This window comes from Amblyomma americanum, chromosome 10 (genome assembly GCF_052857255.1).
Source record: "Amblyomma americanum isolate KBUSLIRL-KWMA chromosome 10, ASM5285725v1, whole genome shotgun sequence".
Classification (NCBI taxonomy): Eukaryota; Metazoa; Arthropoda; class Arachnida; order Ixodida; family Ixodidae; genus Amblyomma; species Amblyomma americanum.
In genome coordinates this window covers 394,417-675,137 of record NC_135506.1, presented here as the reverse complement: position 1 = coordinate 675,137, position 280,721 = coordinate 394,417, and the positions used below count along the sequence as shown (strand labels likewise).

At 48.0% G+C, this 280,721-nt stretch overlaps 4 protein-coding genes across 6 annotated transcripts in view; 2 read left to right on the top strand and 2 right to left on the bottom strand.

The window, feature by feature from the left end:
* Positions 1–15,253, bottom strand: part of LOC144106486 (uncharacterized) — a 79,319-nt gene extending 64,066 nt beyond the window's left edge. The window contains exon 1 of one of the 2 annotated variants that reach the window (XR_013309020.1): positions 14,857–15,253. The gene's annotated coding sequence lies outside the window, so the exon portion shown is untranslated. The remainder of the gene's footprint in view (positions 1–14,856) is intronic. The other variant, XM_077639305.1, reaches the window with a different exon arrangement.
* An 84,257-nt stretch (positions 15,254–99,510) lies between these two features.
* Positions 99,511–129,726, top strand: LOC144107656 (tRNA selenocysteine 1-associated protein 1-like). Its single transcript, XM_077640759.1, has 7 exons — positions 99,511–99,752; positions 100,186–100,283; positions 102,420–102,519; positions 103,541–103,659; positions 109,235–109,341; positions 109,407–109,554; positions 128,958–129,726. The coding sequence occupies exons 1-7, from the start codon at positions 99,717–99,719 to the stop codon at positions 129,022–129,024; spliced, it is 675 nt and encodes a 224-aa protein (XP_077496885.1). The 5' UTR covers positions 99,511–99,716; the 3' UTR covers positions 129,025–129,726.
* A 7,331-nt stretch (positions 129,727–137,057) lies between these two features.
* LOC144108789 (NADH dehydrogenase [ubiquinone] iron-sulfur protein 5-like) lies at positions 137,058–142,495 on the bottom strand. 2 transcript variants are annotated; one of them, XM_077641970.1, is made up of 3 exons: positions 142,420–142,495; positions 142,110–142,327; positions 137,058–137,242 (listed from the first exon to the last, which is right to left on the bottom strand). In XM_077641970.1, exons 2-3 carry the CDS (start codon positions 142,290–142,292, stop codon positions 137,120–137,122), a joined length of 306 nt encoding a protein of 101 aa, XP_077498096.1. In that variant the 5' UTR covers positions 142,293–142,327; positions 142,420–142,495; the 3' UTR covers positions 137,058–137,119. The 2 variants fall into 2 exon arrangements, with proteins under 2 accessions (XP_077498096.1, XP_077498097.1); XM_077641971.1 differs by having other exon boundaries at positions 142,415–142,488.
* Positions 142,496–145,217: 2,722 nt separating this feature from the next.
* Positions 145,218–278,946, top strand: LOC144107181 (histone-lysine N-methyltransferase SUV39H2-like). The gene is made up of 11 exons (XM_077640186.1): positions 145,218–145,746; positions 145,872–146,006; positions 159,022–159,062; positions 185,383–185,507; positions 192,111–192,258; positions 209,276–209,518; positions 223,637–223,870; positions 239,663–239,764; positions 258,003–258,173; positions 263,131–263,266; positions 277,401–278,946. The coding sequence occupies exons 1-11, from the start codon at positions 145,572–145,574 to the stop codon at positions 277,496–277,498; spliced, it is 1,608 nt and encodes a 535-aa protein (XP_077496312.1). The 5' UTR covers positions 145,218–145,571; the 3' UTR covers positions 277,499–278,946.
* Positions 278,947–280,721: the final 1,775 nt, after the last annotated feature.

Genomic DNA, 280,721 nt, shown 5'->3' with positions numbered 1-280,721 from the left:
AGAAAGACAGCAGTATTTGAAAGCCGCGAAAGAATAGTATGCTGCAGCCAGCTCGTAACAATTGCAAAGCCATTGATGAGAGGCTTTTGAGAACAGCCTTGAGTGCTGCTAGGCTTTTCTCCCACACTTGATTGTGTGTGTAGCAGGGGACGCCGCCAGGCACCTGCATGTCCTTGCGCGCCACACCACAGCAACGAAAATTCAGTCCCGAGCAACGAACACCGTGATGGAATCGAGAACCAAGGGTGCGATGAAGCGTGACCAGGCGACCGCGAGTCAGGACGGCACCGCCTCCCATCGCGCGAGAGTCGATTGCGCATCCGACATGCTTCCGGTGCTCATTCCCTTCCAGATGAGCACCGCGCATGACACGCCGCTTGCATTCTCCGTCCTCTTCGGGCACGCACAATGCGCCTCGATACTCGCTGCCCCGCACAAGGATGCCGCGGCGAGTAATGTGCGGTAATAGAGTGAGGCCATACGCTCGCCCGGTGTCATACAAGGGTGCATCAGCGCTGTTATTTACAAGCTCGTGACCTTCGTCGCTGTCGCGGGCTTCCTGCGCCTGTTCTTCCAATGTCTGCGAGCCGAGACGTTTGCGCATTGGTTCTTTGTTTCCCACATTCCCCCCCACGTATATTTTCGCGTCGAGCCATCGCGTCGCTGCTGCAGCCCGAGAAAGGGGGTGCATGGTGCGACGCTGAAAGCATTCCCCCCGAGAGCAGGTTCGGTGGCGCGTCACGAGCGCGTATTAGAGCATATTAGCGACCGGGCGGCGATGTGCTCGCGCGGTGTGATTCACGGTTATTGGGCTGGTGCCGATCACGACGTCGCCTCGGGCCGCCGCTCCGCTCCGTGGAGGGCATGTCACCGCATATTCATGCGTGCTGCGGTACTCTTTCCAGCTTGCGACCAAGCTTAGCTAGAACCAAGTTTTTCCTTCTGTGCCCCAACTTCATCAACGAATCGGAACGGCATCGCACTCAGATGCAGTGTTTTAAGCGCATATAGCAGGCGCCAGAGGCACTGCACTTCTGCAGCCAGTGGCGAACCGTACGCTTTTCGACGGCGAAGAGAAGGGCGGCTGTTCTGCTTCAGCCAAACCCGGATGCTGCGCCGTCGGACTACTCCATGCATGGCTGCCTCCACGGGTGGAAGAGATCCGTCGCGCTTTGTTCGCGCGTTTTCCAAACAGTGCAGCTGCAGTGTGCAGAGACGAGCCGCAGGACTAACTGGCAGCGAGCTCATCCAAGTGGGGAAATTTAGTGACCGCTCGTAGAAATAAAAAATATCGGGCCTAGATAGGGACGAAATAGTTTAGAACTTCTAGAACGCAGAATAGGAATGAAGGTTAAAAAATTCATTACTGTCGCCGCGGTGGTTCAGCGGTTATGGCGCTTGGCAGCTGACCCGAAATACGCTGGTTCTGTCCCGACCGCGGTTGTCGAATTTCAGTGAAGGTGAAATGCCTGAGGCCCGTGTACTGTGCGATGCCAGTGCACATTAAAGAACCCCAGGTGGTAGAAATTTCCCAAGCCCTTCGCTACGGCGCCCCTTATGATAGCCTGAGTCGATTTGGGGCATTAAACCCCATAAACCATAAAAATTCAATACACGATGAGTTCTGAAACACCTTAGAACTGTGAAATGAATGGCCCAGGATACGCTACCGCACTGAAAAATGTTGTGTAACGCATAGTGGAATAAGCTGGTGAAGACAAAGACAGAACGAAGAAACAATAAGGACGAGCGCTACACTCTCAACTCAACATCTCTTAGGTGATTTTTTTCTGGTGACGATTGCTGCTTTGATGATTCAGTATTTTCACAGTTTTCTATTCATATACCTGTGCATTCAGGAATAAATGTTCACTTGAGGGCGTAGCGCTGTTTCTTCGTTCCGTCTTCGTCTTTGCGCGCTTTTTCCACCTCAACAATAAACTCGCTCAACTTTCTGCTCTAATCAATTTGTACGATACCATAACCTCATACAGTTTTTCATACAAATGTCATACAATTATCGTACAAATGCCATTCATTATTGCAAAATCATACGTTTGTCATACAAATGTTATACAATATTGTACAAATTGCACACTGCTCACTGCAGTGATCACTCGGGATTAGAGAAATCTTGGATAAAAATTTCGCTCGACGCGTCCTGCACCACGTGGAAATGGGCACTAACAAACATTTTCGAGGCAAGCTGGCTCCGACCACCACCCTGATCCCGACAGAACCCATCCACCCGTGCACCGTGCAGTGCCCCCGCGTGTGTATATACATGTAGCATAGAAAGACGAACGTACGCGGCTGCTGGAGGTAAAATGCGACGACGCTGAGAAATGCTTCATGATTCATTTCGAGTCGACGTTTCGGACAAAGCCTGTCCTTCCTCAAGACAGTCTTGATATATATATATATATATATATATATATATATATATATATATATATATATATATATATATATATATATATATATATATATATATATATATATATATATGTGTGTGTGTGTGTGTGTGTGTGTGTGTGTGTGTGTGTGTGTGTGTGTGTGTGTGTGTGTGTGTGTGTGTGTGTGTGTGTGTGTGTGTGTGTGTGTGTGTGTGTGTGTGTGTGTGTGTGTGTGTGTGTGTGTGTGTGTGTGTGTGTGTGTGTGTGTGTGTGTGTGTGTGTGTGTGTGTGTGTGTGTGTGTGTGTGTGTGTGTGTGTGTGTGTGTGTGTGTTACGTGACGGCAACTATACGTGATGAGAGATGCCGATGACACGATTTAATGGAGCCTATAGCACGAGCGCTCCTGCCCGCGCCACTGTGGCACCAAAGGACAAGACGGCTGAGAGGTTTGCTCACGCACCCTGGTAGCTTTTCTTGGAACGCTGCCAGTGAACGGCGTCTATGACACATGGAGTGGGCTGATCGCTTGTCGTGGCCTGTGTCACGCACCCGCAGTCCACCGAGTCAGCAGCCGAGACTGGCCCGGAGTACCAGCCGTGCACGGTTACTGCACCCACGGGTACCCAATTGGGTCCTTCCACGGCTTGGGGACGTGGAAGACTGGCTCGTTCAGTTTGAACGCGTCGCCTCATTCAGTCGGCGGGACGAGGCCGCAAAGCTGCGCTAGCTGAGGAGAACCGCGAGGACATCGGGGCCGCCGTCGACTGCTCGAGACCAGCGGGGATCGTCGGGAACGAGCTGGCTCGGCGCAGTGCTCTTTATCGGCCTAATAGTTGGTTTATGGAGACTTGCAGCTGATGTTTTATTCGGGATGTCCATACACTCGCTCAGCTGGGGCCGCCTATCAGCTTCAGTCACGTCAAGTGGTGACAATGAAAGACAACAACACCAAGGCACAGTCCAAGGCAAATGACGAGAGCAATCGAACATGAGTAAACCTGATAAAAGCAGAATCACAAAATAAAAGACAACAATAACAATAAACCACCCTGTGGCATGAAGGAAGGCAAGGAACACTTATAATTGGGGTAGAGGAGGTTATAAACACTTACAAGCCGCGATAGAACCGAAAGGCCATACGATTATGATGCGATAGTAGAGTACAAAGATCCCTTTTAAAGATACATGTAAAAGCTAAAAGCAGTGAAGCTGTCCACTAACTAAGGTGGGCTCTGTTACCACACCTATACTTACACACGAAAAGACTTGGCGTCAAAAAATGACAAGGTAAGAAACAGGCAGCAACGAACATATACACGCCGTGTAAGCAGTCAACGCGTGTAACAATTAAAAATGCGAATCAAATGAGGTGCCACACAATAATTCCACAAGGTGCACAGTATCGAGCCCAAAGGCAGAATTGACGCGGAAAGAAGAATGAAAGCCACGCGAGAGGTTTAAAACCAGGGGAAATAAAGCCACGGGGCATACAGGAAAAAACTAACTACTACTACGCTGTTTACTGCTAAAACCTTCTCACCTACAGTATGGAATGACCTACGTGCTGCTTAAGACATCTGGTTTCTTTGTTTGAAAGTATACAACAGAAGGCGTGCTCACGCACTTCTCACCGGCCTCTTTTATGTAAAGGGCTTGAAGGATTTCCCTCCGTTCTCTTGTGCTCATTCTTCCCAGTGCTACCGTATCCTTCCATTCAGGTGTGCATGCTGGTTTGTGAGGGCACCGCTTGCTGAAAGCTTCACTCGATGCCCCGGCAGTGTTGTTTGCGGCAGGGCAAGGGGATCTCGTAAACGACGCCCCTCTGACGGTCGGCGACTTCGGCAGAGGTGGCGCGACTGTTTTGGTCGAAAAGCGACAGTCGCGGGCCAGTCGCGCGCTGCTCGATTTTGCAGCCCCGCGACTGCGAGTCGCGAACCGCTGAACCAATCAGCGAGCGAGCCGAGCTTTCGGCAACGACGCCGCTCGCGGGTGCGCCGAGCGACGAACTGCGCTATCTGCTCCTTGGCTGCCGTAGTCGTCGCTAAGCCTATCTGGTTTCGCATCGATGCCGCACCTGAGGGCGTTTCGGAACTGACCAGCGCTGTAACCAAAATGCTACTTTCGTCACGGCTTTACTGTGAACCCCGTCTCACGATAATATAAAAATATGCTCGATTTCCGCGACGCCTTCGGCAGCGGAGAAAGCAGACGCCAGGCGATCGAGCCGCTTTGGGCAATTCAGCAGCCAATTAGCGGCTATGAGAAAAAATTTGCTTGTAACCAGCAGCTCGGTGTTGGCCAACGACCCTCAAATTTGATTAATTTTTGAATTTCGACTTACCAGACCATGGTATGAACGCGAACAAACAACACACTAGCGCATTTTTCCGACACTAGCGGCCGGCATCCAGGCTGACTGGCAGGCTGCCTGTACGGCCGCGGTGTACATTGCCGCTATATCTTTCTCTTCGCTCAGGTCGTCGCAGTACATTGCTAATATCGAGGGACCAGAGCACTTTCGAGGGCCAAGCGCGAACGCAGGAGACGCGGCCAAAGTTCTCGTTTCAAACGAGAATCGAACGAGAAGGCGACCCGCAGGTCGCCCGTGGAAGTGTGAACATCGGTGTTGTCGAACTGCGGTGTAGTCGCAGGCGACTGCTGGTCGCGCGACCTCTGCGACTCTCAAGTGTGAATGAGCCCTTATGTTGCAGGCACTGCTGTCCTTCTTATCGTCGTTGACAGCCCGGCATAGCTTGCCCGCTTGTTAGGTACCGTCAGCACAACCCAGATGCCGTTTACTTTTTAAGCCAGTGTGACAAACTGTGCATGTACGGAAAGGCTGCCCGCCGTCTGTTTGGCTTGGTCTTTTCGTTGTCATGGGGTCTAACGCCGTTGTAGACCTCTTTTACTAGCCCCTCGGCTATGGAGGCTATACAACATCCATAGGGTAGCAAGACTTTCTCATGCGTGCCACCTGTTCTTCGAGGCTGTCGTGAATCTCGTGAGAGCAAGACTTATTGACAGCACCGCGGTTCCGCACTATGCTCCTTTTTTGGAATGCGCCAAATGATAAGGTAAAATTAGTTTGTTTCTTTTGGAACGGGGCTGATACATCCAGCACAACTGAGGTTCATCAAGACAAAGGGGGGAGTCCTTTAGCCCCAATGCACCTTTTCGGAACACACTGTTTCCACCACCTCTGCTTCAGTTAGTGGTTGAGTAAAATCGTGCATAATTATAAAATCATCCACGTAACAAAAAACCTTGAGGAATCTGAACCCTGAACCAATGTGCTCATTACAATGGGTCAGGGATCTTTCACTCAGAATAGGAGCGATACACTAGCCTATATGCACACCCCGTTATTTTGCACAAACAGGCCATCTTTAAGACGTACATAAGTGGATTCAAGATATAACACTTAAACAATGCTACAGGATTATCAACCGAAACCTCGCCAGAATTCTGGAAGCCAGATGGGTTCCCGTACAGCACCCAGTGGCTCAATCTGAGGCCTGCATTCAGAACAGTTGGGGATAAGAGTTAATGGAGAATACCAAACTAATCTGCGATTCGCTGATGACATTGCCTTGTACTAAGTCACTCGGGAGATGAACTGCAAAGCATGTTCAATGAGTTAGGCAGACAAAGCAGAACGATGGGTCTAAAAAATGACTTGCAGAAAACCAAAGTAATGTTCAGCAGCGTATATAGCGAAGAAACATCAATTCACATTTGGTAGCGAGGTGCAGGGAGTCGTAAGAGAATACGCCTACACAGGGCAGGTAGTGACAGCTGATGCGGATCATGAGAGGGAGATAACTAGAAGGATAAGAATGGGGTGGAGCGCACATGGCAGGTTCTCTCAGTTCATGAATGGCAGTTTACAAATATCCCTCAAGAGAAAAGCTTACAGCAGCTCTACATTACCGGTACTCACCTACGGGGCAGAAACGTGGAGGCTAACGAAAAGGATTCAGCTTAAGTTAAGGACAACGCAGCGAGCCATGGAAAGAAAAATGATAGGTGTAACGTTAAGAGATCGGAAGCGGGCCGAGTGGGCGAGGGAACAAATTCGGATTAATGACATTCTAGCCTAAATCAAGAGGAAGAAATGGACTTGGGCAGAGCATGTAATGCGAAGGGCAGGGCCAGTAGGAGAGACACGGGAAAGGCCTTTGCCCTGGCGTGGGCGTAGTCATGCTGATGATGATGCTACCAGTAGAGAAGGCAGAACAGTTACCAGGACTGTTCTTACTTGAAGGCAATTCGATCACTTCCCTAGAATTTTTGACGCGGAAGGGGTACTCTACACTTAGGGCGTTTAGATGCTTTTGCGGAAATCAAGCTGGAACAAACGGAGTAGATGTGCAAAAGCGTTTGTTTAGCCTAATTGGACCATAGTTTCGTTTCCTGGGTCGTTGGCGTGTCTGACGACGATGTTAGACTCGGGTTACGCTCTCATCGAGGTTAAGCTGATCCGATATGTTCGCGCTGCAGATGGAAGTTGATCGAGACACGATGCGCAGTGGCGAGAGTGTGCTGCAGTTTAACACAAGGCTTGATCGGCTCTCGTGCAGTGACCAGCGAAGCTGATTGTTGACGCTTTCAACCTGAAAATAGAAACATTCCTATATGCATGGTTGTACGCTTGCCTCATACGTGTGTGTATAGTATCGGCATGCAGAGACTGGTGCGGCGAACAGTTTACATCGCCTCTCCAAAATAAGGGATTAATACCCGGTATTTACCTAAAGGGGTTCGTGACACGCATGCGAAGAGATGGGAGTAAACAGTCATCAAGCTCTTCGCAGAGCAGACCCCCGAAGCGATGGCGCGGTGCGTTCTCAACGCAGCGAATTGCAGTGTGCGCAAAGCTTCTGGGCGGCAGTCGGGAGGAGGGAAGATGGCCGTATATATACGCCGTTAGCATGAAGTGAGGCCGCGCTTAACTATTTACTCTCGCTCAACGGCCCGCCGAGTCTAAATTAGTGTTCTTAAGGCCGCGTTTTCCGGGGATGCTCTCTCCTGCGCACATTCGAATGCGTGACTCAGTCGATCCATCACTGCGTCGCTCGTCATGGCTAATGCATACGGTGTCGGCGACTGTTTGCGTCTGTAGTGCTCTCTGGTGCACTGCGGCGTGCCTGATGTGTCTGCAGGGTTGTTTGTCGCTGCTGCCCGGAAACTTGTGCCGTGCCACTGTTTTGCACGCATGGAGGCGAGCGTCCAGTCGGAGTGGCCCCGCATCAAAGACAGGGCTTTAACGCACTGCATCAAGTGCAGAAGGCGACCGCAGCAGTGGCCTCCCTCGCTTCGACTTGCTGTAATCCACGCGCGGGGGCCACCACTCAAAAGGGCCCAACATTCTCGTACACAAAATTTTGAAAATTGCAAGATGGAAATGTTGCAGGCAGTGGTCCATTCTTCCGACATCGTTCTTTTGTGGGCGCCCCGCACTCATCGCCGATGGCTCAGCGGCGACGGCCAGCGAACAACGTCCGCTCGGCCCCCGCTGAACTCAGCGTTCCAGACAACTCCTCTCCTTTCCGTGGGGTGGCTGGCGCTGCACTTCCTAGGCATCGAGCAGTTAAGAATCCCGTATAAAAGCAATGGGGAAGGCTTTTGACCATAGCAAAAACGTTAATAGGAAAAAAATGCAAGACTGCCGTCGAATATATTATTATAGTGAAATCTTACGTTAGATGAAAAAAAATAGCGTTCATAAATGATTTTGTCCAGAATTTTTGGGTATGCAATTCGCACACGGTAGTCTCCGCACCGACTGACCACGCGAGGAGTGAGCGCGCAGCCTTGCCTTCGCCCCTGCGAGGATCGAGAGAGTCATGCCGTGCACATAGAACATAGCCAGCACTACATAGCCAGCAAACTCGTTCGTTTCAGTCTTTGCGAGTAACATCGACCGCGGGTAGCAGTCGACCGCCTCGCGAAAGCCGTTGAGACGAAGCGCGCGAGACACGCGCACAAGTTGTAAGCGGGGATGGTTAATAACGGCACATGTGACGTTTGCTTAAAAAGATTACCGGGAAATGCGACAACTGATGCGACAGTTTTGCGGGGATTTATGCACGATGATTATTTTCGTGTTTTCGCGCTACTGAATGTATTCCCACTTAGAGTTAGTTGGTCATCAATTCACTCTCGCCTTGCCATATGCTATAGCTGTCCCGGTTAGCTCAGCATATAGAGCGACTGCCCCTGTGAGGCGATGGCCCCGGGTTCGAGCCCCGGAGAATCTTTTCAACCACCAAGTTCTTGTAGAAGCTGTACTTACATATATTTCCTTTGTAGCCGTATGGCTCGCTTGGGTGAATGCTAATGAGTAATTACTCCCTAATTACAAATACACTACTCATCCTTGGGAGATTTTCCTAAACATTAACTGGCTGCGAGATGGCAACTAGCGCTGAAGAACACAGTGGACAACGAAAAGATACCGACGGGACACACGCTATCGTATACGTTGTCTCCGATGGCGTAGTTTAGCGCCTTGTCGCAGTCAGTGAATGAAAAGCATCAGCTGTCCCGTTCTTCTTCCTCTGACCATTCCGCCAACAGTTCTCCACTCGCAGCCGAGGCCATCGAGTTTTCCTAGAGGGCGAAGGAGGTTGGGTCCCGCTTCTGGAGGACTTTCCCACTGAGTCTTAAGTTGGATTTCGCCATCGCTTTGTCGTTCCGCAGCTGGGTGCAGGCTGGAGGTGGTCATGGGTGGCGCTTCTGCACATAGTCAGAGTGGTGCGTGGGTGGAGGGGTCCGCCTAGCCAGACTGCTGCGTTTGCAGTAAAACAGAATATGAGGCTGGCATATATACGCGTCATCCTACTGCCGCCAATCCTATACATCGCAAATGTGGAACAACCCAAAGGCGCCAGTCGAGGCGTGCCTTTACGAGATTGGCTCAGTTGACAGCGGATTCCGCGAAGACTCATCACCAGCCTCACTACTCCCACTTCAGGACAAGGCTTCTTTGATATCTCTCCCTGCAGGCCCTGCAGTGTGCCTGCTGCAGCCACCGTATCTCGGCAAGCTTCGTAATTTCATCTGCCCACCGAACTTTCCGCCGCCCTCTGCATGCTTCCCCCCCGTTTCACTTAAGGACCAGTGGTTATCTTGCCTTTGCATTACATACCCTGCACAAGCCCATTTCTTCCTCTTGATTTCGACTAGGATGTCATTAACCCGCGCTTGTTCACTCACCCACTCTGCCCTCTTCCTGTCTCTTAACGTTACACTTGTTATTTTTCTTTCCATGGCTCGCTGCGTTGTCCTTAACTTGAACAGAACCCTTTCCGTTAGGCTCCACGTTTCTTCCCCACAGGTGAGTACCGATAAAATGGAGCTGTTATCAACTTTTCTCTTGAGGGGTATTGGAAAACTGCCGTTCATGATCTGAGAGAACTGCCAAATGCGCTGCACACTATTCCTGTTCATGTAGTTGTCTCGTTCCCGTGATTCGGATCCGCGGTCCCTACTTGCCCTAAGTAGGCGTATTCCCTTACCACCTTCATCACCTCCCCTTCAACAGATCTGCTGGTATATACCTGGTCCTCACCAGCTGCTTCCCAGCTTCATTGCTCCTCGAGCTTTTGTTACTGGCGGAATGTCCCAGTGATGTGCACTATACTGCCTCGCTCATTAACGTCCTGATTACATTGGCTAACCCCCAGGATTTTGCAGAATTCTCTTCGGCTACTTTGACTATTCTTGTGCATATTGCTATAATATGACATATTACCCTGTTTTTAGGCGCAACGAAGACACACGCAAGAAAGACGACAACGCGGGCGCCTGTACTGTTTAATCAGGTGAAGGCAGTCGACATATATAGCCCTCCCTGCTGGAGCGACGCGTAAAAGGCAGCAAGAAAACCAGCGCCATGCATCTTATCAGAGTAGGCGTGAAAGAAATTTCCGCTCAGCCTCATAAAGAATAACTCAGGTGTCACTAAGACAACTCGAACCCGCCTTTCTGATGCAAAAGGCTTCCAGAGTTTCACGAGCCCTCTGTTGCATGCCTATATATACCTGAATCCTCACATCGCGGAAGCGTGTAGTGCTTGTACATTTGGAGCAAGCCCTGCAGTGTTCGACCAATCTCTCACCCTCATTGCTTTCAAAATCCTTTGCATGTTCCCTAAGTCGGTCATTCACGCAACGTCCCGTCTGTCCGATATGGGATTTTCCGCAGGACAGAGCATTTTTATAGACCACTTTAGAAAATGCTGCCCATGTCTGATTTGACAGCCGACCTTTTGGCTTTGGAAAATTATGCGACGGCTTAGCGGGGCAAGTTTGGGGGGGGGGGGGGGGGGGTGGGGGGGGGGGTGGGGGGGGGGAGCGAAAACCACCGGTGTGCATTAAACCGGTTTGCTACTCTCCTCACGCCGTGAAGAACGTTGCGGACGTAAGGCACCACTACAGGCCTCTCATTTCTGCTTGCTCCAGCCTTCCACTTCTCCAGAAGCGTTTCCGCCACAGATACCAACTATCTTAAATGCCAATAACACTGCCCTCTTTTTCTCCTAACGACTACATCTCGTTTTTCCCTATGCCTATAGTGTCCTCTTCACCGCTTTTATAGCTACCTGCGTCCTTCAGAACATGCATGCTCGATTCTCTCCATATTAAACTTCCTTATATCGGCTACCATGCGCTTGTTATAACTTCGATAGCTGCGTCAGTTCTGTCCTGTCTTAGGGGCAAGACGCCTTCATACTTTGGCGTTTCTTCATCAGATCTTTCGTCTCATGCCGGTGGTATCTTGTCGAACCGCCCTACCGCGTATACTTCTATAGAAGTATACAGCGCTGTATAGGCTGTATACAGCGCTGTATGTTGCTGTATACAGCGCATTCTAGCGCAACGATAGCTGCGAGATTAGTGTTCACTGCTTGAACACGAAGGCCGTCGTCCTCAGGTAATTAAAGGCGAATTCCTGTTCTGCGCAGATATCCTGAATTCCTCTACTTTCCCTCCAACGGAGATTGCTGGGGTGAAAAATAGTACGCTCAGACATATGGGCGAGAGCTTGTCCGATCGCAAGCTGCAGTGTGCGCTGCAGTCGCGCGACCGGTGGAGCGCTAAGCAGCACAGCTGCTGTATCACGGAATCGCAGCGCTAGCAGACAAAGACACAAACACACACTTGCGCTGACGTGTGTGTTTGTGTCCTTGTCTGCTAGCGCTGCGATTCCGTGATGTTCGATCACCACCAACTCGCCCAGCGACATACCCTGCACAGCTGCTGTACATCTTGCGAAGAAATGTCGGCCTGAAAGCGCAGCTATAGTCGGGGTCTGATTCGGCTTTGCATTACTTGCAGCGAGCGGTGGGCACAGATTTGCGCGTGCAACTACCCCACCAGGAGTGCTATGCAGTGTGTTTCACCTAAGACTATATATGAAATGAAATTGAAACTGTTTTTTTTTTAGAAAAGGAAATGACGCAGTAATTGTCTCACTTTCCTGGGAGGACACCCGAAAATAACTTTGTGAGCTAGAACAGCCCTGTTTTCGGCATATCATTGTCAGCTGTGTAGTATACATCAGAATGCTAAGATGCGCTGTCTATCAGGCTGGTTAACTAATATTTTGTAGTTAACTTTTAATGGCTCATACTTACGTCCGCCCGTTACATTTTAGGTCACGTGATCTTTCTGCCACGCTCGCGCCAGCTGCTCTTCTCCCCTGTCGTATAATGAATTCAAGCGCGGCAAATTCAAATCAGTGCAATTGAATCGCAAACGGCTTTCGCCTTCCCGCAGTTAAGAGATATCCAAGTGCCTCCAACGAATTTCTTAGCTATTCCTGTTAGGCTCCTTTATTATTCGGAGGCGTGTAGCCCAGCATAAGTAGTATCCATATCAGTTCTTAAAATTTGGAAAACGCGGTTACCCTCGGTGCTGTGGCCCAAATAAAATTGGGCTATTTCGACGAGTTACGTGCACTGGAAGGGTTGCGTTGCCTGCAAGCTTCTCGAAAGCGCATGTATTTTGCCGCGATATTGCCAAAATTGTTGGGCCAATGAGGAGCCGCGGGTAACCGCCTTTCCGAAATTCTGAAAACAGATATGGATATTAATTACGATGGGTTACGCGCCTGTCAATAATTAAGGAGCCTAACAGTAATAGTTAAAAAGTTAACTATTTGATAGTAGACAACCCGCCTGGTGATTAGCACGTCTTACCTGTATGCTGATGTAGTACACCGATAACAATGCTATGTCGAAAAAAGCGCTCTTCTCGCCCAAAAAGCCTATTTTTAAAAATTGTGTAAAGTCCTAGGTGAAACCCCCATCAGTATACATCATCATTCGCAGGATGACAGGCACAGGAGAGTTCTGAAAGCGGCCGGCAGGGGGCTCGCGACGTCCCCAGCACGGCGCATTTCACATACAATCGGGTAATTTCGTGCCGTGCATGCGGTGCCCTGCCGTAGTGGCTGGAAGGAGGCAGCAAACAGAAACAGGTTGTTAGGGCTCCGTGGGTTAAATCCACAATGATTGACGAGTTTCGCGATATCGTCGTCGGGCAACGCCGTTGTTCTTCCACGATGTCTAATCCATGCTGGTCAACGCGAGCTGCCGGATTATAGATAATCCCGTATGCGAGAAATCTCACCACGCCCTCCGGCGGGGAACAACTGCGGCTGCAGAACACGTGCCGAAGAAACGCGGCGCATGTCTGCTTCCAAAGAGCGGGAAGCTCATCCGCAGCACTGCTGCTATGTACGCGTACTCACCGACACAGTAACTGCGCACAGGCAGTTTCAGAAATGTCTGCCGTGTTTAAATTAAAGGAGGGCTGTGTCTGCACAACGCGTTCTTATGAGAATAAATCGATCCCGTCATGATTATTTATACTGAGTTAAACTGGCCGCCTAGTTTCACTTGAACCTCTGTGCAGAGTTGTAGTTTACTGACCCCAGTCAGTCTACTAACTTTAAATTCAGCGTTGGTGAAACGCAATTAAGTAACGTGGCTGTATGCTGCCCGCTTTGCGATGAGTGCACTCAACTTTCCCCCTCTTCGGGCACTGTCGAAGACATATCTTTAAGGAAACGGCTCACACAGCGCTAGTCTGCAGGGCCTATATATATTCTTCGGCATGTAGATGGCGAATGTTATAATCAGTATTTATTTTTCTGGCTCTAAAGCCACGAAATACTCCGAACAGATTTTTTTCACAATGTTGTACCACACAGAAGGGCTAAGGTAATTCTCACGTACACATAGACACACTCTAAACCTCCCCGGTATGATTTTGAATGCAACTTCGGCTGAACATTCCAGGACCAGACCCGTCAGTTGGCGGAGCAGACAGCTCGAGCTCTAAAAAGGTCGGCAATACGACTCGCTGTATGCAGCGCAACTGTGCGCTCTCACCTGTCTCGGACCGGTACGTGCTCACGCTCCTCGACTGGCCACAAAGGGCATCCGTGTTTCTGCTCAGGCGTTAAAGCGCTCTAAAGGCTTCATGTGTGCAGTATACATACTGCTGGCACCTAAGGCGAGACATAACTGCGAAGTGGTGTTAATTTCCCTGCATAGTGGAAAAAAAAAGCTCTGTGGACCAACGCTCGAGGTATGATCTTTGCTTGTCTGCGCGACATTTTCTTAGCGTTCAGTTAATGTTTTGTTACTGTTACGAGCCAATGCTTCATTATTGTTGTTCCTATGTGGTACTTTCACCATTAGTTAGCATTTTTGTGCTAACCGTTCCGTTAGAATAAATAAAAGCGCAGGGGAGGTAATTCTTGAACGTGGTTCAGTTGATCTTTAGCATTTGAGGTTGCTCAATCCAGATCCAAAGAGCCTTTAGCCAATCGATATTCGGTGCAGTCTAATAAGTAGAGAACATTTTGACGCTTGAGAGATTCAACTCAATAATATTTTGTTTCTAGTCGAGTTGATGCTGACCAAGAAAGATTCAATAGGCAGCCAGTTGAAAGAGCCTCCTTGAGATGGAAGGCGGGCCAGTATATATGTCGTTAGTATTCGGGCCAATGTGATGTAACAAATCATGTGCTTCCGTATATCGCCCGTCATAGAGACCGCGACGAGGTGCGAAAACAGTGAGGACGGAATAAAAAGGGTATCGCCAACGCATTTTGCTGGCTTGTATCAGCGGCTGTTTAAGTGGCGCAGCATTGTTCTGCCACGGCCTGGAAATGCTACTTACGACGGGTAAGGAAAGAGCTCTTGGTCGACGTTGCTCGCATCCGTGGGCCCCTAACGCAATCACGATGCAGTTCGGGAGAACGCACAGAGGGCACTTGCCGTGTGCGCTCGTGAGAAGTGCCTGCAGCACTGCAGCACATGTTCGCAGGCTGGAGTTTCGTGCTCTCATGAAGCAGCGAGGTGCAGAACGCGAGCGATGCCCCGAAGCGCGCCTTCCTCCACGAGCACGCCGCGGCAGGATTGCCCCGAAGAGAAGCGCTCACCTCTTCTTGTTCCGCGGCGCGGCGGCGGTGATCCGAGGAGTTGGCCCGGCAACACAACAGTCCTCGTCCGCGGCGGTCATCGGAGTCCGGCGCCACGCGGCAACGTGCGGCAAACAGCCCCACCTTCCGCAGACCAATGGCAGCACGCTCCGGCTGACCTGCCTCGGGAGGCGCTGCCCAATCGGCGAGTGGAGCCGCTGCCGCCGGCTCTGATTGGTCGCCGTTCTCTGCACACCTGCGTGGGACCAGCCAATCGCAGCACCGCGGCTCCGACGGTGGGCCGAGGCCCCGGGGTGTCCCTTCGCACCCAGGGGCCGCCAGCTGTTTTTCCGCGCAGATACACGCGTGACCACGGCGCTTCTTGCGGGAGCGAGGCTCGGCCCGATCGATGGCTGCTCCGTTCAAGGCTGGCTGCTTCTTCCCCGCGACGGAGGCCCCCGACGACGACTTCCCGCGGAGAGCACGGGGGAAAGAGTGCGCTGCGAAGAAGAGCGCCCTTCGCTGCCACCTGCTCCACTCCAAGGGGCAGCACAGTGACTGCGCAGTTTGTCGATGAGCATAACGCAGTCTTAATCGGCTGCAGCAGAGTGGGCGCAAAAAAAAAAGGCAACAAAGCGTGAACAAATCATTTCAGTGCTGTTAAAAAGGTTGGCAAATCTTTCGGAACTCTGTAAGGTTGTTCAACAAACACTGACCCATTCGTTGCAGTGAAGGTCAGCCAATGTCATGTTTACGTTGGCATCGCGATGGTTAAAGCACCGCCTTATTTCTTCTTACTGACTCGACTTCAGGTATATTAAGTAGATGCAGAGTTTTTGGAATGGCAACTGCCATGTCACACAAAGTGCGCATCAGCCAAGTGCGCAACCAGCGGTTGCCTTTGTGATGCCTATGACAGCAGCCAATATAACACGCAGACCACAAGGCCGGAGCCGAGTTCCGGGGCTGTGTTGTATGACGGTCCATTTTATTTTTCATTTCGTTCGGCCATGACGTCAACATGGCGAAAGCAACGCAGATTGGAAAGCAAAGCGGCTAATCACTGACACACAAGCACAGACTGATGGCCGAATTGGTGCTCCACGGCAGACCACGTATACATACATACGAGCGCACACGAAGACAGAGAACGACGCAGACAGCACAATTAAGCGCTCACTTCCAGCTACTACAATCCTTTATGGGCACAAATGCGTGACATGCACACCTTCGTTCATGACGCCATCCAACCGAGTCAGTGTCGACATTTCCAGTTTGACGACGTCATGAAGGAGTGTGTGCATATCACGCATTTGTGCCCATAAACGATTATAATAGTTGGAAGTGAGCGCTTGTGCTGTCTCTCTCTGGCGTCGTCCGCAATGTGTAATCACAGCAATCTGTAATCCCTCCAGTCCGGCTCGGTCACACGCTGCAGCCCCGATTAGTCGCAAACGATCTCTGTGCCCAGTCACTCGTGGGCAGTGCGAGCAACAAGTGCGCCACCACGGGCGTGCTTCTCCTTTCACGACCAACCGTTGAATGGGACGATCGTTGCAGAATGTGTAGGGAACGAGCACACGTCGTCCCCTCCTGCAGACTCGCCTGAGCTGGGCTGTGACGACGCTCAGGTTTCCCTCCCTGCACACACGACGGCTGCTGCGAGCAGCAACCTGCGGAGAGAAAAACCCTGTTGCACAGTTTTGTCGCTCAAAGTTGGCCGCGCTATGAGCACTCCGAGGCTACCCATCCCCCGAAGAAGTGCTCCCGATCGTAAAATGTGTTGCGCCTTGAAAAAACCCGCCATCGCATGTATACACTGGCATTGTGGACAAGCCCGTGCTGTATGAATCGGTGGACTTGAAACGCAGAAAGGTAGTGCGCGCTTCACGCGACGCTGCAGCAGCAGGAACCGTGGCAGCAGCCGCAAGAGCACCTGCGCGCACACGCCTCAGCCCATATGCATGCGCGGACACAGAGGCTCGATACGTGCGCGTCTCCGCGGGTGGCGATCTTTCGCTTGACCGCGCATTCAGCCGAGGCACACCGTAACGAGCTGCCGCTGACAAATGGCCGACCGCCACCTGGGAGGCCGCGGCGGGAGGCTGCGGCTTCTGTGCGACGCCAACGCATGCAGGTGAGGGAGAAAACAGGGGGCACGTAATTTCGTTAGCTCTCAGTTTATGGTGCACAACGGTTTGCGGTCCATGGCTTTCTTCCATTCGCTGCTCTCCACGAGGGGCTTGCGACGACGAGTGGCGGTGGCGGCATTAGCAACAGTGGCAGCAGAAACGTTCTCGTACGCTATGCTGCGGAAATCGCGAAATTCAGCTAGAGGGAGGGCGTTGCTAGTCTTTTTTGATCTGTCGTCGCTTCCTTCCTTGACTGCTGCATGCTCCACGTGCAGAGCCACTGCGAAGCTGCTGCCACGTCTTCCCTTAGAACTGACCCCCCTCCCCCAGGCGTCGGCAGAGTGACGGTGCCTTGCTATGTGACAGACACCTTGTGGCTGCTGCAGTATATATATACCGCGGCTTATTCCAAGCAATCGTCACGAGGAAGAGCCCAGCCAGTGTCGCTAAGCTGTACTCTTCTGCGCGGTCGCCGATTGGCTCTCTTTTTCAATCTCCAAAGCCATGTGCGCCGCTGGGTGGCAGCCGAAGGAACTAAAAGCGCTTAATTGTCCGGTGAAGAATTCGTGCGTTTCCCTGTTGGCCGATGAATATAACGAGAGTTCCGCCCCTCCACTGCTATTGAATCGCCTTTATTTTCCTCATTTAAATAAATACAGGACAGGATGGTGCTGGTAGCTTGAGAGCATAAAATGAGGCGATAAGACAAAATGTTATCGCCAGTGCATGCAGTGCGCTGCTGGAAAGATATCGCGTCATCCGCGAGAAGACCCGGAGCCCGCTATCTCAACTAGATTGGATATCCGGCTGTTGGCCGCAGTATATCGAAACGTGGGCCAATTAGTGACCGCAGGTACAAACCGCCGTGCACTCCGAGCATGAAAGGAAAAGAAGAAGCGGGTAGCTAGGGCGCTCCTTTTACGGAGCACGTTATGCTGCATGCGCAACCCCTCGGAGTAGATTGCCATCCATGCGGAATGCTGTCAACGGAAGCAGATTCTCTCTTCGAAACATGCGAACGTCAGCAGTTGCGAAGATTTCAATCGCGGTTTCAACCTCCGCTCCTCCGCTGCCGAATTTAAACGCCCATTATGAACCGCATATGCACTTTGCAGTGAGCATTCACCTCCGCCGCCATATTCATCGATCGAAATCCACTCCGAGAGTTGGGCAGCATTAAAGGGGGTGCCCTCCCAGATAGGCCTACCGGTGTTTAAGGTGCGAGGAGATCACAGGGCGAATAAAAATTGGCTAGAGAGCATTAATTTGACGACCCGCCGCGGTGGCTCAGTGGTTAGGTATCTCGGCGACCAGCTGACCCAGAGTTCACGGGTTCGAACCCGACCGCGGCGGCCGCGTGTCTATGGAGGCGAAACGAAAAAGCCACCTATGTGCTGTGCGATGTCAGTGTACGTTAAAGATCCCCAGGTGGTCGAAATTATTACGGAGCCCTCCACTACGGCACCTCTTTCTTCTTTCACTCCTTCCTTCATCCCTTCCCTTACGGCGCGGTTCAGGTGTCCGCCGAGATGTGAGACAGATACTGCGCCATTTCCTTTCCCCCAAAACCCATTTTCAGTTTTTTCACTCGACGAGACTGTCAAGGTACAACTGCAGCTTACTGTTATACCTCGCAAGTAGAGAACATGAAAATGTGTATACAACTCCGCCACACCGGTGGGAAACAAGGAGGCTAAGGAAAAAACATTGAAATAAGGTTGCAAGCAAAGGGCAGCAAGCGTTGAGAAGGAGCGGATAACGCCAAGGGACGAAAGATTTGCATGGACTAGGGATCAAGCTCGCGCGCATGTTCATAAAGGGGAGTCAGTCAATGCATAACAGTGTCGATGGTCTGCTATAGTGTGCAAGAGGCGGCAAAGAGCGGATGGGATCGGGGCAGCCGCTTGGCACAGGACGGGTTCAGTAAGGGGGATGGGCCTTCAATTCTCCTGCAGTGCATGGGCGAGGTTTATCCGATGGCGGCGAATTAATTGCGAACAGCGCAGGACAGAAGGGCTGCACTGCACTGCAATGCAGACGCTGTATTCGTTTCGTACTGGGCCCGATGCATAACGTTTGGGGCTGTGTAATTAAAGTTCGCCATGAAAAGGTTGTCTCCCCTTTCTGCTCCCGCACAAGCTTGGAGATAATTTAATGAGAGGAAAAAGCGCAGCTTGTGGTCAGTGCCAAATGTATCCGAATGAAGCATCCGCTTTCTTATCACGTCCGAAACAAAATTGCCCCGAATGAAACCGAGGCGTGAAACAGGCAAGTTTCAAGGTGTATATATACACGGCTCCCGCGCCGGCCTCGGTCGTTTTCGACAATGTTCGTGCGTTCGCCCCGGCCCTCCCATGGACCGCGCTACGCAGTGACAAGTAGTAGCGCATTCGAAAGTGCAATGCATTATACATTTCAAAGGTGTGTATTGCTATAAATGCCAGCTAATTTTGGTGCGCGTGTAGTGAGCAAAATGCGAATTTCGTAAAACGATGTTTCGGTTCGACTGGCCGTCTTTGTGAAGTTTCTAAAGAACAAACAAAAATTCCTGCACCACAGGGACGGCAGCTCCTGCAGAATTTAGAAAATGGGTTAATCTCCACTCTTAAGAACCGGCACCCTTGAGAAGACAACAATGGCGCATATTATAGATTCTGGTTCTGGTAGCATTGATATTTGGCACCATGTATACGTTGCATATCACTTCGTTCTTTTTTTTAGGGCGTGGCTTCTAAATACCCAGCAAGTGGAACCAAAACCCGACCGTCAGATCACAAGATTAACGCATTTTCTAAATTCTGCAGAAACAACTGCCGTTTCTGTGGCGCATTGTTTTTTTTTTTTTCAAACATCACAAAGACGGGCCAGTCGAACAAAAACGTTGTTTTACGCAGCACTCCGTATTTTAATCACTGCACACGCATCAAAATGAGTTGGCATTAACAATGCGCACCTTTGAAATGTAAATACGTTGCACTCCCGATAGTTTTCTGGCCCACGTACGCCACAGCGATCGTGCAAATATTTTGAAAAACGGTCAGTGACTGCCCCCTGGCTCAAGGGGCGGGAATTTAAGACACACGCAAGCAAGTGTAGCCGCAGAGAGAAATCTTTTCCGTACACTGCATATACCCAAGATAAACGAGGCGAACTCACTGCGCACTGTCGGGTCGTCCAACTGCGCCCTTGGGTGGGCTCTTTCCGTAGGCCTGAAGCCGAACGCTCTTACCAAGGTGACATCTGTTCTATAATACATGAAAATCACCAACTTTACATTTAACAACGTTATTTGACCTGCCATCTGAATGAACTGATCGAGACGAGAAGTGGCCAAGGGGTCGAGAAAGTGAACGATCATATGCAAAACAACCACTGGAGGCTAGCCCAGATATTTCCGGCTAACAGTGAAGGAGATAAGCGCGTTCTCTAAAAGCTGAGCGAAGCAGAAGTTCACAGCGCAAGACACAGGAAGGCAGATACACACAAGCGAAAAAGCTTCGGGATAGGAACACGTGAAAAAGATTGACTGCCAGCTGCGTCACCTCGAAGTGGTCATCAACAATCCGAGGGTCGCCAAAAGCGACGACGGACAGCTACGGCGCATGCCTCTGGGGTTCCTCATGCGCGGCGCCAAGCCAACCGTGTGGGAGGCGCAGAAAAGGACCCATCAGCAACTGTACACATGTAGGCCATAAATTAACGACGCCCTCGGCAATCGGCGGGCCTCTCCATCGAAGTCGCCACCCTTTCTCCCCCTCTCCCGGTGCTCCCTCGATCGCAAGCAACAATGGCGCCTAATCTCTCTCCGCGAGACACACGCGTCGTGCGGAGAAGCTCGACGCCAAGGGGCGCTAACGGCGTCGCTAAGCCCCGCAGTCGATATCCCGGTCTGCTGCTTTATGGCCGGATCAGCGACCACCGCTTATCGTGCTGGCGTTTCTCTCGGCAGTGCTTGTTGCCGTCGCGTGCACCAGATAGCGCGCTAACGGCTCCCTCTGTTCTCGCATGTCGCGCTGTGTCGGTCGTGGAGCCCCGCGTAAATCCCTCGTCAGCTACTCGTCCCCCTGAATTCTGTAACGTTCTTCTTTCTCGAAGCAACTATGGCTATCAGAAGCATCCTTCCGAGATTATTGCATTCATGCGTCGCCCTACGCTTTCAGAGTCAGAAAATATGGTGCAGCAAGACTTTCATTTCTGCAGCTGGTTGGTTGTTGTAGCATAACGTGGTTAGCGCAAAAAGCGTACTGGCGCTAAAAGACGGAGGCAACGTTGCGCCAGCCCTGTCTTGTGTGTGTGTGTTGTCTCCGTATTTTAGCGCCAGTACGCTTTTTGCGTAAACCGTGTCATGGTAAAACTGAGCGCCTAGCTCTCATGTTCCCATTGAGCCATTTCCTCATTATGCGTTACGTTGAGAATGTTCCGCGTTCTCTTTTACGTCTTCAGCAGTGCAGATGGCAGAATGTTCGAATATGTGCGTAATCTATAGAATATATGCCCAATGCACTATCACTGACCTATATAGCACCACGGTCTGTGTAAAACTGCTGTACACGTGAGCTCTGCCCTGTTGTCACTGTACACTCTGTCCGAGGACCTTCAGTCCTGGCAGACTTTACCTTGGTTTACACCATATGTTTTTTTTCGTGTGAATGAAAATAAAGTAGAATAGAATGCACGTACAAAGCGTGTGCGCGTCGGTTCGATGCTACGCGATCTGCATCTGGGACAGCAGCGTTCCTTTGGAGATTTGGGAGAAGGATATGACCCGGTGGAGAAATGGCGAAGCCACACGGGGCGCAGCATGTGCTACCGCTTGGTGTGGGCGCATGTCACGCAGTGTCGCGTACGCGGTTACTTAATACATCCTGGCAGCAGATAAAAAAAAATTACGGAGACGCAGGCGCACAATAGAATCCCGCATCACTGGCTGGGATGGGAGCGGCTAACGAATGCAGTGCTCCTTGGTAAGCGCTTCTTGAAGGAGGCATGGAGCTCCTCAAACCGTTCCGGAATCATACGGTAGTACTTTCGGAAATAATCCCGGTATCTGGGCATCAGAAGTGCATGGCATCTGCAGAGAGCAATGTGGGCTTAGGAGTACATACGGGAAAAGCACGCTATGCCAAATGTTTTGGCATAGCCATTTCAACTCATGGCAGTGTAAATCTCCGACTTCCGGCTCTCCCAGATTGGGCGAACCCAGCAAAGCCTCGGGCTCTGCAGGCTCTCTAGAAGTTTATTTCTTCTCGAGCAGGAAGTATTTATTGCTCGAGTAGCAGCCACCGATGGTCGACCCGAAAGCGGGGGTGTCAACGTCCGCGTTACTGACGCTGCCTTGCTGAAGTGTATTTTGCTTCTCCAGCGAGTAATACACTTCGAGGAGAAGCCCAACGCAATCGGCCTGAGGCCATCACAAAGGCTAAGCTGCGCAGCTGATCGAGTAATCGCGCAAGCCGCAGTCCAAGCTCCGCCAGTGAAAAAAATAAATAAATAAACGATCAGGCACTGGCTCAGCGTTAGATCGACTCTCTGTTGGCCGGCGTTATTTTCACGTCCCGGAAGTTTCAAGGAGTGCAGCCACGTAGTTGTTGAATAAAGCAAAATTGTTTATTCCAATAAAAACATGAGAAATATTTTGTTATAACTAAAAATACGCATAATAATAACAACATCGACACGCACTCTGCTGTGTTAATGTTGCAATTAACCAATGGTTGCCTATGCATGCATCAAGCAACCTTACGTGTCGCTCCAACAGAATTCGCTGTGTAATGTGTTGCATGCGAAGGCATTGGCCGAAAATCGCACTGCGGCGTCACCGACTATTTCCGGTCCAGTTGCAGCATGTGCAACAGGCCTTACTCTGCCGAGAGTGCACGCTGTTGAGTGAGTGGGTCGTGTACGTTTTCAGAGTTCGTTTAACGTCCCAATGTGACTCTGGGTATGAGGGACGCCGTAGTGAACGGCTCCGGAAAATTTCGACCACTTGGGGTTCTTTAACATGCATTGATATTGCGCAGTACACAGGCGTCTAGTATTTCGCCTCCGTCGAGATGCGACCGCCGCGGCCGAAATCGAACCCGCGTCTTTCCGGTCAGCGCCGCCGAGCGTCGCAACCACCGCGGCGGCGTACGTTGTTGCGGAAATAACTATGCACAAGATGGGAACAGGACAGGTGCAGACTCGCAGCGGATTTTATTGGGAAGTACACCGATTTTATAAATCTTCACACCTGCTAGATCATGACTTAAGCGAGGTTTTAAAGGGGCGCTGAAGACAACGCTCTCAATTTTTTTTTGTCGTTAGTAAAATCCGATAGTTCAGTACTTGGTCGCTTTGTTGCCACTTGTCCGGCAGCGAAAAGTCCATTTATTGCTAAGAGATTTGGGTTCGGTGCAGAAAAACTTTTTCCCGCCGCTACGATTCAAACTCGGGACTCTGTGATGACGACATAGGAGAAGAGCGACGTAGAGCGGCGGAAACGGAAACGAGGACTCCCGCCTATCAGCAGCCGAAATGCCAGCCGGACGTTGAAGGCCTCTATGAACCGTCGCTTCCTTCACGTTTGTAGCAACGCTGCGATGGATCCCGTTCCCGATTCCGACAACGAAGTTCTGGCTGAGAACTGCGTCCTGCATTCAGCGACCTCAACCCCACGCAACGTGCGATGCTCTTGAGGGCTGAGGCGGCGGGTCTGACAAGAAAGTCTTAGCGTCGAGGATTCGGCAGTGTCGCTGTCACCGCCGAGCTAGCGTCACGACTGGGACGCGTACGTGCGGCCATATTTAAATCCTGCAATAGTAGTCCCCGTATATAGGCTGGTTATGCAACCCGGCGTCTTGGTACGTTGACAATGCGAACAGGCGAGCGGTGCGTTTGCTAACTTGGAGGCGCGTTGAACACTGGCTACGCGCAGCTCCTTTCTCCTTGTCGCAGTTGAGTGTCTTTGCACGACCTTCGTCCGAGTAGCACTTCTTGGATGTCCTCTGCTGCTCCGTCTCTGCAAATCGAGGCGCTCAACGAAAACATGCGGCCACGAAGAACGCACAGCCGGGTAGCACCCAAAAAGATACCGAAACTCAGCTGGCCGCCTGTTGCGCCGCCAACGGCAGGTTTTCTTTGACTTGCAACGTACAGGTTGTCTTTTTTCCGTCTTCATCGCGTGATAAAAGTGCACTGGTGGTTTGAAAGCAAAACTTATACGCTTCAATGTCGATCGAACACGCAACCTTCGTGCACGTTTGTCAGCCTCAAAGATCTGTGCTGTCGTTTCTCCTATTTCATCGCCGCGCTTGTATTTGCGAGGCTGGCCTGTAGCGGCGATGCCTGTTTTTTACTTGTTGCTCTTTTCTACCTGAAAAGAGCTTTGTTTTCAGAAAGAGTGATGTTTTTGTGCCTAGGAGCTGGTATTCTATCGACACAAGCCAGCTTGAATTTCTCCTCAATGTTCCTTTTAAACCAGCTTTAACCTTGTATCGGAAAGAGAGCCGGTTATTGAGCCTCGCTTAAGTGATGATTTGGCGGGCATACAATCGGGGTACTACCGAATAAAACATGCTGCTGCTGTTCCCATCTTGTCCGTGCTGCGCAGTGAACGGTGTGCGGCCGACTCGCCCGACACCGCGCTCTCTCGGCAGAGTATGGCGAACATTTCGATAATGGGAGCTCAACGCATTTCCGACTGCCACAGACGAGGCCCGTTGGCGCGCGGGGATCGAGTTCGCATGAAGCCTCCTCGCCTTCCCTCTCCCCGTGGCCAGCTGACAACGGCTCGGAAACAAGGCTCCATTTATTCCGTATTCATGACGCGAAACACTTGTGGACCCCAGGACGAGTGATTTATGGCCATGGAGCCGCAAAGCTGCGCCGCGTCATCTGTTTGTCTTTTTTACGTAGCTTTTGCAATTGGCTGAGGTAGGTGACCTTCCTCGATCAAAATGTCGGCAAAATGGTTTCAGACCACCGCAGTATGCGCACGACGCGACGTTGAAAAATTGCCGTAAAAAAAAAAACATTACAAATACATAGAAACCTTTCTCACTTCCTCTGGAACGCAGTGTGTACTGGACGAGCATGTAGACACTGTTCAGGGTGACAGTTCGTTTCCTCCGAGATCATCGTCGTCCTTATTGCTGTGTAAACAGCCTAGTGAATAGGTCCTCCCCCAAGGGGCGTCCGCAGAATATTTTGCAAGGGGGAGGGGGGGGGGGGGCAGCGGTATTTTCGCAGCAAAAAAAAGCACTATTTGCGGAGTAAATATATTTATTTGTTTATAAATAATTAAGTAAAATACACGCATGAAAGAAAAATTACAAACAGCAAATTAATGCGCGGCTTGGAGCGATACATTGGGGTTTATTAACGAACACTTAAAATTAATAAATAAAGGGCAAAAAGATACTATCACTTGGAGAATAGTGCTCATTCTCGCTGCATGCGGGTTCTCGACTCACCCGAATTGATGACCAGCACACAGCACAATATGTCCACAAACACGCAACTGCAGTCATTCAGATCAGTCTTCCTTGAACGGCAACCGCATGCAGACGCCTCGGATTTTTCTGGGCGAATTGTGTGATGACACGGGTGATAAAGTCACTGCTGTGCTTCTTTACCCGCCCTCGTTGCATACTCCTCATACGTCCAGCCTGTCGTTTGTCATCGTTGAGCGTAGCCAGGTTTTCCCTCTCCTCATTGTACTGAAGGAGCGTTCGACCGTACAGGTAGCAACTGGCAAAGCCACTGCCAGCTCAATGGCTTTTGCAACACCGGGGAAGAATGTCTCGGCCTGAAGTAGAAGCTCGCAGTAAGTTATTTCTGATGGGTCCCCAGTTTTGTTGCACCACATCTCGTACCAAGAGATGGCCTCTTCCTTGACGTTGTCGATGCCGTAAAAGCATTGGAGTTCTTCGGCGAGGGCAGCGAACTCAACACGGCTCAAGTGCTTCATTTTTGATGGATGCAGCTGGAAAAGTTTGAAGCTCCTCTCATTGCTTTCAGAAAAGCGGCGAGCTAAAGAAGCGGTGAGAGAGTCCAAGTACGGCGCATATATTGCCACACGGTAGTATTCCTCCGGCGACTGAATCCCGTATGGTCTCGGTGGACCTGACGAGAGACTTGTCTTGGTACAGATATCGCCGCATTTAAGGATTGGCGGCCTCTCTTGCTGCATTCATGATGTCGGAGGACTCCTCTACAGCGTTTGTCCGGTGGCCGCGAAAAATACGTTGCAGCTCATTGATGTGGTCATGCACAGAATGGAAGTCCATGGATCCACCTTGCAGGATGTTCGTAACTGGTTCGAGCCGACCGCTGTACTTCGCTACAATGTGCAAGCAGACTTGTTGTGCATGAGCTTGTTGTTGCGCAGTATGATGATGTGAGCTCGTTGTTTAGTTGCAGCGTTCGAGCGTGATTCAGTTGACGCAAGCTCCTCGATTGCTATGGCCACGTAATGCTGAGGGAAGATCCTAATAGACTTGTATTTTGCAGACCATCTTGTCTCACAGCATCGTAATGTTGGGCACAAATTTTCTCCGTAGCACGCTCCCGCGGAAGGAGTTTATGGTTTGTTTGATTATCCCAATTGTGTTTCGAATGCCCAAAAACTGCTCTCGAACGCACACTTCGGCTCCCACCTGGTCAATAAAGCTAACGCCTATAGACATCTGCTCTTTTCCTTAAATATCTGCAGTTTCGTCAGCAAGAACGGAAAAAGCAAAACTGTGTTAGCTTCGGAAACTATCTGCTCTCTCAGGATGTCGCCACAGATTGTGATGATCTCGTTCTGGACGCGGACAGAAGTGTACTTCGCATTGCCAGCAGAAGAAGCGAAGTGCTCCTGAAGTCGAGTATATATATCTCCAGCTTGTACCCGAAAGTCAAGGAGATCTTTGAAGACTCCACTATCGGTCTGCTTGCCGCGAATTGGCAAGTCATGCGTCGCGCAAAAGACAATGGTGGAAACTATTGGAAATAGTTTCTCACGATTCCTTTCAACTTGCTCGAGCAGTGCACTGTTCAGCTGCTGTACAATGGGTGCCTGCTTGCCTTTCATCACATCCATAAAGTTCTCTGAGGCCGTCATTGCCTCCTGGTGCCGTTGGGATTTTGCGTGATCCCTGCACGCCTCGTTCATTTTTCTGTAGTTACTGAAAGCGCGCACGATGAAACTACCTGGAGTACCCCAGTGAACACGCGGAGGAAAAGTGACGCAAAAACGACAAAGGGCGCCTTTCGCTGCCGCTGAGTATGCAAGCCAAGAATCGTAATCTCCCAGCCATTGGCGGCGAAAAGGCCTCTTTCCAGATGTTACATCCTTCTTAAAGTCGTATGTAACATTTGGCGACCATGGCTTAGTAAGAAGACGTAACTTCAACAAGTCCGGGTTGCCAGTGAGTTTAGCTTTACCTAGAAACTCTCCTAAGTCATATTCTCTAGGCAAGTTAGTTGTTTTCTTGCTGTTGTCTCCGGACTTCAATCCCAAGCAAGGAGAAAGGGAATCGTCTCGGCTTACTGCGTGACTCCATGGAACTCGCTGTTGGAGGAGTTCCTTCCATGGAGTCGACGACACCGGCTACTGTCCGGTGATGAAAGCTTGCATCGCTCTGGTCAAATCTGGACTTCAATCCTAAGAAAGTAGAAAGGGAATCGTCTCGGCTTACTGCGTGACTGGAACTCGCTGTTGGAGGAGTTCCTTCCATGGAGTCGACGACATCGGCTACTGTCCGGCGATGAAAGCTTGCATCGCTCTGGTCAAATCCGGACTTCAATCCTAAGAAAGTAGAAAGGGAATCGTCTCGGCTTACTGCGTGACTGGAACTCGCTGTTGGAGGAGTTCCTTCCATGGAGTCGACGACATCGGCTACTGTCCGGCGATGAAAGCTTGCATCGCTCTGGTCAAATCCGGACTTCAATCCTAAGAAAGTAGAAAGGGAATCGTCTCGGCTTACTGCGTGACTGGAACTCGCTGTTGGAGGAGTTCCTTCCATGGAGTCGACGACATCGGCTACTGTCCGGCGATGAAAGCTTGCATCGCTCTGGTCAAATCCGGACTTCAATCCTAAGAAAGTAGAAAGGGAATCGTCTCGGCTTACTGCGTGACTGGAACTCGCTGTTGGAGGAGTTCCTTCCATGGAGTCGACGACATCGGCTACTGTCCGGCGATGAAAGCTTGCATCGCTCTGGTCAAATCCGGACTTCAATCCTAAGAAAGTAGAAAGGGAATCGTCTCGGCTTACTGCGTGACTGGAACTCGCTGTTGGAGGAGTTCCTTCCATGGAGTCGACGACATCGGCTACTGTCCGGTGATGAAAGCTTGCATCGCTCTGGTCAAATCCGGACTTCAATCCTAAGAAAGTAGAAAGGGAATCGTCTCGGCTTACTGCGTGACTGGAACTCGCTGTTGGAGGAGTTCCTTCCATGGAGTCGACGACATCGGCTACTGTCCGGTGATGAAAGCTTGCATCGCTCTGGTCAAATCCGGACTTCAATCCTAAGAAAGTAGAAAGGGAATCGTCTCGGCTTACTGCGTGACTGGAACTCGCTGTTGGAGGAGTTCCTTCCATGGAGTCGACGACATCGGCTACTGTCCGGTGATGAAAGCTTGCATCGCTCTGGTCAAATCCGGACTTCAATCCTAAGAAAGTAGAAAGGGAATCGTCTCGGCTTACTGCGTGACTGGAACTCGCTGTTGGAGGAGTTCCTTCCATGGAGTCGACGACATCGGCTACTGTCCGGTGATGAAAGCTTGCATCGCTCTGGTCAAATCCGGACTTCAATCCTAAGAAAGTAGAAAGGGAATCGTCTCGGCTTACTGCGTGACTGGAACTCGCTGTTGGAGGAGTTCCTTCCATGGAGTCGACGACATCGGCTACTGTCCGGTGATGAAAGCTTGCATCGCTCTGGTCAAATCCGGACTTCAATCCTAAGAAAGTAGAAAGGGAATCGTCTCGGCTTACTGCGTGACTGGAACTCGCTGTTGGAGGAGTTCCTTCCATGGAGTCGACGACATCGGCTACTGTCCGGTGATGAAAGCTTGCATCGCTCTGGTCAAATCCGGACTTCAATCCTAAGAAAGTAGAAAGGGAATCGTCTCGGCTTAGTGCGTGACTGGAACTCGCTGTTGGAGGAGTTCCTTCCATGGAGTCGACGACATCGGCTACTGTCCGGTGATGAAAGCTTGCATCACCCTGGTCAAATACTACACGGTTGTCACGTGCCACACCAGAATCTTCAGGGGCGCAGTTGGATAACGCTTCGTCAGACAACCGCTGACGCTTGAAGAAGCGTCGGATGTCCATCATTCGGGACCGCGCGAAACAAAGCTGGCTATGGAGTTCATCGGAGTTGATAATGTTAGAAAATATATACACATTGATTGAAAAAACAGTTGGACGCGTACGCTGAGAACAAAAAATGACTATATATGCAACGAAAACTTATTTGCAGGATAAATGCACGCTTGCAGCTTCATACACCTCGCTCGATCTTGCTCGCGCATCTGCACAGTGGAGCAACGGCACACACACTGCTCCCGCTCGTCGCCCTCTCGTCCGCTGTCTCGGTTGTTCTCAGCTCCGTTGACAACCGGCCACTTAAAAACACCGAAGCACAAACAAACACACAGGCGCGCACACGTGCAAGGGCTTACTTGTCGCAATGTCCCCGAGTGCGCACTTTGGGGGTGAAAGGAACGCCGCGCGACTTCCGAGGGGGACACTCGCCACTCCGGTCGTAAAATTTTTTTTTGTGTTTTTATGGGGGTTAGAGTCCCAAAACGACTCGGGCTACGAGAGACGCAGTAGTAGAGAGCTCCGGATAATGTCGACCACCTGGATCTCTTTACCGTGCACTGACATCGCACAGTACGTGGGCGTCTTCTGCATTTCGCCTCCATCGAAACGCGGCCGCATCAGCCGAGATCGAACCCGTGTACTCAGGATCAGCAGTCGAGAGCACTACCCGCTGAACCACCGCGCCGAGGCTCCGGTCGCAAAATGTAAAGGAGGCACTCACAGAAACAAACATATACGCACGAAAAGGGCTCCATGTAAAGGGTGCTCGATTACAATAGCGTTCATACGAGGTGGATGGGTCGCGGGTCACACCGAACATTAGAATAATGGCAGTAACATTAAATGCCACATTGTAATGTTATAATAATGTTGAATATTGTTAAATAACATGTGTTATAAAGAAACCATTAGTTCAACATTGAGAGTAAACAATATTTTGACATGGTGACTTTTTAATGGTAATATATTGTTAAAAATTACCGTACAATGTTATATGTTGTGCCAAAGCGTTAGTTTAATGTTCCGAATGAACATTGTTTTAATATAGTCCTGTAAACTTTATTACAATGTTGGAATCATAAATATAAACAAAAGTGCAATATGTTTGTCCCAGACCTTTTATCACTGTAACTACCGTAAATATAATACTCGACTAGCTGTACATTGCAACTAAATCTCTTATATTGTGCCCACCATGCATTCTGTGTGCAGCACCAATATTTTGTTAGGAAGCTTTCTTTACTACCGATTCGTCACTATTACTCACCAGCCACCCATTGGTAACTGGTGTATAGGCTTGGCACGATAGTACCCTTTCGGAGGCGAATGCATATTTTGCATGCAGTGCTGTGTGTGGAGCTCAAGTGCCGCCCCCGTAGTTCGTCTTGGAAAAATGTCAACTTGTGTACCGTGATAACTGGTGGACCCGCATGCTTGTGGAAGGTTGCTTCAACATTTTCGAGTATGTTGCATTTGCTTTTTATTGATTTTAATATAGTACTATAAAAACGTTAAATATTAACATTGCAATACATTAGAAAAAGCACATCAAGAACTTACAATTAACTCTCGACTAAAGCAAAAAAAGTAACATTGTTATAATGTTTCGGTCCTACATGGGATCAATATCAGTGGACATGGTGCAAAAATGTGGCGGGCGGTAGCTTACGATTTTTTAGTGTGCGGTAGCAATTGCCTCATCTAGCTTGGAATTTGTCCTTCCAAGTTTTCTCCTGTCAATTTTTTCGTGCCCTGACTTTGTTGATGACCATTTGCGAATTTTCTAGGTGGCACCGAAACATTATAGCAATGTTACATTTTGTTTGGTCTAACATTGATCCAATGTTCTTAATGTATTTGTAAGGCCGGTGCTTAATTGGGCTACATTCATTTTTATTAGTGCATGACGCCCACCCCCGCAGAAGACAGAGCGGCGCCACTCTGCCGGAGACGAGCCTGCCAAGGATCCATCCAAAGGGTTTTCTCATTGCACTTACAAAGATGCACGTGCTGGGAAACACGTGGCCGTGTCGGCTCCTCTTGTGGGAAGATGGTCGGAATCATTTACTGGCTGCGGCCGCTGTGGCGAGGCCTCTCACGCCGGAGGGGCACTCAGCCAAATGCACATTAACGATGGTTGCCGGTTCGGTGGCCGGCATACGAACGTATGCTGATTATAGCGAGCGATGAAGGCGAAAACAAGATGCCCTGCGCACTGTCTGCCTCCGTGTCGCTATCTCTCTAGAGATCAAAGAAACAGACACCCATCTCAAGACGGCTCGAAACACATGCTCGCCGGTGCCGCTGTATGTCTGCAACAGGTCGCCCTTCAGCAGAGCTAACGATGGCGTCGTTTGAAAACGGCGGAACGACGCGTGCCTGTACGCGGCACTTCGCAGGCACGTGTGACCAAAAGCGTGTAAGCGGGGCTGCTTTTACACTTTTGGCTGAGCGCACCGCCGCCCCTGGCGTGCGGCGCTTTCCCCTACGTTTTCGCCACTGACGCAGCCATCACCCACGGTTCTTGTGAGGAGGCGCGTCGCAATAGGGGACACAACCTGGGCCAGAGGGCGCTGCGGACGCCAGTGAACAGCGCCCTCTCCGAGCGATTCCTCCTAATTGATCGGGCAGGACGACGAGCTTCGCCACTGACTTGTGTGCGTTGCCTGGCCCGCACGTGAAGCAACGAGTTTCGCGCGCGCGCACTCGTTCTTTCTGGCTCGCGCTTCGGCGCCGTTGAGAGAGGAGCTTGCTTCGCGCGCGCTATGCTCTCTCCGCTCGTGCATGGACGCCGTTGTGAGAGAAGAGCGCGCCCGCTCGAGGGTTTTCCGCACGCTTTGACACTGCTACGAGAGAGAGAGAGAGAGAAACAACTTTATTGTAACACCAGTCAATGAACGCCAGGAGAGAAGTCCATCTCCCCTGTCGGCCCTAGCCGTCGGCCGGGATCCCTTGGGATACAGCAGCAGCAAGGGCTTGACCGATGATGTCTTGCTGGACGTTGGGGTCTGGGCTGCGGAGCAAAGCCTCCCAGGATTCTATAGTGCGTGAGCTATCATATTTAGCCGGGCACGTCCACACCATGTGGACCAAATTTGCTGGCTGATCGCAAAACTTGCAATTTGACCTGAATACTGTAGGATGCCACTTGCTGTAGAGTACTGGGTTGGGAAAAACCCCTGTCTGTAATTTCCTCCAAAGAACCTCCTCTTTTTTATTGAGCGTTTTGTCCGCTCCCGGATAAATCTGACGATTTAGTCTGTAGTATTGTGTGATTTCCTGGTATGCGCGCATATCCTCTGTGCTGTTTGTACTTCCAGAGATTTGGGAGGTCCCAGGGGTCGACCGGTAAGTGAGACCTCGGGCGACCGAATGAGCCTCCTCGTTCCCTTTAAGTCCTTGGTGAGCTGGTGCCCAAACGAGCAGAACCAGTTCTCTGGGTCCTCCTTCCCTGCTTAATATACGGATGGCAGTCTCCGTCACCCTCCCCGATTCGTAATTTCTCACAGCGTTTTTTGAATCGCTAATGACCACCTTGACCCCTCCTTGGCTGGCGGCTAAGGCTATCACCACTTCCTCAGCTTCTACTGTCTTGACACCACTGACTGTGCAGCACGCCACCGGGGTTCCGTCTTCCTTAACCGCCACAGCCGCGTGTGCGGCTTTGCTCTCATATATTGCAGCGTCCGTATACAGGACGTCCTGTCGACCTGTATACCTAGCATGTAATGCTTCTGACCTGTCTTTGCGCCTGCCTTCGTGAAAGGCGGGGTGCATGTTTCTGGGCAGCGGAGGGATTTTAATCTTGTCCCTGATTTGTCGTGGTATGTCTCGTGAGCGGGCATGTTCATGCTTGGGCTCGTATAGCCCAATCTCTCTAAAATTTTCCTCCCCGTTTCAGAACCGAGTTTCAGGAACGCCGCAAGGCTCGGTGTTATCACCGACCCTCTTCAACATTGCGATGTTGAGACTCCCCGAATTGTTGGCGGACATTGAGAATTTAAACCACACAATATACGCGGATGACATAACATTATGGATAAATAAGGGGAGTGACGGACAAATTGAAAGCTCTCTGCAAAAATCAATTGACATCATTGAAGAGTACCTGAAACCCAAGGGACTTAAATGCTCGGCCGAAAAGTCGGAAGCACTGTTCCTGATGCCCCCTGGAAAACGGCGGCTTCACCAAAAGCACGAGGCAGACATCCACCTTTATGTCAATGGCGGAGAGATCCCCGCGGTTGACAGTATCCGCGTCCTCGGGCTAAGGATTCAGGCGAATCGGAAGAATCATGAAACGCTTGCTAGGTTAGAAGCTAGTGCAAATCAGACGTGTCGTCTTATCAGAAGAATAGCGAACAGGCACGCTGGGATGAAGGAGGCGAATCTCTTGAGACTCGTGCAAGCCTTCGTAATCAGTTGGATAGTGTACGTGGCACCCTACCTGAAACTCAACGGAGCGGAACGGAACAAGCTCGAAATTATTATCAGGAAAAGTGTCAAGGTCGCACTCGGCCTACCCCCGAACACATCCACCGAGAGACTTATGAAGCTAGGGGTCTCCAACACTCTCGCGGAGCTCATTGAGGCTGCCCACACTGCTACGAAAATTTTGCGCGCGCTTTCGTGGTTTAGAGAGGGAGCAGCTCGTGTGCGCGGCGTCAAGCAAACAGTCCAAAAGGGCGCTGCTTTCGTCACGCCCTAGTTTTGTGCCCAGAGCGCATAACCACGTGGTGTACGAAGTGAAAACTGAAATTTAGCCTACCTTCCAACGAAGCTGCGGCACGAATGCGTTTCGCGTTTTTTTTTTTCCTTCGTGTCTTCAAATAGTGCTAGCTCGGCTCGATCTGCTTGCTTCCGCCGTGCGTGCGGGTGACATGTTTCTGCTACCTTTTTCTTTACCCTTTACGCGGTGTTTCAATGGATTTGGCGCTATGCTGCTCACCCCAGTGTCACAGATCAAATCGCGCCGTGTTTAGATTTGTGCGAAATACGAAAGCGTATTTCGCAATATAGGTGCGCATTAATGAATCCCATTCTGTTGAGCTTTGAGAGTGTTAGCATGGGCGTGCGGCTGATGCGACCAATATGGCAACGCATTGCCGTTCCTACCGGTGTCGCGCTTGCTTAGCCGCGTCTGCCATATGGTCGTATTTACAGCATTGGCGTATTTACCACACGGATATCTAAAAATAATACCTGTTATTGCGGAGCCCTTCAGAAACGGCTTTGCGCACAATCTACGTACAGAATTAGGACGTTAAACTCACAAACCGCTGGCACAACTCAGTTTTGATGCGCATCGACGGGGCACGTAACACTATTGCGCGGCCGCCCGAGGTCAAGCTCAGTGTTGTTGGCGTTACCGAAAAAAATTAACTGAATACGTTACTGGTTACGTTAAAAAAGTAGCGCGTTACCGCCCTACGTTACCTACAAAAAAGGTAGCGCGTAATCGTTACCGTTACCGAAAAAAAGTACCGTACGTTACTTTGCCGTTACATCATGGCCATAAATGTTAAGTTTTCGTCACCTTAAGAACTTACGATAACAATTTTATAAAGCTCACATTTCCCAAATAACAACTAGCGTAAACAACGGTTTTACGCGATATCCTGATTTAACGAGAATACTTTGCACAAATGTGCAGGAGCTTAGCAATGTTACAGTAGCCTAAAGATGCCTGTAGAGTTACATGTGTTCGATTCTGTGTATTACATGATGAAGCCATCTTATGAATGTGGCATTAAACAAAACGGCACTCCATCATCAATTCTAATTTCACAAAGAAAACATCGCTGAATTCTAAAAAAATTTAGAGTAATTCTGAAAAATGTGATGTTCCAAAATGATCGGCATGCTTCCACTCTGTAGAAAGTTGTGTGTGTGTGTGTGTGTGTGTGTGTGTGTGTGTGTGTGTGTGTGTGTGTGTGTGTGTGTGTGTGTGTGTGTGTGTGTGTGTGTGTGTGTGTGTGTGTGTGTGTGTGTGTGTGTGTGTGTGTGTGTGTGTGTGTGTGTGTGTGTGTGTGTGTGTGTGTGTGTGAGTGGTTTGGGAAGGGGAGGTAGGTGAAGGCAAGTGTGTGAATGCGTGTTCGTGCAGGTGTTTTGTGCTTTATGGCTATTCCGTCTTTTTTTAGTAGGGTGCGTTGTCAAGGGCAGCTGTTTTCTGGCATGCATGCGAACCCCAACACGGGTCGTCGGGAGCACCCGTGCATTTTGTTTATTTACATCAATTTAGGTGCTCTGCGCTTTTTTTCTAAAAAATGGGGCGGAGTGGTTCACAACTGGAGCAAAAAGTAACTAGTAACGTGGCACCTCCCGTTACCGAAAAATGTTAACGTAAGTACGTTACCCGTTACAGTTCCGAATTGGTAACGACTACGTTACTAATTTACCGAAAAAAGTAATGCGTTACCGGTAACGTCGTTACTTGTAACACGTTACGGACAACAATGGTCTAGCTACAGTGTAATTTGCAGAGCCACACTGCTACTCGTGTGTACGACAGAGACACAAGGTTAGTTCACATGTGGAATCGTGTCTGCCATCTTCGCCTTCGCAGTTGTATGCGCTGCCACTTTACATGGTGTCGGCCGAGCAAGTGCGCATATATTAAGTGCCCGCCAGCGCTCTCTCCTGTTGCCGCCGGCGATGGATAAGTAGTACAATTTTTAATCAATACTGCAGCGCGCGATAATGCACCGGTACTTCGCATTGAACGATTCCTGCCACCTGGGTAATTTCTGTTGACAGCACACACGTCAGTAAGCAAATGCGTCATTCCATAGAAGCCCACAAGTCAAGCAAGACGCTTCCCCACCTTTATGCAACCACGGTGCCACTTCGATCACCGCGTAAAAACTGCCCAGCGATGGACATAAGCGATGGACATAAACGGCGACAGGAGAGGGCTCGGATGCTTTTCAGGAAAGAGGGATGTTGTATTTGGTCACGGTGTACGAACATACTACACCGTGTATTTGGTTTTTCTTTTCTTTGTGTTATTAGACAGTTTTATCTGTGCGTACGCAAAGAGTTAGCGTACGCGAGGAGTTTGCGGGGACGGTAGTGCGCAGAACGCAAGCGCAAGCCTTGCGTCTTGCGTACGGTAGCCTTGCGTACGCTAGCCAGCGGAGTTTGCGTTGCGGCGCTTGCGTGGCTTGCGTACGCTAACTTTGACAAGATGGCGGCGCCCTGCTCGCCCGCTTCGGAATAAATACATGTCGCCGCTGGATTCTCCGACGCAATAGCTCGGTAAAATGGTAGCGGTTCGCTTTTATTTCGCCTAATCTTGCCCACACGTAGCGGTATAAGCGATAACTAGCCCCTGTTTTTCAGATAATTTGGCGATCTTCAAGCTCCTAGGCCTAACTATATTCAGTGTGTTTTCCTCGTAGCAACGACACCTGGCGAAGCAGTTTTCTAACTTTTAGCCAGATCTTGCATTTTCTTCGGTTTGCATAGTTTTTCTTCTTGGAACAAAAAAGGCTCCCAATGCACTCACAGTAGTTATCAGTAATCACGGATGAAATTTTCTTCAACCGAGCGTTGATGTGGTTTGACTTCTTGTCACTAGATGGCGCCACGTGAGCCTGAGGGACGCTACGGCACGGTCAGCTAAAACTATACTTCGGAGCGGACAGCGTAACGCACGCAGCGCCGTAGCTCTTTGCGTACGCAAGCACTTGCGTACGCACAGCTAAAACTGTCTATTGGCCGGGCGCTGGGTTTGAGGCTGTAGTGTGGCGGCCGCTTCGAAAGCAGGATCTGCTCGTTGTCGGTTCCCTCGGCTCCCTGTTAAGTCGCTGACTCGCTGGTCATTAAGAGCTTCTGGCGTCTGCCAGCGCCCGTCCTCGAAGAGTGCCGGCTATGTTTTATGGCAGTCATTTCCCCTCTTTTGCCATTTCATATGCTTTTACTCGTTCTTTCCGAAGCCTAGCTGAGGCGTTCCTTTATGCCTGTTTTCATTACAGTACGGAAAAAGCGCGCGGGCCTTCATTTCTGGTGTTTCTCTCGAACACTTTTCATATATGAGAAAAAACGTTGCCTCCTTCCCCTTTCTCCGGCAAATCATACCGCAGACGTATACTGCAGCCGTTTTCATGGCTATGTGGCTCCCTGGGTGTTTACACTGTATAAATTCGTCCGAATTAAGCGCTTGACAATCGTTTTCATAACCAGAAAATGAAGCAAAGCATAGACTCCTATAAACTACTCTTCCATTAATAAGACAGCTTATTTAAATGACTGCGTGTCCTATTTTGTTAGGCAGCCATACACAAAATATAGGTGCGGTTGCATTTGTCTGGGACCAAAATATTTATGTGGTCCTATCTTAATTCGTTTAAATGGATCGCATACTGACACTACTGGCCTCGGCTTTCAGGGCACCACAAGAGAACAAGCTTTTTGAGGGGTGGCGGGGTGGTCGAAATTTCGTCATCTCGGCAAGGGGTGTCTACAAGCAAATGTGACGCCGCGAAAAGGTCTTACTAAGTGTGGCGGTCTAGATTTTTCCTTAAATGGAGCCGGCAATATATGAAAAAGCGGAAGTTCTCGCGATAATGCTGCGTAGATCTCGAAGTTCAAGATAGAAAACCTCTCAGAATTGTTCGCTATCTTCAGCCTGTCATTCTTTCGCTACCGTGCCATCACCAGCAAGATTACGTCACAGTGTGCAGAGTGCGAAGTTGGCTCGCAATCCTGAATGGCGCTTGTACGGATATGAAGAACCTGAGTGTCCTAATCAACTTTATAGCTCGAGCGAAAAAATTATTGGCCGAATTTCCAGGGGTGTTCAGCCGCCTCCTCTTGCCCCCCCCCCCCCATCCGGACGCCCATGGGCGTGAGGCTGGTGGCCGTTTTCCGCCAATGCGCCGCATTAAACAGCTGGCGCTGTGCGGCCATGCCTCGGTTTCATTTCGAGCTATAGGCTGGGGGCGCAATGTCTTTTTTTTCCTCTCTTTGTTAGGCGACCAAGAACGCACTGTATTTGGACGAGAACCTTTGAGAAGTGTGCATTGATGAGAAATCATTACTAGTCCCATTACGTAAAAAGCCGGCGGTGTGTGTTAGTATATGTTAGACTGTGCACATGTACTCGCAGGGGATGCAGAAAACCCCAGCGATGGCAAGAAAAAAAAAAGGGGGGGGGGGTGATGCAGTACACGACGCGCACAGCAAGCCGAGCACCGCCATTTCGGACATCACCTTCTGTGCGTACACCGCACTGGCTGACCGCAATGTGGCGCCAGTTTTCTCGACTTCATTCGTACCAAAACTGTGAGCAACCATTTGTCGTAAAGCGTTCCGGCTGGTGTCATACGATTCGCTGCATACAGCTTACGTATGCAAGTCAAGTTGGAGGCTAGCTTGCGACAGGGATCCGAACCGACGACATATGCACTTCAACGGTACGCCTTCCCAGCCTCTTTACCCTTTTCTTTAACTCTTTCCTTACTGCACCATACGCCTTCGGTAGTATATATGACCGACGTTTTGAACTTGCTGCCAAAAAATGCTAGCGGCGATTACGATTCTCCACCTGTGTCGATGGCTCAGGCTCTGTAGGCTCATTGTTTTGCTTTGCTGGGTTGTCGGCACATCCGGCGACGATGTTAGTTCGATAGTAGTGTTAGTTAATGAAGAAGATGATGTGCAATGCGCCGCGCGCGAGAGCGTGTTGCAGTTTAACAGGAGGCATCGCTTTTGATGCAACACGAGGCGTGATCGGCCATTGAAGCTGATCTATTCGCGGTGCCGCGGGTTCGAATCCCGGTCTCGGCAAAGTATATTTTTGTTTTATTTATGGTTCGCCTCGGTTAATTACCCCGACAGCGGCGGCGCAGCTCAACCCACGAAATAACGGGTTAAAATCAGTTGCTGGGCGAGTTGGTACTTCATGCTAACATTCACAGCGCAAGACGAACACGGACACGAGGGGAGACACCACAAAGCGCCGACTTCAACAAAAGTTTATTGCTGTGCGAGCGACTATATATGGTGTACAGCGGGCATGCGCAGCAACGAAAAGGTACAATCATTCATGAACATCTGGTAGCGGCGCCACATCGCAAGCGAACACATCATTTTCTGCACACGACAAAAAAAAAGAAAAAACAAAAAGCTAAAAAACCTAAAAAGCAGTACGCGCACAAGAACGTCGAAGCCATAATACTCATTCCGGAATTCGCAAGATATGCCGCTCCTTATCACTTAACAGCAATGATGGAGTGCTGACACAGTGATCCCTTTTTTTTGCAATCTCTGCAGCCTCAGCAATCTCCCTGGCTGTTTTGCTTATGCACTTGTGAAGGATGGTGGTTCCTCCCAAAGAAGGACCACGTTCCTTGCACTGTTGGCAATCACGGCAGTGTATGCCGAGATGACGAGATGCCCCGATGAAGCTGTTGTTATGTTCCATGAGCCTCTCGTTGAGGCACCTGCCTGTTTGGCCAATGTAGGCTCGTCCGCAGGGCAATGGAATCGAGTACACCACGTTTCTCGCGCACTTCACAAATGGCTGCCTGTGCCTAACAGCGCAGGAGTTGCTGACAGAGACGGCGGAATTCACCTTTTTGCATAGTTTAGAGAGTTTCTCAGGTGCGGAAAAGACCACATGAACTCCTGCTCTTTTTCCTATTTTTTTGAGCTGGTGGGCGATGGTGTGCATGTACGGCAATACCGTCATATTCTTTCTCCAATCTCTGTCAGCTCCGTCCTGGTTACGAACCACTTCCCTGCTCTCTTTGAGCAAGCTCTCTGCAACCGCTAACAAGAGTGTGCTTGGATAGCCAGAGCTGTTCAACCTGGTCACCTGGTTAAGGAACGCAGACTCCAGTCTATGCTCGCACGATTTCTCGAGAGCACTGCAAAAGCATGACTTAACAATCGCACGTTTCACTAGTTTTGAGTGGGCTGAACCAAAAGGAAGAACAGGTTTGTTTCCTCGCGGTTCATAAGCCCAGCACACATGGTTAGCAGAAAAATAAATACCCAAGTCAAGAAATCTGATGAATCTGTTCACAGCCAGTTCACAGCCACTCAAAAAAACGGAATATGCATTGGCTCCTGCGTTGCTCCGGTTTTGAGCGACATTTTTCTAGCGGAGCGGGACCGAGAATTGAAGCGTAGAAGTGAAGGGTCCAGTGTTGTTGGCATCTTCAGATATGTGGATGATTTTCTCGTTTTCACCGGCACAGAAGATATGTCCAATCAGGCAAACTTGTCTAGTGTTCTGTCTTTGTTTTCTGCATGCCTTCAACCACTAATCTTGACGCATGAACTGGCTGTGAACAGATTCATCAGATTTCTTGACTTGGGTATTTATTTTTCTGCTAACCATGTGTGCTGGGCTTATGAACCGCGAGGAAACAAACCTGTTCTTCCTTTTGGTTCAGCCCACTCAAAACTAGTGAAACGTGCGATTGTTAAGTCATGCTTTTGCAGTGCTCTCGAGAAATCGTGCGAGCATAGACTGGAGTCTGCGTTCCTTAACCAGGTGACCAGGTTGAACAGCTCTGGCTATCCAAGCACACTCTTGTTAGCGGTTGCAGAGAGCTTGCTCAAAGAGAGCAGGGAAGTGGTTCGTAACCAGGACGGAGCTGACAGAGATTGGAGAAAGAATATGACGGTATTGCCGTACATGCACACCATCGCCCACCAGCTCAAAAAAATAGGAAAAAGAGCAGGAGTTCATGTGGTCTTTTCCGCACCTGAGAAACTCTCTAAACTATGCAAAAAGGTGAATTCCGCCGTCTCTGTCAGCAACTCCTGCGCTGTTAGGCACAGGCAGCCATTTGTGAAGTGCGCGAGAAACGTGGTGTACTCGATTCCATTGCCCTGCGGACGAGCCTACATTGGCCAAACAGGCAGGTGCCTCAACGAGAGGCTCATGGAACATAACAACAGCTTCATCGGGGCATCTCGTCATCTCGGCATACACTGCCGTGATTGCCAACAGTGCAAGGAACGTGGTCCTTCTTTGGGAGGAACCACCATCCTTCACAAGTGCATAAGCAAAACAGCCAGGGAGATTGCTGAGGCTGCAGAGATTGCAAAAAAAAAGGGATCACTGTGTCAGCACTCCATCATTGCTGTTAAGTGATAAGGAGCGGCATATCTTGCGAATTCCGGAATGAGTATTATGGCTTCGACGTTCTTGTGCGCGTACTGCTTTTTAGGTTTTTTTAGCTTTTTGTTTTTTTCTTTTTTTTGTCGTGTGCAGAAAATGATGTGTTCGCTTGCGATGTGGCGCCGCTACCAGATGTTCATGAATGATTGTACCTTTTCGTTGCTGCGCATGCCCGCTGTACACCATATATAGTCGCTCGCACAGCAATAAGCTTTTGTTGAAGTCGGCGCTTTGTGGTGTCTCCCCTCGTGTCCGTGTTCGTCTTGCGCTGTGAATGTTAGCACGAAATAACGGGATCTAAAAGTTTCGCTCTCTAATTCAACACGGGGCGGCGCCTCGATGGCCAGCGCCGCTTTCAGCTGGGTCCCCTTCGGCTCCGTCGAGCGCAATGCGAAGAGAATTCCACCAATCTTGTGTCCTGGTGAGGTCAGAGATTGTTTAAACGGTGAATCTGAATTATTTACGCCTAAGTATATCCCCTTTCACAGCTAATCTACCGAGAGACAGTCGTATACGTTCATATACAACGGGCATGGCATACTCCATGGCAGTCTGCTGACTCGGACACCAAGACACCCGGATCCAACAACCACTGTTACTAATACATCCCGAGCTGCATTTGCATATCTGCCAAAGACTTCTGCTCAGACAGTGTTTCATTCGTCATGAAATAATTAAAGTTCGCCTGTGCCTCACGTTGCCTGTGAGGTGAAGAAAACGTCAACCTCGTCGTCGACGACGGGAATTGCTGGAGCGTTTGAGTTTGAAAGTTCTGTTCCTCGCCGACGTGGCAGCGTGAGCCCCCAGTCTGGCTTTCCAGGCTATCCTTTGGAGCATCGCTTTCGTCTGCCACGACAACGTCGGCTATTTCCTGCCGAACCACCACAACGGATCCGCCTGGAACCTACCGGCCAAGCATTATCTTGAAGAAGAAGCCATTGACCGACCGCCGCTTCCAGCACTTTCCACATCGTTCGTCTGGCAACATCATTCAGCTATCTTCCTGGGAGGTGCTACCCGGTCACTACAAAAGCCACCGACGCCTTGGAACCAGTTGGGGCACGACACCACAGTGAACTTGGTCACGAAAATGCCCTTTCTGATGCAGGCTATCCTTTGGAGCATCGCTTTCGTCTGCCACGACAACGTCGGCTATTTCCTGCCGAACCACCACAACGGATCCGCCTGGAACCTACCGGCCAAGCATTATCTTGGAAGAAGAAGCCATTGACCGGCCGCCGCTTCCAGCACTTTCCACATCGTTCGTCTGGCAACATCATTCAGCTATCTTCCTGGGAGGTGCTACCCGGTCACTACAAAAGCCACCGACGCCTTGGAACCAGTTGGGGCACGACACCACAGTGAACTTGGTCACGAAAATGCCCTTTCTGATGCAGGCTATCCTTTGGAGCATCGCTTTCGTCTGCCACGACAACGTCGGCTATTTCCTGCCGAACCACCACAACGGATCCGCCTGGAACCTACCGGCCAAGCATTATCTTGAAGAAGAAGCCATTGACCGGCCGCCGCTTCCAGCACTTTCCACATCGTTCGTCTGGCAACATCATTCAGCTATCTTCCTGGGAGGTGCTACCCGGTCACTACAAAAGCCACCGACGCCTTGGAACCAGTTGGGGCACGACACCACAGTGAACTTGGTCACGAAAATGCCCTTTCTGATGCAGGCTATCCTTTGGAGCATCGCTTTCGTCTGCCACGACAACGTCGGCTATTTCCTGCCGAACCACCACAACGGATCCGCCTGGAACCTACCGGCCAAGCATTATCTTGAAGAAGAAGCCATTGACCGGCCGCCGCTTCCAGCATTTTCCACATCGTTCGTCTGGCAACATCATTCAGCTATCTTCCTGGGAGGTGCTACCCGGTCACTACAAAAGCCACCGACGCCTTGGAACCAGTTGGGGCACGACACCACAGTGAACTTGGTCACGAAAATGCCCTTTCTGATGCAGGCTATCCTTTGGAGCATCGCTTTCGTCTGCCACGACAACGTCGGCTATTTCCTGCCGAACCACCACAACGGATCCGCCTGGAACCTACCGGCCAAGCATTATCTTGAAGAAGAAGCCATTGACCGGCCGCCGCTTCCAGCACTTTCCACATCGTTCGTCTGGCAACATCATTCAGCTATCTTCCTGGGAGGTGCTACCCGGTCACTACAAAAGCCACCGACGCCTTGGAACCAGTTGGGGCACGACACCACAGTGAACTTGGTCACGAAAATGCCCTTTCTGATGCAGGCTATCCTTTGGAGCATCGCTTTCGTCTGCCACGACAACGTCGGCTATTTCCTGCCGAACCACCACAACGGATCCGCCTAGAACCTACCGGCCAAGCATTATCTTGAAGAAGAAGCCATTGACCGGCCGCCGCTTCCAGCACTTTCCACATCGTTCGTCTGGCAACATCATTCAGCTATCTTCCTGGGAGGTGCTACCCGGTCACTACAAAAGCCACCGACGCCTTGGAACCAGTTGGGGCACGACACCACAGTGAACTTGGTCACGAAAATGCCCTTTCTGATGCAGGTCAGTTACTTACCGCACGCTACTTGCGTTTGCAATAGTGATCCGTTCGTTATAGCGGTGTCGTGCCCCCCTGGCATACGCGACGCCTGTCGTAGGATGTTACGCTGCGCATGCATGTGTTCGCTCAACGCGTGTATTGTCTACTTACAGCTTATTATGTCAGGCGATGTCGAACTAAATCCCGGACCTGTCGACAGTCATGCAGATGTCACACTTGAAACTATTGCCAACGCAATAGCACGATTAGAAGCCACCCAGAACTCCGTACTCGCAGAGCTTACACTCATCCGCACAGCTCAAACGAAATTTGACAAACTTGTAAACGACCTTTCTTTGCGCGTAGACGCACTGGAAAAAAGCGTTGAAAATCCCAAGTCAAGCAGGGCAGACTCAGATTCAATCGTGAAATTGACCACGCACATTAAACAGCTAAACGACAAATGTGATGACGCGGAAAATCGACTTCGCCGATCTAATCTAATATTCTTTGGGATTCCAGATGCCAGTGTTCACAGGAACTAGACATCAGTATCAGTGACACCGCGATTGAACGCGCTCACAGACTGGGCCGTTTCAAGCCTGGAAAGAACCGTGCAATTATTGCTAAGTTTTCTCATTTTAAAGATAAGACCAAAATTTTGTCAGCTATACCGCAGCTCAAAACATCAACCTATGCAATACGTGAAGACTACTCTGCCCGAGTCCGATTAGCCCGCCAGAAATTGTACGCTTTTGGCAAGGAATGTAACAGCAAGTTCAAGATGCGTTTCGACAAACTTACCATCGATGAAAAGCAATTTATCTACGATACCGAATCCGATTCTGTTTTAGAGGTCAAATCATAGCGCTCACTGCCGACGGCTACGCTTCCATTTTCCACTCCCCCTCACCAACAGTCTAGCCGGAATAGAATACCTGTTCATAAGGTCATGTCAGTAATGTACACAAACATCTGCAGTTATTTATCCAAAAAAGAGGCCATTGAAACCCTCCTTCATGACAACGACACCGACATTGCCATTTTCACAGAATCGTGGCTGAATTCTGACGTTGATAACAGCGAGTTACTTGACGATGAAAACTTATTCACTATTCATAGGCTTGATAGGGTTGGGCGCAGAGGAGGCGGAGTGCTGGTTTTTGTAAAATCTAGTATACCTTCATTTCCAGTCAAGATTACTTGTAGCCACGAAATAACATGCGTCCGAATATCTCTACCTTCTAGCACTGTTATCCTCACAGCTTGCTACCGTGCGCCTGATTCCGATAGTACCTTTGTTGACGATCTTTGCAGTGTCCTTTCAAACTTGCATTTTCGCTTTCCAAATGCTGAACATGTGGTCTGTGGGGATTTCAACTTCCCAGACATTGACTGGAACAATCTGTATGCACCTTCTCGTCAGTCCAACGAATTTCTTGACATGGTACTCACATTTAACCTCATGCAAACAGTTAAAATAGCAACCCGGGGCACTAATATTCTTGACCTTATCCTGGTATCAAATCCAGATTTTATCCGGTCACTGTCATGTGTTGATTTCCTCAGTGATCATAAATTGCTGTTGTGTGATCTTTCTATTCCAATCCCCATGAAACAACCGTCAATAAAATACATCCGTAGTTACAAAAGAGCCGATTTCGCTAAGATTAATTCCGAGCTTAATAAGTATTTTCCGTACTTCCTAAATTCTTCTCCTGCTCGAACAATAGATCAAAACTGACTACTCTATAAAAATAAAATTTTATCGCTTATTGATGCTTACGTTCCCCTCATACGTATTCGCGGTGATGCTAGGAAACCGTGGTATTCCAACACACTAAGAAGACTATCGAATAAAAAGAAACGCCTCTACCGTGAAGCGAAAAATTCTACTTTCGCTTCTAAATGGCAAAAATACCTGGCATGTCTTCACCAATATACACGGTTATTACGACACAGTAAAAAGAAATTCTTTCATCAGGACTTGAAGAACATTATTCGTAATAATCCAAAGAAATTTTGGTCCATACTGGCACCACACACTCACCGTTCACGAGACATCACCTTGTTTGATGAACGTGGTGCATCTGTTCCCACAGAACTCCGCTCAGATACAATGAATTCATATTTTTCATCGGTGTTCACCCATGAGCCCCCTCAAAATATACCACCAGTTCCCAATTCAAATTTTCCTCAAATGCCCCCCATTCACATTGCAGCGGAAGGCATTGTGAAAATAATTGATGGGCTTAAAACGTCGAAAGCACCAGGCCCTGACGGAATTCCTGCAAAATTTCTTAAGAGCACTAAGGAAAGTTCTAGCCTATTCCTTCAAGTTATTTTCGAGCAGTCATTGACTACGGGTTTGCTTCCGAAAGACTGGAAAATAAGCAAAGTTGTGCCGGTGTTTAAAGCAGGTAACAGATCAGATCCCTCAAATTATCGCCCAATATCTCTTACATGCATTGCCTGTAAGCTTCTAGAGCACGTCATATATTCACATGTTGCATCACACCTCGATCAGAACAATTTCTTTTTTTCTAAGCAGCATGGTTTCCGTTCCGGTTTTTCGTGTGAAACTCAGCTATTAGAATTTACCACTGACCTCCACTTAAATATGGACTCTTCATTCAAAACTGACATTATCTTTTTAGATTTTTCTAAAGCCTTCGATCGCGTGCCCCATCTTCGCCTCATGTCTAAACTCTCCGGACTGTCCATTGATCCTCTCGTTTTATCATGGATACATTGCTTTTTAACAGGTCGCTCCCAATATACAGTAATCGACAATCATCCTTCAGGCACTACTAACGTTATCTCTGGCGTTCCCCAAGGTTCCGTTCTTGGCCCACTTCTTTTTCTAATCTTCATTAATGACCTTCCTTCCGGTGTTTCATCCACTATTCGGCTTTTTGCGGATGATTGCATCCTTTATCGTCGCATTGTCACTACCAGGGATCAACTATCGCTTCAGAACGACTTACACATAATAGAACGGTGGTGTTCCGACTGGCTTATGCAGCTGAATGTCTCAAAGTGCCAATTCATGCAAGTATCGCGAAAACGTTCCAACATCAGATCTGCATATTCACTCCTGTCAAACACGGTAACCCAAGTCCAATCATATCGGTACCTTGGAATCACCATCTCCAGCAAATTAACCTGGTCGGAACACATCTTATATCTAGCATCTAGAGCATCAAAATCACTTGGCCTCATCCGAAGATCCCTGTACCTAGCCCCTCCTTCTGTTCGAAAATTAGCATACGAAACATTCACCCGTACCATACTTGATTATGCAGCGGCTATATGGAATCCTCACCAAGCATACTTAATTAACACCTTAGAAGCCGTTCAAAACAGAGCAGCCCGTTTTATATCCTCAAATTACAATAGACACAGCAGTATCACCAGTATTAAATCTTCACTTAACATCCCGCCACTAGAGCTCCGACGGAAAATCGCACGACTCTGCCTCTTTCATAAGTTATATTACAATTTTCCTGATCTTCGTGACACATTATTACTAGCTCCCATCAGAACATCGCGCCGCCTGTTTAACCTCCTCAGCATTCAACGTATACATGGATCGACCTTGGCATTTAATAAATCTTTTCTTCCAACTGCAATAGAAAATTGGAACCTGCTACCCGACTACATTGTTAACGAGCGCGACGCTACTAAATTTCGACAGGCATTTATTAATCACTGTACTGAATAAAAGACACTTCTCAAACTTCACCCAGTTAACTTATTATTTTTCTTGTTGTTGTTGTAGTTGTTACCGCCTAATTCAGCCTTGTGCCCTTCATTATTGACCAACGTTGTATTGTGATGTACCGTTCTTCATTTTATTGTATTGCATTATGTTTTGTTGTATTAACGTATTATTCTTAGTTGCATTTGCTTTGTCCCCCCCCCCCCCCTTATGTAATGCCTCAACAGAGGCCTTTAAGGGTATAATAAATGATGATGATGATGATGATGATGATGAGAAGTCGCCTTTGACGCCTACGAACGTTTCAGGAATGCAAAACAGTCCCAGTAAGAACTGTTCAAGAATGAAAACGTTGCGCATGCCTTGGCTCGAACACTTTGGATCTATGAGCTGGTTTCCAGCAGTATTGCTTGACCGGCGATTCCCGCTTTTTTTCTGCGTGTGCTATGCCGAGCAAAGCGAAATAGCCGCGGTCCCTTCCTAACGTGGGCAAAACAGCCGTCAACACAAAAGCCCCTCATTGCTTGATCTCCGGCAGCTGCATTGCACACATCATCGAGCAGAGACCCCCCCCCCCCCCCCCCAGCTACCAAAGACGATTTCTGTGCATTGTTGTAGCACGCCGTATGTCGGATTATCCATCCAGATGGGAACTAATTGGAAGAGTCGAAGTATAAGAGGACGTCTTGTGCTGGTTAGCCAGTTGCACTGTGGCCACAACATCCAAGTCTTGAGCAATCTGGGCACGCGGGAATGGGGTAGCCAAGTGGCGAACTAGCATAGGAACCCGCTGGCAAAGCTAGCAGCTCACCTCCGAAACGATCGCACAATTCCTGTGGCGAACTTCGCCACAGTTTTGCTTGTTTCACCCGTTCTCCGCCACATTTCTTCTTACGCGGCGCAGCCTTTTCCCGCCCGATTTACAGCCGCCTCAGTACACATCGCACCTTCAGCTTTCAAAAGTCGCTTGTTTTGTCCGCCAGATGTAAACCGACGACGTACGCCGGAAAGCTGCAATCATGATCGCGCAAAGGGGAGGCGAGAATTAAAACCTGCCAGGCCACATCATGATTTGCCGAGTGCTTTCTTCAGAACCTGACGACAAAGACTTTTCTCAGTAAGGCAGCCGTATTATTTAGGCGCTCTCCATCGCTGGCAAGCGAGTATATGAAACTCTCATTACTGAATTTTGTTCAGTTTATTATTTTCTACGCGCAAACAACACCGTTCCGAGGGAGGCTCAAAAGTCTGCGTGATTTTGTTATGGAACAACCCAAGCCGTTGAGGGAACATGACCATTTGGTTTCTTCCTCCGAGCTACAGGCATACCCGAGAAACTTGGAGCCTTGTTTGTGAACAGTACTTACGTTAAAACAATAATTGCACCTTAATTGTACGGACTTCGGAGACCCTGGTAATCTAAATTGCGACGACGAAGGACGACCAAATAACCGCTGCCCTCTTTCAATGAAGCCAGCGACTGGGGAACACAGCAGCGCGCCGTAACTCTTCGATTGCCGTGTAGTCTGAGCGACTGCACCGCGCGTAATACACACTCAAAAGTGCCAGTATATTACTGCCACGGGAGAAAAAAGTATGCACTGCCTATTTCCAGTTCAGTCGCATTATTTCAGCCGTCACGAAACCGCATACAAACCACGCCACGCGACCGGCGCGTGGGACCCAACATGCCGCTGCGAGGGGGAAACCAACGTTTTTAGATCCCTTAGGGGAAACGGCGGTGCAGGGTGGCACAAAGGGTGTCCCCACCCTGAAAGCGAGGCGAGCGAACGTCAAGGCATCTTAGCGATGGATGGATGAATGGGTGGATACGGCTGAAACCTTTAAATCGGGCGGTGGCTCAAGCCACCTAGCCATGACTTATGAAATTTTGCTCTTCTATTGATTTTAGCCACCAATCAGATAACCTTCGCTTGGTTACTCCTACCCGCTTAAAATCTACTTTCCATTCACTGCTCTTAAACCCCAATGCCTTGGATAAATCAGCCCCGCTGCTTTCCACTGTAGGGTAAAGCCCTTTACAGAAAAGTATCAGTTAAGCGTTCAGCCGTTTACTCCTCCTCTCCGCACGCAACGCACAACGTGTCTATCTCGTGGTACCTGACTCTACATGTCTTAGTCCTCAAAGCTCCCATCCTGGCCTCAAACAACAAAGAGCTTCCCCTACAATTATCATAGATATTGCCACTGTATTACCTGGCAGTTGGCAAGCCTTGAGCCATCTCGGGGCTTGATGCCTCCTCTTCTTCATATCTCAAGCTGCCTGCTGCCTTGCGCGTTCCAACAGCGTATTGCACGTACAAGTAAAAGAGCCCTGCGTACGTGAACCGTTTCTCGGTGACATATTTGGTGGAACCGCTGGGTAACGGCCCATGTACGCTGACCTCGAGGACACTCTTGACGTCAGCTCTCAACGCGTGGCTACAACGCCAGTCCACAAGGCGAGCCGCCGCCTGCGAGGCCTACAACCAGAGTTCGGCCAACTCGCAAGATCAGCAAGGGCCATGACGTCCGCTACGGCTAGCCAGACAAGTCAGCTTTCCGGGAATGCCCCGCCGTTCGTCCTTCACACACCTCGGTCGCCCCCATCGTTCCACGGTGATAGGTTTGAGGATGTCAAAGACTGGTTGGCCAGCTTTGACCGTGTGGCGGGCTTCAACGAGTGGGACGGCGAGCGCAAATTGCGGAACGCGTACTTCGCACTACAGGACTCGGCCAAGACGTGGTATGAGAACCACGAAGCTTCCTTCGCTAACTGGGAGATCTTTCGCCGAGAGCTCTTAGCCACGTTCAACACCAGCGAACGAAAGGAGAAGGCTGAAATCGCCTTGCAATCGAGGTCGCAGCAGCCGAACGAGAGCTTTGCCATGTTCATCGACGACATGACGCAACTCTTCAATCGCGCCGACCCTGCTATGCCCGAGGCCAAGAAGGTACGGCACTTGATGCGCAGCGTCAAAGAGCAGTTGTTTGCCGGACTGGTACGTGACCCGCCAAGAACGGTGGCCGACTTTGCTAAGGAGGCAACAAGCATGGAGCGTTCTCTGCAAGAACGGGGCGCGCACTACGGCCGTCAGACTAGTGTAGCAGCCGCTCACCACTGTACGCCCACGTCGCTACCCACTGAGAAGCTTCGAGAGCTTGTGAGGAGCCTGGTGCGCGAAGAACTCGAGAAACTTCGCTTCGAAGCTCCACAGGCCAGCGTCGCTGCCATACCGGACGTGGTCCGAGGTGAAGTCCAGCGAGCTGTTCAGTCACCACCAGCTCCGCAGCCAGCGCCCTATGTGATGACATACAATCAAGCACTGCAAAGTCGTCCTGGGCCAGTGAGACAAGCCTTTTCCCCCGTCACTCCTGTGCCTTCACTGCGGTACCTAACTGCAGTTGTACCCGTCGTACCGCAGGAGCCCCGGTCCACCATGAGCAAACCGCGCGTTTGGCGTACGCCATACAATAATAGGCCGCTCTGCTACCACTGTGGGGAGCCCGGCCACATCCTCCGCCACTGCCCCTACCGCAGAATGGGCTTAAGGGGGTTTCCACGTGACGCACCTCGACCACGCTACGGAGAATGGCCGCGGGACATCGAGCAGTATCTGTCCGATAACGTGCAGCCAACGACCTCGCGGCGACTCCAATCCCGGTCGTCATCCCCAAGGCGGTTTTCTTCGCCAAGCCGCCCGTCTTTTTCTAGCCAGTTCAGAGGCGCGTCCCCACATCGGGAAAACCCGGGGTAGAGCCGCCGCTATTGGATTAAGTCAAGAGCCTCCACCCGACGATTCGCGGCTACGATCCGACCGACGACCTCAACGACAACGACGTGCTGTGACCGACTGGTGTCTGCCGAAATCCCAGTAACCGCTGATAACCGCGATGTGACCGCACTTGTGGATACCGGCACTGATTTTTCTGTAATGAGCAGTCGGTTATCTACGGCCCTCAGAAAGGTTCTGACCCCTTGGTCTGGACGGCCGGCAGCCGCACGGCCGGCAGCCATGTGGTTACGCCAATTGGCGTCTGCACGTCACGAATACAGATCCACGGTGCTACTTTCCCTGGTTGCTTTGCTGGTTGCTTCAAAGACCTGATAATTGGTTTGGATTTCCTTCGGGAGTACGGTGCTGTCATCAACCTTCAGGAGCTGGCCGTGTCATTTTCCACTCAACCTTCTGTTGACAGCGATCCCGAGCCACGCGGGACTAAGTTACGCGTCTTTGACGACCACGTGTTAATTCCGTCAAGAGCTAGCATGTTTGTTACCGTATATTGCGACAACATCACTGGAACTCATGGCATCGCTTAAACCAACATGTCGCTGCTACTTGGTCGGCAAGTCTGTGTTGCTCGCGGAATTGTTGAGCTGAACAATGGCTGAACCGAGCTCTTGGTAACCAATTTTGGCTGTGAACCTCAGTGTTTGCCTGGCAGAACAGTTATTGCGTATTTCGAAGAACTCAGCGAATTCGCGGGACAACACGCTTTGTCCGAAGCCTCGGCATCAGTGGAAGCACCGACCACTCCCATAAAAACCGACGTGAACCCGAACCTCCCGTCTAATCAGAAACGCTGCCTCGAAAGTGTTATCCATTCTTTCTGTGACTGCTTCGCCTCGACCTCTAAGGTTAGGCAGACACCGCTCACGAAGCACCGAATTTCTGGGCTAGCGATGGCAAAAATTTGCTGAAGTAATTATCCACGCCCAGCAACCTCTGAACTGCAAGCTTGTTATCGGGCCTTAGCAACTGCACTAGACTGGCGACTAAGGCCAGATTTGGGCTGATTCCTTTGTCGCGATGATATCGCACAGAAATTCTATCTCTTGTACACCGAACTGGCATTTTTGTGCATTGGACGTCAAGCCTGCCGACTGCGCTGCTTTCAGCGCGCTACGAAGCCGTTGGTCAAGCTCCGCCTTATCAGTTCCCCAAATTAGCGCGTAATCCACGTATACACGCGTACGCCCGGCAGGCCATCAAAGATTATCGTTTAACGCCTTCTGAAATACTTCGCTAGCCGATGCAGTGCCCAACGGCAGACGGAGGAAACGGTAGTGACCGAAGGGTGTTGCAAACGTGCATACTTCTGATGAAGGCTGATCTAGCGGAACCTGGTGGAAGCCGGCGTTGGCGTCGAGACGAGTGAAAAACTTGGCGCCTGTAAGTTCAGCCTCGATGTCTTCTCGGCGGGGCATTTGATAATGCTCCCTCTTTGGGGATGCATTTATCCTTCTCGGGTCCATGCAAGCCCATAGTTTGCCATCTTTCTTCCGGACAATAACGAGGGGGCTTAATTACCCAATCCGTTGGCTCGCTGACTTTTTGAATGATGTTCTCTCGCTCCATATGCGGGTCAGCTCGTCCCGAAGTGATTGTTGCAGTGCCATCGGAACCCTTCGCGCCGGATGTACAGTTGGGACAGCGTCTCCTTGCAGCACTATTTTGCACTCGCGGTTGATGCGCCCCGTGCCTTGAAGGAGCTGAGGCAATCCTTCGAAGACGTCCCAGCTTGCCGCCACAGTGCCGACCTCTCGATGAAGCAGCCCAAGGCGTTCGTTCGCATCCAGTCCCATGATAGCCTGGTACTCCTTCTTTGCCTCGAAGTCGCCGATGAGGACAGGCGTACCGAGACTCTTAATGGTGCCACCGTTGTATGAGTGCAGAGTTGCCGTGCTGGATTTCAGAGGACCAACGTTCAGCTTTCGGTACATTGCGAGGGGAATTAGGTTCGCTTGAGATACTGTGTCTACGCCTCTCTTTTGTCGGTCATTGTTTTGACGAGCCAATCGCGGTCCGTGCCGACGGCGCCGATCGATACGTCTAGAACGGCCAAGTTGTCCTCGTGCTGTGTTTCCCCGACTTGAGTCCTTGGTCTGCAACATATGGCGAAGTGGTTTGGTCCGTTGCGAATACGACAAACTTTGCCGAACGCTGGGTACCATCGAGGTGCATGTGACCTTACACACCGGGAACACACGAATCTTTGCCGAGGTGGGCGTACTGTTGCTCGGCTTGAAGTGACAAGCTCAACTTGGGCGTCATTTCCTTTCGACCAGAACACGCTCTGGCGCGCAAGAGTCTCGGCTGCCTTGGAACGTTGTGATTGCTTTTTCGAGAGCTAACTACTTCTCCCTCAGTAGCTTTTCCCTCAGTTTTGTTGAGTCGTGCCAAGCACTATCTAGCCTCGAACCACGTCTTCTGTCAGACTGCCAAAGTTACAGTACTGAGCTTGCTTTTTCACATCCCGCAGTGCTTCTGACTGCACTCGGGTGCGGAACACGTGCCTCTGATGCACCTCATTCGGTTGCTCGACACCGTGTGCTTCAAACTTGGCGACGACGGTGCGGAAGTCCTCCCTGTCCTCTCCTGCTGAGAATACGAAGTTGTTGAAAACTTCGATGGCGTCCTCGCCTGTCACGCTCAGGAACTACGCTGTCTTTGCCGCCTCTGTTCGTGGTTTTTCAGTGCAGTCCGTTGCTTTCAAGAACAGTTCAAATCGCTGCCTGAAAAGCTTCCAGTTCCTTCCATCATCTCCGGTTATGCGCAGCGATTTCGTTGGCTTGACGCTGTCCATGACCTATCTGTAGTGCTCCCTGCGGTGCGACGCTTCAAGGCGAATCCCAGTTCTGACACCACGTATCAGTCACGGTGACTGACAGAGCGATGGACGCCAGTTCATGTCGAGGGAACGAATGTCAGCAGTCGTTTATTGCATCGTATATAAAGCCACGTTGGGCGAGAGGGTAGTGGTATCGGGAAAGGGAACGTCGGCACATGTATGCTATAGGAAGCAAAGATAAATGCGCGCACAAGCAGATATAACACATTTATTAAATATGAATCTGGAAGCTGGTCGTTGGACCCTGTCCAATTTATGCCGATTAGTTGCAGTGCGCGGGTCCCATACTATTTTAGGATATCGATAATTGTCCTTATTAGCATCTTATAGGCCAAGGTTTTTACTTCTGAAGTTGCGTTATACAGTCTTCGCCTGAGGCTCCGCATAACTTTGCATACTTCATTGCTACATACCTCTATTGCTACTCCACCGACGTGCGTGTTCCATCTCAAGACCGGAGTGGATGTTAGACCTAAATATTTATATTCTGCTACGCTTTTTAGTTCGTGTGGACCGATGCTGTATTTGTACCTTCTTCCTTGTTATAGTCATACAGACTGATTTTACTGGGCTCAGTGGAATTTGGCATTCATTGCACTAGTTTAGAATTTTTTTGTAAATTGTTGTTAAGGTCTAACTGGCCACTTAAAGATTCGACCATATTATATATGACACAATTGCTTGCAAACAAGCTTAGTGGAGCGCATCTATGAGAAGGCAAATCATTAATAAATATAAGAAATATGAGAGGCCCCAATACGCTGTATTGAGGTACTCCAGACAAAACCGGTTGAGATCTGGATTTAATTTTATTTATTTCGACATGCTGCTCACGACAGTGAACGTAGGGTGTAAACCACAGTAAAATTTGTATTTCTAAATATTTTATTGATTTTTAGCAAGAGCAACGCTTAGGCGAAGTCTAAAAAGTTATGTCAATCTCTCCTCGGCTATTTATTGTTTGTGAAAGATCATGAACTGTGTGAACAAGCTGCGTTATTGTAGGCAACCTGTTATGAAAACCATGTTGCACTTGTGACAATAAATTGTAAGTTTCCAGATAATTTGAAAGCTGATTACAGACTGCGTGCTCAAGCAGTTTGAAGCAGGTGTTTGTAAGAGAAGTGGGCCTGTATAGTTACCTACGTCTGATGGGCTCCCACTTTTGTGAACCGGAATTATTCTGGTTTGTTTTCAGGCTGTAGGAAATGTTCAATGGCAAAGCGAAGATTGGAAAATTACAGCAAGATATTTAGCGACGCTCTGAGCATACCCATATAAGAACTCATTCGTGGTGTTGTCGGGACCCGTGGATTTCTTCGCGTTAATGCGCAGAAGAGGACTTCTTCCTCGTTGGTGAGAAGGTCAGACACTGAAGGACGATCGCAGAAGTCGTCGGCCTTAGGGCCTCCTTGCGTTCGCAGGCACGGACACCGTTCTTTCTTTCACCGACACACCCTTAAGAATGCAATGCGCGACAGCCCTCTAGCGCAGGTGCTCCTCTGCCCACACATGCAGACCACCCCTGCGGTCAAGCGATGCGCCACTGCCCCGACAGGTGGCTCCTTCGAAAACGGCCATTGGCGGGGCTTGTGATAACCAGGGGCCAGATTACGCAACTGTGACAAATTCTGTTACAAGTTATTGACAGTGACGTCAAAATGACGACACGATGAGACGTCACCACGTGACGCAACGAGGAATCAGCCAATTAGTCTGATAATTTTTGTAAAAATAAATAAGAAATAAGCAACGATGAAAATAACTAATATTTTATTTTGCCAAACATTGTGTTTAAAGTTTGAAAATATTAAGCAAAACAAAAAGCGTTCCAAGTTGTGCTATTAAATTGGCTGGTGGGTAACTTTTGCTGCCGCGGGGATGCGCTGACGGCGGTAAAACGTCAAGCCGCTTTGCACGAAAGCAGCCGATTCTGCACCGTGTTTATTTATTGTTGAAGTAAAGCTTCTGTGCGGTTGACCTAAGTGCGCAGAAAAATTTGAACGAATGCAGTGAAGGCTACGTGCCTATAATATACCGAGCGAACTTGCAAGAAGCGTTTGGTACGAAATCGGCGAAGACAACTTGTTGGTCTGTGTTGTTCGGCTCTTTCGACCGATGACAAAAATGCAGAAAGGTGAGGTATTGCAGTATGTGACTAGTGATTGTTTGTTTCTTTCCCCATGGGAAACAGAAGACGACCACGAAGTGCCATTTGCTGGGAAAAATAAAGTGCTTTGCCAGCATAAGCGTGTCTTATTTATATGTAGCTGTGTGTCACAGAGGTTGCGACGGCACCCACCCCCTTCTGCGCACTAACTTTACAAATTGCCTCCAACACCCGCTGCACGCATTTGCTCCCCGTCGGTTTTGCGATGCCGACGTGCGCCTCGCTACCAACGGCAGCCTGAAAGCCGCCCGTGGCAAAGAACCGCAGTGCGCACAGCACCTGCCGCTGCACCAACAGCGCGCTCGTACGCAGACCTCCCAGTTCGTCGCGCAGCCAGTCCACAGTCTGCTTCTCCAGTCGAAAAAGGCGTCGAAACAGCTCGTCCGGCAAGCCAAACGTAGTGTTCCTGTGTATGTATGCTCCCGCAGTCAAACGCGACTTCGTGCGCCCTCCTTCACCGTTGCTCGCGCCAACGCAGCCGCCTCAGTCGTATGGCCGCGTATACCGCCGCCATTTTCTGTCACAAACTCAACGGTCAAATTGACAGCCTCAAAACTGTAACACAAAACTGTCAATAATCGCCTGCATAATTAGGTGTGCAACGTCATCACTTCTGCCATATCCGTGACGTCATCAGCAGCCACCCATGACGCGAAAAGCCACATGGCCGCTGGCCACAACCGACCAATAGGAGCGAGGCTTATTGACACCTTTGTGACAAGTTTTTGACAATTTTCCTAATTGACAGTTACGTAATCTAGCCCCAGGTTGCCCTCCCAGAGCAACCTGCCACGGAGGGCCGCTTGCACACATCTGGTGTTGGTCAAATACTTAGGGGGATCCCCCAAGGAGGAGTAGATTCGTAATAAGGAAGTAATTAGTACTCACTGGCATCCGCCTAAGTGCAGCCATACGGCCGCAAAGGAAAGCTATACAGCTTTCTCGGAAACTTCGTAGCTAAAGAAAAATTCCTGTTGGTCCTGGTCCGGGGATGGGGAATCCTCTCTTCGAATTATTGATCAATTCGCTCTCGCCCTACCATAAGCTTGCCGCCACGGTTAGCTCAGTTGGTAGAGCGACTGCTCCGGTGCAGCGGTGGTCCCGGGTTTGAACCCCGGACCAGGACGAATTTTTTTCTTTAACTGCCAAGTTTCTGAGAAAGCTGTATAGCTTTCCTTTGTATCCATGTGGCTGCGCTTGGGTGGTTTCCAATGAGTGATTACTCCCTTATTATAAACTCGCAGTGCGGCGAGCATCTCCATAGGCGAACGATCGCGCAACTGGCCCTTGTCGCGGTAGCGAGCGCAGTCCACGACTTAGCCCGATGCCGCTGGCCGGCTAAGAAAAGATGCAGCGAGGAAAGCCGACAGTCATAGATTGCTCTCCTAGACGCATTTAGTGATGGATTTGACTCGGTAGTATACAAGCTCTGACCGCAGCTCTCGCAGTTGTATGCGGGCCGACGTTGCGATAGCAAATGCGAGCACGAACGCAAGAACTGCACAGGAGTTCCCCACCCTGGAAACCTCAGGAGGAGATACCAAGGAAAGACGAAATCGTACCACCAGGAAATAGTTATGTCGGCATGACTATCCACAGACATACGTAATGCATCCAATCGTTCAGCGCCGACCGTTGCAGCACGAGGGAGATTTATGAAACGATGTGTCAGTGTGTTGACACACGCTGTGGAACACTGCAGATTTGGTTTCTAGTTGGCTTTTCCCGTTTTCTGCGGCTCCATGAGCGCTATGCTTAGCAGTCTTCATTAGGCTGGCGGAGGCGTCTGCTATTGGACCTCCACTCATCGTTTCATTGCCGCGTGGATTGGTTAATTCGCGAATAGCTCCTTAGGCATATAGCGGACAAGGGCGGCGTATTAATCCCCACGACGACAGAATCAAGAAGCTGTTCGCACTGAAAATGAGAAGTTCCGTGCAGATGCTGTCAATTAAGTTTTACGAATTCCAGACAAGTCTACTTACTCAAGAAAAACTGACAAAGATCCGACGAAAAGAGTGAACCAACTCGGAAAATAGGGCTCTACTTGACTCAGATCAAACAAGACATATAGATAATCTCGAATTCCGCAGCCGGCGCCTAAACCTTGAAACACATGAAATACCCGCTAGCGAAAATGAAGATCTTTCGAAGAAAGTGAAAGAAATAGCGCTGAAACTTAAAGCGCCGCCGGTGACCCGAAACGACACCACAAGTGTACACAGACTACGTGCGAAAGCAGGCAAGACGCCCGGCGTAATTCAGTCCCAAGAAATAAAATGCGCGATAACTGCATGGCTGTCAAACAGGAAGGAGTTCAATGACGAAACTGATCTGCGCGAACATGATTAGGCACTGCCGCGACCTCCTTACCAGGGCAAAGGAATGCCAGGCTATGCGTTTGTACGGCGTGTCTCAATGGCGAAATCCTAGCGAGGCGGTGAAAGCGCGGTTGTTGCCCGCGCGAAGGAAGACCTTGGCTGCCTCACACGATGCAATACCCGGACGCTATTCTAATTTGAAATGTTGCTTTCAGTTCCAGATTTTTCTCGCATTGTTCCGCAGTTAAATAACAACTGTAAATTGTCAGTGTTTCACCTGAATGCGACAAGTTTACGTAACAAGTTTGATCAAGTTCAGATACTTTTGTCTACCATGAATCATTCTTTTGATTTGATTTGTTTTAGCGAAACATGGTTCTCATCTCGTTCAGGAAAACGGGGCGGAGGTGTGTGTATCGATATCCGCTCTGATTTGCAGCCTAAAATAATTCCAGGATACAAGGTAATAGATGATCCCTCCACTACGGCGTCCCTCATAGTCTGAGTAGTTATAAAAGAAACCAACTCAACATTTTACTGGCACGCAGCGCATTTAATCTAATGAACCAGCTTCATTTTCTTAGAGCTATCCCCCAAGGGGAGATAGAAGACTGAAAATCAAGGGCAAAAATATTAATATTAATAAAGTTTCAATATATACGCTCTTGATCTCCGAGCCTGTTCAGGGGACGCTGATGGTATACATACGACCGTTCTTTCCTTCCCTTTTCCATTTTCTCTGTTCCCCTACAAATTCAGGTGTTTTAATTTATTACATAACGGACATTCGGTATATTTAACGCTTCAATTGGCCTTCTCTGCAGGCCCCACCTTACTATATATCTATGAGGCGGGCCTGGTAGTCCTTAATGCGAGGGCGTTTTCTGCACTTGGCTTCCGACAGACTGCGGCCCGCGAAGTCGTTTCCACCATTCAACTACGACAGACGGCTTCCATTTGTTAAGAAGATCGCGCAAACCGCAAGCACCATAAAAGTTTTGGTTTTGTTACGTTTCGGTTTCGGAACGCGATGGCACCGGAAAGTCGGAAACCACCCAGCCTCGTGTGTCTCCTGTTTACGTGGTGCGTCACACCTGTGTTCTGAAATGTTCGCTCTTATTCCAACATTATGTATATATACTCCCTACCTCAAGCAGAAAATAAAAAAAAACACGAACAAAGCCTTTCTGCATGCGGTGTGCACTCGGACTGATTCGATTCGCGGGCGACGTCGACAGCGCGGAAATCAAAGCCCGAAGGACACACACATGCGATGATTCGCCGGAGCGGGTGTGCACTTGAACAAATCTGCGGTCGCACACACCTGTCCGCCTCCCTTTGCGAATACACATGCACCGAAGCGTGGAGAGGTATAGGCTTAGTACACATGCTCCCCATCCAACGCCGCTTCCAGTGAAACCCCCGAGCCGCTGTGCGTCGTGCTTTGCGGAGATGTAATCCTCGAAATTAAACGAGTTCCCAATCCAGCCGTGGGGCGGTGCCATATGGCCTCGTCGATCGCCGCGGCAAGCTACTTCTGGCGGTGACTCAGATTGTATATACTCCCGTGATTAATCAAAGCGAGCAACCTTTGTAGTAAATTCTACCGCGAATATGTTGAACATAGGTATTTCGCTTCAGATTAGCGTCCGAAGCTTGAATGCAGCGTTTCCTTGGGATAGCGGCTCGGAAGATTGACGTTACTTGGCCGAACCCAGCGGCGCTTGTCTTCAGCCGAGCTTGGGCAATACAAAAAAAAAGAAAGAAAAAAAACGAGAAAAAAGCTAGGGTGGCACTCAGAAGCTTAAAGGGATGCTGAATAAAAACATAAAAATATTGAAAAAGCACCATATTTTCATCCGTAAGATGCAGTAACTATAGAGTATGTATACAGTCATCATTCCGGTTATTTTTGAGCGGATAGCTGTATTTTTATTGTTCCGTGAGCGACCGCCGGGCCGCACTCAGCGGCCACGATCAGCTGCCGAGTGTGACGTCAATCCTAGCGGGCAGCGTATAGGCAAGCTGGCAGTGCGCATGCAGTTGAGGATTCCCCTTCTCGTGCGGTGCGTTTGCCTTTCATGAGTGTGCGGTGACTCCGAGAGATCGAACAGCAGACTTGGAAGCCAGATGTGAATGCTGTTCACGCGAAGCGTCGCAAGCCCCGAACAAGACAGCGCTCGTTTCCCTAGCGGGATTGTGCCACCATCTGTGCGAAATGCTACTTTTAAAGGGGGGACAGCAGCTCTATAAATTTTTTGTTCTTAGAAAAATCTCATAGTTTGTCGCTCGTCCTGCAGCGAAAGATGCATTTATTGCTAAGATATTTGGACTCCAAGTTGAAAAAGTCTTTCCCGCCACTCTAATTCAAACTGGGGGCTCTCTAATGGCGAAATAGGAGAGAAGTGACGTAAAAGCAGACTGTGTGATTGCTGGCGGTGAGCGGTCCGGTCTAGCAGAAGCCGAAATGAAAGCCACCGCCGGCCGGCGCTATCATCGCATCGTCTTACAGTGGATCCCGATCGCGACAACAAAGTCATCGGGCAGAATTCCGGCTTGCACTTGGGCGTCCTCAGCCCCACAGAGCGCGCGATGCTTTTCAGCGCTGAGGAGTGGCCGTATATGAAGAATGACCGAGGAGCCCACCTACCGGTCATCGCCAAGCAGCCGCGCCACGACTGAGGAGTGAGTGTATAGTGACTGGTACATGCGGACATGTGTGAATTCTCTAAAAATTACAGGATTGCACTGAAGTCTGCTTAAGAGTGGAAATGCGAAAGTATTTCCCTTTCCTCTCTTTCTCCCTCCATTGTTGATTTTTAATTTTTATTATTTGAAATTTTGTTGTTTTTATTTTTACTTGTTTTAAAATTTTGTTCCTATTTCATTTTTTATTCTAAGCAAGCCTTCTCGTGCATTTACATCGTTTTTCATCGAATCAGTCACACAAAACCTGCTTCAAACACAGCATTTATTTCCATTAATTCAACTCAATGAATTCACTCTCAACACGAATACGCCCTGAGCGAAAAGGGAGTACGCCGTCCCCTGGCACACTCCATTCCTTTGTGTTGCACAAGACGAGTCTGCTGTCGTCACTTCCGTGTGGCCAACTAAACTGTTTCAAGATCCACTCACCTAACACAATCAGACTTTTGCACATATATGTCCACAGAACGGCTTAATCGTGCGGACACTTTCTGCTGACGCGACATAACTATATAATGCCTCCGCATTAATAGCAGTCCTCGTGTAGCGCTGCAGTGCTGCCCGGCGTCTTGGTACGTTCAGAGAGCGAACACGTCGAGCGGTGCGTTTGCTGACATCGAGGCTCGTGCTACATCAGGCCTTTTCCTATTCCTTCTCCGAAGCATATATGACTGCAAGGCGCGCGAAAGCAACGTTTAAAAGCTGGCAGCAGTTATGTCGCCTGCCGTTACGAGGAGCTGCGATAATGAATCCTTGTATTCATTCACCGGCTGAGCTCCTGGTTCACGAGTGACCGGTTAGCATTGCTACCGAGGATAAGCGTATCCAGTAAGCCTTTTTTTTTTCATTCTTTTTGCACTAACTTTGCGGTTGCTTCAGGTGCGGACACTGCCCAGTTCTCTCAAACTCGAGTGTGTGTGCTGCCGTGCGATGGAATGCGTCGTCAGCCGGAGAGCTGCATCACGGAGCACCCGGATTTCAGCCTTCGTGGGTCTCAACGTCGACGTGTTCCGCGTTGCTTACTTCGGGCTACGCGCGTGGCGGGAAAGTGTGAATGGCGACATCCACAAGTGAGGTTCTGTTTCCGTTTGATGATGCGTTAGGCTGTGCGCACTGCACAACTTAGCATTCCCCAAATGTTCTTATTTTACATTAGATCATAGTGCAGTTATTTTATGAAGGAGCTAGACACCGCAACGGACACGGTACAGAGAAAGAAGACGACGCTGCGGTGTCTAGCTCCTTCATGTCTCACCAACTGGCCTACACATCTACCCTCCTAAGTTATTTTTTATTCGTAAACGTTTTATGCTACGCGCACTGTAAAAAAGTTAATTGCCGGTGCACTGGATTGAGTATGAAAAAAGTGGTTTGTGGAAACTATATAGTGAATATTTGACTTGTAGCATGTTAAGTTATTACAGCAATGACTTTTTACATCCTTTGGTGTCATCAAACGTACATGAATGCGTGAATTGTCATCACAGTGCATGGTTCACTCAGCGCTTTTGTTTTTTATTCCCAGAAGGTACCAGTACGCAGCGTGCAGTTTGTTCGGTGGCTGAGGCATCTCATGGTCTTGCCAACCTGTGTTTTCGATAAGGTAACGGTATCGTTCTCAACAAGCACACCGACAAAGTTCCGATGCGCTAAATATTAGGAGGCAAGTAGAGCCTAATTCTCAGGTTCTTGTAGTGTGGGCTATAGATTCCGTGCTCCCAAACCTAAGATCAGAGAAACGTTGTTCTCCTTATATCTGAAGGGAACTCCTTGTTTGGGTGAATTGGTAGCTGTTCATTGTAACTATTTAAATGAACCAAAGAAACTACACATCCCACAATAGAAGACAACGGGACAGAGCTGCTTTATTTCACAGAAAACACGTGCATATATATACTTACTCGTCAGTTGCACAAGAACACATCATCATCATCGTCAGCCTGACTATGTCCACTGCAGGACCTATCCCTCAACTCTCCAATTAACCCTATCCTATGCCAGCTGCGGCCACCTTTGCCTCATGCACCCGTCTAATCTTATGTCGCCCCTGGTACGCTAGCGTTACCGTGGAATCCAGTCCGTTATCCTTAACGACCAACGGTCATCTTACCTTCGCATTACATGCCCTGCCCAAGCCCATTTCATCCTCTTAATTTCAACTAGGAAGTCACTAACCAGCGGTTAACCCCTGAACCCATCTACACTCTTCCGGTCTGTTAGCGTTACCGCTATCATTTTCCTTTCTATAGCCGGCTGCGCTGAGCGCAATTTAAGTGGAACCCTTTTCGTTAGCCTCCATGTTTCTGCCCCATAGGTGAGCAGAGGTAAGATACAGCTGTTATATTGTTTTCTCATGAGGGATGTTGGTAAACTACCATTAAGGATCTGAGAGAACCTGACAAATGCGCTCCACCCCATTCTCATCCTTCTGGTTATTTCTCTCTCGTGATCCCGTTCTCCGGTCACTGCCAGTCCATGAGCAGACGTATTCCTTTACCACTTCCAGCACCTCGCTACCAATTGTGAACTGCTGTTCCATTGCTAGAGTGTTGAACATTACTCTGGTTTTCTGCATGTTAACATTTAGACTGACGTTCTGTTCTGCCTGTCTAAGTCAGAGACAATTCTTTGCAGTTAATCCCCTGAGGGACTTTTCAAGGAAATGTCATCAGCGAATCGAGATTACTGTCAACTCTTATCCCCAGCTGTTCCCAATTCAGGCCTCTGAATACCTCTTGTAAACAGGCGGTGCATAGCATTGGCGAAATCGTGTTTCCCGGCCTGACTGACATCCTTCCTCTGGTGATTTTATTGCTGAATTAATGAAAGACTATGGTTGCTGTGGAGCCGTTATAGACAGCTTCCAGCGTTTTAAAGGGAAAGCTTTGACGGTACGAAGAAGGGCGAAGACAGGACGGTTGCTACTTCTTCGTCCCGTCCATATGCTACGTTTTTGTTTATAATATGCTTCGCCAACTGGCCCCTCAGTATACTCTGTTGAAAGGTTTACTGGCCTGGTCAAGCCAAAGTAATCGGATTCGTAATTTGACCTTGAAGTGGACGAGCGGTGGAAGGTGTGGCAGCCGCGTCACGCCTTGCCCGGCCGGGAGCTTTGGCTCTGGGCGGCCGGGCGTCGCATCGAAGTGCACCCACTTTCATGCTCCTGTCCTTTGGTTAGGTTTTTATGCGGAAGATTAGCCTTTCTAGCCTGCAATGCTGAGTGATCTCGCTCTTGTCATTCCGACGTCCGAGTTGGCAGCCACAGCTGGGCCGATTTATCGTGGGCGGCCTCGTTCCCCGGGCCTCACGAGTGAGCCGGTACCCGGACCGATTCCGCGTCTTTCGGGCAGTTCTTGAGAATTCCCAAGGAGATACTGTTGTGAATCGCTGGCAACCGCTTCCGGCTCAAGGCAGCCGCCGCTTCTTGGGCTATTTCTGAACAGTTTCTGCTACGCTCGCCGTTCTTGCCGGAGGGCGTCGTTTAACATCGCAGGCGTGCCGCAACTTTACCGAGCGCCCCTATGAGAGCTCATTTGACGCAGCAGCCTTTGCGCATCGCTTCGCAGTCGTTCTCTGCTCTGCGTTCATAGACTGCGGGGACACAGGCAGGCAGCTCGATGGATGGATGTCGCCTACACCGTTTCATGGCTAGCGGGCAGCGCAGCGGAGGGCTGGTGTGCCTGCATGGCCACGCTGTCAGCCGCCGTTCCCCGCGAAGCCTCGGTGAGTGTGTGGACGAAAGCGAAGAGATTCACGGTCGAAGCTGTGAGGCGCTCAGTGTTCGGGCCGTCCGGCTACAATTGTCACCGAGTGCGCACTGAGGCGCGGACGGAGTCAAAGCGATTCCCCCCACCAGCCTCGTGTCATCCTTACTTCCCGAACTCTCGACGAGCCGCGCCACGAGAATTGGGTAGATAGTAAAATGAAGTGTCGGAGGTTTAATGCAATTACGGTACTTGAGATTTGTCGAAACGAAATGTGCCCGTGTTCACGCTGGTGCATCAGCTGTGCATCAGCGCAGGCTACTAATCCGCTACCTTTCACAATGCAGGTGTTTGCCTTCGCTGTGCAAATGCTTTTCACCGCTCTACCGTCTGCCTCCTGTACATCAGTTTTGACCGCCGCCCGAAGTTCCTTGAAAAAGGCCTTTTTCATCTGCCTGCCCCATCACCGTTGCTGCCCCATCGCTTAAACTAATCGTTGCCAGAGGACGTCATCTTGGACCATCAGTGGCCAGTCCCATCACCAAGAACATCATCTGATAATTCTATCAGCCATATAAAGCCCCTGCTGTCATCGCCGCCGCTCTGTGGGCTTTTGCGCTGATGCACATGTGCATCAGCGCAGGATACTAATCCACTACTTTTCACAATGCAGGTTAGTAATAAGTTTTCCCTATTTGCTAAAAAACCAGTAACTACTTTTTAATGCAGCTTCCGAGCCCTCAGTGCTGCTCAGTGCTGCTGTAGTATTGCTGCCGAGTGTTCGCGTGTTCTTCGTTTTCTTTTAATATTGTCAGGCGGTGTTGAAACTAACCCTGGCTCCGACCATTACGACAGCATACTTTCCGAGCTCCAGAAACTAACTACCGGACAAGCTACATTAATTTCTTGTCTGTAGGACATTAAACACCAACTGAAAACTACCGAAACAACTTTGACCGACTTACACAAGCGCATGGACACTCTAGAATCCCACTACGCCGCACTTTCTACTCTCCATTCTGAAATCTACGCCCTGAAAACTTTAAACACTGAACTTACCTGCAAGGTCGACAAACTGGAAGCACGTATGGACGATGCAGAAAATCGGTCTCGCCGTAACAACCTCATATTTTACAATATTCGTGGCACTAGCCCCACTGAAACGTATGCAGACTCGGAAGAAACAGTCATTCGCCGTTGCTCCACTCAACTAGGTTTTGGCATCGAACCCAATCTAATCGAGCGTGCTCACCGCCTCGGGCGCCACTCTACTGATCGCACCAGGCCAATCATCGTTAAATTCCCCTCATCGAAAACTAAAAAAGCATCCTTTCCTTAGGCAATAATCTGAAAGGCACCAACTACAGTACTGGCGAAGACTTCTCCCTTCCCGTTCGTAACGCCCGCAAACATCTTGTAGCCTTTGCCAAGTCGGTATCCGATAAGTTCTCTTTGCGCTTCAAAACATTACACATTGGTCCTAAACGCTACATATTCGATGAATCATCACAAAGTCAAAGAGGTAAAATAGCAACCATCTCAGCTCCTGTCGACAGATCGTTCTAGGCATGTACACCAAGAAGCCCTTTCATTGTCAGCAATCTTTACTAACGTGCGAAGTTTCATTTCAAAGCGCGACATTGTTTCCCATATCGTCACTTCATCTGCCAGTAACATACTAGTCTTAACAGAAAAGTGACTAAACAGCGATATTTCCGACAGTGAAGCGCTTGTCGACTTGCCCAATTTCTGTGTTTTTCGCAAAGATCGCCCAGATCGAATGGAAGGAGGGGTACTGATTACCACCGCTCGAGATCTATAATGCTCAGCCATTCACCTTTCAACAGATATAGAAATATTATGGGTTTTATGCCACGCTTCATCTAAATCAGTTGTGATCGGCGTTTGCTACAGGCCTCCTAACAGCCCAGATTTCCCTCGAAAACTTAATAACGCATTGAATGAAATTAAAGCTAAACACCCTAACACATGCACTCTCCTATTCGGAGACTTCAATTTCCGAGTATCGACTGGAATAATCTAACCGCTACAGGTAACAGGGATGTTAATGAATTTATAGACGTTTGACTTAATCTTGGCCTCATTCAAACTGTATCCGAGCCAACTCGTGTAACCGAAGACTGCGCAAATATTCTATATCTATTATTAACGGATAACCCTGAATGCGTTCATTCCACCACGTATCTACCAGGCGTCAGCGATCATCACGTCATACATGCCGGCTTCACGATTAAACCATCCTTACGCGCAACAACTAAAAGAACTATCCGATTATACGATAAAGGAAACTATACAGCAATAAATAATGAACTTCGCGCATTTTTACCAGAATTTCAATCTAACTTTCAACAAAGATCCATTCATGATAACTGGCCCTTGTTTAAGAGGAAAATCGACGATTTGGTCGACAGGTTTATTCCGAACATAAATATACGAAGTAACCCTCAAAACCCATAGTTCACAAAAAAAACTCAAACGCCTTGAAAATAAAAAGAAGCGTCTTTTCCGATCGGCCAAGTTGCTTCCTAGTCAGAACGCTTGGAACGAATATTACGCAGCCGAAAAAAAACGTACTTATCAAGTATTCGAGAAGCCAAGCGCACCTTTTTCAACTCCGATCTGCCTAAATTTTGTCAACTAACCCCCGCAGGTTCTCGCAAGTCACTAACCCCCAGCACACACGCGCTATTTCCCTCGCCGATGGTTCGGGTGATACTGTATGCGAAACAGAATGCGCCAACATGCTCAACGCAGCCTTTTCTTCCGTGTTTACTAATGAAACAGATCCGACATTTCCTCCAAACGCCCCAGTTATTCAAGATACTATGCCTTCGCTTACATTTTCTTCAGCAGGAATTTCGTCACTAATTGAAAACATTAACTTTCATCCTCTGCAGGAACTGACAATATCAACGCTAAAATACTGATTAATACCAAAGATATATGTTCATCTCTGTTGTGCTTGTTATTCGCTCAGTAACTCTTCACAGGTCAACTGCCCGTAGACTGGAAAATTGGGAAGGTCGTTCCAGTCTAAAAATCAGGTAACAAGAACTCGCCGCTTAATTACCGTCCCGTCTCTCTAACTAGTATTCCCTGCAAAATCATGGAACACGTCATCTATACCCATATCATGGCATTCCTTGATTCGAACAACTTTTTTCAACCTGCCCAGCACGGGTTTCGCCGGGGTTATTCCTGCGAGACCGGGGTTATTCCTGCGTTAATTCACGATCTGCATGCTAACCTTGATTGTAATCTACAGACTGACATCGTCTTTTTAGATTTTGCGAAAGCCTTTGATAAAGTACCCCATAAACGCCTGCTGATAAAACTTTCCCAATTAAATTTGCACCCCCATAATTTGAAGGGGATTGAAGAGTTTTTAACTAATCGTTCTTAGTTTGTCTCCGTTAACAAAAAGAACTCTAACTCACTCTTAGTAACGTCGGGCGTTCCACAGGGATCTGTGCTTGGCCCACTACTGTTTCTCATAAACATTAATGATCTGCCTTCAAACGTAACATCTAACATACGCATGTTCGCTGACGACTGTGTACTTTATCGTGCTATTCTCACCACCGCTGACCAATCTTCTCTTCAAAATAATCTCATTGCTGTTCAGGGGTGCTGTAATAAGTGGCCAATGTAACTTAACCCACGTAAATGTAATCAGCCGCCGCCGTAATCCTCTAATTTTCTCTTACAAAATATCAGAAGTTCCCGTACAACTAGTTTAGTCATACCTATGCATAACAATTTCTAGCGATCTTTCTTGGAGCTTGCACGTTATTAACATAATATCGTCAGCAAACAAGACGCTAGGTTTCCTCAAGCGCCATCATCCCCATGCTCCCCAACATGTAAAGTTATTAGCTTACAAATCATTCGTCAGGTCCAAACTAGAATTTGCATCGCCCATTTGGAATCCTCATCAAGCTTACCTCATCAATGCCCTCGAATCTGTTCAGAATCGCGCTGCTCGCTTCATTCATTCGTCGTACTCTTATGACATCAGCGTTTCCTCCTTAAAAACAGCATCCGGATTATCGCCCTTATCGCTCCGCCGTCGCACTGCCAGCCTGTCTTTATTTCACAAATTCTTCCACAGCCGTATGCACATCGCACCTTACATTCTTCCCCCAGCACGCATATCTCGTCGCACCAGCCATCGCCTACAAGTCCACGCTCACGCACCGTCACTTTTTCTCATTCCTTCTTTCCTCGTGCAGCCGCAGACTGGAACGGCCTTCCAAACAACGTCGCCATCATCACCTGCGCAAGTGTTTCCGTTGAAAATGTAAAAACTTTCCTGCTATTGCGAATCTGTGCTTTTAATTGTTGCCACCCCTTATGTAACACCCCTCCTTTGGGGCCTTTAAGGTAATGAAATGAAATGAAATGAACTACTTTTCGGACACTGTCTTAGCTTGCGCGAACAGCTGCTAGGGGCGCTAGATTTGGCAGCACTGCCTGCTATGTATGAAACGAAGGTTTTTTTTTTAAATGTCACTGGCAGCCCCTGTCCTCTGGAAAGTTACAAAATAATGCTTTGAATGAGATTGCATCACCGTGTAACAGGTCAGGGATGGAGTTACTCTGATAAAACTGTGCTCTTGCGTATGACAAAAAGAAATGGTGCGCTCTTCAGTTAGTTATTTCAGAAGTTCAAAAATACAAATATCTAGGTGTTGTTATTAATTCACAGTTAAACTGGATAAACCACACTGATTACATCTGCTCATCTGCACTGGAAAAAGCTTGGACCTTTAAGACGCAGCCTCAAAAGAATGCCCAACATTGTAAGCCTATAACTCCCTAATTGGGTCCAGACTTGCTCATGCGGCTGTGGACAGGACCCCCCCACACAAAAAAAAAAGTGAAAATAGAAAACGTACACAGACGGGCTGTGCGATTCATTTATAATAAATTTAATAGAACTGATTCCCCCTGTGCTTCAATGACCGCAAATAATATAAGACCGCTTGAAATACGACGTAAAATTTCTCGCCTAGTATTTCTTCATTCACGTAATTATTCATGGAAAGTTTGGAATTTCTTCTTCGTCTTATGTTACACCTTCAACGACACAAAAAACTCATCAACACATGCAGGCCTTGACACCACTTTTTCAAATATTCATATTTTTCGCGTGCAATAGACGAGTGCAACTTGTTGCCTGAAACTACCGTCATATCAGTAAAAATTTTGAGAGGGCGCCGAGCAGTGTACGGTAAAAAACAAAAGCGCGCCATGCACGTACCTCAGTGACTTTTTTGTTTTCCTCTTTTGTGTCGTGTGCTGGGCTTTCCAGCCTGCGCAAGCTAGCAGCGCACAACGCATCGCAAGTTCTGGACGGGCTGCATCCAGTTCTTGTGGCTCAGCGGAACTGTAGCCCTTCTGGCTGCAGTTGAGTTCAGCAGCCAATAAACACCACATGAACGACTGGCAGCCGTTTGCGACAGAGAGACCCGCTGGGTTATGCTCTGGGTCATCGCCCATTAACAGGGGACAATCGAATGCTCCCAAGACCATTCGTGAGTGCGACTGGCTTGAACCCCTTCTCCATTCCTCTTTTCAATCCCCTCATCCCCAGTGCAGGGCACCCTTAAAGCATTCTTTGTATACATATCTGGGGCCTACTGGAAGTGCTCTTGCTATCTGCCCTTCCTGCTTGGATCACACGAGGTCCGCAGTGTTGTGCAAACGGAATAAAATAAGTATATATTATCGCGTGCCAAACGATCACTGTCTGCACTCCGTACGCTCAGAATTGAAGGACGAGTTAAGCGCTCCGCCGGAGAAACTGGAGCGCCTGCTCGGCCCGCATGAGCCCGGAAATTGATTTTTTTATTCTGCGCTCTGACCATCGCAGCCCTAGAAAAAGAAAAGTCAACAAACACAAAGCCTCGCGTATCTGGGTACGAGTAGGACACCATGCGGGCGCGAGCAGCTGTTCTACTGCAGGATACTGCGATTATTTGCTTTGTTTTCACTGTTCATACTGGCTGACTTGACGTTCGAAAGGCGCTACGTGAGTTAAGTTCACGCTACACTGTCGCAAGTTGGGGAATCTGAGTAGAAATTGACGCAAAATGTGTAGCATGAGCAATCGGTTTTAAGTGTCATTTATACTTGCATTGTGAAGAGATTATCTTCACAATGCAAGGAAAAAGGCTTAAAGGCTTTAAGGAAAGCCTTAAAGGAACAGCTCTTTGGGTTCTATGTTAGTGCGGTAACGGTGCACAGTGCCTTAGGGGTATTGGCGCCGTAGAAGATATGCCCTAGTGAGTTTCCTCTTACAGTTGCGGTTTCGGATTCCACGACAAGCGATGAGGTTACAGCGAATTGCCGCCCCCTTTCAGACCAGTGACCTTCGTCCGCTGAGAATTCTCGTGGCGCTTCTGTGATTCCCAGCAGACGATGACTTCAGACTGTACTCGGTAACCGAAATCAGAGCTGCAGAAGAAAAAAATTGGCGGTGGTTTAGCTCTGGTTAAACCTGGACTGACGTAATAGCTACAGCTGGCAGAGTGGAACTTGGTCACGTGACCAACCACGCGATCAGCCATGGCGCCGCGCCGCTGGCAGCTGCTCCGCACCACGTGACCAGCCACTTGACAGCGTGGCGGCGCCGCCACGCTGAAGGCTCGAAATGCTACCGTAATGTCGCTATCGCTACAAAACGGTGCCGTAGCGAATTATGTAAAGCACTGTAGTGGTGCATACCTTCTGCAGCTGCGTCTTTCCCCAGCTGTGCACTGTTATACCCAGACCACCTGAGTTGTCTGCACACCTTCAGCGAGCAGGTTTCGCTAAAAGCACGTCAACGGGCATCGCATCCAGCCTTTCCTACTCTTCGATGTCGCATGCGACGCACCGCGCGCTGGTTTTCTCTGGATTCAACTGCGGGATACATAGTGGAGAGCCCGGGTTAATTCCAACAAGCTGAGGACTTTAAACGGGATGTCGCCGTGCACGTGGGATGTTGCGGCCGGGATCAGGAACCCAGTGTCATGTAGTCTACACGGACCTCCAATTCGGTCTGTATGGTTGTTATTTCACTGAAACATGACTGTATTTTGATTGCGGTGGTGTACGGTGCTTAATTCGACGATGGGCCGAAAGTGCTTTGCTCCGCGATGACGACAGCTGGCTACAGTTAAGTCGTCCAAAGAAAAGTTGTCGCTGTTTCCGGCACCAAAGAACGGAGAATAATTTTTACCAGCCAAAAAAAAGAAAAAAAAGACGAGGGATAAGAGGAGAACCTACACAGGACCTCGTCTTTTTCGGCTGGTAAAAATATTCTTCGGCATGTCATATTAACTGGTTCACCATTCAGCCTTGCTTCAAAGGACGAAGGACGTTTGAAGGTATGGATAAATGCCATCCCACGTAAGGACCGTTTGCTGCAACCTTCAGACTATTTGTGTGAGAAGCATTGCGAGCCTCATCTGGCGTCGAAAACGGGGGAAGCCATGCAATAAAACCTGCAGTTGTAAGTCAGCGCTGTGTGTGTGCGTGTCTCCTTTCTCGTGTCCCGTGTAAGCGCGCTCTTTTTCGGTGAGATGTACTGGTACGCACACCGCGGCGAGCGTCTCTTGCGAAAGACGCGGTGCCAACAAGGGTCCCTAGCTGACTGCTCTGCACACCTGTCGAAAGTCGGGAACGTCTGTGGAGGAGGTCCCGCAGAAATCATCCTCATCGGGCTCTTGGGGCTGCCATCGACTCGAGCTAGGTGGAGATTGAGAAGCGCGTACTTTTCGAAAGCTGACCACTAATAATTGGCAGCATCGCCAATCCCGTCTCCTCCAGTCGTGTCGACAATGATCGTGGATGAGGGCATGGCAGTGACGGTTGTTACACTGGGAAGGCAATTCTCACTAGATGAATTTCAACTGCCAACTGATACACGAGGCGCCGAAAATGTGGCCGCTTTGCTCAAACAAGAGGATGACGCTGTTGTCTGTCGTGGTGCCAAATCCTCCAGCCGGAAAGTGGATTTCTTGGCATGAGAGGCCAGTGGCGGCACAAGCAATGCAAGTTTATTCTGCAGCCATGGTCTAAGCACTTATCCAAGATATGCGTCAGTTTGTCGGACACATTGAGACTCCGCGAAAAGCAGAAGAGAGGTCACGCAGCTGGAACACGTATGGATTTCGTTTCAAGTCTCCATCATATGCTGAACACATCGCGCGACACGAAAAAGGGTGAACTATGTATACGCACTCAAGAGGTCAACTCAAGAGGATATGCGAGTGAAAGCCGCAAGGGAAGGTCCCAAGGAAGCCCGAAGCAAAAAGTTGCACAGTGTTGATGTTGAATCACTTGAAGAGAAACCTAGCAAACGTGACCTGTCGGAACCACAGCAATCATATCTGCCGCGAAATGCACCAACAAAAGAAACAGACTGTACACCGAGAGCTGGCTGCTGATGTGCCTTCTACTGCACATACGCATATATGCAATCCCAAAGGCTAGTCGTTGCTCAGAAATAATGATACATTGCCGCTACCAAGCATTACTACCTCTCCATGGTGCGAGTAGTATCTGGATTCGACAACCATTTTTTTCGCCGCGTTCAAGAATACGGTTTCACGTGAAGACGACTTTCGCGCTGTTTACGTACTTGAATTTCGTGAAACATCAGTATTCCATGGCGCGCGAAAGTCGTCTTCACGTGAAACCGTATTCTTGAACGCGGCGAAAAAAATGGTTGTCGAATCCAGATACTACTCGCACCATGGAGAGGTAGTAATGCTTGGTAGCGGCAATGTATCATTATTTCTGAGCAACGACTAGCCTTTGGGATTGCATATATGCGTATGTGCAGTAGAAGGCACATCAGCAGCCAGCTCTCGGTGTACAGTCTGTTTCTTTTGTTGGTGCATTTCGCGGCAGATATGATTGCTGTGGTTCCGACAGGTCACGTTTGCTAGGTTTCTCTTCAAGTGATTCAACATCAACACTGTGCAACTTTTTGCTTCGGGCTTCCTTGGGACCTTCCCTTGCGGCTTTCACTCGCATATCCTCTTGAGTTGACCTCTTGAGTGCATATACATAGTTCACCCTTTTCCGTGTCGCGCGATGTGTTCAGCATATGATGGAGACTTGAAACGAAATCCATACGTGTTCCAGCTGCGTGACCTCTCTTCTGCTTTTCGCGGAGTCTCAATGTGTCCGACAAACTGACGCATATCTTGGATAAGTGCTTAGACCATGGCTGCAGAATAAACTTGCATTGCTTGTGCCGCCACTGGCCTCTCATGCCAAGAAATCCACTTTCCGGCTGGAGGATTTGGTACCACGACAGACAACAGCGTCATCCTCTTGTTTGAGCAAAGCGGCCACATTTTCGGCGCCTCGTGTATCAGTTGGCAGTTGAAATTCATCTAGTGAGAATTGCCTTCCCAGTGTAACAACCGTCACTGCCATGACACTCCAAGACAATGACATACAGCAAAAATTTAGAGTGTCTTACTTTCTTTGATAATAATTAAAGCTAGTCATATGTGCCGAATGAGGTAATTACGAGTGCAATGTTGTGCAGTTTCAGTAGAATGCGGGCCGATTCACAGTCAGGCCTGCAGTCTTTTGTCGTGCTTGAGATATTTTCACACTATGCCAAGGATTTCAAGTTTCATTTATTTAATGTCTGTAATACAGAAAACAGAAGCTATCAGTTCTGCTCAGGTCGCTCACCGCGGCCCGCTCCACTGCTCAGAAAACAAGCACGCCGTGTCGGACTAAATCGGCTGATGTTTTTCGGTTTGACGGGTCGATGAATTACGGATGACCGATCAATCCCCTTTTTGTCGGCCTGGTGGTAAGCGAATTGTTGGAACTCCCAATGCTTCGCACACGCTAAACAACGTGAAGGCCACGAGAACGACTGGTAAACAATGACAATTATCGGGAAATATGCATCTTATTTTTGTTCATTTACTCATTTTGGCTAAGCTTTGTATATTTGAACTAGTTGTTCACGTTGCCTCTCAGTGTGTACTTCCCCAGTATTCCAACATTTTCTTGGTAACGTCTATTGCTGTCTTCAAAAGTCTCGCCTATAGAGACGAGAACTGCGAGGGATTCTTTGCCACCTACGGATCTTACACCGTGCTTTCTTCCATCGCGGTCAACTAGAAGAGCTGTAGCTCAAAGCTATAGTCTATAGCTCTAGTCGAGGCTTGCAGGCTATACGTTTCTCTTTCGGGCAGGCTTGGCAGTGGTCGAAAGAGAAGCGTATAGCCTGCAAGCCTCGACTATCGGATTGCGAAGTGCTCTTGAAAAGCCGAGATAAGACAGAACGTGAACTCGTGGAAGCCTTCTATATCAAGAAGCGAGGTGACTTGCATCAGTGGCACGCCAGTTGTTCTTCTTCGCAGTGAAATGCTGTTTCTTGATGCACATCTGTGAGAGGTAATTGTTTGTCAACTGCGATAAGAGCATGGATAAGGGCAGGGGCCATATAAACGCTCTTCCTTGAATAAATCCTGTTGCAGCGCTCGTCCTGTTCCCTCACTCGTCCGTGTTGCCATTTTTGCGCTCTCGTCTTTCACGAATACGCACCTGCAAGCCCAGTTGCAAGTACTTCTTAACGAAATGTAGGAGTGTTTTGCCGTGGTTATAATATGCCTGCGTAGCCTGGAGGTTCTGCTGCTCTGCCGTGCATGCACGGCAGTCGGTTGAACTCGTTTAACGCGTCGGTCATTATATATTAGTTTTTTCGCCGCACTACGAATGCAACAAAGGGCTGAAAAGTGCGCAGTTTATCAGACGATAAATGTTTTTTTCCTCACAGCATGTAAAAGCTGCAAGTGGGCTAGCAAGCTGTCCATACATGCCACTGTGCGCACAGCGCGTCTCGACACATTGCACTGCATACGCATCGAAAGCCTCCTACCATTTACAATATTTTGGGTGCATTTCGTGCGAAAACACACGACGAAGCATATCAGAGTCGATGTCGCGTTGGTCCTGCAATGACGCAATACAATCAGTGGTGTTGCAGTGCAAATAAATCAGTGTAAGAAGCGATATGAACACAGCGACTGCTGTGAAGCAAGCGAGCAGGAAGAGAAATTTGGAACCGAAAGCTTTCCTACGATCCTCTGCGCTGAATCTGAAAACGCACCTCACAAACTGGTTTTAAAGGAAAGACTGTCTCACATATTTCGATGGCCGCCCGTTCGAACCGCGCCGTAATGGAAGGGGTAAAGGCGGGAGTGAAAGAAGGAAGAGCTAGGTGCCGTAGTGGGTGGCTCCGGAATAATTATTTCGGCCACCTGGGGATCTTTAACGTGCACTGACATCGCCATAGTGTTCCTTAGGGTACCCTAGAGGAAGAGCTGGCGGCTTTTCACTTCATCCACCTAATGGACGCCCGAGGCATGCCGGGAAGACAGCAGACTGAATTGAAATCTAGTGGATTGTTGACTGTGCTACCGATTGGATTTTGTAGCGAGAGCTGCACTGTGCTACCAGTCGAGCATTTCGCTGTACATAGGAGAGGTCAGTTGTGCGCATGCGCCGTTACCATGGCAACCGAAGAGGAGCAAAGTGCGGCGTGCGCTTCGCCGTCGACCCGCCGCGGTCGCTCAGTGGTTAGAGCGCTTGGGTTCGAACCCGACCGCGATGAACCCGACCCGGGTTCGAACCCGACCGCGGCAGCAGCGTTTTTATGGAGGAAAAACGCTAAGGCGCCCGTGTGCTGTGCGATGTCAGTGCACGTTAAAGATCCCCAGGTGGTCGAAATTATTCCGTAGCGCTCCACTACGGCACCTCTTCCTTTCTTCTTTCACTCCCTCCTTTATCCCTTCCCTTACGGCGCGGTTCAGGTGTCTAACGATATATGAGACAGATACTGCGCCATTTCCTTTCCCCGAAAACAACCAATTCGCCGTCGCCGCGGCCGCGCGCCCACTCCTCCGTCAAAGCCGAGCGTGAGGTCACGCAGATGAGCACTTTTGCGCATGCGCCGATACCGTGGTAACCAGAGAGACCCCACAGCTGCGCCGCGTTCTTCGTCGCCGCCTCGCCGCTCTATCACCCGAACCTCGCGTCGCATGCGCAGGATTGCGTATAAAAGGCGGAGATGCAGTGGGCGTCTGTATCACAACGTTTGACATGCATGCAGAGGAGAGTGCAGCCGCTGCTAAACGGCGGCATAGACAAGAACGCTGGAGTCTGTGTGTGCGTGAAACAAGGTATCACCGCTGTCAGACATCTCCCTTCGATCGTGGTGAATAATGGTGAAAGCTGCTGTGTTCGGCTTCTGGAAAGCGGCATTATCATCCAAGGAGTCTACGTGGCGCCGGGAACATCTGTCAAGCAGACGATTGATGTGGTGTCCCGTGTATACCAGCCTACTGCACGGTTTCACAGTTGTTTGTGACTTTGGGTGATTTCAACAGGAAACAGGAGTGTCTTAGTCAGTGTATGTAAGAAAAGTTTGACTTTAATTTAGCTTCGGACCCTCACGTCCAGACTACACAATGTGGAACTACTATAGAGTTTGTATACTAAAAGGCTCTACCAAATCGAAATACTGTATGGACAAAATTGATACCGCTGCATGCTACTTCACAGATCATCGGGCAGTCTTCGTCTCTGTCAAGCAAAATGAATAAAAGATGTGCATACCCAATGATTAGCTAAACATACAGTGATCACAACAAGCTCAGCCAGGGAAACGTACCTCTCGCTACGCATATCCTGGCATAGCCGAGCTAAGCCACTGCAAATTTATTATTCTAGTTGTCCGGCTTCGCTTTCACTACCGTATAGTTTCCACTTATTTTTTGTGCACTTTGTGGTTGAAGCATCCGAAGGCGCTTGACTCTAAATGAGCTGAGCACAGTGTCTGGTGCCCGCTAGGCCTAAATTCCGTTTGCCCCCTCATTGCGAGCCATTTGCGCCGCAAACTGGGTTTTGCTGAGCAGGAACCTGTAGCTATACGTGTGCATTGAAATGTGAAAGAAGGGAACTAGTTTTTTTTGTCAACTGAGAATGTGACAGTCCGCTGCTGGGACCACTGTTCACATTTCTTGTAGGAGCCTCCGAGGCACTTTAAAGGTGCCAAAATCAAGCACTTCGACGAGCGCAACTTATGTCAACCGTACTCGCCGAAGGTTGCATTTGATTCGTCTTGAAAACTGGTGGCGGCCGCGCATTGCATGCACGAACGGCTTCCACTTCATGAACTAATTCACCCAAACACCCGCTTGTTGCACTTGTCAGCATGAACACAGCCGTCACTTACCTGTGGTAGGAGAGGTTTGCGCTTTCTAATTGATGTTTTTCTGGGGAAAATCTGTAAGCACAGCGCCAGGACATGCCGAGAGCCGGAACCAGTCACTCATAGAAATGCGGCGGATCGGGTAAGTTTCTCGCGGCACGGACATAGGGCGCATCCCGCAATAGAAGACTACACCAATGAAGCGTTCCTGTTTTTCACAATGCAAAAAAAAAGAAGCTTCTATATGTAGTATTTTCAGAATTAACGAATTTTTTGGAACAATATTTGCTCCAAAATGCGTGTCTATAAAACAAAAAAAAATCATTTTCCATGGTATATAGACTAAGTTTGGCGCCATGAAGTGAAAGCCCTCTCTCTCCATGAGCCAATTCGGTGCCTGTCTGGTTTGCTGCTCATTCATTGCAATGTATAGTAAGCATATTTTATTACAGGGCACAGTGATTGCAAAAAAACGCTTCCTCGCAACATATTATTTGAGAAAATTTGTATTTTTGCAGTCGTAGTCATGTTTTATGGCCAAGCCAAGCGCGTCTTGCTGTCTTCCCGACATTCCCACGGCTAGTTCACTGTACCACGGTGAATGAAGCTATGGAGGACGAAGCATAGAGTTTATTAGCTGGAGCGAAAGCTGGCGCCCCGCCTATGTGAGTTTGCATGGAGATTCCTCGAGACCCCCTCAGCCACCATGGGCGCTCTAAGCATCATGAGGCGGAGAGCTACCAACTGCACAACCACAACTTTTGGCCAAAAAATAATGAAAAACAAACGTTGTTCGATAATCAAGGATGTCCTAACATTCGATATCCTGTCTATAAATTGCAAAAAACGAAAAGAAAAGCATTTAAATGTAAAGTTTGCCCAAAATAATCGATGGCTTGCTCTCCTATTGGCCAAGTATTGCAGACCACAAAAGCCAATATTGTGAGCACTTTTCGTGAACTTCATCCACATCTGTGATTATTCATCATCACCCTCATTTGTGAATCATCATCATCAACGCTCGTTCGTTGGTTCGTTCTTCGACGCCATTGTTGGCAGTGACAGTAAAAGCTCGGACGCCCAGCTTACAAGTGGTGGAGCGTGCTGTTGGTTACTGTCCGGCACAATCGAAACCCTGCAGCTGCGCTCTGGTCGAATCCTGGTCGGCCCATCAGCCAGGATGGAACATATTGATCAACATCCCCCTGTTCGGGCTGCCGTGGCTGCTTCCTCCCCAACTGGCGCGCTTCCTCTCGGACCCGAGGCTTCTACGGGCCTGTGCCCCCCTTCACACGCTTCCGATGGTACGCAGCCTACCACCCGGCAGCGCGATCCTCCAGTTTTTCCTGGCCTACCCGGCCACGACGTTGAGAATTGGCTGGAGCAATATGAAGATGCGAGCGCCTACAACCGTTGGGATGCTTCGACCAAACTTTTGAACGTGGGATTCTTCTTGAGCCATGTAGCCAAGGCCTGGTTCGTCAACCATCGGGCCGCCATTCCTGACTGGCCTCAGTTTACCACTCAGCTTCGTCAGATCTTTGGAATTGTGACCACCGGTCCCGCTGCTTACCAAAAGAAATTAGACACCTGTGCCCCGGGGAGAGCTGCACGTCGTACATAGAGGACTTCCGTGCGCTTTGCCGCCGTGTCAACACTGTCACTGCTGAAGCCGACCGGGTCCACCATGTTCTCAAAGGAATAGGTGCTTTCGCCTTTAGCACTCTCGCCGCTCAACACCCCTCATCTGTTGCGGACATTCGTACCACCTGTCAACGCTTAGATGACCTCCAGTCACGCCGCCTCCCGGACACCTGGGACCATCGTTTTCCCACAGACGCCGATCTCCGCGCGCAGATTAGATCGATAATCCGAGAAGAACTGCAGGGCTCTTATCCAAGAACTGTTCCCTCTGCTTCCCAGCCTGCCAGTTATTCTAACTTGCGTGCCGTGGTCAAGGAGGAACTCGCTTCTGTCGCGTGTCCTTCCTATCAAGAGCAGTCACGCAACCGTTACATACCTACGTATGCTGAGGTTGCTGCGACTGCCCCTCCTCCTATACAACCTCCCAGCTCCTGTCCTCCGCAGCCTAACATAGCCGCCGTATCGCATCACCCACCCGCTCCTGTCTCCGGCCTTTTACTCCTTGGCGTTCCCGTTCACCCAGGCCGGTCTGCTTCTACTGCGGCATTCGCGGCCACGTCGCTCGAGTCTGTCGTCGGCGCACGTGGGACGAGCGACATCACTACCGTGACATTCGACGGGATGCCACGTATGATCAGTTCGTCAGACCTACGCTGCTACAGACTCTGATCGCCCACTTTCCCCGCCGCCGTCTGAGGGGGCCGGTCCTCACGGCGCCGTTCACCGTCTCCTTACCGTCGCTACTTCGACCAGCATCGTGTGCCTCTGACCGCCGTCCGAAAACTGTCCTGTGCAGTTTCCAGAGGTGAAGCCTCATTTGTGGATCATCATCATCAACGCTCGTTCGTTGGTTCGTTCTTCGACGCCATTGTTGGCGGTGCCAGTAAAAGCTCGGACGCCCAGCTTAGAATATTTTGTACTCAAAGGGGCTGCGAAACACTGCTTGAACGGATACCGGTTACAATGCAGATGGATTCTTTATGTCACAGATATGCTGAATCAAAAATAATTACAATTCGAACCCTACCGCGGCGGCTGCGTTTTTATGGAGGAAAAACGCTAAGGCGCCCGTGTGCTGTGCGATGTCAGTGCACGTTAAAGATCCCCAGGTGGTCGAAATTATTCCGGAGCCCTCCACTACGGCACCTCATTCTTCCTTTCTTCTTTCACTCCCTCCCTTATCCCTTCCCTTACGGCGCGGTTCAGGTGTCCAACGATATATGAGACAGATACTGCGCCATTTCCTTTCCCCAAAAACCAATTATTATTATATATAATTACAAGAATCGATGCATACGAACGGAAGATATTCAATGAAGAAATTTCAAAATACAAGCAAATAAAATGGTGCCCTCAATTCGATTTTCGCGCAGCTTCCCATTCCCATTTCACTCTCCCAATGACGACACTTAGTGCGACCAATCAAAACAGCCTACCTGAGCACGTGGCGGAAGTTTGCACTGCATGGTTGCCTGTTCTCTGTAAGTCGTTCTTGCCAAGGCTGGCAGCGCCGTTTGTATGGTTACAACAACCCTGTGAACGCCAGCTGACCCAGCGATGCTACATCGTCACGCCGATGGCGCAGAAGGGAACACTGATAAGTGACGTTCCCTGACTTATGGATCCGAACTGGATCCGAACTCGAGGGCGAGATACAGCGACGGTGTGACGACCTGCGCAAGATATCAGAAACATTTAGCATAGCGCGTACCGCTACTGCTTACCGCCTCCATTGCCCGTAGCTCCTAGCGCGCTTGTTGGTCACGGCGAGCAAAGAGCGCGCACTGTTGACGGGAGCGTGGTGCCATCTGGCGCCGCCGCCCGGTGATCCTCCACAAGCTGACGATGCGCACTGCTAAATGTGAAACGAATGGCATTTTTCTTTGCATCCTTCCTTGGGACCGAAACGAACCATGTGAAATGGCTCGATCAGATCGATTCCGCAACGCCGTTTTCAGATAAGTAGAGAGTAGCCATAAGTGTTGTGTGCAAGGTCGTAGCATGTTTACAGAGAAGCGCGAAGTCCTTCGATGCAAAAAGTAGCCAGAGCCTCTGGTGGTGTCTTTTTGTTTTAGTTGCTTTACTGCGCTTTTATCTATGCAAACTAGTTGCTTTTGTTTATGTAATATAAAACACAAAAACTTGACAAAACATATCTCTAGTTATTACCCGATTTAAAATATTTTTACTGTTTGTCCAATCATAAAGCTACCCACTAAGTGATGTCATATCCACTGCTAAAAAACGCCACTGTATGGTGACACCGTCAGCGCCGTGAATATGTTTTTGCGAGCTAATTAAAACATTAAAGACCGGAGTATACGCGGTACGACCGATGCTAATAGCATCACTATAACTCATTCTATGCAACCAAGAGGCAAAACGATGCACTGATTATGTGTTTCGGGGCCCCTTTAACAAGCGCACTTCTAAAAAGAAATATGATTGCAAAAAATGTAGTTGTTTGAACACTTTAAAAGGTTTTTTTAATGACACTTCGGAAACCAAAAAAACCTTTTATTAGCGTCGAGTGCTGTTGCGTTTTTGCTACGATGACTGTTGCCCACTACGTTCGCGCCAAAGTCGTCTGCGCCCGTAGAGTTTCTTACCCACCTGTTGCAACCATAGAGTTTCTAACTATAGTAGGGTACAATTAAAAAACAGCAGTTGTTAACACTGGGCCACGGTCCGCGGCGTACTGTATTACTCCGCAAGCCAGTCACAAAAGTGAACGAAATCAGCTTTTTTATATTTGACTTTATTAAACAAGCCAGGTATCAAAATTCTAGAGCTTATAACTTTTTTCTCATGGTTAGCTTCTTGTTTAGGTGACAAGAGAAGTTTTAACAACGGCCTACATTTTTGTCGTGGAGGAATTCTGTGCGCCGGTCCTGAATGTGGGCGGAGCTTCACTGCAGACTTAAGTTGTATCCGACTATAGAGAGAAAGCTCCAGGCGGCGCTGCTCCTGAGCCACCATGGGCGCTCAAAGCATCATGGGGCGATGAGCTACTTGGTGCGGGACAGTCGGTTTTTTTCAGGAACAGAGTGTGGCGTTTCTGAGATATACCATTCCGTATCAACGGCCAACGTTTTTAGATGAGGACTATAGTGAACTAGAATGGACAATATTCTAGTTCACTATAACGAGGACAGTTGGAAAACTTGCCTATAACTTGTCCCCGGGAATCGGCTCCACTTTTGTTGACGCTTTCATCTCAAAGAGACGCGAACGCCATCTGTAGTGTTTTGACAGTGCCACGTTGGTTTTCTTTGTTTTATCCAATGTTATCTAAAAATGTTGCTCGGCGTTTTTAGCTAAGGGCAACTGGAAAACTGTGGCAGCGCGCCAGGGCGCAGAGCGGACCCAAAACGGCCCCGCCTAGGTGGTGGCGCTGCAGCCGCCTTGGGATGGGCGCGTCGTCTGCTACTTCCAGCTTGAGGATCGTCAGCAGACGGTGACTCGCGTGTGTGCAGAAACGTATTGATAATGAATACAAACGTAAGTTGCGCCTTCGTCTCTTTTGTATTAATGAAACAAGACGGCTTAGTAGCATTTATAAACATTACCTTAGCCGGGCACGTTGAAGGCGCGTTGGCAAACAGCTTATCACATGAGCATTGGATATGCATCCAAGAAAGAAAGCTACCGTGCTCCAAGTATCGATAACTTTAATTATAGAAAATGCCTCAACTACCATGACGACTATATTTTCATGTCGACGCATTAAAACAGAAAGTGGCTGAAGGAAAAATTAAAAGTGCGTATGCTGCAAAAAAAGAAAGAAAATGCATTTTTTATTTTTATTTTTTATTTATTTAATACTGCGGAGTCGCTTGACTCCAAGCAGAGGTGAGCACTGATACAAGTAAAAAATAAACAGGATATAGACGAGCATCATGCAAAAGCGAACAGATGATGCGAAAAAAGAAGCAAAAAACAAGGGTTTCACATAAAAAAGGCTCTAAAATTATCAACAAACATTTCTACATTCGGGCTATTCACTACACACTTCGGCAATTCATTCCACTCTGTAATCGATTTGACAAAAAATGAGTGCTATTAGAATATGCAAGAAATTTTTGTAGCATTTTTCCATGGTTATAACGCGTACTTGCTCGCGAAACAGGAGTAATATAATCATGAGTTTTTATTTTAATCAGATTATCATATATTAAGTACAGAAATTTCTACCTAGCTTCAGTGCGCCTTGTCTGGAGAGATTCTAGGCCAATAGAATTGATCATAGCTATTACGCTATCTGTTCGTTTGTATCTGTTGCAAATGAAACGGGCTGCGATCCTTCGCACTCGTTCTAATTTGGAAATATTCTTGGCTGTAAATGGGTCCCATAAACAACAGGTATATTCCAGACGAGGCCGCACCAAAGCCTGATACGCTGCCAGTCTCACGTGTTTTTGGGGGCTTCGGCAGTTTACGCCTCAAACACCACAGAGTCTTCATAGCTTTCCCGCAAGTAATATCGATGTGGGTGTCCCAGTTTAGGCCATTAACACTGATCTCCACTAGGGGGCTGAATGCCGCATCGGGCGCCCGAAAGTGAAGCCACCGGAAGTTGGGCAGCATGTCCCGGAAGTCAGCCTTTGGCAGTGCATGAAATCGGACCTCAGCATGGTTTTTCTGTTTTAGTTTTCGCTTTCCACTTAGCACCTTGTCTTTTCGACGTTCTCGTCTTTTTTCATGACGATACCTACCTGTTGCGCCGTCAACTGCATGAGGAGAGCAGCAGAGTCCCCAGGAAAGACGTTCCAAAAATAAGGGTCCATTGCATCGCTGTGGGACGACACTAGCAGACGACAGAACGTCGCTACACACCTGCAGCACGTACGGAGCCTCGTCTGCTCAGCTCTGTGTCGTCCCGTTGCGTCGTCAACTCTGCTCTCTAATTGTTGTGATGCACGTCGTCGCGCTCTAAGCCCAAGTTATGCCATCAATGGGGGATAAAGTTAAGAACCTTCATTAGACAGCCGACTTTGAAGTGACCATTTTACCGAATAATGTTCAGACCGAACCGGAGCGGGGCCGAGGCCGGTCAGGTGCCGTCGGTGTTCTGCTGGTTCACATTAGCGCGTCCAAAAGGTATATGGTACTGCTTTTTCGACGGAGTGTATCATGTACTGCTTCGTGCTGTAGCAAATTATGCCTGAATTGGCTTTTATTCGGGATGCTTGGTGCAGTTGACTTCAAACTGCGCTTGTCACATGCGCTGCTGCATTCGTCTTTCTCGTCAGTCGTTTCTCTCGTGCTGTGTAGGTGAAACGTGGCTGTGCTATTGAGTTAGATTTAAAGCACGCCTGGAAGGTAAATGACACACTAAAGCGATAAACATCACCTGCCATTGATTAGAAGCGACATCGTCTGCCAGAAAACCAAGACTGAAACAGCGGTTGCTGTATAACGAGTCGAGTGTCAGGATTTCCGCACCATTACCTTTTTTAAGATGACCTAGACTCATCGTCATTCCACTACTTGTCCTAATTACGCTCGGAAGACAAGAACCAGATCAGAAGATGTGCAATGCCCGTACCCCTTTGCCGCGGCATGGTGAGACCTGCATGCCTGATTTCTTCGGTTTCTCTGAAATTACAGGGTTCCCCAAACAATGCACACATTTCGCGCGTTCAGCTCGCTTATTACTTTGATATTACAGTAGACGTTACACGAGAACAGCGTGAAAAACTGAGAACGGAAGTGCGAAAGACGCGACTTTTTGCATTGAAATACACAGCAGACACGTCGAACTTCCGGGACATGCCTCCGAACTTCTTGTGGCTTCACTTGCGCCCACTTCGGAAAGCGGGAATGCGGCATCCAGCCACCCAATGGAGATCAGTGGCGATTAGTTATCTTAACTTCAAGGTATTTTACAGACGAGGGTTCTGGAAGTGGTACGCCAGCCATACAATATGGATGAGTCAGAACAGTTTTCTTTTTACAAATTCTGAGTACCAAACATTTATTAACGTTAAGAAACATATCCCATTGCTCGCACCAGTTTGAGATATTCTGCAGGTTACTGTTAAGCTTAATTTGGTCCGCTGTGGAGTTAACTAAGGAGTATAAAACGCAGTCATCAGCAAATAGTTTAACTTCGGAATCAACCACACTAATTATGTCATTCACATAGATTAAAGATAGGACAGGCCCCAGAACTGATCCTTGTGGAACGCCAGATGAAACCGGAAGTGCATCAGAGTACTCATCGCCAACATGAACATATAGAAATCTGTCTTCTAAGTAGGCTGTAATCAGGTCAAAAATGTTAGGATTGATTCCAGCAGTGTAAAGCTTTCCTATCTATTTAGTGTGTGGTACCTTACCAAAGGCTTTGGCGAAGTCAAGAAAAACAGCGTAGATTTGTTGTTAACTGCAATAAAAAAAATCGTGGCAAGTGGTTATCAGTTGTGAGACGGTAGATAAGCCATGCCTAAATCCATGTTGCTGATCACAAGAAATGGCTCGATTCCAAAAATTCCGTCAAAGCTCGGCAGGTCACATGCTCGAACATTTTGCAGCTGGTCGAGACCAAAGATATTGGGCGATAATTAGATGCGCAAGATGGGTCATTGCCTTTACGACATGTGCGGTTTTCCATTCTGATGCGACTGCGCACTGAGACAAACAGGCATTGAAAATAACTTCCAGGTAATGCGATAGCCATTCTGCGTAGCAGTGGAGAAAAGCTGAAGGGATGTTATCAGGCCCACTAGACTTTTTAACGTCAAGCTTCATAAAAAGATTCAAAATACCTTCGCGGGAGATAGTAACATCTGGCATTAAAGAAGTGTAGCCGTCTGGCTTAGAAGGAAAAGTCGAGTTTTTATCGGTATACACTGATTGAAAATACTCATTAAACACATCAGCAATATCTTTTGACCCTGTGACAGGGGAACCATTAACTATTATTGACATATTGCGTTGTTTATTGCCATTAATGTATTGCCAGAACTTTTCCGGTGCTGCACTGAGAAAACGCCCAAGCGTAACATTAAAGAAGAGTCCTTAGCTTGCTTGATCTTATTTCTTAACAGACTGCCTAACATACTCTCATTAGATTTATTGCGATATTACTTGAGCGCCGCATTCTCTTTAGCTTACGTTTAGTGTGGATAACGTCCCGCGTATACCATGGGTTGTGTTTTTTTTCTTAATAACATTCGGAACATACATTGTCAAGCAATCGAGGCATATCTTTTTAAACATGCACCATAACACATTTAAATTCTCCTCAGCCCTAAAGGTGTCAAGGTGGGTCTCTAGAAAACCCAAAATTCCTTCATCATCAGCTCTATTAAAATTTTTCGCAACAATGGGACGCTTTTTGCTGTCAACATAAGCCGATAGAGAAAAAACACAGGAAACAAGATTATGATCAGATACACCCTCTAAAACATCAACAGAAATACACTTAAGGGCAGGGCTAATAATGTCTAACAATAAAGGAGCTAATAATAGTGTCTTTGTAAGCTTTTGCCAGGTTTTATTTACAGACACTCAACTTTTTGTGATCTAATCAATAGAGGAAAGTTTACAGTCTACTTTGAACAACCGTACATTACACACGCGAGAACCCAAATTACGAGAGGGTAAGCGCGGCACGTCGTGTTTCTCTGATTTTGCCGCGTGGGGCCGCGGAAAGAAGGGCTTCAAGTTTCGGCCGAGATCTGCAGACAAAAATGGCTGTGGTTTAACTCTAGTTAACTCTAGCTGAATTGCGAAAGCTTTGTTTCCTCGGCTCGTCGTCTACGCAGCGTCTCATTCCGACGCTCTCGAGAACTCAAACCGGTCTCTTCCGCAGTTCGAGAGTCACTCCGGGATGTGGCACTTCTAACCGCATCTTCGTTACGACGCTTCTCGAGTCGTGCTGCGCGTTGTTGTGACGTCTTTTGAGCGCGTTGTCTCTTCCTCGCTTCGTTCTTTCGTTGTTGCCTCTCTTTCGCGCTCTCCATAACGACTAGAATCCACTGACTGACTGATGTTGCCGAGAGCAAGAAGGAAAAGGAAAGTGCACGGGCTTGCCTACTGACTCAAGCCGAGCCACGCTCGCTGCCGCGTGCAGAAAGTAGGAGGGGGTAAAAGATAGGAGAGTAAAGGCGCGCTCACATTAGCGGGAAAACGCGCAACGCCAGGCGTTTTCCGCGTGCCGCTTCCCGCCCAAGCCGGTTTTTCTCCCGCGGACAGCCTGCTCTGCCGTCCCGCGGAGCGATGGGTTCGGTACCTATTTTTCCCGTGGCGGTGACCAGAACAGCCAATGGGCGCCGACCGTGAACCGTGACGTCGGTCCCAGTTCAGTGACCCCGTCGGCGGAGGCGGAGGCTGCGCGCGTCCGGCCGGCCGGCCGGGCACTCGGCGGCTGCTTTGCCAGGGCGACGGGAGGGGAGCTAGCAGGGTGCGCTTTGCAGTCTTCTCTAGTGTCACGTGACTATCCCCTTCTCTTTCTGCTCGTCCGGGTCCTCCCTCAGCGCCTCCTCTCTCCACATTCCAAGACAACCGCAGCGAGAAAACGCGCGCAGTGTGAGCGTCATTCTGAGGAGCTGCGAGGCAGCGTCGACGTTGACGCTGTGCCGGTGCGGGAAGCTTCCCGCTAGTGTGAGCGCGCCTTAAAGAGTGAAAGAAAAGACGCGCCGCGCTAATATGCCCCGGGCCGATCCCGGAGGCAGTGCAATATCGGGCCGACCCGTGCCAGAGTGCTTCAAGCCAAGCACTCCACCATTATCAAAAAATAAGTTTAATATCTTAGGTCCAAGGATCCGCGGCAGATATCAAATCAGGTATCAGACATCACAATCCACTGAGGCAAAGCGCGCATAAATATACCCCCAACCCCCCCCCCCCCCTCCGCGAGGCGACACCTCCTTTTCCTCTACCCCAGCGGAGCACATCTGGTGGAGCGAGCGGCGATGGCAGCTGCGTTGACGGTGGCGCCATCTGTTGGAGCGTGGCTGCGGCGTTGCTAGGCAACGGCAGCTCAAGGTCGTTCGTGGGCCACGGCATACGGCTGAAGTGCGACCATGCGACGAACCGAGCTGGCTGCCTGGCTGGCGTAGTGTTGCTTTTGCAACAAAAGCTCAACCCCAAGCATACTGGCCTCTCGTACCGCAGGCGTAGAGCGCAAGCGAACTAAGCAATACGTAGACGAGCGCGGCTCGAAGCAGCCGCGAACGGCGCAGACGATGCGAGGGGCGAGCCTGCGTCGCCTGCGTAGACCAGTTATGCAGCAAACTGTCCACGTGACCAACCGCAGCCAATGACCATAGCGGCGGCGAAGAGAAAACCAAGAAAACTTGGTACTGTCAAATCCCTAGAGATGGCGCTCGGGTCTCTATTTGAGGCTTTTTGGCTCGTGACGCCTTCGGAGGAGGACGCTTTTTTTCGGACCTCCAGCGACTAAGTCCAAAGCTAAGTGCTTTTTTGGTATTTGCATTTGTACATGCTGTCGGGCGGTAGTTTTAAACCGAGTTTAGGGTAGGAAGGCTAGCGGAAGTGTGTGTGCCGAAGGTTTTTGTGTGTGAATTTTGGCAGGCTTTTACGTAGCGTAGTGCGGAAGGTTTTTGGTGTAGGCATTTTTGGTGGGCTTTTACGTTGCGTAGTGCCGAAGGTTTATTCTGTAGGAATTTTGGCGGGCTTTTACGTTGCGTAGTCGGCCGGACGATTGGTCGGCAAGCTAGGAAAGTCAAGGTGGACGGGGACGGGGAGTTAGTGCAGTGCCAGGAGTGCGACCGTTGGTGCTATTTAGACGAGACAAAGTTCAGGAGCTTAGCCGAGGCAAATGGGGCTAGCTTGGCGTGAAGATATGCAAGCGTTTTGCGGAGGCCGTTCAGACTTTGAAAGGGGAATGGGCAGCTAGGATTAATGAACTCAAAGGGGACCTGAAGGTGGAACGAGGGGAACGGATTAAGCTAGAAACTCAGGTCGCCGAGTCGCTTAAGATGGAAGAGGCTAATGCCGATTTGTTGGAGCGAATTGTGGGGGAGCTGAAGGAGGAGCGGGAAAAGCGGGCCCAGCTAGAAGAGCAGGTAGAAGCGCGGCCGGCAGGGCACCCCGGTTCGGAGCAGTGTCAGGTGGGGGCGAGGCTTGCCGATCCTACAGTGCTGTAGCGCAGCAGGCTTTGAGTGTGGAATAGAGAGAGCAAAAACTCGCGACAGTAGCGTACGGCGGCGGGAGAGACAGGTAGCGCGATCCGGAGAGCAACAGTCGCAGTTAGGAAGCGAACGGTTAGAGCGCAGGAGGGTTTGGGTAGTCGGTGACTCGAACCTAGCGAGGGTTGAGGGAGGCGTTACGACAGTGAAGGCGGGTGCAGGTGGAGGCTCAGTAAGGAAAGTGCATGGTAGATGCAATGGCCAAAGCCCAGGAGGTGGTGGGGGGCAGCATGGATGGCGAACACCTTGTCGTTATCCATGCTGGTCTCAACGATGTGCTGAAGGGGAGTGTTGCAAATGGGTTGCAAGCCCCAAGGGTAGCGTTGGCCTGGCGGCCTGGGGCAAAGCTGGAAACATCCGAAGGTCCCGGCAAAGGATGAGTCGACTGGCAACAGAACAACTTGTTTATTCTGGCATCGCAAAAGAGCAGCCGGTCAGGGCGACCACGTTACTCGAAGGAAGAAATCGAAGTCTCTCTCGGCGTCCGGGGCAGCGGCGTTTTATACCCTCGGAGTCGAGGGCAAGAAGGAACGGCTTGGGAAGAGGCGTCCGATACGGCGACGCTTGAACATGTCCAGACGTGACGGGCGCGTCCGCCAGGCCGGCGCCGGTCAGACCTCCTCGCCTCCCAGTTGGGGAGCTCCTCTCCCCGGCTGCCGCGCTTTGACAAGCGTGGGCACCAACATGCACACACACACACACGCACGCACGACGACACGTGGCACTGAAACCTGCCTGGACGCGCTTGGCGGGAGGCGTTGCGGCAGCGATGAACGGGTCCAAATGACCGCCGCTTTGAACAAAGCCCCGGCGTCCGTTGCATCCGCGCCGGCTATACCGCGCGTTGTAGGCGAAACGTAACAGGAGGAGCCAGAATCTCGAGAAGCAGTTAGAAGTGGGGATGCGTAGGCTTAGAGAGGCCTCTGAGAGTGTGCATGTGACCATATGCACAATCCCAGAGGTCCAGAGGCAGGCTAGCGAAAAGGAAAGGAGGATCGTTAAGGCTAACCGTGTAATTAGGTTAATGAGTCGACGACTAAGATACGGGGCAATGGAAGTTAACAGGGAAGTGTACGAGGTCAGGCCCCAACCTTTTGCACACGATGGCATTCACTACGGTGGTGCCACTGGCAAGAGGGTGGGTAGTAGGATAGGTCGCCAGGCAACAGCTTTTTTTTTTTGGGGGGGGGGGGGACCCAGAGCTCTTAGGGAACCAGTGTAGAGAAGAAAGAACCAAGATCAAAGGGACGATGAAACCATAGGAGAAGAAATAGACACAAGCGCCAAGGCCAAGTTAATTCAGATATATGTTTCTTTAACATGCAAGGTGGCAGGAATAGACTGAAATGGAAGGAAATAGAAGAACAGTTAAGGCAGGAGGAATTAATGGTATATGGTTTAGTGGAAACGCATCTCAGAGACATGGAGCAACCACCCTGTAACCCAGACTACGCATGGGAATATTGCAATAGAACAAAGGGCAGCAGAAAGGGGGGTGGAATTGGGGCATTCATTCATAAAAGTAAGAATTTTCAAAGGGTTATTAAACTGGGATGCAAGGAACATTTATGGATAAAAAGAAAAGTGGCAGGGGAGCAAACACTCCTTGGCTTTGTATACCTGTGGACAGGGGTTAATGCCAAAGAGGAAAACAGGAAAATGTTAGAATGTATTGCAAGCGACATTGATGAGCTAGGAGGACAGGGTGAGATAATTATATTAGGCGACATGAACGCACATATAGAAGGCCTGGATGGGTACACAGATTCGACAGGAAGCATGCTGCAGGACATGTGTGACAGGCATGATTTAGTTGTATGCAAGAGTACCGAGAAGTGTGAAGGTCTCATAACATGGGTGGCAGGGAGTCTGCACTCGACGATAGATTATGCACTAATGTCACAGAGGATGTATAATAGATTAAAAATAATGAGCATAGATGAACATCGTTCCAGAATTCTAGCTAGTGACCACAAGCGTATCAAGTTGAGTTTCAGAAGAGAAACCAATGTAGGACTGAAGCGCGATGAACAATCAGAGGGGAATTTTTTGCTCGGAAAAGCAATTGGAAGCAGCAGCCAAACAAATTGAGAAAGTAATTTTTGAGGATAGTGAAAGAGAATGGACTTTTAACAAATTAACTCGATTACTGGAGCTAGAGCTAGCTAAGGTGCGAGTAAAGATAAAACGGAAAAGACGCAAACCAGAGAGTTGGTGGGATGAGTTCAAGAGGGCGATAGAGAAACGTCAGGAAGCGTCCAGGGAACACAAATATTCCAAGAAGAGGGGGAACCAGAAGTTGAAGTAGACAGAAAATGGGATACCTTCATAAAGTGTAGAAGGAAAGCATCCTATTTGATTAATGAGAAAATTCGAAGAAAGGGTGCCCAATAGATGTCAAAAGTAAATAAAAAGGATAGAAAAGCAGCTCAAAAATTCTTGAAAAATCTAAATGCAATGAGTAATAAGTCTAGGCTAGAACAAAGGTTTATTGTTACAGATAAGGGTATTCGACTAGCAGGGGATGAAGCGATAAAACACATAGAAACATGGATGACGGAAAAATTTAAAGAAAGAAATGTTGCACATAATTTATCGAAAGAGGATAGACCGGTTACTGCAACAGCTTCACTTGAGCAAAGAGAGTGGGAAAGGGCAGAGAAGAAGGTTCCTAGTGGCACATCAACAGGACCAGATGGTATTCCGATTATGTTAACAAAGAAGCTAGGACCAAATTCAAGCAAACATCAATACAGGAAGTGAATAAAATGATAGTGGATGGGAAAGTTCCCGATGAATGGCGATTAAGTAGAATGAACATGATATATAAGGGAAAGGGGGACAAAGCTGACGTAAGTAACTACCGTCCCATAACAGTGACATCTGTGGTTTACAGGGTGGTGATGCAGATTATAAAGGACAGATTGCAGGCTTGGGTGAAGAATGAAGGGTTGCTATGGGAGCTACAAAATGGGTTCCGGAAACAAAGGAGGTTGGAGGACAATCTGTTTTCATTGACGCAGTGTATAGAGATTGCTGAAAAGGAACACAGGCCCCTATGGCTAGCATTTCTGGATATTAAGGGAGCCTACGACAACGTTAATCAAGAGTATCTGTGGGTCATATTGGGCACATTGGATGTGCAAGATGGAGTAATTAATCTTTTTAAAAATATATAAAGGTATCAGAGTGCTTATAAAATGGGGAAAAAAGGTATCGGAGCCTGTAGAGATACAGCGGGGGCTTAGGCAAGGATGTCCTCTGTCTCCGTTGTTGTTCATGTTGTACCTGCAAGGGTTGGAGATCAAGCTAGATGGGAGCGGACTAGGCTTCAACCTTTCTTTTTTCAAGCAATGAGAATGGATTAAACATTCATTATCGGGACTAATATACGCCGATGATATCGAGCTAATGGCTGACAACTAGCAAGATTTACAGAAGTTGGTAGACATATTTGGTACAGAGGGAAATAAATTAGGTTTCAAGTTTAGTAAGGAAAAATCTGCAGTCATGATATTTAATGATGAGGTCGGCGAGCATAGAATACAGGAGTTCACAAGTATCTTGGGGTGTGGATAAATAACAGTGCTGAGTATCTGACAGAGCATGAAAAATATGTAATGAATAAAGCTAGTATGAATGCAGCTGTGATGAAAAGTAGGGCACTGTGGAATTACAATAGGTATGAAGTGGTAAGAGGGATCTGGAAAGGGGTGATGGTTCCTAGCCTGACTTTCGGCAATGCGGTCCTGTGCATGAGACCAGGTGTTCAAGCAAGGTTAGAAATCAAACAGCGTAGCATAGGGAGGCTAGCTTTGGGAGCACATGGCAATACACCAAATCAGGGGGTACAGGGTGATATGGGATGGGCGTCGTTTGAGAGCAGAGAAGCTAGCAGTAAGATAGCATTTGAGGAGCGATTAAGAAAAATGGGGGAAAAGCAGTGGGCTAGGTAAGTCTTCAGATACCTTTATATAAGGAATGTTGACTCGAAATGGAGAAAGCGAACTGGAAAATTGACAAGCAAATATCTGGACAGCAGTAAGGGGCCAAATCAACAATTATCTGTTAAGAAAAGGGTTAAAGAAACAAAGAGAGTTCTGTGGAAAACAGGGATGCTGAAGAAATCAGCACTGCGAACATACAGGATTTTTAAGCAGGAAATTGCCAAAGAAAATCTCTTTGATAATTGTAGGGGAAGCTCTTTGTTGTTTGAGGCCAGGACGGGAGTTTTGCGGACTAAGACATATAGAGTCAGGTACCATGAGATAGAAACGTTGTGCGTTGCGTGCGGAGAGGAGGAAACGGCTGAACACTTGATACTTTTCTGTAAAGGGCTCCACCCCACAGTGGAAAGTCATAGTAACGAAAACGCTGCAGCACATGACGCCAATATAAGGTTTCTGTTTTCCGAAATGTGAAAAAAAACTCTTAATGTGTACATGCGACATTTTTTTGCAAGCATATTTCTTTTTAAAAATGCGCCTGTTAAGCAGGAAATATTGGCTTTTTGTGTCTGCAATACTTGTCCAATAGCAGAGCAAGCCATCGCTTATTTTGGGCACACTTTACATTTACACATTACTGAGTAGAGCTACCCCCCCGGCCTGTACCAAATAATAATCACAATACTGCTCGTTTGTTGCAATTTATAGACAGGATATTGAATGTTAGGACACTCTTGATTATCGAACAATGTTTGTTTCAGGAGAGCACGTTGTTGGGCGAGTCGGTCGTACATACTTAAAGAAGGGAATTGCGCTAAAAAAGACACGGACGAGAAAAGACAAGGACGGGCGCAATCGCGACTGATTTTATTCAGAAAGAACACAAATATATATATATATATATATATATATATATATATATATATATATATATATATATATATATATATATATATATATATATATATATATATATATATATATATATACCTAGATTCTTATTCAATCATTGCCTAAGCGCACATGCCAGGAACGTTTTCTCTTTCTTATACAAATTGATACTAGAATCGCTTACGCATTCATCACCTGACTTATCAATGAAAAAAGCCTCTGCGAGTTCACAAGCTACCTGGTTACGACTGCGCCTTAAGATTTTTGTTCTAGCCAGCAAAGGCTGGCATGCTTTATCAGGCGCAGCCAAAGGGCATGCGCCGCAATGTAAGGGCAAATTTGACCCTTTTCCGTTAACCATACAAAGCTTATGTTCCCTTAGTCGTTCATTTATACAACGGCCCGTCTGGCCGATGTAAACTTTTCCACGTGTCAGGGGAATTTCATACACAGCCCCGACAGAACACCTGACAAACTGGGTGGCGTGACGTTTCGTGCAGTCTCGCACGCATTCCTCGCCGGAGACAATCCGGGGGCACAAAGAGGCCAACTTGCGCGGGGCAGGAAATACCACCGGCACACCGTAGCGATTGGCTACATTCTTTAGGTTGTGGGACACCCTATGAATATAGGGGACAACCGCCGGTCTGGTCTTCGGTTGACCGCCACCTGCTTGAGGTGTTCTAAGTTTCAAGCTTTGCAGAAGCTTCTCTGCTGCCACAGCAACCACAACGGAAACGGGAAAACCAGCTTTCTGTAACCTGCCAATCTGATTGTTGAGGCTGTCCTTTACCAGATGAACACATGATTTCTGCAGGGCTTCTTTCAGGCACAGCATAACAACGGCGCGTTTAACCGTCTTAGAATGAGCAGACTCAAATGGCAACATGTCTTTCCGGGCTCGTGGTGAGTATATCCAACACGTGTGATCTGGTGTTAAAGTGATGTTAATATCTAAAAACTGCAATCTATCTTGTTCAGGTAATTCGTGGGTGAAGGTTAGACCCCTCCCGTGTCGTTTAAAGACAGATAAGGTCTCTTGCACGGTAACTGTGTGCGTCAAACCGGGTTGCTTCTTAAAAATCACCAAATAATCGTCCACGTATCTAAAAACTCTCAGAACTATCTTGTCGTCCAAAAGTGGCCAAAAGTGATTGTGGTCGTGGAGTCAGTAGCTCTCCGCCCCATAATGCTTAGAGCGCCCACGGTGGCTGAGGTTATTCTAGTCCACTCTACTGAGGTTGTCTCGAGCACATTGTTAGATAAGCACGGTTGGAAAACTTGCCCCCGGGATGCGGCCCCGCTTACGTTGCCGCTTTCATCTCAAATAAAGTGACTTTAATCTCAAAGAGACGCGAGCGCCGTCTCTAGGGTTTTGACAGTACCAAGTTAGTTTTTTTGCTTTTCTCTTCGCCGCCGCTACGGCCATTGGCTGCGGTTGGTCACGTGGACAGTTTGCTGCAGGCTCTCGCAGGCTCTCGCCTCGCATCGTCTGCGCCGTTCGCGGCTGCTTCGAGCCGCGCTCGTCTACGTATTGCAAAGTTCGCGTGCGCTCTACGCCTGTGGTACGAGAGGCCAGGATGCTCGGGGTTGGGCTTTTGTCTGTGGATCTCGGCCGAAACTTGAATCCCTTCTTTGCTTGTCCCACGCGGCAAAATCACAGAAACACGACGTGCCGCACACCCCCCTCGTAGTTTGGGTTCCTCGCGTGTGTAATATACGGTTGTGCAAATTAGACTGTAAACTTTCCTGTATTAATTAGATCACTAAAAGTTGAGTGTCTGTAAATAAAACCAGGCAAAAGCTTACAAAGATACTAAATGCATTTTCTTTTTTTGCGGAATACGCACTTTTACTTTTTTCTTCAGCCACTTTCTGTTTTAATGCGCCGATATGAAAATATAATCGTCATGGCGGTTCAGGCATTTTCTATGACTAAAGTGATCGATACTTGGAGCACAGTAGCTTTGCTTCTTGAACGCGTATCTAATGCGCATGTGATAAGCTATTTGCAAACGCGCCTTCAACGTGCCCGGCTAAGGTTATGTTTATAAATGCTACTAAGCCGTCTTGTTTCATTAATACAAAAGAGACGAAGGCGCAACTTACGTTTCTATTCGTTATCAATACGTTTCTGTACACACGCGAGTCACTGCTGACGCTCCTCAAGCTGGAAGTAGCAGACGACGCGCCCATCCCAAAGCAGCTGCAGCGCCACCACCTAGGCGGCAACCATTTTGGGTCTGCTCTGCGCCCTCGCACACCGCCGTAGTTATCCAACTACCCTTATCTAAAAACGTTGAGCAACATTTTTAGATAACATTGGATAAAACAAAAACAAAAACTAACGTGGCACTGTCAAAACTCTAGAGATGGCGCTCGCGCCTCTTTAAGACGAAAGCGGCAACGAAAGTGGGGTTGATTCTTGGGGGCAAGTTATAGGCAAGTTTTCCAACTGTCCTTATCTAATAACGTTGATCTTGAGCAACCTCCATGCAAACTACCATAGGCGGTGCGCCAGCTTTCCCTCTAGTTAACAGTAAAAAAAACTCTGTCCGCGCCTTGGACGGAATGGGACATCTCAATAACGCCACTCTATTCTCTGAAAAAAAAAAAAAAAAAAAGAACGACTGTCCCGCACTAAGGAGCTCATCACTTCATAATGCTTTGAGCGCCCATATGGTGGCCGAGGCGCAGCGCCGCCAGCTTTCTATGGGATGAAGTAGAGTGTAGTTACAGTGAACTAGAATGTAGTGCAGTGCTCTTCTGAACTAGCCATAGAGTTTCTTTCTATTAACTAGAGGGAAAGCTAACGGGGCTGCACTTGCCCCTCCATGGGCGCGCAAAGCATCATGGGGCGATGAGCTACTTGATGCGAAACAGTAGTTTTTTTTTTTTTAGGAACAGAGAGTGGCGTTACTAAAGATGTCCCATTCGTCCACGGCGCGCGCAGACGAATTCGGCGTGAAAGTAGTGTGCAAAAGTTATAGTATCGGAAACACAACAGCACAGGACGCCAATAAAAGGTTTTTGTTTTCTGAAATACAGTGAATAAACCTTTTAAGTTGTTAAAGCGACATAAAACATATTTCTTTTTAAAATTACGTCTGTCAAGCACGAAATATTGGCTTTTGTGGTCTGCACTGCTTGGGCAATAGGAGAGCAAGTCATTGCTTATTTCGAGCAAAATTTTCGTTTACATGCTTTTCTGCTCGTTTGTTACGATTTATGGACAGGATATTGAATGATAGGATATTCTTGATTGTCGAACAGCGTTTTTTTTAAATATTTTTTGGCCAAAAATTGTAGTTCTGCAGTTGGTAGCTCTCCGCCCCATGGTGCTTAGAGCGCCCATGGTGGTTCAAGTGGTCTCGAGGAAGCTCCATGAAAACTCTCATAGGCAGGGCTATAGCAGGGCGCCGGCTTCCCCTCTAGTTAATAGTAAGAAATTCTATGGAACTAGCTTAGACGGTGGCGCCAGCTTTCCCTCTAGTAATAATATTTAGAAACTCTATGGGTTTGAACCCGGGTTCTCCGACTCAGCATACAATTTTTCAATGAGAAGCGCTAAAATGTTGTACTCTTTTTAGCTTTTAATTACCTTTGCGAGTGTTCTTTTACTGCATCTGTTGCCTTTTGCCACCGCGCATCGTCACTGCACTACACAGAGTTATACATGCCTCAAATGCGAGGCCCATCTTGAAAATCGCAGCTTATATATGGTTTCCTTTTATTCCCATAGGCTACGCGACAGTCGGTTAATCTTAGTTTTTGATCCAATAAAGCCGCCGGATTTTTCTTGCAGAGTTTCGTAGCTACATTTGCTACGTAATCAAAGTGCTCCGATATAGCTCCGAGCTCCGGTGGCGTGCAAGACCTACTGAACTAGAGATCTGCACATTTGGCGCTGCTCCAGCGCGCACTTTCTAGTTCATGCCTTTTGCCCCTAGGGAAAGGCAGCTATGGGCGGCGTGGCGCTGCAATTAACCTGTTGAACAAGATGGCGTTGGTTATTTTACTTTGAGGATCTAATAGTTTTGTCATTTGTCTCATTTTGAGTATTTATCATTTATCAATTGCTTTAGCAAATATGCCGGAAAGTCTCACGCATGCATGCGCGCAAACAGAATATTCACCGCTAGGATTTAAAGAAATGTCATATTTGCATCGTTCATTACTAGGTTTCAGAATAATAAGAGGGGACTACAGTGAACTAGAATACGTATTCTAGTTCACTATAGACGGGACAAATGCACAGGGAGGCAGTGAGAGGAGAAAAATCATTTGTCGCAAGCAGACGATGATGATGGTCATGACCTACGAACAGGTTAATTAAGCGCCCTCAACGGCCAAATCGTTAACGAAAGTTGGCGCACGCAGTCCCAGAGGACGCCGCCAAATGTGCAGGCCTGTAGTTCCATAGGTCTTGGTGACGTGCATGTTTGGATAGCGGTGGATTCCATTTTCTGCTTTGGCGCTTTGTGAGCTGTCCTGAACGTCGTCACGGCGTCGTGCTGTTCACGGGACCTTATTTCGCGCTCTTGTCGGGTGATCGTTGCCTAGTTTTGCGCTATCCTTCGGAGACTGTCGCAGGCTGCTGGCCCTCCGTGTGTTGAATTCACAGTTCGTAATGGCCGGCGCAACGTCGACGCTCTGGATGGGGGACGTGAGTAATACCACGCAGTAGTAACTTGGAATGCTGCGCGTTCGGCGTTTGCGAAGCTTGGGGAACTTACGGGGTCATGTGGACCTGCTTCGTTTTTTCTTTTTGATTGCGTGTAAGTAGTTGGAGATACAACTGTGTATTTTCTTTTACTGGATTAAGTTCGAATTCCTTTTGGCAACGCGAGTGGGGAGTGAGCGATATGTCGGCCCTTGCCGACTGCATGCATGCATGCTCACTTTCCGTGCCTGACTTGACAGAGATTAGTGCCGCTTGCTGTCTCTTGCTGTGTTCAAACTCTCTGCGTTTTGAAACTCGCCACTTGCGGGCAGTTACGAGTGGCCTGCACATGTTAGCTGATACTTCGTAACACAGTTCATTGGCAAGCTCTGCGAGAGTTCTGACGCGTTTCTCGCCTCGTGCGTCGAACTCGCAGTTGGAGCCCACCATGGACGAGTACTTTCTGCAGCAGGCTTTTAGCATGATGGGCGAGAACCCGGTTCACGTCAAGATCATCCGGAACCGGCTTACAGGGTGAGCCCTCTTTCGTGACTGCACTGCAGGCGCAGTCAGTTGCAAGCTTGGCAACGCATTGTTTGTCTCTTAGCCTGTTTGGTCACTCTTGTGTAGTACCCCCCTCCCCCCCTCGAAGCCAAAGGTTCGTGCGTGCCGTTTGGCGTTAATTTCGACTCCTATCGACCGTCGCGCTGCTAATCTGCCGTCACGGTTATTTCAGTAGGCTTAGTGGCATTTCGAGCGCGTAACCGCTGGTTTGACCGGTCACTTGCGGACAGCCGATTTGACCAGGCCTCGCAGTGCGGGTAGGGGAACAGTGGATGAAGTGCCACCGGCGCTAAAGCGTTGTTAGCTTGTTGCCGCATACAGCTGGGCGCGTATGCTTGACTTTGTGCACTTCATCAGTGCCTTCTCCTGTTATTCATGAACCTTAAGTACAGGTTGGCCATTTGGGTTCCCAGGTGGAGGCATTTTTTAAAATGTTTGGTTGATGCATCTTGGCGCATTTGATTAGAGCTGTAGAGCAGTCTTTGTGCTTGTTGATCACGAAACACACTTCCCACATGCCTGCTCCCCAGACAAGCATCACTAAGTGGGGTGTTGCCGGTTTTTCCGTTGCAGGATGGGGTAAATTTCGAACCCGTAAGGCGCCAAAGGGTTGAACTAAACCGAAATTTTTGGGAGTGCCGATCAGGCACTTAGTTTCCACGGTTCAGCCCCTCAGGGCGCCTCAGGTAAGAATGCAGTGTTACTTGTGCTGTTATCTGGCTGCAGCTTATGGTTTTGAGTGGTGGATGTCAGTGTATGCAAGCTGTATTGCATGTGAGGCTTTCTTGTTGAGCTGTAATGGACAGTAGTGGCGTAGGTTGATGTTATTCGTCACCAACAAAATTGTGCAGTGGCAGTTGTTAAAGGAGTGTGGACACCTAGTTTTTGGGCGTGTGTTTTCTTTTTAATGATGCGTATGGCATTACTGTACATGAATTATCATGTGGTAATCGCCTATGATTGCTAAATAATTTATAATCGAATTTCCCTCTCGCGCTGTTTCGGTTTCAACAGTCAAACGGTAGCTGTGACATCAAGGCATGAAAAACTGAGATATAATCGCTCCTTCATCGTTTTAATTCACTACAGTGCTAAAGCCAGCCTTCCTAAATAGCTAGAAGGGCAAGTAATTATATTGCAGTCTTTGCATGCTTGATTGGTGTGACCTAAACACAACTTCGATGTCACAGAGCTGTTGAAACTGAAGCAGCATGAGAGAAAATTTCGATTATAAATTATGGAGTGATCGCAGGCGAGTACCACATGGTGGTACATGTGTAATAATGTCTTGTGCATCACTCCAAAGATGAAGACATGCCACCAAAATTTGGTCTGTTCTTTTTTAAGCTCCTTAAAAAACAAAAAAGCACTGGTTGGACTGCTTCTTTAATAGCCTTGGGCATTCGGACAGAATTTTTAACATTCATCAAAACCACAGGGTTTCAGAGTGATGCTAACAGCTTTGTGAAAGATCGTCTTGTCAGAGGATAATCAAAGGACAATGACATTGGGCAAGTCTTAAGTTAGGCCCCAGCTTTCTGAATCTAATCACGCTTGAATTTCTGGAAAGCTTTCCATTGTGTTTAACAACAGTGTTTACAATACCTGTTATTTTCTTCCCTCGTGTTTGGAGCTTTCTATGAAAATATTGACAGAAAATTAACTGTTTGTCGAAATGCGCTGGTGCTGTGGTTAGAAATGGTCTTACTCCACAGTGACATTAGTGCTTGCACTGCTGGTCAAGTTAATACCTTTAAATTGAATGCAGTAAGTGCAAATTGCGGCATGCATTGTGTATTCATAGACGATCTTTCTTGCAGGTGACAATGGGATTAGAATACACACCTACTCTCCACGTCATTAGTTTGGTCACAAGTCTAGTTGGGGGTCAAGAGGTCGCTGGTAAAACTTAGTGACAAGCTGGGCAAGTTGTTTTTCATTGTGAGCCATCGTAAGGGGGCACATATAGAGAATGCGAAAAGAATTGACTTGTGAGGCTGGTTGGCCACTGGTGCTGAAGGGTGGGACTTGCTCTTTTCAAAGGATGCTTTGTTCCTCTTGCAGCAGAGGGCGCCTTTACTCTTGCTCTGTCTCATTGTTGAGCAGGTTGCCTCGAGGCTACGGATTCCTGGACTTTGGCGATGAAGCGGCTGCAGAGAGGGCGCTGCTGCGCTGCAATGGGAAGCCAATTCCCAATGCAATGCAGGTGCGTGCAGCTGTGCACTTGGGATGGGCTTGCCAAGATGTAGTCTCACAGCTCTGCACCCTGCATGAGAAGCTGCTGCATTGAAGCCAGTACTGGATGTACTACTAATGAACTGGGCTGCATGCCTCGTTTTTCAAGCTCTTGTACACACGCGTGGGGTACGTATGTTGTCAGGGTCCTGATGCAGTGAAATGTCAGAGCTGAAGAAGTGGCTTTATTGTGAAGCTTGACCTGTGGCCCTTTGTTAGTAGTTATGCCAGGGGTGGTTCCAAGGGATGGAGTTAAATTGGCAGCTATAATTTAACTGCATGTACGATAAGACCAACTACTGATAATGGCAGGTATAACGCAGCTGCACTTTCAGCAGAGCATGCTAACAGTAAGCATGCATAGGTGTCGCATAGAATGGCATGTTTCTTGCAATAGCTGCATGGCCTTTGGGGATTTTGCATTGGGTGGTCAGTAGTAAGTGTTTGGTGTGTGGCCTGGTGGACTCCAGCCAGTGTGCATGGCACTTCTCCAGTAGCCCCTTGCAGGCCAGCCATACAATTGGTGTTGGGCAGGTCACAGGTTGATGCTGCTTTTCCTCATGAATGCACATATTGGCATGCCAAATGGTATTCAGCTTATGGAAGTCTCTGATGTCGGACACTTAGCTTGGACGTTGCAGGGTTAATTGAAAAAAATGTCAGAGGGTGGAATTGTCAAGTGAGATCCCTCCTCAAGGCTGAATTATTTGGTTTATTATCGGACACGCACCTCTGTTGGGTGCACAGTGGAAAGCATTTCGAGGGCCATCCATCATTGCTGGGGTGAATAATAGTCCGCCCGCATAGTTGAGCTTTTCAAGCTTTGCCACCAATTGGCTGTCTTATAAGCCCCTTCAGCAAAGAAGTTTACTATGATGCAAGCATGGTGCCTTTGTTGAAGTGCTTGAAAAATCAAGCAAGAGTGGGCAAGATGCAGTGACGAGGAGGCACAGAGCATAATTAATGAGCTGGTGTCCTCTTTTTTTTTGTAGCCAAAGATGTTCCGGCTGAACCATGCCAACAGCAACTCTGGCAATGGTGGTGGAGGAGGCTACCAGCAGGGTTACTCTGGTGGCGGCGGCGGCGGCTACTCCAGTGGGGCTCATTCCCAGTACGGATCTTCATAAGGGCACTATGCCTGTTGTCGTTTACGTCATTGTGACACAGTTTCACATCACATTTAATGCTGCGCAGTGTGTTGCTCACGGTGCTTTCCATCAGTTGTGACTGGTACCGGTTTGTTTTGCACTGCCTGGCAGTGCTGTGCTTACAGTGCTCAGATTGTTAGAAGCCGCCATGGCTCCAGGAGGCCAGCACAAATGGCATCGCTTGGCTGCTGTCCCAGTAACAGACAAAGTTGCCTGCAGAAACACTCTGCAAGTGTGGCTGATCGGGCTAGTTGGTGATCCATGACAGCTAAAAAACAGTGCAACTTTCAGACGGACACTACTGCGCTGTGGTGTCCGTATTTTCTTTGTCCCTGTCTGCAAGTTGCGCTGTGTTTTTTTTAGCTGTCGTAAAGCACTCTGTTCAGGTCATTGCAGTGAGCTGAGGAGGCTATGGTAGCTTCGAGCATAAGAAAGTTGCTTACTGCCCAGGAAGGAAGAGGTCTGAAAAAAAGTGTTTATCGAATGTGGTCTGGCCATGAATGTTGGGCCATCCCCTTCGGCATTAGGTTTGAACAAAACAAAAAGCAAGCATATCATGCAGGTTGAACTCATGAAGACGGACTAAGAAGAAAAGGCAAGAGGAATTAGTAAATTTTGTGCGTATTTAGTGCATTTGTAGATCTGAAAAGCACACGTCATCACTGCTGGAGGCAGGAGTGCTAGTCCTCCAAATGGTGTGGCCTTAGTGCACACACATTCCCCCGGTGGAGCCCCTCGTTTGAATCGCATGCAAGTGGTTAGAATGCTCGTTGGCATCCACACAACCACGTGGTTACAAAGAAAGGCTGTACGGCTTTCTTAGAAACATCACAGCTCCATCTTGGGACCATCACCTATAAGGAGCAGTTGATTGTACTCGGCTAACTAGGACGGCTTCATATAGTATACAGTAGAAGCGCGGTGATTCGAATCTCACGGGGTCGCGAAAAAATTCGTATCATTCGAAATTTTGTACCATCCAAGCGAACAAAATTCGTATGCAGAAGCATGAAAAATGCATTCACACAGATCTGTTTACGGCTGACGGGATTTATTCACTGCTGTGCGGCCACCACTCGCAGTGTGTACCACACGACTAGCGATCGCAACTTTGGTGATCCACTGCTCACTGCGTGTGGTGCATAGCGCGCTATGAGTGATCGTAACGTCGGCGATGTGCAGGCAGCGCTTAGTGCTCAAGGGTGCGGTTGCGGCTGGTGCGTTTGTATCATCCGTAGAGGCGAGGGAGAGAGTTCAGAACATCCGAAATTCCTCACATTGAACACAATGCACTCTGGCCGGGGAATTTCGCGAATTTGTATTATCGCGAAATTCGTACCAACTGGGTTCGTATCACCGAGATGCTATTGCAATGACATTACAATAGATGTTTGGATATAACATACCGGCCTGCCATATCTGGGTGTTCTACCTGTCTCTGCCACTGACTTGATTCTTTGTACTGCCATTCAGTTGCTACATGCATCTGGATAGAATGGGTCAATTCAGGAGGCCAACATTCTGGTTCACCTTTCGTTCTTTTCAGCAGTGAACAGTGCTTTATATTATGTCGTCTCGGTGTACAGTCCCAGCCATAATATTGCAGAGCACGCTTCGATAATCAAACTCCTCTACCGCCTTACCTTTTGAAAAACTAGGAAGTATTTTTGATATATCACATGCCACTGGTGTGCTTGCGTGCGAGCCCACTCAACCATCACATCTTCTGCACAGAATGCATGAGGAAATTTGAAACCCTGAAGCACTCTCCATAATATCTTGGCCACACTTGTACCTTGCCAGTGCTCAGCAATGGTAGCAGCAACTTTGGTGGCTGTCATATTGTTATTAACATATATTGCCGTGTATGAGTCACTTCCAAATATGAGGTGACCAAACACAGTCCTCACTTGGTAAAAAAAAAGGAAAAAAAAAGATTCTAAACCTCCTCTCACCCCCATAGCCCTAACAGGTCAAGGAATGATGTCTGCAGCACGCTCCTCGGTACATAGCACCTTCGCGAGCCCATGCTTGCTTATCTGTCAATCACAGACCTGTGCAGTTGCAAACCTTTCTCTCAGCACTTTGGCAACATACAGTCGAACCCTACTACAATGAAATTCGAGGGATGCGTGCAAAATTTCGTTGAAGCGGAAATTTCGTTGTGGCGAATCAGCCCAAAAAACTAAGATATGACAGCGCTGTTCAAAAATATCATTTATTTCCAGAAAATTCGGTCCTCTTGGCTAGCGTCCTTGGCTTGCGTGCGCAGCGATGTCGCCTTTCTTCCTCCCGCTTGAGGCCTCTCGGATTACGCGTGCTCTATCCTCCAAAGAAAGGAACTTGCGCTTTCTGCACGGCGTTGCCATGCTGGCGTCGTGTCTAGCACACTAGCACAAATGAAACACTGGACAATCGCACTGCGTCGGGCCGGCTCCGCTGCGCTTTTCTGTCGATATGACGGACGATATCGCACGATATGACGGATGACGGACAATATTAAATGGCGCCATCGATTCCAGTAAGCGTTATCAGTGAAAATGAAGTAGGGACGGATAAAGTTATGCTTGTTTTGTCCTAAAATAAATGTTAAGCCCATCTCCAATGAACAAAAATTTCGTTGAAGCGGAAACGCACCTGAAAAGATAATTCGTTGTGGTGAGAACTAGCATGCATTGTTTTCTATGGCTAGCTGACAGGGAATCTGAAATATTTTGTTGAAGCGGTGTTCGTTGTTGCGCGGTTCGGCTGTACTCCTCACAGGATGTTGACATCTCTGTACAATTTGACTGACGCGCTGCCAACCATCCTGTGGTTTAAGATTCCAGTGTGACGCATGCACATTCTGCGACAGTTGGGGATGAGGGTAGCACTTGTGCCACCTGTTGTTCAATAGGAAAAGCTGCCTCCAGCATGAGTGTGTCACTTAAGTGGCTACGACGGCTCACGTTTTAAAATGTCGATGGCGAAACCAATTTACACTGGATCTAACGAAAATTTTTACACATGGAGCTTTGCGCATCCTGATGATGACTATGCACTTTATTGGAATGATCCATAAGCTCAAATTAGCGACGCTTTCATGTACAGAAGTGCGCTCACGCACTGTGCTACTGCCTGCCAGGTAGGCCAGAACTACCTTTGGCTCCAATTCTGAATGGTCATTTTCAGAAAGGTACACCCATGCTAATGTGGATGACGAGTGCTGGCTGTAGATGGAGGCGATAGGCAACGATGTTACAGGTGCACTAAAGAGATTCTGAGCTTGTCTTTTTACCATGGGAACTTTATCTACGTGCACAGTGCATAATGTTGACTGTGGTTGCTCGTTGTGATTGTAGACGCGGCTATCGTCATGAAACTTTTCTGCGTAATTTCGTAACTCTGCAAAACCTAACAGATAGTCGCCATAGCGAGTTCGTTGTAACAAGGTAATCCCCTCTTTAATGCCTTTGGCCCTGAGGGTATTTGAATAAATAAATAAATAAAACCCTCGTTGCATGGAGGTCTCAAATACAGTCAGACCCACTTATAACAATATTGAAGTGCCATGGAAATACCATTGTTATAACCAATAATTGTTATAAACGGGCTGTGACAAAAAAAAAAAGAGAAACTTTAGAGCATTTATTGACAAGACCCGGAGTGGTTTGATTGTTCTAATCCTGTAAAAGCTCGCTAATTCAAACATCAGGAATGGAAAGTTGGGCTAGTTGGGTTATGTTCATTTTAAAGGAAAAATACAGCGCGAACAGAGACGGTGGACATGTTGTGCACCTCTTCTTCGTTCGTCATCTCTGTTCGCGCTGTATTTTTCCTTTAACATAAACATTAGGGGACCAAAAAAAAGTTCGAATTATCGAATGATCTTGAAAAACCATCAAGAACCGATTGCATCGCGTATATTTGTTTGCTGCAAGACTGGTGAACGGTCGCTTGCTTTTAAGATGAGAAAAGCGCGACGATTATTATTATGATTTTCATAAATGCTTTATTGCATGCATACTGTCGGTAGCATCGAAGCAGGACTGCTCAAAAGTGGTAAGGGCCTTCCCGACTGTGTTCACGGTCCAACGCGCCAGCACTAGAGCTCCACCGCTACTGCGTCACACCGCTTACAAGCGGCGTGTGAGAGGAGGCTTCACTACACAAAGCGAAGGGCAGGCACGTGAAGAGCGTGCAGCTTCGGTGCACTGGAAGAACCGGAGAAAAAACCCCACCATTCAGCGCCCGGACTGATTGGGAGTACGCATGGTGCGTGTGGCCAATGTAGCAATGCAGCAGCTTGGCTGACGCGGTGACGCCCGCCCTTGGGACACGTGAAATCTGCGGACCGGGGGTCGTGCCCAAGTTAGTGAAGAACAGGGGAAGATGGGACAATGCACTCCCTGCCGGTGCCAGCCGTAGCTCAGAATGAAAAAAAGAATGTGCCGGTGCGTTTCCGTTCTGCGAGCGGTGCACTGCTCAGAAGCGTTAATAATGGACTGCTCCACCAAGGCTCCCTACCATTGCTACCATGCTCCCTTAAAAAAGGTGAATTCTCAAAGACAAAAAGGGGGAGGGAGTCATTATGGGAGTAAGTACAGTACTCTCAGTGCCAGGTGAAAGCTGTTGTGGGGGTGGTATTTAAGCCTTTAAACACCAACCCCGAGCTGTACTCTTCATGGGAGATTGCAATCTCCAATGATGAGTCACATTCGTCCGGCCCAGTGTTGCGCTGCTCCCACATCCAAAGACGAATTACATTTGCATTGGTTACAATTTTCAACACTAGAGGGCAGTAGTCTACAAAAAGTCCTGCACCTTTAGAACGCGTTTTAAACCTGTCAAGAGTCATTTTAGCCAAAAATCTCTGAACAATTTGGTGATTGTGGTAAGTTTTTCAGAAATTAATTTGGTGGTTGAAGGGTTAAGAAAGAAAGGTTGGCTGGGGGGATCATTCGGCCTGCTGCTCGGTACTGAGGAAGGGGAAGACGCCAGTTTTGCATGCCGCCACTGAACATCGTTCCTGTCACCCGTTTGGGGTCCTTGCAGGTCCGTGAAAAGCCTTGCGTACAGGAAAGCCGTTTTTAGGGACCTTGAGTGACCTGGAATTTATGTGGGTCTTTGTAGGGTGCCAAAGGGGGCAGCTGCGAAAGGATGTGTGCACTCGCAGCATTCTTGTTGTTTCACTAGCTTGAATGGGTGCATATAAACTTGTGGGTTCTGCTTTTCAAGCATGGAAAATGTCGGGGAAGACAGATCAGCCCACTATTACGAATTCCAGGATTCTTTTCATCCGTAAATAAATTTGCGTGAATTGCATTTTGCGTGCCTCAGCTTGTGGATCTCACTTTTTTATGCTACAAATATTTTTGTGACCTCATGAGATTGCATCGTACTGTAATTGTTTGCTAGGTTGCATTTGGTCACGATGACAGGCAGGTTTTTGATCACTGTATGCCAGCCTTGTTTGGTTCGAGGGTAAAGTTGGACCTACACTAGAATAAATGCGGCCTCTGTGCAGCTGTGTCATTTCACCGTGGTGGTTGTGTGCAGGTCGAACGAGTTGTCCATGTTTGTGGGTGACCTCTCTTCGGATGTCGATGATACGCTGCTCTACCAGGTGTTCTCACAGCGCTACCCGTCGGTCAGAGCTGCCAAAGGTATGTGTTGTGCTGCATCTTGAATCGTGTGTGGGAGCATTGGGCAAGTGAGGTTGCTGACGCAGTGGTGCTGGACCCCACGGGCCTGAGCAAGGGTTTTGGCTTTGTCCGCTTCAATGACGAGAGCGAGTACCAGGAGGCCCTGGTGGACATGCAGCATTCCATGCTGGTGGGCTCCAAGCCCATCCGTGTGGGCGTCGCCAACCCCCGCAGGTGAGTCATTGCAGAGCGGCTGAAGGAAACGCAGTTTCTCTCCTTTCTCTGGCATCGCTCCTGTGGGGCAGTCTACCAGACCCCTCTTGGCTACTCTCGGGAGGGCATTTTTGGCAGCTGGCACGAGGATCGATGCAAAATGGCTTTCGAGTGCCCAGTTGTGTGTGTTGGCAGGTCCAAGAGAATCCTGGTGTCTGTTTCATCCGCATTAATAGTCGGCAGCGTATGTGGTCGTCAGTATCGACGTGCTGAATGATTTGTTGGGGTTTACTGTGTGCAGTGGGTGCCATGATCATCGAAAGGGTTACCGTAAAAACCCACGTATAATACGAGGTTTTTTTCCCATATTAAGTGTCCTAAATTTCTGCCTCATACTATTTGCGGATCCGAACAAAAATTTTCGAAGTTGCTCGAAGTTTTGGTTTCGTTATTGCGGCGTGGCTACGGCTTGGATTCGTTACTCGACAAACGGCGTCACGATGTCGTTTCTTTGTTGTTGATCCTTTGGGTGTGCCAGGCTGCTGTGGTGTGCCTGTTGACAACGCACGTGCTCACATGTAAGCTACGCTTCGTGAAGTGGATGCTTTCAAGCGAAAAGTGATTTTAGCTGCGGAGAACATCGCAACAGTGTGGCCTGAAGGCAGTTTGTTGTCGTCGAGGGAAGCATTCATGGATGGCGACGACAGAAAGAAGCCCTTTTCGCATGGAGCGGAACGCGACGAAGCTTTCGCGGCCCGAATAATGGCGCATTCCCAGAAAATGAACTTGGCCTGACGGAGTTCGTATGGCAACAGCGAGCCACGCATCTATTTATGAGTGTGGAGCTTATGTAGGCAAAAGCTAGAAAGCTTGCAAAAGAAGAAGGAGCTGTGCCTTCAAAGCGAGCAAGCACTGGATCGATCGCTACATGTGCCGAGCTGACTTTTCACTATGCCGGCGGACCTCGATTCATAGAAGCTGCCTGAAGCGTTCAAAGAACTGCTTGCGAGTTTTCAGCGCCACGATATTTTTTTTCCGCAAGTCAAAGAACTTTCTGTTGGGCCAAATAGCCAATGCCGATCAGACGCCGGTTTACCTGGACATACAACCCTCAACGTGCACGAGAAGGGGTCTAGACAAGTTAGCATCCGGGCCACTGGCAACGAGAAGACACGAGTTACAGTCACGTTATAGTGCACAGCAAATGGCCGCAAGCTCCCCCCTTTCATGATCTTCAAGAGGAAAACAATGCCGAAAAGTGAGGTGCTGCCGAAAAATGTCATCCTTAGATGTCGTGAGAAAGGGTGGATGAATGAGGATCTAGTCTTGCACTGGGTAAAGTCCGTGTGCTGTAGGCGACCTGGTGCATTGTTGTCTCTGCCATAAATCCTTGTGCTGCATGCGTTTTGTTTCCATTTGGCCGACTTGGTCAAGAGGCTGCTACGTGGCTGTGGCACTGAACTCGTTGTTATTCCGGGTGGGATGACGTCTCAACTACAGCCCCTTGATGTTTGTGCAAACAAGCCCTTCAAGGACGCAGTCAAGCGGTGCTACTCAGAGTGGATGCGCTCAGGTGAGCCTGCAGTGGCGCCAACCGGGCGGCTGAAGCGGGCTTCGCCAGCCACGCTGTGCAAATGGATCGTGGACACGTGGACGGCCATCCCAGAAAATCTTGTGTGTCGTTCTTTTAAGAAGTGCGGCACCTCGAACACCCTCGATGGCACGGAAGATGAGTACGTTTGGGACAAAGAAATGTCCAAAGAAAGCGCTGGTGAAGAGGAAAGTGATTGAACTGAAGTGCGAGATGCGATTTGAATAAATGTCTTCTCTGAGCTTTCGTCACTCCTATTACACGCGGGTAAAACCTTTTTTTTCCATTTCGCGTCTCTAAAACTTCACTTCGTATTATATTTGGGTTCGTATTATACGCGGGTTTTTACTGTAGTAGTGGACCAACTTGAGTCATCTCATGTCAGAAGAGAGCTCACGGCAAGTGAGCTCGCAAGCAGAGTCCAGTGTGCAAAGAGAATGTGGCAGTTTTAGCCAAAATTGCCATTCCTGCCACTTGGGGTGGAGCATGTCGCTTTGAAGAATCTCGAGCCCTGGACTGGAAGCCTCACCATGTGCACCAGAAAGACGCAGTGCTAGGCAGGTCAAATTGAGGACTTTTTCTGTGGCCTTGAATGTTGCTCGCAACACTTTGCAGTGGTGATAGCCAGTCGGAGTATCTTTCGTGAAGCCAAGGCATTTGTTGAGAGGATGGGCATTGCAAACTATCGCTCAGTGCAGCAGGCTATTGTGGTTGGATACTAATTTGAAGCAGATACACCTGGCTGTTGAAGGCTCTTTGTCCCATTGATGAGAGGTCCAACTACAGTTTCTACCCCGACTTCAAATAGCCCTATTTTTGCAGAGATGAGCGCCTGCCCAAGCGCAAGCTGCCGTTGGCGGAGGAAACCACTAAAGAAAAGCTATTGGAGAAGGTCTTGAAATGCAGGAAACATTCTGTGGACGTAAACTGGCACGCATTTGAAGTTTCAGGTGCAGACCGATGACTGCGGATGTAATGAAGGTAGAAACATAAAACCATCTGTATTTTGTTTGTGGGATGTCCAGAAACAAAGGCATACATTTTTTAGTCATCTTTCTTTGACAAATGTAAACTTTTCACTCACTTTCAAATTTACACAAAATCTCACCATCAAAATCACAAACCTCAACTGGACTTGTAGTCACGCCACATCCACTTGGTGGAGTGGAGGAGACAGCCATTCCTCTGTCCGAGAGACAGTTGGGATTCCAGAACGCCACTCGGTGTTTTCCTCCCGACGAGGAGTTCCTCGAGAAACCTTTCTCCAACCCTCTTTCCTTGACAAACTTATGGGAACAAGATTAAGGTGAAAAGTTGGCTGTAAGTCAGTCTATTGCATGCGTGTTTTGTCACAATGTGCTACTTCAGGAACCTTCAATAAAGAACCTCTGCATTTGCAGCCTTGGAAAAATCTTTTGCGAGCTGCGTGACAAAAGCAGTAGCAAGAATCGGCTGGAAACGTTTGTCTGATAGCCTTCGCCGCTGGCGACGTAGAAACTACCTAGGGCATTTGGAAATCGGGAAATGTTGTGAAAAAACTGCCTTTGGGAATTTGTGTGAAATCTCTCACCCGAGGAGGCGAGTGGTGAAAAGTCTCCTGATCCTGAAGTAGTGAAATGGACTCCCCAGAAGCAAACTCTGCTTGTCGATTTGAAGCCAGCTAGGGGCCGTAACTGTAAGGTACTCTGAACCGAAACCACATGCAGCGAGAGTTCCCAAGCCTTATTCGGTCGAGGCAAATACTGCGAGATTTCGAATACCAAACATTCGGATCAGTTCGAATATTGAATATGTTGCTATTCACCTCAATATTCGAAATTATCGAATATTCACACCTGCCTAATTGCACAGGTTGCCGGTGACAACTTTCAATTTGCCCGCATTGTATAAACATGGTCCAATGAACGTACAGTAGAAGCTCGTTAATTTGAATTTGAAGGGGACTAGAAAATTGTTCGAATTAAGTGTAGTTCTAATTATCGAATGAGTAGTTATCGCGCCCCGCTGCGAGGGCAGAACCCGAAGTCACATCTAGACTAGTTATCGCAAGCTAGGCGCTACTACACATTTGTGGCGGGCATATTCCGAGAATTAAATTCATCCGGTACTAGTGGCAAATGAAAAAAATTGATCGGCCAGTTATGTGCCAGAACAAGTACTGGAATGCATTCATGTGAGCAGCAAGCATTAGTGCTGGAATATATGATGCTCTTTATGCTCCAAAACATGTTTATATACAGAAGGGTTGTCAAAATTAAAAGTAATCGGGTGAAGTGCATTTGCTTGCGTTTCTTCTGCCGAGACTCCATCAGCATCATCTGTAGCTTGCCCAAAGCACCTGCACAACATAGAGTTCTCATTGACAGAGAAGTGGCGTGCTGCAACATCGAGTGCCTATGCTGCTTTATGTGCACTTGGCGGTGGCATAGTCTTGTTGCCGCCTTCGGACTCATCACTGTCGGCTGTTCTCACCGCACGTGAGCCCTGCGATGCCTGCTTGGAGCATGCAGCGTCAATTATATCAGCGTCACTCAAGGGCTCCAACGTCTCCACGCTGCTGTCACGTAGCTCACGCTCACGGCACCAACAAAAGGCAGCATCGCCCGAACCGCCATACTAGTAGTACTACGTTGTTTACACTACGTGGTCCCGACCCAGCGACCGCGGCACGACAAAAACCTGGAACGGCTCGCGCCGAAGCATCAGCAGCACGGGCTCCGTAAGCCTCGTGCTTTCGGCTGTTTTTTCTTTTTCATTGTTTTAAATCTCTGGTAAATCTGGAGCATATTTTACTCACCATGGGTTAACTTCCATCTACGAGGAGCGGTGTCAGCCAGTGGCTCCTAGTTCGAATTAACCGTAGCAAATGCCAACTTGTTCGAATTATCGCGAGTTTTCCTTCATTGAATTACACAGGGCTGTGCCGGGACCCGAGCGTCAGTTCGAATTAACCGTAAGTTCGAATTACCGAGCTTTTACTGTGTACATCCCAGGAGGCGCAGCTGACCATGATTATCCTATATCCATTATCCATGCTCGGCGTCGGTGGCAAACACACTTCAGGAGGCTGTCCTTGGTCATGTTTGCAGAACGATAACTTGCCACAAATTCAAACGAGCTGAGGCCTCACTGGGTTCCCTGCATGTGCATTGTATGCACATTGGTGGAAAGTTTCTTCTTGTAGATTGAACAAAATCCACGCAGCCAACAAATGATGCGACAGGTGGTCGAAGAGCGCTGAAGGTAGCTATGGTGCTGCCTAGAGATTCTTGACGAAAACCTCTGAAAACCTCGAGGAACTATTTGAGTGCAGATTGGTTTCTGCAACACAAAACAGACATCGAGGGCCACTAGGAGTTGAAGCCTGTGTCGAGGTGTGTTTATGAATTCGGCAGTAAGTTTCATGAAGATAGTTAGACCCCAATACAGTTAAACCCCACAACAACGAAACCTCCTGGGGAGGAAAACTTATTCATTCTTGCGAGAATTTCGCTGTCGCAAAAATGGGCAAATAAGCACACCCATTAATTTCCAGAACCAAAATTAATGAAATAAACCTCTTATTTTCCTCTGCTTCACGTTGCTGTGCAGGATCTTCACGACTTGGGCTTCGCAGCTTGATAAGCATAAGCTGTGCCTAGCTTCGTCATCATCGTGATCGCCGAGAAAAGTCCTGATAGCGTCGAAAGCATCAAGCATATCACACGAGCTCACTTGCCTTTCTTGTGCTTGGTTTTCGCCATCCTCGTCGTCACTCACCTCATTTCTTTGGCCTTAGAGCGACCTGCTTGAGGGACCGGTTGTGTCTGTGCCCCTCTCTCCTTTCCTTCTCAGTCCCCTCTTCCCCAGTAGTCAAGCAGAACGCCACATCCTTGCCTTCTCTTTCCCTGGCTCTCTAATAGTGTTGTCGCTGAACTCCTCGTGCGCGATCAAGTCTGTGTCTGCACACAAAAAGTCATCCAGTTCAACAGCGTCTGGCGCCGTTGCATCCACACTGTGAAGTGCGTCCCATGCTTTGGTTAGTGGCTGCAGATCATCACCGCTTGCAGGAACACTCACTTCCGGCTCTGCCAAGGCGTGCTGACCAGCCACGAAACCGACGTGCCTGGAGCAGTTCTGGATAAGGACAGTCAAAGGAACAGCCCGCGCACTGGCAAGCATCTCTAGCGCCATGAAAAGATCAATTTTCGTGGGTCACTTCATTTCGATATTTAACAACATCCGCCAGATGAGTCTCCCTTGTTTGCAGACTTGACACTCCTAATAACCCCTTGGTTGAGGGGTTGGGTAATGGATGTGTAGTTGGGGGAAAAAAAAAAAAATTCAAGCGGACGCTCATCACGACAACTAGTCTTCAATATGGTGGGCACTGCAGTTATTCAAAAATATGCAGACTGATCTAAAACGGCAAGATGAGTGAGTTGGTACATACTTGAACAAAAACAGCGCAGGAGTCGGGACAAGATAGAAGAAGCACTTGTCCCGTCGTCTTCTTTCTTGTCCCTGTTCCTGCGCTGTCCCTGCTTCTGCATATCCGCATAAAAGGCTTCCAGCCAGCTGGTGAATATCATGCGCGTCATCCAAGCTTTCTGGTTAGCAGCAGTGTACTCGACCGACAGCCTTCAGTTACCTTGAAAGCACCGTGGTGTCTTGCTCCGGCCGCATCACAAGGAGGGGACACTTGTTGGAGCCGTCCATGTTTGGACACAAAAGAATGGTCACCCACGTTTTGCTTGGCTTGCTACCATGACATTTTTTCCGCTCAGGTCGAACGTTTTCGATGGAAACATTTCTTAGAAAAAGCCAGTTTCATCCGCATTATATATTTCGAAGGGCTCGTATTCGTCTATTATGCCTTCGTAACTGTCCTGCATCCAGGGTGATGCTGCTGCAGTGTCTATGCTCACAGACTCCCGTGACAACACTTTGGTGGTGATGCAGTGCCGTGCTTTTAGCCATCCGGCGCTCTCCTCAAAGTAGTATTGCCTCAGAATGCACGTGAAGTTAATAGCCTTCTGCTGCAGACATCGGCAGCTTGTTCGCTCTCTTGTTGAGGAACCACTGGAATACGGCTTTGTCGACGCCTTCGGAGACCGGTGTGGCCAACGTCTTGTGCTGTGCATGTGCGCCGTTCTTAAGTGCCGCCATGGTGCTGTTTTTGGACTTCAGAATCATAGAAAGTGAGCTGCATGGGATACTGAATTCCTCCGCACTGTCGACTTCTTTCTTCCTTTTACAGCTTTGGCGAGGATTGCAGACTTTTGCTGAAAACTTTCATATTTAACACGAGAGGCCATCTTTCTGACAGGTCAAACAAAACGCTGGACCAGGAGTGGAATAGCCGGGCCAGTTCATGACACATGTAAATAACAGCGTGACAGACGGGACAATAAGGAAGAGACACAAACACGAATGCTGGTGCAGCGCTCGTGCTTGTATCTTTCTTATTGTCCCGTCTGTCGTGCTGAAACGAGAGCGCTAGTGTTATTTTTGTGAAAACACTGGACATAAGCAAAGAATGGGTGATTTCGGCGTTTCGATTTGCACCAGCGAACGGCGAGATAGCTGGCAGCGGGCCGTGTTGGCAGCCAGCAAGGAGAAAAAAACTGCCGTATATCTGGTAGTGTCGTCACGTGTCTGCATAATTGCCAACAGATGGGCTAGCAAAAAGCCACTTCGAGCAAACAAAAAAAAAATGTTGCTGTCATCATTTTTATCCAACCAGCAGAATGTAATTAGCAGTGTCCACGTCGATGCTTGTTGGCAGAAATGTACGTGCCCGACTTGTCGGATGAGTGTGCTGCTCCAGTTTTGGCACTTCTCTGTTCCCAACTGGCTGATGTGCCAAAAAACTTTTCCTTGACCTCAAACTTTTTTTAATGTGAGACTGCTTTTTAAAAACATTTCACTGTTGAGAGGAGGCAAATGCATTGAACTCTGTAGAATTTTGCCGGGGACGCCAGAGTTTTTCGTTGCCATGAGAATTTCATTATTGAGGGGTTCAACTAAATAAAGAACATGAATATTGTCACGAATCATTGGACTGTTTGTTTGTTCATTCTTCAAATGTGCCAACACATGGCTTTATCGCTTTGTTTGTTACGCAAGACATGACCAGATAAACCGCGAGCTCCCGCTATCCACATCGGCATCATTATCACCAGCTCCAGCTGGCACAGAAGTTGTGGTAGCATGTTAGTTCACCGTAGTTGTGGCTTTCGCGTGCTGCCGCAGACTTGCAATTTTAGCACGATAGGCAAGCACCTTAATAGCTACATGGCTGGGAGTTTTTTCTCGAACACGGCAAGCGTGCAGCGGGTGGGAAATTCAACGTGGCTGAGAAGTGCGTCCGACGATGCTGCAACCAAAAGGATGTATTGAGGAACACAGGCTGCAAAAAGTGCGCTTTCCGAGGCAAGCTGCGCAAGTTTCCCAAACGGAAAGAAGAGCTGCTCTGCCATGTGATGGAAGTGCGTAACAACGGCTTCCGTTGAGAGTGGACATGCTGCATGACTTCTTGCGGGATGAGTGTGCACCAGAGCACAGCACCAGCTCGGTGTCGGAAGACTCCGCAGTTGAAGATTGAACATAGAATTAATGCCGTTCATTCCCTGATTGTTGTGTTTTTACTTTAAAAAAAAATGGCACATCGAGTGTATGGCCCGCACCTCGAAAATTGGTTTTCGAATCTGGAAAAGTGGGCCGTTACATGCGTTTATACTAGGGGTGTGCAAATATTCAAAATTTTGAATATGAATCGCATATGTTTGATATTCGATTCGTATTCGAGATATTGATGTTCGTGAATTTCCGAATATTCGAAAGTTCCCGAATACTCGCCCAGCGATCGTATACTGTGCAGTCTTTCATAAATTCGACTGTGAAAAAAACCACAATATCTGGGCAAATTAGCCGATGATTGAGTTAAAAAATTCTAGGAAAACAATACAGAGGTCCTATTCCCTTCCTTCTCTGTCTTTAACCACGGGGACCGATCGCATTTCGACGCCGCTAGGCTTGACCTTGTGAGAATTTCCGCAAGTGGGCTTTCTCACATATTACACATCCTGCGAACAAGATGGCCGACGGCCCGCATCGAACAATCGCAACGCGAAATCGAGCCTTTTTTTTAATCCTTCCATGATAACTTACATATTTAATGCCCACATCCAAAGAATGTGTCCTGTCTCATTCATAACTCTCCGAGCTTGACCCCCACCATCCCGTTTTGTAAGCTATGCTATGCAGGAAAGCCTACTTGCGGAATGTCGCGGGAGCCTCCTGAAGGGCCGCGTTGAGTTGTCACAGCAGGGCAAGCGATCCTGTTAAAATTCAGCCTATTGCATGGTGCATTGTAACCCACGCACCTCTTTAGTGGGCGTAACGGCAGGCGTGACAACTATCGGGAGGCCCCTGTCGCTAGGTCAAAAGAATAGCCTGGCCGCGTAGTTTCGGTTTCTGAGCTTTGCCGCTGCCCTGCGGCAATTGCAACTGTCGGCCCACGCATTCGCCGGTAGTCCGATTCCAGCTCCGCACACCTTTCGGGCGCCAACTGGCGCGTCGCAGGTGATTTCTTTTTCCTTTTTAAAAACCGTCTCGCTGTTCCGACGCCAGTGTGTGTTCCCCGGCCCCTTGCTTGCATTTGTTGTTCTTCCAGCACACTAAAATGGGCGGCTCGTCACAGGCTTACAGGTGTTAGCTCGATGAAGCCGCCTCATAAGGCCTTACTGCATGTTATTTTTTGTTGCCAGTCTTGTCATTTAATGGATTTTGTTTTGTATGACCTCATTATAGTTTACTGTTATACTGTCTAATCAAGTAGTATACATTTCTGTGCACATCATGTTTTTTTATACGGTACTGAGGCAGTCTAGTTATGTTTATTTTAGTTGCAAAGATCATACTGTTTTGAAAAAAATAAGGGCAACAACATTCGCTTGTTTATCATTCTGTGAAATTTTTTTTTTTGTGCTGTACAGATATTCGTATTCGAAATTTTCAATATTCGCACACCCCTAGTTAATACGTTTATACGGTATCTCGATTCACTGCATCCAGGCGGAGCTGATTCTGGGTCGCTCCAGACTTTCGTGAAAGTAACTTTGCATGCCGTATCTCGAAAGTTTTCAATCGGTTTTAAATTGAGCACAGCCGAGAGTGGCGGAGATTTTGTTTGATGACCGCCAAGTACGCTTTTTGCTATGTTGTTGCCAAGATCTTCATGGGCGCAAATCAGCCTAATAAAGAGTATCATTTGGAAGCCCTTATCGCTGTTTTCCTGCACGCCGGACTGCCGTCGCCACTACATGACATCTGGTAGAGGTGCAGGGTAGCCGTTCATGTACTGACACTGCCTTCAGGTCGTGACGCCAGCCCTATGCGCTTAGTACTGGAGGACGAACCACCAGTTCACTGAGCCAGCCGACGTCTCCAGGGAGCACAACCTGAGTTTGGACCTTACTGACCCGCACCCGACGACGAAAAGACGCCATAATGTCAACCATGGCCTCGTCACAGACATCAACCCTGATTGTTCTGCAGCAGCTGTGGAGGCCTCCAACATTCAGTGGCTCCCAAGGCGAAGAGCCCTAAGAATGGTTGGACCAGTTTGAGCACTTGGCATCGTTCAACAGTTGGCATGATGCGACTAAAATAGGACAAGTCTTTTTCTCACAGGAGGGCTCAACACGCACGTGGTATGAAAACCACAAGTCTTCCCTACTATTCAAGAAGGAACTTTTGAATGCATTCACCAGTGTGGTGAGGAAAGAAAGAGCTGAACGACTCCTCGAGTCCAGAAACGAGCCCGTATGCGGTTACATTGAAGAAATGAAGCTCCTCTTTCATTGCACTGACCCCGATGTGACCGACGAAAAGTAAGTTCAGTTTTTAATGTGTGGTGTCAAAGAACAATTCCTTGCCAGCCTCATCTGCCAACTGCCAAAAACCGTCGAGGAATTCGTGCGTGAAGCCTGCACCATCGAGAAGACCTTCAACTTCTGGACTCTGCAGTACAACCGCCCTGGAGCGGCAATTCATCCTGACACGATGACCACCACCAGCGACAACTTGCGGGGAAGTTATCCGCGAAATTGTCTGCAAAGAGCTATGATGACTGCTGCCATCCACCCCATAGCTGCAAGCAGCGACTCTCATGGATGCTGTTCAGCAAGAAGTGAAACAGGCATTTGGCACCCTGACTCCGATGGCCACAGAACCCTAGACCGTGACCTACGCCGCTGCAGTATGCACTCCTCAACCCCGTCAACACACCCCACGTCTTCTCCGACATGAACCGCTTGTTCCAGAACGCTGCCTCCCTGCTGCCACCTGCCCAACCTACGAGCAACGCTCAAGCCCCAGGAAATATGATGCCTGGAGGACTTCCAACAACCGGCCACTGTGCTTCCATTGTAGTGAGGCCGGCTATGTTCTTCGGCACTGCCCCTACAGAAGAATGGGCCTGCGTGTCTACTCATTTGATGCCCCACGACCCCACCCCGGCCAACGACCCCTGGGGATAGACAAGCACTATCATGAGCAATATGAGCAGGAACACAGGAGTGCATGACACATAGCCTCAGACCCTGCTCGTGGCAGTGTACGGCGACTGCTTTTGTCAGCACTGTGGAGAGGGTTCTGCTGCGTTGCCGGATTCTTAAAAATGGAAGAACACACCACCCTTTCCACTGTTTCTGAAAGCGGCCACCATGTATCGATACAAGTAGGATTCGAGGCTATCAGGCTCTCATGTTCCTGCTCATATGGCTCATGATAGCACTTATGCTCAGAGGATCACGTGTCATCAAGATGTTTGTCCTGCTCACCATCCACACCACTGTAGCTATGCAGCGGCTATTTGTGGAACCTGTGGAGATGAGGTTGATCCGATCGCGCCTTATGAAGACGCTGCACCCGCTACGCCGCACACAAACACAAGCTCGACCACTGCGCGATCGGGCTTCAGAATGACTCCTGCAATCCAGAAAAGCCCCGACGACACCAACTCCCTACGATCCGTATACCTCTAGAGCCAGGACTTGGAAGTGGTTATAGACGGCCGGAAAGTTACCTCTCTAGTCGACACGGGTGCCGATCACTCGGTGATGAATGTAACATTCGCCGTGCAATTGAGAAAAGTCATGATTGCTTGGGGCGGCCGACAAATTCGCACCACTGGAGTCCATCTCATTATGCCATCGGGGCAATGCTCAGCGCGAGTCTCCGTCAAGGGACATACCTATTCTGCGGCCTTCATAGTGCTACAGCAGTGTTCCTGCAACATGATACTGGGCACTGATTTCCTTAATGAACATCAGGTGATCATCGGCCTGCATTGCAAGCTCATCACGCTTTTGGCAGACCAAGCCATCCCTTCGATGACAGCCATGGAGCAGCATCTTGCCCTTAGTGTCCCGGATGAACAAGTGAGCATCCCACCCCGTAGGTGCCATTGATGCCAAAAAATATGGAAGCTCTCAGCGAGGGGAACACAAAGTTGCTTCTAAAGCAAGGAATCTGCATCGCAAGAGGCATTGAATATGTCCACAGTGGACAAGCTAAAGTGCTGCTGACGAACTTCAGCGAAGAATATCGGCATGTTAACAAAGGAACGATTGCTTTCTTCGACGAACTGTCCAACATTCACGATGCCTTCGCCCTCTCGAATAGAGTCCCAGCAGATTCACCTAAAGAAGATCACAAGCATGTCTTAGACGTAAACCCAGCCCTGCCCTGTAACAGACAAGGCCAGATCCGCAATGTGCTGCAAAGCTACAGCGAGTGCTTCTCATCATTGCCGACGGTCCGACAAATGCCAATTGCTGAGCATAACCAACCAGCCGATTCCACGTCCTCATAGAAACTTTCAACGGTCTGGTCATCATGGCTGGATGTGGGTGCATAGGCCTGCACCACTTTCAGCTTGTACCTCTTATTCAGTCTAATTACTATAGCTGCTACCCTCTCGTTAATGCTGTAGAACTCCTCTACGTTGCCAGCTATATCCTTATTAATGAGGAATCCCACACCTAGTTCTCGTCTATCCTCTAACCCGCGGTAGCACAGTATGTGTCCGTCCTTTAGTGCTGTATACGCCTCACCTGTCCTCCTATCTTCACTAAGCCCTATCACATCCCATTTAATTCCCGCTAGTTCCTCAAACAGCACTGCTAGGCTAGCCTCACTAGCTAAAGTTCTAGCGTTAAACGTTGCCAGGTTCAGATTCCAATGGCGGCCTGTCCGGAGCCAGAGATTCTTAGCACCCTCTGCTGCGTCACAGGTCTGACCGCCGCCGTGGTCAGTTGCTCTGCAGCCACTGGGGACTGAGGGCCGAGGGTTAATTGGTTTGATCATAGAAGGTTGTGGCCAAGTACTACACCAGGGTGGCCAAATCCTGCTCTGGTGAGAGAGTGCGTTGTCGGTTCTGGTTACCGAGATCAGGCCGCACTCCAGGCCTGGTTATGCAATTCCATCGACACGCGTTTTTTTTTTTTTTTACTGGAAAAATACTGGAAAAAATATATAGCAACTGCACAGCTACTATAGTCCTCCATAAAGTCAGCAATAAAATTCCAATAAGAAAGGGCGTCAGGCAAGGAGACACGATCTCTCCAATGCTGTTCACCGCATGTTTACAGGAGGTATTTCGCGGCCTGAATTGGGAACAGTTGGGAATAAGAATAAATGAAGAATACCTAAATAATCTGCGATTTGCTGATGACATTGCCTTGCAGAGTCACTCAGGAGGTGAACTGCAAATCATGATCAATGAGTTAGACAGGCAGAGCAGATCGATGGGTCTAAAAATTAACATGCAGAAAACCAAGGTAATGTTCAACAGCCTAGCAAGGGAACAACAGTTCACAATTGGCAGCGAGAGCCTAGAAATTGTGACGGAATACGTCTACTTAGGGCAGGTAGAGACAGCTGATCCGGATCATGAGAGGGAGATAACTAGAAGGATAAGAATGGGGTGGAGCGCATACTGCAAACTCTCGCAGATCATGACTGGCAGTTTACCAATTCCCCTCAAGAGGAAAGTGTACAACAGCATAATCTTACCGGTACTCACCTACGGGGCAGAAACCTGGAGGCTAACGAAAGAGTTCAGGTTAAGTTACGAACAACGCAGCGAGCCATGGAAAGAAAAATGATAGGTGTAACATTAAGAGATCGGAAGCGGGCAGAGTGGGTGAGGGAACAAACACGGGTTAATGACATCCTAGTAGAAATCAAGAGAAAGAAATGGGCTTGGGCAGGGCATGTAATGCGAAGGCAAGATAACCGCTGGTCCTTAAGGGTAACGGAGTGGATTCCAAGAGAAAGTAAGCGGAGCAGGGGGCGGCAGAAGGTTAGGTGGGCGGATGAGATTAAGAAGTTTGCAGGCAAAGGGTGGATGCAGCTGGCAAAGGATAGGGTTAATTGGAGAGACATGGGAGAGGCCTTTGCCCTGCAGTGGGTGTAGTAAGGCTTATGATGATGATGATAATGAACCAACCAGCACAATTGCCCTCTGCGTCAAAGCCTCTACCATGTGTTGCCACAAGAACAAGTCATCCAGGACCAACTGGAAGAAATGCTTCGCGATGACATCATCCAAGCCATTAAAGAGCCCCTGGGCAGTACCGGTTGTTCTAGTGAGGAAGAAAGACTGCGCACTTCGATTCTCTGTCGATCACCGCTGCTTGAACAGCATAACAAAGAAGGATGTCAACTCCCCTCTTCCACATCGACACACTGGACCTGCTCTGCAATGCCAAGGTATTTCTCATCGAGGTCAAAGAAAGAGAGCGCGAGAAGACCACATTCATAACTCTGGTCTCTTTAAAGGTCAGGATGATGCCATTTCGTCTCTGTTCCACACCAGCGATGTTTCAGCGAGTATTGGATACGGTGCTGGCAGTCCTGAAGTGGAAAATTTGTCTAGTCTGTGACGAAAGACCACTCCCACCCGATCAGCAGGATTTCTGAATCGCATTGAACCCCCCTCAAGGCTCATCCAGCAGATCGACATGGACTTGCTTGGCCCTTTCCCATAGTCAACGTCTGGAAATAAGTGCATCATCATAGCGACCGACTACCTGACCCGCTTTGCCGAGGCAAAAGCCGTATCGAATGGAACAGCTGAAGTCTCCAAATTTTTCGTGGAGTGCATTCCTCTGCGACATGGCACCCCTGATGTGCTCATCATGGATAGGGGAACAGTGCTCACTCACGGTAAAACTGAAGCAAACCATCCTGCGCTACAACCAAACAAGCCACCGGAGAACAACTGCATACCATCTGCAGACCAACGGACTGGCGGAACACCTGAAAAGAACCATCACCGACATTTTTTATATGTATGACGATGCTGAACACAGGACCTGGGATGTCATCCTGCCTTACATTGTCTTCGCCTATAACACCGCAGTGCAGGACACCATCCAGATGACTCCCTTCAGGCTCGTCCAGGCAGGCAGGCCATGACCACGCTAGACGCCATGCTGCCCAATGGTACAGAAAAAAAGCGATGACGTCGCCACCTACCTTCATCGCCCAGAAGCCCAAAGACTTGTCTGATTAGGGATCAAAGACCAGCAGCAGACCGATGCTAGACGTTATAACCTATGAAGACACAACGTGGAATACAAGCCAAGAAACCGAGCCTGGGTTTGGATGCCCATTTGCCGCCACGTAATTGAGTGAAAAGCCTTTGCACTGCTATTTCGGCCTGTACAAGGTTTTTCATCGGCCAGGTGAACTGGACTATGAAATCATCCTTGATGAAATGACTGCATCTCAGCGATGCCACATACGACCAGAAGTTGTTCATGTCGTCCGTCTAAAGCCCTATTACTATAAGCGCTAAAGGATGCTGTGTTCCCACTCTTGGTGTTTATTGTGCACAATTTGTTTTGTTTCTAGTTGCCTTATATTTTCTGAAGCATCGGGTCGATGCTTCTTTGAGAAGGCAGTAATGCCGCGAACCTTTCTGCTGTTTGTTTGTTCACTCTTTAGAGGTACCGGTGGGCGGCTTTATCGCTTTGTTTTTGATGCAAGACGCGACTCGATTTATCGATTGATTGCATCCAGGCAGAGCCGATTCTAGGTTGCTCCAGACTGTTGTAGTAACTTTGTGTGCCATGTCACGAAAGCTCGCTATCAGCTTTAAGTTGAGCACGGGCAAGAGCGGCGGGCATTCTGTTGGAAGACCGCTGAGCATGCTTGTTGCTTTCGCCACTTCCAAGTCGTTCAAGCCATAGTGGGCGCAGGGCAGCCCAATCACTGCGCCCAATCAACAGTTTATTTTGGATGCCTCCTTTCGCTGTCTTCCTCACTGCCTGGACTGCCAATAGGAGGTATTCACTGAGGCCGCGCTACCAGTCTGCGCGGCGCCGTGGTCAGCGCACCATGTTGGCGGTCGTTTCACGCCAGCTCGCGCAGCGCGCAGTGTCTGGGTACGTCGTGAGGTACCCGGCCTGTACTGTTCGTGATCTGTAACATCTTTGCACGTCGTTAAATGAGTCAATGTCCATTTTTTTGTGTGAAACGCATATTGTGCTTGAGGTTTGTAGCAGAATTCTTCTGCGCTGTGATATAATCGAGCTACCTGCCACGACTCGACAGTAAAACTGGCCTGCTGCATTGCACGCAACAATGTACACAACTTGCAGCTTTTAATATCAGTTGATAACTGTCTGCTACTCATGCAGGACACATCTTGGATAAACAGCATATGATTAATTACCTCATTCCAAAACTGGTGCCGCAGAAACTCATATTTCCAGCGACTGTAATCTGCGAACTGCTGAAACTTCAGACGGTGTTTCAGCAGAAAGACAAAACGTCATAGCGGTCCTATTTACGTGACAAAACGGTTGAATAAATACCGTCATGCGCTTGCAACATGAACGGCAGACGTAGCGGCGTACCAGCTTTCATTGCAGCAGCGTAGCCCTGCTTCCAATGCGCAAGACCTGGAATCTAGGCCGGTTCGCAACAACGTGATGTGCAGCAATTACGCTACATTCAGTAGTAACACGTCACTTTCAGCAGATAGCGATGACAAGTTTAGGTAGCTTAACAAACACACGTTTAATTACTCATGTCTTCAAAAATGGCACTTCGGCTATCGGCACCGTCAGCACGACTCTTGGGCTCACCTGGCTGTCAAGCAATTGCACCCTTTCTTGATTTGTATGCTTTAATTCCTTGGCCTGTCTACAAACTTAAGCTGTGCACAAGGGGGGCCTCCATATCGGTGAATTAGATGCACAACAGCAGTCCTGTATGTCCCACACCACGCCAGTGCTTCCGCATTCCGTGTTTTCACAAAGTGGAACCTTTTCATTGTGCCCGCTCTTTTCTGTTACGCCCAGGTCACGGAGTCCCCACTCAGTCACACGGTGTTACGGGTCGGACAGAAATTATCTTCGGCGAGACGCAAAATACACTCACATTTCACGCATCACCAGTGATTAAATGCTGCGGCTGGTTGTGGCAACCATGCGCGTGACCACCATGGCGAGTGCCGCGCTGGCCGTTAACGCCCATTACGGTTGATGTCTTATGAATACTTCCTATATGAACATGCCAATATGGACTACGTGACAGTATGAAATGTAAGACTCTGTTGAAGTTTGGGCATGGGAAGCAAGGTCCCTCTTGGCAGCAAGTTGTCGGCCCAGTGGTATTCCAAACAGCCCGCGAAGTTTGTGCTTGCATGCGTCTCAGCTGGCGAGATCATCTTCATGGGTGCCTCGTACCAAACACTAGTGATACCTTTTAGATAGCATATTACATTGGCACGCATGAGATTTGGGTCTCATCGGTTGTGAATGCTCGCACGTTCATACGTGTTGAGCCAATGTTTTACGTCGACGGCATCTGTGCTGGAAAATGTCCCTGGGTCGCGAGGGTAGGCCAGAACAACTGATGTCGTGGTCGGCAGTGTTGTTTGCTGCAAGGCATCTTGGGGTATGATTAAGGGGCAGAGTTGGCGTCTGCTGTGTAGCTCAGTTGCTTGCTGTAGGCGTTGGCAAAATCTGTGCCTCCACGAAATATGCAGCGGGGAAGAATACAAGTATTCACAGAGAGACATATACCGGCCGCTGGGATAGCTGCGAGCAGCGCCGAGCAGGCTGAGAGAGTTTTTCATCGTCTTCGATTCGAGGCATAGTGCATTTCTTCGTCGACGTCATCCATCTTCAACTGGTGGTGTAGTGCATCTCTTCATCGTTGGCAGCCCGCTACAATATCAACGACCGCTCTGCAAATTTTCTTCACCCTTACCGTGATATTTTGGTGGACGAAAGTATGGGCAGATCTAAGGCTCGATCTGGAATTCAGCAATGCATGAAAGGTAAAATTGCAAAATGGGGATTCAGGTTGAGGGCATAGGCGGATTTAAAAACACGGTACACTGTTAAATTCATAGTGTGCACTGTAAAGCATGAAAAACAGTGCCAATGGTTTAGCCTTCCATGTTATTTCGAAGCCCAGCAGCGGGCGCCTTGACCAAGGTTACATTGTTCATATGGACAATTTCTATACATCTGCATAGCTGCTCCATTGGAACAAGACACTGGCTGGGAGCATGGTGAAGAAAGATGGACATGGGTTCTCTCCTAAACTGATAAGTATCGTACGGGAGCGAGAGAGGAGATATTCACTGGCTGCGAGGCATGGGGGTTTTTCACCTTCAGTGGAAGGATTGTCGCGCAGTCATCAATTTGGTAAGCACAATTACCGACTTGTGCCTGCCAAACGGGGAGAAAAAAAAAGAGATGCCAGGATGCTTGGCAGCGATAAATCTGATGAACTGATAGGGTTGTACAGTGTTATCCAAAAAATGCTACCGATGCTGGAAAACCTTTTTTTTTTTTCATTGTGTCCGCATTGCGGTACAGCCACATTTTGTTCCAGGAGCATTGATAGCAGCACCCGGGGACACTAGAGATTTCTAAGCTCTCTGATTATGATCAGCTAGGTTTCAGAATGGAACTGATTCAACAGCACTTGGAAATTGAGGACGCGGCACCAGTTCATGCCCCACCGTTAGGTGTCCAGCACAAACCTGAGGAAAGAAACACATTGAAATTGCAGAAAATGCTATCAGGACAATAAGAGCACAAGACAAATATGTACAGCCCCACATGTGATGTCTACATGTGTTCCACATCACAGAAGAAAAATATGAGGCCTAAAATTTTTATAAATGGCTCCTTTAATAAATTTCAACATGAAAAAGCTGATTTCATTTACTGTTGTGATTGGCTGACGGAGTAATGCAACATGTTGCGGACCGTGGCCCAGTGTTCGCAACTGCTGTTTTTTTAAGTTGTATCCTACTATAGTAGAAGTGCATAGTACATTGTTAAAAAAAATTGCACTATTTTGGTTTAGTGGCTCTTCATAGCACTATAAAGTCACTCCCCGTGCAAATGAGGTTCCTGCTGCATGAAGGTGCCCATTTGTGTGCCAAAGTGCAGTGCAAAGGTTGTCACATTGGCAGTTTCTTATGCTGCCAGTAGATGGCAGCAGAGTGCTGCAAGAATGGGCAGTTCAAATGACCTTTGAGGTTTTCTTTGCTTGTTTACTTATTTTGGACCACGAGAATACAAAAAAAAAACTGTTTTGCTATAACCGATAGCATGTCAAGCCTTTTCCATTTTGTTATAGAAATCTCCCATTGAAATAAAGCGTGGACCAACTGAACCTTGCTTTTAGTTTGTTTTATCTGGTAACTCTTTGTATCCGTGTTTGTTATGATGAGCTTCAACTGAAGTCACTTTGGCAACAGCTATTTCGAAGCCCATTGTTTGACCTTTGTTGCTGCATCTCTCTTCAGGGCTGCTACCGGTGGAGGTGGTGGTCAGCAAGTCTATTACCGTAGCCAGTCGTCAAACTACTACTAGGTGCGGAGAAGCGTTCTGCTGGCTGTCAGGATTACAGACCCCCTGCACAACAGCCTTGTGTGCATTGGATGCCTGTTCGTGCTTTTAATAAATGTTTTTGGGAGCCATATTGTAGCTGTACATATGAACACTTAAAGACTGAACCATCTAGATCATAAGAAGTTTATCATGAGCATGTTTCCACATCTTTTATGCCCACAATTGCACTTAACTCTGCGGTTTGGATTTGATGGGAACCAAAAAGTTGTCTAAATTACGCTGCTAGAAATCTTCTTAATATAAATACGAATTAAGCGAGGCAGGCTGTCCAAAATTCGCTGCACATGGTATTTAAGGTGGCCAAGGCATCTAGAAACAATGTTTATTTCAAGTAATCGCATACATTTTGTGGGAGACAGTTCGCAAGAGCTGGTTAGGTCATGTTTGTAGGTATCAGGTGGAGACACTGTATTTAAGCATTGACTTTTAAAATGTGTTCACTCTTAAGTTTGGTTGCACAGTACAAAAGCTCACAGCATAATTTGTCACTTCTTTGTATTTCTGATCATTGATTAGGGTGTGAACGTTGTTTACTCAATTTTAAATGCTGGAATGGACATACTGACCTCTGCAGGTGTTTCATGTAGATCACTCTGACCATTTGTATCTTTCTTTACAATGTTGTTTTTTGGCACTTAAATAAAGCTACCCTGTTCAGCTTAATTTGTGTCCAGCAGTCTTGCTTTGAAGTGTGCATCACTTAATTGCAAGCGTTATCTGTATTCTTTTTTTGATCTGAAAAGGATGGAGAAAAAGTGTGAATAGTCGAGCAGTCTGAAAAAGTGAACAGTGCCATTGACAGTGTGGTGGCTTCGTTGTTTATGGCGCTTATGCGCTTGTCATGCACCAACCGCAGGGTGAAACTAATATTTTCTGCCTCCTAAATAGGTCAGCTACTGTATTTTGTTTCACATTTGTAGCTGATGATTGCCTGCAGTGCAAACTGCATGATGTTATGCTCAAGGGAGCTGCTTGCAGCTGTGCTGTTGTCATGCCAGCCTTCGGTCATGGCTTCAGAGCAGAGCTAAAGTGCAGGTTAGGAATTTCAGCAATATTTTTTTTGTTTGTGGTAAACATTAGAGCAGAGGTCCCTATGCGTCGCAATGGTGCTAGGTTAAACATGTCCCACGCAAGGCAGGCAGTTGGTGCCAGCTAGGAGGTCTGAGTGAGCGTGCATATTCGTGTCAACGTGTGCTTGCTCGTCAGCAGCCAGTTGCCCGCTGAGGAACTGCTGCTATGCTTGTAAGGACACCAGTGCACTACTGAAGCCAAGGGCACCTTATAGAGCTTAGGTTTGGTTTGGTTTATGGGGGTTTAACGTCCCAAAGCGAATCAGGCTACGAGAGACGCTGTAGTGAAGGGTTCCGGGAATTTCGACCACCTGGGGTTCTTTAACGTGCACTGACATCGCACAGCACACGGGCCTCAAGAATTTCTCCTCCATCGAAATTCGACCGCCGCGGCCGGGATCGAACCCGCGTCTTTCGGGCAAGCAGCCGAGCGCCATAACCACTCAGCCACCGCAGCAGCTCTTATAGAGCTTAGAAGTGGACAGCAGCCCTGGCCTTGCATCATGCACGCCTCTACAAGGGCTGACTTCTCACATGACCGTACACCGAGTGCCAGTTCACATCGTGTCGGATATCTGGATGCAGCAGAAGTTACTTGAGGCTACTTTGGAAACCCAAGGCGCGGCGGTGGAGGAATGACGGAAGCATCACGGGCTCAGTTACCCTTTGGCTGGAATAAACACACACCACTGAGGAGGAGGCCTACAAGCGCACACCAGGATGAACGGGCGTGCCGGTGGCACGATCTGGTTTCACAGCATGAGAAACTGTGGTTGCCCGTGGACAGCTGGAGGTGTGTGTGCCTGCATGCAGTGGCATACGTGCAGGAATTTGGGGGCGGGTCTCTACTGTGCCGTGTGAAAACGAGCAATTTGTGCTCTTCAATTGGCTCAAGCCCAAGGACAATAATTGCCTGCCTAGGGACCTAGGTACATTACATGGCTTAAAACTTGGAGTTCCATCGTCGCAGAAGGCTTTTCTTTATCCTACATCATGTAAAATAAATTTCTCTTCTGACTGGAATAGTCTGCTCCTGATTCTGCACTTCGGAGGAGGAAGCAAAAACTTCGGGACCATCACGAAGTTCGAACAAATTGTTCGTTTGGCGCAGTCGACAGGATTCTCCAACGACAAGTGACTGCAACCAGCAGCAGTGGACAACAGTGGTAGCGTGGATGGCAGGCCCGGCAACGTCATTGAGGCTACCTGCAAGACCAGTCCCTCCAGCATTGTGCAAGAGAAGAGCATTGCGGTGAGACGCTTTGGAAGTCAGGTGAGCGCCTCTTGGTTTCCTGTCGGAATGGTTGATGGTGGTGCCATACAACTTGCAAGACAGGGACCTTAACACCACGGATATGGGGACTGACTGGGATGAAAGCTTGCAGGAGTTGGTGGTGACCAGGGACGCGGCAGGGGATCTGACTAGCGTCATGTCAGAAACGGCGTCGGAGCAGCAGATCAAGATGCTGCAGCTTCGATTTAAAATTGCTGAGGCAGAAAAAAAAAAGCAGCGTTTAATTCCAGAAAGCCAGATGATGTGAGCCCAAGAGAACAGTAGCAGCGGAGCGCTGGCTGTGGGTAGGTCGGAGAGTATAGGCGTTTAAAATATGCGAAATTATAGAAGGGAGTACTAGCACCAATGCAGATTCTGGAATTCCTGGTGCCCAAATGGTTTGAGGATGTGGAGGCAACTTGATTCGTATGACGTCCCATCAGAGGGGAGTGCCACATTTGAGTGAAAGGGCATGCAAACTGCTTTCTGTGTTGACAACCCACGGAAGAAAGGACTATGAGAAAATTGCGGGTGTTCTAGAGGGTTTGAGGTTGTCAGTGGCAGAACAAAGAAGGCTGTTTGCAGGGTCAGCAAAGGTGTCAAATGAGACAATTGATTCGCAATCCGGCTAATAAACTATTTCGATTAATATACGAAAACCTCAAAGGTCTGCAGAATTAAAGCAGTAATTGACACAGGCAGGTTCAAGGACTGCTTGACAGCAGAGGCAAGGGCTCGTGTGGTTGTCAATGAGAGCGACATGTTCCTCGTTCCAAGCAAAGTGGCCAAGCTGGTGGAGAGTTGTGACAAACGTGTGAGGCGTACACCAGGATTAGTAATTTGTTCGAGAAGCTATCGAATGAGGATGAGAAGGAAGGGTCTGGTGCAGTGTCTCGTCAGCGGGAAGAAAAGGACGGTGCTTTGAGTGTAAGTCATCAAACCACTTGCATTGGGATTGCCCCAAGAAAACAGGAGATAAGGCGGCAACAGAATCCAGGAAAAACCGCATTGTTGAGGCCAAAATAAATACTCCTTTGAAGAAGTGACTTCGGGAATCGATTTCGCCATGGAGGAAACGGAGAGCAGGTACGAACTTCCTCACAACTGTAAGGTTGCAAACCTCGAACCTGAGTCATCATGCGAGCGTTGGCACCGGAGTGTGAGCTAGCTGGTCTAAAGCTCCAGGTGAGCATTCTGAGAAGTAAGCACTGAGTTGGCGTACGTCCCTGTCACAGCAAAAGAAGGTCCGCCGTTCATCTTGTTCGATGCTGCGCAACCAGCTTTGCTTTGTGCGCTGACCGACAAATTGCTGGCCGGAGTAGATGCGCTCATAACTCCTGCAGACTAGAGTGAACTCCTTAAAGGGGCTGTGAAACGCGTTCCGAGGAGAGCACATTAACTCACTTAATCACTGCACTGTGTTGCCAAGAAAACCAGAGCCAAATAATACTCTTCTACACGCAGCAGACGGCCCACAATCACGCGTCGAAGTTGGCGAGCTCTTCCCGGCGACTTTTTCATGCTCGCACCCTCCTCCGTCCCCCGCATCTGCGTAGACAAGGTGAGAGGTGGCCATTGGTTAGATTCTTTCAGACGCCAGGCAGCTACCGTGGCCGCGGCCAATAAGCCGCTTATCTCCGGCGGGTCGGGAAGCTCTGCTTCCAGAGGCGTGCAAAAAGTGACGAGAGGAGAGAGAAAGGCGCGAAGACGCTGAAATTCAAATTTTAACTACAGATAACTCAGCTTACACAAAGCGCATTTAAAAAAATCCTTGTTGGACACTATTCGTGAAGCGGCGTGCTTCAATATCCCAGGCATGCCGCAACTTTATTAGAGCCCCCTTCACAGCCCCTTTAATGAACAGGCAATTGTAAGCGATGTTCTGCCTCTGCATGTGGAAAAATGCAGCAGAACAGAAATATGAGCACATGGGTGTGTCCTTGGCAGTCACGGGAATAGATAATCGAGCTGAGCAAAAGCAGAACGCGCGACCAGTTTTTCGTGAGGCACAAGAGAATGACTCGTCGCAACAGGATGCTTTGAAACGGGACAAGCCTGGCAAGCACGGAATGCTGATCCATGATGAGCTACTCTATCATCATCAGGGCCACGTAGCGAGACGCATGTGCACAGTTGGTAATGCCATCGCATAAACAGCTGGAGGATTCGCCGTGGTCAGGTCACCTTGGGGAACGCAAGACATTGCAGCATGTAAAAGTGTTATTTCATTGGCCGAACGTGAGCTGCGATGTCAGAGTATTATCGATTGTGCCACCAGTGTCAAATTATTGCCGCCATGAAAACGCGGGACCATGTGCCCATAACGGCGTTGGCCAGGCCTAGCGCACCATTCGAGGTGGTGTACATGAATTGTATCGGTCCATTTTACCCACCAAGGGGACATTGTTATGCACTGTGCATAGCCAGTTGGCATACCAGATGGCCGGAAGTTATTTGTTTGAGGTCTTTGACGGCTAAGGCAGGCTACCTTTGCCGTCAAAGACCTCAAACAAATAACTGGATATGCCTGAGACCATGTGCTCGGATCAGGGCAGAAATTTCATGTCAACTTTGACTCGGATTGCCCCCGCAGAAATTGGGAGTGACTTGTAGGTTTTCTACCCCAGATCGTCTACAAAGCAATGGATTGGTAGAGAGATAGAGTGCCACTTTTTAAAGGATGCTATTTTACATTGCAAGTGAGCACGGACGTGAGTGAGGTCTAATGGTACCATTCCTGTTAGGGGCGTATCAAGAGGTGCCATGTACACGCCATCACGGGTAAGTCTCCACTCGAGCTTATGCATGCATGGAAGGGTGCCTGTCGGACAACTGGCTATATTGCAAAAGACATGGTCAGGAGACTGGGTCTTGCCGACTCGGTGGCAGTGCCTGCAGCAGACCATCTTGAGAAATTACGAAAGGACCTAGAGGAAGCCAGTGAGGAAACCACTATGAGCAGCGATCTAGCACAGCAGGCTTATGTGCGGAGGTACAACTTGAGGACAACAGTGAACTTACGTCAGGGAACCAGGTCCTTCGGCTGGAGAGGAGAATATAATGGCGCATTGGAAAGGTCCAGCAGTGGTTGCAGAGATGCGGCTGTATAGGTGTGCGAGTGAAACCAGCGATGCAATTCCAATCCGCACTCGTAAGCACGAATACACCTATATGGGAGTAAAAAGGAAGTAGGGAGTCCTCTTGTCCCTTTTCATAAAAGGGAGGACAGCTTACTCCCTTTTTACTCCTTTCTGTTTAGAGATGTGCATGCGAATAAGCTCAGGCTTAGGCTATACTTCGACGCTATGTCGCAACTAGTTGCCAACAATGGGAGCAAGATCGGAGTCCTTTTGCACTCTGTTTTTGGGAGGTTTGGCGTTCGTTGCGTCGGTGGGGGGCCGAGGAGTGCTTGTTGGCAAATATGTAGTTGTTGAAAATACATTAGGCCCCTTTATCGGATGCAGTATGTGCAGAAAAATTTTGAAGACTGCAGCACAGTTCGGTAAGGAGGTGTTGGGTTCGACGTGCCCCCCACGCGATGCAGGCAGTTGGCACCAGCTAGGTCTGAGCGAGTGTACATGCACTTGTTAGCAGCAAGTTGCTTGCTCCATGGTTGAGCGAAACTTCTGCTATGTTTGCGAAGACACCGGAGCGTCATTCAAGCCAAGACCCTTGTAGAGCTTAGAAGCGGATCGCAGCTCTGGCCTTGTATCAGGCATGCCTCTACGAGGGCTGGCCTCTCGCATGACCATGCACTAGTTCACATCGTATCGGCTGATGAAACAGGCGGAATTTTCGTAACCAGAAAAAGCATTGAAAGACTCTGGTATCAGATACCCAGACGCGACAGAAGCTATAGGTGGCTACCCTTAAAAACCGCGATGTACCCAAGCAAGGTGCGGCCGCGGCGGTGGAGGAATGACGAAACTATCGTCAGCTTCGTACGGGGGTCATTTACAGTTATCCGTCTGCTGGAATAAACAGACATGAGGAGTAGGCCTACAAGCACATGAGGATGAACGGACACGCCGGAAGCACGACCTTCTGCTGAACCTGGTTATCGAGAGTAAAAGCCGTGGTGTATTGTGCAAGTAGACACAGCTTGGTGTCTGTAACATTGAGTGCGTTCCGCACACTGGATAGGCAGCGCACCCACCCTGCCGCCCTGGCAGTTAATGGTTGATTGTGAGAGGTTGGTCACCCGATGAACGCTGCGGCCTATTGGTGCAGTGCCGCCTGTATGCCACATCATTTTCAGCGCTAATGCATGCAGCCCACACCTCTCTCTCTCACCACCACCATGTACCTCAAAGCGCGTGTCCACTGATGCAGGGAGCCAGTTATGCGCCCTTCCTTTGATCGGAGTTTAGGTTTAGAACGTTGCCAACGCCAATGAACAAAATAGAGGCGAGCGGCTGAGTGACGTCATAGCTGTCGCGTGGCGTCTCCTCAGTTCAAGGTCAAACTTGTGCACACGGCGAAGCAGCTTGCTACGAGGGGGAGTACTAAACCTTTCGCTTCAAAAGTGTGCTTTCAGCGGCAAGTTATGAAACTTTCCTGAACTGGAAGAAGAGCCGCACCACTTCTATCACATAGCAGGGAAGAACAAAAACAGCTAGGCATTGACAACGAACATGCCGCGCCACTTTTTGTGGATGAGCACGTACCAGAGCACAGCACCAGCTCAGAGTCTGAAGACTCTGCAAGTGTCGATTAAACTTGGAATAAATGCCTCTCATTCCCTGATTGGTGTGTTTTTACTTGCAAAACAATTTTTTTTGCACATCACGTGTATGAGCCGCTAACCGATAATTATCCCTGGAATCTGAAAAAAAAAAGTGCAGCCCTTACACACGTTTATAAGGTATATTGTACGATAGGGTTTAACGCTCCAAAAAGACATAGGCTATGAGGGATGCTGTAGTGGAGAGCCCTGGATAATTTCGGCCACCTGATGTTCTCTAAACGTGCACTAACATTGCACAGTACATGGGCCTCCAGCCTCAACCGCAGCTCGTTGAATAATACATATATATATTAAGGGAGTAATTACTGACGTCCTACCAAGCGCAGGCACACAGAGACACAGGAAAGCTATACAGTTTTTACAATGCAATACCCTCTCTCACACATAAGCTGCTATAGGCAGCTTCTTGCCCGTGCGAACATGTCACGTAACAACGTAACCTACCCGATGATCCATAACAGCGCAACAGACGGGACAAAGAAGAGGAGACACAACACACAGCGCTGTGTGTTGTGTCTCCTCTTCTTTGTCCCGTCTGTCGCGCTGTTATGGATCATCATCAGCACCAACTCGCCCAACAACTGGTTTTGGTAACCTACCCGCCGCTGTGGCTCAATGTTTGAGCGTTCGGCTGGTCAACCTGAAGGTGCAGGGTTTCCATGGAGGCGTAATGCACTGTGCGATGTCGGCGAACATTACAGAATCCTGGGCAGTTGAAATTAATCCCCCCTCCCATCATGGCGCAGTTACTTTCCTCAAAACCAAATTTTATGTGGTCAGTGGCAAAAGGTGAGGGTGAAGAGAATTTTTTCATGAGCCTCACGGGTGCACCTGGCGGAAGCCCTCCTAGACCCCATGCGAAATGTTACGAAAGAACAATATAGAATAGTGCAACCAACAGTGATAACCTGTAAGGGTGCTGCAGTGAACACCCATTTATTTTCTACTGTACACAACACCAGAGGCTCAGTTGTAGGGGTTCCGCATGTTGAAGCCATCCATGGTAGCAGGCTCGGCATACTTGTGCTCGCGCTCACCATTCTTGAACTGTCTCTCCCGTTCCTTTTGCATCAGCTGCACTCGCATCCTCTGTGAACGAGACAGTGGGGTGAGGCAGCACGCAATTTCTCTGCACACTAGCAGCCTCTAGGGCAGCAGTTGCTCGACTGATATGATGTCAAGCAGTAGTGTCACCAGACTTAAGCTTCGCCTTAAGGATATGACCTGATATATGCAGAATGCCATTCTCTACTCTACATTCATAAATCTCTGGAGCCCTCATACCACTCCTGGTGCAGTGGTTAAGCAATGCGCCACAGCTCTGCGATGGCAGGTGCTTCCAGCAGTGTGCCTTGTGGCCCAAGTTGGTATTCCCAAGCGACCAATCATTAATTTAACTGCCACAGTGGGCAGTTTGCTCACTATCCGGTGAGCAGGTTTTGGTAATGGCACAAGGTCATGTGACCCAGGTGGCTCTCTGGGCACCACCTACCAGAGTCATGGTCATGATTTTTGCTCGCAACACCGACAATGCTGACATCAGATTTCCTAGACAAGGCCTTCAATGCTATCGCGTTAATATGACTACCGAAAGGAAACATTTTGTACTCTCAGCTCAAGCAGATCACGCTGCTGGCACACAGTAACCTTATTACTGAACACAATGAGGAAGCAAACACAGCAGGCAGAGCTGAACATTCATTCTGCAAGGCAGTCTCTCACAGAAAATGACCTCAGTGCAAGTCTAATTAAGGCGGTGCATTGCTTAGCTCAGCCAGACTTATCTACTCAAAATTGTTCAAGCCAAAAACATGAGGGACAGTTACAACGTCATTTCGTTCCTTAAAAACCAATTTTCATTTTCAAGCATTCCCTTGTGAAATAGCTGACGTGGTCCATACTTTGCAAAGCAATGCAAAGAAAGACACAGTACTGCGACCACAGTAACGAATATGAACGTGGCTACGGAGAAATGACAACGAAACTGCTGTTATGTCTTCAGCCTTCAGAGGTCACGAAGGTAGATTATTCCAGCATGCCTCTAAGGCATTCATTGTTTATGGTGCTTTGTGTGTATGCATCCATGTGCACAACAGCAATCAGAGCTGGGACTAAATGAAATGTGCTTGCCCACATAGTCTTGTCTGACAAATGTACAGACAAGACTTATACGGGACGCAGTTCGACGAGAAGAAATTATTTCAGCATGGCCAGGCAAAGTAGGTCAATTCAAAGTTTCGAAGCATGAGCGAACATGTGTACTCCATCCACCAGTACAAATACCAACTGATTGCCAAGCAAGGCAATGCCACAATGAATTCTTTTCAACAGCCCACAAACCTTTTGTCCACGACGGTCACAGGCACAAAATTGTAGAGCATGCTTCAACTCCAAACACAGAGTGCAAATTAGGAGGTGTTTAATACATATGCTTGCAAGGACAGTGCTCTCATATAACTCCAACAAACCTTCACTCTTTTTTCTATGGAATGCACGAGAAAAAATGCTGAAGCGCACTGCTCATTATTTTGGCCGCATGTGCTGTTTCACACTTACAGGGAAACTGGGAGCACGTGGTCGCTAAGCACTGCCGCTGACAGTTGGGGGAGAATCGGTGGCAAAGGCGCATGCACCTTGAAGCGCCAATTTTTGTTAGGACAGCAGCTTGGGCATGTTGGTTACTCATTTGTGATGGAACAGCGCTTGTCTCTTGTCCCGTTGTTCTGCGCTGTTCCGCCACAATTCTTGCTGCCTCTCGCCGGCAGCGGTACCTGAACCGTGGCAGCCACAGTTTCCCTTGAAGTGTGAAACAACCTGTAAATTCATGATTTCCTGCAGTGTAATGAAAGTAAAATTTACACACGAGCGCAAGTTTTCAGTCTTTATTACTAATATTATGTGCAGCTTCAGAGCACACTGCAAACGGGAAGCAGTGGGGTGCAGACAAATTGTCTGCCCCACTGCCATGAACAAAACATGTTAGAAAGACAGAGCATGCAAATGTGCACAACATCAAATATTTGTTCCCATATGGATATATCCCGTGGCTCTTTCTGGCTATGTTGGTGGCAGCAAAAGATGCACTGACTGCCTAGAAGATTGCACTAAAGACTTTCCCCGCCACCCAATTCAAGCTCGTGACATCTACACTGAAAAGGAATCCACGAGCAACATTTTGTAGTGAACGACAGCGTAGCCCAGCCCCTGTGATGCATGCCTATGTTGACGCATGCAGTTTACTTGTGAAACCTGTCGATGGATAGCTAACAAGATCGGTCACCACCATCGTCAACTTGTGCTCAGTGTCTGGTGGTGTGGCAACGTCATCTTTCTTGCACTCTTCTTTCACACTTGGTGGGCAGAAGTGCAACCAATAACTTTAGTTCCAGAATCTCCCTCTACTTATCAGTAAGCAAAATGGATGGCACACTTGCATAGTATACACGCCCCACTTCAGTTGTAGTCAACACGGTGTTGTACGCATGTGTTATTATTGCTCCATCATGATCTAATCACACGCACAACCTGGACACATTTCTTATTGCATAAATAATCCGTGTATATTACTTCTCTCCCTTTCCTCTCTTCCTGTCCCCTCACCTCTTTCATTTAATTTCTGCATTCTGCCTGCTATCCTTTATTTCCGCTGCCCCAGCTCAGGTGCTTCAGTATCGATGGCAGATGCCCGGGCAAGAAAAAATCTTTTCCTTCCTTTTTATTATTATTTAATAAAAGCCACTTACTTACTACTTCTAAGGCCTTTTAAGAAAGTTAGAATGAGCGTGTTTTTTTTAAACTGCATGATGCACTCTCATATTTATGAACTATCAGCCAGACCCCTGCAATGGTGAGCAAGCATATTTATGTTCTTGCAATCTAACCTTCATGGATTTGGCTGTCACAGGCTTTCGCACATGAAAGCGCAATCAACACGCAAGGGATGAACTTTCACTTGTTGATCAGGAGACGTCTTTTGAGAGGAGTTCTAGGCTACGTTTGACACCTAACTGTGCAAGAAAAGGAGCACATGAGGTTCACAGGCTAACCGCTTCTGAATGCCTTCCCTTGCCACACTTGCTCTGGTTGAAACAGATGGTTGCGCTCCAGTATGCACTTCATCATTTTGACATGTAGAGACATGGGACAGGCCTTTGCCCTGCAGTGGGTGCAGTAAGGCTGATGATGATGATGATATGCTTACCATATGTCCCGCAGCACTTCAAAGATACCAACTAGCCCTCACACAACTCTTACTACCTGCGCTGCTCCGCCCACGGTTAGACTAATCGCATATGAAACATTCATCCGTACCAAACTTGAATATGCATCGACTATTTGGAACCCCCATCAAGAATACCTAATCCAGGCGTTAGAAGCAGCCCAAACTGAGCTGCTCGTTTCATAACATCCACATATGATTCTCGGCTGAGCGTTACTAATATCAAATCTTCCATTGGTCCAACTCTCCTGTCATCACGACGTAAGATAGCAAGACTTTGCCTATTTCACAAACTTTATCATAATTTCCCGCAATTACGTGAGAGCCTTATTCTGCCCCCCTTGAGCTCCTCCCGACGCTTGTTTAATTGCAGCAGTGTTCAGCGTATTCATGGTACCGCTAATGCTTTCAATAATTCATTTTTGCCAACTGTTACATCCGAGTGGAATGTACTCTCTGACGGTGTTGTCAATGAAACCAACTGAGAAAGCCTTTTTATTTACCTATTTATTGTCTTGTTAATTTCAATGCGTTTACTGTGTTTATTTGTGCTTGCCATTTATATTTGTGTTGTAATGCCCCATTGGCATGCTCACTGGGGACCTTAAGGGAAAATACATGATGATGACTCGCACCCGATTCCGCAAATTCTCGGGCTCCAAAGAGCTTAATTTCACGAGTGAGAGTACAGCTTTTGAGGAGTGCCTTTACAGCCTCCATATGCAACCAAGGCACCGGAATGAGACAACCACGCTGCCTTTCGCCTTATTTTCCTAGATAGGCAAGTAATGTACATGAAGCACAGGTTCATCATGAAATGGTATTCTCCCGTTCGAATCTGATGTTTTCACTCTGCTGTTTTACTTTGTTCAATACCGATGAACCAAAAGAGAGGAATGAGAGTTGACTGAACATGTTCTAGGTGAAGCAGGATAACCAAACTTGGGTACAGTAAAGCCGTGCTCTGTAGCTGATGAAGCTTTTTCATCCGTATACAAAACTTCCTGCACACAGCTCTCGTCTCGACCCGCTCCGCGAGAGACGCTGAGCAACACTAGCGTTAATTTCGCCCCGATGGATGGATGGATACGGCTGAACCCTTTAAATCGGGCGGTGGCTCAGGCCACCTAGCCATGTCTTGTGAAATTTTACTCCTGTCTTGCTTTTAGCCACCAATCAGATAACCTTCGCTTGGTTACTTCTAACCTCTTAAAATCCACTTTCCCTTCACTATCCCTAAACCCCAATGCCTTGGGTAAGTCAGCCCCGCTGCTTTCCACTGTAGGGTGAAGCCCTTTACAGAAAAGTATCAAGTGTTCAGCCGTTTCCTCCTCCTCTCCGCACGCAATGCACAAAGTGCCTATCTCATTGTACCTGACTCTATACGTCTTAGTCCGCAAAACTCCAGTCCTGGCCTCAAACAACAAAGAGCTTCCCCTACAATTATCATAGATATTTTATTTCCTGTTTAAAGGTCCGGTATGTTCCCAGTGCCGATTTCGTCAGCATCCCTGTTTTCGACAGAGCTCTCTCTGTTTCTTTAACCTTTTTCCTAACCGATAATTGCTGATTTGCCCCCTTACCGCTGTCCAGATATTTGCGTGTCAATTTTCTAGTTCGCTTTCTCCGTTTCGTGTCAACATTCTTTATATACAGGTATCTGAAACCGCCAAGCACCTGCGGGCGACATCTGACGACAGCAAGGGTAGACCGGCTTCGAATTGCCGGGGCACTCGCCTGCTTGAAGCCGAACATGCACTCTCTGAAGTCCTCGTCCTCTGCCTTGCACTTCTCAGGAGCCCTGTTCAAACCGTAGGCCTCCTTGCAGAGGGCCAGCTGCATGGAGAACTTGTGGCACTTGCGGTAGCCTTCCGTCTCGACCGAGGGCGACATTAAATCCGTGAACGGCGTGCGGAACATCGTGGCAGCTGCTTGTAGCCCGGCTCCACACAGACCTGCGAAGTCGAATGGTCGACGTTGCAGCTCAAACCACAGCAATGTGGCTAAAATCGGGGACCCTGTTAACGTAACCCGCCACCAACCCGACCTTGCGGTGTTCTAGAAGGCTGCAGCAACGGTTCTAATGAACGTGCTGGATTCGCTACGCTTGGATTGTACAGCGACAAAGCGAAGCCACTGGCTTCGTCCCGAAAGCACGAAATCGGGCCTCAGGCACGGTTTTTCAGTTTCAGTTTCCCATTTATCGTTTCGTCGTTCTCGTCTTTTTCATCGACACTGCCTACCTGTTGCGCCGTCAACTGCATGAGGAGACCAGCAAAGTCTTCGCAAATGACGTTTCAACAATAACGGTCCATTGCATCGCAATAGAACGACACTAGCAGACGACAGGACGTCGCCACACACAGCACGTAAAGAGCTCTGTGTCATCCCATTGCGCTAGCGTCGCCAGCTCTGCTCTTTGTTGTGATACACGTTGTCGCGCTCGAAGCCCAAGTTATACTATCAGTGGGGGATAAATTTCAGAAAGAATAGGTGGAAACCTTTACCAGGCTCTTATCTGGTGAGATGCCGACGGTGTTCTGCTGGTTAACGTCAGCGCCTTCAAAAGGCGTGGTACTGCTTTTTCTACGGAGTGTATCATGTACTGCTTTGTACTGTAGCAAATTATGCCTGAATGGGCTTTTATTTGTGATGCTTGGTGCAGCTGACTTCTAACAGCGCTCACATGCGCTGCTGCATTCGTCTCGTCAGTCGTTTCTCTCGCGCTGTGTCGATGAAACATGGCTGGAGTTTCTTCGGTTTCTCCAAACAATGTTCACATTTCTCGCGTTAAGCTTGCGTATTTACTTCATATTACAATAGACGTTACACGAAAACAACGCAAAAAACCATAGTTTCTTACTATTAACTAGAGGGAAAGCTCGCGCCCCGCCTATCAGAGTTTGCATGGAGCTTCCTCGCGACCACCTGCCTGTTGCTGTACTAGAGTTGCTAGAGTGTACTAGAATACTCTACCATGGGCGCTCTAAGCATCATGGGGCGGAGAGCTACCGACTGCAGAACTACAACATTTGGCCAAAAAATAATGAAAAAACAAACATTGTTCGATAATCAAGAATGTCCTATCATTCAATATCATGTCTATAAATTGCAACAATGAGCAGAAAAACGTGCATGCAAATTCTGCTTAAAATAAGCAATGGCTTGCTCTCCTATTGGCCAAACATTGCAGACTACAAAATCAAATATTTCGTGCTTAACAGGCGCACTTTTAAAAAGAAATATGTTCTTGAAAAAATGTTGTCGCTTCAACAATTTGAAAGGTTTTTCCACAGAATTTCGGAAAACAATATAATTATAATTGGTTTTCGGGGGAAAGGAAATGGCGCAGTACCTGTCTCATATATCGTTGGACACCTGAACCGCGCCGTAAGGGAAGGGCAAAGGAGGGAGTGTAAGAAGAAAGGAAGAGAGGTGCCGTAGTGGAGGGCTCCGGAATAATTTCGACCACCTGGGGATCTTTAACGTGCACTGACATCGCACAGCACACGGGCGCCTTAGCGTTTTTCCTCCATAAAAGCGCAGCTGCCGCGGTCGGGTTCGAACCCGGGAACTCCGGATCAGTAGTCGAGCGCCCTAACCACTGAGCCACCGCGGCGGGGAATTTCGGAAAACAAAAATCTTTTATTACCGTCGTGTGCTGTTGCGTTTTCGCTAATATAGCATTTGCACACTACTTTTACGCCAAAGCCGTCTGCGCGCGGAGCGCGTCGTGCATACGGAATTGGACGTCTCAGTAACGCCACTCTGTGTTCCCTTTCCCTCTAGTTAATAGTAAGAAACTCTATGCGAAAAACTGAGGATGGAAGAGCGAAAGACGCGACATTTTGCATTCAAATACACAGCAGACACCCAACTTCCGGGACATTCAACCCAACTTCCGCTGGCTTCACCACTATCCATAGCAAAGTCTAGCGCCCACTTGGAAAGCGGGAATGTGGCATCCAGCGACCTAGTGGAGATCAGTGGTACTAGCAAGGACTATGGCAAGACCTACTGAACTAGAGACCTGCACATTTGGCACTGCTCCAGCACGCACCTTCTAGTTCATGTTTTTTGCCGCTAGGGTTGAGCACCTACGGGCGGTGGGGCGCTACATTTAACCTGTTTTTTGGCCGGGTGCCCAACCTAGTGGTGCCCACCCGTTACAAAGGGCAAGGCCTCAGGTATCTATCTATCTATCTATCTGAGCAAGGTGGCGTCGGTTATTTTATTTCAAAGATGTAATAGTTCTGTAACTTGTCTACGTTTTGAGTATTCATCATTCATCCATTGCCTTAGCAAAGAGGGCAGAAAGTCACGCATGCATGCGCGCAAACAGAATATCCACCACTAGGATTTAAAGAAATGTCATATTTGCGCCGTTCATTTTTAGAATAAGACAGGACAAATGCACAGGAAGACAGTAAGAGGCAAAAAATTATTTGTAAAAAAGCAAACGATGATGCTGATAATGACAAACATGGGTGGATGGGTGGATGGATGAATACGGCTTAACTCTTTAAATCAGGCGGTGGCTCGCCACCTAGCCGTGTCTTGTGAAATTTTACTCCTGTCTTGCTTTTAGCCACCAATCGTATAACCTTCGCTTGGTTACTTCTAACCTCTTAAAATACACTTTCCCTTCACTATCCTTAAACCCCAATGCCTTGGGTAAATCAGCCCCGCTCCTTTCTACTGTAGGGTGAAGCCCATTACAGAAAAGTATCAAGTGTTCAGCCGTTTCCTCCTCCTCTTCGCACGCAATGCACAACGTGTCAATCGACAAACATGTCAATTGAGCGCTCTTAACGGCCAAAAAGTTAACGAAAGTTGTTAGCGCACGCAGTCTCGTAGGGCCCCGCCAAGTGTGCAGGTCTCTACTCTCTAGTTCAGTAGGTTTTGGACTATGGTACTACTTACATAATTGTAGGGAGACTCGACAAGTTCAATGCTCAGAATAGAAAGAAAACGCCTGACAAAATATTTGATCGTCCAGGCCAGGTCGATTTGTCCAGCTTTAGCCGAAACCGCTTACGACGCACAACGGGCAGTTGGCGTGGTAGTGCTTCAAACGGTCGGTGCAGTTGACTTGTGCAGTGCCTCTAGACGGCTATCATCGCCTTTGCTGGGCGCGCATTCGCTTTGCCTTCTCTTTTCAGAGCGGCATATTGGCCGACTTTCCAGAATAGTTCGGCGATGATCTCGCCTGCGAAGTCAGATGTCATTCAGCGGTGTGTCGCTCCCTCGGCATTCTACGCCGCCACTCTGAATGGCTGCATAAAGCGGCCCCGCTCGCCGACAGCGAGTCCGTTGAAGCGGCCACCACCACCACGGCCCGAGAAAGCCGCCGACAGCGTCATCGACGAGCCCGGTGAGCGTCTCACCTGCTCTTTCAAAGCTTGCAGTCGCCTTGGGCGATTTTGGGCTCCTCCGTTTGTTTGCGTCCTCACGCCGAGCAGTGATTAACAGTTGCTTTGTGCTCCCGCGATTCCGCAGGTAGTACCCCAGGCGACGGAAGTATAACTTTCGACAAGTGCCCACGCGTGATACTCAAGCGGCTTACCGAAGAGCAGATTTTTGCCGCAACAGGCTACTGCGGCGCGCAGTGTAACGGGTCAGCCTCCACGCAAGGTAAGATGAACTGAGGCCCGGTCGCGGCGTCATCTTGCATCGTGCGTATCGACAGTTCGCAGCTGCTAGTGGCCGTACCCCCGGTTCGATTCGCCGAGCGTTCAGGCCAAATATTCAACAGGAACTCGGGGTATCCGACAGTATTCACTGCAGCACATCATGTCTGACGACCTACGAAAGCGCTTTTCCCGAGAAAAGCACAAAGAAAGAGTAACGCCGCCCGGATAGAAAGATGCGCAATTCAGTTGTGCGTCTTTTAGGCAATACACATACACACAAGAAGTACAGAGGGTGACATCTAGGAGGGTAAGGTACAAGAAAAAAGTGCCGAGAAGTTGACAACGAGAATCAAAGTGTGTGCACTGACCATTTCATAAAGGCAAACTCTTCATCAGTGACTGACAGGGATGGCTTGCTGACACATTTTGACCTTCTATCATTGATTAAAAACGCTTTTGTGGATTCTGTTGCTATTCAAACTTTCGCTAAATCCTCCAGCCTTGGCAGTGCAAAGCCATGTAGCTATCATATCCATTTTTTGCCTGCTCATTATGCTTCCTTGCCCTGACATTAAACAGTGGCTTGTTTTTTTTTTGTGCCTGTTCATATTTCTTCAACTATATCTTGTAATGGCTAACTAGCTCAAACTACAGATTTGCTACAGCTGAATCGTGTCAAGGTTACCCACACGTTGTTCCCAAGCTTGTGAGTGCCAGTAGGTCACAAAATGCTTGACACAGAGATGTTAGAGGAAGGCATGGATTGCATGTGAAGTTTGTGTGCTGGCTGATCAGAGTGCCGTTGCAGGCTGTGGTCGGCCGGTTAACAAAAACTCAAGGAACCTATCTCAGTGACTCAAGTGCCGAGTCGTATCTTTCTAGTCCGAGTGCTCCACTAGTTCCGCTGTATCTAGCCAGTAGTTTATTTTGAATCATTCACCCACTCCTGTTCAGGGTGCCAAGAGGCAGCCGGCTGTGCTAACGGTGAAAAGTGAAACAAAACCATTTGTGCTACCCTTCAGATTATGCTTCTCGGGGTGCTTGCCTGTCTAGACCTGTCATCGCAGTTTATATTGATTTATTTCAAAGTGCGAACCCATGTTGTGAACAGTATCTGAAATCAGAGAGGTAGGTTCTAATCTTAGTTTTCCTTTTTGTATTTGAGAAGTAAAAGTGCATGGTACATGACATGTGAAGGTTGTGCATTCAGCTTGCATATTGTTTCTTCTCTTTCAGTCTGTTGGTTTCCGTAAAGGGTCAGCTGTCAACATTTTTTTTTAGTCTGCTGTGAATGACAAAAGAAATTTCAGCTTTCATATTTTTTCTTTGGTTTCAAGGACTGTTAATGGCCTCTTTAGTTTGTCCACCCCAAGTTCTTGCCATCACCTCTATCACGTGCTTGGAATTCCATGTGAAGTTCCTATGCTTCACAAATTTTCTGAAGCAGTTTTAGGAGCTCTTACTGCTTACGTTTGTCAAGGATGAGTCGATCTGCAATGAAGGTCAAATTGACCAAAACAGTTACCACGTGACCACACTGTATCACATAGCAACAGTGGGTGCTTGGACCTCATTTGATGCCTATGCTTTCGATCCGATCCGTTACATATGTGCCCGCATAGCAGCCATCAAAGCGACCCCCCCCCCCCGGACTACCAACTGCATAAAATTTGGGGGCCACCCGTTGGACGCAGAATGTTCGAAGTGGTGACAAATGACTTGGCATGTCCCTGAGGATAAAATTACTAATTGAGATGAAGCACAAATTAGGTGTGGAATTCACAACGACGACCTTTCCGCCCCCAAGCCGTGCATTCTGAGGATCTTCAGATGGCCATTACGGCTGAACCGTTTGTTGCAGGAGGTTCCGGGTGGTGTCAGATGATTTGTTGTGTTGGGATGCACTGGTTTTTAAAATTTATTAACTGATATAACAAGGAAATATACTGGATATAGCGAAGGTGGCTGTAAATCACAATAGTAGTGCAAAATCCATGAGGTAGATGGCACTGCTTGTGTCAGAAGGGATGTTTCCGGAACATCCGCGGATGTTGGATTTGGTCTTCACGTTTGCTGAGCACACTGATGTAAGCACATGAAGCTCTCATTGCCAACGCTCTTAAGTCGAACACTGAGGCAGTGTTGGCGGAGAATTTTTTTTTTCCTAGTATTACTTTTTTAGTGCATGTCTATTGAATGAAGCAGTGGCATTGGACACGTTCAGGTGAAGTTGCAGGTGACCAGACGTCTGTTAGCTTTGCTGTGACTTCACATAGTTGTCAAGTTCACTGAAAAACAGATCAAAGATTTTGATGACTCAGCACACGGACTAGACAGAATAAGGACAACACGAATGGCAGTGCTGAACTTTCAACTCTTGTTTAAAAAGAAAGGGGGGTGGGGGGGGGGGGCACATGTTTACGATTTATTATCACGACACATGACTGAAAAAGCTAGGCAAGATCTATTGGATATGAAACATTATATCAGAAAATACAGAAAAAAAATACAGAAAAAAGGGGGGGAAAGCCAAAGACTGCAAAGGAGGGCTAACAAGAAACTGCAAAAAATATACAAATATTGAAATCATGATGCTCGAAACTAAAACTCATAAAAGGTCAAAGGCCAACAAGGAACATGCCAAAAAACTAAGAGAGAAGCGTCCTAAAAGCCAAGCATAATGCCATGAACAGTAGGTGAAGAACATATAACCAAACAGCTATGAAAAAAGAATACAACTGGCTCAAGAAACAGGAAGAACGATTTACATGGCAGAAAGCTAGAGTTTCATCTCTGCAATCGGGAATTTTGTGACAGATAGGCAAGCTCTTTTGCTGACAATGAAATTGAAGGATTGCTTCTTATGCACTGGTTCTTTGTCGCTGTAGTAGGATAAACTCAGGACGAAGGGGTAAATGCCCTTCTTCTTTGACTCCCTCCTTTATCTCTTATTTACGCGGAACTGTGTATGTGAGGCAGTTACTGCGCCATTTCCTTTCCTCAAAAATTGAACCCCTTCAAAGGAGGCCCTCAACCGCTTTTCTTGATGTCATGGTTAATCCCATTGGACCTGCTGGCTTGACATTGCAGGCCAATGACTTAATCGGATTAACCACAGTGTCATGGAACTCGATCCACTCCCTTTGGTTGGAGGGCCTCTTCAGTTCTTGAGTTGTGTCTGGCTGTAGTATCTTGGCTGCCTCTGATTTCATGAGGCAGCATATTTCTGTTCTTCCCTGCGATTTGTGATCATTCCTTAGTTCGTGTAACCTTGCAGTTGGGCCCACTCCCTAGTGTGCAAAAACACGTCACATATCACAGGGTCTTGAATACAAATTAAGTTACTGTTATGACTAATTTGAAAAAAGGAGCTGCAATAGAAATAGTTGTGTGCAACGCTATATCTACTTTTGAAATGTAAGAGAAAATGTGTCTACAATCCATGGATTACGAGAAAAATTGTTCAACTAAAGAGAAAAGGGTCCAGTCATAAAGCATGCTATGGCAATCACTGGATCCTGCACTACCAGATGCCTTACCAACATTAAGTAAAAGATTGAAGTCAATGATTAAGGCATCAAAAGATAGTTTTACAACACCATGGTGAGTAAATATTTTCGTGAATCCTCCCACAAGTTTTGGAGGCACTTGTCGGCAACCAAAACATCAATAATCAAAATAAACACACAGCAGGGCCTCATCGAGGATAAGACTACTATTGAAAAGGCTTTTAACAGGTTTTTTGTGAGTGTTCTTACTGTGGATGATGGAGAACCGACACATTTCATGTCTCATGATAATTTATCAGAATTGAACAAATTGCAAGTGGCAGCGGGGAATTCGGACTTCACTGCTGAAGCTAAACACTTCAAAGGCTACAGGTCCAGAGGAAATACTGAATTAATTCCTAAAGAGGTACACAGAATGGCTAGCTAGATATCTCTTCATAATTTTTAAGAAATCATTGATCACAGCTAAGTTTCCTAATGATTGAAGATTGGTAGGGCTACCGCAGTTTTTAAGGATGGAGACATCACTAGTGTTTCCACTGGAAATAGTTGACGCGCACCTTCAGACACAGTACGTTATACTTGCCGCGAGCGCCACTGGCTGCCATATACTCTCCTCCCTTTGCATCAACGTACCCGCTAACCAGTCAATCCTTATAGCCATCCCTCGGCACATCTATACACCTCTCGTGAAACCCTTTCCTCGAAACGTCCATCCCTAGTATCGTATCCCTCGCCGCATAGCTTGCTCTAATGCCCTCCATAAGTATTACGGGCAAGCCCACGATGCCATTTGGGTTTTCGCCGAATGTACAGCACATGAAGCAGTAGTAGTTGCCTACAATCAAGCCCTACCCCACACCTTAACTCACCGTCTTCCCTCGGGCTCTGCGCCCGAGGAGGTAGAGGAGACCGCCATTGCCCTAGCCTTTGCACATTCGGACGCCCAATACATCTTCAGCGACTCCAAAACGGCTCTGTCCAACTTTGCCAGGGGCAGGGTTCACACCCCTGCCTGGCAATTGTTGAACACCCCTACCCAAAATTTACCACGCAGGGTAGAGCTGCAGTGGGTGCCGGCTCACTCTGGAAACCCTGGAAACGAGGCTGCTGATAAATTGGCCCGAGGTTTCATTTGCCGGGCTCAGAACAGTCTCGATCCAGGATTCTCGAGGGGGCAGGCGCACACCTTTGGAGAGCTCACGCAAATACCCTATCTGTACCGTCGGACTTACCCTCCTCCGCACCCCTCTTATGCACTCCCAACAGATCCTCTTCAGACGCCTCCAGACCCGCTCTCTGTCATCCCCTCAGCTGTTATCCCACTATTGTGGCACGTCCCCTGCATGCTCCCTATGCGGTGACCCTCACGCTACAGTCTCCCACATCCTTTTCGGCTGCCCTGCTGACCCTCCCCCGCAGGGACAGCACGCCATCTCGAGCTGGGAGGGCTGGGAGGTCCTGCTCACGTCTGCAGACCCGACATCGCAGTTTGCTGCGGTGACTCGGGCTGCCGACGTCATGTCCCAACATGACCTACACGATGCAGTGCGGGACCGCGCAGTGGCCCAGGGACCCAGCAAGGTCTAAAACTCACTTCCAGAAATAGTTTTTTTGTGTCTGCCCACTGTCGGGCTATTAGCACTAACATCAGTGTGCTGTAAGCTTTTAGAGCACATTTGTATCTAGGCTGTGTAATTTTTGGTGCTTATTTTTCTGGGGGAAGTCGGTGCTTTCCGGCCAGTCATACAATGCAAGCACTAAGAGCAGTAATTATTGGCAAAAAAAAAAGAAAGTCTACGAAGGGGTGCAATGCAGGGTGTCTACCAACTGGGAAAGCCGGGAATTCTCAGGGAATTTGGATAACCTGGAAAAACTCGGGGGATTTGTGCTTGTATCAGGGAAAATTAGCTGCAGTTATACATAAAACGAACTAAGGTCGCGATAATGCTGCCTCGTGTAAAGAATGCGGACTGGCATTGCATGGATTGTCCAGTGCGGTGTTACGCGTCCTCTCCTCAGCGACCGCTGGCCTCCAACGTTGTGCTGTCAAGTGAGCATCCGAGCAAGGCTGCAAAAAGCTTTGCAGCGCCAGCGGCGCTTGCAATTTTGAAGCGTACTACGCCGAAAGCGGACACATTCCCGCGCTTCCCGGCGCTATGGCCGACAGCAGAGCGCGCGCTTCCTACGGTTCGCACGTGTACTGTTCGACGGCCAGCGGCCTCCCCTTGTTTTCCTGCGTTTCCGAGTGGATGGCTCCAACAAGGCGGCAGAAGACGTGAGAACTTGCGATGGTCCCAAATGAACTCTTCCTCCCTGCACATCTCCTTGATGGAAGCGTCCATTTCTGCCACAGGGGGTGCACGCACGCGATGCAGGCAGCGCAGCTTTGGGAGAAAGGGAAATAGTTTCGTGCCTTTTCGCGATTGGCCGATGCTAGCAAAGCAACAAATTCTGTCCGTACTTAGCTGCGCCGTTTTGAACAGACTTAGCTTTAATGACTGCTGTGGTGCCGCAGGCAAGCTGCGTGCAACATGTCAAGCATCACGGCCTTCAAGTGCACTTTCATCCAGGACTGGACGAATGCGAGACATTGAGAGTTTGCAGCCTGAATTAGGCTCGTCGAAAGTAACCCGAACAGAGCTTACTGTGCGCTATGCAGAAAGCAGTTTTCGCTCAGCAACATGGGAAGAAGAGCAGTGATAAGTCATGCTGAAAGTAAGAAGCACCGACTGGCCATTACCGGAGCCGGGACACCCTCTGTAGCCTCATTTTTGACACCGCCGACCACCGTTATGACCAATGCCGGGCCAGTTCTGTCAATTTCTACGCATCCTTCAAGTGCTTCAACTACTGCGACGGACGTCCAACTGATCGTAGAGCAAAGGATATCTTTCAGCGTGACTTTGAGGTCATGAATCCTAAAGTGATGTGGTACCTAAACGCTGTTATGACGCACACATCACTTAGTGCTGCCGCGGCATTGGCTTCTCTGTTCCCTTTGGTCCGATCATCAGCTACAGCCAAGAAAATGCAGCTTGGCAAAAACAAGGTAGGATATGCTTTTGTCTATGGCCCCGTGCCTTTCTTCAAGAAGAACCTCATGTCCGAAGTAAGCCAAGCCTCCCACCTCGTCCTGGCGTTTGACGAATTGTTAAAACAAAGTTGCACAAAAAGAGCAAATGGACATGTTGGTTCGCTTTTGGTCGGATGCAGAGCAGAGTGTGAAAACTCGCTACTTGACGTCATGCTTTCTGGGGGGAAAGTGGGCGGAAGAATTGGTGTCCACTTTTAAAACTTCCACAGATGGACTCCCCCGACCAAAAATTCTTCAGATCTGAATGGATGGGCCAAATGTAAATATAAAATTTCTCCGTGAGATCAAACAAGAACTTAGGGAATCCAGCGACGGTCGTTGTATTCTCGAAGTTGGTAGCTGTGGCCTTCATGTGAACGGTGCTTTCAAAACCGAACATGCGCCAACAGGTTGGCAACTCAGGGATTTTCTTCGTGCTTTGTACAACTTATTCAAATGATTACCTGCCCGACGCGCTGAATACGCACGCATAACCGAGAGCAACATTTACCCTGTAAAGTTTTGCGCTATGCGGTGGCTTGAAAATGATCATGTAATTTCAAGAGCTATTGAGATTCTGCCGTATCTGAAAATGTACGTCGAGTCGTGTCGAAACGAGAACAACCGACCGACCAGCTCCAGTTACTGCGTGGTCGAAACAGCCATTCGCGATCCTCTGCTGTCTGCAAAGCTAACCTTTATGCTTGGCACCGCGGAGGAACTGCAGCCGTTCCTGGCTCAGTTCCAGACCGATTCGCCTATGATTCCATTTCTTGGCGCAGCATTGGAGAACCTTCTACGATCACTAATGAGTAGAATAGTAAAGAAAGAAGTAATAATGGCAGCGGACAGTCCGTTGAAGTTGATCAAAGTGGACATGGACCTTACTGCGAACATAGTTGCGATGCCCAAGGTTGACCTTGGGTTTGCTATGAAGAATGCTCTCCGAAAGGCCCCGAACTTTCAGATTCAGCTATCCTAGGGTTCAGAAGGGACTGCGCCAAAAGATCGCGGAAAGGTCACCGTTGAAGTTCAAGCTGGCGAGTGGACCATCATCTTTGGATCCCGTGTGCGCGCTGATTCTCGATCTCGGGGGAACGGCGTCTAAATGATGCACTTGATGTTCTAACGGAGCACCAATGGATGATAGGAACAGAAGCTGACCAGGTGATGCGGTCCTACAAGTATGTATGCTCCCTAGCCTCGACGCAAGTGGCATTGAAAACTTTCAATAAGAGCACGCATCGGCTGGATGCCCTTTGGGCAGGCGTCTGTGGTTCGGACAAAGAACTGTTCACATTTGTGAAGGTGATTCTGTCTCTTCCACTCGGAAATATGTCTGTCGAGTGGGGATTTTCTATTAACAAGGAATGCCTTATTGAAAATCAGAAGGAGCAATCTTTGGTCGCCAAGCGAATCGTGTATGACGCCGTAATGTCGGCAGGAGGAGTTGCCAACGCTCAGCTGACGAAGAGGATGCTCCAAATGGCCCATGGGGCGAACTCACGGTGGAAAGAGGAGCTGGAGAGGACAAGAGCAGAAAGGGCCGATGCACTGAGGAAGGAACAGGAAAGGAAGCGTACCGCCGCTTCTGGGAAAGAGCTTGAGCTGAAAAAACAGTGTTGGCTGACGCCAAGATGCAAGTGTCCCTCATCCAAATGAAAATAAACTCTCTAAAGCAGTGAAACAACACTGAAGCGTTGTGCACGAACTTGAGGTTCCAATGTTACTTTGAGGTTTGTCGCTCTTTCACTTATACAAACTAAGGCTTCTATGATCTGCAGTTCGTCTGAATAGACTTGCTGAGAGAGAATCGCACTTGTGATGCTACAGTTCAGGTCCCACACCATTGCGGTTACTGTCAGTAGATAGAAATATCTCACATTTGAAAATATTTGTTTCCGCATGCATCTTCCTTTTAGTTCGTATTTGAAGATGTTCAATTCGATTTGCAGTTTGTTTTAGCATTTTTTCAAAGATATTCGATTTGTTATGCATTTTGCTAATCTCGCCCCTTTTTTTAAATGAAATTAACATTACTCCTTACTATTCAAACAGGATTCAATCGTTTTTATTTTTTAACATGCTTACTGGACAGTGATACTATCAGGCGGCTTTGTGTCAGCTTGTTTTCACATAAAACGAAGTGCTGTGTCGCTCAGTTAATTTGGAAGCTTCAACTTGGTAGAAACCCTGTAATAGGTGCATATCACTCAGTTTTTTTAGCTCCCTGGTAAACACGTTGTGCTTGATTGGCGACCTTGTTGACTCAGTTGTGTTAGCATGCTTGCGTTGAGAGAAAAATTGAAAATTGGTTTTTGGGTAAAGGAAATGACGCAGTATCTGTCTGGCATTTTGGCGGACACCTGAACTGCGCTCTATAAGGGAAAGGATAAAGGAGGGACTGAGAGAAGAAAGAGGTGCCGTAGTGGAGGGCTCCCAGCTTTTGAACATTATTGCTTGAGATGTTCAAAGATGCTCAGGATGAAATGGGGTAGTCGCACGCAAGTTATCTTTTAAACAACGTAGCGTTGATGACAGCACTGACCCTGTATGATGTGAGGTTTTGACCTCTGGCTTAAGGTTCTTCAGACTGCACTGCGAGTGTGTTCATCTAGTCACAGTGCACAAAATCCTCTATAAGTAACACATTTTTCACAGTGATCAAAAGTGATATGCAATCGACGACCGATTTTTTGGACTCTCTAGGGACCGCGAAAATGACCGAAAATCCAGCCTGTCCGGAAAATCAGATGTCACCGAAAATATCACAAACTTATTAATTATCAATATGCCGGAGGAAGGGGTCATTTGTATTGCACACATTCTAAAGCTCCTCATGGCTAAATTTCACTGCGCGACATGTGCACAGATGACAGGCGGTGACCACTTTCGCGAGCTTGGCCTGGTTGTGCTGCCCTCGTCATGTCGCTGATGATTGCACGGGTTGGGCCAAAGTCTAAATGGGAAAGCGAACACGCCGCTGTGGGAACTGCGCTGTGCCCGTAGTACGATGGGCCGGGAATGAGAATGCGAAGATGGCGAAACAATAAGAACCGAGAAACAGCCGAAGCCAGCGTTCCGCCGGCGTTGGCCTTCGTCATTAGGCCTAGTGACTAGAGCCAAAATCGGCATCGTATCTGGCGACATGCACCCTGCGGTGGCTTGCGTATATTGAGAGATGTCTTGCCTGTCACCAAAACCCAGATGTTTACGGTTTTACGATAGAAAGGTCAGGGTTGCGGTGCGTCATGCCGCGGGTATGCTGACCTCGCTTCGAAATGCGCCACCGTTTCCTCCCGCGCTCGCTGCTTCCGTGAAGCCGTAAGCCTCCCACGCGCTTCGCTGCTACCTCTCCCCGTATTCGAGATGAAAGACTCGGTCAGCACAGTTCAGTTCCGCGAATTCTGACTGCTATTCAAGTTCATGCGGCAGAAGACGTTTAAGAACAGTACGAATTCGAAACCACGCGGGCGCAATGTACCGACTTGTGGAGAATTTCAGCATCGCAAGTTAAGAGGCTCCCTTTAAGCTTGAATTTTGTTTTGTTTGATCAAGTTTTCGATCTCTCCTGCAGTTTGAATTAATGAGGTTCCACTGTGCACATTGTATAATGGCTTGGGTATTGGCGACGAGTGCGAATGAGGTCCGAAAAATCGAGTTGTCAGTTGCGGTGCATCTGAAATTTCAGGCGCTCTTATACATTGGCTTGCTCTATGGGCCATGTCGCGGTGCCGCGAAAAAGTCTGAGTAATCTTGCATGTCCAAAAAATCAGGGGTTCGAGATTTCTATATCTTGGGGCATAGTGGCTGTTCCGCGGTATTTTCTTAAGGAACTTGTTTGACCACCGCGTAGAACAATGCACAAAAGCTGCGAGCTACAATCCTAGGTGTTCATCTTACCATGTTGTCCACTCTTCACCGGCCTTCTGCGGGATGTCATATCTTGTGCCACTATGAGGTTGTGATATCATATATGCAAGGTTCTCCTACTGAAGCGCCTTCATAACCTCGAGTAATGAGGCAGATGCCTCCTATAGAAAGTCTGTCTTTCTGAGGAGTTTTCCAAATATTCTAGATTACACAAGTTCTTTGAGCTTTTGGCTCCTCTCTCTAATGATGTCAGTACTCTCGAGAAATGGCGAAATATGGTGCTAATACTGCCCAACATCGGTGACAGGCTGATAGAAAACCATCATAGGGAGCTCAGTGTGAAGAGGTTGTTTTGTTTGAGATAATAGACAGCTTTGAACTTAATGCTGCAACTTTCCTGGTGTGAGATTCGCGATGCACAACACTGCTCAGATGGCTAATCCTTTTGCCCATGAGCTCGAACGAATGTGAGCTGTCTTTGCGGCAGATCATAAAAATGATTCGATAAATTTCTACCATTTACAAAAATTTCAACTCTAGCTTGGTGTAGCTTGTGCTGAACAGCCAGCTAGCTGTGGCTTGAACGTCAGGAAAATTGACCATTTTCGGTTAAAACCGAAATGCGATGACTGAAATCAGTGTACTTTTATCGTTTCTTTTCTTCCAGTTTAAACCAAGAAGTCCAATTCCTAGCTGTGCAAAGTAGTAGGACTTGCAAAATGCTGCATGCCTGCAGTGTGGAAAATATGTTGTGGGGTGAGCAGATCAATTACATTGCAGTTTGTGCATTAATTGCCACAGCTTTATTCCACATCAATGCACATGATAGTCAAAAATTTTCATTTTATTCTTGAATTAACATTGAAAAAACGCTCTTGGGGGCAATGAAAACAGCAGAAAATATAAACTCTATATTAATCTGGCAGAAATGATCATACATGTTGCTTGTAGCATATGTCATATCTTTTCCACATTGCAGGCCTTTCTTGACCCTTCCCCCTAAAGCTGACGAGCATAGTCGTCGGGAGATTTTGTACCGATGTGACCAATGATAACTGATACCTATGTGACCAATGAGTGAAAAAGTAGCCACTATTTATGTGCATGCTTTTTGTACTGTTTAGATTATTTTTCCTTCGTATTCTTGTTTTCGTAGTGCATAGAGTCCTTCAAGATGCTTTTCCTCAAGACACTATCGCTAAGCAGTGAAGCCTTTTTCAAACAGTTTTTTTGCCGCAATTTATGAAATACAGAAACCCTACTGAATTGAAACAATGAGGCCGTTTTACTCAGGAAAGAAAGCTTTATGAGCTATGAAAAAAAAAATTGGTAATTATGGTACAATTTTCTTCATTGTTATGTAGAGAATGGGTTAAATACACAACATTATTCAACTAAAATTCATCCATAACTACAGGAAATGTCGTTTAACTATAGATCCACATTAATAAAAAAAGGCTTAAATTACACTCACTGCTTTATCGTAAAACATAGCATTGTGTAGGACCTACAGATAATAACCTTAGAATGCAAGGAAATTCTTCGGTATGATCATAGCAACAAATGAGATAAGTAAACAAGTAACGAATTTTGAAGGCTTCACTACTTCTGTTTTGGTATTATTTAACTCAGTCATGGTCTATTCAGAATGCTTGAAATGTACATGAATTGCGAGTACTTTGGCTGGAACTTTTCCTGTATTTCTAGTTCAAAATGCTTGTGAAATGCAGTTGCTTTAGTTTTGCTAATGTTAATTTTCAGGTGAGTATTAGCTGCTTAAGTATTTTCTTAACGTTTGATTGATTCAGTTTTCCAAGTCATTACTTGAGCTAGCAGGTAAAACGGACATCTAGCAGTAGCTTGGCCTGGCTGAGAGGCGTAAGGAGGCACATGTTGACAGTGGACTGATTTATTTACCAAAAAGAGCGAAGAAGCAGAGAGGAGGGGCTGGGAATGCCAGGAACGTTGCCTTCCTAGAATTATTGTTCCCACACAAAGGAGTGGCACAGGTGACAGGCGCTTGCTGTAGACAAATGTTGCTGTGTAAATGACATGTTTAGGGCTGTCGTCAATGTGCACTATATCATTAACGCAAAGAACACAATGAAAAGGCTTGAAAGCTCTCCTTTGTGAAATGCCACAGAGTACTGGTTTATGTGCTGGGAACCCTATCCTGCTATAGTTACAAATAGGCGCCAGTGAGAATGAATCACTTTTCCTCAAATTCTTTTGGAAGCTGCCTTTCTGCTAGTAATGATTGCATTGCATTGGTGTTGTACAGTGACCTCTGAACTAATACAGCCGACCCACCTTAATATGCATTTGACATCGGTTCTCATGTGCAAAGGGGAATGTGCGGGGCAAGGAGAGCTGTCAGTGAATATTACCTCAGATATGTGTCATGGTAATCAAGCGTAGGGCCTCTGGAGTGGTTCGGACATCTCGCATTTTCACTTTTGGCGGCCTCATTTGGCGCTGCTCCTTGTGTGCTCACAGGAAAAGAAATATTGCTTGCTGCATGCCCTTGTGATGATCTGCTGATTGACTCTCTGTTGCAGAGTATGAGGTGGAAGATGTCCTGGCTATTAGGAAGGAAAAGGTGCGTGAAACTTGCATGTTTTGATGGCAGCTCTTGTAGTTAGTCGACTTTGAAGAATGTTCTCACAATGAAGCCTATGATTGAACATGCTCTCAACACTGAGCTATCACTGCTGCAACTACGCCTTTTCTACAGGGTGTGGCACCCTCTCTGCTGCATCATGCGTTGCACAAAAAACTGAAAAGGAATGCACATGTGTGCTGCTGTGGCCACTACAGGTGTGGTCCACTTATTTGATGCACCAACTGCTTATATGCAGCTATTGCTTGAACATGATTCCATTCTCTCAAAGTACATTACCCAAACTTCCATCTAAGCAGCGTCACCTTGGAACAATAGGGGCAATTTATGACACCGGATTTGAACACAAATGAAAGCACTCATTCTCACCTGTTCTGTGGCTCCTTTAGATGCGCAAGGTAGCAATTTGAATCTCCTTTGCCAGCATTTCCTGGTCTTTTCTTTTTGCACCCAAAACTAGTAGCTAACAGATCCTTTGCAATCTCTCCTGGGTATGTGTTATCTTTTAGGCCAGACTCTCAGATGCTTTGAATTGTATAGAAAGTGGTAAGACCAGCTGAGAGGTTGAAATTGGTGGTGCACTGTGCCCTTGAGAGAATGGAATTGCTCATCGCTGCAACATGAACTGCACATGTGTGGCACATGCTAGCGGTTTGTTTTCAAGCAGTGGAGCATGGCAGGAGAGGAGAGCTGCTTATGAGCAGAATGACCGTGAAAAAGACATATTGGGAGTGTGTTCACTCATATTAGTTGTGTGTGGCTACTTGAAATTTTCCAGCCGCAGCAGTCTCATTTCGATGGCGGCGAAATGCTAGAGGCCCATGTACTGTGCGATGTCGGTGCTCTTTAAATAACCCCAGGTGGTGGAAATTATCCACTGCAGCATCTGTCATAGCCTGAGTTGCTCTGGGACGTTAAACCGTATAAATCCATTGGAAATTTTAAATTGTGAATGGTTGTTACTGTTTCGTTTGCTCTGCACTTTATTGTTTCTAAGTACTATAGCCTTTCAAATTTAGAAAATCTAATGTGTGGAAGGAACTACACACATGTCATCTTTCCATGATAAGGCGGTGTGGCAACGTATGCATAGTCGGCACCTTGCAGAAGCGGATCTCTGTTTACCTTATTGATGCAATCCGACCTGTAAGCAGATGCTATCTGAAAAATTCTAAACAACTTATTTATTGTGGTCTGATCAGAGTTAAAAAAATCTCACTTGTATATGAGCTCAGCTGAGCACTCTGGTACCGACTCCACGTGTGTCTTGCCAGTTTGCTGCTCTCAGATGCTTTGTTCTCAAGCTTGACTCAGAGTCCCGCCAGTCACATGGGAAACCTTCCTGCCACTGACCTGCACGTGCGTGTATATCGTATAAAACTCATGTGATGTTTCGGGCTCGAAAGTGTCACATCGTAGCCATGTTGTGGGGTTGTTGCTCGAGGGCCAAAGGTGCTGAATGAAGAATCAGAGTTGTTCCCTCTGTGCAAGTGGGGCTTGTAGGTGGTCGAGTTCACAGCCATTGAGTTGTAGGCTTTTACAGCGACAGCTGGGCTATGCTAAGCTATCCTGGCTGGGGTAGCTTAGGGTTGGGGATTTCGTATATGACCCCGACCGACCACCTAACAAACTGGGTGGCGTGGCGCTTCGTGCAATCTCTCACACGCCTTCCTCCGGGGGCACAGTGAGGCCAGCTTGCAGGGGCAGAAAATACCACCGGCACACGGTAGCAATTGGCTACATTCTTCAGGTTGTGAGACACCCTACGAATATAGGGTACAACCGCCGGTCTGAGTTCTTTTTGGGATGGATGCTCTGACCATCAATCTCTGCAGGAGTTTCTCCTCAACTGTGACCACGACTGAGGTGGGGTTGGGGTTGTATACGGAATTCCCCTGACGTGTGGGAAAGTTTACATCGCCCGGTGCTTAAACAAACGACTAAGGGAGCACCAGCTCTTCGTAAAGACCAGAAAAGGGTCCAATCTGCTCTTGCACTGCGGTGCATGCCCTTTGCTGGGAAGAACAAAAATTTTGAGGCGTAGTAGTGACCGATGGCACATGAGCTTGCTGAGGCTTTTTTTTTTCATTAAGAACATAAAGGATGATTATGTCAGCGACACTTTGGTAAAGCTTTATCAGAAAGAAAGCAGGTTTCTAGCATGTGCGCATTAAATGTTTTGGCCGACATGATGATATAAGTATCTGTTCTTCTGAATAAACCCAGTAGCGAGTCTGCACCCATCCTTGTTGTCTTCTCATCCGTGGCTTTTTGCACAGTACCCTTGCTTAACCATGTATTACCGACTCGCCCAAGAGCATGCACTCTTGATAAAGGGTGAGACTTGCAATGTGGCGACGGAATGAAAGGAGAGGTAGTCCTGAAAACGCTTTCAATGAAGAAATGCTGATGACCTATGAGCATGAAGAGTGGATGAATATAGTGGCACGACTTTGAACTGCTAAGTACGCTTCGTCCAGGCTATATATGACAGAGGTATATTCTCATTTTGGTCTGATAATTGATTTATTTGCGAGTAATTTTACATGTGTGTGGGGGGGGGGGGGGATCTTGAGAAAACCGAGTGTTTTATTCGATGCTGAAATGATGTTGCCAATATGGGTGCGCCGTGGTAAATCATAAGACAAGGTGACTGCTATATACTTCCAAGATGACACTAATTCAATCGGGGTGTTAGCAATGGAATATAGCAAGTGATACGTTCTGTGACGGCGATAGAAGGTTAAGAGTATACATTTATATTGAGGGACATTAGCCAGTTGTTACATAAATTAAGCATGCTGTTAAGATCTGCCTGAAGACTAAGTTGATCACAACAGTTATTAATAGTGCGGTAAACAACGTAGTCATCAGCAAACATTCGAATACTGCTGGAAACATGGCCAGGTAAGTCATTAATATATATTAAAATCAGCAAGGGGCAGCTGTTAGACAGGTGGCTCTTAACAAAGACTGATTTATAACGATTAGTAAGAAACTGCTCAATTCATTGCAGAATGTTAGGATGCAAGTTTAGCTGGGCAAGTTTTGCAGCGGCCAGATGAGCTTCAGGGGCCCCTGGGATGACAACAGGCAAAGCTAGTCTGTTGAGGGACAGGAAACACAGCGCAAAATATCGTTTGAGGAAAGACTCGGACATGTGATGGAGGAGAAGGACTAGAAAGTTCGCGACACACGTGGCAACAGGGAAAAATAAGAAACACCAAGTGGAGGGAAAAAATGGGAACAAAGCAATCATTGCTTGAGTAGAGAGCTGTAAAAATCTGGTAGGAAGCTTTGTACGATGCTAATTGAAGAGGGAACATCTGAGGCTATATGAGATTGCCTGAGAACCAGACAGTATGGAAGCAAGGGTGAACAAGATATCTGTGTCGCACTTCAGAGCAATTAAACATGTCTTTGTAGACTGTACATGCAGATATCAAAGAGGGCAGGCTGGGCCTCCCAGCGGCTCTGGGTTTTAGGGACAGTGAAAGCAAAATTAGCACATCACCTGTGAGGATGAGACAAAGAGTACTGACCATCTTTTCTTTTAGTTGGCGTCATTTATTTTTGCCATGCTCCATCCCGACCAGACGGGCCTCCGTTGAACTCTTGACTTCAGAGTGGAGAAAGTGGACTAAACGTCACAGAAATTGCTTAGGCCGTGAAAAGTGGGGCGGGAGGGAATAGAACAGGATTTGGAGTTTATAAAAGGAGGGGGAACGAGTACAAAACAAATAAAATAATTAACCACTTTATTTGTTAGGCCAGGTGGCACTTGTCACTGGCCTGATACAAAATAGGTGCAGTCTCTTTGCTTGACTGAGTATACTCCTTTAATGTCTGCTTAACTCTTTGTAAGAGTCTAAGTTTCTCATAAAAATTTTGTAGAGATTGTGGCCCCGTGAATTAGGAAGACCAAAAGGATTCTGTTAGCACAATTCCCAACCTCACAAGTAAACTAGGGGGGGGGCTAAAAAAAGCGGGTCAGTCTGTCCCCTGAACGCCATGACTGCTCTGAAAATGTACAAAATTGACCCTGGGCGCCATTCAAGAGAACATGAAATGTTTACGGTAATGAAGTGTTGTCTTCATTCTCCTTGAACCCATATATTGCTGCGTGTTTCCACTGTGAAAAGGTGCAGGGCGGGACGCGGCATGTTTAGCAATTGTAGATGGCTTACTTCCAAGGAGTAGAGTAGCATAGCGGAGGAATAGAGGTGGCTGGCATGGGAAGATCCCGAAGGGTGGCAAAACTAAAATACATGAGGAGCTGTGCTCAAACTTCGCGTAACCGACTATCCTAATCGTCGGTCAATTTTTTTTTTCTAGAACCTAGATAGTGTAGCGGCACAGCGGACCCGTCCAGATAAATGCACAGGAGGACGCAAGAGACCATGAGAAACACGAACTGCCCGGTGATTTTTTATCGCTCTCTCTCTCTCGTGCTCGCTCCCCGCTATCCCTCTGCACCTCCTCTTTGTCGATGCAGGGCACTCGGAACGCAGTAGGCTGTCTGCCAGACGCTCTATCCCGTTACATCTTTCCACAGGGGGAAGGGGGGAGGGAAAACGGTCTAAGAAAGTCCAATGAGAGTTCGAAGTCAGTCCATGGTGAATCCGGGTAGGCCAGCCAGTGGGCACGGCAGCCTCATGTGGCAATGGCACACAGACAGGCCGCGGCCATGGCCGCAGACTCCAGTGCAGCGGGGCGTCGATACTTGGCAGTAATTCCGTACGAGTGCTGCACTCTGAGAAAGGCATCGAGCACTTCCAGATGAGCCACTCGGCATTCCGGGTTCAGGTTCTCAGGAGCATAGCTTGATTCGCGGTAGGCATCATCACGCGGTGATGACGTTGAGGTGCCGTTTGATACCCAACTGTCCAGGTAGATGGCGGAGCTGCTTGTAGGCGGCTCTGCCACGTACGACAACACCGAGTGTTCCGGCTCGGGTTCAGACGGAGGTTCCGAGCAACCGTTGAACTCTTCTTTGCTCTCCTCTGCGTCGTCACACCCCTGCGCATGTCTTGCACTCTCGTTACTGCGCTTGATCGCGCATTCATCCACATCTGCGGCAAGTGTATCCACACTAAGGCACACATTCACCTCATCTTCTTGCCGTGCCTCTTGAAAAATCTCGTTCCGTTGAGGATGCTTCATCAGTTACCACCCTCACCTCAAGCTGAATCGACTGGTCGTCTTCAACACCATTCTCTGCCACTGGCTCTTGTGTCTCCTGTTGCTTCTTCGTGTTTAGTTCTGGAGGCGTACCGCCGTGCGTGGCCTCTTCCTGTGTTCCCGTGGTAAACGGGGTGTCTTCCACATCGGCAGTCTGGATCAACAGACTGCAGTGCATTGGATGGTGCCACTCATCTTTAGACGGCGATGTCATATCGGTAGTTGATTCAGGGTCACCTGGGATGATACAACGTGGGCCCACAGAGATGAAGTGGTCAGACTGTTCGTTGACGTTAGTTTATGAGCTGGGTGATGGCGTCTGCAGTTGCCGAAGAATGTCCCACAACGGCTAGGTTCACTCTGTTGAGCGAGGCGGCAAGCTTCACATGGTACGGGACAACCGACCCCACGCTGACCTTCAAGCAGGCTGCATCGACACTATGGGCGTTTGCGGGACAACCGGGCGCGGCAGGGGAGCAGTCATAGGCATCCAATTCGCCTCCACCTCCCAGCCGATGCACCATCCTCTTCCGCTCACACTCACGCTCGTTGCCACCTACAGCCAGCTTGCTTCTTGCCACTTGCTCATCCATTGCCCTAACCATTTGCATACTTGGTTGGTCTGACGCTGCCTCATCGCCACAGACACCAAGTTCTTGCCCCAGTACTCCAGCCTCTGCTTTGCTCTTGTCCTTTGACTTGCTTCGGCCGTCTTACCAATCTCCTCGTTCGCGCCTGCTACGTCTATTTACGCCGAGGCTTTGGTGCCGTCATTGAAAGACGGCACCATGATACCAGACGTCACGCTCCATCTTCTTCAGCCACCCAAACAGCCGGTCCAGGCGCTGGTCGAGGCGCTTGAGGATGGCTGCCAGCCTGCGAGAAACGGCGATGCCCGGGCGGCCACGGTTGTCAGCTCCGTAAGCTGCACCGCGGACGAACTTGGGGTGCCCAAGGCGGACCTGGGGCTGGACCTTGGGATCTCGGATAGCGTCCACAAAAGCTTCAGTGCCGACCAGGGCCACGGTGGTCGGTGGCACACCTGGCAGCGACTGCGATGCCAACCGCTGGACAGCCGTGGAGAGGTCCTGCTAACTTTCCCTGGGCTTTTGCCGGCAAGCACGCAGGTGCTGGAATTAAAGCCTGGGTTGGCCCGACCCATAATGGCCAGCGAGGAGCCCTGCAATGGCGTCGTAGCAGCCAAGATCTGCGCGGGGCACGTTCAAAAGCAGCTCCGCCGCTCGGCCCCGCAGCTTAGCGACGAACATCACGCCTTTCGACCGAGCGTCCCATCCCTGCGCCTTCGCGATGGTGTCCAGCTGGAACTGGTAAGCCTCCCAAGGGCCAGTGCCATCGAAAGAATGTAACTCCGCCGTGCATCCCAAGGTCGGACTGCGAGGCCAGCCCGACGGGCGCGGGTGCGGATTTGTAGCGCCCCTTGCACCACACTCGGCTCGCAGGCCATGGCACACGGCGCCGGACAAGAAAGAGGATGTTGGGCTAGGCCGCTGCAGCGTGAACAGCGCAAATAAACAGTTCGAACACACAACCCCATCATCCTACATGGATTTCCCTGGCTCTTCCACCCTGACTACTGGCGGCAACACGCCCCCGAACGTTCAGCCTCTTGATGCTTCAGTTGCCGCGTTCCAGCCAGTCAGCCTGCCGCCATATTGGCCTAATAGCCCCCGCGCCTGGCTCCTGCAGGTTGAGGCGCAATTTCCAGCTGCAACGTGTCACCAGCCAAGGGACCAAGTTCCTCCACCTCGTGTCGTCTTTGCCTTCTGACGTCGCTGAGGAGTTAGTGCACGTCATCAGCTTGCCGGGCACGGCACGCCCCTTCGACATGTTGAAGGCAGCTCTCATCGGCCGCAAGTCCGCGTTTGAGTGCACCAAGCTCCAGCAGCAGCTCCTCAGCGCTACGGAGCTTGGTGACAGCTGCCCTTCACAGCTCCTCTGTCACATGCGCCAGCTTCTGGGAGACTCCGTTGCTCAGCACGACCCACTTCTGCGTGAGTTGTTCCATCAGCATCTTCCCCAACACGACTCCCATCCTCGCACCTGCGGGTGATGTTTCATTAGACAAGCTCGCTGAACTCGCTGACCGTGTTGCGGACTACTCACTGCTCCCCAACGTCAGCTCTGTGACCAGTCCACCTCCAACTACCACCGCAGACTCCCAGCTTGCCAGCATCGAATGTCGACTTGATGCTGTTGCAAGGCGGTTCGATGTCCTTGCGCCTTTACCTCCATTCTCCGCCGAGGTTCAGGCCACGCCGCCGCTCCCCAGAATCACAACCATCGTACGCGCGGCCAGTCACCTCGCACTCTGCTGTCTGCTGGTACCACCATATTTTCGGCAGCTCTGCCTGCCACTGACGGCGGCAAGTAGTGCTGGTGGACGGACATGCCGCCTCTTTTATGTCTCGGTTACGGCTCGGACAAGATTACTGGCACTCGTTTCCTGGTCGACACGGGAGCACAAGTGAGTGTCATAGCGGCCTCTTGGGCAGATGGCCGTCGCAACGAGCAGACCTGCCCGCTCCAGGCGATCAACAACTCCCCTATTTGCACATACGGCCAATGGTCCCGGACGCTTAACCTTGGATTGCGCCGCACGTTTCTCTGGATCTTCATTATCTCTGACTTTCACAAGCTGTACTCGGCGCGGAATTCCTCAGTTTCTTCAACCTAGCCATCGACATGCAAGCTCATCGCCTCATAGATCTCAGCACGCACTTCTTCGTCAACGGTGTACTCTCCACCACTGCGGCGACAGGGCTTCACGCTCTCGTCCCTGTATCGCCGTATTCGAAAGTTCTGGCTGATTTTGCCAACTTCGCAAAGCCGCATACCAGAGAGTCACTGGTGAAGCACTTGATCACTCACCACATCGTGACTTTGGGACCTCCGGTGTTTGCTCGCCCTCGCCGTTTGCCGGTAGAATGCCTCGCTATCGCTCGCTGTGAGTTCAAACACATGCTGGAACTCGGCATAGTACGCCCTTCCTCCAGCAACTGGAGACCATGTGGAGATTACTGCGCCCTCAACTCTCGCACTTTACCAGACCGCTATCCACTTCCTCACATACAGGACTTCATATCAAATCTAGCTGGGTGCACGATCTTCTCTAAAATTGGCTTAGTGAATGCTTATCATCAAATTCCCGTGGAGCCCGCTGATATTCCGAAGACAGCCATTACCACACCGTTCGGCCTCTTTGAGTACGTGTGGATGCCTTTTGGCTTGCGCAATGCCGCACAGACCTTTCAGCGAGCTATCAACGAGGTTACGCGAGGCCTCGACTTTGCGTTCGCTTACATCGATGATCTCCTTGTAGCAGGTTCATCTGGTAGTGAGCATGAAGCTCATTTCTGCGCCCTCTTCCACCGACTGGATGAATATGGGCTCGTCATCAACCCGAACAAGTGCATCTTTGGCATGGCTACAATAAAGTTCCTCGGCCACCTTGTCACTCCACAGGGCATTCGGCCTCTTGACAGCAAAGTCAGAGCCATTCAAGATTTTCCCGCCCCCACGTCACTCAAAAAGCTCAGAGAATTCTTGGGCCTCCTGAACTTTCATCTCCTATCTCTGGAAGTGCGCCTCTTTCCTGAAGCCTCCGACTGATTTTTCGCTACGAAAAAAGATTATGCTGCACCACTTGAGTGGACTGAGGATGCTGCCGTTGCATTTACTTCTGCCAAGAAGGCGCTAGCAGACGCCACTTTGCTCATACATCCAGTTCCTGATGCTCCGCTGCGCCTCATCACCGATGCCTCAAGCATTGCCGTCGGCGTAGTTCTCGAGCAGCACATCTCTAGTTGACAGCCCCTCATTTTTCTTCCCCAAAGGCTGAAGCCACCTGAGACTAAATACAGCCATCAAGCACTTTCGGGACTTCCTGGAGGGCCGAGACTTTCACATTATCACGGACCACAAGCCCTTGACGTTTGCCTTCCAAAGGAACCAAAGCACCTACACTGTACGCGAGATCCTCCAACTGTGTTTTATCTCCGGGTTTACAGTGGATCGCCGTCACGTCCATGGCCTGGAGAATGCTGCTGCTGATGCGCTTTCTCGTGTTAGTGCAATGGTGTCTGAATCACCAATGGACATGGAGGAGCTAGCGGCTGCACGGTGCAATGATCCAGAGCTGTATCGTCTTCGCTCCTCATCCACGTCCCTGTCCTTCGCCGGACGTCCACTGCCGTTTTCCTCCCAGTTCATTACGTGCGAGACATCCACTGGCGTCTCGCGCCTCTACGTACCTTTGGCTTTCCGTTGCACCATTTTTGAAAAACTGCGCTGCCTGAGCCACCCTGGTATTCGTGCTACGCAGAAGCTGATCACATCTCGATTCCTTTGGCCAAGCATCAATGCCGACGTCCGCCCTTGGGCACGAACCTGCCTTGAATGCCAGCGTGTCAAAGTTCACCGGCATACTGTCATGCCTGCCTCTCCTTTCAACCGCCTGACTCATGGTTTTCTCACGTTCACATAGACATTGTTGGACCACTCCCGTTATCCCGTGGGGCCTCTTATCTGCTCACCTGTGTGGACCGTTTCACCCACTGGCCCGAGGCGTCGCCTATTGCTGACACTACAGCCGAGACCGTTGCTTCGGCCTTCATGGCCAGCTGGGTTTCTCGTTTCGGCTGCCCGTCTGTCGTCACCACCGACCGCGGCCGCCAGTTTCAATCAGCCCTGCTTACTACTTTTGCCAATATTATGGGCGTTCGCCACATCCATATGACCGCCTACCATGCTTCGGCCAATGGCATGGTGGAACGTCTGCATCGACAACTGAAGGCTGCCCTTGCCACTTATCAGCCAAGGGAACGCTGGTCCGACCACCTTTCCCTCGTCCTCTTGGGCATTCGCTCGGCACTGAAGGCTGACCTCGGCAGCTCTTCTGCTGAGCTAGGCTATGGCGTTCTCCTGCGTCTCCCTGTGGAATTCTTCTCTCCTTCCTCCCCTCCGTTAATTTATGATGCTTCCACCTACATCCGAGACCTGCGCAACACATTTTGCAACATTACTCGTCACCCCTGCAGCCCGTCACCCTCAGTCTGTGTTCGTCAGCCAGGACCTGGCCTCCTGCACCCATGTCTTCATCCGCCGTGACCACGTCCGTCCACCCCTCACGCCGGCCTGCGATGGACCGTTTCGCGTCCTCCATCATGCGCAGAAGACCTTCATGTTAGACGTCAACGGCTGTGAAGACGTGGTGGCTGCTGACCGCCTCAAACCAGCCTACATTCTCACTCCTCTGCCCGTCGGCCCTACACTCGCTCTCGCTTCGACTGTGCCACCATTGTGCGGAGCTTCCTCCAAGCACATCCGCTGGGCGAATCCTGTGGCTTCGCTGTACGGGGGGGGGAGCCCTGTAGCGCCCCTCGCGGCGCGCTCGGCTCGCAGGCCGTGGCATGTGGCGCCGGACAAGAAAGAGGAAGTTGGGCTAGGCCGCCGCAGCGCGAGCAGCGCAAATAAACAAATTATGGTGAGGCATGAAAAAAATAAAAATGAAAGAGCCTCTGCCTGTGCCACAAGTATAACAGGCTAACGCGCAAATAAACATTTCGAACCTTAACGCTGTCGGAGCTGGTTCTTCCTCGCCTTAGCTCCGACAGATTCCATGGTACGGATGGAAGGCACCAGCCCGCCGCGGTTTGGGTCGGTCGGCATAGGGTGAGGTACATCGCGTTCGAAAGCATCAAACCTAGCCTCCAGATGGTCCAGTCGCCTGCCGAAACGCTCGAGGATGGCCTCCAGCATCGGGGAAAGGGGCATGCCGTCCGAATGCCTGAGATCAGCGGCGCCGTCCGCTGCGCTCTGTGCTGCCTCAGCCGGTGATGGCCCATGGTCCTCAGCTGCTCCCACGTCCTGTTTCATCCCACTTCTGACACCACAGTATGGAGCGGGACCTGTTCAGATAAATCCACAGGAGGACGCAAGACCAACCGCGGTGATTCTTTATCGCTCTCTCCCTCCGCACCTCCTCTTCGTCGATGCAGGGCACTCGGACGGTGGTAGGCTGTCTGCTGGGCACTATATCCCGTTACAATGTACTAAGGTTAAAGACGGAAACTTACCAGGCATGGACTGATACTAGGGGTCGTATTTTAGAGGATATTATTCTAGACAATAATGTCTGCTTCCATAATACAGGTAAAAACACACACTGTCTTCCAAGCTCAAGTAAAATGAGCTATATGCACCTTTTATGGATTTTAATATGGGAGGTTCTTAACCCCCCCTACTGAAGCGATCACCTTCCCATCGTAATCACCTTATCTTCCCCACCCTCAATCCTGTGCACTTAGCTGACTGGCCGCGTTTTTGAGAAAAGGCCAGTCTGGATGAAATATTTTCCGAGGGTCTGAGTGTTGACGAACGAAATTTCCACATCTATAATTACTGCTGCACGCCTAGCTATTCCTCAGTCCTCGGGAGTGGTGCAACAAAAACATAAGGTTTGTTGTAATAAAGAAAGTAGAGAAGCAAAGAGAAAAGAAAATAAACACTAGGGAATTTTTCACGGGTACCCTATGCACCTTATAAACTTTAAAAAGGTGAGTGCTTATGCACGGCGTATCTGTTATGTACGAATTATCTGTTGACTACATATGACCCATAAACAGTTCAATCACATAAAAAAAAATACAGGAGCAAGTTTGTAAACTTAAAGGCAACTTCTCCTCTTTCACAATTTTTTTTGTACAGCCCCGGGTACTCGAACATGTAGATGAGCAAGCAGCCATCTTGGGTGAACATTTCTAAAACTTTCAGTTCCTCACAGTTCCTTATTAGAAATGAACCAGCTCATCCATACAACAGTATTAATTCACACTACACACAATCATTTTTAAAATATAAAAATGCAACTGAAAAATAACGACTGCCGTCAAGTGGCAGTACAATGAACATTATAAATACTTTATTTACACTGCAAGAAATCCATAGAGTACTGTTGGCTGGCAGGCAAACACATTACCCAGTCCTGATGACATTCAATATGAAATTCTTGCCCACCTCTTGGAAGCTGCTGTAGAAGTTCTGAAATTCTTTAACAAAATATGGGAATCTGGAAAAATGCCAGAGGCATGGAAAAAGGCTGTGATAGTGCCATTCCTGAAATCTGGAAAACTGCCAACCTTGGCTGGTAGTTACAGGCCAGTAGCCCTCATGAGCTGTTTTTGCCAAATGGTTTGGAAGTTTGCTTAATATTAGATTAATGGTTATCCTTGAATTGCGTGAACTTCTTGTCGTCCTTAAAAAGTCTTGTTCTACAAATGACCACCTCGTCCGTCTTGAAAACACAGCCCGTGAAGCATGCTTACGCAAACAACACTGGCAGTATTTTTTTACTTGGAAAAGGCATATGATACCATCTGGAGGTATGGGATTCTTCGGGACCTAGTGGACCTTTGTATCCGTAGCAGGATGCTTAACTGTATGAAAGACTTTTATTCTGGCTGTTCATTTCATGTATGCGTAGGTTCCACCCTTTCGAGAAATTTTATTAAAAAAAGTAGTGTACTGCAAGGGTGTATTCTAAGTACCACACTCTTTATTGTAAAAATGAGTTCCATGCAAAAATAATTCCAAACTCCATCATGTATTCCATGTATGTTGATGACTTCCAAATTGCGTGCACATCTTCCAGCTTATCAACATGCGAGATACAGGTACAACTCGCACTGAACAAACTATCAATTTCGGCAGACAGAAATGGATATGAGTTCTTCCCACAAAAGGCAGCAGCTGTTTTTTTTGTCACTCAAAGGAGGTTGCCACACTGCACCTGAATGACCCGATGCCACCAGTGGAGAAATAACATGTTTTTAGGCATACTTACACTCCTGCTGCACATAAACACACTAAAAAAGAAAGCCTCTTAATCTCTCAACATGCTCTCTCAAGGGTCTGATAGAACATGCCTTCTATATATTTATCGCTCATTGGTACGTTCCACCTTAGATTATGGGTGTGTTGTGTACGGTTCAGCATACAGGACATCCTCCATAGTCAGCCTGTATGTAGAAACCAAAACACAGCTGCGATTCAGTGTTAATGAAATGTCCGTCCAAAATAATATTGTCACGTAGTGGTGACGGCAGTCGAAGCAGCGATGAAGACGGACGAAAGGGTCTTCTAAAAGAAAACTGTTTATTGGGCTGACTTGCACCCAAAATGGACTGAATCACTCGGCGGCGGCGAAGCGACAAGCGTGCTCGGCGGTCGTCGAACAGAATGCCCGCCGCTGTCGGCCGTGCTCAATTTAAAGCTGATAGCGAACTTTCGAGATAAGAGCGCAAAGTTACTAGAACATTCCGGAACAACGTAGAATCAGCTCTGCCTGGCTGCGATCAATCGAGATAAATCTAGTCGCGTCTTGCGTCGCAAACAAAGCGATAAAGTAGTGTGGCGGCAGATTTGAAAAACGAACAAACACTGCAAATATTTGCGGCATTCCTCCCCTCTCAAAGAAGCATCAACCCGATGCATTAAAACAAATAATGCGACTAGTAAGGGAAAAAAACGGATCTTGCGAAAATAGAGCATGGAAATACAGCGGCCTTTAGCGCGCATAATACGGCTTCAGACGGACTACATGGACAACTTCTGGTCGTACGCGGCGTCGCTGGGATGCAGTCATTGCGTCAGGGATGACTTCATAATCCAGTTCACCCAGCCGACGAAGAACCTTGTACGGGCCGAAATAGCGGCGCAAAAGCTTTTCGCTCATTCCACGCCGGCGAATGGGCGTCCACACCCAGACTTGGTCTCCTGGCTTGTATTCCGCATTGCGTCTTCGTAGGTTGTAGCGTCTGGCGTCGGAGGTCTCCTGGCTTGTATTCCGCATTGCGTCTTTGTAGGTTGTAGCGTCTGGCGTCGGACCGCTGCTGATCTTTGATCCGTAATCGGGCAAGCCTTCGAGCTTCTTCTGCGCGTTGAAGGTAGGCGGCAACGTCGACATTCTCTTCTGTAACATTGGGCAGCATGGCGTCTAGCATGGTCGTGGCCTCCCTGCCATGGACGAGCCTAAAAGACGTCATCTGGGTGGTCTCCTGCACTGCGGTGTTGTAGGCGAAGATGACGTAAGGCAGGATGACATCCCAGGTTTTGTGTTCTGCATCGACATACATAGCGAGCATATCGGCGATGGTTTTGTTCAGGCGCTCTGTCAGTCCGTTGGTCTGCGGATGGTATGCAGTTGTCCTCCGGTGGCTGGTTTGGCTGTAGCGCAGGATGGCTTGCGTTAGTTCTGCCTTGAATGCTGTTCCTCTGTCCGTGATGAGCACATCGGGGGCGCCGTGTCGAAGAAGAATGCACTCCACGAAAAATTTGGTGACTTCTGCTGCTGTTTCGTTCGGTAGGGCTTTCGCCTCGGCGTAGCGGGTCAGGTAGTCGGTCGCTATGATGATCCACTTATTTCCAGATGTTGACGTTAGAAAAGGGCTAAGCAAGTCCATGCCAATCTGCTGAAAGGGCCTTGAGGGAGGTTCAGTGGGGTTCAGAAATCCTGCTGGTCGTGTGGGAGGAGCCTTTCGTCGCTGACAATCTCGGCAGGTTTTCACATAGTGTGCGACATCAGCAGACAGTCGGGGACAGTAATACTTGTCTTGGATGCGGCGGAGGGTGCGAGTAAACCTGAGATGTCCAGCTGTCGGCTCGTTGTGTGAAGCCTGTAGAACTTCTTCGCGGAGACAAGTAGGTACAACAAGGAGGTAGGCTGTTTTGTTCGCTGTATAGTTCTTCTTCACAAGGACCTCATTCTGCACACAGAAGGAAGACAGTCCTTGCTTGAATGAAGCAGGGGGTGAAGAAACCTTGCCTTCCAGGTACTCGATGAGGCCTTTTAGGTCGGGGTCCGAGCATTGCTGCTGAGCAAAAGAGCTTGAGCTGGCGGGTCCCAGGAAGGCATCCTCATCGTCGTCCGGCGGCGGTGCATCTGCAGAGGCTCGTGAGAGGCAATCGGCGTCAGAGTGCTTGTGTCCGGACTTGTAAACGACGGTGACGTCAAACTCCTGGAGACGCAGACTCCATCGAGCGAGTCGGCCAGAGGGGCCCTTCAAATTGGCAAGCCAGCAGAGCGCATGGTGGTCGCTGACCACCTTGAAAGGCCGTCCGTAGAGGTAGGGGCGGAATTTCGACGTAGCCCAGATGATGGCAAGGCACTCCTTCTCAGTTGTCGAATAGTTAGCCTCAGCCTTGGAAAGGGAACGGCTAACGTATGCGATGACTTTCTCCAGCCTGTCGCTTTTTTGAACGAGGACGGCGCCTAGTCCCACGCTGCTTGCGTCGGTATGAACTTCAGTATCGGCGTTTTCATCAAAATGCGCAAGGATCGGTGGGGACTGTAAACGACGCTGAAGTTCCTTGAAGGCTTCTGCTTGCGGCGCTTCCCATTTAAATGGCACGTCTGCCTTCGTCAGTTGGGTCAGGGGCTCGGCGATGCGCGAAAAGTTTTTCACAAACCGTCGGTAATATGCGCACAGTCCGAGAAATCTGCACACTGCTTTCTTATCGGCCGGCGGTGCAAACTGTTCAATAGCAGCTGTTTTTTGCGGGTCTGGGCGTACTCCTTCCTTGCTAACGATGTGGCCTAGAAACAGCAGCTCTTCGTAGGCAAAGTGGCATTTCTCTGCTTTCAAGGTTAGGCCAGACGACTTGATTGCGTCTAGTACTGTTCGAAGTCTTTTGAGGTGCTCTTCAAAGTTCGAGGCGAAGACAACGACGTCATCTAAATATACCAGACAAATTTGCCACTTCAGGCCTGCCAGCACTGTATCCATTACTCGCTGAAACGTCGCTGGTGCGGAACAGAGACCAAATGGCATCACCTTGAACTCAAACAGCCCATCCGGAGTTATGAATGCTGTCTTCTCGCGATCTCTTTCGTCGACCTCAATTTGCCAGTAGCCGCTCTTGAGGTCCATCGATGAGAAATATTTGGCATTGCAGAGAAAGTCCAGTGTGTCGTCGATGCGGGGGAGGGTGCAGACGTCCTTCTTTGTTATGTTATTCAAGCGGTGGTAATCCACGCAGAATTGAAGTGCGCCGTCTTTCTTTCTCACTAGAACAACCGGTGCCGCCCATGGGCTGTTTGAAGGCTGGATGACGTCGTCGCGAAGCATTTCTTCGACTTGGTCCCGGATGGCTTGTCGTTCTCGCTTTGACACACGGTAGGGGCTTTGACGGAGAGGTTGGACGTGTTGATCCGTTATAATGCGATGCTTGGCAATTGGCATCTGTCGCACCTTCGGCGATGTCGAAAAACACTCACTGTAGCTTTGAAGCAGATTGCGGATCTGGTCTTGTCTGTTCCGGTGCAGGGCTGGGTTGATGTCGAAAGTGGGCGAGTTCTCTTGGTCAGGCGAATCTGCTGCGGAGGGGTCGGAGAGGGCGAAGGAGTCTCGTACGTCAGATATTTCGTTGAAGAAAGCAACCGTCGTTCCTCTGTTAATGTGCCGGTATTCTTCGCTGAAGTTAGTCAGCAGTACTTCGGCCTGGCCATTGCGGAAATGTGCGATACCTCTTGCGATGCTGATTCCTCGGTCTAGAAGCAACTGCATGTTCCCCTCGATGATGGCTTCAGCGTTAATGGCTTTCGTGGCGCCTACGGTCACGATAACGCTTGATCGGGGTGGGACGCTCACGTCTTCCTCCAGGACACTAAGGGCAACGTGATTTTCCCCAGTTTTCATCGAAACGATGCCTTTGTCCGTCGAAAGCGTGATCTGCTTGGATCAGAGGTCGATGATCGCCTGTTGCTCATTAAGGAAATCCATACCCAAGATCACTTCGCGGGAGCATTGCGGTAGCACAACAAAGGTGGCAGGATAGGTATGTCCTTTGACAGTCACTCGCGCTATGCATCGTCCTGATGGCGTAATGAGGTGGCCCCCTGCGGTGCGAATTTGTGGGCCATCCCAAGCTGTTGTGACTTTTCTCAGCTGCGCAGCGAATGTTCTATTTATTACCGAGTAATCGGCTCCTGTGTCGACTAGAGCGGTAACTTTCCGGCCGTCGATAGTCACTTCTAAGTCGGAGGTCCTGGCTCCTGCATTGCATGTCGCTCTCGGCGTCGGGTCACGGCTTCGTCGCGTATGCGAGTCGCGGGTGGGGCGTGTGGTCGAAGCTCTTCTGGGTGGCGGCGTCATTTTCAAGGCAGCCTGCGACGTGGTCGGGGTTCGCATTGCATGCGGCGTCGGTGCAGCGAGTGCCGGTTCTTCATGCGGCGTCGCGGGTGCAGCGTCTTCATGGGGCGTGGTCGGTGGAGGATCTTCTGCGTTTCGCTCTTGAGCAACCTCACCTCTAGAGGTTGCTGCCTTTAGTTTCCCCTACGGGGGCTGGGAGACCTTCCTTGTACCGCGGCTGCGTAGCTGTGGTGTGGCGACGCAAAGCGCGAAATTGACGGCGATGGTGAGCGCGAAAAGCGGTTCGGCGTGTACTCTTCTCGACGCAGGTACTCGTCGATTTCCTGCGGACGTTGTCCGAAGCGTGGTCGTGGGGCGTTAACGGCAAATCCTCGAAGACCGATACGTCGGTACGGGCAGTGACGAAGAATATGGCCGGCCTCACTGCAATGGAAGCACAACGGCCGGTTGTCGGAAGTCCTCCAGGCGTCGCATTTCCTGGGGCTTGAGGGTCGGTCATAGGCTGGGCGGGCGGGGGCTGGGAGGCGGCGTTGTGGAACAAGTGGCTCTTCTCGGGGAGGACGTGGCGGTTGTCGTTGGGGCTGAGCAGCGGCGTAGGTCATGGCCTGGGGTTCTGTGGCCGTCGGGGTGCCAAGTGCCTGTTGCACTTCTTCCCCTACCACGTCCATCAGAGTCGCTGCTTGTGGCTGTGGGGAGGATGGCAGTAATCAGCGTAGCTCCTCTCGGACGATTTCGCGGATAACTTCCCGCAAGCTGTCGCTGGTAGTGGCCGGCGTGTCCGAACGGATTGCACAGGCAGAGGAAGGGTGGTTGTACTGCCGAGCTCGGACGTCGAGGGTCTTCTCAATCGTGCAGGCTTCTTGCGTGAATTCCTCGACTGTTTTTGGCGGCTGGCGGATGAGGCTGCCAAAGAGTTGTTCTTTTACGCCGCGCATTAAAAACTGAACTTTCTTTTCCTCGGTCATCCCGGGGTCGGCGCGGCGAAATAGGCGCTTCATCTCCTCGACGTAACCGCGGACGGGCTCATTCGGAAGCTGGATCCTGGACTCGAGGAGTCGTTCGGCTCTTTCTTTCCTCATGACACTGGTGAATACCTTCAATAGTTTTCTCTTGAATAGCTCCCATGTCGTAAGGGACGACTCGTAGTTTTCGTACCACGTGCGTGCGGAGCCATCCAATGAGAAGAACACGTGTCCAATTTTTGCTGCATCATCCCACTTGTTGAATGACGCCACGCGCTTTAATTGATCCAACCATTCTTCAGGGTCTTCGCCTAGGGATCCATTGAAAGTTGGCGGCACCCGCGGCTGCTGTAGTATGATCGGTGTCGACATCTTCGGCGAGATTGTGGTGCTCGTAGCAGCGTCTTTTCGCTGTCTGGTGCGATCCGGCAGTTTCCCGAACTCAGGCTCTTCTCCCTGGAGACGTCGGCTGGCTCGCTGAGCTGCTGGCTCATCTTCGGGTGCGAAGCGCTGAGGGCTGGCTTCACGACTTGAAGGGGGCGTCCGGAACATGGAAGGCTACCCAGCACCTCCACCAGATGTCACGTAGTGGTGACGGCAGTCGAAGCAGCGATGAAGACGGATGAAAGGGTCTTCTAAAAGAAAACTGTTTATTGGGCTGACTTGCACCCAAAATGGACTGAATCACTCGGCGGCGGCGAAGCGACAAGCATGCTCGGCGGTCGTCGAACAGAATGCCCGCCGCTGTCGGCCGTGCTCAATTTAAAGCTGATAGCGAACTTTCGAGATAAAGAGCGCAAAGTTACTAGAACATTCCGGAACAACTTAGAATCAGCTCTGCCTGGCTGCGATCAATCGAGATAAATCTAGCGTCGCAAACAAAGCGGTAAAGTGGTGTGGCGGCAGATTTGAAAAACGAACAAACACTGCAAATATTCGCGGCAATATTCAACAACAAACTTGCTACGAGGCAACTGGTCTTGCGATTCAAAGAGACGTGCCAAGATCTTGATGTACAGGGCACATTACCTGGCATTGCCCAGAGATGAGATCCACTGTTTCCATGGTACAGTTTTCCTGCAATCTGTGATTTCACTCTTGCACAGTTCCGTAAAAAAAAAAAAAACTCCACAACAACGCATCATACAAGGATTCCTTGCACTCGAGGAAAAGTGCAGTAGTTTTACGGACTTTTATACTGATGGTTCAAAAGCAGGTGTTTATGTAGGAAGCGCAGTGGTGCAAAAGAATTTGGAGGAAACAGTGCGACTTCCACAACTTGTATCTATCTTCACTGTGGAATGTTACGCCATCTGTGTGGCTTTGCAAACAGTATCATTTACACAGACTCCCTAAGCGCACTTGCAGCCCTTCACCCTAGAAATGCAATCACTCCGCTACGTGGGGACATCACACACAGCATTGTAACAGCCACAACTAATGGACAAAACATAACACTCTGCTCGGTCCAGAGTTATTTCATTTCATTTACTTCATCCTTAAAGGCCCGAGGGCATTACATAAGGAGGGGCGCACAATTGGTTTTGTGTAAATGCACTCATGATGAAAACATAGGCACAATGAACGCAACACTGCAACTGTAAACGCTAAAAAAATAAAATGAGGAGGATCAAGTGGTTACAAATAAGGTAAGTAAAAAATACAGGAAAATACAGGAAAAACAGGAAAAAGTACAGGCCAACAAAAGGTTCACGTGTTCTGAAAATGACTGGTGAGTTTCACGCGAAATGCTTTGCGATCATTGCATGAAACTATGTCATTGGGCAAGGCATTCCAATGGGTTATTGCGTCAGGAAAAAAAGAACTGCTCAGTGCTAAAATATGGCTCTTGATGCTGGCTATGGGGTGGCTGTGGCTGAGGCGACTGGATGTTCGGATCGGTAGTTTCAGCAGGGGGTGATTTGACGTCGGATGGTAGAAAAAGCTATGCAGTAGGCAGAGGCGTGAGATGATGCGGCGTGACTCAAGTGTGGGGAGGGAGATAGAACGTTTCAGTGCAGTGATGCTAATTTCTTTTGTGTATTCAGAGGTGATAAAATGGGTCGCGCGGTTTTGGATGGCCTCAAGTTTGGCAGTGAGGTAGGCTCGAGAGGGATGCCTGATGTGTGATGAAAATTCAAGTTTGGGATGAACAAATGTTAGGAAAGCAAGTTTTTTTTACTTCGGGAGATGCTGACTTGAGGTTTTGTCAGAGAAACCTACGGGAGGCATCGGAGCATATTTTTTGGACATGGTTTATCCAAGATAGTGAAGATGTCAGATGTAATCCAGGATTCTTATGTGACGTTGTTGGGGCAATCGGGACTGAGTTGATATTGTATGAATGATGAATAACTGCGCGTTTGGGAGAGAACGACAACAGTTGGCATTTATCGAGGTTTTTTAGGCATGAGCCATCTGTCGCACCATGTGGCTATTGTGTCAATATCTTTTTGTATTAGGTGACTATCGGTGGGATCATGAATGGGGCTGTATACTACACAGTCGTCCGCGAGCAGTCTTAATCTGGCGTTTGTGTTTACTGGAAGATCGTTGACGTAAGTGAGGAATAGCAGGGGTGATAAGCCAGTGCCCTGGGGGACACCTGATTATTCATCGCTAAGGGATGAGTGGTAATCATTGCATGAAGTGAATTGTATACGCCCATTTTAGAAATCATCAATCCAGGTTATTAGGCTATCAGGAATGACTAAGGAGGAGAGTTTTGCGAGCAGGCACGAGTAAGAAACATGGTCGAAGGCTTTTGAAAAATCTAAAGAAATTGGCATCTATTTGAAGGTTATTGTCCATAAAGTGTAGGATGTCATGAATGAATTTGGCCAACTGGGTTTCACAGGAATAGTGTTTTCGAAAACCGTGTTGGTGAGGATAAAAAGTTAATTGAATCTAGATAGCTCATTAAGTCAGAAGACATAACTTGTTCAAGTAATTTCGAAGGAATGCTAGTCAACGAAATGGGGCGATAGTTGGAAGGATCTGTGCGGTCACCTTTCTTGACTATTGGAATGATTTCAGCTATCTTCCAGTCATCGGGGACTTCTCCGAATTCCAATTATTGGGGAAAAATTAGATGCGTGATTAGGCTTGAGACTGAACTAGTATTTTTCAGAAGTAGCGTCTAGTCCCTTGGTTGAGGACGTAATGGATAGGGATGGTTGCCAGATGAGGACATCGATTATCGTCGAGATTGGTGCCTCGAGTGTGGAATGGGCAGCATTTGGTCCAAAGTTTCGGCGCAGGTGTGGTGTAATCTTCGGAGGGCGTTAGATCAAGATGGCACCACGTACAAGCAGGTGGCCAGTACAACAGCACCTGAAACATTGCGAGTGCAGTGAGCATTGTGCGGCGACCGGTGTCGTGCCCCATGTGGCAATGTTGAAATAAAAGGCAACGAGCAGGCAGACCTATGTGCTGCTCAAGCAAATGGCAAGCGAATGAATAAAGTAAATATGCCCTTTAAGGACTGCATGAACTTAGTACACTGTAAACTAAGGAAAATGTGCTTTACTCAATTTAATAATGAATGCATTTCTTTTCATCCTGTACTACTCGTGTGATAATGCAGTTGTTGACATGTCTTGAGTTTTTAGCTTTTTAAGAGAAGCAGGTTTTCACGACAAACTCTAAATTCTGACCCGCTGCTTCACTAGATTTTCTGGTACACCTCAGCTGCTTTCTTATTCCTGAGAAGAAGGCTGAGGTTTTTATTTGATTGGTTGGGAGCCTCGAGATCCTTCTTTAAAGCTTTTACTAGTGACCATTTCTCATATTTCTTTCCTTTGTCATCACTAGATAGCACAAACACGTTTTAGGCTCTCTACACCACCAATGATTTTTCACATTTGCATAAAATTTTGCAAAACTTATACCTTGTACTTGGCACATGATGGTGGCAGTGTGCCATAAAACCCAACACAGCTTTGCAGTGGCTATGGTAGCAGCAGATTCGGAGGAAGGTAACTTCAAGAACGGGGAAGACTTGCCTACCATGTCCAGGCGGGTGGCGGTGGCCTAGGGGCTCTTATCAGCACATAGAAACAGCCTTGCAGTTGCTCTTCCGACTTTGCAGAAAGTGGCGTTAATTTTTTCCCTTCCTGCATGACATGTGCAGTGAGGTCAGCCTATGGGTGAAGTGTGCTTCCAAGGACTGCGTACAGAATTGCGGGGAAATTGTTCACTGAATATTTCCGGTTTCAGTATTCTTCCACTGCTTGCCAGTTTCATTGCAGTCACTGTACTTGCTGACATTGTTTATTCACTTGTTTATTTATCTGCAACATCACTGATTCGTAAAGCCAATGCATGCATGCCATGTATGTACATGACATGAGCACAGAAACAGACAATCCTGAAAGGTGAGCATGCGCTGTTCATTTATGTTGTGGTTGTACTGCAGCTTGCATTTTGTGTGAGAGCATGCCATCAACCAGAGTAGAATCAATGTTGCATTGGTCTTGCAGTGATGCGGTAAATCAGCTATGTTGCAATGCAAGTACTATCGGGCCGGAATGAAACACGAACACAAGAACAAGAACCCGTGGCCTTTGGTAAATTTCGGTGCAGTGTGCGCCGTCTCGCAGCGTCCGCGATAAGCTGCTGACGTGTGCACTGGGTTTGTGGCTCTGTCCATAGCCGCCCTGTGTGGAGCCATCGCTCGATTGGCCGCAATATGGCAATCCCCGTCTAGCGCCTGCATGGCGTTAGGCGCGTCGCCTTGACACTGACGCTTCCCATGTCCACGGTTCGGGCGAGCGGGGTGGCGTTGCAGTTTCTGTCCGTTCGATGACCGCGTTATCTCGCTGTGCGATAGCAAAGCTTTGACTGCCAAATACACTCGGCTATTGGCGTGCAAGTGACGGCGGCTTGGGCGTGATGCCTGTTGCTAATTTTGTGTATCACAGATGTCAGGCGGCAAATCAAATGATGGCTCCTCACAGGGCGGCTAGGGATAGAGCCACAAACCCAGTGCTCACGTCAGCAGCTTATCGCGGACGCTGCTAGGCGGCGCGCACTGTACCAAAATTAACCAGAGGCCACGTTCCCGTGTTTGCGTTTCATTCTAGCCCGATAGTACATTAGTCCATTAAGCAATACCAACACTGTGATGATGAAGCAAGTGAGTTGGGGAGAACGTTGGAACCGAAAGTAGCGGTAGCAGAGAATTTTCCCATAATAATTTGCGTTGATTCTAGAAATGAAGTTTACCCATTTACTGTGTTAGTGCCTTAAGTGACCACAGGGCTGCCCTTTGTCAAGCATATGGTGAGTGTTGAATGTCAAGTTTTAGCACTGCTTGACAGATGGGATGGGCTCCATGCAAACCAATGGGGTACATGGAATCACAAGGATGCACTCAGAAAATGCGAAATCGAAACCTAGAATTCTTGGAAAAGACAAAGTGCAAAAAAGGACAGCACACAGACTAGAAACAGACTTGAGCAGGTAATTTTTTCTCCTCTGTGTGCCATCTGTTTTTTTTTTTGCAGTTTGTCTTCTCCAAGCTATACATCAGTGTGCCTCCTCTCAGCATGTTGTACTAGGCCAGGAATGCATTACTGCATTTGTGTTGGCTCCTCTTTCCTATCATTGCGTTAGGCCATTGACTTGGTCCTTGCCTCATGTCAGTGAAGGTGGTTCATGTCCGTGCTGCGATCTTGGACGTACAGAGCAGTGGCGAGGAGCGCGCTATCCTTGACTTGCTTTTTGGATCTGCAGGCTCTGCAAACTGCGGGCTGGTGGCCTTTCTTTAAAATTAGTTTTCATGGGCCACATTTCAAAGTTGTCCATATTTCATCGTGAAAACCTTTCGAGATGAGCAGTGACAAAAACTCGATGCCCATTGGAGCTCATTGTGCCACATGGGAAACCTTTGTGAAGGGAACTAGTGTATGCTGTAAACAGCAGCATCAAAGTGTAGCTTGAGTAGTGACTGGATGAATCCAAAAGTACAAATTTGAAACTTGGATTCGGGCTGTTCCAAGTGATACTCACTTTGCCACAAGTAGTTTGCACTTAGTGGCATGGGAAGACTTGCTGTGACAAGCACTGTAGAGAGCAGAAAGCGCCTGCTGGCTGCAGAGTCTCCCTGTATTAGTATTTTGAGACTATCTTATTGTGGTTGCCCCTTTTGGGTAATAAATAGCCGTGAGGGTTGCCTAATTAACCCTTTAACCTCCAAATTAATTCCTAAGAAATGTACCAGAGTCACTAAAACTTTTAAATAGTCATAATTTTTTTCTTGTAATTCTGATTTTGAACATATATTACTTCATTGGTTGCTGGTTAGAGTTAACGCAAATTTTTTATAAAGGAAAAGCTGCTCTTGAGCAAAAAAGACGAACTGCACAACAAGAACACGGACGAAAGGTAGGCAGACACACACTGCGTGTGTGTCTGCCTCCCTTTCGTCCGTGTTCTTGTTGTGCAGTTCGTCTTTTTTGCATTATGATCAACCAACTAGCCCGACAAGTCCTGTTGCTCTTGAGGGTGGCTTTCTTTCCCTTAGTGCATGCCATAGTAATGGGTTACAACGTCACTCCTTATGCTGTAACACTCTGCATAGACGTGTCTTCGTCCTAACACAAACAAGGTTTCATCATTAGTAGTTAATGTGCACTACCGAGCGCCTCATAGTCATCATCATTGCTGTCATTGCTCTCGTTTTCATCTGAAACAGTCTCCAGCTCTGTAACCAAGTCAGAGTCACTGTCAGAAATGAATTCTAAATCGTCAGCAATGCTGCTGTCAGAACTGCTCCAAGCAGCAGCTCTTTTTCTCGGGACGTTGCGGCCATCTGTATTTTTCATGTGTGACACCGTTATGCAGTGACTGTTGTAAGGCTGAAAGCATGCACTAATGGTGCGAAAGGGGTTTTCTTCAAGGAAAGCTACCGTCCTCTAGTGTTGAAAATTGGAAGCAATGCAACTGCTGGCCGTAATTCGTCTTTGGCGTTGGGAACAGCGCAACATTTTGCCGGATGAGTGTGATTCGTCATTGGTGATGTTGGTATAATCTCCCATGATGAGCACAGCTAAGGGTTAAGGTAGGGTTCTGCCCACTATTCTACTTATCTAATACATCAATGATAACATGTCCCCGTGTGTCGTGAGTCACCGGTGGGTCATGTCAGTCATTCATGCTGTGCGGCTACCAATGTTGGGTCAAATGATAAAGCCGTGGAACAGCTGCTGAGATTTTTCACAGAGCCTGTGAAAAGCACACATGCTAGTTTGCTGTTGCCACCTGTTCACGAGTCAAAGAAGCTGGCATCTCCAGTAGCTTACTGGTGGGTCCAAGAAGATTTAAGGGTGGGCCACGATGCACATGGGTTAGGGCTCCAAAAATACTTGTTCGCACAAAGAAACTACAGTGGTTCTGGTGTAATTGTCTACCATTAAAGAATTTAAATCCCTGGAAAGATTAGGAGATTTGAAAATCTTATTCCTGTAGACACCCTCTTGATGGCAAAAATTGGCCTTTGCTCTATGGCTTTTGTCTTGGATGCTCCTTTTGCTGGTGCCTTTTAAAAGTTTGATTTTTAGCTGGAGTTCCTGGGCTCACAATATCATTATAGAGCACTTCAGGCTGTTTGCATTCAAAAAACAAAATTGGCCATAATAGGCATTCCTATTGAGAATATGCCACACACCTGAAGAATTGAAGGTTTAGGCCATGTTAACAGCTATGTATCAAAGTTGCAGTAAGGAAGCAATAGATATCAAAAAGTTCTGCATCAATGATTTTTTTAAAAAGTCTACATCTGTTCTTAGTGAGACCTAATCAAGTCTTGAACAAACTGTCCTGGCAAAACTTATTTTACCATGATCAATGGAATATGTTTGGTGCATTAATGTAAGGAGAGCTTTCAGCAGTGCCTGGCTCAATGAAAATAAACCTGATGGGCTCATTGCTAGCGAAAGTTAAGGGAACATATTTTTGAATGGCTAATCTCAGTTTTTCATTTTCCAGGACCGAACGTTGTTCTTCATCAAATGGAAGAACTGGAGCAGCAGGTTCAATTCTTGGGAGACTGAAGAGAGCGTGCAGAATTGCATGTCTTTAGTTCTAGACTGCTGCATCCGGACTAACTCCAGGTTTGTAGTTGCCTCTTCTTTGACACACTCCACACTGTTCATTTCTTTTACAAATCTTGTAAGTGCATGGTCTTGTGTGAGCCCATGCTGCTACTGCTGCTGCTGGTATGCATGACTCTGTTGTATGTGCATGTGCCAGTTAATTCTGGAAGCAGCTTTATGCTGGAATTTTTGCAATAACAGCAGTAATGTTTGCACAGTAGCGGGAATATGCCTTACAAGTAGGAGTGTGTGAATATTTTAAATCTTGGATTAGCAAATTGAATGTTCTCCAATTCGATTTTTTAAACTTATCAAATAGTGAATGTTCAGAATTATTTGAAACAAATCAAATATATTCTCAAGTTTTCGAATAATTGTCACCAAGTTCAAATAAGGTACGCTGTATTCTTCTTCGTTGAGCATTTCAAAACAAGGCCCACTTTGACACCACATAGCATGCTGCCACGGTTCATATGCATGGGATGAAAGGTTCAGTGCAGTCCATTCAAGTTGCAGCGTTCATGATGCTCGTACACAGCCTGCAAAATTAGGCGGCACAGAAGAGCTCAGGCAGAAACCCTGCTTTGATGCCCAGTCCCGTAGGCCATAATTCATACGTAGTTCTCGCCCATCCGAATGTGCGCGAACTTGTGAGTGGCCGGCCTGGGGCTACGCGACGTTAGCAGAAGCCCAATGGCAGTCAGCCGCAAGAGCTGCTTTTCCACAATGCCTATGCCCACAAGCTGACGCCTTGACTTCTACTCGTGTGGCTTGTGACCTGCTTCAGTGCGATATTTTCGACCAGTCTAGTGACAACACCCTCAAGCTGTGCCGCCATGAGCAGCTTCTTGACCTGCTGCACCAATTGCTCTCTTCGATTGGCATGCTGCAAGCTTCCTTGTGCTGAACGACGACCGCATCCCACCACATTGACATTGGCTCTCGCCCTCCTCTCCACCAGCACCCGTACTGTGTGTCACCTACAGAGCGCCATGTCATCGCCAAACAAATTAACGACGTGCTGCACCACGGTGTTGTTCAGGAATCCTTAGTCCCTGGTCATCTCCTGCTATCCTTGTGAAGAATGGTGGGTCGATTCGCTTCTGTGTGGACTATCACCGCCTCAACAAAATTGCGTGTAGGGATGTGTATCCGTTCCCGCACATCGATGATGCTTTAGGCTGTTTCTCTATTCCCTTTCTTTTCTTTTTTCCTTCCTTGATTAGCGCTCCAATCATTGGCAGGTTCCCATGGCTTCAGCTGATGGCACAAAGGCCTCCTTTGTCACCCCGGACAGACTCTATGAATTCAGCCTCATGTCATTTGGCCTCTGCAATGCCTCAACGATGTGCGAAATAATGATGGGCAGCATGCTGCATGGCCTCAGATGGAATATCTGGATGATGTCATCTTCGGCCTCATTTTTCCAATCCAGCTGAGTCATCCCTGCCAGGCCTTGACCTTCCTCAAATGTGCTGATCTCCAAATTAACCTGAAAATATGTCACTTCAGTGCCTGCAAGCTCACAATCTATGGTCGCATCATGTGTAAAGATGGAACCTTATCCTGACAAGCTGCGAGCCGTTGCTTCCTGAAACCACCTTCTATCAAAGAACTGTACAGCTTCATGGGCCTCTGCTTCTACTTTCGTCATTTTGTCCGGAATTTTGCGACAATTGTGCTCCCCTTACACAGCCCCTGAATGTCCCCACTAACCTCTCCTCTTGGACATCGCTTTGCTTCGATGAGTTTGCGGCGTTCCACCACATTCTGACTTCTCTGTCATATTTTATCACTACTATTCCATACCCCCAACAGAACTTCGCACTGATGTCAGTGGTGTCAGCCTTAGTGTGGTTCTCGTCCTGCACCAGCCTGGCTTTTCCGTATGTGTGGTCGCCTGTGACAGCCATGCGCTTACCAAAGCGGTGACCAACTACTCCTTTACTTGAAAAGGAGCGTTTTGCAGTAGTGTGGGCAATAGCAAAGTTCCGCCTTTACTTGTATGGTCACTGCCTGAACGTCGTTACAGACCATCAAGCCCTCTGCTGGCTTGTTTCTCTCAAGGATCCGTTGGAATGTCTTGGCCGTTGGTTCCTAAGGCTTCAGGAACATGATATCCATGTCGTGCACCGCTCGGGCTGGAAGCACTCTGATGCTGACACACACTTCCGGTTGCCAGTGCCCTCACCAGCCCTTACCTTTCCCACGCCCAACCTTCCACTGACAGCCTTGACCATCTCAGATATGCCTTCTGAGTAGCAATGGGATCCTTGGATTTCTTCCCCACTCAATATCCTCTACGCCCCTACCACGGCTCTATATTCTCGGGCCCCCTGCCACCAAGCTTCCCATTTGTCCGTCCGGGTGGTCCTTACCGATGCAGCTACAACTCTGACGGCAGAAAATGGCTACTTGTCATTCCACGTCACCTCCGCTCCGAAGCTTGTGCCCGTCATCTCTCTGGCCTGTGCTCATGTTGGCATCCTGGAAAACCTACCATCGCCTTCATCAGTGGTAACACTGGCATGGAATGTGATATTTTTTCCGTTGCTACCTTCGCTCGTGCACCGCCTGTGAACAACGAAAGGCACCACCTTGCCACCCAGCTGTCCCACTGCAGCTTTTACCACACCCCGCTCGCCCTTTCGATTGCATCGGCATTGACATTTATGGCCTGCTCCCCTGCACTACCTCTGGCAACTGATGGGTCATCGTTGCTATCGGTCAGCTGACCCGTTATGCGGAGACTGCCGCACTTCCCGTGGTGACAGCCTGTGGCATCACTTACTTCTATCTCCACCACTTTGTCCTCCATCACCGTGCGCCCCAGGAGCTCTTGATAAACAGAGGTGTGTCTTTCTGTGTGGAGTAACTCAAGAGCTACTCTCAGCATGCACATCCATACACCATGCGACTACAGCGTATCACCTGCAAACAAATGGCCTTATGGAGCGGTTCAACTGCACTCTTAGTGACATGCTCACAATGTGTGTTACCTCTGACAATTCCAACTGCAACCAGGTTCTACCATTTGGCACTTTTACATACAATAGTGCCCATAAAGTGACAACAGGCTCTCTCCCCCCCCCCCCCCCCTCTTTTTGTATGGCCATGTGAACCATCTACCCTATTGTCCTGATGCTTCCGAGTGCACTACTCTATTATAAATTGCCTGCACCAGCACGACAGTGACAAGCCTACTTTGACGTTCCCTGCCAATTCCCTCATTTGGTTTTGGATTCCTGCCAGCAGCACATTTTCCACCAAGTACCATGGCCCTTACCAAGTCTCCAGTCTACTACCACGTTGAGGAAGTTACGCATTCCTCGGACCACTGCTGCCATGGTCGCGAAGTTGTCCACATTGGCCACTTTATGCCCTACCGTAACCTTCTGATCGTCTCTTCGCCATAAGTTGCCAGTATGGCCACTCCTTCCCTCTGGGGCCATTGCAAAGAAGAAGATGAAGACCACTCAGCACTGCTGTGCTTCGTCACCGGAGCGCGAGTCTTGCGCTGAAGCTGCTGCTTGCTGTCCTGTCCTGCTGCAACTTGACTGTGTTGGCCACCGTGACCGATCATTAAGTCCCCTCTTCAACAGTACTAACTGTTTTGCGCTCATAGCACAAGAATCTCAACTACTGCTTGTCAAGCAAGCATATCCAGTGTGCACTGATACGCATTTCGAAGACTGGGATCCTTTTAACATTTTACCTCGATGGCATGGAGCACCTCATAAATGTTACAGTTCGGGTGCAAGAGGCCACCCCTGTTTTTTGCAGGAAATAAGGCAGATAATGTACATGCACTTCCTTTATAAGTGCTCACGGCATTTTTGATGTGGTGTTTTAGCATAAATGTCCCAAATGATAATGAGATAACCTGCTGGACACCACTCAGTGGCTTTGGCGCTCAGCTGCTGATTGCAGTTCAATCCCAGTCATAGTTTGGTGGCGGCAAAATAAAAAAAACACCCATTTGTTATGCAGTACCAGTGCACTTTAAAGAACCCCAGTGGTCTAAATTAATCGGGAAGCCATCGCTACGGCATCCCTCTTAGCCCACGTGTCGCTACATGATGTTAAACCTCACAATTTACCATCTGCTTAATCATGCATACAGCAGCCTACAATCGCTGGTGCTGCATGCATGAGGTCTAACACATGCACATTAGAGCTCCTGGCCCATGAGTCTAGCTTAATGCCAAGCTGGAGTTGACACCACATGCAAGTTTCAAACCTTTGAACATAGGAACAGGTATGCCCTTTGCCGATTCAGCTCAACAGTTTTCATATTTAGTGAGCTTGATTATATTGAAAACAGGTAGCATTACGTGGAGTTGTATGTATTGTGCGCAGATGAGTGATGATTTTGAGTACCAGCTTGTGTAATGAATGAACAAAAAAGTGCAAACCAACAGTTGCTTGCTCATATGCCTTTCTAAGAAATATTATTTGTGGCTGTTCCTTGAAATAGCTCTACACAGAGTTGCCGCACTTGGCACCTTTTTAACTAAACAAGCAACAAGCTCCGTGGCATAAAAGCTGTATCCCATTGCGCAGCGGGGCATAGAGCACTTCCTTCCTATTTCAAAGTCATATAAACATGGCTCTGGAAAAATTTTCGTGAAAAGAGCTCAAGAGTATACTTTGTGACAACTGCAAGCAGCGCTATCATAGGCCCCCACTACTGCTTTGCCACCTGTCGGACAAGAATGTGCACACAAGGCCCGCTCCATATCCAAGGCTCCTGCTGTTTCCCACAGGGATTGGGATTCGCCTCCGGCTGAGTGATTTTACAAGACAAAATTGAACATGTCTACGGAAAATTTTTCGCTGTCAGAACATAGCTAACGCTCAAACTTTCACATTACACGCTCATAACAATCCGGTGATTTTTTTCTTCACCTGATGACAGGGCTAATTCCTTCGGGCTGTTTAGTTTTAGTAGACCGGAAAAGGCATTTTTTGTGCGTGACTTATATACAAAGATTTCAGCAGTATGCGTAGGAAAATTTCTTTTCTTTTAAGTTGCTGGGACTGCATCTGCCTGTCTCCTTGGCCTGCCCTTTTGTTCTCATTTTCTCATTTGCTGTACAATTTCAAGGCTGTCTTGGTGCGCCTTATGAGTAGTATGATGTGTGTGGATGCGTAATTCGTACTAGTGCACAAGGAGTTGTGGGTTTTTCTTTACTTGCTGCTGTGTAATTATGGTGAATTTCTGATGTCCCTGTCGGAGCCTGATGGCACTGGAACCTACGTGGGAGACCTGCTAGAGTTACGTCCCAGCCTAGAGTCATTCCTAGTGATAACTGGTGGAGCTCGTTTTCTTCTCAGCACATGCTGGCCAGTGAAGGTTTCTCATTGGTTCTTTGAAGTGCCAGCCTCCTTTCAGTCATGCCAGTGGGGAAGGGTGGCTCCTTTTGACACTTTTCCCAGCCAAGTGGATGCAGTGGAAATGATGCACTCATGCGAGGCACCCTTTTGCTCAACTCTTTTGTAACGACCAAAAAACGACCTATTTTGAATGTCTTAAAATAAAAATTATTTCTTCAAAAAGCGTTACGTTACGTTGCACATCTTGGCTACCATTCTTGCAGTTTTCAGCTGTGTACGTAGTACACTGCACTTTCTGTGCCCTTTCAAGTTAAGGAATATGACTGCAGTGCCACTAGAGAATGCAGTCGCATGAGGACATGAAGGGGAGGTAGATATGGGATGCACTACACATCGCACTTGTTCCGAGTTCTGTTTTCTTTTTAATAGCAGAGCTTGTAATTCCTCCTTTTCTAGTTTTTTTTTTTTTTTTTTTTTCAGTGGGTAGTAAATGGGTTCTGGGAGTGAAAAGAGAGTGTGGCCTTCCTTGGCGTCATCATGATAAAAATATCTGCTGGTGCATTTGGTAAAATATCTTAACAGTATGTTGTAGAGACTCTAAAGCACCAAATAAAGCTACTCTCATCATTTGTGAATCAAGTGCTTTACACAAAATACAACGTTAACAGTAGAACGACATACCTGTGAGCACGCACTGATGCCCTGGGCCTCAGGGACGAAGTTTCGCAGAAGAAAACTGAAATCCGGCCATTCCAGATGGTTGTCTAATTTCGAAAAAAAAAAAGACAGCATAGAAACCGACAAAAGGGCTCAGTGTAGCCTTTTACCTTTGAGGAGCATGTGGCGAAATGGACACCATGCTCGGTGACCGATCAACTAAGTGTATCATTTTTCCCGTTGCCTCCTTGCGTTAGGAAACGAAAAAACAAAACTGAAACCAAATAGATGGCTTTATAGAAGCAAACTAGACGGTGCAGCTTGTCTGGAATTGTTGGTGACAGGTTTCTTACATGACTGATAGCCTCTTGCGTATCAGCTAAAGAGTGCGTGTGGCATATAGCAGCTGTTGAGACAAATAAAAAGGTTTTTGTTTTAAAATTGGATACAGCAACTGCTGTGAGAAATGAAACTATGCCGGGGCAGCATCTGGGTGGCATTCAGCAAGCGAGGGGGACATTCACTGTGTCATGAACATGCACTGAGAGCCCTGTTTGCTTTTCTTCAGAGCTGCCTGATTTGGCATGGAGAGAACTGATGCATTCTCGTCTCTTTTTGGTGGCGCAGCTACAGAGGCAACATCGTCCAGAGGGCACTTCGTCTTGCCTGCAGGGCCGAAGATCCGGATGTGGCCATGTTGAGCAGGCTGAGTGGCTTCCGAGTGCCGGAGAATGGCTTTGTCCGAAAGCAGGATATTGTCAACATGAGGAAAGAGGTGCGTTTCTTGCTTGCTTGCTTTCCGGGCGCCCAGCTATCATGGCGACACAGTGCAAGGTTTATGGGTGTTTAACATCCCAAAGAGACTCAGGCTATGGGGACGCTGTAGTGAAGGGCTCTGGAAATTTTAACCAACCGGGCTTCTTTAACATGCACTACATCGCACAGCACACGGGCCTCCAGCGTATTGCCTCCATCAAAATTCGGCTGCCGCGGCCAGGATTGCACTCATGTCTTTTGGGTCATTAGCCGAGTGCCATAACCACTAAACCACCGTGGCAGCTTAGGAGTAAAATAGACTGGCGCTGACTTGAGCTGTCTACACTGGATTCATCGTGGCGGTAATTTTCTTGTGCACATCTCTCTTTGCACACGCTTCCCTTCACAGTCTCAAACAGCCTTGCGTTTGCTGCTCATGATCTGTCATCATGCGGTACATATTTTGGTTTGGTGAAGTTCCCTGGCTGAAATGCTTTTCTACAGTGGGCAGATATTGCAAGCACTCCACTGTAGATTATACAAATGTGGAAGCTTTGGCTGACAGCAGTAATGCAGTAAGGAGGCCATGGCATATGCTTGCCATGTGCGGATGCTTGGCCTTTCCACTTCTCCACTGTGAGGAAAAATAACTTGGCAAAATTGACAGAACGGATACTCGGTGTTGCAGAACTTGAGCACAGCTGTTGAGGTATTTCAACGATGGGTGATTGCACGCGGAACACACAGTGCCGAAAGGCGGTGGCACTTGCCCTTGGTTTCTATGGCGGGCGATGTTTTTGCAGCAGCTGCCCCCGATAGAGCATGCCACAACTGCCGCTTTAGCCCTAGTCTTCTCTGCTTTCATCCTCTCAGCTTCCACTGTACTTTCATCTGCCACTTTGCTCCTGGTTCATTCTGCCGCTTACGCTGATTCTGCTTGACCTAGGAATAGCCATTTAAGACTCTAAAAGGTCCATACTTAGTCTCGTGTGGACACACCACATCTATGCATCTCACAGCTGCTGCGGTGGCTCAGTGGTTTTGGCACTCGGCTGGTGACCCGAAAGACGCAGGTTCGATCTCGGCCGTGGTGGTCAAATTTCGATGAAGGTGAAATTCTAGAGGCCCATGTGCTGTGCGATGTCAGTGCACGTTAAAGAAACCCAGTAGGTCGAAATTTCCAGAGCCCTTCTCTGGGGCGTCCCTCATAGCCTGAGTCGCTTTGGGACGTTAAACTCCCATGAGCCAAACATATGCATCTCACAGTCTGCTGTTGGAACACCAGGGTCCGTATTCCAAGTTTGTGTCATAATAAAAAGTGTCATAATCTGCCGCAGCAGACAAACCTGATTGGTCGAAATGCCGGAAGCGGATGTGGCGGTTCGGATGCAGTGAAAAGGGTCGAAGAAACCGGACGGTGACATCAAACACATAGCGTACACAGCAGATGTTCAACAGCTAACATGGCGGCGCGCTCTGAAATGGAGCCTTTCACTTCGAAGTGAACGCGTCGATCTTACTGCGTTTTTCGGCCCGTGAACTCGCTATAAACTGGGTACAGGACTTTCGCTTCGTCTTGACTTGCCTATAACAAATTGGATGGACAATAAATTTGGCCTGTTTTTTATTTTGTTGGATGATTCGGTAGCTCCTAGGCCTAACGAGCACCGGTTTGTTGCAGAAATTGTTCTCTTCATTCAAACTGGATGGTGCACTATCACCGAGTTGCCTCGTCTGCGTATGCTGAATTATGTAACAAAAAGCACACGCAAATTACTTGCGTTTACTGCGTGCAAGCGTGTATTTCTTATTCTAGAGCTTTCTATTAGCTGTTGAAGCGTCCTGCATCATGATCATGTGTAATATCTGCCAGTGTGAAACCACTCACGTGCACGGATGCTTAGTCGCCAGCGACGTGCTGCTACACCGAAGCCTTTGACACGCCAGAGGTGTTTTTTGGTGTTCCTTACGGTTCCCGATAGCCGCGGTGGTGTGGCTCTGCATCATTGAGCTCGCGAGTTAGCTTGCAAGTTAGTTTAAGGCGTCAATGGGCATGCGTGCGCATCGTAACATGGCGAACCTACGAAAACTTCGTCTGCGAAGTCTCCCCACGCATATATCAAGAGAAACACAGTAAGAAGATTTTTTTTAGCTCATCCCTTTCATTTATTTTCAGTGCCTGCATAAAATGAATGAAAAAACATAAATTACTGTCTGCACAACCATCCGCTCACAGCACCAATTCAGCGATGTTGCAGACGGCAGCCTGGCACGAAGCGCGCATTGTGCAGCGAGTGAGTGCATGCTACAAATTTTCCTCTCCGTTCCCTTTTCCTCAAGATAAATGTAAAACGCCGTGTTGTGCGAACAAGCTAGTTGCCTTTTATTTACCATCGGTGATCGACGGCTGTAGGGGCCGCCATCTGTCACTGAAAAGCCTGCGTGGTTGCGTACAATATTCTCTTCTTTAAGTACACATCCTGCCTTTATGGTGCAGAAAAGAGTGCCTGAACTATATTTTTTGTATTTGCTGAAGTCAATTGGGTAAGTAAAGCAGCTTTGATACTACTCCTTCACGGTGGAATCCGATGTGCAACCAAACTTCTGGCTGAATGTTTCTTCTGTCGCGTTCTTTTTCTCGGCAAAGAGCATAAGCACTGCTGGACGTTTTGTTGCGGCAACTGCAACGCAGTGCCGTCCTTCCGCCGCTCACAGTTGCAACCGAACCGACATCCGCTTCCGGTTTTTTGACCAATTTAGGAGGGGCCGCTGCTGCAGATTATGATGCTTTTTATTACGACGCAAACTCGGAATACAGCCCCAGTTATATAACTGCATTCGTGTGGATTGCCAAATAGGTGTTTGATACAAGGGAAGACTGTAGGTGTGGCACGATTATTGTGGCCACACCTGACATTGAGAACATGAAAAGTATAGGTGAACAAGCAGACATCTTAGGTGCACATTTCTTAAGTGTTTCCAGTCCTTCACACTGCACAGAATCATTTTTAAGGGGGGACACTGGTCTTTGGCACCAAAAAATGCCCAAAAATGGATTTTCTGAAGAAAATAGCATTTTTGAAATTTAAAGCAGTTGATCGCCCAAGTCTACCAACTTTTCCTTCCTGGAATCAGTACCTTGACCATAGCATTGAATGTAATTGGTTGTGGGGGCTGAATTTGTGTAGGAACAGACAATAAAACTGCATGAAAATTTTGGACCCTTGGCTGTTTTGGTACATTGATGTCTCGGCATCTAGGACAGATAGAGATGTTATCTTTTTTGCCAAGAAAAGCTGAAGGTACTCTGCTTCCAATGTTTAGAGCAGAACTATTTAATCAGGCTTCATAATTTTGTATTTTGCAAAATTTATGGATGCTCGATAAGCACACTTTGGATGTTGATATTCCAGGTGCTGTAAATTGCTAATAAGGGCAAAATGGGAAAACTGCTTTGATCATTGCACTCTTTACTCATTAGGCTATGTAGCCATGCAAAAGAAAGATTTTTTTAATGAGTAATGTTCTTTGTGTTAAAGTGCTGATTATCAACTGATTAAAATTGGGCATTAATTATTTTACAGAAAAAGCGATTGCATATTTGAAATCTGCAAAAGAAACTGAGCAAGGTGCTTTAGTTTTATTAGGATTGGACTAAAAATAAGCAAAATAGCTGCAAGACCTGTGTCCTCCCTTAAAATACGAAAACACAGCGAGAAACATGGGCTTCCCACAAATGGTTGCACAAAGTGACCATACAATAGTTTAATTACAATCCAAGAAATAAACACGAATTCATCTGGTGGCAAACGAACTGCACCCAGCCCTGATGATATACTGTATTTATTCGAATATAGGCCGATATTTTTATTTTTTTTTTCAAATCATATTCCAAACTCTTGAGTCGGCTTAAATTCGGGCATTTTAAAAAATGCACCAGTTTTTCATTGAAACTGCTAAATGGTGCATAGCTAGCGCCATCTAGAAAAGTCAGTATTGCAGCCGCTACTAGCCGTGCCAGTAGCCAACCGTACACAAGCGAGGTTGCCATTTTGACCTGTGTCGTGTCGGCCGTATCGGTGTGCGGCGTAGTGTTGTCGCGATGGCACCAAGCAGGAGATGCCACTACAGTGCCGCTTTCAAGCGAAAAGTTGTGATAGCCGCAGAGGCATCGTCGAACCTTAAGCCGGGCGAGACTTCGGCGTCGACGAGAAAAACGTCCGTCGTTGGAGGGGACAATGACAGCAGCTTTTAGCGTGCGCCGCAACGAGGATGGCATTTAGCGGACCAAAGAAAGGCCGTCACCACGAAGTGGAGACAGTTTTGGCCGACTTTGTTCGGACGCAGAGAGCAGCTGCCCTTCCAATGACAACAGAAGTGCTCCAAGCGAAAGCTAGGGAAGTTTTGAAGGAGCGAGGCCTAACGCCAAAGGATTTCAATGCCAACCGGGGCTATCTTCAGAAATTCATGAAGTGCTTCGGCTTTAGCCTGCGACGTCGCACTTCAATCACTCAGGAGCTGTTAAGCGATTTCAAAGAAAAGCTGATAGCTTTTCAGCGCTACATGCTGCGAAAGAGAGAAGCGGCAGGCTACAACCTTGGGTAAATCGGCAACACCGACCAGACGGCTTTGTATTTTGATATGCCAGTGGCGTACACTGTGAATGAAAAGGGTGCCAAAAAGGTGAAGGTGCGCTCTGCGGACCATGAGAAGCAGCGCGCAACTGTGATGCTGTGCTGCACAGCTGATGGACATAAACTCCCCCCTTATATGATATTTAAAAGGAAGACACTGCCTGCTCGATAAACTTTCCCAAGAAACATTGTGTGGGCAAATGAGAACGAGTGGCTGACGGGTGCGGTGGTGGAAGAGTGGGTTAAGATTGTGTGGCTACAGCGTCCAGGAGCCCTTTTGACAAAGGACTCGCTCCTTGTCGTCGACTCTTACCATGGGCACTTGACCGACAACGTGAAGGCTGCGCTCGCCCAAGTGAACACGGACCTTGCTGTCATACCGGGTGGCATGACGAGCCATTTGCAGCCAATTGATGTCTGCATCAACAAACCTTTCAAGGATCGTCTGCGGAAATATTTCACGGACTGGTTGACTGACGAAGACCGCGTGCTAACGACAACGGATCGCATCGAATGTGCATCGCTGTCGCAGCTGGCGGGCTGGGTAGCTGCAGCGTGGAACGACATCCCAGGTACTTTGATCGTGCGCGCCTTTAAAAAGTGCAGCATATCTAATGCGCTTGACGAAGATAGTGCACTGTTTGAAGGTGACAGTGAAAAGGAACACAGCGACGAGTCTAGCAGCAACGATGACGTTGAATGAGCTCTGCACATTCAGATTCAATAAATGCTGTTTGCATTTTTTGAACGCTGTCCTCGCTTTTTTTGTTTGGTCTACATTTGAGGTAATATATTTTTTTTTGTTGGCTTCGGACTTTAGGGGGTCGGCTTAGAATCTGGGTCAGCCTAGATTCGAGTAAATACGGTACATTATGAAATGCGGGCGAATCTTTCTCTCTTTAGAAGCACTTTTTCAATTTTGAAGCGAAAAGCTTCACTAGGCTCGTCAACACCGGGCTTCGCGTGAGCCGTACTGCAGATTTGCCACAGTTGCGCATGCGCGAAACTGAGTGACGTCACGCGGAGCGCAGGTGGTCGCTGCTGCCGCAGCCGTCATAGCCACCGCGCGCTGACTCCGTTGTCTGACCGTGAAACCGAGTGACGTCACGCGGAGCGCAGGTGGCCGCTACTGTCGCAGCCGTCGCCGCCGCCGCGCGCTGCCTCCGTTGTTTGACCTTTCGCCATGGAAGGAGGAGAAGGCCCAGAAGTGGTAGCATGGGAGTTGGCTCAAAAGCAGCGAAGATATGAAAAGTGCAAAGCTAGACAAGCGGCTGAAACGCCAGAATCACAAGAGGCACGCCTTGCTAAACGGCGGCAAAAGGACGCTGAATTGCACCGTTTGGCTGCGTCAATTGAGAGTGGCCAGGTGAGCGAAGACTGTACTTCGGGAGACGTCGAGCGGTTTCGATGAAAGAATGAAAAGGCCAGAGCTGAACGAACAACCGAAACACCCGAGCAACGAGAGGAGTGTCTCGCTACGCGACGACGACAAGACGCTCAAAAGCGGCTCTTAGCCACGTCTGCTACCAGTGTTAGCAGCCAACAGAGTGAAGACGACGACGACGACGACGCTATGGAAGAAGAGGTAAAGACTTGCCACTACACAGACTACATGTTGAAACTCGGTGAAAGTGCCAGCGCGACCAAGGTCTTTACGACAGACTTTGTGGACAACCCGTTCGGCCACGTGTGTGACGTTTGTGAAAGACTACGGCATTTGTGGGATCTTAGACGATTGTACAAGCTTTGTATACCTAAGACAACACGTTTTGGAAAAGCTAGAAAGGTATACCCAAATTGTAACCCTATGTATGAAACCTTAAGCTAAACCACGAGCATCGCCACGAAGCTTTTCGCTTCGAGATATCCAGGCTTAACACTTTAGCTAAGCCTCAGCCCAACTTTTCTTTAACGAAATATGGTCACCTGAAAAAATGCCAGAGGCTTGGTAAAAGGCTGCGATAGCGTCATTCCTGAAACTTGGAAAGCACCCAATGTCCCCATAGGCCAATAGCCCTTACCAGCTGCCTCGCCAAATCTTTTGAAAACGTTCTGAATATCATGTTAGCCTTCGTGCTTGAATCTCATGAAGTGTGGTTTTAAAAAGGCAAGCTCAACAGACCATCTAGTTTGCCTTGAAAATAGTGTGTGCACACCATTGTTGATGTGTGCCTGCCCTGTCCCCCATTCCGGTGTCGGCACCATTGACATCCCAGAGGTGCACCTGACGGCGGCCTCTGGCACAACCAACGTTAGCGGGAGTGATGATCCACCTTAAGGCCACCAAAGCTGCCCTGCCATCTCAAAAGAAAGGCCCCTGAGCCGCACTGCTTTTCTCCATCGGGAGGAGCCACAAACCCGTGCGCCCGCGGAAATCCATCGTCTTGCAGGAGGCGATGGACATAAGCTGTAGCCCGCCTCCACAGCAGCAACTCAAAAGGGAGGAAAAATTCTAATAACAGGCCCCACGAAACCGGGAGCATAGGTTTTTAAATACATCACCAAAAGGCATCTATTATGGCATTCCTAATTCACTGAAACTGTCCAGGCGTATTAAAAAACTTCAGTGACGTAAAAGATATTCTTGATTTATTTTCCCCAGTGGTTTTGTGTCTCCAGGAGACAAACTTGGGATCAAAACATAAAAATATTTTAAGTAAATATGATGTCTTTCGCCTCGACTGAGAGCATGCAAATAGGCTCTCTGGAGGTACTGCTATAGTTCAAAGTGGTGTGGCCACTCGTGAATTCAAGCTTCAGACTACTTTTGAACCCTTGCAGTATCTGTAGTACATTTTAAAACAGTTACAGTATGTTCTGTCTATCTCCGACCACACCTTACAGTAACACTCCATGTCTTGGAAGGTTACCAGAGCCATATCTGTTAGTCGATGATTTTAATGCTCACTCCAGTTTGTGGGGAAGCGAACAAACGGACACTAGAGGCCTTAGTGTAAAATCTTAGAAGATTTTATTCTGTGCAATAATATGTGCCTACTCAACAGGGGCAAACACCCCATAATGCTTTCCAAGCTCAGGAAAATGGAGCTGCATAGATTTGTCTCTTACATCGCCTTCTGTTTTTACTGCTTTTAAATGGGATGCCTTGGACAGCCCGTGTGGTAGCGATCATCTACCCGTTCTTTTGAACCTAACATCACCGCAAGTCATTCCTACAAAACCACGACGTTGGAAGCTCCATTTGGCCGACTGAGCGCTGTTTCAAGAAAATGCCAGCCTAGAAAAAATAGATCCACATAACTTAAGTATAGATGAATTTAAAGAAATTGTCACAAACTGCATTATTTCCGCTGTGCGCCTGGCGCAGCGGAAATAATGCAGTTTGTTACAATTTCATTGAGCATGGGGAAAATTTCGGACGTACCCCACGCAGAAAAATGTGTGGGGTACCTCCCCTTTAAACGTCCTAAAGGTGCTTTCACGAAAACGGTGGGGGTCATTAGGGCATTGTTTGCACATTTATCGCACTCTAGTGCGCTGCTGCCTAGATTGTAGGTGCATAGTGTACGGTTCCTCTAGGCCATCCTACTAAAGAGATTGGAACCAGTACATAACTCAGGCCTTTGCCTTTCAAGTGGGGCATACAAGACATCACCCCCCCCCCCCCCCCCGGCCCCCCCACAGGTTCTTCTGCTACATGTAGATGATGGTGAGTTACGACACCACAGTTTCCCGAGCATCCACAGGGACATCCTCGCAGGGGGATAATGGTGAGCAGTGCACCAGCATGGACCTGAACACCCATGTTTAACCGTGCTTGGCAGCGCCATGTCCAGAGAAAAAGGGATCCTGGTGGTTGAGCGAATGTTGAAGCTGCTCGGCAAAGGCAACACACCACTTTGGCCCCAGCTTCCTATCCTGTCCCGTCCCCTCCATAAACACACTGTGACCAAGAAACTTGAATGTTTGGATGGCTTCCCCCCCCCCCTTTCCAAACGTGATCACTCTCTGAAAAGAGGGCAGAACGAAGCAGGTGATTTTTGCAGAAAAGAACGGCAACATCCTCCAAATTTCGTGTAGTCCATAGTGAAGTAGAAGGAAAACAAACAAGAATCTTATCCCCATTCCTTGTGTCAATGTGCTTGACAAGATGCCTTGGGCCTATCAGAAATGGCCAGTGGCGACTTAATTCTTGAACTGCACGACAGCGTCCAGTACTCAAAACTTGCAAACATTGTGTGCATAGGGGACATCCTAGTCTCCGTCACGTCTCATCGATCTTTAAACACTGTCCAAGGTGTCATCTCTGAAATAGATTTTGTCCACCTCTCTGAGAAAGAAATGCTTGAAGAGCTTGCTGACCTAATAGGTGTTCACTGGATGAAGATCTGGAAGGATAACAAGGAAATAGACGCGAAACACCTGATCTTGACATTCAGCACAAGCACATTGCCTGAATGCATTGAAGTGGCTTACCTGGAAATAAACGTAAGGTCATATATGTCCGACTTGCACAGATGTCTAAACTGCCAGTGGTTCGGCCATGGCTCACAGAGTTGCTGTAGTCGCAAAACTTGCGCGAAATGTGCTTCGAAGGATCACCCTTCTCAGGAATGTGATGTTGCCCCACGCTGTGCAAACTGTGAAGCAGGTCATGCTGTATACTCCAGGGCGTGTCCGTCCTGGAAGAAAGAAAAAGAAATAATCATGCTGCAAACTATTGAAAACATATCTTTCAAAGCAAGGAAGCGATTTGCACAAACAACAAACACATTCTCCTTCACCGCAAAAACAAACTTCGCCGATGTGGTGCAGGGGCACAGCGCACCACACCAGGCTTCGGCACCTGTCCAGGACACTCGCAGTGAGCCTGTGGCTCTGCGCCCCCCTGTGGAGTATCTAACACTACTCCAGCAACTCCAAAGCAGGCTACGCAGACCCTCGGGTTGGTGGGCCTCAAGACCTCTTCCCACAGGTCGAGGTCCAACTTGAATGTCCACGTATGTGCCTTCTGCACAGTTGTCCAGTGCCTCAGCAGAGCCGATGGACACGACCCAAGGCAGCCCTCTTCCGTCCGCTTCAGACAGACGGCGGGACTCCTTCGATCAAATAAAAAAGGAGAGGCTCTGGGTCACGGGACCAAAACAAAGTTAATCTAGTTTTCACTCCATAGACTCACAACGTTAAGATCGCTTCCAAAATACAATGGAACTGCGGAGGACTCTTAGATAACTATAATGACATAAAAGACATCTTAACCTCAATTTCTCCTGTTGCTTTATGTCTGCAGGAAACCAGTGCAGGTCCTCATCACACAAATGCGCTAAAGAAATATACTGTGACCAAGAGGGGGCGAGCAGGCTCTTGGGAAGTGTGCCATCATGTGCAACCTGGAGTAGCAGCTCACGAGTTGAAACTGAAAACCCGATTCGAAGCTGTAGCAGCACTTGCAGAACGATTACATTTTGTTCCGTATATCATGAACCACACCTCAAAGTAACACTCCGTGAACTGGAGAACCTTTTAGAACATTGCCGGAGCCATACCGTGTAGGTGGAGATTTTATAATGCACCCTCTTGTTTTTAGGGCAGTGAGAAAACCGATACCAGAGGTCAGGTGATTGAGGATTTTACACTATCTAATAATATTTGTTTACTGAACACCGGTAAACCTACTTAATGCTCTCCTAGCTCAGAAAAAATGAGCGTTTTAAATTCGTTGTTCAGTTCTTCGTCAGTTTTTAGCGATTTTAAATGGGATGTTTTAGACAGCCTTTATGGAAGCGATCATCTGCCCGTTGAAATCAGCCTGTTATCCCCACCATCAGTCACCCCGACAAAACCACGGTGTTGGAAGCTTCATTTAGCAGACTGGCAACTTTCTAGAGCAGAATCCACTCTAGAAAAAATTTTTAGAAAATCTTAATGTCGATGAAATATATGAAAAGTTTCCAAATTTTATTCAGCAAGAATGCAATTTGTATACTTTGCCGCACACTTGGCTATCTCTGTCTTCAGGAGTAGTTTGGCAGAGCCATAAAGTGTGGTGGACACAAGATTGCAAAGAAGCGAAGAAACAACAAAATAAAGTTCTGCTTATATTTTGCAGATACCCTACACAGGAGAACCTTATACTTTAAAGTAACAAGAGCTCAGATACGTCCGTCGCAATGCCAAAAAAGTGCCATGACAGAGTTACGTTTCATCCATAAAGAGCAAAAACACATCTAAAAAAATGTGAGAGGCAGTTCAGCTTCTCCCCATTCACGGTTCCTCTTCTGACAGCCCCTGTTGAACAGACAAATAAAAAAGAACAAGCAGACGTATTGGGTTAACATTTTTCCACTATCTGGTTCTTCTTACTGTACAGAGTCATTTTTAAATATAAAACCACTACCAAAAGACAAAAACTGCCAACAACTGGCAGTGCTCATGAAGAATGCAGTAGTTTAATTACACTCCAAGAAATTAACAGAGTACTTTCTTCTTGTAAACAGACAGCACCAGGCCCAGATGAAATTCATTACGAAATGGTCACCCATCTTTTCTGTACCTGCTGTAGAGGCACTTCTGAAATTTTACAGCAAAATATGTAGAAATACCGCGGGCTTGGAGAAATGCCATTATTGTACCATTGTTCAAGCTGGAAAAGGTGCCTACATCCCCTAACAGGCCCATTGCCCTAACAAGCTGCCTTGCGAAATCTTTTGAAAGTGTTTTGAATATTAGGCTAATGTTTGTACTTGAATCCTGTGAACTTCTTGACATCCGTCACTGGATTTAAAAAGCATGCTCAACAACCGACCATCTTTTCTGCCTTGAAAACATAGTCCGAGAAGCATTTATACACAGACAACACTGGCGTGCGGTCTTTTTTTGGTTTAGGAAAGCCTATGACACGACATGGAGATTTACAATTCTACGTGACCTTGCAGACTTCGGCATCCGTGGCAGAATGCTGAAATGCTCAAGCGACATTTTGTTAAATCGTTCATTTGAAGTACGTCTCGGTGCCATGCTTTCAAGGAGTTTCACTCAAGAGAACAGTGTACCTCAAGGGTGCATTTTAAGTACTACACTCTTCATAGCAAAAATGAATTGTGTAGGAAAAATAATTCCAAAGTCAATCATGTATTAAGTCTTGTGTCGACCGCCTCCAGATTGCTTGCACATCTTCTACTCTACTGTATCATCATGCGAGAAACAAATGCAGCTGACAGTAAATAAACTAACGACATGGGCCGATAGAAATGGGTTCAAGTTTTCCACGCAGAAGGCAGTAGCTGTTCAGTTCTCGCTTAGAAAAGGACTGGACACTGATCCCACCCTTTGCCTGCATGAAAGCACACTACCAGTAAAAGATGAGCACAAATTTTTAGGGATAACTTTTGACAAAAATCTGATTCCTTTCTCATGTAAACACCCTCACAAGAAAAGTCTCCAGATCTCTGAACATAATCAGTCCTCTCACAAAATTTACTGCTCTGTTGTATGCTCTTGCCTAGATTATGGGTGTGTACTCTATGGGTCTGCAAAACCATCATACCTAAAACGACTTGACCCTGTGCATAACCTTGGTTTCCGTCTCTCAGCTGGTGCATACAGAACCTCTCCCGTAAATAGTCTCTATGTCAGAACAAATGAACCCAGTCTCGAACACAGAAAAACCATGCTACATGCTCATATGTCGTGAAAATAGGATTTGTATCTATGTTACCCAATAGTCACAAAATGCACATCCAAAACAATGTTCATCTATAAACCCCAATCAGTGAAACATTACTCTGCCTAGAGCATAAATGCCAAAGCCTAAATAACTGGATACCTTTCCCAGTATTGCCTCAAGAAGCAATCCGCTGCAGCCATGGTACACCCTTTCAAATATATGTCATTTCACATTAACACACTTTTGAAAAAAGAAAACACAGCACGAACATAACATATATTACAGGAATACCTGGCACTACAAGAGAAATATGTGACCTACACCAAACTTTACAGTGATAGCTCCAAAACAGCAGATTATGTCAGAAGAATGGTAGTACAGGGAAACTGGCAAAAAAAATATATAGTAAGGTTGCCAAACTGCATCCATTTTTATTGTCGAATGTTATGCTTTCTTTGTAGCTGTAGGCAGAATAACTAATGACAGTAATGAAAACAGCGCTATCTAAACGGATCCACTTAGCCTGCTCACGGCACTACATCCCAATCAATCCCAATGCAATCAAACCCTTAATACGAAACATGATCCACAGCATAGGAAAAGGTCGCAACGCAAGGAGATATGAAAAAATTGTGCTGGGTGCCGAGCCATGTTAGAATAGATGGAAATGAGAGAGCCGACCTATGTGTTGCTCAAGCTCGCAGTCATGAAATAAAGGAAGTCAGCATGCCTTAGAGACTACATGAACTCAGTACACAGAAGTTTGAAGGCTAAGTGGCAGACAACATGGGGAACGAAATGAACAACATGCTCCCTTTTGTAAAACCTGTCGTGGGGGAATGGAAGACCTGCACGCACCGGGAAGTAATTTTATGTCGTCTCCACATTGGACGCACACACCTTGCTCACAACTTCTTACTGACAAAACAAGAGAAACCTGCTTGTGAAAAATGTGGAGAGGAACTTGCTGTAAATCATGTCTTGTTCTCATGTGTGAAATTTGAAAAAGTAAGGAAAAAGTACTTTACTAAATTTTATAGCGAATGCATTCCCTTTCACCCAGCACTGCTCTTAGGTTGTAATGCGATTGCTGACATGTCTTGTGTTTTTAGCTTTTTAAGAGAAGCTGGTTTTCACGAGAAACTCTGAATTATGACCCATAGCTTTGCATGTTGTTTTTTTATACACCTCAGCCGCTTTCTCATTCCTGATAAGAAAGCTGAGTCCTTTATTTGATTGGTTAGGAGGCTCGAGATTCTTGCCCAGCCAAGGATGGCCATTGAGGTTACCCGACCCTCTTTAAAGCTTTTACTAGTAGCCATTTTTCAAATTTCTTTTCTTTATGATCACTAGGTAGCGCTAATGTTTTTTCTATAAAATTCTGCAAAATTTTATTATTATATAAAGTTCAGCAAAAAACTAAAATTTTATAAAATTAAGCAAAAACCTTTTCTTACACCTTGTGCTTGGTGCATGATGGCTTTAGTTGCCTATGTGCCGGAAGGCAACGGCCAACACCTCAATTCTGTTCAGCATTTATTAGAGGACTTGCCGTCACAAACTGCCAACTCAGTGAGCGTGTTTTTTTTTTTTGGATATTTAGTTTCGATAATGCACTGGCATCAACTTCATGCACAGTTTGAATTTTCTCTTGAGGCGTTTTGGTGCAATGATTATCGCAGATGGACGACATTTCGGAATCACTACACCGTGGCACACCATGTGGCTTGACCGCTATGGCTGAACAAATCACACGGAACGCGACTGGAAGAGAGCTGGAAAACCAAGACAAAGATGCTCAGTAAACCTCACCGAAAGCCCTACTTTGTTTCATGCACGTCGCGGTTCTGTGCATGACCACGCTGTTTCGGATTCGGAATGCCAGAGATGCTGCAAAATGCCCGATTTCCTGTATCTCTTAGGGCGCCTCAATACAGCTCTCACTGCTGGTTGCGTCATCCATCGTTCGACTAAAACTATCACAGCAAGCTACTGCAGTCTTCGAGATCCGTGAAATTGACAAAGTACAGGCGGGCACAGTTCTTGGAGGTCATGGAGGTAGCTGCATATTTGGAGTGCCGGAGGCACTGCAACACTCCTTTTTTTCTGTATCTCGCCGCCGGTTGCGTCATTAATCGTTTTAACTAAATCTACACAGCAAGAAGCCACCGTGATGGCTCAGTGGTTATGTCGCTTGGCTGCTGACGTGTATGACGTGGGTTGGATCCTGGCTGTGGCAGTCACATTTTTCTAGAGGCCCGTGTACTGTGCTATGTCATTGCACGTTAAACAACCCCAGGTGGTCAGAATTGCAGGGGCCCTTCACTGCGGCGTCCTTCATAGCCTGAGTCACTTTGGGACGTGTTAAATGCACAGAATCCAAACCATACACAGCAAGCTGCTGAAGTCTTCAAGACCAGCTAACACAGAGAGAGGGCCCCCCCATCCTTTTTTATCTGTCCTCGTGCCGATTTTACCCTCTCCACACCTCCTCCAAAGAAGTGGCACAGTCTTTTGGGCGCATTGCCGTGTACCCAGGCTGCCCAGGCGCGGTAGCGCATAGTTCAATTATTGATGGCACAACCCATTCACGTTCGAATTAATGAGCTATACTTTACACAGGCTCTAATGGAGCATGGACAGACCAAAACATACAGTTCAAATTATCGAGAAATTTGGCTTAATGAGGTTTGAATTAACGGGCTTTCGCTGTACTGCTCCGAGACCTGGCCCACTGCAACCTTGGTACAGTTTTTCTGCTGTATGCGACTTTGCACTGACACACAGCAAACTGCACAGGAATATATATTGCAAGAGTTTTCCACAGTAAATGAAAAATGTGAAAATTACATGGATTTTCACACAAATGGTACTTAACAGCATTGTGTTGGGAGTTCGGCAATACGACGGAAAAGGGGGAAAGTAGCAAGGCTGCCTTTGTGTTCGTCAGTTTTTACTGCAGAATGTTACGCCATTGTTGTGGCTGTAGCTTGCAGGGAAAAATAATGAAGAAAACATGGAAAGTAACATTATCTGCAGAAACTCAGTTTGACCCATAATAGGCAACATAATACGTAATGTAATACCAGCAGAAATACAAGGACAAATAAGTTCTGCTGGGTCCCTAGCCACGTGGGAATCAGTGGCAATGAGAAAGCTGATGCATGTTTTGCAGCAGCCCGAAATGCAAAATTACAACAAGAAAGTATACTACTTAAAGATGCCATGAAATTTGAACAGGAAAACTTTGAGCAAAATGGCAGACTTCGTGGTGTAATCAAATAAACAAACTACACCTACTGAAGCCGGTCATTGAAGAATGAAAGTAATGTAATGTAGTCATCAAGAGCTCTTCATTCAGGTAATTTTTGTTGCCTTTCTATTGGACACGCTCATTTAACACATAGCTTCATTCTCGCAACAAAAAAAATGAGCCTACATGTGAACTCTCTTGAGAGGCGGTCACAACAAGCCACATTTTTATTTCTTGTACGAAACATGAGAAACTAAGGAAAAAGCATTCCCCGCAATTTTGAGCTGAACACATCGTATTCCATCGAGAAACATAAGAAACTAAGGAAAAAGCATTTCCCAAAATTTTATGCTGAACTTATCCCATTCCATCCAAGCTTACTCTTAGGAGAAAATGCACTTGCGAACATTTCTTGTGTTGTTTTATTCTTGAAAGAAGCATTTTGAACCTTGCGCTTGGCGCATGATGGCCTTAGTTGCCTGTGTGTCATAAATCCTAACACATGACGTATCTGCATTAGCAATATTGGTTTTATGTGTTGCTTTTTTGTTTTCATTTCTACATTGATTAATTTTTCATTGAATTTTGGAATTTGATTTTGCCTCCACTCATTCATTTCACAGCTGTGTGGGCTTCAGACAGCGGCATGCTCTCCGAATAAGGGCTATCCCACTAACGCAGTAAAAACTGGCACAAAACATCATTAGCGGCATGAGCCTGTACTGCAGAATGTGGCAGCACAGTTATCGGTTAAGTTGCATTTTAGGGTATAGCATTCAACTGTGGTCTGATCCAGAGCGGAATTAGCTTTTAAGCACCAACTGGAATATCTTCACTGAGCGTTGTGTGCTCTGGATGCTTTGCTACACTCAGCAACGAAGCTTGCACTTGTTCATGTCCTGTGTATGCCAGATGCAATACTTTAGAGCCTTGTATTGTATCCACAGATTAGTCAAGCCACGAATATGTCCAGGAAAAGCACTTCTGTTAGAATTGAGCTCACATCAGTGTTAGTCTGGCATTGGTGATGTAATATACTTCTCTGTGATGGACGACATATGGAAAACAGATATCAATTTTCACAAAAATTCAGGGGGGCACTTTGTTGACCTAAAGTGCGGTGAGGCAAAAGCCTTTAGTACGGTGTTGCTGCTTGTGTCACTGATAAGTTGTTAAGATGTTCATTACATACTTGCGTTTGCCCGCATTCTGAGACTCCATTGAAGTGAACGTTAGGAGGGAGGTTGAGCGGCACCCGACTTGGTCAACAGCTGCAAAACATCTGGCGCGCGCCGGTGGCGCCACCTTGCGCATGCGCAGTGAACTACCAATGGTGCAACATGGCCTTCGAGATCATCCGCAGCGGCGATCTTGGAGGCCATGGGCGCACCTACAGAGGGACGGACGCAAGCAGCATGAGCTATTAAAGGCTTTCGCCTTAATAAGCCATTCTGGAAATGTTTGTTTATTTGTTATGACTCTTGACCATGTGCAGTGCAACAGAATTGGTGGCACATTACAGGTCCTGAAGCTGTCAACGAATCGGTCAGCGCAGATGGTGCGAGTGTTGAAGGTTTTTGGGTCATGGGAGTCATTTTGTCGGCTTGTCGAGGAGAGGCAGGAGTTGGCCAAGAGAACTCGCGACTGGGAGCTCTACATCCAGGCGGCCTCTGGCACATACGACAGTTGCAGCACCAAGCCACTGCTGCGCATCGAAAACTACGTTGACCAAGAAGCACCGCCGGCTGGCTTCGTCTACATCAAGGTAATCTTGTTCGCTTAGCTTTTCCACAAGCTACCTGGTTGAGGCATTCCTCTGCTTTGCCTTCTGCTGTGTAATCTTTACCTACTGCAATGCAGTGACATGAGAGAGAGGACATTGGAGACTTTCACTTTATTGTGACATGAAAGAAAAGTGTCTAGACCAAGAACTTGTTCAGCACTTCTCACAGTTCTATTGTGAATTAGTTCAAGAGTAGCGAGTCCATAGGTGGATCATCCTGCTGCTTACCTGTTTGCGGCTGTCAAGGTTTACCTGCTGTGCGGTCATTGCGGTCAAGAACTATTTTACAGATTTCCAACATCACGAAGAGGCGCCACTAGTGTTGTGTACTAGCAGCTAGTAACATGCTGACTCATAGATAAACTCTGAACATTCTCCTGAGTTCTCGGTCTCTTTTGCGTCCAGGGACCCCAACAGCCTTGACTATATGTCACGGAAGCCCCGCCCCCATGCTTCATGTCGGTGCTCACTCAGGCAAAGTGTCAGTGTTTTTATTGTGGATACCTCAAGGGCCCTTGGGTGAGGGTTTTATGTGAGGGGTGGGCTAACAACCTGGCGTTAATAAAACATTGTCTCCATGGCTTTCTTGAAACGGTCTGGACTTGTATGAAGGATGGCACTTATGGGAAGTCTGTTCCAGTAACAAGCTGTTTGGATGAAGAAAGAGTGACGATGGTGGCTTGTGTGGGCTGAAGAAGGATGAGCAGGCTGGATAGGACAGTTATAAGGAAAGTTGTGATACATTTTATGATACAAACATAGCCTTGCAACTATACGGCGTTTCTGGAGGTTAGGCAGGCACGCATTATTTTTGAGGGGAGTAACACTGGTGGAGTATAAGTAGTTAGAGTGGATGAATCAGATGGCGTGATTTTGAGCAAGTTCAATACTGTCGGTTAGGTTAACTTGAGCGGGGCCCAAGATGGCAGATGTGTACTCTAACTACAGCCAAATTAATGTTTTATAAGCTAGCAATTTAACTGCTGGTGAAGCTAGACGTAAATTACGACAAAGGTAGCCGAGAGTTTTGTTAGCATTTTGAATTGTCCACGTTATCTGGGTAGACCAGTTAAGAGTACCCGAGATGTCAACACCAAGATACTTAAGGGCACAGGGTAAGGTAAAATTAGAAAAAAATCGTTTTTTTTTCTTTTGGAATTTTAGAAGTTCAATTCTTTCTACACATGTTCCATGATCGCACTTTCCTCAGAAAGCCATATTTACGGCTGAAAAACGCTTTTTCCGAAACCAAGTAGTGAGCGGCCACGCCCCCTTTCAGGATTAACGTCAATTTTTTCAACCAAAAAGTCCACCACCTGATTTCAAAACTTGTCTAAAATCAGCTACATATAAAAAATTGTCTGGCAACTATTGTACAGCTCCTCTTTTTTAGCCAAGACAATCCTGAGACGCTTTGCACGTTTTTTCCACGTTTCTGCAACCTTCATGCAGCTGCGTCCGAGTGCTATCCCTTTCGATCAGTATTGTAAATTGTGCTGGTGTTGGTTGCTGCTGATAAGTTGAGATGCCCAGGGCAAAGAAGGCTGGATGAAATGCGAAAGGCCGTTTGGGCAACCTTCTTCCACTTATCGGCCACAGACGATGACCCATGCCATGGACTTTGCCCAAAGGGACCTGATACGTGGTGTGCCTTCAACAGAAGTCAGTCAGAGGGCAAGCCATTTTTCCACAAGGAGAGTTTGCCTGCATCTGTCTTGGAGGCTATCAAACCCATTTATAGGGAGCTATCGAAGGCTGAGCTCCTAGAGAAGTGCCTGCATGGGCGAACTCAAAATGCAAATGAGTCGTTCAACCATGTTGTTTGGGAACGCGCGCCAAAGAATGTGTTTGTTAGGCTTCGGACCCTACGGATGGCAACACTGGTTGCTGTTCTTTCATTTAATGATGGTAGCATCGCACGGGCCAACGTTTTGAAGGCGTGTGGATTGAACCCAGGGAGCAACACCATCAAGTGGCTGAGGGAAGCTGACCATAAGCGGATGTACTTTGCGGACCGAGCAACACGACAGCTTACAAAAGAGGCCCGACAGTCAAAACGACAAGCCGAAAAGCGAAAAAATGACGGCGACAGTGACTACGAAGCAGGGGGCTATTAAACCAATTACTATGGAGGCGTTTCTGCGAATAAAAAATGGTTTTTCACATCTTTTTTCTCTTTACGCTCTATTATCTCAAAACAGTGTTTTTTCTTACAAAGGTACCATTATTTCCAATGCCTTTCAAGACAGACGGCTGATTTTTTTTTGCAATCATCTACATAAGTGTTGCCAACTACTGAACTAGAATTAAGCAATTTCACTGAGCAGTTATTCTGTTATGAATTTTGAAATGCGCAAAGAAAGGCCAGATTTGTGTACTACCGGAAAAAATTTTATTAAAAATCGAATTTTCAACACATTTCAAATATTCTAGTTCAGTAAAAAGAGCACAAAATTTGGCAAACAATGATATATGTATTATTAGGCTACTGTTATTAGTTAGTGAGAAACATGTACCTCAACATGGCCCAAAATGCATGGGAAGTATAGGGCTTACCCTGTGCCCTTAATGCAACTGAGGGATGAGACACCAGAAATGTTCAGAACATAATTTGGGGTAGGGTGATTTTGTCGTCTGTGGAAGGAAACAAGCGTAGTTCTGGTAGTGTTTTAACACCACTCCTCCAACCTTTGTAGATTGCATTGAAGAGCATTATTATCTGCAGTGCTATGACACAATCGTCGGCGAATAAGCAGATGTTTGATGAAATATCATTAGGCAAGTCGTTGATGTAAATTTAGAAAAGAAGAGGGCCAAGAAATATGCCTTGCAGTGCACCAGAGAGTACCTTAGAGAGCGAAGATTTGTTGTTGGCTTCTACAAATTGCTGACTGTTAGTGCTGAAATCCTGTATGCAGTTGAAGACGAGCGGGTTAAGATTTAGTTGTGAAACTATTAGTAGCAGGTGTTTGTGAGGGACTTTGTCAAAAGCCTTCTCAAAGTCTATGAAGAGAGCATCAACACGTATGTTAAAGTCCACATTAGTACTTACGTTGTGGAGAAATAGCGCCCTTTTTGAAATCCTAGCTGGTTAGGATGAAAGAACCAACCGTTGTAAGGAAATTTGGGGTTTGTGAATAAATGGCGTGCTCCATAATTTTGGAAAGACACTGGTTAGTGATATGGGCTGGTGGTTAGTAGAACCTGGCTTAGGAACTGGAACCATCTTACCCACTTTTAATCATGAGGGACGATGCTGGCTAACAATGACTGCTGAAAAATGTTGGACAAAATAACACTGGTGATTTCCTTGCATTTTTGAGCACTTTAACATTGATACCATCGACGCCAGCTGATGAAGTCAATTTTAAAGATAAGATTTGATTAGTTTCAAAATTCCTTAGGTTGAAACTGTGATATCTGGCATGATGGGATCGTTATGCGAGGAAACGTGCGGGAGGATATCTTCTGGTTCTGTTGTGAAAATGGAAGAAAAGGTTAGGTTGAGTATTTCCGCTACCTCGTCACTGGGGGCAGGCTGTCCTGCCTGATCCGTTAATGAAACTGATTTATCTTTCTCTACAGGATTAGTTGCTTTCCAGAATTGTTTTGGTTAGTTCGAAGTAAGTTAGGCAGGGTGGTTTTATAAAAGGAGCATTTCGATTCAGTAACCTCTGAGTTAAATAATTTGGACGTAGTGCAGTGTTTCTGTCACACTTCTGGACTGTTAGTAAATTTGGATGGAATTGGCAATTCTTATTTTCTTTAAGATGCTTAAGTGTAGAATTAAAGGGGTTGAGACACCTAATTTTGAGGCTACAATAAGCTTGTTATGGGCTTCCTCTGTATGTAAGGTCACCCACGGTGAAGTATTGGATGCAACAAATGCTTAATTATTTTTTAAATCAGCTCCAAAAAGTCCCTATATGCTCCTTCTCGCGATCTAGACCCATCGCTAGCGTTATAGTTGGTGACGTAGAACTGTGGAACCATTTCAGTGAATGGTAGTGACATCACAGCACAGTAACATGACGTTCTATGAATGGCGACGCGCGACATCGGCGAGGCGCTGCGTCGGCGACTTGGCAGTCGGTGTGCTGATCAGCATACGCGTATATGCCTTTGCTGACGCAGCAGCCGGCACCATATATCGGCTGCTGAGCGAAGCCTTCAGGTCGATGAGACGATGACTATAGTGGATCTTGTTTATACCTTCTCCGTACAACGAATAAGCTGAATCAGCGACTACATTTCAAATGTTCACCCTTCGGTTCACCTGCAGTACGAATAGGCCTACTGAGTCCGCCGGTTTGTATGAGCAATGTCGGCGAAAATATGGGAATTGAGTTCATGAGTTTTAGCGAATACAAATGGTCGTCGAGCATAGTTCTGACAACAGTGGCCTGAAATCAAGGATTGCTTACGTCTTAGGACGCAAATACCTCGAGCGGGAAGCGCCGCTGCTAGGTGGTGTGACCCAGTCTGTCGACCAATGCTGTAGGCGCCCGCGGCAGCACATAGCGGTCGTCGGCGTCGCTTCAGGGCAACAAATTAAGCCCTTTAATTTATTGCAAATGGGCGAACATACATCTAGATAAATCAATTTAAATTCAAGTGAAAAAATTAATCGGAAAAAGCAAAAAAGCAGTTACGAGTCAGAAATACCAGTCCTATGCGGTGTCAACAACCTGGCTATGAAGCGTTCCCGAGGCTGGCGCTGGCATTTTTCTGTGATTCTTGCAAAGTTATCGTACCATGCAAACAAGTAAATGCACAAGCGTTGCAAAAGAGAAGAGCTTGTTTAACCCAAGTAGAACGCAGCTTGCAGTTCATGCCGAACTAACACGCAATTCCTGCCTGTATATAGATGCAGGCATGTAAACAAAAGTAGCGCCAAAATGCAGTCACCATCATGGGCGCATCTCTGGGGGAGTTGCGTACCCGTGTGGTAAATGCTGAATCCTGTACAGTTGTCTGGAAGCATCCATTTAGCGATTACTTGGGACTGTTTGCTAAACAAGCAGCAGATATTGCAATCAGCAGCCATGGGACCCTGAGCAGCCTCGCAGCGCGGCTGCTCAGGCGGAGCGAAGTGAAGACAGAGACGGGTATTGGTCGGTAGGCGTAGTGAGGTATCATGCCGCTGTAGTGGGACCAGAGTAAGCTACAGGCCACCTACACAGACGTCTGCCGAGCATCGGCGTTGGCATGGCAAAGCGAAATGCAACGCAGAAACCGCGTTGGCATACGCGCTATGCCGATTGAGATCAGCCAAAGCGAGCCGCCTGGTTTCAGGACTCGGTGTCGTCCCTCGCTCGCTTGGCTTTTCTCAGCATATCGCAGTACCACCCAAGTTTGCCAGCACATTATTTCGAAAGGCGCTGCTATGCACAGCACGTGGACGAGAGCAGACGACGCAACAATATGTGCGTCACAACTTTTGGGGCCCATGTGACCATGGTTGCTATTCTTCCATGATAGTGACGTCGCAGCACACCCGGTGCTCAGAAACTGAAACCGAAATCGCTCATTATAAAAAATGCAATACTAAATTATTTACCGCACATATGTGAGTTGCACAGCGTGTATCACGCGTCCTGGGGCAATACGCAACGTTTGAAACAAAGAACACACCAACCAAAAATTTGGTGTCTGCACCCCTTTAAACCAACGGATGAACCATGCTTGCCAGTGTTTATGGTTGGAATATAGGCATCGATTAGATTTAGACATTAACCCATTTTGCTCTACACATTGCATGCAGAAATCAACAGATAGGAATTCCCAAAACCTGCTTAGTTCTTCATTTAACTTTGGTAATTACCTTTGTTATATAAGATGAGTTTTTTGTTACTTTTGACTGCGCGGTTTTGTCAAGTTAGGAAATGTACCATCGCTAACTTCATCTAGGTATGACAGCGGATCATTGACAGTGATCTGCGATAGCGAAATGTTAGGCATGTGTTAACAAACTTGTTTTCAGTATTATCCTTCAAAGTGGAGAGGGCGAGGTCAGACCAAGTGATACTAGGAAGGGTAAAATCACCGAATGTAACAATCTGGGCATGCGGATACAGAAATCTTAGTTAAGGGGTGCTAATGAGTTGTTGGAATCGGGTGGCCAATAGCATGCGCCTTGGATGGTATGGGGGTGTGCAGCTCTACAGCATACGAACACGATTTCTAAAGAAATATAAATGTTTACTGTTTGGCAATTCAAATTGGGATGAATAGAGGTTAAAACACTTTGCTGCGTCTTTTGTGGTCGGCACAAAAAAATTTGGAAGTCTGGGTGGGAAGGAAGAATCTGAATTATCTATAGATGAATTCAGCCATGTCTCACTTAACGCTATGACATTAGAATCTGATCAATCAATAAGGTTAGCGAGGATATCGCGTTTTGGTAGTACACTCCTAATGTTGATGGAAAGGAAGGAGAGGGATTTCTTTGCATTGTCATGGTTGGCACGTACCAACTGCTATGTTGAATGAAGAACGACTTGTTTGCTGGCCGGATCATAAACACGTGTATCCTTCCCTGCTTCCAGTGCATTGTGGCGAAGAGTGCTGTGAAAGCTTTGTTTCTTTTGAAATTCAATTGGGTGTTTCTGGGGCTAAGCGAGTGGCTGGAGAAAGGCAACACTAACTTTAGAATGTTTGTTTTTCCTGCTAGTGGCGAGTAGTTTTTCTTTATCCTTAAAATGGGCAAACTTCACTGGAATTGGTCTAGTTTTGTTTGGAGCAAAGGGCCCAAGCTGATGGGCAAGCTTCATGTCCCTCGCTTCAGTGGACAGTTCCAAGTGTTCTTTGGAAAAGGCGATTACCTTTTCCTCAGAACTCTCCGAACTTTTTTGCACTGATTGTCCACCCCGTAGAACACCAGGTTGTTTCGCCACGCCCTATATTTGACATCGTTTGCTCGAGCAGTTAAATGCTCAATCTAACAAGCGTTTGCTTATGTGGGCGTCTGAACATTTTTGATATCTGCTTTGATTGTCGTTAGAGATTTGCACTCTTCTTCAATTTTGGGTAATCTTTCTTTGATATTGTCATGCGTGGACGCGGGAGATCACTGATCACAAAAGACAGCGGCGGGCTTTGACAAATGTCTTGACCGCAGCTCCGGATCGCTGTCACTTCCACTTCCTCTTTTGAGACGGCACGTGCTTCAGGTCTGCGCTAACCGAACATGCGGTATGCACTGTGTCACTGGCCCCCCGCAAAGAAAGAGCATCATCGCAATGCGTAGCCTGTGTGTTTAAAAAAAAAGTTCACTAGGGGAAGCATGATGTGCACATGAAAGTCCAGCTCTACCGCTACCGCTCGTAGTAAGGCTTGAGATGGACAACATGTACCGCCTCAGGGTGCAGGGATCGCCGAGACTTCTGAAAACCACCAGGAACGACCTCATAGTTAAGGTCTTCAGTTGGCCTGATCACTTTGTAGGGTCCAAAATACCAGCAGAGGAGCTTTTCGCTAAGTCCGCGTCGGCGAATGGGAGACCAGACCCACACACGGTCACCTTATTTGTACTGAGCATCACGGCGTCAGAGGTTATAGTGTTGGGCATCTCGGCATTGTTGGTCGAGAATCCGCACTCAGGCCAACTGACGAGCCTCTTCAGCGAAGTGCAGGAAGGTGTGAAGATCCGCATTCGGGTCGATGTCGTCCACATGCGGTAATATGGTGTCCAGCATCGTGGTCACGTCTCGGCCGTAAACGAGACGGAACGGTGGCATGTTTGTCGTTTCCTGTACGGCCATATTGTATGCGAAGGTGACGTTTGGGAGCACTTCGTCCCAAGTTCTGTGCTGAATGTCGACATACATTGAGAGCATGTCACTTATCGTTTTGTTTAATCGTTCCTTTTAAACCGTTCGTCTGAGGGTGGTAGGATGTCGTCTTTCGGTGGTGTGTATGACTGTGACGTAAAATCTGCTGTAGGAGGTCAGCCATGAATGCTGCGCCTCTGTTGGTGATTAGGATCTCCAGTGCACCGTGACACAAAACGATCTGATGGATGAAAAATTTTGCCACATCAAGGGCTGTGGCGCTTGGCAGAGCTGATGTTTCCGTGTATCGTGTCAGGTAGTCAGTTGCCACGATGACACACTTGTTTCCCGAATGAGAAAGAGGGAATGGGCCCAGCATGTCCATCCTGATCTGCTGGAAAGGCCGCGACGGTGGTGCTATAGGCTTCAAGAATCCAGCTGGTTTTGTTGAGGGCACTTTGCGACGCTGACAGCCTTGGCACGTTCTGACGTAGTGTGCAACGTCCAACTGAAGGCGGGGCCGGTAATACTTCTCTTTGATCCTTGCAAGCGTGCGGTCTACACCCAAATGTCGAGAAGTCGGTTCATCGTGTGAAGCTTGAAGGATTTCGTCACGTAATCTCGTCGATATGACAATGAGGTATTGCTGATTGTTTGCGGCGAAATTTTTCTTCACGAGGACATGGCAAATGCAGAGTGACGCTACCGAGTGCTTGAAAGCCTTCGGGACAGTCGGGCGAGTACCGTTATGAAACTCCACGAGGTGCCGAAGTTTTGGGTTGGCATATTGTTTTTCAGCTGGGCTCGTAGCACTGATTGTATTTAAGGTGATGTCATCGTCGTAGTTACCGTCCTCTGTTGGCGATTCGACCGGGGTGCGCGAGAGGCAATCGGCGTCCGAGTGCTTCCGGCCGGACTTGTACGCCACTGTCATGTTGTATTCTTGGAGGCGCAGACTCCATCTGACAAGGCAGGCTGATGTGTCTTTGGGGGTCGCGAGCCAACACAAGGCATGATGATCCGTGACTACAGTAAAACATTTTCCATACAGGTAGGGTCGAAATTTCGACGTCGCCCACACTATCGCTAGACACTCTTTCTCAGCTGCTGAGTAGTTAGCTTCAGCGTGAGACAAAGAGCGGCTGGCGTAAGCGATGACTCGTTCTCGACTGCTGGGGATTTGAACCAGAACGGCACCCAAGCCTACATTGCTTGCGTCGGTATGAAGCTCCGTATCTGCGTTTTCATCGAAGTGAGCCAGAACTGGAGGTGCTTGCAGGTGGCGTTGAAGAGTTCCAAATGCTTGTGCTTGAGGGGCGTCCCACGTGAAAGGCGTGTCTGTCCTCGTCAAACGCGTCAGGGGCTCGGCAATTCGGGCAAAATTTTTCACAAAGCGACAGTAGTAGGCACATAATCCTAAAAAAGCGGTGGACAACGTTTTGGTCCTGCGGTGGAGGGAAATTGGCAATAGCTTTGGTTTTGTTTGGGCCCGGCCGAACTCTCTCGTAACTGACGACGTGACCAAGGAACTTTAGCTCAGTGTAAGCAAAGTGACATTTCTCATTTTTTAATGTTAGCCCAGAAGACTTTATGGCTTGCAGCACATCTTCGAGGCTCCGAAGGTGCTCCTCGAACGTTGGGACGAACACAACAACGTCATCAAGGTAAATGAGGCATGTCTGCCAGAACTGTGTCCATCAGCCGTTGGAACATTGCGGGTGCAGAGCACAAGCCAAATGGCATTGCCTTAGACTCATAGAGCCCGTCCGGAGTAATAAATGCGGTTTTTATTCGGTCCCGTTCATCTACCTCGATTTGCCATTATCCTGATTTAAGGTCCATGGATGAGAAATATTTTGCATAGCAGAGGCAATCGAGCGCATCGTCGATTCGAGGAAAGGGATAAACATCTTTTTTAGTTACTTTGTTTAGGCGACGGTTGTCAACACAAAACCGCAGTGTACCATCTTTTTTCTTCACGAGGACGACAGGTGCCGCCCAGGGACTACGGGAGGGCTGAATGACGTCTCGTAGCATCTCCTTAATTTGACGGCTGATGGCGGCGCGTTCAATGAAAGACACACGGTAAGGTGACTGCCTGAGAGGGTGCATGGTGTCATATGTAATTATCCGATTCTTGGCCAAGTGTGTTCTTCCGACGCGGGAAGAAGTCGAGAAGGTATCGCCGTAGCGCTGGAGGAGATTTCCTACTTGGCCTCGCTGCTGTGGCAAAAGCGAGGGGTTAATGTCGTACTGGAAGTCGGGAACACTGGTGTGAACTTCTGTTGACGACACCATGGCAAGGCTGGGCGCTCGTCGAATGTCGGGGATACCATGAATGTGGGCCACAGTGGTCCCAAGGCTGAGATGTTGGTGGTCACCTCCAAAATTTGTAAGCAGTACTTCGGTTTCTCTGTTTTCGAGGCAAACAACCCCTCTGGCCACAGCAAGACAGCGGTCGAAAAGCACAATTTGTTTGCTTTCGACGACACCTTCAAACTTCCGCAGCGTCTTCGCGCCGACAGATACCACAACCCTCGAACGGGGTGGATTGGTGACATCATCAAGGATGTAAAGAGCCGTGGGAAGTTCGAAAGCACTGTGGATTGGCTCTCGGTGGAGAACATCACTGACTTTGATTTAAGGTCAATGAGCACCAGGAGGCTTCGTTGCGGCGGAGAATTTATGCGGCGAGGCATGTTATCGAGCTGGTGATCGTCGGTGCTTCGTAGAAGCGGTCGGTCATGCCTGTGCAGCGGTGGAGGATCTTAGACGTGTCGCCGGTGAGCAACCTTCCCTCCAAAGGTTGCCGCTTCTAGTTTTCCCGACGGGGACGAGGAGACCTTCCGCGTGAAATGTCGGTGGAAGAACGTCGCGGAGACGAGAAACGACGTGGAAACGGCGACCGGGCATTGTAGTGCAGTGCTTCGGGTGCCGCGGCCAGATAATCGCTTACTTCTGGAGGCCATTGACCACGCTGCGGTTGGGGTGCATCGGCACTGTATCCCTGCAGACCCATACATCGGTAACGGAAGTTGCGATAGACGTGGCCAGGCCCGCCGCAGTGATAGCACAAAGGGCGATGATCGGCAGTACACCAGGCGTCGCTCTTCCGAGGGGGGACCTGAGAAGGGTGAGAAGGAGTGGTTGGCGGCGAATGTCGACAGGTGTGTCGGGGCGACTTGGAGGCGGTGGTGGACGGTGAACGGCTGCGGCGTATGTCATCACCTGGGGTGTTGTGTTCGGTTGAAGAGGGTCTGGCGGCGTGAGCGCCTGTTGGACCTCTTCACGAATAATGTCCGAAATGGAAGAAACCTGTGGCGACTGCGGGGCTGGAAAGAGCTTTTGAAGCTCTTCGCATATGACGGTCCGAATGGTCTCCCGAAGGACGTCGTGGCTAGAAGCATTGACACCGCTGGTAGCCATCAGCGACGGCGGACGCTCATAATGTCTGGATCGCATGTCGAACATGTTCTCCATCGTAGTGGAACAAATTCTGAAACAAATTCGGCGGCTGTTCTGGGTGGGCTTCAAGCTAACCCAGCGAAGATCTGCTCCTTGATGCTCCTCATAAGAAAACGCAGCTTCTTCTCTTCGGTCATGTTGGGATCAGCCCGGCGGAAGAGCTTCGCCATGTCCTCGGAGTAAACGAGGACGGTCTCGTTCGGTAATTGGATGCGTGTCTGGAGGAGCAGCTCAGAACGTTCTTTCCAGAGGGCGGTGGCAAAAGCCTGCAAAAACCGAGTCTTGAAGGAACGCCATGTTGTGTAGCCTCTCGGTTCTCAATCCAAGTACGAGCTGCACTCTACAGCGGAAAAAACACGTGCTGCAGCTTCGAGTCGTCAGCCCACCTGTTGTATTGGGCTACGCGCTCGAACTTCTCGAGCCAGTCCTCCGAGTCCTCGCCTGGAAAACCTTGGAAGGTGGGTGGCTCGCGTGGCTGCTGCAGCACGACGGACGGCGAAGGGATGGCATCCGGCATGCTGACGGTCGCGCTGAATCCGAGGTCAGTGTCCTCACGGTCGGACGAGAGTGCAGAGGCCTGAACTCTGGTCGCAGTCCTTGCAGCCACCGGCTACCTTGGTGGGTGGGCGTAACTTCGACTTTCAAGGATTCAGGCAGGCTTGAGTCCCGGCTTCCTGGAGGGGTCCTGGGCATGGGGTGCGTTACCCAGCAAACCTCCACAAAGACGTCACGGGTGGATGCGGGAGATCACTGATCCCAAGAGACAGCGGTAGGCTTCGATGAACGTCTTGACCACAGCTCCGGATCACTGTCACTTCCACTTCCTTTTTTGAGGCGGCGCGTGCTTTAGGTCTGCGCTAAGCGAACATGCGGAATGCACTGTGTCAGTATCTTGCAGCATTTCATTGTTTTCAGTCTGGTTTTCACAAATATTACGACTTCATCTAATAACATCGCCTCTCCAGTTTTCAGTTTGTTCAGAGCTACTAACAAAGCAGATTGGTCGTCACCAGCAGGGGCACGAGTAATGGGACCTAGGTTTAGCTCGACATCCCTGGACAGTTGCAGAAGCACCTGTATGACACGTGCACAATAACACATCTGTTGGGCCTAGTTGGTGCATGGCGATAATACAGATGATCGATGTGCGAAAAACATAAGACGAACCACGTACACGAGAGAAACACAAGGACTGGCGCAACACTAACAAACATTTTATTCTTCTCATACCAATGCATAGATATACATTTTTCCACACTTGCGCAAGCTAACAAAAATTTCAGTCATGTGAGATTACTGGCAATGACGCGAACTTAGAAAATTCGGCTGAGTGAAGCGATAAGAAAGTATTGCTGACACATCCTTCAGCTTTTTTCTTAATATGGAATGCTTCGAGAACCAGCTGCGCTTGTGTGTGGTTCGTCTTAAGTTTTGCGCACATCGATCATCTGTATTATGCACCTGCACAGTCACCAACAATGACAAAAACTGCATGCGCTTTGTGCATTTTTTACTGTTTCATTCACTTTTGTAAGCATTGCTTTATTTTCTCTCTTGCTTTCAGCAGTTAGTTTTGTATTCATATGTGGCCATCTCTTACTCATGCTCAGATCTCTCAGAAGACGAGAACACAGAAAACTGCAGTCACAGGACAAACATTCCTAGGCATTTTTTGCATGCTTGACTGGCTGGGCTGCACACAGAATCGCTTGATGGCTCGCCCAGTTTTCGTTGGCTATATATGCCGCTCCCTGCTCTGGAGGCTGCACAGCATTTTCTTTTTCTGTTTGGACAGATACTGGCTTTTTGGTGCAAATGGGATTGTCAGAGGCAAAACTTTGCCGCGGCACCAACGGCAACTTCGAATTGGCCAGAAAAACACCCATGCAAGCCATGCTGGAGCCCACACCTTCAATCGCCATACATGCGCACACGCGACGCTAACTGCCAACGACGAATAGAAGTGCAAATGCAGGCAGAAAAAGACTCAAGTGAGCTTGATTGCAAACTGATGTCAGGTGTAATGCTCTGGCTACCAACACTTGGCCCTGACATGCGTAATAATTTAGTGTTCCAGGCTTGACGAATAGTAAAAAGGAGTTTTTAACAAACAAGGTACTGTGTCTGCTCCACGCACACCTGCAAGAAGTATACCGGATAGAGGGCCAGTGTGGATGCTCATGGAATCCACAAAAGCAGCCCGCAATGCCTAGATTCAGAACCACTGCCTTTGTTGAATGCCATGATCTCTCTGCGGTTTCTGATGGAGGAGTATTGCATTTCTTGCAAAACAGCTAGAGAAGACACCATGTCCTGTCTGCATCTGGCTGGGTTTCTTTTTGTAAAGTGATGCTAGCATCGCCTTTATGTATGTAATTAATAATCAGAAGATTGTTTTACGTATTAGGAAGCTAATATTTCGAGAGAACTGCAGTTCACCACTAGAAGATTTTGCCATTTCTGGCCTGGCACTATAGAGTGCATGTGTTGTCAGGTTTGGGTGGGGGGGCTCTTGCCTGGCAGCATTTTATTCCAGCAGGCTGTGTATTGTTGTGAAGCTCGCAACTAAAACATCTAGCTGAGGGTTTCTTCTGTGGTGTCTGAGCAGTGGTGCTAAAACCTTGAGCACACCTGTGTGCTGTGCTGCGTTTGCTCAGCAGCCGTGGCGCAAGATGACCAGAGGATGTTAAGCCTGCTCTTGGATGCACTGTGGCATTCCTATTGTCGCAAGGCCTCCGTGTTCGACTGCCGCGTAGTTGGGTAGCCGTGGGTGTCACTGTGTAGCTGATGTCACGTATCTTTACAGAAGTCTGACAGCAATGTCTGCTTGATCAGACTGCTCCTTGTGCAATTCTTGACGCAGGACTTTATGGCGGCACCTGGAGTGGTGTTCCCTGATGACCCCAAAATGGGCTGCAGCTGTGAGGACTGCTACCAGGGCCGCAAGGGCTGCTGCCCGGCATTCAACGACGTAAAGTTTGCATACACGGCCAACGGCACGCTCTGTGTCCCCTTTGGCAGCCCCATCTTTGAGTGCAACCGCTTATGCAAGTGCGACATGAGCTGCCCCAACCGTGTGATCCAGCGAGGCTGCAAGGTCTGCCATTCCTCTTGGCCTGCTTATTATGCTCGCACCTTATGAAATACTACCTTATTGCAGCTTTGCTCTTTTTTTGTATGAGGTCACTGTTTTTGATGGCCTCTCATTAAGCCATTCCCTGCTTGTGTCTTTTTGACCTGACTGCTCTGCTTCAGAAAGTGCAGCACAATAATCGCTTCACAGATCTTCATGTGGTTTGTTGTACTGTGTTCCTTTATAAATTCTTTATGCAGTGACGTTCCTATATTTTTAAATTGCTTTCCAATTTTTTAAATCCGTCAATACTTTTTATGACTCTAATGAGTGCATTGTGCCACTGTGGATATAACATTCTGTGTAGAAAAACATCAGGCTGCTAAAAATAATTAGAGAATGTCACCGCATCAACCGTTCCTTTGGGTAAAACTTAGACTCCTACCATGTTTTGTTGTCACGCCAGGCTTCCTGCAAGTTTGGTATAGCAATGAAGTACACAAAAATTTATAATGTCAAAACTGCTTTAGATATTTCAGTGAAATCTTATATTCAGTGAACTTTCCGATAGGCATGCCAAATTTCATTGCTCTATGCAAAATATTAAAAATTTCACCTCCGAAACTAGTATCCTTCCTTAAACTGTACAAAAGTGCCAGAAATAGCGAAAATTATAGTGAGTTTAAAGGCAAGACTGGGGGTTTTTGGGTTTCCCACATTTTACTGAAACTATATTACCGCGAGTTCTCCTGACTGCTTTTATGTAGCGGTGTGTGAATATTTTGTTTTCAAATATGAAGAATCGAATATAAATATGAAGAAAAAAATGGGTTTAAAATATGGAATTGAATATCTGTTCACTAAGAAAAAGTTTTTGAAATTTAGAAATGCAAATATTGTTGCCCCTTATGATTATTGTTGTTGTTGTTTTCAAAATAGTGTAGGTCTTGTTCACAAAAATGTATGCTGCTTGAATAGGCAGCATAACAGGATGCAACCTGCAATGTGGTCATATAAAATGAAATACATGAAATGATTATTGTGATTTTTTATGCTGCAAGAGCATCTGGAGTCAGAGTGCCATGGCACAAGGTTTTTTCTTCTCAAGGTGGGGTGAAAGACCTATTTCCCAGGCATTTCATCCTAAAGAAGTTGAGCACAGGACCAGGGGAAAGCTTATACCCATCGCATCAACGGTGGGTACCTGGCAGCACTGGGGATCAAACCCTGCATACAAGGCGGGAGCCATGTGAAATGACACATGGCTGGCAACTAAAGATTGAAGTAAAACGTTATTTACTCTGATTTCATGGGGCGGAAGAAATGTCTGGATTATCCGAAGGTCGATATATGAAATGCCCCCGCCACCAACCAAAAAAAAAATGACCAAAATACAGTGAAGCCTTATGAGGAAGCTCATAGCACTTTGAATGAAAGTCCGTGATGAAGGAGCAGTTTCACTGTGCTGGAAGAACAATGTGGACATATGCGAGGGAATGCACATTGGTGTCGGAATGGCGAGGAAAAAGAAATGGCCAGTGATGTGGCAATCCGCGTCCCAAAGCGGTGCAGAGCTGAGTGGTTGACAGGTGAATACGCGGGTCAACAAATGGGTTATTTTATGGCGTGGCGGCAGGGGCCCTCCTGTTGTCGTCACGCTTGCCGTTACGCCCACTTAAGAGGTACGCAGGTTGCAATCCACCATGCCCTAGGCGGGACTTTTACATGATCGCTTGCCCTGCTGTGATATCTTGACTCGCCCCTTCAGGATCCTCATGCAAAGTTTCACAAGTGGGCTTTCCCAGATAGAATAGCTGACCAATACGAGATGGCGGAGCACACACTTGGAGAGTTATGAAGGCGACAAGACGAATGCCGTGTGTATGGGCATGAAGTATAATAATAAGCTTTTATCTGTCACACATTCTTTATACACATGCGGGCCTTCCGAAGCCACAAGTATGTAACAGTATTATGTAACATACAAGTGTGTAATTCATTATGTTACATAAGTATGCTACAGTTATACCGTAAGTACGTATTTACCCGATTGTAAGTCGTCTTTTTTTTAAATTTTGAAAATCCGAAGTGGGGAGGTTGCCTTACAATTGAAACGAAAACATTGCACTATAAGTAAAGGCGAGACAAGCGGGATATCAGGCATGCTAAAGCGTCGTTGCATTTTTGCCGCTTGGCTCTGTCGCATCGCTCTTGGTGCTGGCCTTGAGCAGCTGCTATGTAAATGCACAGAACTGGCATACCCTCCCCATGCGCGCCGGCAGCGGCCAATGGCGGCTATTGATAAGCAGCAAACTGGCACTGGCTGCTGACTGATAAGCAGCGGTGGCCCGATAAAGCAATTGCATTCTACGGGAAGCCCAAGCGTCCAACAAGTCTTCTTTTTTACTTTCAAATGCGTGCTCCGCACCCAAGGGAGCGTTGATAGTTGATGGAAGGGCCACTGTTCCAATCAAAGCGGCACCCCCGCTCGGAACGGCAGCGGTGCCAGGGAGTGTCGTTAGCTGACGGAAGAGCCGCCGCCATTCACGAGTAGTTTCTCTTTGCCTCCGACGCATTTGACTACTGCCTGGCGCGTTTCACAAGTTTTTAATGTAGTGCTTCGTCAGTCATCATTTGTGCTCCAGGTCCGGTAAACAACCGGCGCTCGTTCATGGCTACATTCAAGACGGCTGCCATTTTTTACGCCGAAGAAACGAACAACCGCATGCCAGGTCGCAAGTTCGACATTCGCAAAGGGTGATACAGGTGTGGCAGCTGCAGCGAGGAAAGTTTTCATCTGTTCCACTCGATTGTCGTGATGTCGCTGTTTGCGAAGTGCGGGATTTCTCTGGAGGACGACGTTAGAACTATGTGCTGTGGGACCACGGCAACGATCAGGACGACAACGCTAGTGAGGACGATGGTGCAAGTGTGGACGAGTCATGCGGTGACTAATATATTTTCGTTTTGGAATTTGCCCACGGACACGCCTGCTTGCGTCAGCCGATAGCGGCTGGCGATAAACAGCGGCCGCTGGATAATGCTATCGCAAGTAAAACTTGGTGCTGGGCTAGTTGGTTAAGCATTTCTTTGAAACAGATCAGCGCTAAAAAAAAAGAAAGAAACACACGGAGAACGACGACACGAGATGAGAGCTCATCTCTGTCGTGTCATCGTTCTCTCGCCGTGTGTTTGTCTTTTTTTAGTGCTGACCTGTTTCAAAGAAATGCTATTGCGTTCAACTATTCAAGGCCAAGCTTAAACAGCTTCGGAAGTTTCTTTTTATTTTTCGGAAATGTGATTTGGTGGGGTCGACTTACATTCGAGTCGACTTACAATCTCGTAAATACGGTATATTACAGGTACGTTACATTTGTTACATAAGCATGTAACACATTATGGAAGGATCAAAGAAACGAAAATAGCAGAGAATGTTTACAACATTCGATTTAAAGTGAAAGCACAGGCTTTTTTTGGCGCTTGATTTTACTGATTTCACATGCCTGAATGACGGAACTGGGGCACACATGTGATGACTAAATCTCCGGATTAGTGCTACCTAGAAGACGACAGTGAGCAGGCAGTGCTGCAGGACGGGCGCTCGTGCTAGGCAGTGCTGCATAGAAGACGAAGATGAGGAGTGCTCACACTAGGCGCATACACACAAGAGACGATCACTTTCATGCAATAGGCGATTTTGCTTGGCTCTGAACGTCCGGATTAAAATTGACCGACAATCACATTTCTCAGTAGTGCTCTTCTTTAGTGCAACTGGTTTGGAACCGTAGGCGACTGCAGACAGAACGTGCAGTGCCAAGCAGAGGTGGCCCTGGCTTTCGGCCTGGGCAGCACACACAGTGATCTGCCACCGCTGAGCACTTCATGCACTACTCTGATGCTCTCTCGGAGCCCTACCCTCCTCCTCTTTGCTACTGCAGTTTTTCACCCTCCGCTGCACTCGGTTACCCCAACAATGCCGAGCCACACCGCTCAACATGGGAACAGGCGCCTAAAAGCTATGCTCTTAAACAGCGCGCTTTCTCGATGCAATTGTTCGGGGGGTTGGTTATCGGTTCACATCAGAAGTCATGCGGGAAAGCCCACCTGAGGAATTTGCGTATGAGGTCTAACATAGCAGAGTCTGAATCCTATCTGTCCATGCGATAAACACCAGAGAAGAAAGCGAAGAGGATGCATTGGTAGTGTTTCCTAGCACTTTAGACTCGATATTGTCCTTTTGCTATGGTTGAATTTATGAAAGCCTGAGCGTTGTACGAACATTTTCGAATATCAATTTCTCGAATACAAATATGAACCATATGTCAAACGTTTGATTCATATTCGAAATTTTAAATATTCACACACCCCTACTTTTATGCCAAAATTCAAAGCTGATTGGCATTTTGTTTTAGCACAAATAAATTTTAACATTTCTCATCTTGTGACCTCAAGTGTGATGATTTCTGTAGGCAACCCTGTGTTTTTGATGTCACAAGCCACTTTCTCATTGATACTTGCCCTGTGCTTGCTGTGTGGCAAAATGCGGACCTTTTGTTTTGTTATTTTTGGAGGAGCCTGTTTACAGTCTATTGTTTAGCCATTGAATGTTTGCGTGTGCATTTTCCCAGTTGGGTGCAAGCTCCACCACTTGATCAAATGTAATGGCGCTGGTGTTGATCTTCTGCTAGAAGTGGGATCACGTGTCTCCTCTTTACTGTGCACTGAGTGCTTGACAGAAAACGTGCGTTTTAGAAGATAAGGGTTCTTTTAGTTTTTCCTTTTGCTTGCATTGCACATTTTTAACGATTATTGTTGTGGTGACAGTGGCAGGTTGTTTATGCTTCTGCCTCAGTGGTTTATTGTTCAGTGCTGCAGTGCCAGACGTCCTGCACAGCGGAGCCTGATGTGAGCTTCAGTTTCTACCTGAAAAATAGGAAGCCACATGCAGCATGAGTAGTCAAGCTAAGGATGTGAAAAGAAGCAAATGCACATTGTCGTGTCTGCAGCTAGCATTTCAAGGAGCACATTATTGGAGTTCTCACTAAATTGCTTGGTAAGTAGCGGGTAATGTAGGAGGAACTGGCTGAAGCACACCTCTACAAAGTTTGCGCTGCGTCATCCCCACCATCCTATTGCCAGCTTTAAAATACAGTTAGACCTGGATATAACGAAGTTGAAAAAAAGTCCAGGATTTTTCGTTACATCCAGGTTTTCGTTACATGCATTTTTTGCAAGAAGGCCCGAAAGACAATGCAGAACGGAATCCACAATAAGAAATAAATGTAGGCGAAATCACCTTGAAAACGTTTACACAAAACCCCATTACTCGAAGTCATAAACACGGAGAAAGGTTCCGCGATCGCGCTGATAGTGTGACTGCCGCATTAGCCACTGTCACCTCCGCTGCGGCTTGCACAACGCTGTTGCGAGTGGGGTGGGGAGAGGGGCACTGGTCGGGCTAGAGAGCATGTGCGGTCGCACCGGGAGGCACATGCTTCTTCCCGCATGCTCCCTCTCTGTCTGCCCACCGCTGTTGCCGCAGGAAACGGACTCATTGCCTTGTGTTGCTGGCATTCTCCACTGTCCCCGTTCCCAACGCGTGAGAGCGATCGGCGCTGGAATCGTGAATAAGTGTACCACACAGCGGCAATGAGTGTGCACTGCTCGTGTCGTGTCATTTTTCGCTGCTTTTGAGCATGAACTGTTGTAGCGCCACGTGGTATGGCGTTCCAAAAGCGAAAGCAACAGAGATGCGCCGGCGGCGCTGGAGCACGACGCGTAGACTCAACTGCGATTGCCCGCTGCATTCGTTGATGTTCCTCTCATGTCAGTTGGTGCTTTATCATCGTGAAACATTTCTCCCAAATTTCGTAACTCAGCACAAGCTAACAGATGGTCGGCTTAGCAAGTTCGTTCTATCAAGGTCAACCGCTGCTGCTGCACGTTCGTTACATGGAGGTCTCAAATACACGCACTTCAATGGGGGCAGCGTTGGGGAATTAAAGAACTTCGTTACATTGAGGAATTCGCTATATGGAGGTTCGTTACACCCAGGTTTAAGTGTAGTTTGGTACCAGACAACCAGCACTGCATCTACTGGCACTAACCAAACACGACTGGCCTGCCTATGACCTGTGCTGCATCAGTATCTGTTAACCTTGTACACAGCTCTGCACTTGCAGTGTAGCAGTTAACTTTTCGCCTTGATTCAGTGTCCGCTTACCTCTGGTTGTTGGTATAGCAGCTTCTGTGTTGATCATTCTACAGCAGCGACACATGCATTGAATGACAAGTGTGAAATGTGGTTCATTAAAGAACCATTGTAGTAGCAGGTAAAATTCACTGCGACAGCTGGCTCACTTCTTGAGATTCTTCCCAGAAGATGATTGGAACAAAAACAGGACTGCAGTGCCATAAAAGTGAACAGTAAACAACCTGAGATGCATCCCACACAGGAGAGCGATGCATGTGAATCCTAGTTTATGTGGGTGCTGCTGAGAAATGGTGCCAAGGTGTGCAGTTACCTGTCGATCATTTGTGATGTCATTTGTGGGCTTCCTGCTTTTTTGCCGTTTTATTATTGTCTTGTCCATTCTTTTGGAAAACAACTTACGGAAACTAAGAGACATACCACATGATTGCGAAGGAACCAACGCTGATAAAAGGCAAGCAGCTGCACATACCGAAGTTGTGAGATGACGAGATACGCTGGCACTAGTGGCAAGCAAGCCGCAGAATTGTCAAGGTGGATTGCATAAGAGCCGCTGGCTGCTACTGTCAGGGAACTCGAACATACATATTGTTTTATTAAAAAAACATTTTGCAACAAAATGCACTGAATGAAAACATTTTTTTAAAAATGAGTACCGTATTTCCACGATTGTAAGTTGACCCCCCATTGGTCTTTAATAATAGAACATGATAGCATTATCCTGTGGCCGCCACTTATCACCAGCTGCTATCGGCTACCGCGCGCGGCCGTGTTCATGGGCACATTCCAAAATAAAAATGTATCAGTCATTGGACTACTCGTCCACACTTGCGCCATCATTCTCACTAGCGCTGCCGTCATGATCGCTGCTGCAGTCCCACAGCACGTCGTTTTGACGTCTTCGAGCAGCGAAATCCCCCAATTCGCAAACAGCCGCATCACGTTATCACGTGGAACTGCTAAAAATTTTGCCTCGCTGCAGCTGCCACACCTGTATCACCCGGTTGCAAATGTCGAACTTGCAGCCCGGCGCAGTTGTTCATTTCTTCGGTGTAAAGAACGACAGCCGTCTTAAATGTAGCCGTGAATGAGCGCCGATCGCTTACCGGACGCAGAGCTGCCTGTAGTAGTCAAATGTGCCAGAGCCAAAGCGACACTGCGTGAGCGGCGTCTGCTCTTCCGTCGGCTGTCGACACTCCCTGCCGCCGCTGCCGTTCAGAGTGGCGGTGCCACCGAGATTGGAATAACGGCTCTTCCATCAACTTTTGTCGCTCCCTTGAGCGTTCAGTGCGCAGTGGAGGATGCCTATTAAGCGTAGAAGGCAAACGTGCTATCAGGCTGCCGCCGCTTAGCAGCCGCAATCTGTAGCCACATGTGGGGTACCGGTTTGCTTCTTATTGACAGCCGCCATCGGCAGCCGCGTGCGAGGAGGGGACGCTGGTTCTGCGCGTTGACATAGCAGCTGCTCAAGGCCAGCACCAAGAGCGATGCGACGGAGCCGCGCAGCAAAAATGCAACCACCCTGTAGCACGCCTGACATCTTGTTTGTCTTGCCTTTATTTATGTTGCCATAGTTTGGTTTCGATTGTAAAGCGACCTCCCACTTCAGATTTTCAGATTTTGAAAAATAGGTCTACTTACAATCGTGTAAATATGGTGTTTTAAGTTGTGTTTTAAATTGTTGTAAATTACAAATATGGAACCAATTATTTTTAGGGGTGCGCGAATATTTGAAATTTTGAATACGAATCGAATATGTTCAATATTTGATTCATATTTGTATTCGAGAAATTGCATTCGAGAATTTCCGAATAGTATTAGAAAATTCCTGAAAACTCGCCAGCGATTTTATACTGCTCCGACTTTCATAAATTCACTTGTGGCAAAACCACAATATCACCAAATTATCCACCGGTCTGTGAAAAGAATACAAAAGTTCTGTTCTCTATCTTCTCTATCGTTCTTGCGGACCGATCGCATTCCACTGCTGCCAGGCTTGACTTGGTGTGAAAGTCCGCAAGTGAGTTTTCCCACATACCACATATGAAAACTGTTCCGATGACTAGAGGCACTCAGTGTGTATACCTAGCAGGTGTCGTGTAGTCACCGCTTAAAAGCAACAGCTGTGCAGTCGCAGTTAAAGGCAGCACTTGGAAGCCCCACGTAAAGGTCTCACACACCCACAGATAGGTCGGCACCACATGGAGGTCTGCTCCCCCATTTTACGATCTCCATTTTTGCAGGAAGTCGACTCAGCTTCAGTGAGTGTGGCAAAGCTTCAGTACACACTCGTAACGAAAGTCACGATGACGATAACAACTGCTAGGCAGTCAGAATTTTTACCTGAATATAAAATAGTCACAATAAGCACAATATGAAAGTTATTTAAAGTAATGTCAAAATTATTTTGCGGAAAATGACGCTGTTGTTGGTTGACAAGTCAAAGTAGTCGTCCTAAACATCTTATAATGAACTGCACATCTCCAACCAAAAATTTTAACTTTAACCCAACGTTTCGAAGCAGACTCGGCTCCTTCATCAGGGGTGACTGAGGGCAGTAGCTAGCGTCTTTTAACTATGGAGGGGGTGGGGGGGTCAAAGGAACGACAGCTGTGGCGTGAAAGGCGCGGGGAGGGGGGTTTTGGCTGTTACTCAACCACGGTGTAAGAATAACATACTCAGGTGTTGACACTCTCCCCCTGCCGCGCGCGAGAGGGCACAAATGTTCTTGGGGGGGGGGGGGGGTGTTTTGGAAACTGTTTGCTAGCTTAGAGGGCGCTGCGAAAGGGGGCTCGGTCTCGGTCCGGCATGTTGCGGCACTGCGCACGTGTTTTTGCGACATTTTGGTGTATGCGGCTGCACTGCTGTGCTGTTTTAAACAAGTTCCTTTATTTTTCACCAACACCTTGTGTTTGGCTATTGTCGGCAGTGTAGCCCAATCTTCCAACCAACCAAGCCACTAAGCCCACAGCTGGTGAGTGCTGCGCTGAGTGCTGCGCAATGGGACGAAATTGCTTCGTGCCGAACTGAAACTCGGGCTACCGGATCTGTGCGGAGCGTGTGCCACTATTCAAAGCTCCATCCGACAATGTTCGTTTGGAGAGGTGACGCCGCGCGATTCTGAGGGCAGACCGGACGTTAATGCCCACTGACCATGTCTGCGCCAAGCATTTTGCAGAGGACGCGATATCCCGGGCGTATTACGCGGAGCTCAATGGAAAAGTGCTACTTCACACGGAAAAGAGGCCCGTGCTTTCCAGAGATGCAGTTCCTGCGTTATTTCCGAACTGTCTCAAGTATCTGACGTGGCCAGAGAGACATAGAAAGCCACCTCGGAAGAGGAAACCTCTTGCACAAGCATCTGCACAAGTGCATGACAGTGTAAACTTCTGAGATGGTGACTTCCTTATATTTTCACCTCAATATGAGTTTCCAAAGCGTACTTGGCTGAATGCTGACTCCTGCATACTTGAGTCCTTCAAGAGCCATTTAGCCTCCAGTGGAAAGGAGTTTATGAAAATTACGCCTGTTCTATGATAATATGCATCGGAATAAAAATGCCGTTTTCTCAAGCTTTCGTGTTAGGTTATGGACCATGATTCGACGTGCCCTTTCATCCCGCCTGATGCATTTCCAGCGTGAGAAACTTTTTACCTAATACACAGTCTCTTCACAACTTGAGTAGTAAATAGCAGCGCTATACTAGTGGGCTGCATCTTGAAAATTGCACTCGGCAAAATAATGCTTGAATGGCCTTCATATAGAGTGAATAAGCAACGATAAACGTGAAGCAAAAACTTTCCGGTGCAATAATTTTCTGCCCTTGTGAACGGAAAAGGGCACGATGATATTTTCACGCCTTATTGCGATCTGTCGATGCTGGCAAAGCAACCAATTCTTTCGGTGCATAGTTATGCCATTCTTTAATAACTGCTGTAGTGCCGCAAGCAAGCATTGTGCAACGTGTCAAGCATGGCAGCCTTCAAGTGCACTTTCGTCCAGGACTGGACAAATCGGGAACATAACCGAGATTGCAGCCTGGATTAGGTCCATTAAAAGTAATGCGAATGCAGCGTGCTGTGTGCCATGCAGAAAGAAGTTTTTGCTCAGCAACATGGGAGCAGGGAGTTTCTGTTAACAAGGAATGTCTTGTTACAAATCAGATGGAGCATACTTTGGTCACCCAACGAATCGTCTTATGATGCCGGGTCGTTGGCTGGAGTGGTTGCCAGTGTACTACTGACCAAGAAGATGCTCCAAATGGTCCATGGGGTGAACATACGCTGGAAAGAGGAGCTGTAGAGGATGAGAACAGAAAGGGCCGATGCACTGAGGAAGCAACGGGAAAGGAAGCATGCCGCCGCTTCTGTGAAGGAGCTTGAGCTCTAAAAACAGTGTTGGCTGGTGCCGAGATCCAAGCGCGCCTCATCCAAACGAAAGTAAACTCTCTAAATCTGCATTTTGCTTCTGGTGAAATAAATGTTTTGTAATCCAATCTAAAGCAGTGAAACAACACTGAAGCGTTTTGCACGAACTGAAAGTATGTCAGAACGGTTGAGGTTGACTTTCCAGTGTTCCATTGTGATTTGTCGCTCTTTTAGTTGTCTAAACTACCTTAGATTTCAATAATCTACGCTTCATCTGAATAGACTTTATATCTATGAGTGCTGAAAGGGAATCTCATTTGTGATGCTAAAGTTCGGGTCCTATACAGTGCGGTTACTATCAATAGACAAATGGCTTACATTCGAAAATATTTGTTTCCGCATGCATCTTCCTTTTATTTTGTATTTGAAAATTTTCGTTTCAATTCACAGTTTGTTTTAGCATTTTTTCGAAGATATTCAATTTGTTATGCATTTTGCTAATCTCTCTCCTTTCTTTTTAAATGAACTAAACACTACTCCTTACTATTCAAATAGGATTAAATCGTTGTCTTTATTTTTTAACATGCTTACTGGAGAGTGATAGCATCAGGTGGCATTTTGTCAGCCCGTTTTAGCATATAAGAAAGTACTGTGTCAGTCAGGGAATTTACAGATGCATTCAGGGAAAACCTGTAAAACTCAGGGAATTTGGAAACATCAACTTTGTAGACACCCTGGTTAAACAACCCCAGGTGGTTGAAATTTCTGGAGCCCTTCACTTCATCGTCCCTCATAGCCTGTGTCACTTTGGGATGTTAAATCCCCATAAAGAAACAAAAAAAAACGGACTGTAACACTCTACCAGCCAATTAAAATCTTCAATTTTATTAAGCAAGCTTCGAGCATTTATGTTCAAAAGTGTTAGTGTCTCTTGATACATGAGTCGCTCTGTGTGCCTACATGCTTTGGCTGGAGGAGCATTAATAGTTGTGTCGTGAATGTCATCCCGTGTGTTACGAACACTGTGGATTATAAGGGAGTCGTACTCTAATCTACTCTGCTTCGCGAATGTCAATGGAGTGCTTCAACAGAGCCTTTTGAATTTACTTGACACATGTGGAAAAGTCTTCCTTTATGCATGTGTCAGATCCTTTGAGTTTACTGGCATTTCTAAGGATAGCAAGCTTGGCTCTGAAGTCCAGCAGCTTGAAAATGACAGGCCTCACCTTTTGTTTATTTCGTTTGCCAAGTCTGTTGCAGCGCTCAATGCCTTCACATTGGATTCCGAGCTTGTATGACAGCAACTGTGATAACTGAGCTAACAATTACTCAGACGCTTCACTTGCTGTTTCATCCAAACCATGAATTATAAGGTTGTTGCTGTGGGATCTGTTTTCAAGGTCACCATTTTTGAGATGTGCAACAGCGTTAAAGGGTATCATTTACTTTGGAAGCCAACGTAGTCCAGAGGAGTGAAATCATTGGTGGTTGAAGTTTTCGATGCGTTGCCTCCTGTCGAGTGACAGCTGATACCAAAGGGGCACCACTGAAAACGCAATCGTCTTGAAGGAGTTTCAAAGGTGGAATGCTGATGAGGAAATATGTTCCAGATAGGCTTGCAGCTATCTGCAGAAAGAAGTATACGTGCTTGTAGTAACTGTTCGCCATGCCACTGCCAGACCCACTGATGAGTATCTGCTGGAGCATTGGATTTATATCCCGCCACATCTGTGTCGTTCCGTTGTTATGCCATGTGCAGTTCAGAGGAGTGAAATCAGTGCGGTTGAAGTTTCGATGCGTTGCCACCTGTCGAGTGACAGCTGATACCAAAGAAGGACCACTGAATACGCAGTCGTCGTGAATCAGGTTCAAAGTTGGAATGCTGATGAGGAAATACGTGCTGGATAGGATCGCAGCAGTCTGTAAAAAGAAGTATACGGTGCTTGTAGGAGCTGTTCACCATGCCGCTGTCAGACATTCTGCTTCCAAAATGTGTGTGGTAGGGCTTTGCTCACTCTGGAAACGTGCGGAATTGCCGCTCGGGTTTTGATTGTATGCTTATCTGCTTTCATGGCTCGAACACGCCTCTCGGCTCTTGTCGGAAAATGCCCTGGATAACATCGATCGACTGCGACAACGCCACTAAAAACGTAGCTAAAAAGAAAAAAATTGGCGATGGTTTAGCTCTGGTTAATTCCAGTAGAACACGTTCTTGGGCAAGTTGGTTCATAGCTTGAGTAGATGAAGCGCACAAAAAACACAGCACACTGGAAAAGAAAGACACGAGACAGGCGCTGAGATCAACCACATCTGCAGAAAAAACACAACCTAGTGAGTTGTTCTCTCGCAGAAATTCAATGATTGCAAGACTGACACGAGACTGCAAGAGTGCAAGACACGAGACTGCCTGTCTCGTGTCTTTCTTTTCCTGTGTGCTGTGTTTTTTGTGCGCTTCATCTACTCAAGCTCTGGTTAAACCTGGAGTGACGCGATGGCTACAGCTGGCCAAGTGGAACTTGCTCAGTTGAATTGCAGTCAGTCTTTCACCGCTACGTTGATGATGATGATGATGTCCTCAGGCTGAATCTCTCTGGGCGTTCTTTCTTCATCTGCGTTTCACTTGACATGGCGCATGCGTACAGCGGTTGCAACTCTGTTTCACCGGTGCGCCGCGCCGCCGGCAGCAGCAGCTGCTCCGTACCACGTGACCAACCATGTGACCAATGTGGCGCCGTGTCGCTGGCACCTGCTGCACACCATGTGACCAACCACGTGGCGGTGGCAGCGCCGCCACGCTGAAGGCTCGGAACGCACCGTAATGTAGCTATCGCTACAAAACATGTTGTCAAGGCTGCTACTGGAATCATTGATCATTCAGGCAACCACTAACACTATGAATAGGACAAATGGAAATCTGCCAGCAATCTACTTGCGCTCATTACATCACATACTGCATACTTAAAGGATGACTGACCCTTGGCCACCTCAGTGATAAAGGAACCCATACAGGTTCCAAAACATCGAATTATAACCTTGACATAGTCAGTGACCTTCAACTTGTTCACTAACAAATTTATCACAAGGAAAGTAATTTGTTGGTTTATCCTATGTTAATGTTTGTTCTTGGAAAAAGGCATCCAGCAGTGGAAAGAAATTGTAGTGACACTGTGCTCAGCACTTCTTAGGCTGCATTTCAGTTCTTTCAACCTAGGTAACTTGATGCTCTGCTCAGTAATCCTCTAGAAAAGAAAAATGCTGCCAATATATGCATGTTTCATAGCTTTGTACCTGCAAAAAGAATTTTTTGCCTCCCGTTGGGAACCACAGAAGCCGGAATACAGTCAAACCTCATTAATTCGGACTTCAAGAGAGTGAAAAATCGTCAGAATTATCCGAATGTTGGATTATCAAATGGCTCCCCAAAAATGGCCAAAAACAATATGCATAAAAGTAAAATTTATTTTGTTGGAATCTGGACAGTTATTATCGCTTTTCAAGACAAAAGCTGCACATCAGCGGTTTTTCTCAGTTCCTTCAAATGTTTTAATTCGTGCACACTAGTGGTAGGGTCGGAAGCAGAGCAGCTGCTGAATGGTAAAGGTCCAGCTTCTTTCAGTGCGCGACATGGCAGCACTAGAGCTCCTCCACATGTTGCATTGCACGTGAGGAGGTTTCACCACACAAACAGTGAACAGCACGTGACTAGCATGGAGTTTCGGCATGCTGGAAGAGCGAAAATATCATGCGGATGGAAGCGAGGGAAGCGTGCATTGGTATTGGAGCAGCAGGACACTTTCGAAAATTAAACAAAAAAGATTAGCGAAAAGGCAGTCGTCGTACCAAACGGAACGTGCCTGCGCTGGCTCGCTGATATGTGCAGCCGATAGCCGCCGCTGCTGCTGTGGGCTGACGGTGAAGCTCTGAAAACAAAACTACACGGCCGGACTCTATCTCGGCCTATCGATGGGAACCTCCCAACCATCAACACGCCTGCCTTGGTATGCACATCGGAGGGATGCAGGAGACAATGTAAAAATTTTAGGACGCTTAAGCTTCGCCTTTAAGAGTGGAACGCGACAGCATGTTGCAGCGCTGCGAGGGAGTCCACGGAACGCCATCGCCTGTTCGGCGCGACGCCTTGCCCGTTAAATCGCTCTGCTACGTATGGTGAGACGGACGCGTGGGGCGGCAAACCACGTAGAAGCGCTGCCAGGCGCCTTGCCAAAACGCGCGGGACTCAAGTTGCAGTTGAGTTCGTCTGCACATCGTTCTCAACAAACCCGATGCCACGAACGCCAGCATAGTTTCCGCACCGAACGAACGGACAGCAAGCCGCAAGCTTCGTGGTGAACGCGCTTTGGATGCGCGCTGCGTTGTTGCGTGCCCGCACGGCCCCACTGCGGTTGAACGAGGCGAGCGGGAGGCGCTGCCGTCGCGCGAGTTGTGATTCTTGTGTGTCGTGGAAATGGGGACACAGCGCGTGCATTTCTCTCTCTTCTGAGGGGATGGTCGCTGCACTGTGGGGGGAAGTGGGAGAGAAACGAGGGGAAGTGCCGGCAGTGGGGAGAGGTGATTAGAGTGAGCGAAGGAGCCACGCTATCTGTTGGGGCAGTGGCGTACATTGCGAGGAAGAGGATTTTTAGCTCACGGCCAACGCCGTCAACCGCGGCTTTTCTGCTAATATGTGATTCAGGCCTGTGGTTGAATACCTTGACGCCTCACTTAACCGATGTGAACCCTGCAGCGTCCGAGGGACTCTGGTGGCAGTCCGAATTATCCGAATTTGTGAATATTATAGGGGCTAAATTAATCGAGGTTCTAGTTCAGTGCCATCATGGCCCCCTGTGGACTTGGTTGCTTATAGCATTAACTGGTTCTCCTAGTTTTAAATGTGACATTAGCTGTCCTTAACTCTGTATTATCCTGAACTGAAGTTTATTTTTGTTCGAACTTCCAAATCAAAGGTTGCAGGACGATATCAGTCCACTGATTTCTGGCTTTCAAAGGAGCGAATCAAACTTTAGTTTTGTTGCGAAGATTATTTCTAGTTTTCATTCACTAATAAGCCTGGCTTGGTAGCAGTATATAGCAGTACCAGTAGCAGATGACGTGTGCAGTGTCTGTGCGAAATGTCTGACTGCAGCACCAATTTTGCTGTCGTGAGAAGCACTTGTGCCCACCTAGGCAACCGTCTCACATAGCATGGAGTTGAACACCAAACCCGTTTTCCTCTTATAGATACCACTGACGATCTTCAGGACAACAAATGGACGTGGCTGGGGGGTCCGAACAGACCAGCGCATAAGCAAAGGCACATTCGTCATGGAGTACCTTGGTCAAGTAAGTCATTATGGGATCATGCACACGTAGACTTTGTGTGAGTTCAGTTTTAATTTTTTATGTTGTCTGACATTTGTAGGGCTCAGTGGTCCTGTTGCTAGACTGGTGAGGGTGAAGGCATTTTGGACATTGTCATGTCAGGCAACAATAGCCTCTTTGTTGTGGTGGTGGTATTCTGTGCTAAAGTTTGTCCTCGCACTCCATCTTGTTCATTCTGCAAATGGGTACTGCCTCTTGCGATGCCGATTCCATGCTCAAGTAGCAACTGTGTGTTCCCCTTGACGATATCCTCTGCTACCATAGTAGTCCCCACACTTATGGAGACCAAGGTGTCGAAACGGGGTAGCATGCTAACTTGGTCAAGCACGTTCAGTGCTGTGTGATGCTAAGGGGTAGTCTTTGAGGTTATGGCATCAGACATCATAAACGTGATGGACTTAAACTGAAGGGCACCGATCACTGAATGTGCTCGCTCAGGAGGCCCACGTCTAAGATCAACATTATGAGAACTCTGCTGCAGGACTGCAGAGCTTGTAGGATAGTTACGTCCGTTGACTATTACCCATGTGGTGCAACATCCTAGTGGCATAATAGAGTGACCTCCTGGGGCATGGATTTGGTGACCATCTTAAGTAGTCGTCACTTTCCTGTGATGCACAGTAACAATCTGATAATGCTGTACATTTAAACCTGGATATAACGAAGTTGAAAAAAAGTCCAGGTTTTCGTTACATGCAGTTTTTGCAAGACCCGAAAGGACAATGTAGAATTGAAAAAAAAATAAGGAATAGATGTAGGTGAAATCACCTTGAAGATGTTTACAGAAAACCCCATTACTTGAAGTCATAAGCACGGAGAAACGTTCCTCAATCGCACTGATAGCACGACTGCTGCAGCTTGCGCAGCGCCGCTACGAGTGGTGTGCGGAGAGCGGGAGAGGCGGGGGCACCACGACCGAGCTAGAGTAGAGCGTGCATAGTCGTGCCACTGCCGTAGACTGGCCACGGAGGCACATGCTTTTTCCTGCATGTTTCCTATCTTGATCTGCCCACTGCTGTTGCCTCAGGAAACGGCTCTTCGCCTTGCATCACTGGCGCTCTTCGCCATCCCTGCTCCAAAGTTCCAACATGCTAGAGCTTTCGCTGCCGGAATAATGTGCGCAACTATGCTGCGGCGATGGCCGTGCACTGCTTGTGCTGTTTTGTTTTTGCTATGCCCTATCACCTTTCACTGATTTTGAGCATGAACTCTTGTAGTGCCACGTTTTATCATGTTCCAGAATTGAAAGCAGCAGAGATGCTCTAGTGATGCTGGAGCACAACGCATTTTGTCAACTGTGGTCACTCATTGCGATCGTTCACGTTTCTGTGATGTCAGTTCACGCTTTATCGTTGTGAAACTCTTCTGCCAAATTTTGTAACTCAACAAAAGCTAACAGGTAGTCTTCTTACCGAGTTCATTATATCAAAGTCAACCACTGCAACACGTTTGTTGCATGGAGGTCTCAAATGCAGTCGCTTCGATGGGGGGTAGCTTTCAGGAATTAAAAAACTTTGTTATATTGCCATGTACCTGACTCGCGCCACCTCCGCGCTGAGCCACAAGGACGACGAAGCAGACATAGTCCTATGAGGAGTGCTCAGGCAGTGTTAGGTTTCTGAGATTAAACTGGGCCACTCTGAGGTCCCTTCCTATGCCTCTGGCTGCCCTAGTATGACAATATCAAAGAATTCGCTATGTGGAAGTTCATTATATCCAGGTTTAACTGTAGTCTTTTCCTGCATCAACCAAGGCAAGTAACTATGCAGCCGTTTACAGTAAAATCTCATTAATATGTTCCCGGTAAGTACATTCAAAATTTCGTCAATTCTGATAGTGTGACATGTTTAGTGGTTATCCGAACATGCGAACATGCAAGTTGTTTGAACTCGGAGCATGCAGCATCAGCACATTAGTGGCAGTCAGCCTACAGGGTGACTTTTTCATGATACTTCACTGCAGTGGGGGCAGAGCTTTTGAAAATGATGATGCACGAGAGCTTGGCGACGCTGGGAGCATGCAATGCAACCAAAAGTGCAGCAACAGTCAACTGCAGAAGTGGCTTCTCCGCACCGCATGCATGCAGTGGGGTGAAGCATCTGAAACGACAATGGTGACAGCGAAGAGGGTGCTGAACTGGACGAGTTAAGTGGCTTTATAGGTAGAATTCAGCGCAAACATACAATGATGTAAGGCACACACACGAGCGCTGAAAAGAACTCTCAGTTCAGCCTTCTCTTAGTTAAAGAACTCCCAGTTCAGCCTTCTCTTAGTTCCTTTCTTCTACATAGTGCTCTTTTGTGTGCTTTTCCTTATTTCCTCTTCTGTTTATGCTGAATTCTGACTATGAAGGTCTTGGTTACTTTCACTCTTGCTGTCGCCAGCCTGTGTATACATTGCTAAGTTTGTTTCGCACTAAAGACCGTGCAGCTACGACTGAAGTCTAGAAGCACCATAACAGTTCTTTAGATCTTGTGTCAAGTACTAACCCACCCTTCTAGGAAGTGAAATTGTGAATAAATGCCTCTGTACTTCATTCGTAGCCACATTTTCAGAATCTTGGTGGTTGGATCGTACATTTTCTCCCAATACTAGTACATTTTTTTCATGCATTTTTGAGAAAACGTATCAGCAGTGTTTTACTGTAGTCGCTTCACAGTTGGTGGCTCACGTCCTTGTACTGCACTCTTGCAAATGTGCAGTCTCTGGATCGTACTGCACTCTTGCAAATGTGCAGTCTCTGGATGGTTCGCTGAGAGAACTTGAAGCATTCAGTTGCAGTAGAGAGTTCAGGTGTCTTCTTGTTGGTGGACAGCACTTTGGTGAATTCAGCAACAGTTTTGAGCGGGTTACCAGTGAGGCTGGCAAGAATTTGCTCATTGATGTTGTGTATTAGGAATTTCCCATTCTTTTCATAGGCCTTGTAGGGTTTGGTGCAGTGAAAGAGACACTTTATTTTGCCACATAGACATGGATAGACCCATTCAGGAGTTGGACCCTGAGGTGGAGGTACAACTCAGATTTCTTTCCGGATGGCGCCCCTGAATGCCTTCAGAAGCTGCGTCTTCAATGCATGCCGAGTTGTTAGGGAGGTGTTGTGATTTTTCATACCAGGTTTATTTGAGGCGACGAAGCAATCGGGGTGTTGCTGCAAGCCTGGAGAGTAAGTTCTATCGGGTTCGTCAGCTCCCTGCCGAGGTTGAGAGTGGCAGGCGTGTACCCAGTCGAGCGGTTCACGGTCGACCTGAGAGCAAACCCAGTCTCAGAAAGACAGGTGTCCCAGTCGTCATGCGTCTCCGCAAATGCAACAAGCATGTGCTTGATGTTGCAGTTCACGCGTTCCCTGGGATCCGCCTGGGCGTGATACATGGTTGTTCTCCTGTGCTTAATGCTAAGGGCCACACAGGAGTCCACGAACAGTTCAGCAGTGAAGTACGATGAATTGTCTGTTATCATTATCAACTCCCCGGTTTAGCCGAATCATGTGAACACCTCGATCAGCTTTCCCATGATTACGCGTGCCATCAGCTTTCGAAGTGGGAACAGTTCCACCCATTTGTTGAAATGGTCTGTGACAACAAGCAGAAAGTGGTAAGGTCCCATGACGTCACAAGCCGCAATTTGTCAAGGACCCTGGCTATTGATCGCCTGCATGAGCCCGGGTGGACGTCCACCACGCGGCTTGACCCTTTGGCACACGTCGCACGAGCGGGCGTTGCAAATCACATCCCGCTTCATGCCAGGCCAGGTAGCGAGGCGCCACAACTTGAGGTAAGTCTTAGGGCCACTCGCATGCCCAGTGATGCACGTGTCATGAAAGTAGCGTAAAAGTTCCCCTCTCAACGTGCGTGGAATCACCACCTTGAAGGACTCATGTGTATCCTTCTCGGAGGGGATATATCTCAGCAGGATGCCACTGGAGCCGAGCAGATAGGAATCCATCACGCTCACAGCATTACCAGCTGTGTTCGAGTGCCCCGCACGGACAGTACTAGTTCCCTCCATGTGCGCCGCCCAGCTCCCTGAGCCCATCGAACACTTTTCGACAAAATGGATCCTCCCCCTGTGCCTCCAATAGCTCCTTGCTGCTGAAAATGCTCACCACTGAACTGACGAAATCCAAGTGGTTTACACTTTCGCCCTGGGAAGGTGGGTAGTCCCTTCCCTCGGGGCGTTGGGTGGGCTTCGCGGCAGTCACGCTGCTCTGGCTATCGGGCACGGCGAAGTGGGTGGTGCTGTTACTTCCCACGGCATCAACGGGCAGGCACAAAAGTACGTTCACCACAATGTTGTTTTTGTAGCAATAGCTACATTATGCTAGCATTTCAAGCCTTCAGTGTGGCCACCGTGGCGGTGCCGTGGCTGGTCACGTGGTTGTTCACATGGTGCGTGGTTGGTCACGTGGTGTGGAGCAGCTGCCAGCGGCGCGCCGTGCCGCCGAAACCGAGTGGGGGGAAGTGGAGATGGGGAGAGGTGGCTTGCTTAGATACCTCAGCCACGTGAGTCGTGAGTGCCATGTGATCAGTCTCAATCACGAAGGCGACTCCGTTGAGTAGTAGCCGAACTTCCGCAGAGCGAAGATAATTGCGAGACATTCTTTTTCTTTCACGGAACAGCTTCTCTCTGTGGGAGTTAATGAGCAGTTGGCGAACGCCACGGGTCTCAGGCTACCTTTGTGCTCTGAAGCAGGACTGCTCCTAAGCCTAGGTCACAATTGTCTGTGTGGATCACAAATTCCCTGTTCAGGTCAGGCTGCCTCAGCTCTGTGGTTTCTGCGAGCGCGCAAGTGAGATGGATTAGTGCCGCCTCTTGCTTGGGTCCCCAATGCCACTTCACACCTTTCCTCAACAACGTCGTTAAGGGGGCTTGCGGAGCTGCGCAATCTGGGATAAACTGATGATAAAAGTTAACCAGCCCCAGGAAGCGTCTCAGTCCGCCTGTGTCTGCCGGTGACGGGAACTGCAGTATAGCCCGCAGCATGTCCTCACACGGCAGAAGGCGTCCTTTATCTAGCGTGAACCCCAACAGTGCTATACAAGTTGCCGCTATCTGGGTCTTGTTCGGGTTCAGAGTGATTCCTGCTGACCTCAGCCTTCCTAGTACGTCCCTGAGATGGCGTCAGTGCTCATCAAAGGTTCCTGAATAGGCCGCAATGTCATCCAGGTAAGGAAGAGCATGGTGGCACCTTGCATCGCTTAGGACACAGTCCATCAGAAGCTGGTACTTCACGGGTGCTCCGGCCAGGCCGAATGGCATTCGGATAAACTGGAAAAGTCCCCTGTGACAAGTGAAAGCAGTTTTCTCTCGGTCACTGGGAATCATCTCCGCCTGAAAGTATCCTCTGCTGCCATCGAGCTTAGTGAAGTACTTCGCTCCACCAACATTAGACATGATCGAGGGAATGCTCGGAAGTGGACATGCGTCCTGTGTCACCTCGTTCAGGCGTCGATAGTCCACACAAGGGCGGGCAGTTCCATCCTTTTTGGGCACCAGCACCACTGGAAACCTCCAGGGGCTGTTTGAACGTCCCACAACGCCTGTGTCGAGAAGTCTGTCCAGAGCGTTATCGAGCGCTTTCCTCTTGGCCAAACTGACTGGCCGAGGATTGCACTTCCACGGAGCGGCGTCGCCTGTCAATTTTGTGCCTAACCAGCATAGTGCAGCCAGGCCACTCCGCGAGTACAGCGTTGTATTCGTTCAGGAGCAGAGACAAGTGCGCTATTTCCTCCCCCGACAAACCGTCTGAGTTTTTCAGCAGTAGGTGGGAAGGCCTGGATGCCGCCGCGGCTCAAAGTGCCACCGCAGTGGGAACAGGGGGTCGCACGGGAGGGGCGGAGTTCTCTTCCACGTTTTTCCTCTCAGCACGGTCGACCGGCTGGTATGACAGCCTGGCCGAAGGCATTTCGAGCAGCTTATTTGGGCCATCGTTGCGTACGTCTGCGTGCGTAGCATTGCAAAGCGAATGTGCTTCTGACGCTTTTGGGGGTTTAACGAAAGGTTTCAGGGTGCCACATGCTCGCTCCCTATATCCTCCGTTGCTGACGTCAATAACAATGCCCGTCTTGGCGAGGAAGTCTCTCCCAAGAATAATTGTAACCAATAGGCCCGGGAGGTGAGCTAAGTGCTGGTGCCTCGCTTGTTTCTCCCACCGCACCACAAGCCACGCAGCACCGCTCGCATGCGCCGTACCACTGGCTAATGGAAATGTGAGGTTGCTCTCTTGCAGTCGCAGTCCGTTCCGACGGAGATGCTCACATACTGCACATACCTTGTCGCCAAACAGGGATGCGCTCGCTCCTGTGTCTAGCAAAGCCATGAACTTACATTGAGCAACCGTAAGCTCAATAAGCGGGACTGGCGTGTCGATGGGTGGTTCCAAACGACAATGCACCGGGGCTAGGAGTTCGTGTGACTCACTGAGCACCGCTGTTGAATCCACTGGCTGTGCAGCGTTGCTCACCGGCGGCTCCGTTCGTTTCCTGAAAGCGCGTGCTCTCTGTTCACGGGGCGTCTCCAGTCCCGGTCGTAGTGCCCTCGTTGGTTGCACCGGTAGCAGAGAGTGTTCGGCAGTTGCCGGGTGTGGCAGTTGTCGCCGTTCGCCTGTGTATACATGTATGGCTGCCCCTCCCTGCCCGGGCGTACCATCACAGTTGCCCTTTGCTCTAGCGTCCTCGGGTCGGCATGTCAGTCCTGATTCTGCTTTAGTAGGTTGGAAAGTTGGGCTAGTTGGGTGACATTCATTTTAAAGGAAAAATACAGTGCGAACAGAGACGACGGACGATGAAGAGGTGCACAACACAAGCGCTTGTGTTGTGCACCTCTTCTTCGTCCGTCGTCTCTGTTCGCGCTGTATTTTTCTTTTAAAATGATTCTGCCTACCTTGGCCAGGTGCAGCGTGTGCTGCTCACATAGCATATCTGTACGGGTCGAGAGCTTTGTCAGATCACTTCCAACCGTTTCTCAGTTGCCCGTCACTGAATGCAACCGTTTCAGCTCCCCGGCAACGAATGCAAAAAGTCTCCGTTCCAGGCGCATCGCGGCTCAAGTGCCTGCGACGCTGGCAGTGGTGGCTGATACGCGTGGGGGGTGAGTATATCCACATGTATGTGCTTGGCTGCCGAAGCGAGTTCGTCCAAATCCCAGAACCTTTCTTGAGCCTTGTAGGTAGGCTGCAAAGGTAGAGTGAGCTTGATGCGTGACGCGGTCTACCTTCTCGCCATTCGGAGCTGAGGGGTCTGCAAAACGATTTAGTTCGTCCATTGCCCTCACGTGCTCAAGCAAGGATCCGTCCGGGTGCTGAGTACGCAGCTCCAACTTGCACCGCAGGCGACGCTCATAATCTTTGGGCAAGAACTCCTCGTGAAACCTCGCTCGAACTTCTCCATTGTGCGTGACTGGTGGCCAGTGAGGCGGAAACAGCGAGCAGCCTGATCACTCAGTGAGACTGGCACGACACGCGTCAGAATCTCGTCATCTGTAAGCCCCGTCGCCTGCTGGCAGGTCAGCATGCAATCCAGGTACTCGTTGGCGCTGACAAGATCATGGCAGCCGCCCTAGCTGGGAAGGCCCACCCGTAGCCTCAGTCTCGCCTCTGGAGCGGGTGTTTGCAGGTTATTCTGCGCGATACCCGTGAGGCTCTCTATGGGGCGCAAGGTGCGGTAAGTCGCAACCACGGCGGGTTTGTGCCAGAGGGGACAGACACGAGTATCCTGCTCGGATGATCGTGTATTACTCCTGAGCAATACAAGTAGCAGCGACAAAGCAACCGCCGCAACGCGGGAGTGTTCTGCTCGCGTACGGAGGTGAAAAGCACAAAATAGGGGGAACGCACACAAAATGGTGGGGGAGGAAGGTTTCGCTCACCTCGCGTGGTTCCTCGCCCACCGCCCGCGGTGGTCAAGTCATACGCGGTGGCCAGCCGATAACGGCAGTGGTCTCCGTGGCAGATCTGCATCCGTGCGTGTGCACAGCTCCTGCCAGAAGACGAGCGAGCCTAAGGAGAAACGCACCTCCTCCTGGGCTGTGGAGAGAATGTCTCTCCATTCTAAGAGGGAAAGTCTCCGCGGCGACGTCGCTGCAGGGCGCGAAAAGAAGCGGGGGCCGGCGTGAGTGCCCTCCTTCGCAAACCTGCCAAATGGCGCAGGCGTAACATTGCGTGTTAATTACGCACAGCCATTACTATAGGACAGAGGATTCGTGTATATCCCCACAAGAGCAAAGTATTTAAGTGCAGGACCGGGGTATTTGTTAGGACTGTTGTCTTGAACCACACCTGGGCATGAAGCAGCTCCTGGGTTAGCAGTGCTTATACGGATACGTCTGCTCTCTGCTGGAGTACCCACTGTGAAGGTGTTCCCAGGAAGGCCGGGCCAGATTCTGAAGGCATTAGCTGGCATAGCTTCAAGGAGTTTGATATTTGTTTGCGAGATACCCTGAAGAGTGGGGAGACTGTAGCACAGAAGGCCTTCACTGATTGCTCCATACAGCCATTGTAAAGAAGGTGTAGAACAGCCGCTTCTGGTGGTGGAGAACATGCAAAAGGCAGAGGCGTAAGAGCAGAGCTTGATTTTCAGCTTTTCTACATGTGGGGACCATGACAGTGACCTGTCAAATGTCACAAGGTCATGCGACCCAGGTCAGGGGTAGGAAACTTCCATATTACACCATTATCAAGCCAATACAGACATCAGGGCTGCTATTCTACTGTAAGGAACTGGCGCCACACTGCGGCAGGTGAAGACGCTCGAGAAGAAAAAGCGGAAGTGGAACGTGGCGAAGAGCGCGTGCGGGAGAAAAGAGGAGGAACGTGGTCAGCGACAGACGTGTTCGAGATCTGCTGGCTCCCCGAGTTTCCAGGCTTGGGCCTCAGCCACAGACATCCGGGCTACCAGACCTGGACAGCCGTTGTCAAGAGCCTGAGCCACCAGACCCAGGCGCGCCCCTCCTGTCCGGCAGCCTCAGAGCACGGGCCGCCTCTGTCTCCACCGCGTTCATACTGCCGAGGAGAGTTTGCTAGACAAATAAAAAAAACCCCGCCTGGTCCTGTCGTCGTGGACGCCAAAATTTGTGAGTGGAAGGACTGCAGTTTAAATTACCGCACGTTAAACGGAAGAAGAAATAGACCAGGCGGCATGTGGAAAAAAAAAGAAACTAATGTAAGCCTTAAGAGGAAATGTTTCACGAAACATGAACAGGAAAGCAAACAAACAAAGACAACACTCGCGGAAGACAAAGGAGAGCTTCAGGAAAAGAAGAAAGGTTCACTCAGTACGGCGAAGTGTTGAGCATTCCACGTGTGAACTTGGTAGATGGTGCGTCGGGTGAGGAGGTGTGGCGAGGCGTCGGCGCAGTCTATGGGCTTCGGTGGAGGCCCTGATGGAACACAGGCGTGTCCCCCAGGTCAGGTAGCCCAGGTAAGCAGCGGTGGAGACAGAGGCGGCCCTGCTCTGAGGCTGCCGGACAGGAGGGGAACAGCGGCGCCTGGGTCTGGTGGCTCAGGCTCTCGACGATGGCTGTCCAGGTCTGGTAGCCCGGACGTCTGCAGCTGAGGCCCAAGCCTGGAAACTCGGGGAGCCAGCAGATCTCGAATACGTCCGTCGCTGACCGTGTTCCTCCTGTTCTCTTGGCCACGTTCTACTTGCGCTTTTTCTTCCCCTGACCTATAGCAGTAGGGAAGAAGTCGGCCTGAGTGTCATCATGACTGCGGCAGAAAAGGGGACACTTAGGCTCCACCTTTTAGGGTATGACATTCTAGCGTTAATGCTCATGCATGCATAATTGATCATTCTCGACTTTGCATTCCCTGGGAGCACACATACCGGTCCTGGCACAGTGGTGCCACTGGCCCACGGTGCGACGCAGGTTGCTCTTGTTGAGCAATCTCGTGACCAATCGTTAATTTAGCTGCCGGTGTTGTGATGATGCCAAGTGACCTAGGTTGCTTCTTGGGTGATTTTTTGCTTGCAGTGCCGGGTATTCTGTAGAACAGGAGTGTGTTATCAAACTTCATCCCCGAGCAGGGTTTGAACCACCGCCAGTGAATATAGAGCAGCTTCATATCCTGGTGCTACAGCCAATGTGGCCACTGCTATTGCGTATCATGCTGCGTGCATGAGCAGGAATATTTCAGTTTGAAGCATCAGTTCTCCTCCAGCCACCAGGTGCTAGCTTGTATCCTACCCTTGAACTAGGTCACAAGTGGGCCACCTGCTCTGGGGATTTTTAATGCACACGCCACTGCTGGATTTTCCACTGAACGGAATGCTATTGCATTAAAAATTTTGTTGTGGGAATGTGCTAGCTTTCTTTATTGGACAAACTTTGCGATTCAGACAACCTCTCACGACCAACCATTAATTGAATTGCCACTGTGGTCAGTTTGTTCAGCTTGGATGGAACGGACAAACCAACAACACTGAAGTCAGCGATTGGGGGCTCTAGTGCTAGTGCACTAAAACCGGTCGACGGTATGGCTCATGGATCGCCAGAACATGCGCCTGCAGTGAAGATGTGCTTTGCTGTAGGGCATCAGGGGATACCAGTTATGCGCACTTGGCACTTCGTCAGAGCAGCATCTAGCAGAGGTGCTGTTATTGAAGCACCCCCACCCCCAGCAGGGCCATGTATCCTGCGGCCCGACCAATTTTGCTCTGGGCTTGCGCCTTTTCTTTTTGTGGTCTGTAATGATTGAAAGCTAGTTTATCAGCATCTTTGATTGCAGTAAGTAATTGCATAGTCTGTCCAAATAAGCTAGCACATTTGCGCAACAAAATTTTTAACGTAACAGCCTTAGGCATAGTAGCAGCTCCAAACCACCCACAAGAGAAGAATAGACACCGAGAGACAGGCACAGACACTGCACTCTGTGGGGACATGTGAAGCGCGTTGGCAAAATTCTGCGATCAGAGCTGTGGCGGCAAGTGCGCATTTACCAGGACTGGCTGTCAGTTACTTGCTACACCCAGTATTCGCAGTGGCTGGCTGAAACCAAGCTACGCTACATCAGATGTCTCACGGGTCAACTAACTGAGATGTGGTGGGCGTATTACTTAAGACAAGCTCTCCAAGGTCTGGAGAAGACAAGGAAAAAACAGCTAGTGGAAGCTTGAAAGTACTGGGAGGTGTTGACCTGCCCCAGGACATAAGCGGACTCCTCAACAAGGGACCCAAGTACGGACTAGCACCATCAGTACCTATTCAAGACCTGGCTGCACTGAATCGTCGTATAGCAAAGAAAGCATTGACAGAACAGCGTGAGAGATGCCTGCTTGAAGGGGTGGACTGCCTGAAGAAAGCTGCTGTTGTATCGAAAAATAAGCAGTGTGCAACGTCTTTGCAGAAAATGGTCGCACACTTTAAAGAGAATGATTTATCACTTGTACAGGCAGACAAAGAAGGAGGATTTGTGGTTCTTTCGCAGGGCATGTTTAATGAGAAAGCACATCAGGCAGTGCAAAAAAAAAAAATAACTTCACCGCTATAAAAGGCCGCCTCAATATCGCAAAACAAAAAGTTGCCAACTTCTGCAAGGATGTGGGAAAAGATTTGTTGAGTACGAAGATATCCAACTGTAACGGCAATGCGTTGAAAGTGTTTTTTAGTCCCAATAAGCGCAAGCCTGAAGTTCCTTTCCGCACCATAGTCAGTGAAAAGGGGACTTGGGACTTGGCAGTTGCTGGTAAGCCAGTACCTTCAAATATCGTTAAAAGAATTGACAATCACTGACCCTTTCCTTATTAAAAATTCCAAGGAAATAATCAAAGTTCTAAAATCTAAACCGAGCATCAGTTACGCGTTTTCTGTGGATATAGAAGATCTGTATTATTCAATACCTCACCAAGAGCTGTTCACAGCACCGAAGCAATGCATTGACATGAGTGGTGTTGTCCCTTTTTCAGAATTCAGCTGGCATGTCTGTTGACAATTTTTTGACGCTTTTAGAATTTTATCTCCAAAGTACTTTTATCACTTTTAATGACAAGCACTGCTTGCAGACCAAAGGAATTTGCATTGAGTCATGCGTTGCACCCATTTTAAGCGATATATTTTTAGCCAGCATTGACCAGATTTTATCTTCTGTTTTTAGCCTGGACGAAGTCACGAAAGTGTACAGATACGTTGACGATTTTTTTATCATTTTGGACAAGCAGAGCCCTTTACACTGCTGCGCTACTGTTAATAACATTTTAGACGCTTTTAAAAAGCATGGGAAGGGACTGGCGTTCACTTGCGAGTTACCGAAGCAAAAGGCCCTTCAGTTTTTAGACATACGTGTCAAGTTTGGTGAGGAACGTGTGTGTTGGGCATTTTTTTTTTTTTACATAATACTGCAGACTTTGTGGTCCAAGCAGGAAGGGCAGATAACAAGGCATATTTACAAACGCCATAAAGTTATTACATAGACAAAAGGTTTGACACATGACACAAATGAGCGAAACAAGTCAAAAGAAATACATTGCACATCAATTTGCACATCAAAATTCATTGCTAAGATTTCTTTCAAAACTTTCACTCGAGACAATCTGTTCAGGCAGTGCATTCCAATCGTTTATTGTGCGCAGAAAGTATGAGTATTTAAACAAGTTTGTTTTTGCAAAATATGGTGTTAGGGCATGGGTATATTGGTGATGGGTTTTTCGTGTAGTTGAAGGTGTAACATAAGGTGAAGAAGAAATTCCTAACTTTCCCTGGATGAGTGAAGGAAGAAACGTTAATCGAGCAATTTTCCGTTTTATACGAAGAGGTTTAATTTCGTTGGAGGCCATTAAAGCAGATGGTGAATCAGTTCTCTTGAATTTATTGTAAATGAAGCGCACAGCCCGCCTTTGCACGTTTTCTATTTTCGCTATATCTTTTTTGGTGTACGGTTCCCACACTATAGCCGGATACTCTAGTTTGGGCCGAATAAGAGAGTTATAGGCTAATAGCTTAACGTGACTGGGTGCTCCTTTGAGCTTGTGTTTCAAAAATCCAAGTTTTTTTAACGCAGATGAACAGATGTAATCAACATGGTCGCTCCAGTTAAGCTGTGAATTTATTAAAACGCCTAAATATTTGTATTTTTCGACTTCCGAGATAGTGGTGCCGCAAGCAGAGTAACTAAAGTGGATAGGACGTTTCTTTCTTGTCATGCGCAAAAGCACAGTCTTATCAGAATTGAAGACCATTCCTGATCTGTCACACCAGGCCACGATTTCGCGGAAAGTATCATTCAGTAATATTTGGTCAGCCACAGAACTTATTGCAAGCAGCATATGCTCCACGTGTGCAAAAACAGCTCCTACCGTATGATTCCGCTCATTCAAAGCTCCTAAAACGCAGCATTGTAAACCTCTGCCTAGAATCAGCACTGGAGAAATCGTGCGAACACGAAATGGCAAGCAGCTTTAATAGTCAATTGGGAAGATTAGTAGCGTCTGGGTACCCTCAGTCAGTCGTGACGGCGGTTGCCGAGACCCTCCTTAAAAAGTGAAGAAGCACACGAAGAGCCTGAAGACGAGGGAAGATGAAAGGAGCGTGCGACCGGAAGTTGTCCCCTACCTGCATAAAATTTCACACAACCTGAAGAAGGTTGCGGGCAGGTTTGGGGTGCCTTTCGTTTTTTCAGCTCTGGAAAAACTATCTAAGCTAGCCCTCATATCTCCGGCAAGGAATCCGCAAAAAAAGGCTGCGGAAAAAAGCATACCAGGCCATGCGTGCGTTGCCAAACAGGAGTGGTTTACGAGATACCGTTGCCTATGTAGGCCAAACAGGCAGATGCCTGAACGATTGACTCAGGGAGCACCAACTAAATTTACAGAACAGTGAGGACGTGCACTTAGTTCAGCACTGCAGGTCTTGCAAGTGTTGGCCTCATTTTGAAAGTACTATGGTCCTAGGCAGAGGTAAAGACCAGACCGCACGTGAGCTTTTGGACGCCTTCCATATAAAGAAAAGGGGCAGTGATTGTATTAGTGATACGTCAGTTATGCTGTATAGTTCGGAACATGAGCTTTTTTTTGCTACAAGATAAGATGTATGATCAGGATGTTGTGATGGCACGCCTTCTTTCTCTCTCTTAACGCGCATGCGCGACGCAGCCTATATATTCCACTTTGATAGCTTGGAATAAAATCAGTTGTGAGTGCAGCATCTGTGCGTGTCTCTAGGTGTCTATTCTTCTCTTGTGTGTGTTTTTGCACTGCTACTATGCCTAAGACAAGTAACCAACTCGCCCAAGAGCTCGTTTTACTAAACGTAGCAGGATTAAGGGTCCCTTTCGACGGAAAACTCGGTGGCGGCGGCAATATGAGCAAAAAATCCCCAGAGGAAGAGGCCTAGGTCACGTGACCTTGTGATGTCATCACAACCCCCCGCCGGATTGTGAGCAAACTGTGTCAGGTGGCAGTGAAATTAATTATAGGTTGCTCAGGAAGAGCAACATGGGTCCCACTGGTGGCTGCGTTTGAAGCAGCAGCCTGCTGGGGCAGGGGCATAACTCTGAACCGCTGCGCCAGTAATGATTTAAGGACCCCCAGCGATCTACGAATGTCAGTAGAGAATGGCCAATTCTGCATGTACAGGCATGCAGGCAGAACGTAGGTCACAGAGGGACCTCCAATGCCTCCGCATTGTACTCTTCAGCATCATCATCATCATCAGCCTGACTACACCCACTGCAGGGCAAAGGCCTCTCCAGTGGCTCTCCAATTAACCCTGTTTTTTTCCAGTTGCATCCTCCCTATGCCTGCAAACTTCCTAATCTTATCCAACCACCTAACCTTCTGCCGCCCCCTGCTATGCTTGCCTTCTCTTGGAATCCACTCCATCACTCTTGAGGACCAGTGGTTATCTTGCCTTCGCATTACATACCCTGCCCAAGCCCTTTTCTTCCTCTGATTTCGAATAGGATGTCATTAACACGTGTTTGTTCCCTCACCCACTCTGCCCGCTCCTGGTCTCTTAACGTTACACCTATAATTTTTTCTTCCATGGCTCGCTGCGTTGTCCTTAACTTAAGCTGAACCCTTTTCGTTAGCCTCCACGTTTCTGCCCCGTAGGTGAGTACCGGTAAGCTACAGTTGTTGTACACTTTTCTCTTGAGGGGTATTAGTAAACTGTCATTCATGATCTGAAAGATCCTGCCATATGCGCTCTGCCCCATTCTTATCCTTCTAGTTATTTATTTCCCTTTCTTGATCCGGACCAGCGGCCACTAGCTGCCCTGAGTGGACGTATTCCTTTACCACTTTAAGCACCTCGCTACCAATTGTGAACTGCTGTTCCATTGCTAGAGTATTGAACATTACTTTGGTTTTATGTGTGTTAATTTTTAGACCCAGCATTCTGCTCTACCTGTCTAACTCATTGATCATGATTTGCAGTTCATCTCCTGAGTGACTCAGCAAGGCAATGTCATCAGCGAATTGCAGATTATTTAGGTATTCTCCATTAACTCTTATCCCCAACTGTTCCCAATTCAGGCCTCGGAATACCTCCTGTAAACAGACGGTGAATAGCATTGGCAAGATCGTATCTCCTTGCCTGACGCCCTTCCTTATTGAAATTTTATTGCTGACTTTATGGAGGATTATGGTAGCTGTGCACTTGCTATATATATCTTGTAGTATTTTGACATAAGGCTCTTCTACACCCTAAGGGTGGGTTAACTCTTTTGTTATAGTGATCCGTACCTGGGAAGTAACATGCAAGAAAGGACCCCAGGCCGCTGAAGGGACCCATTAACATCCTCGCCTTAAGATGGAGCTTAAGCGCCCCTTCAAGTTTTTGAACTAATGTGCTGGCACGTTACAATTGAGGTTGGAATACGACCGGCTGGGACACATTTTTCTTGTTTCTTTTTTTCTGGTTCCAGTATAAGTTATATATTAAGCGGGTGGTCTGGGCACTGTTATTTTAGTGCCCTAGCACTTGTACTGGTCACTCCCCGCATTTAGCCCTTGTGTGTTTGTCTGTCTGGAGACGGTTTGTGGCAGGCTGCTCACTTGCCCACCGGGTGATGGGCAACCTGGCCAGGCAAATATATATATATGAGGGATCGGCGATGCGTGGGGTCATTAGGCCTGGTCTTGGCGCCCCACCTCTGCAGCCTCCCTTTGAACTCCCCTCCGTCAGACGGCGACGGAGCACGCTGAACATCCTTCTTAGTGTCAGGCACCCCAGGCAGCGGCGGGCCGCACGCTTTGTTCTCCTTCCAGGGCTGTTTCACGCTGGACGTGCAAGGAGCACTACACTCCCCGCCGGCAGTCCTTCTCTCGACAGACACCAGACGTGGCATGAGCTTGCGACGAACGTCTTGTTTGGAAGATTATGAAAAGTGGTACTTTTTCAGGGAGGGGGCAATAAAAGTGACGAATGGGCAGCTAGGGCCAGATTTGAGATGACCCCACTGACTGGGTATCAATGAGGCGTTGGCTAGCAGGTAGGCCTGGGAATGCTAAGCCACCTGGGAAACTCGGAGCCGAGCTGGCAGTTGCTCACAGCAGAAGCCGCCGCGGTGGCTGAGTGGTTACGGCGCTCGGCTGCCGGCCCGAAAGACGCGGGTTCGATCCCAGCCGCGGCGGTCGAATTTCGATGGAGGTGAAATTCTAGAGGCCCGTGTACTGTGCGATGTCAGTGCACGTTGAAGAACCCCAGGTGGTCGAAATTTCCGGAGCCCTTCACTACGGCGTCCCTCATAGCCGGAGTCGCTTTGGGACGTTAAACCCCCATAAACCAAACAGCAGAAGCGTCCCGTTGGAGCCCGATGACAGCCCTAATTGCGGGATGGTGCCGGGGTTGATGGACCTCGGGGAGGCCGATTGCACGTGCTGGCATGATTGTGTGTTTTTGCTTTTCGTTTTGTGTGAGAGAGAGTGTTTTGGTAATACTGAAAAAGCTGCTGGGCAGGGCATGCAAACCAGTAGACCAATGGTTGTGGTGCCTTCCGAGAAAATCGGGTTTTCTTGAAGTGAATTTGATGTCTATTTTTGTCTTGTGTACTTTAGGGAAAGGGTTATGTACCTTACGGAAATGGGAGGGCGGTCCATACACTTGTTTAACAAATCATGCTAATAGTTTGACATGATTGGATGCTACTGAATATAGGCCGGGCCGTTGGTCTTTATAACCAGGCCCCGGAGCCGGGAAAAAGGGTTCTAGGCTGCGGTCAGGTGTAATGCATCTTCGGTTATGCCGAGTAGGGGCCTCCCTAGTGTTAGCCAGTTCCACCTTTTGTTGTTTAATGTTTTTGCTGCTTAAATTGTCTCTTGTGCATCAACTTGTATGTAATGTAAATTTTTGTACACAAAACTTCAAGTCATACTTCCTTAATACCTGCATCTTAATTCGTCACAAGACCGTCTCTGACGGCGCACCTTTGGTGCAAGGAAGACAAAGAATCAAGCGGACCAACAACTTCACTATATATATATATATATATATATATATATATATATATAAGTAGCCGACGGGTAATTCGGACTCCAACAATTCGGACTTGTAGGATATTTCGGACCTCGATGAGGCACCGTCAGTCACCCCATAGAAGCGCATACATATTTGCGACGGATATTTCGGACTTCAAAAGTCCGAAAGTTCGATTTTTTGGACTAATTTCAGTCGCCTGCAGGCCAAAATCTGCCATTTTATCGGCTTTTCCATGGAGGAAAAAAAAAACTGAGAAAGGAGCATCCGGTGAGAGACTTTAAGCCTAGTCATAAAAAGTAAAAATGCATTAAAAAGAAGAGAGTCGGTCCCCCCGTGACCACGTCACGTGATAGCGTGCGGTGATATCTAGCACCGCTGGGCGCGCGCATGCACGGACTAGCGTGGCAGACTGACTGTAGATCAACCTCCTTGCTGTATACTGTAGAACGTTAGTCCAAACTATGTTTTAAATTTTTATGTTGCTATTTTGAAAGATAGTCCTAGACTGCTCAAATATTAGAGGGACTATTTGCTGTGCTTTCGCGGCCCTGATTGGACGAGAGTGCTCTACCTTTGACAGTGCTGCAAACAGCTTGTGATACAGAGTGTTATTATGCCCAGAGAGATAATGTAATGGGACAAAGTGTGCATGTCTGTCCTTTAAGCTCATTTTCAAGCAAAGACATTTGCTATTTTTTGTTTGAGTGCAATGTGCAGCATATCCTGTTAGCCTAGCAGGACATCAGTGAAGCCACCCTCTAATAGGCCATACCTCTCCCACACGTTTGTGCAGGTGATCACTGATGAAGAGGCAAATAAACGCGGCGAGTGGTACGACTCCAGAGGCTGCACATATCTGTTTGACCTTGACTACCATCTTGCAGAAGAATCTGTGGATCAAGGGTCAATGTACACTGTGGATGCTGGAACATACGGGAACATTGCCCATTTTGTGAACCACTCGGTAAGAACGTGAGCCAGCGTGAAGGAATGCATGCAGTTTTTGTCATCAGCATTCTTCCCTGCATCATAATCACTCTGACTACAGACACTGCAGAACAAAGGCCTCTCCAATTAACCCGGTCCTGTGCCAGCTGCACCACACTATCCCTGCAAACTTCTTAATCTCATCCACCCATCTAACTTTCTGCCACCCCCTGCTACGCTTCCCCTTTCTTGGAATCCCTTAAGGACCATCGTTTATCTTGCCTTTGAATTACATGCCCTGCCCAAGCCCATTTCTTCCTCTTGATTTCGACTAGGATGTCATTGACCCGTGTTTGTTCCCTCACCCACTGTGCCCTCTTCCTGTTTCTTAGCATTACACCTATCATTTTTCTTTCCATGGTTCGCTATGCTGCCCTTAACTTAAGTTGAACCCTTCTTTTTAGCCTCCATGTTTCTGCCCCATAGGTGAGTACCGGTAAGATATAGCTGTTAGTTACTTTTTTCTTGAGGGACGTTGGTAACCTACCATTCATGATCTGAGAACCTGCCATATGTTCTCCACCCCATTCTTATCCATCTAGTTATTTCCCTCTCATGATCCGGATCAGCTGTCACTACCTGCCCTAAGTAGACCTATTCCCTTACCACTTCCAGCGCCTCGCTACCATCTGTGAACTGCTGTTCCCTTCCGAGACTGTTGAACATTACTTTGGTTTTCTGCGTTTTAATTTTTAGACCCGCAGTACTGCTGTGCCTGTCTAACTCACTGATCATGTTTTGCAGTTCATCTCCTGAGAAATGTCATCAGCATATTGCAGATAACTAAGGTATTCTCCATTAACTCCTATCCGCAACTGTTCCTAATCGAGGCCTCTGAATACCTCCTGTAAACAGGTGGTGAACAGCATTGGCAAGATCGTGTCTCCCTGCCTGACACCTTTTCTTATTGGAATTTTATTGCTGACTTTATGGAGGACTTTATCTTCCTATTTTTCATCAGGCTGTTCTGCACCGATTCCACAATACCCACATGATGGCTGAAAAAGTTTCAGCTGAGTTAAATGCTTTCTCGTATTCTATAAAGGCTACATATAGGGGCTGGTTATACTCTTTGGATTTCTTTATCACTTGATTGATAGCGTGAATATGGTCAATTGTTCAGGAAAAAAAAACAGTCAAAAGACGGAACACAGCGAAGAGAGAAGGCACACACACGACGACTGGACTAACAACTGTGCTTTATTGAAGGAAACAGTCTGACAGGAAAAGGTGACACAGCTCAGTCATAAAAAAATCTACATCTAAAGATAAGCTGTGATGTAGCGCCGTTGCGAAAGGAAGCTAGTTCCTTCTGCATAAGGTAGATAGAAGGATTGCTGATGCATCATCCCCTTGCGTACTAATGAGGAAGGCTTAGAGAATTTCGCACTCAACTTTTCCCTTGCCTCTGCCAACAATACTAACATTAGAAAACAGCGGGTAGAAGCCGCATTCCCAGCAATGTCGAGGCAAGTTAGTGCCATCAGTAGGGGACAGAGAGTTGTGGTGCTCTCTCAGTCTTTCATTAATACACGGGCCTGTTTGGCCAGTGTACACTTTTTCGCAGGTCAGCGGAATTCTGTATACCACACCTGTGGTACAGGTGACGTAGCGGTTTTCATGCTGCATCGAACAGACCGGACGATAAGTCCTGCCACTTGCTACACGTGAGCACAGGTGTGAAAGCTTGCTGGGAGCAGAAAACACAAAATTGACTCCCTGCTTTGCAGCGACCTTTTTGATGGTGTGAGATATTTTGGGCACATAGGGCATAACTTCAATATTTCTTTTTTCAGCTGTGTTTTGGTCAACCCTTTTTACATCTTGAACCTTGATCTTTTGCAACAGCGTTTCTGCCACTGCCCTCAAAAGCTCTTTCAGAAAACCAGCTGCCTCCAAACGTTCAAACTGGTTATCGAAGCTTGCCTTCATGCTGCGGTGGCAACTCTTTTGCAGCGCATTATGGAAGCAGTTCGTAGCAATCCCTCTCTTGACAATCTTGGAGTGAGCTGATGAGTACGGTTATATGGACTGCTCAGTTCTAGGCATGAAGCACCAGCAAACATGGCCATCGTCACGAAATGTTATTTGAAGTTCTAAAAATCTAATCGAGTGGTTAGTAGGTAGTTAATATGCAAAACTAAAATATCTGGTACCACTTGCTGCAATTTTCTTTCAGTTTTCTGGGCTTGTTGATAAGATACATTGATGCTTGGAGAGTAAGCTTCTTAATCTGTTGATAGAAGGAGAGTGAGAAGTTGGCAATGTTCCTGGTGTGTCGCTTATGCTGCATAGGCTTGCTGAATGCTTTCGGTCTACTGTACGCACAAGGAGCACCTTTCTTCTGGGTGAATTTTCTTCACCTTGGCTGCACGCCCGGCATATCTTGCAGATTACTTTTTCGGTTATTGCCTTCTGCACCTCACTTTGTTGATGTAAGCATGCCTGCCCTGACTTCTCACTGTGCCTGGCGGTCTCGACAGGGACACATTGGTAGCCACAGTGCTTCGATTGATGAAGTTGATTTCTTGTTCAGGGGGCATAAAAATGTCATTACTCAACTGCGTGTTCCGTGAAGATATTTCATTTCAGAAAAACCGAAAGCATTCGTAGCACAAGTAGTCAGTCACATTGACATTCACATGTCTTTCGGATATTGGAAGTTCCTTGAAAACATTGATGTCTAGGTCAGTGATCTTGTGCTTGGAAAGGTGAGCTGCACAGAGCACCTGCTTAGAGCTATACTTTGTCGCAAATGAGCAGTGGAGTAAGAGCAAAATGCAAGTACATCTCTCACTCATCTGCAACAGTAGTGAACATTCAACAACCTCTCGGGAGTGCTGTGCCTCCAGCATAAGTGGATTAGAACGTGGACTCTTGTCCGGTGTAGCCATTATAGCAGTGGCGACAGCAAGTCTCCTCTGGAAGCAGCCAGCACACCTTTGCTAGTGCACCCTTTGTCTACTTCACGAAGGTTGCCTGCTGTAATGGAGGGCTTGGGTGTCATCTGGCTCCAGTCACCGTCTGGGCTGCATCACAGTGCGGCCGTTATCCGCCAAAAAAAGTTACACTGAGCTTGAGCACAAAAGGCCTTGTTTCCAGTGGTTATTTGGCACGCAGAGCCCCGTGGCGGTGAGCAGCCACGTAATATTCCCATCTGTAGAGACCATGTCTGGAGACAAATGACCAGTTTCCGGCGGTTTTCTCCACCCTGCGTGCATTCTATAGATTCTGTAGATGTAGCAGGCAAGAAGTCAGATCTGCATTATTTTTTCAAATCTTGCACAAGGATCTCATTGGAGGGGTCGTAGCTAGTGGAGCAACCAAATTATGCAGCACATTTTTAATGACTGCAAAAGCTGATATGGAGGAGAATATGTGGACAAAATTTAAAAAATATAAAGAAGTGTCAAATTGTTCTTTGTTTTCTTGAAGTTAGCGCAATCAAATCTCTTTATCAAAAAATTGGCAGTGGTTTAGCTTTGGTTAAACCTGGAGTGACGCGATAGCTACAGCTGGCCGAGTGGAACTTGGTCACGTGACCAACGACGTGATCAGCCATGGCGCCGCTCCGCCGGCAGCTGCTCTGCACCACGTGACAGTGTGGCAGTGCCACCACAGGGTTGCAGCGCCACCACAGGCGCCACCACGCTGAAGGCTCGAAATACTACTCTAATGTAGCTATTGCTATAAAAGTGATGTAAATATGAACTTCAGTAGTTTGATATCAGTTTGCATAGAACAGAAAGCGTAATTACTGCCACTCTGCCACAAGCCTTGTTTGAGATTAACACCTCCAGAGTAGACAGAACCACAGCCGTGGCCTCGTGGTAGGTAGAGCACCCGCCTCGGCTTTGGGCGGTGGTAGGCTCGACTCCCACTGCCGCCGGGAACCCACCGGTCATGCTGAAATGGGTACTAGCCATTCCCTGGCCTGGTGCTCAGCTTCGTAGGGCGCATGGCATGGGAAATGAGCCCACGCCTTCAAATTCCAACACTATGAGCTTTGAACAGGCACTTTGTCAGAGTAGACAGAAAACATTTCCTGGCCAGGCTTTGACAAATGTTGTAAAAAAGACTATACCTTCCAGACAGACAAAAATAACTGAGCACAAATAAAAACAAATAATTTTCAATTATCTAACACTAATATATTTTGTAATTCATGACCAATGTTGGCCAAAACAGAGCATGCAAGCGCAAACTCCACCTCTTTTCTTTTGGAGGAGGGGGCAAACCCAATCACAGAAGTCTTCTTTCCAGTCATTAGGCAACAATATATAAAAATTTCAAATAAATGTAAGAGGTCATCCAGGCACCCTTTGTTCAATCTTATGTGGAACTACCCTGTACAGCTTTTTTTCCTGCCACCTCTTTTCAACTTTGTGACATGAAAATGCTTTGATTGGTTAGTTAATTGGTTAGTTGATTGATTGATACCACTCGAATGCATGTTTTATTGATTGATGCGGGATTTAAAGCAAAGCCGGAGGTGCAGACAATGTGCCGACACCATGGAGGTGCACATGACGGAAAGCATGATGGATGTTGGATTGGATTGCATGGAGGCTGGAAAACCCACGGGCATGTCAGTTTCTACATACCTGCTTACTTCATGTTCCAAAGCAACTATAGTTTGCAGAAGAGCCTTTGGTGACTAACATTGCTCTACTCTGAATAACATGATAACCGTAACTTTTGGGCCCACGTTAAAATAGCTTGCTTGATCGTGTCTTGCTTTCAACATTAATTTTTGTTACATTTTTGTTCTTACCTGGTGAAGTCGGCTTATGGCAAACACTTGGACAAGATGAACATACCCAGTGTGATGACACATTCTGTACAAGTGCGGTCAGTTGTGAATAAACCAAAGGTATAGAACGACCTGCAGTCACTGTTTTGAATCTCCTTCTCGCCTTTTTTGTGGGTTGCAGTGCGAGCCAAACATGGCTGTCTGCATGGTGTGGATTAACAACCTGGACGTCCGGATGCCGCGCCTGGCATTCTTCACAAAACGGGACATCTGTGCCCATGAAGAGCTCACCGTCGACTACAAGATGTCTAGCTCAGGTCAGCACCTTGGATTTGTTTGCCACTAACTAAGCAGCGATACCTTTCAGTTATGCCACTCTTGCTGGTACGTTCACCCTTGGTGTGAGCACAACCCAAGTAGTGCCCCAGTGCTTTGGACACAGGTTTCTGGCCTCAGGGCACACAAGGGTAGGGAAATGAGGGGCTCATTATGGTATACTTATGAATGAAGCCAACAGTCACTGGCATCAAGTAAAGCATAGGAGAGTGACGGTCCACAGGGGTGGTAGGTCGGGCTATGTGCTCAGATGCCATAGAGAGCCCACTGAAATTCGATGTGGACAAAGTGCTCATCCGTGTCTACCCTTCACTTTGTGTCAAATTTTAGTTCTCCCTCAGTGAGAGTTAATGTTGGTGCTAGTCAAAGTGGGAAATTAGTAGCGTAATTATTTTTCAGGTCAAATTTAAATTAACAGAAAAAGACAGCCACGTGCTGCTGGTGGGATCCGAACCCGAGATGTTGCATACTTGCCTTGCCAATCAAATAGCACCGTACGGGACTAGTGGAAGTTGTGGGTTGGGATACCACCAGCAGCAGGTTAATTTGTTTCACCTAAAAATTAATTGTGCTACTGATTTCTCCCTGATCAATGCCACCACTAAGAAAAAATTCCTGTTTGCTTTCAGTAAGGGGACATGAGGATGTGCATTGCTCCTTGCACAGTGTTCTGCATCTTTATCGTAACCGTTTTGAAAAATTCTCCTGTCTCAATCAGAGGCTCGTTTGTGGTGAAACCACGCGCAAAGCTTGCTTATCGTTGTCCCCTTTGTTGCATAGTAAGTCTCACGATGGTACTTAGCAGGTTCGGCCATGCGTGATGCGAAACCAGAACCATCTGTGATGGGAGTGAAAGCCCCCAACGTCGAGTTTCTGCTGAAAGGTAGTGGCGGTGCCATCTGGAATCGCCGGAAAAAAGTTCTGCAACCGAAAAGTGCAGAGACGAGCGTTGCATTTCGCGCGGCTAGCTTTGAATGCGCCGTTCGGGCCTTGTCGTCTCAGGCATCGTTGTTAATGCTCTGCAATGCCGACAACGTAAACTGTAGGCCATTTCCAGGATTATATATGATCATTTACGCAACAGCAAATATTAGTCTTTTCGAGCACTGGAGGAGAATGAGACCATGGTCTTTTCTCGGCATGCATGCTCCGTCGTCCGAAGGGAAATGTATCAGCTGTTGAACAGAAAGACATTAAGTCACTGGTGGTATACCAAGTTGTGAAAAGAAAAGTGCAGTTTATCGAGTTCAGAAGTTAGTGCTGTCAGAAGGTGCTCAGTTGGCTGAGTCCTCGAAGTGAGTGCCGGCAGTGTCGATACACTGCTGCATCCCCTGGGCTGTACTCATCAGCTCACATCTCGTCACTGATTGTGGTGAACTCTGCTAAAGCCTTTATAGGCTCACGACTCAGGATGTTCGCAGAAAAGTGTCACACTTTAGCTGTCAATTCCCCTCTTTAATGCCTTCGGGCCCTGAGGGCATTTGAATAAATAAATTGAGGTGATTTCGAGATCTGAGAGCTACTCTGTCCTTTCCTCAAAAACCTTTCCTTTCCTCAAGACACACGCTTTCTCATTCCTCCACATAAGCAGACAAGTGCTCTCACAGTTCAGTATTAATCAGCAATTAGGTAATTAGTAATTGACTAATTAGTAAATTAGTAATCAGTTAATTAGTAATACTAGTGGTTCGTGTAGTATGTCGTAACTGGGAACTCGGTATACGATAATGCACTGTGCATGCGCAAGGCGCCAGCAGACAATCCAGCTGCGCTTCAACCTACTGCGCGTGCGTGTGACGTCATTGAGTGGCACCGAGTGGCACCGCCATCGTTCGAGAGGAGCGCTCCCCAGGCAATCTTGCCAGACGCCTGCTGAACGCAGCAGATACGGAAGGATGGCGCCTAAATGCTCTCCTGTGTCTCCAGCAACCAAGTGTGCGCACACTAATGAACGTCAGCGAAAGTGACATGAAGCAAACAATTATGTAGTCTTTAATCAACATCTTCACCACACATCAGCGACACAAGCAGCAACACCGCGCTAAAGTCTTTAACCTCACCACACTTTAGGTCAACTAAGTGTCCCCCTGAATTTTTGGTGTGATCTTTCAGTTCTTCAATACTGGTAAGGGTTCCTGCATTGTAGGCCCTTGATTTGAAGTAGCCTCACATGAAAAAATCTCAAGAAAAAAAGTCTGGCGAGCGTGGTTGCCATGGCATCTTGGGGGACCCTTGCCTTATCCACCGACTTGGAAATTCTTTATCTAGCCACTTACGCACTTTGGCTACGCAGGGGCCGGGGGCACCATTTTCCTGGAACGTGCATATCTTTTGCTGCATATGGCACTCCACCAGCTTCGGTAGGAATTCTTTTTTTCATAAAGCGTAGATACGACTCGGCAGAGACTTTCTTCAAAGAAAAATTGGCGGTGGTTTAGCTCTGGTTAAACCTGGAGTGATGTGATAGCTACAGCTGGCCAAATGGAACTTGGTCATGTGACCAACCACGTGACGAACTACATGATCAGCCATGGTGCCGCGCCTCCGGCAGCTGCTCCGCACCATGTGACCAACCGCCGCCACGCTGAAGGCTCCAAACGCTACCGTAATGTAGCTATCACTACAAAATGGGCCGATCACTCCTTCACGCCAAATTCCACATTACACATACTTCCACATACTTGACTGGAAAATGGACAAGATATCTTTTACTGGTAAATCGCCGTCAAGTCACTTAATTGTTTACGATACTTTGCAAAATGCGTTGGCCGAAAAATATTCGATATGCTAAAGCAGACGATATGGCCCGAACGGCGCATTCAAAGCTAGCCGCGCGCATTGCAACTCCCGTCTCGGCACTTATTGGTCGCGGCGCTTTCCTTCAGCGATGCCAGATGGCGCCACCACTACCCTTCGGCAGGAACTCAAATGTTGGCGGCTTTCACTCCCTCGATCTAGTCACAGATGGTTATGGTTTTGCATCACTTGCGGCCAAGCATTGTAAGTACCATTGTGAGACTTACTACGCAACTAAGGGGACAACAGTAAGCAAGCGTTGTCTGCGTTTTCACTGTAAACGAGTGTCCGGTTGAGGCGGCAGAATTTTTTAAACCAGTTTCGATAAAGTTGCAGAAGACTGTGCAGTGGACTTTCTCTGAGGTGAACATGAGAATATCTTGTAAATATGTCCTGCTTGTCAGAAGTTGGGTTTAATGACAGTGTGAAATATCAAGTTTCGTGATGCCATATATGCATTACAGTAGTGAAAGGGAGCAATGAAAAATAAGGTGCCCACACTGCCAATGGCACAACCAGCTTATGGCCATGAAAGGGAATGAGACGAGCGTAAATGGGGAGGACTTTGCAAGCAATCGCTTATTAAGCTCCCAAAAAGACGTGTGTAAAACAATGCTGCTTGTGGTCAGCCATTGTGTTGTTCTGTGGCAATTGCTCATTTTGCAATGTGGAAGTACATTAGCATAATGGTTGACTAAAGATGGTTGCTACCCTCATGTTCCCCAAAGGAAGGAAGAAACTTGCCTGATTAAACGCAAAGCCAACTGCAACCCACCATTGCTGTTGCTGGCTTAGAGAGTGTGCCCACACCACAGCCTCCATGATGGTGCCCATACAGAGCACCCAAGTGTGCTCAAAGCTTTCTCCTTTTCACAGTGGTAGCTGTTAATCGCAATACATCTAGTGGTCTTGTCAGGTTTCTTCTCTCGCGCATGTATACGCAAGAGAAGAAAGAAAAATTCACGGACAGTCAGTGAGACATATTGTCACGGCTTGTTTGACGTAGAGGCCAGCGGCGAGCACAGGTGGTGACAGCAGGAGCACAAGAACGCAGGAACAGGCAGGTCCGCTAGCAGTAGCGTCGTCGTCGGCACGCGGCAATCGCGCTTCAACTTTCTCTTTGCTACACTCCCTCCCCCTATAAAGAAGCATTGTCCTGATGCTTCGTCCCGATGCTAACCCGAGAGCAAAAAACACTTGGCGGAAAACCACACACAGGGACTCGGAAATCTTGCTGGCCGATGTAGAAGGCAGTGGGAAATGCACGCGATTATCGCGCGTAATACGGCTTAAGCCGGACAACGTGCACAATTTCAGGGCACGGGGAACGATAAGATGACGGTCGCATTCCTTCGGGCAGCACCTCATAGTTCAGGTCATTGATGCGGCGAAGAACCGTATACGGGCCAAATTAGCACTTCATGAGTTTCTCGGAGACACCTCGATGGCGTACCGGCGTCCAGACCCAGACCTTCTCCCCAAGATAAAAATGGACGTCATGTCGACGGAGATTGTACCGACGTCTGTATGCTGTTGGTGCTGGAGGCGGAGTTGAGCGAGTTGCCGAGCTTCCTCCGCGCGCTCGCAGACTAGACGGGCATCATCGACTACGTCGACAGACGGCTTGTGTGGCAACATAGCGTCAAGCATCGTGGTGACCTGTCTGCCATGCACCAGTTGGAAAGGGGACATACCTGTCTTTTCCTGGACAGCGGTATTATAAGTGAATGTAACGTATAGCAGTAGCTCATCCCAACTGCGATGGGCGACGTCCACATACATGGCGATCATGTCAACCATCGTTTTGTTCAGCCTCTCCATCATGTCAGCCTCTACGGTGGTACGCCGTAGTTCGGCGGTGGCTGGTACAGCTGAGACGGAGGATCTCCTGTGTGAGCTGTGCCAGAAACGCGGCACCCGGTCAGTGATCAAAATGACGGGGTCACCGTGACAGAGCATAATACACGCAATAAAAAACTGAGCTGCCTCAGTAGCCGTCGCTGACGGAAGTTCTCGGGACTCGGCGTATCTGGTTAGGTAGTCGGTGGCTATGGTAATGTACCTGTTACCCGACTTCGACGTTGGAAATGGGCAGAGAAAATCCATTCCGATTGTGTGGAACGGAGCATGCGGTGTGTAGAGCGGCTGGAGAAGTCCATCTGGTCGTGTAGAAGGTCTTTTCCACCTTTGGCACTCTCGACAAGTTTTTACGCAGTGACGGACGTACTTAGGAAGTTGCGGCCAATAATGCTTTTCTCGAATACGTGCAAGTGTTCGGCTGTAGCCAAGGTGACCAGCTGCAGGATTATCGTGACAAGCTTCGGCCACCTTGGCGCGCAAGTCTTCTGGCACAACAAGGAGCCATGACTTCGGGCTGCTGTCGAAGTTCTGCTTGTATAATATGCTGTGCAGAATCCAGAACGTCGGCAGTATATGCGGGAAAATGCGGGGCACCACGTATTCATGGCCTTCCAGGTGTGCCATCAGGTGACGACTCTGAGGATCATTGCGTTGCCGAGTAGCCATATCTGCCGCGTCCAATGCCCCAAGGAAGCCATCCTCGTCGTCATTATCGCCCCGTGGCGCCGGATCCACGGGGGCTTGAGGCAAACAGTCAGCATCATATTATTAAAACAGCACTAAGCAACAAGGACGAAGAAAGAAGGGAACACACACAAATGCACTGATTGTCAGCGCCTTTGTGTGTGTTCCCTTCTTTCTTCGTCCTTGTTGCTTAGCGCTGTTTTAATATTATGGAGAATTTCCAACTTGCCCAATCTGCCGTTCTTCTACAGTCAGCATCATTATGTTTGCGGCCGGATTTGTGGATGATGATGACGTCGTACTCCTGTAGCCGCAGGCTCCACCGAGCAAGGCGTCCTGCGGTATCCTTGAGATTGGCGAGCCAGCACAGCGAATGGTGGTCGGTAACGATGCGAAAAGGCCGACCGTACAGATAGGGCCGGAATTTGGTGATTGCCCAGACGACAGCGAGACACTCTTTTATGCGTTGCATATTGCAATCACTCAGTTCAGTCCTTGGGCGCGGCCGGGCAGCCACCAAACCACGTGACGTGACGTCACGACAGCCGGAGGAAAAGCTGGGCCCCCAACTCGCGCGGCCGCAGCCACCACCTGACTCCCGATACTCCCGCTAGGGGCGCTGCGCCGGCGCGTGACGTCACGGAGGAAAAGCTGGGCCCCAACTCGCGCGGCCGCAGCCACCACTTGACTCCCGCTCCTCCCGCTAGGGGCGCTGCGCTATGATTGACGTCACGGCATATGTATAAAAGAGCTGCGCTCCTTTGCCGGGACAGTCTTATACCCCTGTCACACGGGCATTTCGAGGGCCCTCGAACCGATAGTCTATCGACTCAAAGGCGATCGAGCGCTGCTACACGGGCAGTTTCAATGGCGATCGAGTCAATAGCCTATCGAGTCAACGGAGCAGCACGGAACTCCATCGAGATATGCAACGCATTCTTGGCTTAACCAAGCTAAGCCTGGCCATTTTTCAGTTGTCGAGTAATTGCACTCCGCCTTCAAAAGAGCTCAGCTGGCATAGGCAATAACCCGCTCCGTACCGTCCTGGAATTGCACAATTGCGCAAGCACTGCCCCTAGTCCTTGGTTGCTGGCATCCGTGTGGAGTTCAGTGTCGGCGTCTTGATCGAAATAGCCTAGTACGGGAGGCGCTGCAAAGGCGTGCTTTAATTGGCGGAATGCTGATTGCTGCTCCTCGGTTCACTCAAAGGCGACGCTACCCTTCGTAAGGCGGTAAAGTGGCGCTGCGACCTGGGCGAAGTTGCGAACGAAACGTCTGAAGTACGCGCAGAGGCCGAGAAAGCTGCAGACAGTCTTCTTGTCGGATGGTGGAGGGAAGGGCTCTACGGCAGCCGTTTTCTCTGGATCTAACTTCACACTCATTTGGCTGACAACATGGCCTAGGAACTTCAGCTCTGTTTGCGAAGCGGCACTTCGAAGGCTTGAGCTTGAGTCCGGCGGTCAGAAGAGCTTGAAGAACCGCTTCAAGGCGCACAATATGGTCAGCGGAAGTGCTGGAGAAGATGACGTCATCCAGATACACGAGACACGTCTGCCACTTCAGTCTGGCGAGCACGGTATCCATGACTCGTTGAAATGTTGCGGGCGCTGTATACAGGCCAAATGTCATGACCTTAAACTCGTAGAGTCCATCCGGTGTTATAAATGCGGTCTTCTCGCAGTTGCGCTCATCCACTTCAATCTGCCAGTATCCACTCTTCAAGTCGATGGACGAAAAATAACGGGCATGACGGAGACGGTCAAAAGTGCCATCAATGAGAGGTAGTGGATACACGTCCTTCTTGGTCACCTTATTGAGTCACCTGTAGTCAGCGCAAAATCGAAGGGTCCAGTCTTTTTTTCTTGACCAGTACTACAGGGGTGGCCCACGGACTGTTGGATGGCTGGATGACGTCGTCGTTAATCATTTCGCACGCTTGCTCTTGTATGGTTTCCCTCCCCTTCAAGGAAATGCGGTACGGTGGTTGGCGAATCGGGGGCGTCGCGGTATCAACAATAATTCTATGCTTGGCGACGGGCGTCTGGCGAACTCGGGATGTCGTCGCGAAACAGTTGTGGTACCGATGCAAAAGAGAGAGCAGTTTGCGTGTGTGAGAAGGCTCAAGCTTGGGATTGATGTCCAGGGGCAACATTGTAGGGTCACATGACCCGGACGGGGCCTCCTCCTCAGGCAGCGCAACAGCTTCGCAGTTCATCCAGTTGAGGTATAACTACCCCTTTCGTCAGGTGCTGCGGCTCGTTCCTGTAGTTGGACACTAAAATGTTGGCATGCGCATATTGAACATTGGCAATCCCCCACGCTACACCAATGCCCCGCGTAAGTAGCATCTGGACACTTCCTTCAAGAACGCCTTCGCCACATGCGGTTGTATCGGCTCGGACCGGGAAAAACTGTCGACAACGGCAGCAAGTGAACATGGTTGGCATCAACTTTCACGGCAGCGCGAGGGGCCCGAGGTGGTATTGGCGATGAAGAACGTGCATCTAGGGTCAACTTGTTCCTCCCTACGTCGATTACACCGCCATACTCACGGAGAAAGTCCATGCCAAGAATAACATCTTTGGAGCAATTCTCCAAGATCACGAATGTGGCTGGGCACGTCTCACTGTGAATCTCAACGCGGGCAGTACACTTGCCAACAGGGTTTACGAGGTGACCTCCCACGGTACGCTTGGACGGGCCGTCGCACTGGGTGGTAACCTTGCGAAGGCGCCGAGAGAAGTTGCCGCTGAAGACCGAGTAATCGGCACCGGTATCGACGAGTGCCATTACGTTACGACCGTTGATTAAAACGTGTACATTGCTAGAGGTCACAGAACAGTCTTCGCTTCCAAGGGTGCCATTAGTCGAGCGGGGACATTCCAATGTAGGCGGAGGTTCTTTACTGCGTGCTACACCGGCAACGCTACCTCCAGTCGTCGCCGTACTTAGTTTTCCCGAAGTGGCGAAAGGCTCTCAAGGCGAGATCCGCGAGAAGGGGGTGATGATCGGCGAGGGGGCGGCGACCGGGAGGTGTGAGATGGAGCTGACACTGGCGATGGAGAGCGTCAAAGGTAGTCCTGTATCTCGCGGGGCTGTTCACCGTGGTGGGTCGCGGATCAGCTCGGTTGAAACCTCGAAGGCCGAGTTCGCGGTACGGACAGTAGCGGTGCATGTGGTCAGGCTCACCGCAGTGGAAACACAGCGGCCTCCGGTCTGCAGTCCTCCAGATGTCGGTTTTCCTGCGGCCCAGCAGTTCCAGGCGTGCATCAGACGGAGGCACGAACTTGTAGCATCGAGAGCCGGAATCGGCAGCGGTCTGGTACTGATGATGTACGGGAGGTGGACGACGGGCGGCGGCGGCGTAGCTCAGAGACAGTTGGTTGGCTGCAGCTACAATGTGTATGTCTTCGGATGCCAGCGCGTGTCGCAGTTTGGCGTGTGTCGCTTCAATTTTCTCTTCGCTACAATATATGCATTGGCATTAGATTTCTACAGCATGCTACAAGATTTTTTTAACTGACGTCATTCATCGCACACAAGTGCAACCACTTTGGAGACAGCCACTTGCATGAGCAAAGGAGAACTGAGTGCTGAACTCGTTTCCTCTTTCCCTCTATCCGCCTCCACCTCTTCTCCTCCATCTCCCCTTCTCGTTGGCAGTCACCCCTTACCTTCCCCCTCGAGTGTTCCCTCCAACTGCGACCCCTCAGACAGTTCAAGTGGGAGTTCTAACGCATTCGCCTCACTCGGCGTGTGGCAGGGGCTCATCCTCTTCTCGTGCTGTGTTGAAAAAAATTCAAGCAGGCATCCTTCAAGAAGACCACATATGCAATCAGCAGAGTGCGTGCCCAGCAGGAAGAACTGTTTAAAGGTGCACTAAAGAGGAATCTGAACTCGTCTTTTTACCGCGGGAACTCTATCTACACGTTCCGGGCATTCTTAGAAACTTGGAGTTGTTGTCCTATGCGGCCGATTGCCCTAATTAAATCGGATCAAACATCCCGGCTCCCGCCCTTTCTTTGAACTCAACGCGGTAGGTAGGAGGAGTCAACCAACGCGTCAGCCAGTCCCGTGGCGGCTTGCCTCTCTGCCATTGGCGGAGTGATACGTAAATCAAAGAGTTCACGTGTATTTTTATTTCCGTGGGCCTAATTTGTGGCTATATTGTCTGTGACTGAAACTGTTTATTCACAGAAGCCTAAAAAACAAAATTAAAGTGAAAGCAAAGCCGCCACTGGACTGGCTGAAAGGCACTCCACGCGTTGGTTGACTCTGCCTAGCTACCGCGTTGAATTCAAAAAAAGGCGGGAGCCGGTACGTTTAATCCGATTTAATTAGGGCAATCGGCCGCACAGGACAACAATTCGCTTCTAAGAATGCCCCGAACGTGCAGATAGAGTTCCCCCGGTAAAAAGACGAGTTCAGATTCCTCCTTAGTGCACCTTTAAGTTCGCAGTTGGGAAATCGAGACAAAACATGTTGGCAATTTTCAGGAAATTGATGCCACACTGCGGTGGAACCACTGACTAGTCTACCAAGTACTGTCAGCACGCAGGGAACTGTGCCCTTTACTCTGTCGCACAAGTGGTTTGGTGGTACATTCAGACATCTTCATCATAGTTGTGTTAGGCTCATTTCACATGCTGCGACTAGGACGAAAATAGTCGGCCTAGTCAGTGACGCCGCAGTGCGATTTTCGGTCAGTGCTTTCACATGCAAGATGACCAGATATAAGAGCCACTGAGTGCTGTTACACGAGTTTATTAGCCCGGTCCAGAAGGGCTCACATAAATACGAGGCACTATTTGTTAACAGACATCACTGAGCACACTACTAACAGGCACGTTTCAAGCACTAAGTTTTTTGCACATGACTAGTATTTGGCGAAAATAACGAAGCGCCGACCAAAAGGTGTTGTCAAGATCCATCTTGACAACACCTTTTGGTCAGCGCTTCGTTATTTTCGCCAATGTATTCACCCGACCAGACGAGATTTCGTCGAACCTTAGATTTCATGACTAGTATTTGTACGGGGTTATTTTTTTAACCGTTACAGGTTTTTATTTTAAAAACTGTGAGACATACGTCGGTGCTGTCTGTTGAGCTGGACTGTTGAGCAAGGTGGACGTTGCATACCTCATATGGATGGATCAGTAATCTGACAATTCATTAATCTAAATTAACTAATATTTTTTTTATTTCAAGGACCAATGTTATGTTTCAAAGTTGGTGGCCTTCAACATGTGACAGGTGACCCCTGTTTTAAATTTTAATTGACATTGTGGTTCGAAATATTGGAACTTCACAAATAAGCATTTGAAAGCTCGTTGAGTTGACTTCCCCACATTACCCAATTATATAATGCCGCCGCTGTAATTAAGTTAACTTCTTTTGTGCTAACTCAAGGAGCATTCAGAGCGTAGTTTTGATGTTCTATATTTAGAACTACATTTCCAATTAGGAAAATTTATAAACACAGCCCAGCTTGATGCTGATGGCCATTGATTTCGCTATCTAACATTGCCACCAAAAACTAAAAATAAAAAGTTGATTAGTTAATTTGAGTTCATTGTTTAATTATTGATCCATACGAGGTACATAGTGTCCACCTTTCTGTACAATCCAGCTCAACAGACCATACCCAACCTAAGTTTATAAAATAATAATTTGTAAAGGTTAAAAAAAATTGCCCTGTGTAATGGCAGGCCTTATTATTGAGTATGTGTATGGTGATATGGTACTTTGTTATCTGCGGACAGTGGGGTGATATAATGATTTCACTCAAGGTTCAGTTTATTCGCTCTTTTCTGGGCATTGATGTGGGATTAAAACTCCAGGGTCGTATTTTAAACTGGCACGGCGTTGCAACGTACATTATCACAGCGCAGAGATGGCCAAATACCGGCGGCGCGAGGCGCGGTCATTGCGTGTGCTGTGCCTGCCTCTAGAGTTGGTAACAGCTGCACTGAGAAAGGAGCAAGATAAGAGCGAGACACAAGGCTACCTTTCTGGGCACCTTTGAAGGGCTTGGAGCAGGGTGTAAACCAGAAGTGAAGGACACACACACAAATGGCAGCTGCTGTGGGATACATGGGGAAAAAAAAGGCAGTGAAAAAAAAATAAAACGACCCCTGCCATTTGCCTTACACTCTGTCTTCAGCTCGCTTCATGCATAGTGTAATAAATGCTCAGCTTGCAGTTATCCTTAGTGAAAGGCTATTTTCCTATGTGTGTGTGTGTGTGTGTGTGTGTGTGTGTGTGTGTGTGTGTGCGCGCGCGCGCGCGCGTGCGTGCGTGTGTGCGTGCGTGTGTGTGCGCGCGCGCGCGCGCATGCATACAGTGTTGTGCGTTTTTATCGTGAACACTTAAAAAAATTTCCCTGCCTCAACCGCTGGCTCATTTGCCGTGAAACTGCACACAGAGCTTGCGTATTATGGTAACTTTTGTATCGTAGCAAGTTTGACAACGGTACTTACTTAGTTGAGACGTGCATGATGCGAAAACGTAATCGTCTACGTAGAGATCAGCAACCAAAACCCGCAGACGGCGCTTTTTCGCTGAAGGGCGGCAGTGGCGCCACCTGTTTTCGACAGCGGAAAGCATCACAAGGCCGCTGAGACGAGCGTTGCAAACAATATTCTTTGAAAGGTAAAGCCTCTTTAAATCTGTTGTTCTGATATTTTTTCCGCTCAATTAGCCGAAAATGTTGCAAGCGCTGCAGTTGAAGCAGACGAAACGGCCGCAACGGCATATTCAAAGGGCCGCGCTTCTCGAAACGCTCGCCTCGGCGGCCTTGTCGTGATGCTTTCGACTGCCAAAAACAGATGGCGCCACTGCCGCAGCTCAGCGAAAAAAACGTCGTCTGCGGGGTTTGGTTCGCCGATCTCTACGTAGACGATTGCGTTTTCGCATCATGCACAGCTCAACTAAGTAAGTACCGTTGTCAAACTTGCTACGATACAAAAGTTACCATAATACGCAAGCTCTGTGTGCAGTTTCACGGCAAATGAGCCAGCGGTTGAGGCGGGGAAATTTTTTAAAGTGTTCACGATAAAAACGCACAACACTGTAGATACATAGCATAGTCACATATCTTCTTTAAGGGCACTTCTGTTTAGACAAATTTTCTGGTCCCTTCAAGTTCGTCTTAAAGGGAGGCTATTGCGTATGAAGCTGAAAAATTTGTCCACTACTGACAACACATGCAGTGCAGCTGAAATTCTTTTTTTAGCATACTATTTCTATTGTTTCTTATATTGGTGTGTGTGGGTTTCTGTGCTGCTTGTCAAGAGAAATTATTACATTAATTGAAGATTATTTATAGGGTGACCGAAAAGTACTATGACATGCTTTGAATTATATTTTATTTAATTTTGTTTGCATTTCTGAGTATCACTATTGTTGCATTCGTTTTCCTTCTGATTTTTTTCATTTACAACTGCCATTTTTAATGCTATTGGTGTGATATTGCTGGGGAAAAATGGTCTCTGAAGAACTACTCTACACCGTTGTCAGGTGCCACGGGCAGAAATGCTAATTCTGGAGATGCTCAGATTGCTGAAAGTGCAAGTCCACTATGTATGTCTTAAACCTATTCCGGAAGACAAAAGGCATTAAAGCCAGCAGCAGAGTGGAAGACCTCAAACAACTGGAACCCGGGAGATGAAATTGCCCATCTGCAAAAAAAATCAAGCAGAATCTCCTGAAAAACATGAGAAAACTTGCTCAGGAGCATGAAGTTAGCAACCCTACCATGCAGCTACGTGTCAAACAGGACCTAGGACTCCAAGTCCACGAATTAGCAAAGGGACAGCTATTCAGAGACCAGATGAAGGCCTCCAGGCTGCCACATGGTGAAGCATATGAGCCGCTGTGAAGCCTCGAACCGGATTCCGTTCAGCAATGAGATATTCACTCTCGAACTGGACAGGAATTTGCAAAATCATTGAGGCTTGCTGCCAAATGGTCCTCTGCCAGTTGTGCGAGTAGAAAAACCCTGTTTGAACAAGAGCATAATGGTTTTTGGCGAGATTTCAGTCCTTGAGGAGATGAAGCTTGTTTTCGTGAAAAAAAATAGATCAAAATCAACACGAAGACACACTGCGAGCTAATCCTGGAGGGCGGCATTATTCCCTGGGCTCGAGAGAATGCAAGAAACATTTACCAGCGGCTTCAGCAAGCCTGGTTTCCAGCTCACAGTGCGGAGAAGACCTCCGAGTGGTGCAAGGCAAACCTTCTCACCTTCTGGACAAATGAAGTTTGGCCGTCAAATTTCCTTGATCTCAGTCTGTAAGACTACTTCGCTGCTTAGGGGATAGTGGAGAAAAAAAAGCATGCTCTTTCAAGCACAAATCCAACGAATTGCTGAACCGTGCTCTTAAGAAAGCCTGGAGTGAAATCACTCCAGAAGGCACCACGGCTACTTTGAAAAATTTCGAGAAGCGTCTAGGAGCCTTTACCAAAATATAACGTGGACACTTTGAACTAGAAATATGACCTTTTTTACGGGATTGAATGCGCTTTCAGATAAAAAAAAAACATGCCCCCATCTCATTTGTGCGTTGAAAACTTATGGTTGTTTTTTCGCATTATAGTATTTTTCGGTCATCCTGTATTAGCATCTCTACCTTGATTGATCTGTTGCTGTACGACATGATGAAGCTGCTACAAAACACTTCTCGCCACTGCTTGCAGCTCTGCAAAGCTCTTTCATGCAGTGTAAAGCTATCTAAGCTACCTGTCACCCTTACGTCCATTTACTTTCCCTTGCAGCCACTGAAGCACATGATCGAGAGAAAAGCCACCTCGCCAGCCACATCCGAATTAAGTGCAAATGCGGGTCTCAAAACTGCCGCAAGTTTCTCAATTGACGATAAAGACACAACATCCTAGGCTTGTAAATGGCAATGGACGCTTCATCACTACTTGCACCATCTGTTTCGTCGTCAGTTTAGTGGATACAGCCACAAAACTGAACTCTGCTATGGGCTGTTAGTTTTGGCAAATGTTACATGACGTGTTTTACTGTGCCTCCTTTGTTGTTGTGAATACTACACTGAGGCAGGAGGGCGATAAGTGCTTTCTGGCATAGCAAACAGTGGCACTGGGTTGTTGCCAGGACGCAGCGCATTTGCAACTGACTTCTCTTAGGGCTCCATTTGATTGTTACGCCTACAGCGGTCAGTTTGGAGCTACTCCGACCGAACCAGTTTGTCTTAATCCATCCATGTAATGTTTCTCTACGTTGTGTGCGTTCAGACCCACAAAACAAGACAGCCTGCTTGAAATTAACCAGCAGCATTTGGAGCAAGCCTTGTTGAGACATTTTGCAAGATGTTATTAGACGTTTGTGATGGTGACGTGGACTCTGCCTTATACAGTTGTTTCGCTTTATATTACAACTGATTGGCATTATTTGTTAATTGTTTTGTTTATTTGACCTGTAGGAAGGCTATAGCAGCTGGTAATTCTTGCTTGGCTTGCTTACGGAAATTGTTAGGTCTCTTGAACATAAGCTAACTTGCAACAGTGGCAGCGCGTGCCTTTTCTTTTTGAGTATTGGGAAAAGGAGGTGGTGGCAGTATGCACGAACACTGTAAGAAAGCTGACCAGAAGAGTCCCTTTTTTTTGCGGCAGATGAAGCCTGTGCAGTGCAAGGGTCTTTAAATGGGAGTTATCCAAGCGGCTCAGTCCAAGTGTGCAGCTGTGCTGGCCTGTTAAAATACCTCATCACATCCACTGCTTCAGTCGTCAAGTGAAGTGGTAGCTGTGAGTGCTCTCTATATTATGCTGAGTGCATCTTCTGCATCTTTGTGCAAGATGGTAAGAGAAAATCCGGAATTTTCTGTCTGCTTTCTGGCTGGGATGTGCTCCAGCGCAACACTGCCTCCATCATTTGCAGGTTGCTTCAACCTGTTCATGTTTACACACTCATGCCAACTTCACATTACTACTTGAGCACCCTCTGTGCCCTGCAAGGCCCTCTGTACAAATAACTTTTGATGCTACTTGTTGGGTTGCTGCAAAGATGCAGAGTTTGTCTTCAAAGTGTTGGTAATGTTGCACATCATTGTAAGGTATGCTGCCCTTCCTTTGTACAGAAGACTTTTTGCAAACAAATTCTAGTACGATGTGCATATCCATTTTCACTATTAAAAAAGTGTCTGAGAAGAATGATTTGAGAAAACATGTTTCGTTTATTTCTGGCTGTTATCATTCCTGTATTTATGTTTGTTGAAGAAACAACTACATTACAATTTTCTGTAAGCTCACACAATTAAATAAAGGTTTGTGCTGCATACATTGCCAGTAACTAGTACTGATGAGCAGTGCCGTGTTTACTCGAATATAGGCCGGCCTCGATTCTAAGCCGACACCCGAAAGTTAAAGGCCAATTAAAAAAATGAGGACTTTCCTCTAATGTAAGCCAGCCGAAAAAATAATTGAGAACGATAGCAGGGACAGCATGCAAACGGCATTCATTTCCACGATAACTGCTCCCCTTCGCTCGTCCTCGTCGACCTTCTGGTCAATGTCCTTTTCTTAGTAATACAGTGCACAGTATTCTGTGCAATCAAGTGCATTGAAAATGCTGCACCTTTGGAACGAGCTTGCAACCAAGCTTTCCGGGATGCCATCGCGGGCTGCAGCGATTCACCTACCTCGTGTTTTTAAAAAAAAGAACTTAGAATCGAATAAGTACAGTACTTTGGATTCAGCAGAAATATATTAGCTACCTCTTGGGAACAGAATTGCTTGGGAAACTACACTTGTGCTTTTCTTCGTTCTTTTTTAACCCAGCATTGTTTAACTAATCTAAGCACATGCAGTAAGCTAGAGTAGAGTGAGTATAAGTAAAATTGTCAAAATTTTGAAGCTGTTATTGGTGCTGGGCAGCTCTGCAGTTTGTGGGCACTGCAAACATGCAGGAATGATTTTGAAATTTTCAGGTTACGATAAGCTTCTAGCAAAAAACTAAAAGGAGGTGTGGGAAACCTGATTTCAAATTCTGCATTCATCAATCAGCTTTTCTTTTGATCACAACATTTTATATCCAAATTGCTGCAAGAGGACAATTTCTGCATTCCAATATATACTAATATGAACACAAAAGTTGCACTTGAGCTAGAACTGATCTTCAATAATTTTGGAAGCATTTAAAACCAGCACCGTGACATATTAAATATACGAGAATTTGCTGCTTGGCAAATATGAAATAAGCATTCTTGGATTGCCACAACCATGTCTAGTGCAAAACAACTTTCTACCTTGGGTGTGCAGGCAAAACAACTTTCTATCTTACAGGCTAGCCTGCACAGTGTAAGGAAGACTGAACTAAATGAAAAATGTCTTCAAAAGGCTGGTTATGTTTTGCCAGTAAGGCAGGTCTTAGTCACAGTGCCCCTAACATTTTTGGCATGTCAGTTTTGTGCAGTTAATGTATACAGGTTTTATTTTGTCGGAACTGCTTTTTAATTGCTGGTGGGCCAGTTTTATGTGGCCAATGTAAAAAATTGAACACGTATAGCAGCCATGATGAAGGTAGGTAAGCCTACATGGATCCCAATGAGTGAATAAGGTATGTGCATGTGAGAGTTTATGTGGAAGGTGAAACTCCCTGCCATCTGTAAGGAAGTATTGTTGGTCACAACAGTCGTAGTATGCCTGAGCTCATTTACATCGTTCTGTTGCCATTGGCTCAACAGCCTGGCTGAGTCAGTACCATAACTGGCGCCAAATATGCCATTAAAGTTATGTCAACACAGAGATTCCTTTTGACTGCTTCACTGCACTGCTGTCGTATTAATACCAAGCAGCAGCAACACGAGCACACGCACGTTGCGATATTAACCATTTATTCACTGCACTGGTAGTATTCATAGAATGCTGTAAGTTACGCAGCAGGATGCGCACACCGCAGAGTGTTGGACTTTTTGAGCTAATGTTAAGCAAAATCATCTGATGCTTAAAGGAACAAAAATTAAACGTGCTGTGCATGACAAAAAGGAATGAATTACTGAGCACAAAAATGCACAACTCTGCACCAATGAGAGTTATTGTCACACTAAAGAGAAGGCAATTCATGCACTGGTT

Excerpts from the sequence above, each read along its gene's own strand:
- LOC144107656 (XM_077640759.1), top strand. The coding sequence starts at position 99,717 with ATGGCCGGCGCAACGTCGACGCTCTGGATGGGGGAC. Across the intron at positions 103,660-109,234 it reads TCCAGTGGGGCTCATTCCCA|GTCGAACGAGTTGTCCATGT; the intron begins GTACGGATCTTC and ends GGTTGTGTGCAG. Across the intron at positions 109,555-128,957 it reads GGCGTCGCCAACCCCCGCAG|GGCTGCTACCGGTGGAGGTG; the intron begins GTGAGTCATTGC and ends ATCTCTCTTCAG.
- LOC144108789 (XM_077641970.1), bottom strand. The coding sequence starts at position 142,292 with ATGTTCCGCACGCCGTTCACGGATTTAATGTCGCCCTCGGTCGAGACG. Across the intron at positions 137,243-142,109 it reads GCATGTTCGGCTTCAAGCAG|AGGATGCGAGTGCAGCTGAT; the intron begins GCGAGTGCCCCG and ends TCTCGTTCACAG.
- LOC144107181 (XM_077640186.1), top strand. The coding sequence starts at position 145,572 with ATGATCTCGCCTGCGAAGTCAGATGTCATTCAGCGGTGTGTCGCTCCC. Across the intron at positions 159,063-185,382 it reads TGGCTATTAGGAAGGAAAAG|GACCGAACGTTGTTCTTCAT; the intron begins GTGCGTGAAACT and ends TTCATTTTCCAG. Across the intron at positions 263,267-277,400 it reads CTACAAGATGTCTAGCTCAG|CCACTGAAGCACATGATCGA; the intron begins GTCAGCACCTTG and ends TTTCCCTTGCAG.